Consider the following 239,987-nt stretch of genomic DNA (forward strand, 5'->3'; position numbering starts at 1 on the left):
ACTCATTTGGAAGTGAGCATGGACCAAACCTGTTTGAACAGGCGCCCACTTGTTTGTTTTTTTTTTTGCTTTTCAGATTTCAATGAACACAGTCGTGTTTCGCCTTTCGAAATTGTTTCCATTTTCAGAGTGCGCAATGCTATTTTGATGTTTGTTTTTGTACCTAATTGTAAATATAGTGTTGATAGCAAGTGGTCAAATTTTTCCTGACTCACTCCGACACAAACACCAATTTTTTTTTTTGTCCAATCATAATAATGCTACTAAGAGAAAAAGAATGGATAAAAAAAGGTGTAAGCATTGAGGCATCAATGCCTTCAATCTGTAGCCTGAGATGTGCAAGTAAAAAGTGGGCCTCCCCGCCCCCGCCATCTGTCTTAAAAAACAATTTTCAGTGAAAGAGGCAGGAAAAATTTGGTCCGCTTGCTCATATAAATTATGAATTACAGCGTTGCCCTGAGCCTTCACAAGGTGAGAGCAAGGATGACGAATGAGAATTTAGTGGGGGGGAAATGGTCGGTTGGGGAAGGGCATTCTATTTGCGGCCAAGTGGTGTAATGGACAGTTTGCGCGATGTTTGAATGAATCTTGTCTTAAATCCACTCCAGAGCACCCCTTTCTTCTATGTTACAATGTCATTTTACATTTCTCTTCTTTTGTATGTCACAAATGTTTATAGGCCAATTTGACCCATTGCATGTTTAACCATAAAAAACGAATCAACTTTAAATTTGGTATGACAAGTACCCAGAGTTTTTGTGGCTCTTCAAAAATTCCACCAAATCAAATCAATGAGTTTAACATATACACACTGAAACTATTTGAAATTGGACACAAAATAAGTGTCCACACTTTGTGTTTGATAGTCCATCCATCCATTTTCCGATCCGCGTTATCCTCACAAAGGTCGCGGGGAGTGCTGGAGCCTATCCCAGCTGAGCTGTCTTCGGGCAGTAGGCGGGGGACACCCTGAACCGGTTGCCAGCCAATCGCAGGGCACACAGACGAACGACCATCCGCGCTCACACTCACATATAGGGACAATTTAGTGTTTTTGGAATGTGGGAGGAAACCGGAGTAGCCGGAGAAAACCCACGCAGGCACGGGGAGAACATGCAAACTCCACACAGGGAGGCCAGAGCCGGAATCAAACCCACAACCTCTGCACGGTGAGGTCGACGCGCTAACCACTTGCCCACCAGGCCGCTATCTTTTTTAGATTTATTTTATAGCGTCTAACATTCAAATGGATCCTTTGCAACGTTGCAGAACAAGTATACAGAATACACTTTTCTTTTTTCATTCATTTTGTGCTGTGGAAAATTCAGTTCATCAATGAATCAATCATTCATTGCGTCGATGAAGCAAAACGTGAGCAGCAGTGCGTTTAGCAGCAGTGGGCTGCGTTATTTTTCCAGGATTTCGCGAGTGTCGCCGAATATTCCCGAGTGGAGCCGAGGTCCGAGCCCGGTCGACCGACCGAAGCGAGTCGTCTCTCCTCCGAGGAGGAAGCGTGACCGAGTTGGGGGGGCTAAGAGACGCATTGGATTCGCTCCCTCGCCTCACCGGGGCGACGTCAGAATGCGAATGCGTGTGTTTTGTATCTCCATAAGGACACTTTTGTGTTGTTGTTTTTTTTTTTAAGGGGGGGGGATTTTGGTGCCCATGCGCACAAGGGCACCGAATAGATCCGCTCACTTGTCTCCTTTACCAGGTCGGGATCGGACCTTGTGTTTCTTCTTTTCCACTTCTTCCATGTTCTCTTTTTATCGCAACCCTTTTGGACTTCTTTTACTCCTTCCAATTTGATTCCCGGGACGTGGATTTTTCCCGGCTGGCTACGAAGTGGAAGACGCGGAACGGTGGTGGTGTTTGGGGGGAAGACATGCCAACGGCGGCGGCGACAACGAAGAGACTCGGTAAGTGCTCTACGACCACTTTGCTCCTTCAACTTAACTTGTGCTGCTGTTGTCGCTGTGCGAGGTTCGGGTTTGCTTCGTGGGGTGTCACGCAGCAGTTTTGGGGCGTTTGGGTGGCTGTAACATTTAGCGAAGGTCAACCCCGGTGTTGACCGACCGACCAAAGCGGTAGCCCAGGCTAATAGCGTTCCTGTCGTCGGGCTAATTTTGCTCACTTTCAACTCACTTCGTGTCCTAAGTGCGATGAAATCGTGCCTTCTGAGTTTCGACAACTCCGCCTTGAAACAAGGACGGGAAAATGACAGAATCTTCCTTCAAACGATCTTAATAAGCAGCTGTTTCTAATTGACGTAGCCTCCTCGGGATTCAATCAATAAACAAATGCATAAATGAATGAAAAGCCGCAATGACGGGTTGTTAACGGAAGGTTTCGCCAATGTTGCCAAAAGTGTCGTCGTTTTGTGAAATAAGTGTGTGTGTGTGTGTGTGTGTGTGTGCCCCCGCATCTCCGCATCCGTGACGTCACATGCAACAAGAAAATGCTTTCGATGTTTGAAGACAGCTGTCAGTCACCACTACAATCCCTTCTTTTGTTTTTTTTGGTTCTTTTTAATTGTGCTGATGCATTGATAAACGCTCAATGGTGATAGCCTGCAGCGCTCCTCAAGGCTGGATCCAATCTGGGAAAAGAAGAAGAGGAGGAGGAGGAGGATGAAGAGAAAAGGGGGTGTTTTTCCGATGCACTCGGGAAGGTTTTAGAGAGATGCCCGCGGTGTCCAGCGTGGCAATCTTGCAGGTTGCATGCCTAATTAGCCCCATGTCGAAATTCGAATAGTCTCCAACACAATGCTGACATCAAGAGAGGAGAGCGTGTAGCTTTAGTTTCTCGAAATTGCATCAGATGTATCTAAAAAAAAAAGGGGGGGGGGGAGCCCCGGCTGCATGTGTGGGATTCTGAAAGTTGGGCTGTGAGAATTGAGCCCATTTCAAATGGGTGACCAAATGTCCACGCATCGGGTGTGATTTTTAGTATCACCCCGGCGTGTCGCAGTTTTTTTTTTCTTCATCCACTTGAGGCGGGATTCACACGCTACGGTTCAAGAGACACAATTCCGACTTCTTTGCTTGACTGCCGCAATTTGGCTGTGCATCATGGTAGCGTCAAGAGGCAAAGAAACCTGAGCGATTGGATATCTTAAGGCCTCTCCAATATGGATACAGTATGACTACCACTACTGTTTATAATAATAAGCAAAAAAGAAAAGTTTACCCGAGCTGAGCATTGTCTTATGGGAGAAAACGTTAACGTTAGCGAATGATTCGCCTCCGGCTGATAGGCTTGATAGCAAAAAGAATGACGGAAGAGTCGTTTAGATAGGCAGGGGAGGATCTTTGTTGTGATGACGCCAAGAGAAAGCTGTTTGGTAAACTTCTCAAAATGATGCAGAGAAACTTGTGTCTAAATCGCTGTTGGCAGTGGTGAAACCATGTTGGCAGGGGCGGCAGTCGTAGAAAAGGCAAAGGAAAGCCCCAAGATTAGCTTGACATCACCATTAGCATGCAGCTCAAAACGAGGATGCGCTCATCGTGTAGTACGTTTACACCTCGTGTACTGCATTTAGACGTCGCTCAAATATGCGATTTTTAGTCAACGTCAAGTCTTTCAAGCCCTTATCTGTGGCAACCAGTCGGAAATTATGCTAACATTGCGGATCAATGAACGCGACCAACTGCACGGCATTATTCCGCCACCTTCACGCGCCATCGGGGTAAGTTAGGATCAACTTTAAAACTTTTCAAATGGTTTCAAGCAATGTTTTTGGACTGTACCGGGCATTTTTAGGCCACGCAAAAAAGTACTTCAATATAACGAACAATGGGCTGTAACAGATGAGCCCTCCCTACTATTTGTCCGTCAAATCGAGCTTCCAGTGTATTGCTTTGCTGCCACCTTGTGTCAAGGAACTATGTTGACGCGATGGGAGATCCAATCAAAAAGTCGTGCTTTGTGCATCGCCATTTGTGGCATCTTTTGCCAATTATACTGAGCGTTGTGTCATTAAAAGAAGCACATTCCTTTTCCTGTTAGCATTGTTTTTAACATTAGCTTTCAGAGCTCACCGACAGCCGATACGCCGCCTTGTTTCGACATCAATTTAAAACACACTACATGATGTTGGATTTGAAGAACAATTGTACTCCGTGTGCCCTGCTTAACCTTGAGTTCCTACTAGACCAAACGCGGAATGGTGCAGTGTCGTTTAGATTCATGGCACTTTGTTATCGAGCTGTCTCACCGCCGTGTTCTGCTGACTACATTACAAGGTTCCGTACGAGGCCTCAGTCTAATGTAAAACATTCCGCAGACAGCTGGTGCTGTTTGGATGTTGTTTTATGGTGGCCAGATATTTCACGATGTAATCCTCCAGTGCGTTGTGCCGCAGAAATTTGATTTGATTTGATCCCCCCCCGCCCCCCCCCCCCTTGATCGTTTTGCTTTTTTTGCGTGGGATGCTGTGTTTGTGCAGACTCTTTGTGGGCTGTTCATAGTTGTAATGGCTAAAAGTAGGCGTTGCGGCTCAAGATTGAGAGTAGCTGTCGAGGAATCGGGAGTTTAAATCGTTTGCTTGGCAGCCTGCAAGACACTTGCTGAATTGGTGAGCGGTTGTTGTTTTAATAGGGGAACAAGGGAATTTTCACCACTGCCTTTTTTTCTGAATACGGCATTCAATCATAATTTGGCATTTCTTTTTCACAGCTCTCGTGCTCCTTTATTCAGAAGTTTACATTTGACTACAGCTTGTATCATGATTTATGATTATTATTATTTTTTTCTTAATTCCAGATTTTGCAGAATTGCAGTTTTATTTCGGGCTACTCTGGCATATTTCGAATTGTTACGTTAGTGTATTCCCTAGTTTGGTTCTCAATTATTTTGCTTTAGTGTGTTCCCATGTTTGGCTCTGAATTATTTAGGTGAGTGTGTTCCCGAGTTTGGTTCTCTAACATGAAGACAGCCTGAACCTTTTGTCTCCAGCCGAGTGAAAGATGTTGAACTTGTTGCTTGGCAAATGCATCTGTTGCTCATTGACCTGAATATGCGCGTGCCACTTGTGAGCTGATTGCGAAGGGTATTTCCTAGAAGGCTTGGCCCGGGCCGCCCGCCAGAGCATCTGCCTCGGCCTCCTCATCCCGGCTTGGCCGCTTCAGGCCGGGGTGGGGGTGGGTTGTGTGGAGGCGCGTTGATGCTATTTATGAAGTCCATCCACCCGGCGGGCCACACAGCGACTCACCGCCAGGCATGACCTGCTCGCTGTTGGTACATTCTTGGTCATTTCAAGGCCCCCCAGATCTCTTTAATGAGAGGTTTTGCCTCCAGTGTGTTGGTTTGTGGTGGGTGGGATCAGGGATCTTGGGGCTTTTATAGGGGATTTGCTGGCTTGCCTTCTGGGCGTTGGGACGGGGAACCCAAGGCCTCTTTTTAACCAGACTAACTGGTTCAGACTGGGTGTAAAGGGGCTGATGCTTTGCAGCAGAATTAATCAAGAATAGCAGCAAGTTGTAGTTGAGTGCACTTGCTCCGGGCTTGTAGATTGCTGTGTAAAATATTCCGATTTTCTGCTTGGACATCAGATTATGTTGCATCCATAGAGCTGCCAGCTCCTGTCCTGCGTAGCATCCCTATACCAGGAAAGGGTGCTCTTTAGTAGCGCGCTGGCGAGGTCCTAACAATGCTCGCTCCTTAACGTCAGCAGCATGGAGGCGGAGTGATTTACCGCTCTTGTCGGAGCAATTTGACTGCTGATTGAAACCAGCTCTCCCACTTGAGACTGCACTGGTGGCATTATAAACCATTTAAACCAGTTGTTGTTGTTTTTTTAAATAGGGCACCCCTGCAAAGCAGACAGAAAGTGGAAACAGACCTGAAAGTGTCTTGCGAGAGACCTGTTTTTCTCCGAGCCTGACTCCAGACCGTGTGTTGTTTCTGCTGAGCGAGGAGGTGAGCATGGATGACATTGAGAGGTTAAGTGTTAATCAATTCTGTCTGTTTCTCATTAAAGAAGAGTTGTCCATCTGCAAGGTGCCTATTAGGCATACGGAGGAAAAACGAGATCTTTTCGAGTGCCGTCGAAAGGCTTTCTTTCCAACACCAACTTTTAACCAACGCAATTTCTACTCGATGATGAATCCGTGAACAGTGGACGTTTGTTCCACTTGTAATCAAGTTTGTTCGCGACGCTAACAAATCACCTGCAAAATCCAATCATTTATGAATTAATGTGTTGATGATCCATATGTCATAGTGGATTAGGAAAGGGGCGAGTCATTTCGGCGGTAATATGAGAGGAATTAACCTCGTGCCAAGGAAGGCTTCCCTGAACTCGCTGCTCTTTTTCTTTTTCACTGCCTAAATTATAAATAAGTAACGGAGGAAACGGCATGCAAGCAGGCTTTGATGGAGCAGCATAGCTTTAGCCAAGACCATCGAGAACAGTTTGCCCTTCTTTTTAATTTGTGACAGCCTAATTAAAAAGGCCTTTTTGGTGGCCTGAAAACACGAAAACGGTTAGCCAATCACATGATGTCAAACTGAGCTTCAACTAGAAACTTCCCCAAATATTTCCTATAGACCACAGTCTGTCAAAATGCTAGTCGGGATGGAACGGTCACCTGAAAATGACGACGACGCAAGAATTTTGAAAAGCGGGTTCCGCAGGAATTGAGTTTTTAAGTGCAAGTTTTTGTGTGATAGTGCCAATAGAAAAATATCGTCACAAAGCACCTTCGAATTGCAGTCAAACAGTTGCAGCTTCATTATCTCTCAATGTTTCTTCAGGACCCGTTGGTTTCGTCGGCTACTCAGAGAAGCGTTACTCCGATTGGCTCTTAAAGTTGACACATAAAAATTTCGGTGACGTTTCGAACTGCTTCAGTTGCCCTAAACACTTGACTCAAATAGCACAATTGAAACATTGTTTGTGAGAAAGGTTATTTCCCGAATTCATTTGCTTTGGAGGATTTCAGGATCATTTGAAGTGTTCATTCCACATTTTTTAGAAAATTCCACAAAAATTTGCGTCTGAAAGTTTGTAAGTCTGTTCGACAGAAAACAGATGATGGTGCTGTCATTTTTGCCTGAAACACGTAAATATTTGAAACCGAGGCGACATTTGAAAACAGAAGCGATGACAGACCAGTATACTGTATTAGATTAAAATTTAAACAGTGTAGTGTGAAGTCAGTCTGGATTAGCCTGTTTTGGCCATTTTTTTTAGGTGATAAGAGTGTTTCGTGTGGCTTGAAAATGCTAACATTTGTAAACTTGCGGTCATGACCCCCCAACAGGCAATTACTGATGAAAGGGCTAGCTAGCGGTGTATCTTATTGAAGGATAATGACGTGTTGCTTTGACATTTTTTTGAACTGATGACACAGTTTTAGTGGTGTGCAAAGGCTAACATTTTTAAAACCAAGGCAATGACCTGCCAGCAGGCCATGCTAGTGTTCAATGAGAGCATTGTAGCTCCAAGTGTGTTTATCTTTTTTTTTTCTTTTTAACTGACATTTTCAATTCTAATGCGGCTTGAAAATGCAAACGTTTGAATTCGGGGATCCATCGACAACAGAAGTGTCTGTTGTGTGCGTTCCCAGGCTCCAGCTCCACTTGCTTGAGCTAATAACGGCGCACAAATCCGAAGTACTTGCGCGGCGGCGATTTACACGATGCCATTTTGAACAATATGTCGGTGTGCTTGTGTAGCTCAAGTGATCCCTCTTGTTTTTGACACTGTGGCATAATTGCTTGTTTTCGCTGCATTCTCTAAATGGGAGGGTGCTTTTGTTCGTCGCCGCCCCGCAGAGAAACCGCTTCAGATGAGACATAACATGCTATGTTCATAGCGGAATAATATGCACTTACTTGTTCTTTTTTTTTTTTTTTTTAGAAAGTTAAGGGTTTTGAGTAAAATAGATCCTGATACTCGCTTTCTGCCAGCCGTGTAAAATAAATGATTATGGAATGAAATAATGATGATGCACAGTAATGCGTAACTGAGATTTTTATGACTCATTAAAGGCCAAACATTCTCGTGCCTTCAGTAATTGCCAAGTCAGCAATCGGGCGCGCTCATCTTCCATACAGATGCTGGCCTCTTTGGTTTTGTTTTGGCCCTTTTCCAGCGGCTCCTTCCAAGTTAGCGCACGATTAAATTTGCGTGCAAATAAACGGACACTACCTGGACGGATGCTGAATATCACATAAGGTCAAACAGCCCGCTGTCTTTATCAGGCCCAACTTAAATGTCACACGTGCAGCCTTCATCAAATATGCAAGTGCAAATGTGACAAACACACACAGACCCCCCCCCCCCCCCCACACACACACACATACGCAAGCAACGCCGATTAGACGTTGTCCGCCATGAGCAATGAGCCGTTTGTCACAGCGAGCTCCGCCGCGGATTCTCCATTTTCATTAGCAGCACGCTACATTAGCCGCACCGCATAGCAAATCAATGAATCCAGACCCCTCTTTCCGGCGTTTGCCTTCATCACTCACTGCTTTCTAACATTTAAAATGACCCCCGAACACCCATCATGACCACGGCTCCATTTGTGGCGTCACAATCATGGAATCCTCCTCTCACAAATTGGTCAGGATTTTGCAGGTAATATGGGATTTCATGTTTCGGCGCTGCTAGGACCGAGGATGATAATCGATTATCCATTCATATTGATTGTTAAGGATTGGCTCAATTGTGGGGAACTAATTTTTGATTAACGTGACTTGTGGCACATGTGAATTGGCTGCCCACCAACAAGGCGTTGTTGGTTCTCGCTGGTTTGCTGTCAAGGGAAGTCAAAGATGACATCAGCTGTTGGAAACAACATCGTCCCGATGTGCATGTCAGTGCCGCAAGCGGAACAGAAAAATTCATTGTTGTTGCTCTATATTCAAAATATATTTTTTATTCATTGAATGTATTATTTTTGTTGCACTGGGAATCCATTTTTGAGGCAAATTGACAAATCACAAATTTTGCACGTTTCATTTTAAATTCTTCAAATAGCCCGTTTCTGTTTCAATGAAAGAAAAACAGTTTTCTCTTGCATTTTGTCCCCTTACTGAAACCTGTGTGAACCCAACAGTGACCTTCAAAAAAACCACAAACGGTGTTTTTTTGAGCATATTCTTAACCCACCCAGTGACTAGTAAATTACACACACACACACACACCCCAAATCTCGCATCCTGTGTCCTCACTACTTCCAGTGATGGCTAGAATATCAAGTAGGTGGATAATGGGAGGCTCATATTGTGGTGCTCTGTCAAGTGTGCAAATTACGCTGACAGTGAAGAATTAGATTGAAGTATCAAGGAACTTTGTCAGAACGCGCTGACTGACAGCTGAGCTGAAGGTCGCCTCGTCGCATTTGGCAACAGGCTGCCTTATTATCACTCGATTTGGCACCAGCATTTCATGTTGTTGATCGCCCAATAGTGGCGAAGCCGACGACGGAAAAGTGCACGCCGTGCAGTCTCTCTACGCTGGCCTCCGCCGATGCAGGAGATGAAAAGGATTTTTTTTTGTAGGAGTGCGAGCGTTTGGCGGCGAGCAAGGGAGATGCAGCTCCCACACAAGCGGGGGCCTTGGCTTTGAGTGCCGACTGTGTCCTGACAGCGCTGTAATGCCGTCAGAGATCATTAGCGCTGACAGCATCGCATCATGTCGCACGGCAGCTCACGGTCAGGCAATGCATCACACCGATAAAGACGGCCTTGTTTATTCCAACCCTGCCCTGCTTACATGCAGTTCGCCCATCTCGACAGTCTCGCAACCCGTATTTTTAACAGTATCGCCATTGACTGACGGTCGTGTCTTTCAAACACCGCTTCATTCCGCGCCTCCGCCATTTGTTTTGGCTCACAAGATGGCGACGCTCAAAGCCAATCACCATCACTTTGTCCTGGAACACCAATAACAGTTCACCTTGAACAACATTTTGAGCAGATGATCAAACATAAATTTGAAAACATTTTCACTGCACCAAGTCTGATTGTTTACCGTGGGTGAAAATGAAGTCGACAAATTAGCCGTTAGCCTTTGAATTGAGCAAATGTGTGACAGCAAGAGGACCATAAAAGGGAGATTGCATCTCCTAAGTATCCATTTGTCAGTGCAAGCCATAATTACTTTCGTACGTCCTCGCACCGACGATCTTCTACGCTGGCTTAAGCATTGAAATACACAAACCATACAACCCGATATGCCACATTTCCATTTTTTTTACCCACTTGGACCCACCAGGTCCCTTAGCCGTTTTGTTGTGACTGTGTTTTGGGTTGGGTCCTTGATGCTGTCAGTTGCTACGGTCCTGATGTTGGCACCTTTATTGTGACATATCGCATTGGGCGAGGCCTGATGTGTCTCAACAGTATTTCAGCTCGAGTGGCTCAGTGAGACATCAGAACGTCGAGCTTCCTCACACGCCTTCTGCATCCGGCCCTGCTCCCCGTTGACCATCCGAGCCCTAAAATGGCCGTTTCAAACCAAAACTGCCAACCTCCCGTTCTGTTCTGGCAAGAGGTCACTGAGACTTTTTTTGCGCATCCTGTTATGGTTGATGAGCTCCACAAGTGGTGTAGGGTGCCGGTTTTGTTTTTGCAAAATGTTGAGGGGATGGTACTGTGTGACTTTTGCGAAGGGAGTAGACCTCGTTTTTGATCTCTTTCGCCAGGATCTACTCTTCCAAAAAATGACTTCATTTTTGAGCTGGCTGAGGTTTTCCCAAAAGGAGATTGATTCAAAGGAAGCGTAATCACCAGCGCAGTTGATTCCAATAAGGCCACGTCGAAATCCTTTCCAGCCGGTCGAGACGTTTCTCATGCGGGATTCACTAAAACCCCTTCGAATGGCACAAACCAAGATAAGAGACCCTCATAAAGGTGTGTCATGCAGTCATTCTGTGGCCCAATTAGAGGATACACTTATTTCGAGGTTAACTAAAATTTCGAACCCCAAGGCGTCGGCCGAGGAACCATTCAACGTCGGTTGCTTATTCGGACGAATGTGGTTGTTCCGCTATTGATCGACTATTTCACTGAATGCTCTGAACTCATTTTTCCATTCTCGGGTTGTATCGAGCAGGTTTTGTTTGACCTTTGCGAGGACGTCCGCACTCTAGTACAATTCAAGTTGGGAATATCTTTGAGATAGTTGTCGTGATACGTTTGGCCTTGTTTTGGAAGAGAGGAAGGAATCATAGCCATTGCGAGAAGGCTGAAATCCGCAATACTTACACATGGGCGACCTGGCTTGATACTGTCCTATTCTTATCATTGTGCAACATGACGTCAAAAGCAGCAGGACATCAAATGAACTAGCTTTGAATGGAATGGCCGCACGTCGCCTTTGTCTGCTGTCTTTTTAAATACCGCCTTCCTACCTTCTTATAAATGACCGTCCTGCATGCCGTCACATACTGTATTACCCGCATATTAATTTGAAGGTGACAAAAGAAAGTGTGGAAACGTTCCTGACTGCGCGTGGAGCCTTAATGGAATATCGGCGCGGGAGGTTACAGGGCAGTTGGGCTCGTCCCGAGATAAATTGAATTTATCCTCTACAGGCACAGGATATTCTGTTGTACTGCGTCATTTGCCGCGGATTGGTCATGAATCCAATGTTTCTTGGGTTGTGTGTATTGTGTGCATTTTTTAACTCAAATTAATGAAAAAAAAAGAAAAAGCCTCACAAAAAAAAAAAACCAGACAGAAATCTCCCATTGATAACTATTGAAAATACCACTTTTGGTCCCACTTTACCAAATCTCTGATGTTAAGATTCAATTTGTCCACCAGCGGCAACATTTCACTCTTTTTTTTTTTTCCTCTTATCTGCAAGTGCGCCTCACTCCAGAAATGATAAGAATGAGCTGCTATTCTTCTTGGATAATGGTACATACAGTATGTCAGCGGAAACTGTGTTTGTCTGTCTGTGCGTGTGTGTGTGTGTGTGTGTGTGTGAACTATCATTCATATTTTAAGGCTTTACTGTTCAGCTTTGCAGTTTCCAAGTCGACCTTTCAAAATTGCTCTTCCACTCTTTGATATGAACTTAATTCAATGATAATAGTTCAAGTCACCAACATATATTCCATATTTGTTTGACGCGAATGCAGTCCGACTGAAATGTGAGTAAGTCAAAAGTCGGTGCCTTAATTACACGTCCGGAAAACATTTTTCTCCTTCTCATTCCAGCCGGTCTTCCCGCAGTGTCGCGCTCATACGTTGCATTCCCTCGTGCTTAAATGTAGCCGTACTCATAAATATGGTGATTGGTGTCAAACATATCTCCCCGCCGTGCTAATGTGCACTTTCATGCCTTGAACACGGACTCCCGATTTTCAAGGCTGGAATTTAAAAAGCATGAAATTTGATTTGAGAGCGTGCGCAGGTAGCGCGCTGCGCTTGATTGAGAGACATGTATTCATGACATTCCTATTTGGAGGAGCAGGATGGAAGCAATACGGCGGAATGCCATTTTTTGTGCGCTGGGAACAAACATCTGGAGTGGATGACGTTTGCATGATGCCAAGGAGCAATGGGATTAATTCATTGACAAATTAGCGACACACTTCACCCTGTGGAGTATTTAATGAACTGCGCAGCCCCTTGAAGTGTATCGAGCGTGAACTTTGAAGTAAAATGCCCCATTTTACGAGCACTGCAGTCCAACCTGGAATGCCTTCAAGCGAGGGTTGTTTTCAACCGGAGTGGCGAAGCACTTCTTGGTTTGCAGTCTCTTGAAGAGATAATTGCGTAACAATGCGCATCTTAGATCAGGGTAAAAACCAGAGGTGGCCAAATGATTTGATTGCAGCCTCTCAGCGTTAATGATTGTCTACTTTCGGTTCGTCCTTCATGAAAGCAGAGTGATTATCTTTTGCGTTTAATCCAATCAAGACATTTGCAAACGTCTGCTTTTACTTTGAAAATAATAATTATTATAGTTAAGTAAGGAATCGGTTTTTAAAAGCTTGGCGAGTACTCACCTTTTCCAAACGCCTGTCAAGTACATGATGGATGTCGGTAAGCTTTGGTGTACATTTCGAAACATATTTTTGGGAGAAAATCGGATTTGTTTATCATGAAGTTTTAATTTCTCAAAAGAAAAAAAAAAGGGGGCGGGGGTCCTTGTCGGTCCACACTGATTGACTAATTCCTCTGCCCTTTTCTGTGTGTAAAAAGGAAAAAGAAAAATCTATTCAGAGCACCAGCGTCTCCAGGCTTGCTCCTTTTTGTTTCTTCAGCGCTTAATGTGTACATGTACAGCCTTGCTCTACTTTTCGCTTCGTTTGTTGAAACGGTACAGGATTCCGTATTCTTTCATGTTTATGTGGCCCTGAGTTATTGTGTAAGGCAGACTTTTTTTTTTTCTCTCCAAGTCATTGTTTAGATGTACCACTATGCTTTTGCCTACTGGGAAGAATCAGGAGGCAGTGTATGGACAGCGAGGTGAGATCTATGCTGCTGCGCTTCTAAAAGGCTAATGATTCATGGGACTGGTTCGCAAGCAGCCCCAATTGTACCCCCCACCCCGCCCCGCAACACCACCACCACCACACAACCTCCCTGAGGCTGAAAGCAATAGCTGGCATTATCGTCTGCAAATGGATTTGAAAATGCTCTCTGCCACGTTGACCAAGGCACTGATTTATGGCCGAGATGGGCTGATCACTTGGGTTTCCTCCACGTATTGGCTCAAGCTGCACGCATTCAATGTACACAAACTCACATCAAGCGTGCCGAGTGAGTACTCACAAACCCACTCGCGCAACCCGCAACGCTCGCAATCTGTGTATCTTCAATTTAAGCTTCCTTCTGCGAGGTATTGGGAAAAGCGAGCGATAGAAAGAACCTAATTTATGACGCCCAAGTTGTTGGGTGATAGAAGTAGCCCATTTTTCTTAACCACATCAAGCTGAGGTGCGAGCACTTTTTTCATCCTTTTGTAGTTAGCGTCTATATATAGATGTGTGAGCCTTATCCTCTGTTGCTTGAAGTTTCTCTCCTTTTATCTTGTGTCAAAAGAGAGTACACGTTCCCTGAAATAGTGAAATGGCGAGCATGTGTCTTGACGAGAACAGGGAGTTCTAGCGACTGTTTTATATCACTCATTCTTATCATGACCGAACTGGTCCCGCTTATCAATGGTATCACGGTATTGCTGGGGGGGTAAATCCAGTTCAATAAATTTTTGAAATGGCAAACAGACGCAACCGAAATGAAGTTTTATGCCCACAAGATGCTGCAATGTTAAAGGGACAGTGTGTCCAAATGACTTCATCAGACATCATCTTCCAAACTCTTCATCAAAGCTCGTACAGCAACGAGTGATTCAAGAAAGGAAATGATGCGCCAACTATAGTGGAAATGAATCTGCACACACACTTACCTTCGTGGCTGACCAGGTCCTTCTGCATTGAAGTATTACAGCAGTACATTTGAAGCGAAACAGGGTGAACCAAATTCAGCTCAGCTAACTTTCTACACTTGTTCTTGTCAAAAAAACAAACAAAAAAAAAAACACCCAGACTGTCAATCTTAAGACAACATTCTGCTGCACAACCGGTTTTCCAGCACTTTTCGGACAGCTCAATCAATCAACCAGCCAATCAATCAGTAAAACCTTTTATTTACATCGCACTTTTCCAAAATAAAAGCCACACATTGCGACACAAAACAAACGATGAAAGACAAACACTTTCTTCTATTTACGGGCCGGTCGAACCGCGTGACAGCCGCCCCCCCCTCCCCCTCGCGCCACCCACGCCCATCGGCGATTAACTTTAGTGTGACATCCGCCACGCGACACCCATTCCCTCACGTCCACGATTACATTGAGGGCGTGACGGCCCGGCGGTTTGCTAATTTAACATCCGGCCGATGCATTCTGCCGGCAGGATTTGACTGGATTATGAATTGCTAGTGTAAAACTGACATATTTGAACAAGCTTGACTTGCTTCAAGTGCTTTAAATATCTCTTGCCACATGTTGACAAATTGGGCAAACAAATTCATTGAACTTCTATCAAGTTATTTTTTTATTTTTATTTTTTTTAACCGCTACCTTTCAGACTTAATGTCTGAGCAATTTCTCACACAATCTCTCCCTTTGACGCAAGTTCCGCTTGGCCTCGTAATTACGTGAACAAGAATGAGTGCGGATGAACGAGCAACCGAGGAACAACCATTACTCTGGAAATTCGATAAACGAAAGCAAGTACGATATTGCGCGTTTCTTCATTTCTCATGACGGGTTTATCCATCTGCGCGTTCTTGCAGCTTCAGTTTACGTCAAGTGCATCCTGGGTAGTCTCGAAAAAGTCATGAAACTGGCTTTTAGTTTGACTCCAGAGCATTGCTGCACCCTGACGTGTTCCAAGGATTTCAATGCTGGCCAAAGCATACGCGATTTCCTCAATCTGCCCTGTGAGACTTTTATTGCTTTTCGTGCACTTTGCCGAGCACTTTGCAGAACTAGAGCAAAAACTGGCCCAAGGCCGCCGGCCGGTTAACGCGCATGTTCCCGTTGATTGACGCATGCCCCCTCGGGGTCACGTCCACGTGCGGAAGCGAGCTTATGGTTTCACGCCCGACGTGCCCTTGCGGCCCATTTGCGGTTCCGCCCTTTCTCACCGAAACTGCGGGTCCCCGCACAGGCGGCGGGGGCAGGAAACTTGGAAGGCTTACACAAACTGAATTTGACTGAATTTGTTAAGCGTTTAAAATGCAAGGCGACAGACCGTGTTTGAGCCAACATCACCTGTTTCTCGTGCCAAAGTCCTCCAAATAGCCCCTGCCCTTTTGTTGTTGTTGTTGTTTTAGAACATTCCTTGTCAGTCTTGTCTCGCAAATGTTGCTTGAGCTCGCACCTCTCTATCGAGCCGCGGAAGCCTCTCGAGGGTTCCCAGTGGCAGTTGTTTGAAACGGGGATGTTAATTTTTCTTTGGAATGACGCCTTCACAAGTGGATTATTGCAATGGAAAAACGACAGGCAGATCTTTATCTGGCAACTCGGCTCGACTCGGCGCACTTCCCATTTGGGAACTCGGTGACTTGCTCACACACTCAGTCTTGTCGTCAGCAAGTCTAATTTGCTGTAAAAGATGTTGAAAACAAATCAAGCGAGTTGGGCTTGTTCAGTCATCTGTTTTGCGTTGTCGAATAATCAAGTCAAATATTGTCGGCTGCATGTGATGGTTGGCAGAACGGATTTACTGTTACTTGCAAGCGTTTGAAAATTTTTGAGAAAAGAGCTCTGAAAAAAAAGACACTGGATAACACTTCTCCAATTGAGGGTGCGTTTATTATGACAAGCAGACACTGGTGATTAAATAGTCGGTCTTTCATGGGTAAGTTAAAAATAAAATTGTTTTTAAGATTGGTCAACATCTTGTAAAAATAACAGACCCATGTGGGGTTTGCCTCATGGTGTTAGTTTGTGGGGTTGGAATGAAATCTGGACGTTGGAATTTTTAACTTGACTTGACTTGATATGCATTGAGTTCAAATGGGAGGCCAACATTATCTTGGAAAAGGCGCCTGCGCCCACTCGCCCCAAAAAATGAGCCCAACATGTTCCGATTTCAACTAGTGTAGCGCCGCAATGGCAATCTATTGTTGGCAAGGCAACTCTCAAAACGCTGTGACTCACGAAAAAACCATTTTTCTGTCCTCCAGAGAATATTTTCAATGAGAATGGCTTACCGCATTGATCCAGTGCATTTCATCTTTTTGTAGCGTACGCCAAATGTTGAATTCAAATGTTTCTCAGAAGTGATGGAAAGGGGAGGAAAAAGTCAGTACTTGCCCATCCTAAAAAAAAAAAAAAAAAAAGGCGAAATTGGGTTTGAAGTGAAGCAAAGTTAAAGGAATTGCTGTGAATCTGACCCAAAGGCATTTAATAAAGACAAAGCGTTTTTGCTTGGAGGTTGAAAAAGATCCCCCATTTTCTCAAACGTTATATATCAACAATATAAACAAGTGTTTTTTGTCCCCAGCAACACCCTGTTTAATATGAGAAGTCACTAATATCTTGAGCTTGGACACGCTCTCAAAATCTCCATCCACCATTTGTTTTGACAAGAATGATCAAATTGTGAATCAATTCGAATCTGTCAAAATTCCAACAAGTGAGAAAATCATTTCCATTAAAAATGCAAAATGTTTAACGGAGTGCATTTACTGTATGAAGTGCTTTATCTACATCGCACCGTTTCCAACGCGCTTTCCAAAGCCTCATACAGTAAGTACTCTGTTCACTTTTTGGAAACCGCGTCGGTGAATGCGCGCAGTTACCCGCGGGACCGAATGCTAGCGTTCAAATTAAAAAAATTAATAAATAAAATGACTTGACTGTGTTTTTGAACTGAAATGACAGAAATCGGGTGTCACAAATGTCTGCTTCACATTTCTCCAAAGCAAATGGGTCATACAGTACCTTGTGGCTAAGAGATTTCCGGTCTCAATAATCTGGCGTCTCAGTCAATCATCTCTAAAAATCGTGAGAGCGCACCATTAATTATTAGATAAGCAAAGTTAATTTGCGGCAGTATGCATATTCATGGCCGCCTTATCCCAGAACGCGGAGGCTCGTTTACATTGAAAGCAGCTCGTCGCGGTCAAGGACCGCGTGTCCCACCGGGCTTTGGAGCATTCCAATGAGTTCTTGTTCTGAGCGGGGAGGAGTACGACTTGGACCCGCACTCCGAGTTTAGACACAGAAAGTACTGCAGTGCGTTAAGCCTGTTGTTCGTCTTGTTAAAACCAACATCAATTTGAACTTAACGATGCGCAGAAAACATCTGGAATGCTCTTCCTCCTTCTGCTTTCTGCTGAACCATTGTTCAAAGTGGAGATATATACGGTATATATGTTATATCCATGGTGTATTCATTCCAGGGTGTCTTACCAAGAGGCTTGATAGTCTTCGGTCAAAATGCGCAGAGGGTAAAGAATTACATCCCACTTTGAGGGGCTTCTTTTGTCTCATGCAAGTGAGAAACTCTGATGGCTCGCCGCTCTCGTCGCCGGTGTTTCCAAACACCCTGGGCTACGGAATGTTCGATTCTTTTCTAGCTTCCTTTTGGCTCCTGCATCTTTCATAAGAGCGGCCACGCCGCCGCGTGCGCCGTGTACTGCAGTGGTCAACGTCATTGGTCAGCGTGAGCGCTGGCACTTGGTGCAGCAGACGGTGCCCTCGCGCACCTTCGGAAAACGCCTCCGTATTAGACTGCGCGCGCTGTCGCTTGACTGGAGAGGTTAAAGGTTGAGAGATTTATTTCAAACGTTGGCTTCGTAGTCGTGGGAGGCATCCGAATGCCGTTCCTTGATTAATCGTTGTGTTCACGAGATGACTTGAGCAGGATCAAGCTACCTGGGGGAGTTGTGCCGCAGCGCTGGAGGTTGCTCACCTTCCCGTCGCTGATGTGACGTTGGACTTGTTTCGACACGAGTAGCTCAAGGTGCGCGCTCCCTTTTCTTCAAATGCATCCAAATGTGGTCATTCGACGCATTTGCACAATCAACATTCTTATCAATTGTGCTGTCACCATGGTCAGAATTGTGTTTTTTTTATTTGTAGATGCAACATTGTGGAATGATGCGAAAGGAAACATCAACGGCCGTGCTCGCGCTCGCTTTTGCCTCACTTGCTTCATGATGTGATGAATTAATAATTCCACACATTCGAATTCTTAATCCCTCACTTCTCGTCGTTGGCATGATTGTTCTCCTTCTTTTGAGAATGACTCGACAGCCCCTTTGGGGCAATTTCATGCAGTGAGCCGAATTTATCGATTGATAATTATAGTTCCAATGAAGTAATATTTCCACAGCCGCCATCATGTTGCTAAAACGGCAGCCCCTCTGAGCGCACCCCAACGTGCTTCGCTCGCTTCAACGCACAATTCTTTACAATTGATCATTACTTCCCAAGTTCCCATACATCACGGTGTCCTTCTTTAGACAGCAAACTAGTTGCAATTGAATCAACGGTATTTCTGTGGTGATGAATCAACATTCGATCCCGCGCAGTCCTTAGAACTCTGAACAGTTTCTTACCTCCCATCGCTGACATGTTGCTCTTCGAAAACAAACTCGTCGAGTGATCCGACGGCACCTGCGGGCAGCCAATTTTGCCTCGATTGCTTGGAAGACAGGATGAAGGAATAATTTCACACAATCGAAAGAATTTAGCCACACTGAATCGATGATGATTTCCCCCAGCTGATGTGATGGTGGTTCTCTTTAGACAGCTAACTCGTTGGGGCTAAATAGAGGGTGCCCGTACTGGTTACAGCCAAGAATTCTTTTAAGACATCATTCATGGCCTAGATTTCTGAGCACAGAAAGCCATAAAATGCCACATCATGAAACCGTTCCTCCTCGGATTGCAGTGTTATTGAGTGACCGAAATCTCGGGGGTCCGTGGTGGATTTTTCTGAAGAGAAAACAAAAGAATGGGTGCACAGTAGGCTTCTGTTTTGAGGTGCTTCTCATCCCCCCCACCCCCCTTCCCTCCTTTGGTGCACTGCTACAATGCGATCATGCGCCTCTTGGCATTAACAACAAGCAGCCGCGGCAGCAGCCACCCGAATGTGCAATGCAGGAGGCGGCTGCTACTGTGTGCGACACACCGAGAGGCGGGAGAGAGCCGGCGAGCGCGCGACTTGATCCTTCCGCACATGTCAATAAAAATGAAAGCAAGGATGGGGATTATTCCTCTCCCTGGCAGTTTGGCCTGTAAACGACTTCCTCGAGTGTCTGCTGTGTTCTTTACATTGAGGATTAGCGCCACTGGTCGTGACTCGGAGTCAGCTGACATAAACCTGCGGTCCTTACCTCGGTACGCTGAAATGACAGAGTGCTGTGAAAAAGTATTTGCCCCCTTCCTGATGCATATTTATCACACACAAAGGTTTCAGTTCATCAAGCCAATTTTAACGTCACGCCGAGACTGCCCAAGGAAATACAAAATGCAGTTTGTAAATGCCAATTGAATTTATTATGGCACAAAAAAAATCGAAATCTACCTGTCCCGATGTGAAAAAGTAATCGCCCCCTGAACATAACAATGGATTGTGGCACCCTCGGCAGCAATAACTGAAATCAAGCTTTTGCGATAATTGGTGATGAGTCTTTCACATCGCTGCGGAGGAATTTTGACCCACTCTTCTTCACAGAATTGTTTTAACGCCGCCAGAGTGGAGGCTTTTCTAGCATGAACTGCCCGTTTAAGGTCACACCAGATAATACCTAGAATGTATGAAAACATTCTAGGTATTCGATTATGGAACTGCCACAGTTCCAGGAGTCAGAATACCGTGTAAACATTTTTTTTAAAAAAAGCAACGCGGTCAATTAGCATCACTCACGGCACATTCCTTCATTGAGCACTGTAAATCAGCTATTTTGGCATCAAAAAGCATTAATCAGTCTTGGTTTTTATTCCTTTATAGTGTGAGATGTTCCAAAAGCAAAAAAATACTAGCTTTCAAAGTCACTGCTTGGCATGTTCCTTTCCACACACACACACACACACACACACACACACACACACACACACACACACACACACACACACACACAAAAGAAGCTTATCTTATCTGCTTTTTGGGCAGAAACCAATGTTTTTTGGTGAAGACAAACCGTGTTCTACTGCTGTTTACAAAAGAATGCGAAATGGGAAAAAGAAGCATTTTTTTTCTGGCGGCTTTGAAAACAGCTGGTAGCGAATGAGTTAATAGATCTCAAAGGAAATTCTGGCGTGTCCACTCCCAGCAATGGCAGTTGCCCAAACATATAGCTGCTCCTTCTTCTTAACCTTTTCATCTTAACCCTATTCACGGCTCACCACAACAAATCATCCTCTCCCATCTCTCCCTCTCCTCTGTATCTTCTGCTCTAACTCCAGCGAGCTGCAAATCTTCCCTCACCACATCGATAAATCTCCTCTTAGCTTTTTCCATTTCCAGCATCCTTGTACCCATATAGCCACTGTCACTCCTCTGCGAGTGCAGCCCGTTTCAATCTGGTCTCTCTTCCTGTTGCCCCAAACCTGTGTTCCCATTTATTTATTTATTTATTTATTTAGCCGTGAGAGCCCTGATCGGATCCCGCATCGTGATTAATCGTGGGAAATTGGCTCAGTGGTGACATTCTGGCACGAGCACTTTGACGATAAATAATCCATGAGATTTGCGTCGCGGTCAAACCTGATGATATGTTGAAAGACATGCTGCGTTTGATTGAGTTGCGTCTCGCCGGCATATGACAAACATCCCATCACACAGGTGCTCTGTACTTTTAGTTTAACTTGGGCCAGCAGCCCCCCCCCCCCCCCCCCCAAAAAAAGGCCTCCTTCGCTCCCCCTGCCGTATCCCATCCCAAATCATGTTACGGCAAAACGCATGCAGAGTCGAACAAACCTCATGAATAGCCACTCTGTCAGTTTCGATGTTGCCGCTGATTACACTTTCTGAGAGATGTTACAGGATTTACTCATGAATACAAATTGGGCTGCAAGGCCATTTTAATATTATGGCATAGTTGATTTTTTTTTTTTCCCGCACGGTTTTTAGCTGAATTATTCATTCTGTTAAAGGGATTTTCCCAGGGAGTTTCCCCGAAAGGCTTTCTTCACTCTTTTCCTTAAAATAAATAAATAAGCACAAAACAGCAAAATAACTAATGGGGAGATTAATTCAGTTATCGTTCATTCCACTTGAAAACACGGTTCCTACAAAAAAGGAGGGGGAGGGAGCACACTGTTGCTGCTATTTTACAAAATGGAATAATAAAAATCTTTTTCTTTTTTAAAAAAATCCATTTTTACAATTTGAAATGGGATTACCCGTGGCAGCATGGTCGACTAGAGTTTAGCACGTCTGCCTCACATAAGGTGTTCTGTTCCTTCTGTGTGGTTTGACCGATCCCGCCAATAAGTTATAAATTAAATATTTGATACAATTTGGCCTGCGCAATATATGGCACCATATATAATGATTTATAGGGAATATTATGCTTTCATCCGACGCATCGCCTGTCTATAGGGGCATTACTAATACTAAATACCTTTTACAAATATGTATTATTCTCTCTCGGTGTCTTCTTTGTGGCAAACATGTAAATAAGTGTTGGAGGCAGAATAAATGTGTTGGGCATTTATTTTTTTTTTTTAATCAAGGACTCATTTCAGCCCTACTCTGTAGTATAACGTTGACATGCAAGCAGGAGTATTGAACATTCAGTCGTCACTTAATTCGATGAAACGTGTGCCGCTGCGGTGAAGATGACAGCGGACACAAATGTTTCACATTCACGCCGACATCGATCCATGTCCGTTTTCCTTCATCAAATGTCCGTCCCTTGAAAAAAAAAAACAAAGCTTGAACAACACGCAGCAGCATACTGCATGTCATCAAAGATGTTCTTTTTGTTTTGTTTTGTTTTCTGCTCCACTCATCTCAACACGCAGCGCCTAGTGAAGCACTCTCGGATTCATGCCATCAATCTCCACAACGAGAGCACCGTTTTCTTCACAGCCCGTCGGCCGTCCTTTCATTCTGGCCCTGTTGGGGAACGGTGATTGGATCCCAGTCAACCTGCAAGAGATGGATAGGCCCCCGATGATTGAGAGACTGCGCTCGCCGCCTGCCTTGCCGGGCCGCTGTCCACGCACGTGTACAGTACAGAGCGTCGTCGTGGATGTGTGACATCTGTTTCTCTTCATCTCTCTCATTTGAATTTGGAATTCTCTCCGTCACCCGTCCGCCCGTTTTTAATTTAAATTTTTTTTTATGTCATTATGCAGATGCTTGTCACTCGGGATGCATGCGTGTTGTTTTCCTGCGTTGTTAGTCTTTACTTTTTTCCCCAGCGATTAGTAATTGCTTCGTGTCACGTTATTGAGATGACTGCCATGCACGATTACACGAGTTTAATGACGTGAAACAATTGCTCTTTACGGAGCCATCAATCACAGGCGTTACTCTGGTAACTGTTTGCCGTGATGCAGATGTTGTGGTCAAAGGTATGCGAGGCTCTTTTTGAGAGGGTACATTCGCCGTGGACAATGTGTGCAGTAAACGCTTTCCTTTTTTGCGATTCAATGGTTTTTAGGGGAAACCTGTTATTTGCTGAAAACTAGCCAATGTGCTGTTATCGTGCACATTGGCTAGTTCTGAGAGGCCCCAAGATGGCGACAAGACCTTGTCTACATGGGAATTGGTCTGAAGGGAGTATATCGGAGTGACGTCGCTTGACCGAGCGACAAGTTTTGTATTTCAGGATGAGCCTGGACTGTCAAGTTCGTCGTCTTTAGGTGTCGTCTGTAAGCTGTTTATTATCAGGGGGAATTTTTTTTCAGATGAGTTTGAAATGATAAAATACACTTTTTAGCTTGTGGTGTATTTGGTGACCTTTTCAGTGTGTGCCCATGAGAGGTGAGTGGCGTTGCCATTTAATGTGTAGTGTTTGTTTATAAATCTCGGTCCTGCTGCCGCTTTGCTAACGTTAGCATTATCTGGCGCTAAATTGGCCTAGCGCATACTAACATTCGTGCCTCTTTACCTAAGTTAATATGCCTTATGTCGGTTGGGTGTATTTGATAAGCACATTACCAGGTAAAAATGAAATTTGAAATATATATATATTTATTCTTTTTTGTCTGGGTTCTATTTGTCGTTAAATTTGAATGCGGCCCGACACTGTTTCATGTGAGGCTTTTAAATGAATCGTGTCTGACCTCCAGTATATGCGATTCAGCCCTCATTCATCGGAAATTCAATCATGTGTTTTTGTGTTGGGGGTCATGTTATGATCGGAGCCACATAGACCTCTCCACTCCTCATTTCGCTGCTCAAACCGTTTCACACTCAAATTTTCCCTCTTTAAAGCCTCTGTGTCTTATTTTGCTCTCCAAGCTCACCGAATAGCATCCATTTGGTCTCCTAATGAGTGCCATTGTCCGTCCGTACAAAATGTTTGTCGTCATTCCTTGACGTAAATCCATGATCCAACAGAAAGAAACGCACATCCAGATTGCCCCCCCCCCCCATTCTTATTCTGCCATTTTACTTCCGGTGAAAGGGATACTATGGGCAACTGCATATTTTCTAACGGCGTGTAGCATGACTCTGCCGACCAATTAGATTCTTTTGACTTTTGCTGGAAATCACAGTCAGTGGTCTTCACGTAATGACCAATCACTCTGTGTTCTTAATTTGTGATGAATCGGACTCTTTTCTTGACTTAACGTGCATTCAAATACGTCCATCCTTTACTTTGTTTCACCACTTGATGAATTGTTCATGATTAAATATATGTACATGTAAAGTTATTTATCAAGTATATGGGTAAAAAAAACAAAATACTGTCTATTTTTGACCCAAGTTTATTTGACTTGAGTGCTGGCACCAATCTCATGTGGTATTTACCTCCACAAAGGCGCTGCCTAAACCTTCAACGGCTTCCAGAATGTCAGACCAGCACTTCATTTAGAGAATACTCTGTCTGACCTTTAGCAGATAAGATGAAAAAAATTAATAAATACACAGAGCCAGGCCAAGTTTATTCATCAACTTCTCAGTTATGTGTTCAAGGAGGAAATAAAGCAAACTTTTTTTAATAGTTGAGTGTCTTTAATGTCACAAAGAGCGACAACCTCGTTTTGAGTTTAGTGATGCGGCCGTCCCTTTACTCTTTGTGCACTTGTATGCGCAGACATGCCATCCATCAGCAGGCAAATAATAGTGTTTGTCTCTGAGAAGCAGACTGACTGCCTCATGCATTCTTACTTTAAATGGATGTTTGCCACGTCTGGACTCTGGCTGCAGTTTCTCCTCCCCAGGTCGTCATCCGAGACTTGTCACATTTTCTTATAGTGGGGTTGGGGGGGGGGGGCAGGAAGCCCCTGGAGCCAGTTTCACTTAGCAGCACAGTATTAGGTAGGAATGTCGACCATGAACCAAACTATAAAGGAGTCTCAAGAATCCTTGCCTAAAAAATAAAACACCCTAAGTCTTTGATTGCAGTTTGAAGTGGCCATTTTATGGTCGTTTTGTTCACTTGGGAGTATGACCAAATGTCTCTCATGTGACGTGTGTTTTTAGTTTAAGACTCATTGGGGCATATTTTACTTACAATTCAAGCGAAATATTACGACTCCATTTCTCATCGCCGATGTATTTTTATTTTTTATTTTTTGTCCTGACGTCCTTGAAGTCTCGATGTAAAACGTCATCACTTTCTGTGAGAATTGTTAATGGCCCGTCGTATTTGCTGTACTACTGCCCATTCGTTTATGGTTTTAGAAAGGTCATGAATACTTTTCTGTTTATGACATCACTGTGTTATTAGAGCTCGACACCTCCAACTTTCCAATGTTGAAACGACGACATTTTTCTGTTTCACTGAACAGTGTTTGACAGCTTATGTTTTGTAAGAGGTCTCGTTTTGACCCACCGTCCTTTTTTGGGGAATTTCGTCATATCTTTCTCAGTTGGATATGTATTTGCAGGGGGCAGCAGGGCTATTATAAAACCCTGGATGGATCCCCCCCCCCCCCCAATCAGAAATCTTGACTTCAATGGTGCATTACCAAATGAGGCTTACACTTATTGTTAGATGAGAAGGGCGCTCTGACATAGTGTTGGCAGAGCCTCCTCCACCCCCCACCCCCCCAACCCCTTCCTCTCTCTATGCAGCTCATCTTGTCCGCGGCGGCCTGACAGTTGTGAAGGAACAGGCCCAAGGGAATGCAGCGCACGCGTCTGATGTTGTATCTTCTCGGTCCAGCACTTGTTCCTTTTGGAGCTCGGCTCCAACCAATCTCGCTCCCCCGTTGCTCACAAGACCCTCCGGGCCCACTTTGATCTCCCTGAGCAGGACAGCGGTTCAAGCATCTTGTAATATTTCACTGTTTAATCCATCAGATGTGTTTGTCTCAGCAATAGGCTAATGAACATGTCTATCCTGGGCCTCTCTTTGCTTCTGAACTATTCGACTGATGGGAGGGGAAAAAAAAAGATCGGTTGGGATGCATTGTGATTTCCATCCCGCTGACATTGAACTGTACGTTTGCACCACTGTTGTTCTCGGCTCAAAACTGTTGGCATCGTAAAACCTTTCACAGCATGTAGAGGCAATGCATTAAATTCGCAGGGTTATTTTCAGGCTGTGGGTTGGCTATGCTAGTAGCTTCCGCCACGTATTGCAAATCTGACCATCCGGCATCTCTGCTTAGCTTCAGGCTGTCGCCTTATTATTGGCGACTTCTTACTGACATTGCCATGTCATACTGTGCAGCCTCTACGAAGATGGTTGGAACAAACAATAAGCCGTTTGCATCATTTGGTTGAGAGGCAATCACTGGGAAGGCGACTAATGGAGTGTCTAAACCGGTTGTCTAAACCGTCGGTTGCTTTATTATTATTTTCAATTTATTGTTGATTTGGAGCCAAATTGTCCTGAGCAGCCTGGACAGAGGTGCATTTCCCAAACAGTGATCAGCGAAGCCAGAAAATCACTTGCGTGGCAGATGAAGGGATCGGTGCGAGAGTTTGATTGCGTCAAAACAGGCGGTCACCTCATTATTGTCCATTTATTGTTCACTTCTCCATATTGTGCCGAGCAGCCAGGACAGACATTTTTGTTGCTAGCAATGCTATCCTCGTGTACGTCATCCACCAAATTATAGTTTCAGGAGATTCTTGTGAGATTTGCTGACATTTTGTCTGACACAGTGGTGGTTGACGGAAGAGTTTGCAAGGTTTTCCCAATATGTGGGGTTTTATTTTACTGTATTGTACTTTTTTTTTTGGACTGGAGGGGGGTGCAGCTTCTTGAATCAGCATATTTTCGGTTGTGTCCCTTGGCAGGCCACGTCCGGCCTAATCCACTGCACCCCCTTCAAATCCCCCCGTGGCCAAGATGCTAAGCCATCGAAGCAAAACGTCTCAAGTAATTAGAGGCTCTGGAGCAAAGCTGTAGAAATTGATCATATGACTTGCTTTTTGGCTTTCTGCTTGTGTCTTTGCTTACAATGAGCGTGCCTATGAACACTTTACCTTATCACCCTAAAACGAGGGTGCCAAAAAGTGGGTTGCAAATGTTCTAATCTGGCACCCTTTGCCATTCACTGTTTGTGACTGTGCCCTTTGCAATCTGTTTTTGCTGCAAAACAAAGCCCCGTAAATCCGTCAGGACCAACAAGCATGGCTCTCGGACTATCCGGAGGATTGTCAGTTCTCATCTGTTTGTTTCACGGCGAGCACACTGGCCGACTTGAACCGACGGCCTCTCCTTGAAAGTATCTTGTGAACGTCAGTCCGTATTATTGATGCAGGCAAGCATGTCGAAGAGCCTCAAGGATGTATGTCCGCCTGTGAGAGCAAGGGGAAAATAATACAGGACAAAAGAGCCAGACAAACAGGTCTGTTGCCCCCGATTTTGAGTTTTTATTGGTGACCGTGACTTATCGGGTGGTGCGTCCATTTATAGCAACAAGTCGAGATGCGCCGATCCTACTTTGCGTCGTCTGATTTTGATGTCCTTATGATACCTTGACTCTGTTTACCCCAGTCATCACACTGGTGACAAAATGACATCCCAGATCAGGGCTGAAGAGTTTGTGACTTTGATGGGACTTTTCTCCCACTGGTATTCAATTTTTAACCTAAACGATTGTTAAATTATTAAAAAAAAGACGTGCCATGCCATTTCCTCCCCAACAAATTAAATAGTCTCTCCTGGCTAACATTTATTTATTAAATCCCAAGTGTCCACGGTGACATGTTTGGGTCCAAATAAACCAGGGAAATATGAGTTTTGGGTGGCTGTCCTGTCTCATGCAAATGAGCCACAGGTCATCCTGTCCCCTCTCCCGCCGGATGTGTCATATACTGATTTGACAGCTGACAATCAGTTCTGGGAGAAACAGAAACATTGGCACATAGGTATGACTGTTTCGGGTTTTTGGGGGTGCGGAGGCTACGCTCGTGACTGCTGCCATAAAAAAGGGGCTTCTTAGTTCACCACATGTGCTTTCGAGGTTACCATCAAGTTTGCATATCATGCATATAAGAATACATCATACTTCCTGCGTTTCATATGGCCCACAAGCAAGGCTTGAAATAGAACTGGGCAATATGGCTGACAAGTGTATCACGATATCAGGAAGCACAAACGCAAATTGACTCGGAAACTACGATGAGAAACCGCTTTACTGCAGTGTTGGCGTCGATCAGGGATAGCTGACATCACATTCCGTGTTAAATATCAAATTGGGCTTACGTTGCCGTTGTAAACGCTCTGAGTGTGTTTGCAGTAAGCGCCCGTCATCTCAAGATAATGCTCAACTGGGCATGCAACAACACTGCGGCTCTGCTTTCGGCTTTGACATTCCAGCGCTTCTGTGTCATCCCCAAAAGACAATGATGGGCGCTATCTAGAAAGTGTATGAGTGGGGGGTTATTTAAATTAGCCCAACTGTTACATCACTATTTGAAAAGCTTGCCTCAAACACATATTCTGACATCGGTAGGCATGAACAAAATCCAAATTTGCGCCAAAATGCGCAAAGGTAGTTCCGTGTGATATGTATGCATGCGACCCAGCCTTGTATCTTTGCCTGCTGCGTCTCATCTTGTGGCAGGAAAATAGCACGATCCAATATTTGGCCGAAAATGAAACATGATTGCCTTTTTTTTTTTGTCCATGGGCTTGGGTATACTGACTTCTGCAAACCCTCAAATGAAGTCGCGGTGATATTTCCAAGATCATTCGCCTCCTTTTCCGTCTTTACTTGATCAACCTGACACCGGCAGATGGATTTCCCAGGCGACTATTTAGTTTGCGAGTAATGGGAATCCGGGACATAACAAATTGCAGTGTCGGTAAAGAGCTGGCTCCGCGGGGGTTGCAGGTGGTCCTCCGTTTCCCCATTTTCGACCACCTATTGTCCCCGCATATTTTGGAGGAGGCTATCTGTCCCTTTCACACTCGAAAGGTCAGTGCATGTTTTAGCTGTTGACTCGTCCGCTCTGATTATTGTCAACACGAGTGGAAGGCCGAAGTCATTTAGCGTCCCGATCACTTGAAAGTGAAAGCACCGTAACGCACAATGGATGATGAAGGTTGGCGTTGATGAATAAAAAAGGTGAGGAAATCTTAGAATGGTGAGTACATCGCATTCTGATGACCTTGTAGTCATCTTCTTGTTCAATCGTTCATCTTGAAATGTTCATTTTTATCCCGATGAAAAGCCTACGGAGGATTTTGAGGTTATCCAAAATGTCCGCATTTGTACACGGGCTGATAAATATGTGATAATAGTTGCTAATGTTGTGCGCTGGCAAGTGCCTGACGGAGAGGCTGGAAATTAGTTTACTTAAGGATTAAATTAATATGACATCTTAGTCACTTTTAATAACCACAGTTTGGGCCAACCTGTGCCGAGTTTTTTTTTTTTTTTGTCATGTTTTGCCCCCAGAGTCTTTCTCACTCCTCCACTTGTATTATTTAGTTTTTTTTTTTTTTTTGCTTCATTAAAATTGCCAATTAAGCTGGGAGTGTGTGACATGTAGACTAATTTGCATCGTCACTCAAAGGGGCACAGGGTGGGTTTTATTTCAGTGGCGGACATATTTCGCGGCTTATATCGGCCATGTGGCATCACAATTTCAATATGTATCTGCATATGCGCCGTTGCACTGGCGGAATTAATCAATAGCCCGCAAACTGGTGCCAAAAACCAACTTGAAATAATGTGTTTTCACTGAGTCCTTTTTCATTGTCACTGTGTACAAAGTGCACCATTTATAGCACACTAGGAGCACAGTTTTGCCAAGACCTTCTGCGATAAACGTGGCCTCGATGTAGCCCTTAGTTGGTAACATAAATCAGCGCTGTCAGACAAATGAGACAAAGTAGCAACTTTTTAGTTGATGCCGTTCTCATAGCTCATTCAACCGTGTTTGCCAATTCCCCAGTGGGTTGTAACTCTTTGGAATGTAGGTCTTAAATCATTGGGGGGGGGGGATGATAAAAACAATGAATTAACATTTACCTAAACAGAATCATGCATCCATTGAAAAATAAAAGCTTCACTATTTTTGATGGCAACAGTGTCTTCCATTCAGCAAAATGTGGACAATAAACTAACTGTGTATATTTTCAACTCAATACTAATCTGCACAGTCAATTTTTTTCAAACGTCTTAAACAATCTAGCCAGTGAAACTCATTAGTGCTACAATAAAATGGACACAAAATGCAATAATCACTCCAACTGCCTTTTTAGGAAAGTACAAAATCTTCATGACACCCATTCCTAGTCAAGCGTCGACTGGAATGCTAATTGGCGGCAAAAACACCGTTTTTCATATCAATGTCTTTTCTGCATTATAAGGCCCACCGAAAAGCATTCAATTTTCTCAAAAGCCAACAGTGCTCCTTATAATCCGATGCGCCTTATATACCCGGATCAATATTTGGATTTCTTGGACGTAGTGTTTTAAATGTTCTGTACAGCGTTTTGTTACAGCTGCAGCAGTCGTGAAAGCATTATATAAATGAAGCTGTATTATATTCCCTTTAGCCTAGCGCCATCTAGTGGATGAATAACACAACCCCAGCCACTATTTTAGCTTCTATTCTATGCAGCTTATAATGCAGTGCGCCCTAAATATGAAACCTGTTATAAAATGGGCCGTTCATTGAAGGTGTGCCTTATACTCCGAAGCGCCTTATAGTGGGGAAAATACGATAGTCATTTTCGAGACTTCTCAATCAACTGGTTTGCAAAATTCGGTTGGAATTCAATCTTTGTTTATTCCATAGGTGCTGCTGAGTCGGCTTCGCAAAACGGCTTCACACTGCGTTTATGTTCATGAGCCTGACATCACTGCTGCGATGCAGTTGAATCAGCCAAATTCGGTAAGAAACTAAATGAAACGTAACGTATAATATGCAGTGGAAAAATTAGAACTTGGGCTTGGTGGTCAGGTAATGCAGTTTCATCTGAATGGTCTCCCCCATCCCTTTTATTCACGCCGCAAAGAGCTTTCCACTCCAAGATACGTTGTAAGATTTACCAGTGATGAGCCACAGTGGGCTTCAAATGTTCATCTGGGCTCCCTTAAGCCGAGCGAGATCTGTCCTAGCTTGTTCATTCACCCCCTCCGGTGGATCTCTCTTTTCTAACGACCAGACACTTTCGATGCGGATTTAATGTGTCAGAAACTCCAAAGGTAAGTATTAGAACGTGCGGCTACAACAGCAAGTCAAATCGGGAGGCTGGAAGTGTCTTTTCTTCACCCATTAGCGAGCTCGTGAAGTCACTCGTCTTTCCTCCATGAATGTATGAGGCTGCAATGCTATAATAAGAAGCTTTGTCTTGAATTTTTCATTCTCGCAATTATTTTGAGCCTCACTTAAAGTCCATTTGTCACTCCCCCACACTACGCACTGGTTAATGGAGAGACGAGTCGTCGAGAGTTCTTGTGAGGCTCTGCGAGTAGATTTGGAAAACATGGACGCAACTCGTTTTCAGCTCCCACATTTAGAAGCAAACCTCGCTCTTGAGTACCGCCAACTTTTGGTGCCCAAAAATGTGTCTATCCCAGGACGTGTTCCTTTCTTTCTCCATCGCTACCATTTTCTTTGGCCATTATCTTGCCGTTTGTCAAGCCCTCGTCTCAGAAAAGCACCCCATGTTGAAGCGAAACGGCATGAGTGATGGATTACTCCCTTCACTAGGCAGGCTTTTCATCTCTCATGTGAATGTCCAACCACCGTGTGAGGATTAGCTGGGTATTTGGAATGTGTTTTTACTTGTTTTTTTTTCTTTTCTTGAGGAGTTCAATAGTTCATGCAGAAAATAGAAGGAAAAAGGGCCTCATATTGCTCAGCAGATTCACATTTACAATTAGGATTGAACTTGGCGTTATATAAATAGGATGGAACTTGGGGTTGTAATGGTAGAATTTGCATTGGGTACGTACATTCTGGCATTTATTGAGGCAAAACACACATTTACATGAAAAAAAAAACAAAGAAACAATTGAACGGTACACCATACAAAAAGATCTTATCTCAATTTCCTCACAAATGCACTCACGCAATGTGACGTCTGGCTTTGTTTGGATGGGCACAAAACAGATAGTGTGCAGGAATTTCTTGAAAGAGACACACACCCACACAGATCTTAAATGATCATTTTCAATTGAATAATGTGAAAGTGAATCATTTCCCGCGCAACACCTGATCATCTCTGACGATGATCTTTGGCTTTTCCTTTTAGGAAAGAGTAACATCACCGGTCTTTTTCCGGAAACGAATGATGCAGAAACGTTCAAGAGTAAGAGTTTGAACGGTGTGAATTCTGCCATTCCAAAAAAACCAAACAACACACAAATGGCATTTGCTATTGCTTTGGCTCCCTCCGCGCAACAGAGGGAGAGCTTGTTTTGTCACAAGTTATTTTCTCGCGGTCTCAAATGATTTGACTTCCTGCCAAGCCAATATCGCCAGCCGTGATGTCACCTAGCCAGAGTATGAACGACGCTGTATTTGTTGATTGCGTAGACACTTCCTGTTTCTGACTCTTGCGTGCGGGAACTTGTTCTACCTCTGCACTGTGTCAAATATGACGGTCCCAAGGTAACAGAAACGCTCTGCAAACACCTTCCCGTTCCCTTTCCATTACCCGATGCCAAAGGTTGAGTACTTTGCTTGATTCTACTCTTATTTAGTGTCATTGTACATTTAAATTCCATCTCCGGTTCTATGACCATGAAGAATGTGAACATGCGACTTCAAGTCTTGTCTGTGTGGGTAATAAAGGCTTGATTATGGACTTTAAGAAGTTTAAATGATTTCCTTGAAGTGAATGTTGAAGCGTCACTTGTTGAACCAGTTCAGGGAATCATTTCAAGCTCAAGATGTGTCGTAATGCAAGACTTGCTAACAGGTCTCCGATGTTGACGTTAATTCGTGCCGGTAACTTTGAAGCGTGTCTGGAAAAACGCAAAGCGTCAACAGACCACAGTTGACAATAGAAAAGACGCCATGAGAGTTTTGGGCGGGGGGGGGGGGGGGGTGATGTGAGCCACAGCGTGGAGGGTTTTTCGCTTCGGTTGAAGCAGAATTGGTAAGTGACAGGGAGAAGGCGTGATGCTGGGGAGTGTTAAAGCAGCAGTTGACACTTTCCACTGTAGCCAGTCAGGCAACTTGTCTTCTTGAGTGCCGGCGTCTTATCGTCAGCGCGAGGCAGAAATATATCGAGGGAGAAGCATCCGGAAGGCAGGCTTGTCAGAGACCGAGAGGGTCGACATTTGACTGAGGCGGCACCGCTCCCTGGGGGGGGGCTCCGACACAGCGCCTAAAAGCCTTCCTCGCCTCCTTTCTCATCCCGAGCACAGCCGAGAGACGAGACAAGCCGGTGACCCACGTTTGCGTTTAATCGGCATGCATTACCATTGCTTTTGTTTTCACTGCGCTGTCATAATTTGTCAACCCGCTGGTGTACTTGCGCTAGAGGTAATGAAGAAGACAGAATCAAACTTCTCTGCCTGCTTTGACTAATCCAGTGTTTCCCAATGTTTGTTCGAGCCAAGTCACCCATTTTACATTGCAAAAAAAAGAAACGCCACAGTATGAAGACTGAAATCATATTCATCTCGTCTAATTTTTTTGGAATATTTTTTAAAATTTATTTTGTTGCAGAATCTTTCATTTATCGAACAATTTACTGCTGCTCGGGTCTTGGTTTACGACTGTACCAGCGTGCGATGTTTTGCGGTTACAAACGGCAAGCAATTGTAAACAATACATGGATAAAGTCACGCAGCACAATTTGATGCGTTTTATCCAGCGCATTGAACATTTTCATTGCAATCACGACTTGCGTGTTAACGTAGGTTGATGATCGTCGATGGCAGCATTCCCGTGGGTTCCGCAGCGGAATGCAATTGGAAGCCTGTTCCTGCAAACCACAAATCGGTCCGATGCTCAGCATCACGTTCACTCATTGTGCCCGATCTGAACCCAACTGTGACTTTAAAACAAAGTTGCGTACTCAACCGTGATATTCGGCGTAACGTTCTACCTCTCCTCGTAATTGTTCCGCATCTGTGCCGAGGATCTGTGCAGTAAATCGGTGTGAAAGCATGAAGGCGATTGAGCCCCTGCTTGGCTTTGGGAGTAGGAGGCGTTTGCTATTGAAGGTCACCCGCTAAGATGCGTTTGGATAAATGGGAACCAACATCCATATCATCGATTGCTAACTTAGCCTTTGAAGTTGTATCGCATTGCCCCGGAGCTTTTGTCTGGCGTGTTGGCTGTGTGCCTCGCCGCCCATTGGGAGTATCTTTAAAGTGGGAGCAGCCATTATCTCTGCAACACAGCTGTGCAAACAAGAGGTGCGTGGTGCGAAATGCTGTTCCGCCACTTTTGTCACCATCTGTAAGACATAGTTCACCTCAAAAAGCGGGGCCCGCCTTGAAAACGCCGCAGCGTGCGTCCAAATGCGAGCCATCCAGTCTCCGTGGGGCGCAAGGGTAGTGGGGGTGGGGGGGGGGCAGAGGGCAGGGTGCCTCGGCGCCGCTTCAATTCCTCCTTTTAATTGGGCTATCTAAATGCATCCCCAGTTTGTCAATACCCGCTGGGGTGCCTGATAAAAATGATTTGTCTCGTGCATTCGGCGGCATACTCTCCGCTGTTCCCCTCGGAGGGTGCTCGCCCCGTCTGCTGTCAGCGGCAGAGTGTCATTTAGAGTGCTCCTTGCTTTTGATTTTCAATGAGTAGCGGGTAAAAATGTGCACGGCTCAATCCTGTCCCCCGACCCCCCCCCCCCCCCTCCACACACCCCCTTCGCCTTCTCATCTTGTTTTGCTTCCGCTGCACTCTTTAACCTGTAACCCGTGAGTCAATATAAACAAACGAGGCACGCCCACCTCTGTGGAGGTGGGGATGCTGATACATCCTGTAAATATGCATATTTCCACAGTCTTGGCCGCATTCAAATCCTTCCTGGTTCCTGGATTTCATATTTTTAATCACTTTGATCTGTATTTCTTTCATGGGTGTATAAAGTCGGCAAAGAATATTTGTGCTGTGTGCTCCATTGCCAAGCTTTAATTAGACATGCCCCCCCCCCTCCCATGTAAAACTGTTCCTGGGGGATGTATTAACATCCTTCGATGGCTTATGCCAAAACACACCAAGAGTCAAGACTTTCAGAACACTTAACGCCTTCCACCTTTTTGACATCATCCCTGAAATGTTCCCATTATTCGGGTACCTCCTAATTTCTTTCATGCAGATTGGCCCCGCCTACTTGTGAAGAATATCGAGACTGAGCATTTCAGGGAATTCTGTTGCTGATTGCTCGGTTGTTTTTGGGTCTGCATAAATCTAAAGACAAACAGTCCAAAACATGCGAAGTGCAATTGTAATGCCCTCGCTTCTCGATCAACAAATTTTTCCGGCACTTAACTGGTCCTTCTTTCAGAGTTGGTGGTTTAAATGCAAATAACTGGTGTTAGTTTTAAGCATTGGAAACTCCGTCGTGAGAATCTGATGCTGATCTGTAGGAACTACATGCTTCTTGCATAGCAGCCTTGAGGGAAATTAGCTAACAAGTTGAAAAGAGCAGTAGCCAAGTGTCGGTAAATAGCAATTGTGGCAGGCCGAGGGGTGGGGGACAGGTGTTGCCCAGCTGTGTCTTTGGCTGCGATGACATTGCACTCATGTTAGGAGGCCCATCAGCAACAGCAGCAGCAAACAAAGTTTCACAACTTGCCGTTTATGACGCAGGTCAGCATTTTTCTCCCTGGCACGCAGCCACAAATGCGGAGGAAGGAACAAACCAACAACAACAAAAAAAAACAAAGCTCATTCGAGTCGTGTCCACGTCAGAAATGTTAATGTTATTGTTCTAAAGCAGAGGTGATGAATGAAGAATGGATTTTTTTTTTTTTTACCGGAAATACATTGAATGATATCCAACTATTTCCTTTTGTCAGCGGCTCGCCAACAACCGACCCCAGCCTGCCTCCCGAGGAGACTTTTATTCCCTGAACTGTGAGAGAGTGTTTTGGCAGACTGGACTTGTACGGCTCGCGCAGACATTGCGATATTGATAAAGATTCACCCCCCCGTCCTGCCGCCTCCAGCGTACTCTCTTCCCATTAGACGATGACTGTAGCCCTCCGCCGCGGAGCTGAGCTGTCTGGACCGATCCGGGTGTTCATCAGCCTTGGTGAGCTTTCGAGCAGTGTTTCCCCACCGTCTTGAATTGCGCCACTGAGGCCGCTGGACTCCCTTCAGATTGAAAAGGTCGTCACCCCTTTTCAGTGTTGGGGAATGAGGGGGGGGGGGATGGGTGCTTGTCACAATGTTATAAATTCGTTCTTTGTAGAGGGGGTTGGTGGTGGTGTCGGTGGTCTCTATGCAAGCCTATTCAAGCTTTGGGGGTGGGGGGGGAGTACAAAAAAGCGCCTCACCCGAGGCAAAATTTTCACTTAGCATTTTCGCATTGATTGCAGTGGTCCCTCAGTCTTGGCAGTCTTTCTCACTCACTCGCGATCATATTTGTTTCTTGTTTTGTCCCCAAAAGACTGAATTTGCGTAAAAATTAACTTTAATTAAATTTAAAAATTAAATTAACATAGTTAACTCCAGTGCTCTAATTTTACAAAAAAAACTGAAAGAGAACACCGACATGTAGGCCAGATGATAGTTTTCCACACAAATTTGGACAAAGAACAGGGTGTGGTATCAAGTTTCAGCCATTGTCCATTGGTGCAGTGGAAAAAACACTTGTCATTCTAACGCAACAATAAATTGAGCACAATAACATTTTTCATGGGATAACATAAAGCAACTGTTGAGCATCGGCTGGGTTTTTTTTTGTGAATTTATCGCATTAACAACAAAGTCAGGGCAGGAGATGCCGGGACACGACGAACTGCTTCCGCAGTTGACATACGCATTTCCGCGCTACTCCGGGACAGCTTTGACTGCCCCATAAAAAATGATAACAATGACCCAATATTGCGTGAATGTTGTGGAAATTGCGACAATGCGCTAGGATTGTGAAATCATGATGGTACTGGTTGTCTCTGAACACCTGTCGATTATCTTTCCCCTTATTATTTACGGCGGTGAGATCCGTTTTGTCAAATAGATTTTGAGTGAATATGACATCTGACTTGACTGGACACACCCACGTTGTTTACATCCGCAGCAAATATGTTCCTTTTCTTCTGTTCTCCAGAAGTTTCCCCCAGAGTGGATGACAGGGTTCCAAAGTTCTGCGTCTGTTGTCTCTCCCACCCGAGTTTTAGCAGATTGTTGTGATTTACGATTTTAGGACTTCAAATGAGCACGCGGAACAGGCGCTGGAATTACAGATTAATCGGACGACCCATATCCCGTTTTGTTCAAAGCCACAGTAAAAAGTTGGAGATAAGACAATTGCTGCTCTTGCTGCATGCGCACATCTGCAGCCTCCGGTGAAATTAAGCTGTCGCTCATTGTTAGCAACGCAGAGAAATGTAGAACACATTGCACTTCGCCATTTTCCGCTGCGGAGTTTAAGCCTGGGAGACATTCGACATCACCGCTTAGCGGAAACCCATCATAAGCAGTTTGAATCTTTTAGCTGACTTCTTGAAAAATGCTGTACTTTGTCGGTTGTGCTTCACCGTCACAACGCTTGACGGGAGACAAACATGGCAGATAACGCCTTTTCAGAAAAAAACAAAGGTTGCATACAAATCATTTTACAACATGAGGAATCCATGTCATGAACTTATTAAGATCCTTAACATCCATCCACCTGTTTGTGTTGAGAGTGAGGTGGAGCCTATCCCAGCAGAATTTTTTTTACACCCCGTGGTGCTTGCCAGCAAATCTTAGGGCGCATATTAAAAAAACAGGACAATTTTTCCCCGAGCAGTGTGGTTGAATTCTGAATGGTACGATTTCAAGGGCATTTGCCTTGAGCTTGTATTGTCCTATATTCATTCTATTCTTTTTATTATTATCGATTTAGCCATCTTGTGCTCTATAGTCAGGACGAATACACGTGTAGCGCTTTCTTTGTCATGCTGTGCTCCTCTGTGGTGATGTCAGAGCAATAGGCACTAAACTCAAGTCTGAGTAGATTTGTGCTCTGGCGTGGTTTAACCACTGGACTGTTTGGAAGAGCTGAAATAGAATTTTTTTTTGGGTGCTTAATCCATTACTAAATCCCCTATATTGCATGATATTATGAATGGCATCATCTGCCAGCATTTGTCTTGGCTGTGACTTGCAGTGTCAGCAATGTCGGTGATTAAAAAAAAAGAAAATCATTACATGGACGGGAGAACATGGTTGAAGCATTGTCGGATGAGCCAAGTTCCAGTCCACACAGTATTACCGGGATAAATGAGCAAACTTCCCTCAAGGTCCCGAGGCCGTGTGATCTATTAAAGCGCTGTCGTCTCGGATGGCAAATCTCACAGAGCGAGGGAATTTTGGGACGGGAGAATAGTTATGCTGACATCCTCCTCTCGGTGCCATCCCTCGTCCTTGTAGGACAGAGGAGGGAGGGGGGGGGGGGGGGAGCACCCGGAGGCTGACTTGGCTGTTCCTTTGAGCTCTGTCCTAAATCCCGCTGAACATTTTTGAACATCTGTTGTGGATGATTAGCTCCGTGGCTAGCAGAGTTTGACCACAGGGAGTTGGTCCGAGTGCGTTTGGGGACTGAGTGGGTTTCTGCGCTCACTTGAAAACTTGATAAATATGTTCAATTTCATATTTATAGATATATATTTGTCCCTTTCAACCACCGTAAAAATGCAAACGTGACTGTCAGGAGCAAAGTTTTTGTATGTATTTAAATTTCGGCCAGTAGAGGGCACCTATTCATCTCTTCAGAAGAAATCTTCACCTCACTCGTGATGTTTGGATAAACTCTGTCCTTGAGTTGAGTTCTTTAGAGTTTTGCGAGTTTGCAAATTTCCCCGCCATGCTCCCACACGCGGTGAGGAAAGCTGAAATTCTTCACAATTTTCTGTCACCCCTCTGTCGAGTAGATGCTTTAAGTTTTGTAGCAATCAGACAAAATGTGTTGGACAAGTTTGTCTTGGAAAGACGACGAGTCAATTGTCATTTCAGGCATCGGTTGTTTTTGTTTATTTGTAGTCCAGTCATGACGGACATACCGAATGTCAAATAGCTTTGCTGTGAAGTCAAACTAGACCTATTAGATATATTTGGCTTTTGGCGATGAGCGCAGCCTGAGTATCCATACTGCAGTTGCTACAATATGTTGACAAAGATCCGATTTATATCTGCATAGGAAAGAGGCCTTAGTTGGATTTGAAAAGGATCTTAGAATTAGCGTTCACATTGCATGAAAAAATAATCAGATACATTTCACAACCCCCCCCCCCCTAAAAAAAAAGTCTGTGAACTGACCTGCAGGATGAACATAGCCTTAGACCGATTGAACCATGTTGACGGAACAGACAAATGCAATGTTGGGAAATATTTGATGAAAGCTAAAATCAACCATTTTTCATTTTTGTTGTTGGCTTTCAGGCTGAGCATGACGGTGAAGTAAAAAAAATCCTGCTCTTTCTGTCCCAAATCGAAATATTGAATATAGATCCTGTAACGTCTCGCAAGATTTGATCAATTGTTGTTGATGCAACGTGTCAGCTTGGCACATTCCCCTTGGGAGTGTGTCAAGGTTGCACTTTGTTGAGTTTCTCTGTAACGACGCGGCGTGCCAAAGGTATTTTTATGATCTGCTTTGTCATGTCAAGCTTGTCTACTGGCTAGATTTCATCAGCTCCCCTTTCATGGAACTGAGCCAACAGATAAAGACAGGCTGGCGATTTTGTAAAACTAAAAAAAAAAAAAAAAAGCACACCGTGGCGTTTAGTTCTAAACTCAGGTGCACTGCAGATTGCTCTCCCATTGGCCGTGGCGCAACAAGGTAAGGCCCCGGCCCTCCCCCCTCTTGCTCGCACACTGAAATCTGACACCGGTGACATCACACAGTGGGTTTGGCTTCTCCCATGCCATTGCTGAGCACCCTCTCAGTGTGTGAACAAGCTCTGCTCTCGGAAGGATCGTTCCCAAACGCAACACTGCTCTCTGGCTGGGATTGTAACACGGCGAAGAAGTTCCCCTTTATTTTGTTGCCCCCGTTTTGTGGAATCATACAAGAGCACCTTGAAGAATATTTTGGAGGGATAATCCTTTTTTTTTTTTTGGATACCATTGGATTGCCTTTCCCGGGATTAGAACACACTTTCCTCTGGAATAAGTGCCTGAAAGTGAAAAGGAATAAAACCAGATTTATTCGTGGTTGACATGAATTGGTAAGTGGAACATTAAGAGGGACTTTCTGTCTAAGTGGAATCATACCGGAGGAAGATCTGGCGCAGGTGCATTTTGGGGAACTATTGCTGAGTGGCTCAGCTGGGAGATCAGAAAAGTTGCTTCTTCTAATCTGTGTCATAAAAGTAACAAGCCACACTCGAGCGGTCAGGTATTTTCTTCCCTTCGGTCTTTTTGCGGGCTTCCCTTTTGTCCTCGCTCACTCTTGCTTGTTAAGCCAAAACAATAGTTTAACCTCGTCTTGGCTGAGCTCTATTGGCTTGGCTCTCTGGCAAACTGCCGCGAGCCCTCCCCAAACTTATTCAATACTACTTTGAATAGACGGGGCCCATAGAACGTCCCCTAGCTACCGCTGCTAAGGTGAGGCACCCTGCCGTTTCTGCCCAGTTAGGGCCTTACGCCAGGGCCAAACAACCTGCTTTTCCAGTTGCCTTTAACTCCCCGGGCAATCGGGAGGCTAGAATTTCAACGACGAGAATTCCAGTCCGAAGGAGGCGGGGGCACGCAGAGACTTTGAAATCCCAACGCTCGAAAGCCACAAATTTTGCTTTGGAGAGCTGCCTCGAAGTATAACCTTCACGCAAAGCCTCCGGACACTTAACTGTTTTATTTTAAGGAAGGGGCTCCAATAACCAAATTGTAAACATGGGAGTCTTTTGGACAGTTGTAGCCTTTTCTATTTGCAGTGGCGGGGGAGCTCAAAAGCCACAAACTTTGCTTTCAGGAGCTGTCCGGATCTCAAAAGTGTATCTTTCCCTCAAGACGTTACCCGTTTCTTGTGAGTTTTAAGGAAGGGGCTCTAATAACCGCATGTAAACATGAGAGTCGCTAGTTATTTGCAAACAACGGGATTTCTCAAAAGTCCCATATTTTGCTTTTGGGAGCTGTTGGTACCTCACTCTCAAAGCCTTATCCCTGATATTGTTTTATTTTAAATAACCGCCTCTCGTGCAACCGCATGCAAACATGGAAACCTTTTGGGCGGTGTTAGCTTGTTCTCGTTGATGATGAAGGGATTACTCATTCATCACAAATTTTGTTTTTCGGGAAGCTGCCGGGTCCTCAAAATGGAACCTTTGCTTAAAGCCCTACCCTTCTTTATCGTTGGATTTTAAAGAACCAGTTGGTAGCCTCGTTGCGAGTTGGTGACGGTTTGGCCGCTTTGCTTTTGGGAAGTCCTCAAGACATAAGCGCTGGGTTTGTGAGCGGCAGCACTAAAAAGCTATCAACCGAGTCTTCTGTTGACACATGGGTCAACTATGACCTTGAGGAAAACTCCCCAACAACCGCAAGATGGCCGTTAGAACGTCTGTTGAGCTGCTTAAACAAAGACGACAAAAAGCCACGGTCATTTATTTAAACAAAGCCAATTCCTGTCCGCCTCGGGGTGACCCGCGGGTCATCTCCCCCCTTTCACCTCCGCCATGCCTGTCAGTGACACTTCACACCGCTTTTTACAACTATTCCTCAGTCACTCATTAGTAATGTTGTGGGGGAACCACCGGAGACATCCAGGATGGGATGAGAGGAAGTCTTTCCTTATCTTTATTAGATCTTGTGCAAACAAATATCTCTTTTCTGACTTGAAGGCCTTCCTTTGGAATGAATCACACTCTGTCTCACAGGCAATCTGTCAATTTTCTTCCCTCTTGGATTCCTCAAAAGTAATTATGGATGGGAGCCCATGGATTTTTCCATTCAACTTGATTTCTCATCACCGGTGACTTGGGTAGATGTTTAATGGCCTATTGACGCATGATGGCTTTAGCTAATAGCTCTCGTCCCAGTTGGGACACCTGAGAGGATTGCTTTAGAATCATAGATCAATGTCTGGGAAGGCACAACAAAATATCAATATATCGTTGTCTGTTCCGATACGGCGTCAATACACGGGCACCAAATTTCCTGTTGCTGACTGTCCAATCCAAAGAATCTAGCATCTCCCACATCTACTGTAGTTTTATTTTTTTAATTTTTTTATGATCACTATCTTTCCTTGCTGTAGCACATTGTGTTCATAAAAATATTGTGATAATAAAAACATAACTACTATAAACAGTGCAAAGTCAAAGAAGATATAAAATATGAAAATAAAAATGTTAGACATAATCTTAATCTTTTTTAAAAATAAATCTGTTGGTTAAAAAAAATTGAAATATTGAAAAAGACATCAATGATGCTTACAAAATAATTTGCCAAAAGGATTGAGGAAAATATTCATGCAAAAGTATTACAGCAAAAATATACAAAAAAAAACCATCACAAATGTTCAACAAAAAAATCGTTGAAATCACAGATGACAAATTTGGAAAACATATTGTACTGATGAACTCAATTATTGCAATATTCGACCAACGCGTCAAAATAAAAAAAATAAAAAGTAAATGAACACAGTAACTGTTGAACATAACCTTTTGGGCACTGACAAAAAGCTGCTTGATTTTAGCATCACCAGGCAACAGTCGGCGAAATTGCCGTCTTAATTTGTTTTGGCTGTCTGCAAAGAAGCGCCTTACCAGAATGGAATGGAATGCAATTAAGAAAAAATATATTATTTTTTCTCATTGGATTCACATGCAATTAATTACAGAGCCTATAATTAATTTGATTTAACTTTTTAATCGAATCCCACCGCTGTGAGTTCCTCTGCGATTCCCACCCCTAATTTACAGCGAGTCCGACGCTTTGATGTAGAACAGCCATGTTTGTGATCCAACTCAAAGAAGTCAAAGTTGTTTGGTTTTTGCGCCAGGAATTAAACTGCCCGCCGGCGACAAGGTCAAAGGATCTGCTTTGTGATGACGAGGTCTAATTGCCAGTCCTCCCCGCGCCACGCTAAATAACGTGTTGATGTAGTGAGACGGGGCTGAATGTGCCAGATAGTCACGCATAATACCCAACTTCAATCAGCCACCACCAACCGTGCGGATGTGTTAGTTGTGTTGATCGTCACTTTCCGGGCACGGTAGTGACATTTTGCTCCTAGCGCGCAGCCTCATTCGTTGTGACGGCTGCTGGGATGAGATGTATGATGGCGGGGGGGAAGAATGCTGTGTTACCACTAAGATCACTCGCAATAGCAAGGCGCTCACAGGGTACCGGAGTACAGTCCAAAATAGGTCTGTTCTAGATGTTGACATTTAGACAGAGTTGCTGAAAAGTACAAAACTGCTTTTGGACAAGCGGATCATGAGAGATTTATTGCAAGAGCTGCGGTGGTGTGAATGAACGCTGACTATTTTTGACAATAGGACTTACTGAAGGAAGACGTCTTGCTCAGGACACTAGACCCTAATCATTTACGATTTCAAATGACGATCGTTTTTATACCGCCACTCTGGTCTGTGCTGAAGCCCACGTTCCACGCACATGTGCAACTTTCTCGAGTGTTTTCTTGGAGGCCTTTTGAACGCGTCGTCATGGACATTTCAACCATTTTCCGGTGCGTTTACGACTCAGACGTGCCCGGTCACGGTGTTTCCTGTCTGGATTTCTGTTAACATTCTTCGTTGCTGTGCCATGTGGCGCAGCTTCGAGTGAAGCTTCTGCGCTGCCGATGGCCTTGTGACCAAATTGCATCATTCACTGCTTAGCTGCAGTATCAACTTTTTTCCCCAATCAAGGTTGGATTGTGGAAAATGTAAAGTACATGTAACATAGTCCTAGAGATCCTACATTGCATTGGCTTCAAAGTGTGCATTGATGGCCTGAAGCTTATCAGTAAAAATTCATAAATAAACTGCTTTATATTTAACGCCGCATTCAAAGCGGGGGAAGAGTAGCAAGTTATCGTCCGGAAAATACAGTTGTTAATATTTTGGGATGTCATAACTGGATTTACATGAATTCCAATGTGAAATATTGCTTTGGTGTCTGTTTTATTTGGTTTTGGTCCTACCTTTTTGGGACAGATAATCACAATAACTGAGGTTGTACTCAATAGGAAGACGTTTCTACTAAGTGGAAAATAGTAAACCAGCGTCCCATTTCTGCATTTACTGCGCTATTCTGATATGTTAAAACTGTACCCCCCCCCCACCCCCACCCATTAGTCTACTTTCCAGTTCGTGTTGTTAAAGCCAAATAAAAAATGGAAAAGGCGTCTTGATTTATGCGCCACTTGGTTCTGGCAGCATAGTCTCTTTTGGCAGATTTATTGCCACCGCTTCCCGACACCCCTGGTTTTTGCCCAGGCCCTCCCAATTTCTCCAAATGTCGGGTGTCGACTCCACGTTCTGCTTGATTACTTTATCAGCTCCCGCTGTCGCCGCTTCGGCGAGTTATGACCTAATTTTCGTTGGCCCAGCGTAGCGCAACAAAACATGACAGAGCCTGACTATCATTAAAATGTTACTGTATATAATACCGGCCCATTTCTTGACTCGTATTTTCAGACATTTTGCTTTTTCTTTATTCCTTTTCTGCCTGACTACGAAGTCCTTGGCTTGTTTTAGTAAGATGGATGGACGTTGGTTTCATTAGTACGCCTGACTTATTTATAGACTGTGCGCTGTTTTTTTGGCCCGCTCTGGGCCCTGTAAAGGATGCTGGAGGATGATGAGACATTCTTGTGTCTGGGAAGTATTCTCCACTGAGGCTAAGGGGGGGGAATAGTTTGTATGTGTGTGTGTGTGTGTGTGCATACACACACATTTTTTTGTATTCTACTGTATCTGTTGTTGTGGCTTGAAAGAATAAAATATTTCAACCCTGCCTCCTTATGTCGTGGGTAAGAGGATGATACAAAAAAAAGTCGTCAGCGAGAATGTGCAGTTGCATGTTTTGCTACTTTTTGCACTCCCAAAAGCTCTGAGGCGTATAGCACCTATTAATGGTCCCGTTTTGTTATCACCGCCACTCGTGTTTTATATCTATTTAATATGCAATAATAAAAGCAATGAAATGGTAGAAAAAGAGCAAGGTAGACGCGTGCGTGCGCCTGCGATTGCCGACTCCCACACAAGTTACTGTCGTTGACAGACGGGAGAGGGAATAAGCGCGAGTGAATGTTGATGTATGTAAAGAAACACGCATGCAGATGACTATTTACCGTGTGCCCCACCCACCCGCAAAAAATATATACTTTCCATTTATTTATCATCAAACGAGACGTTGACATAGTGACAGGCCGGCGTGAAGATATTTTCACGGACCGAAATGTTTCAAAACATCACCCACCGTAGCTGCGCACCCGAGGAGCCGTGGCCACGCGTATTCCAACAAGTACAGGAGGACACGGTGCAGTGTCAGCATTTGCGATCCATCCATCCATTTTCTCAACCACTTATCCTCACTATTAGCACTTAACCGAGCAATATAGCTTTTCTTCATGTGACCCCTGACGCCTACCGGACCCGACAACAACCACGGAGGTGCCGCTGGTCGGCTATCTCATCCGGGATGTTGAAAAGTGCGGTGAAGCTCGGCTGGCCCGCTTTTGTTTACGTTGCCTCCGTCGACTATGGCGCCTGTCAGACCCGACAGCTACCACAGAGGTCCCAGTGGTCTTGGCTATATTGTCCGTGATGTTGAAAAATGCGGTTGAAGCTTGGCTGGCCCACTTTTGTTGACGTCGACAAACCCGACAAGAATCCACGGAGGTTGTGCCATCCTCTTTAATGTGTGCGAGTTGATGAAGGCTGCGATTCCACAGTTCCCAGTGTACCCGCAACATGTTAGGGAGGCGGTCGAAGCTAAACTTGCTGTCGCTAGCTCTCTACTGCTGCTCGATTCTTCAACGCAAGAGCTGTTAGGATAATCGATGTTAAAAAGATTCGATTGTGACGGTCCTCCCCGAAATGTGCATGCAGATCTCTGGTTCTCATGCTCTCAGTCCAAAGCGGCCTGTTTATGGACAATGCGAAGACCATGGAAGTGTGGAACACCTTCGCCCACAATGTCTAATAAATACAGTGCCTGTGTTGGGGGGGGGGGGGGGGGGAGCACTGAAACACATGCACTTGCACAAACGCCACGAGATGAAATTCTGACTCACATGCTGAAAAAAACGGTTGCATATGTGACCATTTTGGTCGCATCTCAAGCCCTGGTTCCTCTTACTTTCTTGTAAAAACCCATCGGGGAACTTACATATGCAGATTTTTTGCAGAACTAAGTTCCGGATGCTCATAGGTTGAAATCAGGTTGATATTTGGGCCATACTCATCATTGGCAACGTTTCCCGTCGTTTTAGGAGGTCATAATTCCATAGACAGCCACATGATTATGATGATTTATGATGCCGGTGCTAAATTTATCCAAGTAAAGTGTTTTCGATGACATGCTCCACTGTCATCTATCTCGTCTTTATTGTTCCTGGTAAAAAGAGCAATGTGACGTACAATATATTTGAAGTAAAAACCACCATGTGCTTAAAGAAGCAACACCAGTGAAGTCTTTGTTTCCCCCTTTCCACCTTTTTTTTTTTTTTTTTTTTTAGCTGTCCAGACCTACCACCAAATCTTTATCAGGATCTCCCCCTTCTAGCTCGAGAGATTAGCGCTTCGCAACCCTGCAGCGGGGATGCTGTCTGCCTGGCAATTTGACGGCTAATCCCCTGCCTCTTCTCCTACAAATCTCTTCCCTGATAAAGGCGTTGCTCCAACATTAGTAAACACGGCAGACTCTGCTTGCCCTACTCGTCCTAACAAGCGCTGTTAGGAAATGGAGGGATCACCAGCATTTGCGTCATGGCTGTGTTCATGCAAATGCTGCGCGAGGAAACTCATCTGAAGGGTCCAAACAACAAGGGACCTTGGCTTTTGACCTGGACGGGTACCTTATCCTAATGATCACCGCATTACTCTCGGCCGCTGCAGGATGTCCATGACTCGCACAAAAGGAATTCCTTGCCTCAGGTCTTACGTCACAAGCTGCCTATATGACCATGAACGGATGGTGTCCTCACAGGGGTTTTACTGGAAGCGTTAACTTCTGGCCCCTTACCCGATGTCTGTCTCCTGCACAGTTGTTCAGTCTTTCGGAGCAAAAGTGATACATTCGCCCAAAACAAAGCTTGACTGGGATGACGTTTAACCAGTCGGCGGAACGACATCGGCTTGATGACCGTGATGGCTTTTCGTTTGCTGACCCGACAGGTGGGACGTTTGGTGTCCGGGTGGATCTTGGCAGGGGAGTAAGGGAAGGGGTAAGTGACATGTCCTTTTCCCGTGCCACGGCCGCAGTGTTCGGCCCAATAATTGTCAAGAGAGTGAGATGACCTGTCGGGAAGAATTTGGCAAGATCTGTGGGTGACAGACGATACGATGCTTAACACGTCCGCCTCACAGTTCTGAGGGTCTGGGTTCAAATCTTGTTTCTGCACTCTGCATATTTTAAGGCTGAAAGTTGCGATTGTTGAAGTTTGCTATAGTGCAAGAATACGTGGTCATGTGTCACATGAAAGCGGGCCCACCCGTCACTGCTGTTCTTAGAATTGTTTTATTTGACAGTACAGCATATTTACTGTATGTATGGAAAGCGCAAGTTTGCGGCGCATTTTAACCTTCCCATTGATTCAGGCTGCGCCCTGATTCTGTTGACTTGCAATACTCCGAACGGACTAAAAACAAACAGCAAAATTTTCAAACCATTACTTTCGCTCTGAAAACCGGTTAGCTCCAGTGACAATGAACTCCGGGCGGTATAAATTTCACAGCCAAGTCACAACTAATCCTCGGAGGGAAATATCCTGGAGTTGCCCACCCGTCTTTAGTGTGTATGTGTATGTGTGTGTGTGTGTGTGTTTCTTGTTAGGTGAGCAGCAGAAGAGTGATTCTACAATGGGTAACAGTGGTAATTGATAGTCTAGAGGTTGTTTGGACAGCAGGTAAATCCTATCTGCAGCTGCACTGCTGAGCGAACGAGTGGGTGGGGGTACGGTGAAGGTATAAATAAGTCTTCCAAGGTCTGAGGATTTGAAAATAACCAGTCAAACAGCGGGCGCGGGGAGGGGGGGGGGGGGGGGGTAAGTGAAGCAGATAGCGTATCTGTTGATAGACAGGATGAGGGGTGGCCAATATTTCACGTGGCGGCTGTTTCCTTATCGCAGCCGATAGCGCACACATTTAAATCTGAAACGTTTCTCGACGTCAACTCGAGCATAAAGTGTGCGGTTCTGCCACTTTTAAGTGACTTCCATTAACCGGGGCATCCGGTTAATACGTACAAATCCAGTCCAGTGATTTGTAAAGGGAGATGATCCAAAAAAAAAAGAATTGAGGAGAGAGACAGAATGGTGAGGGGTGGGGGGGGGGGGGGCAGCAGATATTGGTCCCAGTGAGAGATTGGTCGGTAGTAATGAGGCCATCGCTGGAGTGCGGGTCATCGCGCTACGGCTCTGGCTTGTCATTATAATGGACCTCACAAGTCAGCTGGCAATCGATCGGCGCGCTCGCCTGTTGTTCCTCAACTCTTGGCGCCTGTCAGGGCTGCCACCTCGCGAGAGGCGGGATGAAGCATAATCTTTTCCCCGACGACAGATTCCATGTCCAGATACGACCTCATTACTTGCAAGGCGGTGTGAGCCGACGCTGACCGGCAGAAAGTCAGAAGTCTGACTTTCGGATGTGGTCACCGCTCTAAAGTAATGGGATCATTTAACATGAAGACGGCTTAATGCGGTTTAGTGCGTCTGCGCTGTCGTCAGAAGACCCTGGTTCCGATCTCTGTTTGAACATCCATGAAATGGATGGATGGAATGCGCTAGTCTCCCGCACTGCGACACATCTGAACTTGAAGTCTATGAAATTGTCTATTGGTGTGAATGTGAGCGGTCGTTTGTCCATAAGTGTCCTGTGATTGACTGATGACCAGTTGTGGATGCATCCCAGCTGTCGCCTGAAGTATTCCTGCATTATCCCCCAGCTCACCAATGACCTACATGATGAGAAAAAAATGGGAGGGACTAGATATTGCAGCTTCATCGCACATTCGCCGTGATTCACTGGCAAGCGTTTCAGGCTGTACCGCTTTCCCCGGAATAAGCTCCAGCTCGCCTGTGAAATATGTCGACATCTGTGGGTCAAGTCGGCCTATACTACTTTGTTGTCTCCTCGAGAGAGTCCATCCCCGTTCGAATCGTGTCAAACTGAATCGATTAGGATTAGGTATTAAGGACATCCTCCGTGAAGTTAATTGGTCTGTGGCACATTAATAGTGATTAAAAGCAGACTGAACCAGATCCCGTTTGATGAGTCTGGAATACGTAGAAAGCCTGAATGAGTCCCGCACTCGTCTCGTTTTACATTTAAATCCTCGAGCCTCTGGAGATTGATGGGAGATACTGTATATGGTCCCATCTGCTCCGGCAGACCGGCTCGCGGATCAGACGGACAGAAAAAAGACATAGCGGGGCTAATTGACCCACAGAAGCAGAGTTTCGCCGGCAAAGAAACAAAAGAAGACCGGACAGCTCGTTAGATGGAAGTCGTGGCGAAGAGCTAATGTTAAAACGGTTTTCTGATAGCCATGGCAGCACACAAATGCACATCTAAAAACCGAAGCAAACCCTTTGCCCTCGTATCCATCACATACGAGGATCTGTTTCGAGCCTCGTCCAAACATTTATTGTTCCCGTCACCCTTGGAGTCGAGAAATGTTTCCAATACGGAATAAAGGGACAAACTATTTTCCAGCAGCCCGTGCAGTTGATTTCTTCAGGGTACGACACACTTTGATCACGTTGTTCTGGCTCTCATTTCCCCACTTTTTCTTTTTTTTTTTTGTGTGTGTGAATGTCACCAATACAGAAAAGAGAAATTCAACTGTCAATTCTTTTGGCTTCTGAGGTAGAATCAGAGCCAGGCCAACTCACCTGTGTCAAACAGTTGCACAACGCAGTCTCTGGGTGTCAACGTGACACTTCTCCTCCAATGTTGTTGCGATGCTGTTTTATGTGTGAAAGTCTTCACGGTTGCAGTCACATCGACGTCCGCTACAATGTTGTTCACTCATCCTTGAACGCACGCACAATTCTTCTCATTGTATTTCGACACGGTTTCTTGGAATGTGAAACAGATCTTGCTGTGTCGACACTTGTGAAAAAATGCGGGCATTCAAAGCTGCAATCTTATGTCCTCGTCGTTGAAGTCAGTGGTTGTGTGTTTTAAGTAAATATCACGTTGGAGTACCATTGTGTTTGAAATAGAGCAAGAGGGTGGTTTTTTTTTCTCCCTCTTGAAGTGTACGCAAGCCCTTTCTCATGAAATTCTTTTGTGCCAAATGAACCCATCCAATGGTTCACAACTGGTGATCCAAAAGAGGCTCGGAGACGGACAGCTACCCAAAATTTGCATATAAACATTTAATCTGCGTCCAGCTTGTATCCATGCAGTGTGTACTCAAACTTTCCCTTTCATAAAGAACATCCGACTTTCGTGCATGCAGGTTGTGTGCAAATCTCTAATTTTGTTGCATGATGTATGTGGGAACATTTGAATAAAATCATATTCATGCTTTCTACATTTCTCACATTTCTCCTTGGTTTGATTGTCAATAATGTGCTCGACAATGAAAGCATCTTTGTGGATTTTCCAGTCCTACAAAAGACCACCAAATTCAATATTGCCCTTCAGCAGTCCCCTTCCATTGATCCCACCTTTTTCCCCGCAGTACTCTGACATTTTAAAGGTATAGAAATAGTATTGGAAACTAGCGAGTAACAACTTGCCCACTACAGGGCTCCGGAATGCTTAATTATCACGCCGCTACGACGCTCCGAGCCTTAAAAAAAGAGGTGATCGTTATCTGTCTCTCCGTCTCTTATTTCATTTGAAAGTATCGCCAAACAATTACAATTGGGGGGGGACTGTCAAACATACCTCGGAATTGGCTCCCTCCTGGCCAAAGAGCTCCACTCCACAAGCTGTTCCAGTCCCTAATCTGGCTTGACACCAAGCTGATTTACAATACCTCCTACTCTAAGCGTTGGCTGACTGGAGGTAATTGATTTAGTACAGTGGAGACACCTGCTGAATAGTATGCAGCCCTCAAATGCCAGCCCCCTCCCCTCCCCCCCATCTATGCGCTTGTATAAAGTTGGGGGGTTCATGTTCTCACATCTGTGCCAACTATTGAATTAAAAGAAATGCGAGTTCCCACACCGATGAGTAAACATTTTGTCATTTAAATTATGCCATGATTTTTAAACGTCCTGTTAAGTTTGCTTTTTCGATGCACCAAACATGTACGTTTGTCAATGTGAATTTTAAAAAATCATTTCAAAACAAACGCTACAAATATATCATTAAAACAACAAAAGCAAAAATAAGGCCATAATCTTTTACTGCACTAAATATTTTCCTTGACCTTCAAACATACTGTAACTGTGAGTCAGTTTGATTTGCAAAAATAGCAGGTGGGCTGAAGCAGCTATGGGTTGCTGGATTTAAACCTCACCTTGTTTCTTTTTTTTTTAACTTCATTTGACCTGTAATGTAACTGGAGGACGAAAGCATGCCTTGTTTTTTGGTAGTTTTCAAGTCCCGCCTCTCTGCAATAGAATACAATTGGGTAACATCCGTTCCTATGGCGGCAACGTAACCTGAGTTTGTCCGTAAATCGGAACTCGTCATAGTCCATCGTTTGTAGGCCGTATGGGCTGCTCTGTTACATCAGTAGTCATTAGCCAGGACTGGTTTTCACACAAATATTTATTGTGGTTATGACTTTACTACTACATCAGGCAAAGTCAATGGCACGTTTTAATTTATGCACAAATTAGTTTGATGCTACCACTGAAGGAAGGGAAAGCTCTGTCGTAAACGAAGGAGCACTTACACTAACATTATTCAAACGACAGGTCGTATTTCTACCGTCCCATGTTGGACAACTCGAGGGAACTGTTCCCCTCTCAAAAATGTCCTTAATTGACTATTGCAGGCAAAAATGAACAATCTTTAAATATGGGCAACTGGAATGGGAGATCTATCACATCGTGTCATAGCGTGGAGAGCATAGAGCCAAGATTCAAACGCGAACCTCAGAGTTCTGAGGCAGACATGCTAACCACTGTGCGCTAAACCGGCTGAGTGTGATTGATTTGTCTTGATGGCTTCCAGGCCATTCACCGATTCCAGAAAATGTACAATTCTTACCACTTTAAAAATAACAACGCAACCCGCGTTTTGACCGGTTTTAGACCCATTGTCGCGTAAGCAAAGAGCCAACGAGGCGAGTTTTTCCTCCACTTTCGGTTGTCTTGTCTAAAGGGCCCCTTGAGATCCACAGGGCTAACTGTGTGGCTAGCTAATGACGGCTTTCTGCGGGGGTGATAAGAGGTTTGTGTTGTGCTCCACAAACAAGCAGAATTTCAACATGGCTCTCGTGTTTGTTTTTCATGCCCTTGAAGGCGTCTCTCGCTCTCTCAAAAAAAAAAAAAGGACCTCGGGAGAATAACAGCGATGCGCTCGGCCCCGCGTGGTGAAATTAAAGTGTAACGTGACCACGTTCTTTTCTTTCTCTTTTGCTGTAAGCGCAAAGTTGATGGTGCGTGTCTTTTATACGCTGTTGCCGCGACAAGGCTCCCCGTTGAAATCCGAGCCAACAAAGGCTAACGTCCTGTGACCTATCGAGTTTTACAGCACGTCTGTTTACAAGCCGATTGCAGGGGGTTAATTGTTAACGCCTTACTGCCAAGAAGACAGCTGAAAGGCTCTGCTGCGGACGACTGCACGTCTTTGGGCTGAGTCGCTGAGTCACGTACCGTCTCTCAAAGAGCTGGCTGTCAGTTACCCTTGACCGCCTTGGTTTTTGGATATGTACCTATTTTTGCTTGGAAACACTACTCCTTGTTGGGTACAGCCTACGTATATTCGACTTTAGATTAAGCTGCAAAAAGCCTATTACGGCACGTGAACCGTAGCTGCAGTGCCAGACCACGAATACAGCAAGCGTTGGACAGTTAAAGTTGTGTAAATTATATAAGTCCCATGTCAGACTACTACAGAGCGTCAGCACGCCACTTGAAGTATTTTGTTGTAAGTTGATGTTATGAAATATTGGCAATAATGCTTCAGAATGCTTCTGTTGGGAAAATTCTCAGTTTTGCTGTTTTGTGTTTTGACGAGACTCAAAATAAAAACTGTTAAGCTTGTGTACTTTGAGGCCATACTCGGCATGCCTTGACCTTGTTGTTGTTGTTTTTTAAATCACAGTTCTTAGTTAGGCTTTGTTGTTATTTGTTTGTTCTTTCCCACTGCCACCTGGTGGCAGCGCTACAGTATATCATTGATAAGTGAACGATTTTGTCCATCAAATGAAGCTGCACTTGATGTATGGAGCACATGCAGGGTGCTGCAGATGACAAATGACGATGGACACGATGGTAAAAAAGTAACACGATAAAATCTTTTTTGCGATATGTATTGTCATGTCCCCCAGCTCTGCCACTGGTTTAGTATTTGTATTTCTAGTCTGCTGGGGGGGGGTCCTATCTTGTAATGTGGCTGTTATCATCAAAAGGTGGCAGGAGGAGTGAATCATATGACAAATTGTGGCGAACTTCTCTTTGGACTCTTGTATTACTTGTCATTCTTTTCACCGCTTTTGTATAAGGTGGCTGTTCGAATGAACAATCGGAGCTGGACGATCGCATTACACTACCTGTATGACGTGTCTACTTTGCTGACTAAGGGTACCTACACAAGTGTACTGGTTTGTCGGTGTCAAGTGGGCTCGAGCATGGATCGCACGTCTCGCACGATCCAGTGCGAGTACGCCCCAAACACAAAGTAAACTTGACCTACAATTCAATCCGAGGCCCGCTGTAATAAATCACAGAAGTCAAGTGTGTGTCCATGCCGGTGATGCAACTCGGCCCCATTAGGTACGCTAGAAATTCGTGTTTATGACTCATGGTGCACCTTCGGTGACGCACAAGGGGCGGGGATTGAAGGCGCCTGATTAAGCAGTCACACGGACGGTTACTTATTCCAACTTTGCAGGTTGCCTCACTGATAAGATGTCATGTTGGTGTGGCATTTTTTTGGATGAGTGAACATTTAACTTAACTCGAGCGTCTCCGTAAATTTTCACTGATGGGGTGGGGATAGGGGCAGGGGGGGTTGGATTTACACCTGTCGCGACTAGGGGTGTGCAACTCAATATTGGAATTAAGAGGTGATGGATATTCCGCTGATGTGTATTACATGGTGGCGATGAGACACACTTTCAATTGGATTTATTGGAGGGCGATTATCGGTGTTGTCGTGAGGGAAAATGTCTTGCACCGCAAAGCGCAGTGCAAAGGCGTGCTCATAAATCAAGAGGCGGGCTTGGATGTAAAACACGCATTCATCAACGGGAAAAAAGCTAAAGCTGTAAATACTTGGACCTGTTAAGTGTAAAGAAAGTCAAGTATTGACATCCTTCCAAACAGGAAGACTTACTATTAGAACATCATTCACGTATATACAAATTACAACAGAATGGGAGTCTTGACCGCTCCCGTATGAGCGAGCAGACATCATTTAATTTCTGTTAGGAGCGAGTGTCTTTGTTGTCAGGACTTTGGTTCACTTGAAGTTGGAAGCAGCGATAGACGTACCCTCGCGCCCCCTCGTAGCGAACCCTTAAAATGATCAAACTTTGACGGCGTGCTCCGCCACAATCAATGCTTCAGTTAAAATAAAAAGCATCCATCCATCCATCCATCCATCTTCTACCGCTTATCCGGGGCCGGGTCGCGGGGGCAACAGCTTTAGCAGGGAAGCCCAGACTTCCCTCTCCCTAGCTACTTCTTCCAGCTCTCCCCGGGGGATCCCGAGGCGTTCCCAGGCCAGCTGGGTGACATAGTCACTCCAGCGTGTCCTGGGTCTTCCTCGGGGTCTCCTCCCAGTGGGACATGCCCGGAACACCTCACCAGGGAGGCGTTCAGGAGGCATCCGAATCAGATGCCCAAGCCACCTCATCTGGCTCCTCTCGATGTGGAGGAGAAGCGGCTCGACTCTGAGCCCCTCCCGGATGACCGAGCTTCTCACCTTATCTCTAAGGGAGAGCCCGGACACCCTGCGGAGAAAACTCATTTCGGCCGCTTGTATCCGGGATCTCGTTCTTTCGGTCACGACCCATAGCTCGTGACCATAGATGAGGGTTGGAACGTAGATCGACCGGTAAATTGAGAGCTTCGCCCTTCGGCTCAGCTCCTTCTTCACCACGACAGACCGATACAACGTCCGCATCACAGCAGACGCTGCACCGATCCGCCTGTCGATCTCTCGCTCCCTCCTGCCCTCACTCGTGAACAAGACCCCAAGATACTTAAACTCCTCCACTTGGGGCAAGATCTCTCCCCCGACCCGGAGGGGGCACTCCACCCTTTTCCGACTGAGGACCATGGTTTCAGATTTGGAGGTGCTGATTTTCATCCCAACCGCTTCACACTCGGCTGCGAAACGCTCCAGTGAGAGTTGGAGAGCCCCGTTTGAAGGAGCCAACAGCACCACATCATCTGCAAAAAGCAGGGATGCAATACTGAGGCCACCAAAACGGACGCCCTCAACGCTTCGGCTGCGCCTAGAAATTCTGTCCATAAAGATTATGAACAGAATCGGCGACAAAGGGCAGCCTTGGCGGAGTCCTACCCTCACTGGAAACGATTCCGACTTACTGCCGGCAATGCGAACCAAACTCTGACATCGGTGGTATAGTGACCGAATAGCCCGTATCAGGGGGTTCGGTACCCCATACCCACGAAGCACCCCCCACAGAACTCCCCGAGGGACACTGTCAAACGCCTTCTCCAAGTCCACAAAACACATGTAGACTGGTTGGGCGAATTCCCACATACCCTCGAGGACCCTGCTAAGGGTGTAGAGCTGGTCCACTGTTCCACGGCCGGGACGAAAACCACACTGCTCCTCCTCAATCTGAGGCTCGACTTCCTGACGGACCCTCCTCTCCAGCACCCCTGAATAGACCTTACCAGGGAGGCTGAGGAGTGTGATCCCTCTGTAGTTGGAACACACCCTCCGGTCCCCCTTTTTAAAAAGAGGGACTACCACCCCGGTCTGCCAATCCAGAGGCACTCTCCCCGTTGACCACGCGATGTTGCAGAGGCGTGTCAACCAGGACAGCCCCACAACATCCAGAGCCCTGAGGAACTCCGGGCGGATCTCATCCACCCCTGGGGCCCTGCCACCGAGGAGCTTTTTAACCACATCGGTGACTTCAACCACAGAGATAGGAGAGCCCACCTCAGGGTCCTCAGACTCTGCTTCCTCCAAGGAAGACGTGTTGGTGGAGTTGAGGAGGTCTTCGAAGTACTCTGCCCACCGGTTCACAACGTCCCGAGTCGAAGTCAGCAGTGCCCCATCCCCACTGTACACAGTGTTAGTGGTGCACTGCTTCCCCCTCCTGAGACGTCGGATGGTGGACCAGAATTTCCTCGAAGCCGTCCGGAAGTCGGCTTCCATGGCCTCACCGAACTCTTCCCACGCTCGGGTTTTTGCCTCGGCGACCACCGAAGCTGCGTTCCGCTTGGCCAGTCGATACCCGTCAGCTGCCTCTGGGGTCCCACAGGCCATAAAGGCTCGATAGGACTCCTTCTTCAGCTTGACGGCATCCCTTACTGCTGGTGTCCACCAGCGAGTACGAGGGTTGCCGCCACGACAGGCACCAACCACTTTACGGCCACAACTCAGATTGGCCGCCTCAGCAATAGAGGCACGGAACATGGTCCACTCGGACTCAATGTCCCCCGTCTCCCCCGGAACATGGGAAAAGCTCTGTCGGAGGTGGGAGTTGAAACTCCTTCTGACAGGGGATTCCGCCAGACGCTCCCAACAAACCCTCACAATACGTTTGGGTCTGCCAGGACGGACCGGCATCTTTCCCCACCATCGGAGCCTACTCACCACCAGGTGGTGATCAGTTGACAGCTCCGCCCCTCTCTTCACCCGAGTGTCCAAAACATGCGGCCGCAAATCCGATGATACAACCACAAGGTCGATCATCGAACTACGGCCCAGGGTGTCCTGGTGCCAAGTGCACATATGGACACCCTTATGTTTGAACAAGGTGTTCGTTATGGACAGTCCGTGACGAGCACAGAAGTCCAATAACAAAACACCACTCGAGTTCTGATCGGGGGGGCCGTTCCTCCCAATCACGCCCCTCCAGGTCTCACTGTCATTGCCCACGTGAGCATTGAAGTCCCCCAGCAGAACAAGGGAGTCCCCAGCAGGAGTACTCTCCAGCACACCTTTGGCTGCCGCCCAGCTCGCATTGCACCCGACCCCTTCGACCCCTCCCACGGGTGGTGAGACCATGAGAAGGAGGACCCACGTTGCCTCTTCGGGCTGAGCCCGGCCGGGCCCCATGGGTGTAGGCCCGGCCACCAGGCGCTCGCCAACGAGCCCCACCTCCAGGCCTGGCTCCAGAGGGGGGCCCCGGTGACCCGCGTCCGGGCAAGGGAAACTGAGTGCCATCGATTTTGTCTGTCATAAGGGGTTTTGTGAGCCGTGCTTTGTCTGGTCCCTCACCTAGGACCTGTTTGCCATGGGTGACCCTGCCAGGGGCATAAAGCCCCAGACAACTTAGCTCCTAGGATCATTGGGACACACAAACCCCTCCACCACGGTAAGGTGACGGCTCCCGGAGAATAAAAAGCAAAAGATGTCTTTGTTCATCTATCTGGGCCAGCTAAGTATAGTGGCAGGCAATTCAAGGCTTTTGCTTTCAATGCTTTTTCGGTACCTATTCTTTGCCGTTGTGCCGTCACAGTTCATCATGTAGTGTGCCTCGGTTGCCTCCATAAAGATCGAGAAATATCCGAACAAATTCCCGAGCATCAAAGTATGAGGACTTGGAATTCACCCGAAAACGGCTGCTTCAAACCAAAGTGCTCAACTTTCTGTTCAATATTTGGCCTGGGACCTTGAGAGTTTTTCACACGTCTTGTTATGATAGACACGCCCACCAAACGGTGACCTGCTCCCCAAACTAGTGCCAGTGGGTCTTACTTACTTAGTACTTTGTGAGTTCTGTTGTGGGGGTGGGGGGTGAGTTTGACATCTGAAATCCCAATTTTGCATTTTAAAGGCCCATTCAAAACAAGTGATGTCAATTCAGGAAGGGCATAGAAATTGATGACGGATTTGAGCGTTCATCCAATTCAAACGTGCTTGGGAGCAAAGCCATCTCAGAGTGCAGCAGTTGGCCCCTGTTGATTCAGTTCGAACCAGTTTGCTGTCTAAAGAAGCCCTCCTGACAACGATGAGATATTTCACCAAAGAAATTGTACTCAGATGTATATGATTTTCAACAGCAGATGCGCACGCGGACATCAATGGCAAATCCGCCCTGGCAAGCAAAAATGGCCCAAGGCAGCGCCACTCGACGCTTTGCTTGAGGACAGATGGCACCGTAAAATGACTAAGCAAGCAGGCACAGAAGGCAAAGATTCCCACCCATCAACCCCCCCCCCCCCCCAGTCAAACACACACGCCTCAGTTCCGACAACCCCCCCCCCCCCCTCCCCAACCCCCGGGCGGTAATCCTGTTCTCCACCAGTGCAAGACAAACGGTGTGAAGGAATGCAAGCAAGGGGCACTAGCGCACACAGAGCACGGCCCATCAATAATTATTCAGACTGAGCTCAAGCAACGTACGGGGGGGGGGGGGGTTGCTCAGGAGGTGTCGAGCTTGCGAATGGTGCGCAAGTCGGCCGTGACCAAGGACCTCCTGCGTACTCCTCAATAGAAAAGGGCCACTGCTGCGCCGCAGCGTTCCCTCATCTTTATTTGCCTCACGGATATGTTTTCGTGAAAAGCAATATCTTCACAGACGGCACAGAAATGAAACCGATTATCTGGTCCGAATACATCTCACTTTGACGCCCAATGTAGTTGTTGTGCTGTAATTAGTGGGAACCCTGTGCTTATTTCTGGCTAAATGATCCGGTCCCCATCATCACAAAGTACATTACATATTGACATTGTCATTTTGTTTTGGTCGCCGTTAGTGGAGAGAATCCCACGTTGCAATGGTAGAATGTGAAAATGGATCGGGGGCACTCTTTGAACATTCTTCTTTGATATGAATCAAGGATACAATTGCACATACCGAAGTCGTTCTGAAGACTTCATTGCGTCATTGGCGAGCTCGTCGCCTCATATTATTCAGAGCGGGATCGGCGCATGAGAATCACCTGCGCTGAAAAAAAACAAAACCCTGAAGTCGAGTTTCCTCCATTTAAGCTTGATGTTTGTTGAGCCACCGTGAGCCCTGTTGTCAGGACAATGTAGAACCCTGAAGCAGGACTGCTGATATTGTCTCTTCATATGCAGATTTCTTTGACTGTATCATTTTCGCCTCTGCAACGAAGCAACAAGCTTAGAGCACGGGAACCGGGTTTTCAAGCTACGACTTACCCGATAGCGGGTGGTCCACGAACCAGTACCGTGCTTGGGAACCGCGACTCTACCTCGCACTAAGGTGGTGGGTGCGAGGTAGAGTCCCCCCACACACCCTAGAGTCCTCCCCACACCCTTGAAGCATTTGTTTTCCTCCACGCTGAACATTTTGAGATTTCCGTCGTTCAATTATTGCCTCTCTAATGACTTCCCTAAACCTCTTAGTCTTCTGTCTGTCGCGCTGTACTTATAGAGCACATATGTCATGCTAGCTGCATTCCCGGTGGGGGGAGTCCCCAGACACTTAAAAGCTTCTTCTTAAATGACTCTGGAGGCTGTGGATGAGTCCCGGATACGGTTCATTCCAGCATCGGTGAAAACCCTGTGCCTATATTACAACCTCTCCTCCCCGAGCGCAAGGGAGTAAATAAGTTGCTTCGTAAATAAGGAATAACATATCGCTCCGGGAATTTTTTGTTCCTCATTGAAGATGAAGAGCATCTGCCCAACACTGGCATATGCTGCGGAAGATATCCGGCGACAACCGCCAAGGGTTCGGAAGCTGCGGCGGTGAGCCAACTCTATCAGCCGCGCTGTGCGAGAAGTGCGCATTAAAACAGGCATCAAAACAAATTTGTCAGCCAACAAACTTGACACGAGCGACATTAATTTATGCTGGGGTGAATGGGGCAGGGAGGAGCATGCGGAAGTCGACTCGCAAAATAAAATGTTGGCTTCAAATATGCTTCATTTAGATTTCAGAACATGGTGAGCCACTTCCCAACGGCGTATTAGCATATCGTGCAAGCGGTTGGACTTCCCATCATATTGACTGGCCCTGAAGAGCCATCCATTCATTTCCGAAAGTTTCCCTACTTGGGTGCATCTTGGACTGGTAACCGGCCAACCGCAGCTTAAATATCGACAAAACACATTCACACTTGGATTCATACTTGTGGACAATTTAGTCTTCGAGAAACCTAGCGCGCATGTTTGTGGAGTATGGGAAGACGTTCGACGACCGGAAGAAAACATGTTTCGAGCATGGGGAGAACACGTTAAGTCCATGCAGGGATGCCAAAGCTGATAATTGAATGCACAACTCCTCCTTCAGTCAAAATGTTATCTGCAGAATAGTCACCCGAAAAGCAGTATGTCGAGCTGAAGCCTGCGGAACCCCAACAAAAGGCTACTGATTTTTTATTTTATTTTTGGTCCGATTGATGACATAATCAATTCGCTTTTCGTTGAATCCGGATCTTGATGTTGATTTTTTTGAATTTGATTTCAACCAGTTTGCTGCCTCAAGAAATCAGTACTTGATGTTAAGGTACATCCACACTTAAAAAAACGTGCATCGGGATGCCCAATAATATTACTCGTCTCAAAAATTAAACTAAGTAGTAAGTAACTGATGCAAATGTTTCACAAATTCGAGTCTAAAATGTATACATTTAAAAAAAATAATAATAATCACGTTGTCAATTGTCAGTAGTCGTCCAAGGAAAATGAGTCAATGACTTGGCCCGAATGGAAATGAGCTCAAATGCCAACCTTGTCCTACTGTACAACTCGGAGGCAAAGAGCTCAAGTGAGGCTCCAGGTTTCAGGTGACTCACGACATTCCTGTGAGTCATTCCACTCCGTCGCGCTCTCAATAGAAGAAACAACAAATCTCGACACTTTTTTTTTTCTCAGTCTTGATTCCCCCGCGGGGCGATTGGAAAAGGTGCCCGTCAAATATTTTGAAGCAACCTCCTAAGTAACATGCCACTCAACACCTTCAGACTCAAAAGAATGCGAATTGTTTCCCCGACATGCTAACATATCTGTCCGAAATGAATACACGAAAGCTGACTGGCCACCCAGCTCGTGTGAAAATAGGCCGCAGACTTTTACGATTTATTGTCGTAAAGCCCTTCAAGATAGAACTTTTCAAAGAACTCCTCCGGAGATACTACTTTAATTCCATGAACAGACAAGATTTCTCTCCGTACCAGATTGTGGGTCTGCTTTATAGCGTTACAATTGCTCATCAAAGACGCCCCCCGGGCGAGAGGATAAGAAATGTTGTTAGTGCAATTTATGGGCACGCACAGTTACTTTGTTTGTAATAGCATTAGGCAGAAAGTGCAGGCTAAAAGGGGAAAGAAGTTTCGGTCATATATCTTGATCCCATTATTTTCTACACTAAATCTAATTCCTAAAAAGACAAAAAAGAAGCCACGCAGGCTGAATAGACTTTTTTTTCTTTTCTTCTCGGAGTACATTTTCTCCAACTGTTTGAACACCAATGCCTTTTATGGCTTGCTTAATTGTGCTTCATTTGTGGCACGCATATGCTGCTAGCAGTTCTCCCCGGGGGGCCGCGGGCTGAGAGGGTGGTGGGCGTTAGCTCGGCATACATGTTGCATTTCAGTGACATAGTGGCGCTGTTGTTCATTTGAAGCCATCTGGAGTGGCAATCCTCCTAACGGAGAGCGTCACGCGAACGCCGTTCCTCTGGGAGAGCCTCGAGAGATTTTAAAGAAGATCCTCCCTCACCTCGGTGATCTTACTTTGTCTTTTTCTGACATTCTTCCCATCAATTATAACTGCGGCACTGTCGCGCATTTGTCGTCTGCTCTTGTGTTGCTGGTTTTACTCGTTTCGCCGCGCTCGCCCCGAGCAGAATTGAGTTGTTTGTTTCTTCGTGGAATCGGATCACAATATTGGCATTGCGAGTTCATGCTCTGTTGTCGCAGGGGATCTTTGATGGGCGGGTCAATACAGTCGAACCTGTTTACGTTTCAACGTCGCGATTTCATGGCATTCATTTTCCATTAAACGCCATTTCGGCAGCATAATCCAAAACTCGGAAGACTCTGACGACTTCATGTCGGCTTTAGCCAACACAGAGAGGTGTTTCCAAGCCGACGCGCACACTAAAACAACAAAAGGAGCACGGAGAAATTGACTTGACGGCCATTGCACCTGCTGGAGTAGTGAAGGGGATCAATACTGTTTGAGCTCATACCACTAAGATCGATTGCCAAACTTTAAAACGTCAATAAGGTTGATACTTGAGTCATGTGAGGCACTCGCTGTCTTTCCAGTATCGTACCAGAAAGGAAATCAGTCCTGGTATTGTTTGGCAGACTCACGCAAGGACCGCGTGAGCATCAGAGCGGCTTTTCGTGGACCACAGTTACACATTGACGGCTAGCGCCAAAATCTTTCAGCAGAGACAAAAAGTCATTGTAAATGTGGGAAACCCAATCGCTCTTATGATTTATTTCGCAGAGCCCATTAGAGATCTCATTGATCAACCGGTAAATTAAAGACAATACGACCGATCCAAAAACGCGTGCATATGGCATTCATGCAAAATATCAGCCGATCGGATCTCAGATTTGTTTTCCTCACCTCAGAGGTGGCTAGGTGGGCCATTGGGTCCCTGCGCAATCGATTCCTTGGAAAATTGCAATGGTTTCTGTGATGACTTTACAAGTCGAGCACTTTTTTTAAGCCTTGAAAACAAATTTGCTTCCGCTTTATTTCCAGAAAAGTATTCCGAGCTCAGGGTGAAATACCAACACTTTCATCTCGGGTGCCATTTCTTCCCTCTGAAATGGTCAAAGGGAGAGAGAATAAGGTTGCAGTCGCAACACAAGCTATTAAGGAAACAAGTAGATGGACGTCTGTCATGGTTTGATGACGTTGCTGTAAATGTCTGTTGTGTTAATTTTCTGTCATTAATTGTGCTCATGTTTGCCCTTGCAGGCTTTAACCTTTGATCGTGTCAGAGCGGGACGCGTCTAAGCAGGGGGGACGACGAGCGAGGGCGGGAGCAGCAGCAGCAGCAGCAGCAGCAGTGCCGACCTTGAGACATGGCACCCCCGCCGCACAGAGGGGCGTGTCTCGTCCTGCCCCTGCTCCTCAGCTGCGCTGCCATCTCCTCCGTGGCAGACAGTAAGTCTCTTTTCTCGATATTGTCGGAGCACCTGCATCACAAACGCATGAACGACAAAGTTCCTTTTTCCGTAGTTTATACTGTCGTCTCGGATCCACATTGAGCTTCCACTGTGTTTTCGTAAAGAGCCGTCTGTGCCTCTGTTCCATCTGCTGTCACTCTGAATGACAGCCCAGGCGGGAAAAAGGTGCACAATGGGATGTTGCGGCACCTATGGCGGGCAGGCGGGCGGGCGGGTGGCTTGAGAGGCTCTGCCACGGCCAAGACAAGGTCAGGGATGGAATTAATTCAACACATGAGCTCACCTATAGTGCTGTCAAAGCGTCACCGTAGTTCATTTCCATGCGTACACCCCCCTCCCCGCCCCCCCCCCACAACCACGAAAACTGGCCCTTCCTTTCATGTGTTGCTCCAAGCAGACTTGTTTGCATGAGCCCTTTGCCTCTGTAACCCAGCCTTACACCTCCATGAGTTGTTGTCGTCCGCGTCGTCTCGAGGTGCTGTCTTTTTTTTTTCTTCTTTTTTTGTGATCGTCAAGTACTGATTAATCAGTGACTGATTTTTTATTTTTTTTTTTCCTTGCGGAAAAAATCCCTATGTGTCGCGCCGGACTCATTTTTAACTTTCAAAGGTTGCATCATTAAGTTCAACCCATAGTACGCGGTGACCGATCACAAGCTTTCTACTGAGTAATATTGGCCGTGTCTCTCATTTTACAGATAAAGCCACGCAGGCTCGCTCGGAAAAAAAAAAAAAAAGTGATACAGGCACAAGAAAGAATTCCCACTGAGGAAGGGAAGATAAAACCCAAAAGCAAGCCAATGAAGCCCGCCTCTGGTCTGAGGTTAAGCTACGCGTGTATTTTGGTGTGCGTGCATGCGAGGAAAAAAAAGGGCACGGCAGACCTGTTATTACCGCCAGCGCGAAGCAGACATGGAATTAAAAAAAGACCGTTGGGGGGCGAAAATAACACCTACCACTAATAGCAGGGTTTTGTAAATGCGGTGCCTGTAATTTCTCCGCAACTCGAGTTATGTGAACTTGATAGCGTCGGTTTTGGATTTCCTGTATTCCAGCGCAGACGACAGACAGATATTATGGGGAAGGGCGCACGGCAGCTTTATGATCAAGCGACTTCACGCCGTCCGTCTCTTTGCAAGATTCTTTGAAAACCACCAGAATTGTCTCGTCTCTTGGGATATTAATGGATCGAGGTCAGGGGCTCGGAAACAACCGAAAAGAGCAGCTACTCTACAACATCAATAATTCTCCTCGGAGGCTCCACCCATCCCCCTTGGGCGTGGCCTCGATTGGATCGAAACCTGTTTCGATTCCTTCTTGCTATATCGGTTTTCCATGGGTTGTTATCATTCACGCTGAAATGATGTGAATTCTTCCAGACGTATAATAAATAGACAGGTGATGGTAAATTGTGACGGGTTGTCGTTTTTGTCAGTGCGTGTGGGGTAGTGAATGTTATCGTACCTCGTGAAAACTGATAGCCGAAGATCGGGATCGCATATTTATTTATTTATTTTTTTCATCAGAGTCCGAGGCCGAGTGACTTGATTTGGAGGATCTGCCCAAACATAGTCTCGATCAATCCCTTTGCCAAGAAATGCAAATGAAGAAGAAAAAGAAGACTTACGATGATGATTGAATAAAGGTGTCCGAAGATGTTAGCTTTTTATTTGGCTAAGAGAACTAAAATATTTTATTCCTGACTTGAGAAATTAAGAAATTTTGAAATGATGATCTTTTCCAGACGTATCTGAAAACCACGTGATCAATCCATCAATTTCTGATAAAGTCAATCAGATTGTGACATCCCTAAATGATGGATTAAGTTCATTTTGCTCATTTGTTCTGCGACCACTGTAACATTCTTCTATCTCGTCAAATTGCACAAGGTGTTAAAATATAAGGACAAGCGCATATTATGCATTTGCAGTCGGCATTTTTAGTGGATGGGGGCAGGGGGGGTCTTAAAAATCTTCATGAAAACTCCCCAGTGCACTGTTATCTTTTTAGTTTTGATATGAATCTCGAGTTTTCCCCAAACTCAGTGACCTGACACCCAGTTTGCGTGTGGGCGGAAAGACAAGAAAAAGAAGAAACCAGAAATATACAAGACATGTTTGTGTGTGTGTGTGTGTGTGTGTGTGTGTGGACGCGGCCAAGAATAGCCTTAGCTCCTAGGATGCTTTGACGGTTCCTCCGCTCGGCCAGAGGTGCTCTGAAGCAGCCGGCTGTGAAACGAGTGGCGTGCGAAGGGTCCTCGGCGACGGAGCCCAGCGAGCGCGCGATGCGAGCGCTCGTCCGTTGCCGTTAACCGCCCCTTCATTTTGCGCCGCCGCACAATTAAAGCGACGTCGTGATTCGGCAGCACAAATAAATCCCGGGGCGGCACGATCGGCCCGGTGACATTGTTTCGTTCTGTGTTGTCATTGAGTGCAAAGCAAAGGCGGCGTTATTACAGTGAGCGCTGATCGCAGACATCCCCATCGATCCTCCCCCCGGGAGCTAAGCCTAATCAAGCAGGGGGCCGCTCCACCAACACCACTTGTACACAATAGGCCTCGGGGGGCCCGCAAGGTCGGCGTCAAAGTCACGCGGCCGGCTTCTTGGAGCGGACCGTCTTTTGAGTTATTTCGCCGGCGTTAACAAGCTTTTGACGTATGCGTGGCCTCGGCGTGCCTCTCTCGTTCTAATCTGGACGGGCTTTTCATGCGAGGACGACCACAAAGGCCTCCTTTGGGTACACGCCGGAGGATTACGCCGCCGCCGTAATTAACTTATTACCTTGGAAACGTGACTTTAGAATATGGAAGCGTATGTGCTCCCGCATATATGAGCCATCGAATTATTTATTATTTAAGACCCTTTGTTGTACTTGTTAGTCAAGCATGCGATGAGAAAAACTATTTGACAAATGAAAAGTAACTTGTAGCGATTACAAAATCAACTCCAATTACAATTGATGATATTGTGACCAAATTGTGCCGTGTAAGCAAGCTTTTAGATTGAATTGGCAATCTCAAAAAGCTCTTACAATGTGGTGATGTAATGCACGTGCCAAAGTGGTTTGTGGACAAGGGGAGGAGGTGGGGACCAGACGGGCAGCTGGGCGGCTGCAAATTGGATTGTTTTTTTTTTTTTTTTTTTTTTTTTTTTTTTTTTAACGGTCCATATGGTCTCCCGGTTCAAAATCAAACAGGGGACAGGGAAATTGATTATCTTTTAATTAAAGGTAACCATATCCACCTCGGAGAGCCTCTTGGAGAGTGTAATGCATTTAGCACACAGCTGCGGTCCCCGGCCCGCCAAAAGATGGACCACGGGGATCGCGGTGGCAGGAAAAGGATCCGGAAAAAGCAATATGCCCGCTTTGTAGAATAATAGCATCAACTAAATAAAGTAGATGGAATTGTTTTCATCAGCCAAAGTGCAGCGGTGTCACCAAGTGACGGGTAGACGGGTATCTGCTGAGGTTAATGATGTGAGATTAATTGTTTAATTAGGGCGCTCGATAGCGGGGCTCGAGGCAGTCACCCGAACCCCTGCCACTTTGTCCCAGAGTCATCAATAGCGCGCAACGAGGAAGGCATTTCAATGGATGTTTTTATCAAAAGAGCTTTATAGACAGTTGACACTTAGCCACCCATCGCTGTCCTTTAAAATCCGTTCCACTCGAGCAGAAAGCCGTCCGTCTTGTGCTCGGCTGTCGAGCGGAAAGTCGTAAAATGAATTAGAGGTGGGTTGCGACACACCTGCATAATGTTTGGTCGGAAAGCAAACGTGTTGCGGACGTGATGCAACCCGTGCAAAATTCCTCACTTCGTTTTCATGTGGCCATGTGCGGATGTGCAAATTCAGCATCAAAGCACGCTCTTGCTCCAAGACCATGATTATCCCCGCAGGGAGAAAGAAAAAGTCCTTTTCATTTTAATCGTGTTCAAGTCCAACTTCCCAGGGCTAAAGAGACCAATGCTCGAGATGGCGTTTTGCGTCGGAATGATCTCTTCAGATGATCTCACCTTGCTGAATCCAAAAGTTTTACTTAGCGCCTCCATTTTCCAAAGCCTTTGCGCTCATTAGGGTTGCAGATGGGCCGCAGCCCTATTCCAGCTCTCTTTGGGTGAGAGCGCCCTGGACTGGTCGCTCGACAAACAACCATTTGTGAACTTCAAATGCAAGTTTTGCGCATGTGAGTGAAAGCCAGACTACTCGTGCTAGCAGTCAGTCAGTGGTTTGCTCGCCTGACTTGCCTGCCGGCAGCGTGGACGTGGTACTGGCGACCCATCCGGGATGTCGTCTGCCCTTAGCTTGAATGTCCTGCTTTCGAGAACACCGGACAGGATGAGCAGAATGGAAAATGGATGGCCGGATGGAAATACGGACATAAATAATTCTCTCGCCTCACGATTTCCAGTGCTAGCAGAACCTTAGTTGGACGTACAGCACGAACGAGCCTTGACGTGGTTGATCTTTTACCTCAGAGAAAGCAAATCCTGTCAAACTTTCATCTCTTCCTCCTTCTCGTATGAATACAGTAAGATCATTTATGCGCCGATAGTGGAGAGTTGAATGAGTGAAGACGACAACGGCTATGGTTGGCCTCCGAGAGATGGGGGGTGGCGTGGGGGTGGGGTGGGGGGCTAATCCAAAGGAGGCAAATTAATTAGGTGAGTGGAGTGACGAGGGAGGCTTAGGGCGGGGTCGCACAGTGATGGATGATGAGCTCACCCTTACACCCTCAAAGGGGGATGGCCGAAGAAGGTGGGAGCGTTTCTCGCCAGCTGAGCCCCCCCCTGCGCCTCTTGGGATCATTTAATACGCTTAACATTCAGCCCGCATTGATCTATTAATTGTAGTGTAGGTGACCACGGGACCCCGACCGACTGCATTAACAAAGCCCCTCGCCTCTCATACCAGTCAGTCTCCACTTAGCGGACGAGCTCGCATTTCCATCACAATGGTGACGCGCGTGTATTCAAAATGTAGGTTGAATTTTTGGTTGACGTGCACGCCTTCCTTTTATGCAAAGCCTGTCATAATATTGTGTCGTCTACCCTTTCAACTCGTTCCCTTCGTTAATAGCAGAAAACGATCTTGTCTCTTAAGAAGTTTGTAGCTGTGTGTGGCACAGGTGTCTGACTGAATATGTGAATGTGGCAATAGCCTCTGGATGCTTTCCGTTCTTTTTAGCCAGAAATCTCCCAACGTCATCAAAGCATTGCATTGATACATTTGACACTGAATTATGCATCGGTTACGGTTTGAATGACAATTGTCGTGCCAATGGGGGCGAATGGAATGAGTCGGCGCAAGTCTTCCCTTTAGCGTAGTGCCATCTAGTGGTTGCATAACACAACCGCAGCTTCTACTCTATGCGCCTTATAATGCGGTGCGCCCTATCATGAAAACTGTTTTAAAATAGGCGCTTCGTTGAAGGTGCGCCTTATACTCCGACAGCACGTTATCGTGGAGTGTACAATCTACTCAAGTGAACAACTTGAAGTATTCTCTCAGTCCTGGCCCGCGTTCTAAAAGGAAGTAGGCGTTTGAAGGACAATTACGCCGGGGGATTTCTATACTCAGCAAAAACACTACGTCTGTTGTCGAGACAAGGGCATGATGAAGATTAACAGCAGACTGTCTGTTTGCTGAAGGTTTGCCACGTACGAGTTGACAAATCGTCAAGGGCGGTGAGTCACGTTGGTCTCAATGTAGGTTGGACCCCGTGTTTGTGTGAATTCTACTGGTAAAATCCAACTAACGCTGTTATGACTGAGACTCCTGTGATTGCTAATAAAACATAAAAGCGCTTTCATCAAGCTCCTTTTTTAAATTCTTTTTAAATGGCCACTCCGGGCGTCAGTGCGTTCCTGAAATCACAGTGTGTGTTTTTCTTCTTTGTCACATGGTGCTTATTGGGCCGTCTAAAGAGGGGGAGCGAGTGTGTAGATTTTAGCAATGCCTCCCCAAGTCATAATCGGGCTGGAGAAGATGAAAGCCATTACATAATGGCGACTCACACTGAGAAGAGAGGAGTGAAGGGTAATTGCACTTAGAGTTCTTGTTCTTTCGCTGCTGTCTTGAATAATTCACCGAAAGCTGCGAGGCCTGATAGAAAGTCTACCCCACCGCCCCCCGCCCGCGCCAACCCCCAACCCCTGCCTCTTCATGGTCCGCTGGGGTATTGAAAGTTTGATGTTTTTCCCCTTTGCTTCTCGCTGCGATGGGTTTCGACAGATAGGGAGGCATCTCAACGGCGATGAGTCACGTCGCTTGTCCAATTTGACTCGAGCGAATCGGCAGTCTGCGACTCGCACGCCGGGACGCGGAAAAGACGATTGTTATTTCGGTCTGGCAAACCTTTTGTGTGATTTGACTGGGAAGGAGGCGGCCAATGAGATGAAAACATTAGAGGTGGGCGTGCGATGACATTTTCTTACGGGTAAGACATAGATAGCATTTCATCAATGGGCCTTGGTCAAATGTGTCGTTTGTTTTAGGCGTGACGCAGCAAAATCAGCCCAGCGTCATCCTTTGCTAATTTATTCAAATGCATTCCCAAAGCCCGTTTCACCTGACTTGGTATCTAAGCGACTTGGCTTGATTTAGACTAGACCGACGTGACTTGTCCAGTCATCTTCTTTCAGATTTGAAATCTGTATTTGAAAACGGTTTGCCTTTTTAACTCATTCAGACTTGAAGGTACGACTTGAGACTTACTTGGGACGTGCACGTATGTGACTTACTCCCACCTCTACCCGAAGCAGAACCGCAAAAAAAATGTCTAATGTCCGAAAAGACACAGAAAGTTGGCAATTTGGGTTTGAAGCGACCATTTTAAGGATATCGACCATTTCGAGGGCCTCTTCAAAAGTGACCCTTTCCTCGATGTTTTTTTTGTGCCTACACGACACAGATGGGCGATACTAAATTGTGAGAAATTTCATGGCTTTTTTTTTTTTTTCATCATGCATGGGCGGTCTAGGCGGCAAAGGTTGATGAGTTTCCATCCATTTTCCGAACCACTTGATCCTCACTAGGGTCGCGGGGGGTGCTGGAGCCTATCCCAGCCATCTTCGGGCAGTAGGCGGGGGAACACCCTGAATCAGTTGCCAGCCAATCGCAGGGCACACAGAGACGAACAACCATCCACGCCCACACTCACACCCAGGGACAATTTAGAACGTCCAAACCTCCTGCCATGCATGTTTTTGGAATGTGGGAGGAAACCGGAGCACCCGGAGAAAACCCACGCAGGCCCGGGGAGAACATGCAAACTCCACACAGGGAGGCCGGAGCTGGAATCGAACCCGGTACCTCTGCACTGTGAAGCCGACGTGCTAACCACTGGACTACCGGGCCGCCCTTGATGAGTTTCATAAATCCAAAAGAATAAGTCCTAGGCGTTTCCATTTTCGTGTGCAAAACACAAACGGAAACAACGTGTGTTGGCTTAAACAGCCTGAAGGGCCTCATTCTCATTGAGGTAAATAACTTACAGGGGCGAGGCGGCTTTATTTGGAATTAATTGCAAACAAGTTGCTCGCTAATGGCCTGCCAAAATGGCCTAAATGGAAGTGTTCCATTAAACCCGGACCACTCTTGATGGCATCAGACGTATTCGCGCTGAGTGTCGCCTTGTGAAAATGATAACTTGCTAATTTATGATGAATAAGCTTGAATGGTTTCCACTCTGCCGCGCGCAAATCGATCACCGCAGAGGAGGCTCTCAAACGGGGGCAGGTTTGGGAACACGATGATTGTCAGCCACCTCAGAGAAAGAAAAAAAAAACGCAAAAGCTCTTAGCTTATTTTGTCAGACGGGTTAAAATAGCATACCCTGCCTTGTATTGTGTTTTATAACAATGATCAAATGACTTTTTCACACAATAGACCTCATTTGCTCTCCCGTTTTTTCCCCTGCAAACAGACATTTTCCTTGGTTTATTTTGCAACCCCATCCGAACAAATCGCAATTAAACATTAACATCCAATTCATGCAAGAACAGCAACTGAAAAATATCACCGTTTGAAAAAGAAGGATGAGCCGCGGCATATGGGAGAAAAATAAATTGCTGACTGCAAATTATGAAATTGCACTTGGCTGTGACTCTTAATAGATACCTCGACTCCTGCGAATATTTTATCGGGTCACATCTTTGATCATGACAAAGACGTCACAACGTGATTTTATCTTGACTTGAAAGCGATATTGGCGCAACCCCAACCTTGAAATTCATGTCGACGCGCCCGTCGCCCGAGCTTGACAATTGATGGCGAACGCCACCTGGAAGGAGAGCATGCGTTCGAAGACGCGCTTGCGTCAAGAAAGGCGTTGGCAACGTTCTTTCGAAAAAAAGCCTTGAAGAAGGCAGGCGGAGTGAGTGCGCACCTCGGCTGTGGGGGAGGATTTGCATGTTCTTCACCTCATCCTTGCTTTTGTTTTCATGTGACAACCGCCTGACAGCCCAGAAAATGGGACACGGGCACTGGAAAAAAAAGGGTGTGGGAAACCAAGTGACTCAACCCAAACAGTTTGATAACCTCCAGCGGCGTTGCGGAAACAGCCGCTCCAAAATGCAGACTGAGAAATGAAGAGCTTTTTTTTTAGCGTCATTCATCGAATAACAGTTCTCCTAAATAAAACCGACAAATTATCGAATAAGTTTGATTTGATGCCCAGAGATTATGATGTCATAATTCATATTTGACTCATTCAGTACCAGCCAATTCTGGACCAAGTCTGAAAAGACGTTTAAAAACGTCTTTGGGAGTGAATGAGTTAATATGGATGGAGTCATGATTATGTGTGCTATTTACTCTCTCCCGCATGATAATCATACAGTATGTGAATGAGTTCGTCTGGTGCATGAAGAACATGATCGTCTCCGTCTCTTCATGCGCGGGACATGAACGCGCACACAATTGTCATCTTTCGGACTGTAAGCACCACCGCGCTGGATTTCAAATCAAACGAACACGACGAGCTTTAATTGCACACTTTCATCTTTAATGTGAGGGATTTTACAGTACAGTACATCCAAATCGGGTACCCGTTGCAGTAATTCTAACAGTTCGGAAATATAAGAGTCCTTGAGTAAGACGCTGAACCCCCGGTTGCTCCTCAACTGAATAATTGAAACCAATCTCTAGTCAAAATAACATCGTTCCAAAATGAACTAAAGTACAATATAAACTGGAATTACTTTTAAGAAATGACACCAGGTTATGACCCCCCCCCCCAATCCTCCCCCACCCCAACTTTTCAGTTGGTGTGCAAATGACATAAAAAGAAATAAATAAAGCGACATGTTCTTACAAGTACCCGCACTGCCTCAAGTTGCCATAACTAGATGGCGTGTGTTTACAACAACACGGAACTCTTACTGTCCCCTGTTTACCTTCAGTGGGCGCCCACACCCTGTGCGATTGCGTGTCGATGCGACAATGGGCACACCTTGGCGTTATTTGCCGTCACAATCGTATGATCCTGGCTTTTGACCAGCATCGCACTGGTACACTTGCCACCGCCTCTTCTTTTCAGCTCACCTTACATCTGCGCAGTCACGTTGGAGGCGGGATGGGGGAAAACACCTAAACCGCCGAGGCAAGGACACACACAGTCGTCTCCGCAAAGGAGACGGCAGCATTCCCTTACTGAAAATCCACTGGGAAAACTGCAGCAATGGCTGCCAGCGCTTTGTTCACTCACCTCTTTTGGCAAGGAAGCGGATGGCTAATTAGTCTGATATTTTGACTGGATTGTTGTCTGCCCAAATAGTTGCGACGTGCTCGCCCCAATTCATCATGAATTCCACTCGAACAAAATACAGGCGTTAAAGCAAGAATATGGCGATTTCATTGAATCTATCGATGAAAACTGTATTGGCCGGTCAGTCCAGCATCTGCAAGGTGCGCGGTAGCCTGACACAGTTGCCAGACTGGCCGAAGGCCATAGGGTTCATGTGGAACCCTGAAATAGAGACCTCATGTGAAAGACAGACTCATAAGTGTGCCTGGTGGGGTTACCCTGAGCCCCCTACGGTTCCGCTGCATCTGACTTAGATGCAGTCAGTCTCGCAAAAATGTAGGGAGGTCGCAGGCCAAACCCAAACACACATTTAATATCAATGTGTGTTTCACAACGACGTTATGTTAGCAATTAGCATGGCTTCGACAGCTTTCTCCTCGTACTCCCTTTGTGAGAACGATACTTGTCAGAAATGTAGTTTATTCGCCGCTATGGAGGCGAGATGACGGAGGCTGTGACTGCCGCGTCCTGAGCGAAACCGCAACGTGTTTAACAGGCATTGATAGCCAACCGAAGCGCATTGCTGAACTCGCTCTTGCTAGTTGCTGCCACGTCTCGCCTTGATCTTCCGACTGCCCGTCTGCGGGTGATGTAAACAGCCTATCAAAGCTGCTGGCAGCCGCGATGGCCAGGACCAGCCCCGGAAATAACCCTCCGTTGGTGAAAATGAACATCTTCCTGATATTACCAACGGCCACCCTGCCCTGATGTTATTGGACAGGTGGACTCAACAGATAAGCGTACATAAATCTTGCAAGCTTGAAAGGGGAAAAAAAAAAAAAGCAATTGCAACTTGTCATAGTCGGCAGCATAAATGGGACAAGATTTCCCATTAAAAGTCGAGCGGAATAATCCATCGTAAACGGCGGATGTCACTTAGCGCAAATTGCTACAAGGTGTTTTTTTTTTTTTTTTTTTTAAATACATACTTTGGGGACTGTGTGCAATATAAATGTGAGGTTAGCCAGCATGTCTTTGAATTAAACATGGTCATTCCCCACAACACTTCCCATTTAAATAACAGTGAGACGCTCAAGTGTGTGAATTGTTATGCCATGCAAAATAATCTCAGGCACACACACTCGCACGCACACTCGCACGCAACCATCCCTATTGTTCTTCAACCCGGCTGACATTTGGCTGATATTTAGGGCCTGCTTGTTGCGCTGAAAATATTTAGAGTGCAAATCCTTTCGTTCCCCTGCAGGCGCCGAGCCGCACTAATGATCGCAACCTGACAAACTCTTCTGCCCGATCACGGGTCGTTGTATACAAAGGGGGGGGTTGAGTTGATTGAGGTTTTCTACCAGGACCGGCATTGCGATTATCACCGTTCTGACTTCCAGAGTCACCGCCACAATGTCTGTCTCGTGACACTTCCCCTTTAAAGTTAATGTCGGGCGGATTTCACTTGTGGATCAGACGGTATTAAAAAGGCTTTCAATGTAAACATTTAGCATCACCGGATCTTCGAAATCGTGAGAGTTTGGGGCATAAATCGGGGAGGAGTTTGACTTTTTCTTTCCCGTTTGATCCACTTAAGCCAAGCTTGCTAAATGTTGATAGCTCCTCCAATGACTTGGTAAGAAACGGTGTCCATGGCGCTAGTTTCAAGGGTTCATCAACATCTTAGCTGAGTCATTCATGAAATGTCAAAGGCGTGTCACGACTCATGTGCAGAGACGTACGGGGCCAACAAAAAAAAAAATTGCCGAAATGTATTTTTTCACACAAATTTCAATGCTTTTTATGAATGCATTTTGTTTTTAGTTTTTATTTTGTGTATGATTTTTTTTTAAAAAGACCTCATTTTATATATTGTAGAAATGAAAGTTACAAAAAAAGAATCTTAAGATTTTTGTTTAGTCTGAAAATATTTGACATTATTTTTATTACAGATTTTGTCAGTTGTGTGACATGTTATTTTTGATCATTTCTTTCAATGAATTTTTTTGTTATTATGCTATGTTGTATGCTGTGTTTTGGATTTGCTTTAATTAACGAGACAAATCAATTATTTTGTTGACTTGCTTGCAAGACCAGACCGATTCATTTGCCAGCCAATTTCATCAGTCGACTTAAGACGAAACATCATGACAATCCACCCCACCGCCCCTCAAAAAATGTTGAATAAATTATTTGGGGTTTTTTCTCTGTTGTAAAGTGAAACACAAAAGGGCAATTCATTCAAATTCATATATTCCTGTTGCAAGCATTCAGGAACCAAAGCTCTTTTATTAGTTAAATGGGGTTTTCCCATTAATTGGGCAATTAATTGCTTTCTGGAATTGTATTTATTATTTATCGGATGCGAATGTATTTTTGTTGTTATTTCACGTTTTGACTGTCGCCCGCTTTCAGACCTGCCGAGCTTCATCAAATCCCCCGAGGACCAGACGGGCATCTCGGGCGGCGTCGCGTCCTTTGTGTGCCAGGCCGCCGGCGAGCCCAAACCCAGAATCACCTGGATGAAGAAGGGCAAGAAAGTCAGCTCGCAGCGCTTTGAGGTGAGCGCCCGCAACTCGTGACTTACTTGCGCAAACGAGCGGAACGTGTCGCCCGGCCTCCGCATTGCCATTGATCCTCAAAGAAAACACACCCGGCCGGGCTCCTTCTCTCCAAGCAAGACCAGGCAAGCCTCCCTCCTTTGGCTTTAATCTTCTTCCGTCTCAGTTGATCGAGGAGTCCACTTCATCTTTGCTTGTCCTCGCGCCCGCATCGGTCAGCTCCATCTTCTCCTCCCACGCATCGCTCTTGATGTGCTACTTACCGCCGCTTTTTTCGCCACGTCTGAACAAAAACCATCCCTCACGCTGCTTTCCCGACCATCTGTAACCGAATAGCTCGGATGCGGCGTGGCTTCTTTTGTCTCTTGGGTTTCCTTATCTGTTTGTTAAACATCCACTCGAAGCCTAACTAAATTGGTGTCTTATCTAAGTCGCACTTTCTCGAACCTTTTTAACCAAATGCCGCCTAAGAAACTACTCAAGCACTCCAAGAACCATACTGCAGTGTGCTATGTCTAAGTCGGGAGTAGCCAGCCAGTTGGTCACGGTAGACTGCGGACAGCTGCCAAGTTGACCGCGAAGGCTATTAAGGAGGAAAAGAAAAGTTTTCTTTTTTTTTTGGAGGGGGAGTGTTGTGTGCACGTTGTTATTCGATATTACGTGTTAGTGTACACAACAGATTGCACAACCTGTCCATAAGAAAGCTTTTTTTGTTGGAAAAAAAAAGTAGGTCACTTTTGTACAATGGTTTCAAACCTCACTTCCTGTCCCTTAAAATACGGCGTTCAGCTGGAAATTGTAGCTCACTGCTCAGCTCCCTTATCCACATACAGATCTTTCTCTCTCTCTAAATATATTTGTACATAGATAATATCCGAAATGAAAAAAAGATATACTGTATTGTATCATTGACAGTATTTTATGTTTGGTGCATCGTTCATGCTTTTACGTGTTCTCTAACGCTCCTTGTTAGAGCTGCGGCTGCTGTGCAAGCGCTGCATAAATAAAGATGGATCAGTTGTTTCTATGCTGCAACAGACTGAAGTGGTGAGAAGTACAAAGTGAACCAAGCCCCCCCCCCCCCCCCCGCCACTCCCCGTCCTCTCTTCTCCCAGGTGATCGAGTTTGATGACGGTTCGGGGTCCGTGCTGCGCATCCAGCCGCTGCGCACGCACCGCGACGAGGCCATTTACGAGTGCACGGCGGCCAACAGCGCCGGCGAGATCAACACCAGCGCCAAGCTGACCGTGTTTGAAGGTGAGACGAGGACCTCCTCCTCCTCCTCACCTCACCTCTGCCGGCTCACAATCCACAAGTGGCGTTGGCATCCATTCTGCATTCATTTGCATCGGAACGCTTTGAGGATTCCTTGAATTTGTCAATGTCAGTGTGGAGCAATTCATGTGACGTGAACATTGGGTGCCATCGTTTTATGGAGAGATGAGCATGATAAGCAGCTCATTGATTGTGGAATCGGATGTTGGTGAATCGCACCGCTTGGTTGCAACCACCAGTCGCTCTGGTGATTCGGCTCCAAGTTGTTTTGCTGTATGAAGAAGCCCAACGTGGCATCATCTCTGGGAAGATAAGCGACATCATCGGGATGTGTCTGGGCAGAGCGAACACATACAGCTTCTCTCCCCCCTCATAAAATAGGATTTGATCCTTTCTCCGTGCTTCCAGAAGAAAATATACCTCATTTTAGTCAGTGATGCACAAAAAACAATCCAGACAAATTTAGCTTGGTATGAATAGGGTTCGGGTTGATTTTTTTTTTGGGGGGGGGGGTATATTTATTCCATACATTGCAGTGCTAGGCAATAATTCAATATGCAATAGACAAATAGGCAATTCAAAAATCAGGACGTGTCATTCTGCATGCCGTCTGCCGAGGTTACGGTATAACGTTCGATTTGTGCCACTATTGGAAGCGCCGAAGAGGAAATTTGGGAACACCGAAGCTTTTTTTAACGACCAGGTATTTGAAATGCTATTTTTCCTCCTGAGAGTTGTTTGCTTTGACTTTGTTTTCCATCTTTAATCAGTGTAATTGTTTTTCATTTGGTCTTTCACCAATGGAATTATACTTGATTAAAAAAAAACAAAACAAACAAAAAAAAAACCTTCTGTGATTATCGATAGGCTATGTGGCTATGTAAGCTTCACCCTCGATATGTTGAAAAAGACGTTTGTTTTATCTTTTAATTGACCAGTTAATTTAGCTTTTTCATAGTTGTTTTCACCTTTTAGTTCAGGTTAAATATTATATTTTAAAATAAGAGTTCCCTCCCTCCCTGCATTGAGCCTTTTACATCTGGGTGCTTATTTTGAAGCATGAAAAAGAAGATGTCATTTCATGTTTTTAATCGAACACTCTGCAATGGAAAAGTCTGCACTTTGGCCCTGATCCAAATTCAGGATGGCCTAGCCTTGGGGAGGTCGACACCTCCTCCCAACACGACATGTCCACAAAACACAAAATAGCCGCAAATGTAAGGTAGTCGGCGAGCGAGGCGCTGAATAATCACACAAACAGCTTTTGGAGTGTTTTCCACAGATCGGCGTCCCCCTCCGCCCCCCTCGCCCTCTGCCCACTCCTCCTCTGCGGCGTTAATGTACTTGATGTATGTGGACAGAGGTTCGGCACCCCGTCCCCCGCTCAGCCTTCCATATCAGCGGCTCGTGAGTGTGCATTTCCTCCCTAATTGATTGTAATTTTGTCATGCGGATGCGAGTCACTGCAGGGCTTTGATTCCATTAGAAATTTGAAAAAAAAAAAAAGCCTGCGAGCGAGCCAGCGGGAGGATGAGGGTCATCCGTCGCCATCTCGCCGGACTCGCAGAACATCCCACTCCTTCCCTTTTTCCCCTGCATGCTTATTTGATATCATTGGTCGGGCCTTGCGTAATCTTCCCAAAGGGACTTTTGCTTTCCTTTCGACCCCCCGCACCCCTCTCATCCCTCACCCTCCCATACTCGTCCTCGTCTTGTGCATCGTGAGGAATTGCGTGGCACGAGGTGAACATGAGTCACACGGCATTAGGCGCAAGTACAAGTGCACAGTCCCCCCAGTTATTGTGGGAGTTATCAGGAAGAACAGCTTCTGCTCTCCTGGGGAAGAAAGAAAAAAAAAAGATTGTGGAGTGTGTCCGTGGGATTTTTGTCACTCATGTTGGGCCCTGAGAGAGGCCACGGCTCGCTGTATTTGTTGCCGTTCATCGCCGTGATGGGCCTCTTCCGCGCCAATGTCACGCACGCATCTGGCCTGTAACCGTGCCTTGCTTGTGGGAACACTTCTCACAAAGTCAGAAGTATCCAAATGTCTTCAAGTCCACAAAAAAATACACAAAGGTGCAGTACATTTGACCTTTATTGTATATTTTGGTCGAGGGGGGTTGGATTCTGGAACAGAGAAATGACCGATTGTATTCATTTCAAAAGGGATGACTTGAGTTTAGAGCGTGTGCAGAATACGGAATTGATTTGTTTCTCAAGGTGCCGCTGTATCATTCCAGCAATTTAAAAAAAAATGACTCGGGCAATTATGCAAAGGACTTGGCTGTACAGCAAAGCAGTCAGGTCATTTTCAACCGTGTTACGAGAATGTTATACCGTTTCCTAGGAAGGAGGCAAATGCACTTTTAATTGCACTTTCCCTCGAAAGGAAACGATTGAAATGGGATCAATAAATGTCTTTCACAGAAAAGACACATTGCTGCTGTTGATTTCTATCTTCTGTCTTTTGTGCATGAAGCTTTTCCCTCTCAAGCGAATGAGGAGCATTTCTGACTGTCCCGAGAATTGATCACAATAAGTTTCAGAAGTCATCTCGACATTCTTTGTAGTTTTCCATCAACGGTTATAGGGGAAAAAAAAGACTCGTGGCGATGAGTAAGCGTCAACTGTTTTGAGCCGACAGAAGCAAAACAATGTGAGCTCATACATCTTGTGCGGAAAACCCGCTCTCGGCCGACAGGCTCAGGCAAGTCGGCGATGGCTGCCTGCGCTTACCTGCCCGCGGAGGAATGGGCGGGCGGCCAAAGCAAACGGGCGCCCGCTGAAGGCGAAGGCTCCATTGAGCACCTGAAGCGTCTGACACAAAAGAGACAGATGTTCTCGTGTTGCTCAATCGCCGTCGTCGCTCTGCCTTTGTGCTACATATGCAATCTCGTGCTTGGGGATTGGAGTGCCGTTACGTTTATGGTTCTGGATTGTATTTTAAAGCTTTGGCAGGTCATGCAAAAGTCCTTCTGCTTACCACCTCCAAAGGCGGCAACTTGCTGGGTCGACTGGGCCTCCCCCCGGTGCTGCGCATTTGAGAGATTGGCCTTTTATTGTGGGCGGCCTAAGGCAAACCGACACAATACATATGTTGCGCCGCGTGAGTCAATTTGGCGGCGACATCAGTTGCCGACTCGTTTTGGCAATTTGTATTCATATTTTTGTCCCGTATATCCACATGAAAACATAGACGGGTGCTCATTCCGCGACGCAAAACCTCTCTAAAGAGCCACGTCGCCAGCCCAGCCCGACTATATTTAGGCTATTGTTTTGTGGACTTGGCAATGCATCAAGTTCACAGCGGCGGAACTCGGCGCGAAAAACACGGGGGCAGCTTGCAAGCAGACGGAGATTAATGGTCGACCAACCTTAATGGACCACGCTAGCCCGGAGCTTTGAGAACTTCTACAGCAGCTCAGATGAAAACGAATGGCAGTTGGGGGGGGGCTTTTGTTAACATTAACTGCAGTGCCCTTGAGCAAAGCACAAGGTGAGCATCATTCAATACTAGGAAGCCTCACCGCCACTGTATTAATTTAAATAAATGTGTGTACACTTAGGGGTGGGGGGTATTTGAGCAAACTAACTACGGTACTGTGTAAATGAAATAATTGAAAATGTAAACAATAAAAGGGCGTCATTTCGATAAAATAATGTAAAGTAACAATTCTGCTTTTGTACCTGCTCTTCAAGTGTAAAAATACATGAACTTCTGAAGAAATTAAAAATATGAACTTCACATATTCCTTTAAATGTAGAATAGCATCATCAAGCAAATAGACATTCATATCATATAGTAAAGTAACTAATGTAAGACTTAAAAATAAGTTAGCTGTTGTAAAATAAAAGAGAATTCAGTTTCAATTTCAACTCATGTGTTGCATTTTTTCGAATTCGTAATCGTAGCGCAAGTTGTACAACCAAGTTTACTGCTGTGTTCTGCTTTGTAAAACTAAATAGAATAAACATATTTTTCAGCGGACAAGATACAGAAATAGAGAGAGGGGAAATGTAAAAGCAGTCTTTTTCTTTTCATTTCTTTTTTTGACATTTTTACCTATCGTGCAACTGTGGAAAAAAATACTCTGTATTTTCTAAGTCAATTCTTGGGGTCCAAAGTTACCAAGAGAAAGCGGTCAAATAAAAAAAGGCATGCCAGAGCCGCTAAAGCCTGTTTTTCTGACCCTCTGCCAAGTTGGACTTTAGCACTTTGGCATGTCACAAGTCTCCAGTCACTCTGTAATTCATTCTGTCACGCCGTTAAGAGCCCCGCACTTTTGTGTTGCGGCAGTTCTCACGCTATCCAGAGGTCATCCAGACTTTCAGACGGGGCCCAAAGTCATCGTTGTTTTTTTTGTCGATAACAAAATAATTATCAGCGTCATACCCCGCTTCTTTCGTCCCTGCCATATTCTTTTATCGGCGCCCCGAGTATACGGGACGCTTGGCAATGACCGTCGGGAACAATGACTCGTTACGTGGGTAACGATGCCTGCGCCCTGACCCTTGCGGCACCCCCACTTGAATTGACGCGCCTCAGCGAATGTCCTGCTAAATGGCGCTTGCCCGGCCGATGTGTGAAATAGCACTCCCGCCGTCTGAGAAGACATCAGAAGCGACACCGGCATTAGAACTGCGAAAACCGCGCCGCCTTGGAGCGCGTCACTCGGAACGAGATGCGCCGACAAATGTCGCTACAGTGAAACTCCTCTACAACGTAATCATGTTTTGCAGAAAGAAATTTTTCACAACAGGGGACTTTTCACTGTAGCAAATTTTAAGAAAAAAAAGGGAAAGAAATGGCGAGATTTACGATCAACATTTACTTTCACTTACACCAATTTCTTGCATCATGCCTTTTATTTGGCTTCCTCCATCTTTCATTTTTATTACCTTTCAAGCTTTTCGTTTCTTACCTCCTTGGTATGCAAAGGTCCGTTTTGTCGCCACTTTAGCAATGCAACGTTCGCGGTGCATCTGAAACAAATACTTCCTGTACTACTGCGCATGTGTAAACCAGTGTGGTGGTTGCTGTTGCCATTTCCGAACGAAGCAGTATAGAGGTTGCTGTGGCATGCTGAGGTTGGATTAGACTTTTGCAGAAGGCTCGTTTTCGTTGCAGTGAATCTCGTTGTGAGGCAAGAGCAGAGAATAATATTTCGTATAATGGAGCAGGGGGAGTTTTCGTTGTAGGGGGAGCAGAAAAGTCGGAATGGCTTTCATGCATGAGGATTTTTTTCACACTAGGGGGTATTTTCGCCCATGTATGTTTCGTTGTAAAGGAGTTTCACTGTTGTCTCAAACAAGAATAAGATATGGAAAGACTTTGCTACAGTCGGCGCATGAAGAAAGACGCGAGAAACGAAGTCTGGAAAGCCCGGAAGGAGGAATAGAATGGCCAAAGCGCTCAGAGTTGAAGGAGCTCCGGGTTCGCAAATGCGACACGTTTCAACGACATGCGTTCACATCGAAGTCCAACAAGTGCGATTTATCGTGTTGTTGCTCGGAAGCCTCCGCTGCATCAGTACCTGGCAGACGCTGTTTTTGCGCGATTTGAAAAGTGTTCATGGGTAAGTGCGGCTGCCGAAATGTGGAGAATTAGAATTGGAGGTGCTTCGGAGAGCCTCGTCTCGGTCTCGAGGGGGGAAACTGCGGACGAATCTCAAGACAGGAGAAATCTTATCTAATGGTAACAGATCAAACGCGCGCCATCATTACCAAAGTCCTCCCCTGTCAGAGCGCAAATTAGAAATGCTCTTTTTTGAAGAAGTTACCCCCGTCAACTCCCTTTGAACTCGCAAAGTTTTCACATGTGGAAAAAGGTCAAGCAAGAAATCCCAAGCTTCGAAGAAAAATAAGTTGTCTACTTGTTGAAAATGTGGCAGAGGGAAAACTGCGGCGCGCGGCGCAGCCCCTCGGAATATTAATAGAATGCCATATGAATTCAATTTGCGCTCTAGAAGGAGACATTTTTGGGAAAACCTCATTGGTCTTTGGGCCTCGGTTCATGGACCGCGGCACAGCTTGACTGTATTTAGCGGCGCCGCGTTTGGTGTGCAGTAAACAAATTACAGCCTGACCGCCTCGCGGAAGGCCTTTATTTGCTCGGGTCCCCGGCGCGGAGGCGGCAAATGACTGCGACACAATGCCCGCTCATAAATATCTCGGCGGCCCCGGCGAGCGCAGGACAAACAGGGTGGACGGGATAAATAGTGCAGAAATCTCATTGCGCCGTGAATGCGTACGCGAGCCGTATTGGAATGATTGAGCACGGAGCCGAGCTCCTCCGACAACTTAATCCCTTCCTTTGCTTGCCTCTATTCAAATTGCTCACAATGACCAAAAGGAGGTGTGTTGTGTAACTGATATTCTCCCACATTCTTCCTTCCCGCTCTCAGTCTTTATTTACATACATATATATACAGTATATAATGTCCACACTGCTGTCTTAAGCTCCTTAATGGCAAGTTTAGCGTGTCGTTAAACACTTCTGGCGATGTCCTTTGTGTTGTCAAAACATACTGGGGATGAAAACGCTTCGCTGATGAATCGCGATAACGTTTCGAGACAGTTAGAAGTCCACCTTCCAATTGCCTGAATGGTTAATACCGTGTTGACTGCCGCATCTCTGTGAGTAGTACTTTCAGATTCTACCATCGAGGGCAACGGCAAACAAAGACGATAGATGCATGTCATGGGACTACTTTGAAAGCATGGCCAAAGGCAGTCCAGGTGGCTGCTGTGTCTTCTCGTTTCGTGTAATTGTTTTGTGTTTTTATGTCATATTTTTCTATTTTTCAGACTGGTAGTTTTAGATTTTCAAAATCTAATTGAGTTTTTCTTCCTGGCATTTTTTTTCCAATATTGTCTTATAACGATGTAATATTTCGGATTTTGTATTTTCATCAAATATTTTCCTTTCAATACTGTATATATGAGCAGGATTTTTTTGTCTGTGACATTTTCCTCCAATATTTTTTCCATTTGTGTTTTATGCCTAAGCCAATATATTTGTATTTTCTTAACATGTGCATTTTCCTTCTCTTATTTTGTACATGTTTGTGTTTTCAGTAAGTTCATTTTTCTGGGGGGGGGGGGGGGGGTAATATTTTCAGTATTGCCCCCTTAGTGCTCGTGAGACTGTACCTGTATTTTGACTTGTGCCACTTCCATTAGCAAATGACATCATTCTTTTGGCAATAGGTCGAAAAAAACAGATGCAAGTTTTGATGCCCAGAATCATTCATTGAAATATTGATTTTGTCATCCTGAGAATACGGCAGCACCCAGGTGCTTTGACCTCCTCAGGTGTACACTCCCCCCGCCTCCTCCTGTACATATTTTGCCAACTCCACTGTGGCGATCCGATTTAATATCTCCCACCATCTGCTGGCTGGAGGCCTGGCGTCGTAGATCATATCGGGGCTGACAATTACAAACTGCATGTGTCCCTGCGCGCCTCTCCCAAGGACTTAGACAATATGGTGAGGGTGGTCGTAGCGGTCTGTGCTCTGACGTCCTCGCTTTCCAAGGACTTTATGGCCATTCGTAGGACGGACGCAAAGGAGGATGAACGCCTTTTCATGTTTGGTCCAGACTGGGAGAGATCTTAATGTTTTGTTCTCATGCGCAGGGAATATTAAATAAGAAACACAAATCGTATGGAATTTAAAGTTCTTGCTGAAATTGGCTGATAAATGGAAATGATGCTTTGGCAATACGGGCGGTGTGATCGGATGTAGGGCGAAACCTGTCGACACCGGCAAGGGCGTGTTAGCTTGTTCTTGTAGACAAAGTTGTGATGGGTTGTTCGGCAAAGTTGTTGACAAGTGGGGCTGGAGGCGGGGGTGGGGGGGGGGGGGGGATTGTCTTTGTCGACAGAGGGGATCGGTTTGGCCATCTTGTTGAGGGTTGTTTGGCAAACACATTGACGCAGATGCAGATGTTTCGTCGGCCGGTTAATCAAATGATTGAACAAATGCAAATTTGTACTGGCATCACCAACACGATAACAAGGGGAACAGTTCTTTAACGTGGCCCCCATGGTAACACACAAACGTGCAACAGATGCCACAAAACAAATATAAAGTCCATGAATGATACGCGCCACATAAATGCTGGGCTACTTCGTGAATAGAACCATAAAGGGGAAGCCACATTATGTAACTGTCTTAGCGGCATCCTCCTGAGATGCGCCAACATAACAAGGCAGCGCGGAGCAAATATGAAGTGCATGAAATTATATAACTCACCATAATGCTAAATCAAGGGCTGCTCGGCGCAGATTTTGCAGCGCCGGCTTCGTGCGTGGTCATTTTTTTTACTCATTTTGCTAGCTTGTAGGTTTTATTATTAGCGTTACGTGTACGAGAAAATTACCATCTTGACATGCGGCCCGACGTCACCTGCTCCAAAGTGGCCCTGGTCAATGATCTTGCCTTAGAGACCGAACGGAAAAATACAAAAATATCATTTTTGTTTTGACTTTTTCTTAAAATGTTGAAACTATTTAAGATCCCCTGCGGCATTAGTTTGAAGGATCAACGCATTTACCGTATCACACTACGAGACGCGACCTTGCGATGTCCTTCAACGAGACAGAATCCCTGCCACCATACTTTTTTTTTTTTCTTGTACACTTTTCTCCCATCGATAAATAATACCTCGTGCTTTTAAAGCGATTGATAAACGCATTCAAAAGTTCAATTTATTAAATATTTCCCTCGCGTTGGACGGAGTCGTCGGTGCTCCCCGGCGACGTTTTATCATCTCTCCTTGTCCATCAATTGCCGTTTTGCTTTTGGCGAGCTGTATCTGCAAAAGAGCAAATGCTGCACTGTCAGTGATGATCATGTCTGTGGCCTCGGGGAGCCGAGGGAGCGAGGGAGGGAGGGAGGCAGATTAAGGAGAAGCAGAGGAGGAAACCTGATGAAAGACTAAATATATATTTTTTAAAAAAAAGTCGGGGATTGCGGACAAGGAAACCATAAGGCAGACATGCAATTTTCAGAGTTTGTCGTGAGATTAGAGAGCTCTAAAAGTGGACGCTTTTTTGGTAAAATGTCGGAAACGTGTAATTTGGTATTAGAAACCCCCGAACTGCATCTGCAAGGCTCCAGAATAGATTGAGCCCAAAGGGCTGATGTTTCGATGCATTCATCGGGGGTTTCAAGTGGCTCTATGAAAAGTCTTGCATAGTTGCCTTCTCCCTTTCCTGACGAAGTGGAGTGGCTTATTTCCGGGAGGTATGAAGTGGCTTTTTCATGCGAAACCGCTCTGGAACAGCTCTTCTTTTCATCTGACACTTCTGCATTCTGATGTTTTGTATATATATATTTTTTTGTTTGTTTGTTTTTCAAATGGATTTATTTTCATTGTCCTGATAGTGTAGTTTTCTAATTTGGGGGGAATTTTTGAATGTTGCCGTTCGTATGTGGGTATTTTTAAAATCTCTGCATTTTTAAATAAAATGTTGTCGTTTCATTTCACAATGTGGTCATACAACGTTTTTGTAATATCAGCATGACGTCTCTGATCCACTGGTGAAAGGACACTTTGATCCTCTCCTCTTTCATCTATAACTGCTTCAGAGAACAAAGTGTATGCAGAAAAGTGGTGAAGATTGCACGACTGTCTGTGTCCTATGGGTTGTGTTGTGTTATTTTTGTTATTTTGACTTCAAAATGGCGCCGCGTGAGTGGCTGCCTTTCCAGCAGCTCCTATATTTTGTTGTTCTACTTCTTCCTTTCATAACTTTGCTGCTGTGAATCGGGAATTTCTCCATTGCGAGACTAATAAAGGTTTTCTTATCTTATCTTTATTTATAAACTAAAACAGTGGTTTTGACTTAGAAGTTCTGTAACATCTATTTTGTACTTTCTTAATGTTTAGTGTATTTTTCTATTTTTGTCACGGTATCATATAAATTTTGCGCTTTTTTTTTTCAATTCTAAGGTTGTTGCTTGAAGAATATGTTCACGGTCTAATAGTGGCACAGAGCTCTCTTTCATCTTGCAGCATGATGAAAACGTCATGTATTGGTTTATTGTCAAGGGCAGAATCTCACGATCTATTGAACTCATCCGGATGTCGTACTCCAGCCCTGCGGGAAGATATTAAAGATGTGACATGACACACGCCTCCGCTTATATCTGCCAATTGTCAAGAACAGACAGTGACGTCTGCGAATTGACGCGCGGCTGTTAAATATCCGCCACGAGCAGATTTTTGTGATTAATCGGAGAGATTTCTCCGTTTTGTGAGTGCATGACTGATCTGATTAGCGGGTGTCGTGTGCCATGTCAATATGGCAAGTTTCATTCTAAAGTATGACATTTGGTAGGCAGATTTTTACATGAGTTGCTCCACAAAATACAATCGTCTCAAAGATCCATGCCTGAAAAGAGACGGGAAGTCGGCCATTTTAGCCCCGTTTCAGGGGCGCTTTGCTGAACTTGCGCATTTTGGAGCATCCCCCAGAGTTGCCGAAAAGCTAGTTGCACCCAGCGACACATAACAACATTTGGTCGGCGCGTCTTTTATGTCGAGGCCCAAAAAGACACAGCCCTTCTGATATGGAGTGGCCACGAGGATCATTGTTTTCGTTTTCCGATCTGCTCAAAGAAATACTTGATTCCATAAGGTGCAAGTTTGACCAAACGCCTTGTGTGGGGCGAGTTTGGCTTGTTCGTTCCCTCTACCCTCATAAGGTGCAATCTTGATCCTTGATTAGCTTATTCCACTGGAAACATCTTGTATGTGGAACTAAATTTGCTCGTTACATGGCAGTTCCATCCAAGACATTTCAGCCAAAGTAATAGCATTTATTTTGCCTCGGTAGGTTTCAGATCTCTGATTAGGCCATGTTTCCACTATTTTTGGGGGGTAGGCAGTGTGGTCATATCTACAACTTCAAAGCACATAAAAAAATCCAGCATGTATTTTGCCAAGTAACCAATCATACCGTTTTTGGTTGTTGGGTTTTTTTTGCCTGGCACATTAACGAAGGGTAACTGGGCAGCAGGACGGCTCGGGTCTCTCAGTTTAAGAACCAACCGAAATGAAGTACATCTTGATTGAAAAAAAAAACGTAATTATATCATGATCGAAGATTATAAATGGTGCATTTTACACGCATGCTAGCATGAATTCCTATTGCCTGAACTCCTGCTTTGTTCATAATCACCCGTGTGGAAAAACATCAGCGTCGTGTTTCATTCTTCCAATTTGTTAATAACGGCGCCGCGAGCCCGTAACCCTGCCATGAAAGAGCAACGTTCACCTCATGGCTTCGTGGGCCAATGAGTCAACGGCTCCCCGGGCCCTGACTAGCTATGGATGGTGGGCCTCAGCGCACGTCAGCGGGGGAGTCCTCATACCTGCACTTCATGACCTGACAAATAGCACCCCCCCCCCCCGCCCCCTTCGCGTCCCCCACCCCGCCCTCTGACACCAACCACTCACGGCAGATTCACCAGACTGACTAAAATGGAGTTTGGGCGTCGCTATCGGCCGACAGCTTGGCTTTTTCCCAGAGGTGTGGTTAGTTGTGGTTTTTATTCGTTCAGTCTTCGTATCTCGGCGATAAACTCACATTTGCTTGTGCGTGCATTACGTTGATGCTTGTTGCAAGGGCATGACGGACTAAGCAAATACGATCTCGTCTGAGTTGGACCTGCCTCTTAACACCTGCACCGTTGCACTTAATGCCGCTCTGTTGACCGATTTGGAAGATAAGGACGGCATTTTGAACACTGTCACTCATGTTATGACTGCAGCTGTCTTTTTTCACCCTCGTTTTTTGTCTTTTGTCATATGTCAAGACTGAGTTGTTTCAAGGGATATCCCTCTGTGCACGAAACCTCAGTAAGAATCACTGAAATGCCAGTGTCTGTATGTAGCCCCTTCGTGTGGGGCTCAAAACAGACAAAGGAAGTTCATTTCATGGAATTTGAGTGTTTGTCAAGCGCAGTTAGCGTGCTATCAAACATGAAATCTGAACTGTACTCACTCAACCATTCCGAAATCTGAGCATCAGGCTCACAAAACGCCGAGGCGATGCAGAAACGTGGATGATTGTGATTAGGATGATCTCATGTAACAATTCCTCTAGCTTTGGAAATCAGATCTTTTTGTAGCCTTTTAGCTTGGTCAGGTTTTTATTTTCCCCTCCCGGCCCACCAAACAGACGAAATGACCTCTTTTGGCCAACAGTTTGCAGGTTGCTTTTGAAGCCTTCTGCTATCAGAAAAGTTGCCGCGGTTGACATCGACTGCACGTTAGCCATGATGTCCGACCGAGGGAACGAATAAAGGCTGTCACAGGAACCGAACATTTTAATTAAGCCGACCCACCACCATCCACTCTCCAAACTCATAAAAGGCGCCCCCGTCGGCCCGTAATTACACGCGGCGTGTCACAAATGACGCTCCGCCAATGATTAATTTGAGGCATGGAGATGATTGATTCCTTTGTTTGTCTCCAAACGTGTTGCTCTGCCGCAGCAGACCGTCACACGCTCCTGCTTTTTGAACCCTTGTCCTTTTTATCCCGCGACTCGCACTAGCGACAATCGAGTCTCATTAGCCACACTGCGCTTTGTTTATTTGACGTCTCCAAGACGTTTGAAACGAGCGGTAAACCGCAAACGTGTGTGTGCGTCATAATGACATCGGACTGCTCTTGAATTCAACAACGTCCTGTTCGGGGTTTCTGCTGGTTCAATTTGAGGCAGAGGTGGTACCATTCTGGTCATTGTCACACGTTTGATTGCGGCGACCTCCCCGGCTGGATCAAACACATTTTAGGAAGCAAAAATAATAATAAATCAGTCATTTGGCTCTTCTGACTCTTCTTTTCAGTCAGTTTGAAGTCGTCAGAAAGAATCATGATGAGAATGGTCTTTATTGGCCAAGGACAGTATGTAAAACCGCAGCAGGAACACTCGAGTACTAAAGTACTTTTGTTATTTTATGTTAACTCTTCTGTAAAGCAGCTGTTGTGAAAGCCCGATAGAAATAAAGATGTATTGTAAAGCAAAAAAAAAAAGCTGCTAACAAAAAGTATACTTTTCGGACTTAGACGCAGTAATAAGCAATAAGTGTCCAGTCACGCCAACGTACTGACCAAGGACAAATGTTTCAATGTTGAAGAGTGACGGAGCAACAACTGTGAATACAATAATAATGGCACTAAACGGCAGTGGAATTTGGCAAAGTGTCGCTCTTAACCTGACTCTTAACTTCATAGGAAGCGGGGGGGGGGGGGGGGGGGGGGAATGTTTGCTGGTTTTGATGTGCCATCGTTCGATAGTGCCCGTCAGAGGAAGGCAGTCAAACCAAAATGGCGGTTCAAAATGACACTCAACGTAGACCTTGGACACACCTACGGATAAGCGGGCTGTTGTTGTTCCGACCTTGCCCTTTCCTGAACAAAGACGACTCCATTGTCGTCTGCTTTATAAGATTATCCACTTAATAGCAAGTATGACAGTAAGTTAAAAATCACTCAGGCAGTTGTGCTATGAGACTAATGCTATTTAAAAAAAAAAAAAAAAAACCCTGCCTGTTAGACAGACCGCACGTACGAGAGTAATCCTGTGAAGGAATACAAACAAGCGCAGGTCTTGTGTTTGTCGACACAAGACAAGGTGACTCGGTCAACAGAAGCGAGCGCATTTCGGAGAACCACCCCTGGGCTTGTGGTGCCGGGTCGGGGGGGCCAGGGTCATGTACGAAACCAGCGCGCCCCGGCATAAATAAGAGACGGCTGGTTTCTGGCAGGGCCGTAGATCACACTGATGCCAGTGGAAGTATGATATCAGATCGTCCGAAAGAGAGAAATAGGAAAGTGGAAGAGATGAAGATGATAAAACGGCGGGGAAAAGTGTGGGGGGGGGGGGGGGGGGGGATTAGATGACTGTTATTGATTATGTGCTCACAGGCGGGGAAATAAGAGCAAATGTCCTGCTCAGCCAGACCAAAAAAAAAATCTTGTTTCAAAGGTCACAGAAAGGCATTACAGTCATTTTCCTCTGGATAAACAGCGCGCTAACAGCTACTACATCTTGTTTTTTTTTCCTTTTTGTTGTTGTTTTTTTTTTTTAACCTGTGACTTTGTTTTTATGACGCTCCATTGCACCGAGGTGTGTCGCGGCGTGCACGCAGTGTTTGTTTGACGCACCATAGCAACTTACTCAACACCTGGGGATGTCGTGCGAGGATCGGCGAGATGCATATGTCGTCTCGTCGTCTTCGGTTACATTCACCCGCCCCCCCCCCCCCCCGCCACCCCCTCCGCACCTCTGCCGTGGTTGTAAACATACTTATCTGCCTCGTCGAAAGTGGTGAATGGAAGCTTTCAGGCCAGATGGTGCAAAGAATTTGGAATGTTGTTCTGGTTTTTCATTCCGGTCACCTTTCTCCACCGAGATTCTCATCATTTAACAACCGTGTTACATCAGGAGACTGCGGAGGTGTTTCTTGAAATGGATTGAGTGGCTTGTTCACATGGTCTTCACGGGGGAAACACGTGAGAGTTGTCTGGATTTTTTCCCAAAGCTGATTTGCAGAATCCCTGGCGAAGCAACTAACTTCGCTGACTTTGTTGGTCGCCTTTTTGAGAGTTGGCCCATCAAAGTTTGCGTAAACCCTCAAAAGTGGCTCAGCGGCACTCCTGTGGATTTCACCGAGCATCTTGACCCTAAAAAAAAAGTCACAAAAATCCATGCCACAAAAGACAGGAAGATTTCCATTTTGGTTTCAAAGCAAACACGGTTTTACCTGTCAATCAAGGCCCAACTTGAAGGAATGTGCTTGTTTGAACTGAGCTTTTCACGTAACCCGAGCGTGGCGAGGTGACGTGACTGCTATCGTCCTCATTTCAATATCGATATCTCCCAGTCCTAGTATACGAGTATGATCGTGTTGGAGGTAAACGGTAGGATTGCGGTTCGATGCCGACACGTCTTACGAAACAGAAAACGTCTGCGAAACATTTTGCCGAGCGACTCTCGTCAGTCGCGATCATCAGTCAAGCAGCTTTTTCAGTTGAACCTGCTGAACTTTTGTTCTTTGCATCCTCCTCCCTACCTCCACCCCCTCCCTGTTGAAACCTCGCCTCTTTGTATGAGGCGCATGCAAATGTCGTCTCGCCTTTGCCACGCTGCCGTCGGAAAACAGCCGCGGGCCTTTCACTTGATTTTTCTTCCCCTCCAGATGACTCGTGTGCCTTTCAGTGCCATATTGACTCAAGACCAATTGGAGCGCAGACAACACCTTTCGTGCGATTTTTTTTTCACCCCTTTTGAAGATAAATAATAAAAGGCTTCATTGTGAGACCTTGTATTGATTTTAAAAAAAAAAGCATCTAAGTGCCTCTTTATTCTTGAGTCAGAAAGCTTTCTATTCTAATCGAACATGGCACTGATGCGTGTTGACGCTTCACGATGCAGCTGGCGGCTTCAGTCGTGTCTTTAATCTCCTCTGTAGATGTCAGCTGTACCGATGCCACGTCCCCTTTGCAAATTGTGACGTCGCAGTCAGGCTAATTTCAATCATATCCAGTTTAAACATTTCATCACTTGCCAGCTACCTGTTGCTGGACGCGCCGATGAGCTGTCAGGAAAATACTTACAAAGTGGTTTCTTGAGCTACGGGTGCTATGAATTTTTCGGCCTATGGCCCGTCGTTCTGATGACACCCGTGGCAAAAATTTGAGATTGCGAGCGCTGTGTGGTGGCAGTGAACTCGACTCACTGCGCGACAAGAAGCAGTTTGGCAAATTGCGAACAATTTGGGTGTGCAACTTGGCCACTCATAACACGTGGACTATTGATGCTGTTTGTTAGCCTTCCTGTGGTGTTTTGCATTGTGTGTTAGCATAAAGCTAGTGTAAGTCAAAGTTGTCTTTTTTGTTTGTTTGTTTGTTTTGTTGTTGTTGTTGTTTTAAATACATGTGAATTTCTCTTTGCTTTGTGTTTAGTTTCAACTGGGAATTGCATTCAGCTCCCATAGCCAGAAACATCTTGAGACAAATGGCCGCCACTGTTATGCTGAAGCCAAAAAAAACCCCCAAAGCATAAAAAAAAAGTTTCTCTGTATTCATTCCCCATGTTGTAACCGTAACTCTTCAACATGTTTTGGATGTTTCAGACACCGGAGAAACGTTTTAATTGGGAAGAAAATGTCACGTGATATCTCCTTCGACAATTGGTGCCGAAAGCAGTGAATTGTGTTTGCTCATGAATATTCGCATGCATATGCTCGCTCCCCTTACATGTTTCACAACTACGTCTTCTCTATAGGAGGCGTCTGTTCTCCTGCCCACATGTTCAACATTCATAGCAGCGCATTTGACTGCCCTCCTCAATGCAGATTGAGACGAGTAATGAGAAAGCGCGGCCACATGAGGCACAAGTGCAGTATCTCGCATGTCGGCCTTTCCTTGTTCCCAGTTTTTCCCACAAGGAGATGTTTTGGGTTGATGTGGTGGTGGGGGGGGGGGGGGGGGGTGAGGCTGGCATTAGCGCGGCATTGCCATTCAGCGGCCCTCCCGGCGGGACAGTAGGACGAGGACGGGGTCCATTTCAGCGGGGCTCTGATTAGAGCCATCGCCCTCGTCGCCACGCTCCGCTCGCGCTGGTAATTGGAGCTGGCAGGAGGTTGGCATGCAAACCCTCCCCAGTGCCCACCCCCTTCTCCTTGCTCTCCTTCTTACTTATTTCCACTCCCCCGCACCTGCCTTAACGCTTGCAGGTTGCACAGTCGTTTAGGACCACGTCATGGCTTCTTAATTGGACTAATTACCATATTAGGAGTGTCGTTGCCAACATCCTCGACAGACCCCCCCCCCCCCCCCAATTGGTAATCTAATTCAGTATACACACACACACAAATTACAGTTTGTTTCGTGAGTGTCTCTTCAGGTTTGTGCGGCCACCTTTTAGATCCTGTAAATACAAATATTAAAGAGCCACAAATAATATTTTAGCCGGTCGGTCAGCTGGCATGCGTGCCAAAATGGCCTTTCTGTTTCAAAGAACCGCAAAAGTACAAACCAAAACAAAATGTCATAACCATTTTGTCTTCGATGAAAATGAATAATTGAGTAAAACCAAACACGGCCCCTGTCATGAATCCGAAATCCATGTCAGTCGTGAGTTAAGAATACTTTGAAAATTGGGATCAACTCAAAGAAGCAAAAGAAAGAATCAACCGTGTATTTCAAACCTGTTGTAGGGTTTCCAGTTTTGTTTTTAAGTTTTCAAATTTAGGAAATTAGGACAGGGTTTGGGTTCCGAGCAAAGATTTGGATTTCAAAGTTGAATTTGAAGCAAGGCTTCAATTTTCAAATTAGGTCTTGAAACTTACCATATTTCCAAGTAGGGTTTGAGTTCAAATGATGTTTCTTAGGTGAGGGTTCCGAATCAGTGTTTCAATCAAAGGTCGGGGTTTCAAGCCGGGGGCTTGACTCAAAATGTCTGCTTATCTTGAGAAACATCAAGTCGCATGTTTGATTTGATTCACTGGCTTCCCTCCAAGCATCGCCTGCCTTCTCCGGCGTCCCGGGCAATGAAAGAGGATGTGAACAAAGGCGCGTCTTTGTCTTGCCTGGAATGACAAGTTGGCAGACAGACCAGCTGCAGGAGTTGGGAAACCAGGCAGGCCTCAAAGCTTCCACAATAGCTTGTCAACTACTCATATTCAGACAGCTTCCACTGTGGGTTTTTTTTGTTTTGTTTTGTTTAGTTTTTTTCAACCAAATGAGTGGGACATGCATATTGATTCGGCGACATGTGACAAAATGCGCATCGTTCCGGAAGCATTGTACATTTGTAAATACCCGGACTGTGCCTTCATTCAAGCAAAAATTTGCCTCGTGTAAGCTGTAACGTTTTGCTTCGACACAGAACCAATTGACATGGGCGCCATTGCTTCGATTCAGCATTAGAGTTTCAGGTCAGGGTCAGTTCAGTGTTAGGCTTTCAAATGAAGGCTTTAGACAAGGGTTAAGGTTTCAAGCCAGCATTAACTTTAGTTAACTTTCATTAACTTAACTAAGTTAACTTTTAAACTCGCCCGACGGATCACAAACAGGGTTTCAACACAGTGTTATGGGTTGTTCAAGTAGGCTTTCAAGCCACGCCAAGGGTTTCAAATTAGTGTGTGAAGCATGGATTGCTGTTTTAAAATTGGGTTCCAAACCATGACGTAAGTAAGTTTCGACAAGTGGCAGAAAAATCTAAATTTGGAATCGCTGAAAAAAAAAAAAAAAAACACAAAGTGGCTCCGATTCAATGGCATTGAATTTCCAGTGCAAAAAAACCTGCAGAGGATTTCACAGCTCACCTGCCAAGCAAACGGGGTAAAAAAAAGTGTCAGGTTCATTTATAAGCCTTCCCGATTTATTCCCTCCTCGCTTGAGCTCTCCCGATATGACCGCCGCATGTAAGATCTCCCTTTGCATTTTTCACCGGCCCGGAAACACTTGCCAATAATCTTCATCATAAATATTATATGGGCGGCGGTACAACATTGTTTGCTCTAAAATATCCCCTGCTGACATTGCGAGCGAAAAAGCCAAAATGCTGCGGCACGAATACAAATATTTGGATATGTAAAGCAGATGCCGCAGCGTAGCAAGTTGGAATCATTTCAACGCCTGAGGAAATTTACCTTGGCCATTGTTCCGTATTTAATGTGCCACAACCGCAGCGATGTGCCCGAGCAGGAATTGATGATGACCACACCCTTGTCCGAAAGAATTGCCCCAACCGTGCAATCAAATGTCAGCGCTCCTCCTTAAAAACCGCCACCGCGTACAACAAAAATGAATGAACGGCATTCAAGAAAATCCACCAAGTTAATGCCGACTCAATGAGAGGCGTGAGCGCCTGCGAACCGGCACATCCGATGTGCGCTCCTTATGCCGGTTATTAATGCTAATCAAGATATTGAACGGAAAATCAAAAACTGGAAATAATTCACTCAAAGCCCACGTTTTCTTGCTGACATAAAGGCGCGCGTCATCACACCTCTTCTCTGTGAAAGCAGCCGGCAGACACAGTCCAAGTAAATGGAAAAATTCCAGAGAGTGAGTCGTCGTATTATGAAGCGTCGCTTTTGTCGTCATTACAATGCGAATGATACTTTTTTTTTGTATGCTAAAGACCACTTCATCTTGCAGTGAATGCCTCCTAAATACTTGCGAGCCGGCATCCTTGGAGCTCTCAAAGCCGCTGAGAGGCCTCTCAACGTTAACACCCCCCCCCCCACCCCCCACCTTCTCACTGGCTTTCCTAACAAAAGACCTTCCCGTTATGTTTGTCTGCAGAGAACCAGATCCCCCACGGCTTCCCTACCATCGACATGGGCCCCCAGCTGAAGGTGGTGGAGCGGACCAGGACCGCCACCATGTTATGCGCTGCCAGCGGAAACCCCGACCCGGAGATCACCTGGTTCAAGGATATGCTGCCTGTGGATATCAGCAGTAGCAACGGTCGCATCAGACAGCTCCACTCAGGTACACGCTGACTTTTTATTTTTATTTTTTTTTTAATTATGATTGTTATTTTTTTAATACCGGCACTTTAGGTTTTCAAAGATCACGTATGGGCAACTGGCGGCCAGCGGGCACACTCTGAGTAGCCCCTTGATCAATATTCACCCCCCCCCCCCCCCCCCCCACACACAAAAAAAAAGACTTTTCTTTTTTTTTTTACAAACATATTTCCTTTATGACAGTGGATCCCCACATAGTCTTGGAGTCACCTATTTGTGAAGTAATGTCAGAGAAGAAACGAGCATTAGCAATGCAAGTTAGCCAGTTAGCCTGTTCCACCAAAAAGTATATGGATATATTTTTTGCAGTTTTGAAAGTATAACTTTATAATATGACTTGAAAATGGTCCCCAGCACATGCCTAGTTAGTGGTGTATAATGCAATATATGTCTCCTGAAAGAAAGGACAGTTAACTACAGGAGAAACATTTGACTATTGTTGAATTAAGAGAGAGCCATGGTATATCGACACGTTGAAAAAAGCCGTACGATTCAACACAATGTGCAGTGCTCACAACATTGTTTCCCAAGCGCGCAGGCAAACTAAAATATCTCAGGAAATGGAGTCAATCACCATTATGAAAATCCATTCCGAGTAGTTCCACTTTTTCCCCCCTCACAAATAAAAGCATGAATATGCTAACACAAGTCAAGGTTAAAAATGACTCTGGTATCATACGTTACTCCATTTAGTCTTGCACCAAACTTTTAATTGGTTTTCTTTCTCCAGTGAGACAGTGAGTGGGTGCCTGGAAACACACTGATATGACCTCGGACCAACAACTCTTTTTATCCCCCCCCCCCCCCCCCTCCCCGCGCCCCCACCTTCCCAATTTTCCAGACATCTGCTGACGCATCGGGATTTTACCGCTAACCATACGGCTCGATCTAGAGCTAAAATAGTACACAAAGGCAAGCGACGCGTGAGGTTATGAGCCCCAAAGCAATGTCTGGAAGCGCCGTGGGTGTTTTGCCGCATCCAAGTGTATGCACGGTGTAGTTTATCACCTTGCTTCTAATCTGTTTATTCCTTATCGGCGGCCTGCCAGAAAGCCATGTGTTTTATTGGGCTTTTTCTTTTCTTCTCTCCCACCGATGTTGAAGTGGATTACTAACTAAATCTCTCAACCCCTGTTTGCCTCAATATGACTCCCACCTAGGTGGTACGCCAATTAGAGGTAAGGATGATGATTCAAAAGAAAGAAAGAAAGAAAGAACAAATGTGTACCATCACATCTCATGCATCAGCCACCCCACCCTACCCAAAGTCACCACCACTCCAGGTTCATTGACGCCTCTTTCCACTCCCCCCCGCCTTCGTCCGGCAAGCACACGGTCTCCCCGCTGTGGTTGCGCCGTACACACAACGTTCACCAGCCTTGTTGTCGGCATGTTTCAAGGTGTGACCTTGTGTGTGTGCGTCTTTGGAAATCCAACCCCAACGCAATCTGATCCGGGATGCCGGTAGACATCATCAGACTTGCTCATACTCAGCTTTCCCAGAGGGAATGCGTATACCAAGTGGTTATCTGCTTCCAATAATAATAATCCTAATAATTATTATTATTTATTAGGAATGACAACCGTGTCTGTGTGCGTGAGTGTGTGTGTGTGTGTGTGTGTGTGTGTGTGTGTGTGTGTGTGTGTGTGTGTGTGTGTGTGTGTGTGTGTGTGTGTGTGTGTGTGTGTGTGTGTGTGTGCCTTGTGAATTTACACACACACACACACACACACCGCGACACTGTGTGCGTAATCCCCCAACAGGTGGTTAGGATAGAGGGAGTCTAGACAGCCGCTGGTGCAATTCCAATTGCTTTATTGACCAACTGTCCCAAGATACTGTAAGCACAAGCACATTGTCTGTCACCCAGGGACCCACATCTTCCTACTGTTCCAAAGTTGCAAACCATTTTATAGAAGTTAAGAACAATAGAGGGGGTTTTTTTGGGGCTTAAAAATACCCTCAAAAAAATCCATGTGCACTACGTTAAATGTTTAAACGCGGTTTCAAATGAGTTTGGCATAGCACCATAAGTACATTGCTAGCTCTAACGTTAGCTAGCTAGGACTGAGCGACACTGTGTTTGTAGAGTGGCTTGTGACTCGATAACAAGTGAGTAAACTTTCCTGCCATTTTCCCCGTCTTGTATGTTCTATGTGGGAACTCGACACACCTCAGCACTGTTGTGAAAAATGCATGTAATGTCTACTTGCTCTCCGCGACCCACCCAAAGTGGGTCTCAAACCACCAGCTGCAAATGACTGTTTTTAGACAACCCGCCGATGGCCTCACCTCGCGCCGTCACTTAACACGCAGTGCCAAACGTTTTAGCGAGTGAACAGTCAGCCAATTGGACATTCTCTTCCACTGACTTCCACGTCCTTCAACGGGCCAGGCATGCTTTTCAGATTCATTCAAAATGGGGCGGTGTTGCCATAAGGGCTGACTTTAACCAATCACGTCTTGACCTCGAAGCGGCGAGGAGTTCTCATTTTCAAACGAAGGTCGGTTTTGCCACGTGAGATTGTTGCTGGCGCGACATGTCTTGAAATGTAAACGGGCGCCGCATTAGCATACAAGCCATGCAGCGAGCCTCCCCACTCTCCCACCCACCTTGCGAAGACTTGATTTCAACGCCGCGGAGGAGCATTTCTCCATGGGCCAACTCGTGACCCCCATGCCATTTAAACACGGATGCCTTGTACACCCCTGCAAACCTTTGATCCCTTCTCTTACCTTCTCTACACAAGATAGCCAGTTTGGTGAAGGTCAAGTCAGGTTGACCTGTGGAGTTTAGATTCATCTTATGGGAGCATACGTCACAATCAAAACAAAAGCTTTTAATCGTCTCAAAGATAAGCGACCTTTTTTTTGGGGGGGCGGGGGGGGCGTGCCAGTCCCCATCTGTAGATTTTTTCCTTTTATTGTTATTTTTTAAATTATGCACATTCAATTATGGTGAATTATTTGGTGGACCACTGAGGTACGCCTTAGAGACCCTCAGGTTTCCGCAGAATCCAGTTTTGGAAAACCACTGCTCGAAAGAGTTGAAAATAACTAGACCGGGGTGGGGGGGGGGGGGGGGGGGGGGGTTAAGTGTCGCAGGTCTGACAACTTAAGCGCCCTCGTTCCCGCAGGCGGTCGGCGCTATTTCTTCCCCAACGTGAGATTGACAGTTTGGTGACAGCGTCATTAGTATGCAGGTGCATGTCAGCACCGAGTCGCACGGCGGCAAATTCGCCACCTCGGAATATAGAAGCTGTGCTGTCGTGAGATCTGAGCGCAGCACTCCCTGCTCCCCGAGAAGACTCACCTTGGTCGTCAGTGTGCCGGGTGGTGAGCCTTGTTTGTCGCATCCATCTCATGCTGCATGGTGTTGGGAGGGCGGGGGCGGGGGCGGAGGCGGGGGGGACAACTCGTATCCCGACACATCATCTTACGCCGTCCGATCTGTCTTGTTCCCAACTGCGCGGCTGGCTGGCTGACTTTCACGCTAGTTCTGCGCTGTTTGGGAGGTGTCATACTTGTTGTTGTCGCAAACATGTGTTTCACACACTCAAAGTTTTTACATGTGTGTTGTCAGTCACGAGAGGCAGGTAAGTTTGCTGTGTTTGCCAAACTCTCATTTGGGACGACTCCATAGCCCTCCCCCCCCCTTCACACAGGCTTTTCAGAGGCATAAGCGTGGAGCTGGCGTTTATTGGCCATTGCCTTTCAGGTGATGGGGACAAATTTGGAATGTAATTCAGAAAATCCAGTCACTTTTCAAAAGAAAATATTTTTCAGCCTCAAATGATAAATAAGTAGGAACCACTGCTATAAGTTTTTTTTTTTTTTTTTAACACTTCATCTGTGCGGCCCGCAATTTTGGTAGCGTCTCATCATTGTATTATTATTTAGATTTTTGCCAAAACACCATTAAAATTAATATTTATAAAAAAAAAAAAGAAACCTTTCATTTGAATGAAAATTTCATGTTTTTGCCAAAGTATAACAAAACAAATCCAATTTTTTTGGTTTAAAAGAAACAACTTGAACATTCTATTTAATTTGATCTCCCATCCATTTTTCCCTGCGCAGTGACATAATGCTTTGCTACAGCAGTCAGGTTGTTTGAGTTGAAACTGAGCGAAGTGCGCCTCTGCGACTTGCAACCAAGTACAACGTCGTTCCACTTGCTTCCCAATTCTTCACACTTGAAATCCTACACAGCGGTAAAAGTCAACGACTCTTCCGCCCATCCCGAATTTGTTTGCTTGTGTCACGCCATTCGTGTATTGTGGATGCTAACGTCAACAAACGACAGAACGCGAGAGACGCATGGGCAGCCTGCTGATTAATTTCATTTGATCGTTTTATCACCGCCACCGGGCGTTTAACCTCACCAAAATGCGGTGGAAGCGTATCCACTTTTTTTAGCCGACTAGATTGTTGCTGAGCTTTTATGCCACGTTCCATTTGCGGCTCAGTTCTTTCATCCTTGCCTTCCGCCCTGCAGGAGCTCTACAAATTGAGAACAGCGAGGAGTCCGACCAGGGCAAATACGAATGCATCGCCACCAACAGCGCCGGCACCCGTTACTCGGCTCCCGCCAACCTCTACGTGCGAGGTAAAGTCACCCAAGTGCACCTCCTGCCCCCCAACTCACTTTGCATCTCTCTTGGCGTCTAACCCGACGACGCTTAGACCTCGATTTCTGTCTTTGTGGTTCGCTCATGCATTTCCATCAACTAACCTCCACCTCCAGGTGCGGCGGCCTCTATGCAAACAGCTGAATTTAAAAAAAAAAAACAAATTCCCACACCCAAATGACACGGCAAGACCCTGTCTCAAATGACGTCCTTTGACTGTATTGCGAGGCTCTCTGAACGGGATTGGCGGGGGGGTTTGTTTTGGTGCTTCTGTGAGCGGACTAATGCAGGGCAGGCTGAGGGCAACCCTGCAGCCCTGCTGCCGCCGGAGCGGGGAGAGAAAAAAAGACAACAAAGCCTCTTAAAAAAAAAGGAAAGAAGAGAGAGTAATGTTCAGGTCAGCCCCAGTGGATCACACCAGCATGTCTGATGTACACGAAATGGCATCGCAGCTCCAGTTGTTAGTATGCAGCGAGAGAGGGATGAAGGGAATGCGTGAGACCAAAGAAGACGCACGCGCACACTTTAAACATTTCGCAACGCTGTACCTCGCCAATATAGAAGTAGCCTCAAGTACGTGTATTCCAAAATGCAAATGTTTGGAGTTCATTTCAGCCAGCGTCAAAAGGTTGACTGCATGTGTGTTTTGTCATTTCCTTGATTTTTTTTTTCTGACACTTGGGATGTAATGCTATGCCAGAAATCACACGTTTGATGACATTGACAATAAAAAAACTATGCCAGGATATTTTACAGGACAGGATTATCAAATCAAGTCATTCATACCGTTGGGGGGGGGGGGGGGGTGCTGTTTTAATAACACAGAACATACTTCGCTGTCAGTGGGCTTTGATTAGGTCCAAAACATGAGCGACAGCGCCAGTCTCGTCTGTACTTGGTGTCGTTTTATGCAGCACACCAAAGGGGGAGATGGGGGGGATTAGCGGAGCCAGCCTCCAAACTATAAACATCACAAGCTTTGGGATGTAAAATGGAGTGTTTGTAGAGTTCAAAAGGTAGAGCAACAAGCTGTATCTCAGTCGTGGTCGGGTTGGAATATGCCAGAAATAAAAACTTTTTTTCCCCCTGAGGAAAATAATAGGCACACTCCGTTCTTGGGTCGGCTGACCATTATCCACTAAAAGCGTACAGGCGGTCTTTTAAGTAACATTACTGCTGGATGTATTGCGATCGCCCGACTGTGGTGGCATCACAGAAAAAAAAGCTCAAGAGGAAGCAAAACACACACACACACTACATACTGTATGCTTGATGTGACACTTGAGACACACACAGTATGTTTAAACAGCAAACTCGGACCATATTGAGCGCCAAAACTTCAACCCCAAACAACAAGCTTTAGACCCCTTGTGTGTTTGGACTGCAAGGAATTGAGACCCGCCTCGTTGGTTGGTCCTACTTTCAAGGTGTCCAGGAACTTTTTCGGCGTGTTCCACAGAGCAGAGACTTTTTCTTCCAGCGGCCAGAAAACCCCAAAGTGTCCTGTATTTTCAGTGAAAATGCAGCTTCCTCAATCTGTACTTGCCGCGCATGACCGAATTCATGCATTATTCAAAGGCAAACCGTCCACCTGCGGAGAGTTGATCAAATCCGATGCTTTTGCGTCCGGCTGCCGACGCCGTTCGCATCTGAGCCATGTTACTTGTTCTCCATAACACTGTTGTCTTTCACCTGTGTGTTGTCTTGCTCTCCACTCTTCATTTCCATTGCTCACCTCCATCCAAATCACTTCAGATCAGCGTGAAGGTTGGTTGACTTTGACTTCTCAAGCCCACCCCACCGCCCGCCTCTTTAATTTGACACCGATTGTAGGTCACCTTGATGAGGAAGCCCAGAAATTCATTTCCCAGGATTGGGAATCCCCTCCCTTGTTTTTGTATAACCCTCCTCTCCTCGCATGCCGTCTGTCCGCTGTCATTCCCTTCCAAAACAGTTTGCAGTTTGCTGGAGGCATTGTTACCGTAGATCGGCGTTGCCTTCTTCCTTCCTGTCTGTTCGCTCATCATTTGCGATGGATTGCGTCCGTGTTCCGCCAACTGCTTGCTTGGTCAGGTCTTCTCGTAATAAAACCCAACTGTTGTCGGGGAGATAAAACAGCAGCACAGGCAGCGCCTCCCATTGGCATACTTCACCCCCCCCCCCAAACCCCCACGAAAAACATTCAGAAACATCCGAGAGATGACGAGTGATTCAATAGTGAGGAACCGACCGATCCAGCGTTTAAAAAGGAACTGGCACCGAGATGACGACCGATCGGCCGTCATCATGCGAGGGTTTGCCCGTCCCGATGGATGCGATGGACGGAACGCATTTTGCGGTCCTCGGGCGCTTTAAAAAGGCCGTTCAATTTCTCGATCCTGTACCCCGGGCTGACGGGGGCTTTATTTGGTGGTTTTGATAGAATCCCGTCGCCCGTCCGGGCCAGCGGCTCTCGTCGGCGTTAGAGACCGGGCCAGGGAATCGATAACAATTACCTGCCCTGCAGTCGTTTAGTTCCGCAGCGCCTCTCCAAACTTGAGCGCGCGCGCCATGAATTATTCACGGCATTAAGTGTTGAAAATAGGCAGGCTCCATTGACTGTCTCCTCTTAGCGCTGTTAAGTCCGCGCGATCATGACAGAATAACAGACACTTTGAGCGTAATGGTCTGCCATTAGGCCCTCTTCTCTCGGGGCCTTATTTGCGAGCGGCGCGTGGTGTGCAAAACTCAACTTCAGGTTCAGTGAATGGGAGTGACACCAGTGGTCGCGGGGCTACCAAGAGCCAAGAACCAGCTCGTCATATATTAGTCATACTGCCGATCAGTTGGCATGCGAAAATCGGACCGAGGCGCTCCTTCATCCTCCTCCTCCTCCTCCTCTTCCCTCCCGGCGTACTTGCGAATCCTTCCCCCTATCTTTCCGAAGCTCCCATGCATGCCTTGCTTGAGAATGTCATCCTTGTCCCGTTCCCAGACTAGCACCATTTCTTTCTCTATCTTTCCCCGTCCGTTCCTTGCATGTCCAAATCGGCTTCATACCGAGATTTTCCTTTCAAGCCTTTACCAAGCCCTGTGTTTTTGTTTCTGAATTCGTTGTATTTGAAAACAGACTCTGTTATGGGCATTTTTATGAGATGCCGCTTGAATGAATTTATAAATAATAATTTAAAAAAAACAGGTCTTCAATGCTCTGCACACACAAGTACAACCCGCTCCCCAACTAACCCCAGTTGGGGTTGCTGCTTGGGGCCAAGGTTTGGCCTAGCCATACGGGTCAGGGTTGGGTGTCGTTGGGTGGGGGTTAGGGTTTGTTTTGGTGTTACAGGGTCAAATTAAAGGTGAGGGTTTACTGGGCGAAGGGATGTGTCATAATCCAATGTGGGAAGGGTTAAATATTGGTGTGAAAACGATGTCGTTATGGGCTCGTGGGAAAGGGTTGGGCATGGATTCGGGAGGCGGTCGCGGCTTACCATCGCTTACAAATTAAGTTTGGAATTCGAGTCGTGGTCATGCGAAAGAGTGCCATTGATTGAAAAGCTCAACAAATTTGATGACCCATGTTGCGAGGAAAAAAGGAAAATGCCAACAGTCGTCTTTGGAGCAAAGCTATATTTTAGGGGACACAATTTTGCTTTTAATCAACATTTTTAATGAAAATATAGCAGATAGTCCAAACAGCCTGCCTAGAATCTTAAAAAGGGCCTTTTTTTTTTTTATTGTTCAATTCCACACGAGAATGAAAGGAATACCAAGCACGCTTGGTATTGACGTTCCAGTTCCAGGAATTCGATCCGGTGGGGTGAAAGATTGCGAAAAGGGAAGGTGGAGGAGGACTCGAATTTGAAAATTGTATTTTGATGGAGACGAGAGTGGTGCAATTATTGTCACGGGCTTTTTTTTTTTTTTTTTTTTCTTTGCAGAGCAAAACAGATGCTGCCATAGTGCGGGGGAGTGCAGCAGAATCAAATCTGCAGGGATAGCTTTATGCCATCGCGTTTGGAATACATTGCGGCAAGCGGTTTTGGAATGGCTCTACATAATGCCATCCCGCTGGGGAGCTAAATGCTTGACTTTGCTTCCTTTTTCGCCGTCATCAAAAAAGGTCACAGCTCCTCCTTTTAAGCATTGTCTTCATTCCGGGCTTCAAGATTCGTTGATCCAAAAGTTTGCTTTTGGCTACTCTGTCTGATGTTTACCAAAAAGTTACCGGGAGTGTTCGGAAAAGGCAAGCACCTCTTGTCCGTTTGGATTCAAATGGTGGAAACAAGTCCTATGTAAATGCTGTGTGTCTCTTTCTTCCGGGCTTGGCCTCATTGGAGCCTCGGCATCAGTGTTTGCCTTGTCCCTGGGCGACGTCAGCGGGCCTTCTCGTCTCCATGGGAACCCCTTTTTAATGTCGGCCCATCTGCATATCACCACTGCACAAAGAGCGAGCAAGCCGGCGAATGCGAGCGCCGAGAGAGAGAGAGAGAAGGCGAGAAGGAGGAGAAATTCAACAATGCCCTCGCTGCACGGTCCCTCAGTGATGCAACGCTCGGCAGCGATTGTTAGAGTCCATTGCAAATTTTGCATTTCATTCCCTTTTGTGGGGCTAGCCAACAAAATTGCTTGGGTCATGGCCCACAGCTGCTTTGAAAATTCATCCCTCGAAGCCTGTTTGGGTTCGATTTATCCAACGATGGACCCTTGGCAGCCAGCTGATGCTAACTTGCAAAATATTTTCGTGTTTAGCATTGCTTGTCGCCTGAGCATGGCGGCGTAGCTTGATTATTAATGAAGTGGCCGTTTCCGAGGAGCCCTCATAACTTGGCTCCATAGCCTTTTTTTTTTGTCTTTGACAGCGCATTATGATATTTGGTCGGCAATTTGGGGATGAACAATTCTGAAAAAGAATCCACTTGCGATTGTTTATTTATTTTTTATTTTTTCACCCGCGGGGAGATCGTTTTTAATCTTGCCATGCGCAAAAGCCGAAGCAAGTTAGACACTTGTGAGACGTTACTGAAAGCTCGCGCACCATCTGGCCTCCGCGCCCCCCACCCTCTCACTCCCCCCCCCCCCTCCGCTTCGCAATAACGTGGTGTCCCGTCAAATGGCAGACTACGATTATAAAATGGCGTTTCATCAAATTGTGATGATATTGCAAATGCAATTAATTGTTGAGCCCTAAGGCAATTCAATTCTATCATGGCTCAACCCACAAATGAAGCCGTGCCCATTTTGCTTCAAATCAGCCATTTTGTCATCATTTTTGGGGCCGTTTCTTGGGCTTCTTTCAAGATAAGATTGTCCTAACCCGCCAAATTTGAAGCAAGTATACCACTGTAGACAGGTGGGCGTCGGCATATTTCAAGAACCTTGATGTACTATGTATGTCCAAGTGTGAACTCCTTTTCTGGCCAGCATTTATTTTTTTAGTACTGCAATTTTGTCAATGAAATTTCATGACTCAGCAAATAAGAAGAAAGTCAAGGTCAAAGCATCATCGTACTTCTCAAATGCGAACGACTCCAATCCTTTCGTCCCGTCCCTTCTCTTTAGTACGCAGAGTTCCGCCGAGGTTCTCCATCCCGCCCACCAACCAGGAGGTGATGCCGGGCGGCAGCGTCAACTTGACGTGCGTGGCCGTGGGCTCGCCCATGCCCTACGTCAAGTGGATGATGGACTTGAAGGAGCTGACCCGCGAAGAGGAGATGCCCATGGGCCGAAACGTGCTGGAGGTCACCAATATCCGCGAGTCGGGCAACTACACCTGCGTGGCCATGTCCTCGCTGGGCATCATCGAAGCCACGGCGCAGGTCACCGTCAAAGGTGCGTATACTCGCTTGAGAGGTTTTTCCCAGGTAGTGGGGCTGTTTTAGTTATTCATTAACATACAACAATCAACGCAACCATATTCTTGTTGCCCTTAGTCTCCCGATGGATGCAATTTCTCTCCTCACGAACAGACCCATATCTTTCCTTCATCGTTGTTAACACCGAATGCTCAAAGGTCGGACAAATCCGTCCGCGGTCATCGTCGCGTTTGAGGCGAGGATTTGAGCTCACCGAGTCGCTGCATTTTTATAGTCCGCAGTCTCGACTTAAGTGCACCGCGCTGTTTTTCCGCTGCGGTTTTTCGCCCTACCGCGGCTATTCTTGTTGCTGCGTGTTCATTGGTCAGGCATATTTGCCATCCTTGTCATGGATAGCATTTGAGCTTGCCCCGTTCTTACGGTGAGTCCACAGTGTCCACTTTGCTGTGGCGCTCCATCCCTTGCTGCTGATGGCATACTCTTGGATACGATTTATCCCCTGAGCAACAGACTCTCGTTACTCTCAATTGTTGTTTCTTTGTGTGCCTTGTGATGACCGATGCGTCGGGTCATGGGTCATGCTTTGCTGAGTTTTTAATGTTTTGAAGTGGAAAACCAGCCGCCTCAGGCTGCGCAGTTGAAAAGCCGCATTCCGAGTCAAGGAACCCACGCAGAAAGTCTCCAGTTGATCTTTTTTTAAAAATGACACCAATTTTTAATCCACTAGAAATGTGATTTGTTTTCTTTTGGTTGTTGTGGTTTTATGTTTTGATTTCAAGTCTTTCGGGCGTCACGTCAATGACGAGTTTCCATATGCAGCAGGCCTTCACAGATGGATTAAAAACATCACAACCTTCATTCCAACAAAATGTCTGGCATGCTTTTGTCGAAATACCGCAAGGATCAAGCATTCGACCCACATAACTAACGACATCCCACACGTGGGAGACGACATGGCTGTTTATATTTCATTGCGCCTCTACATCTTCATTTCGGACCGTGTCGTCCGGCGGCCCTGGATGTCGCTCGCACATTAAGGCGCCGCTACATTTGCATGCAAACAGTTTTTCACAATATGAGCCTTCATTAAAGCCGGTGCTAATCGTTTATTTATTTATTTTTAGCCCTGCCAAAGCCCCCCGTTTCTCTGGTGGTGACCGAAAGAACTGCCACCAGCGTGACCTTGACGTGGGACTCCGGCAACCCGGAACCTGTATCCTACTACATGATCCAGTACCGGGCCAAGGCGTCGGATAACGCCTTTCAGGAGGTGGAGGGCGTGGCCACGACCCGCTACAGCATCGGCGGCCTGAGCCCCTACTCGGAGTACGAATTCCGGGTCATGGCAGTCAACAACATCGGTCGCGGAGCGCCCAGCGAGCCGGTGGCGACGCGCACGGGCGAGCAGGCCCCGTCGTCGCCCCCGCTCCGCGTCCAAGCGCGCATGCTGAGCGCCACCACCATGCTGGTCCAGTGGGACCCGCCCGAGGAGCCCAACGGCCACATCCGGGGCTTCCGCATCTACTACAGCTCGGACCACGCGGCGCCGCTCAGCGCCTGGCACAAGCACAACACGGATGACAGCAGCCTGACCACCATCTCTGGGCTGACGCCGGACATCACCTACAGCCTCAGGGTGCTCGGCTTCACCTCCGTGGGGGACGGCCCGCCCTCCGAGGCGCTTCAGGTCAAAACCCAGCAAGGAGGTGAGCGTCCCGACCGCGTCCCGCCGCCGCTCGGTCTTTGGCCGCGTTCGCTTCTTCATCTCTCGTCTCTCTCAGTCCCGTCCCAGCCGTCGGGCTTCGTGGCCGAAACGGAGCTGGACACCCGCGTCTTGCTCTCCTGGCTGTGGCCCCTCCAGGACCCCATCATCAAGTACGAGCTGCAGTACTGGGAGGCCGGCACGGACAACAAGGTTCGAAACGCGGATGAATACCGATTTGCCCGTCTCCTATTGTACCTTTCCCGCTTTGGTTGAGGATTTACGCCGAGCTGGTGCGCATTGGGGATTTGCCGATCTGCAAACTCTAAAATGGATGCGACCCCCCCTTTTCAAACAGTTTCCATTATTTCTGTGTTGACTATGTCCTATGAGGAAATGTGAGATTGAATTTTCCACTCTCACAACTCCCAGATCCACGTGACCTTCGACCCAGCCGGCTCTTACGCCGTGGACGGCCTGAAGCCCGACACGCTCTACCGCTTCTCCCTGGCCGCCCGCTCCGAAATGGGCTTGGGCGTCTACACCCAGGCCATCGAAGCTCGCACGGCCCAGTCCAGTAAGTCACTCGTCTTGATTTGGTTTTATCACCCCCCGCTCCCGCCGCTAACCAAATAAAAGTCACCCGCCCCGCCAGCCGGCCGAGGTCATCGCTTTTAACACGCAAAGTCGAGTTCCCAAAGTGGCAGACGGCGCGGGTTACCCAAATGTCAAAGTCAATTTCAGCGCAGCATCGAATGCGGCGTGCGCGTTCGCCATCCTTGTCACAAACACTAACGCCGTCCGCTCACCGGAGGGCCGGCCGGCCGGCCTGCTCAAAGGTAGGTTTGATGTGTCCCTGCCACGTATCGTCACAATCCACTTCGTAAGACTCCCGCCACGCATGTGCTGCATGAATCCCTTTTATGTTTTTCGATGCGACGGGCTGACTCGTAGTCGATGTGTGAAAAACGTGTCGGGCGTTTTACATTTGAAAGAGAAAGAAAAACTTGATCTCGCTTTCACGTCTCGTTTTTTTTTTTGCCCCTGAGGCACGTCTATCGCCCTCGTTTCCCGATTGGACTTTTATCAAGACAATCGTATGGCGCCGAAAAAGCCATGAAAATTTGTGGCACTTTTGGAAGCGGGCGACGTAGCGACATCTGGGGAACGAACATAAAAACGAAAAGCAACGTGGACAAGGGTGCACACTTGTCAGGTCGCTAGTCAAGCAAATTGTCTGAAAACAAGCGGCAAACATCGCTGATTGCTGTAAACTAGATTAGGACAAACATCCCTCGTCCAAATTGAAACGTCAACATGTAGGATTGCGTCGATGTACTTTATGGCGAATCAATGAAAAATGACATTTATTCATGGGGCGTATTTTACCTGGCGGGGGCCCAATGTTCTTTCTGTCTTGGCGTTGCCATTTTAGGCTCATTTAAGGAACAAAAGGCCATTCAAAAATCGCCTCTAAAATCATTTCCTTGGGCCTGTTGGGACACTTTTCATTCCAAAATAGCTTCCCAAAAAAAAAAAAGTGTACAACATGTCCCTCGGGGTTAATTAGTTATCAGCTTCCCATTTGGAGCTCACGGCTCATCTCGCTGCATCTTAAGAAGGACACTTTGAAGGCATGCGCGCTTGATCCGCCATCTTATTTCCCCTTTGTGATGTGGAATAGGTGTTGTGATGATGCATGCCGTCGTGTTACGATGCGTACCTCCGGACTCGAGACCTTTCTCACCGCCTCCCGCTTTCGGCCGCAACGGCCGACGAGTAGCGGCTTCGTACGGACGCCGTGGCGGCTTTCCACGTGTCTGCGAAATCCCCGGCGTGGCTCTGCTGCGGCTTCGGCGACGACGTGCAAACAGGACTTGACGCGTGTTCACACTCTCACGCAGTTGTTTGCTCGCTACGTCAAGGGAGCAACGGGAGGCAGATCGGCGTTCGGGGCAAATGACATCTTCATGAAAACACTGACCTGTAAAATTCTCTGGGATGTCTTAGATTCTGCCCCCGCTGTTGTCATTGTTTTCATGCTCCCGTGCGTAACATGAAGTGTGACAGCGCGCACGCACACACACACACACACACACACACACACACCAGTCCGCGTAATAGAGCAATATTGTCAGTCCACAGTCCAGAGGTTGCATCTTAGTGCCAGGGGAAGCTTTTTGTCTTGGTATTGCTGAGATTGCTTGGTGAACAAGACGCACGTGATGGACAAAAAGTATTGGGACACAGCCCAGGAATCAAATCCTTGACATCTCGGATCAAGGTTTTCTTCTGTTCCTCGTGCTCCAGACAAGGTCAGATAAAATGACGCTTGGTGCCAAACATGAAGTGAAACCGTCGATTCTCCTGGCTGAAAGGGAAAAGATATCCACTGACTGAGGGTATGCGATAAATATGGTTAAAATTGAGTAGATTTGCCAGATAATGATATGAGTCTCACTCGGCAGAAAACCTCCACCCCATGTTGTTGATCGATCGATAGATAGATAAATAAATAGCTCCAAAGAGCTGAAAAGTTGCCCTTGCAACTTGTCCCAATACTTTTGGCAATTTCCAACTCAAAAGAAAACAAAAAGCTTCCTTTTTTTTTGCCTTCAGTTTGCTTGTCTTTTCGTTTTCATTTTACGTTTGCTCGATAACGCCCCCCTCATCCCCACCCCTCCCCCTGTGGTTGTGCTCCCCCCCCCCCCCCATCGCACACCCCCCCCCCCCCCTCGCAGCACCCTCAGCTCCCCCCCAGGACGTGCACCTGTTCAGCCTTAGCTCCACCAGCCTGAAGGTGAGTTGGGCGGCGCCGCCGGCCGGCCGGCGCCACGGCGTCATCGTCAGCTACACGGTCAGCTACCAGGCTCTGAGCGGCGAGGACACCGAGCGCCACCAAGTGAGCGGCATCGGCGCCGCCGCCTCGGTCTACGTCATCCAGGACCTGGAGCGCTGGACCGAGTATCAGGTGTGGGTGCGCGCTCACACCAAGGCGGGGCCGGGCCCCGAGAGCGCTCCGGTGAGGATGAAAACCCAGCCGGATGGTACGTTGACGCCCGAGGTGGCCAAAGTCCTCCCAAAAAAAAAAGGAACAAAAGCAGAACTAGTCATCCTGCTACTTTACTCAAGTCAAAGTTGAAAAGTACACACCCTGAAATGTGTTTATGCACAAAAGTAAAAATGCATCTTCCTCTCAGTTAGGTACAGATTTAAAAGTTGTCGCAGAAAGAAATACTTGAGTAAAGTAGAGATGGACTTAAGTTTTGTCACAAAGTAACACTGGTTGACGCAAAAAAGATGCAAGATTTGTCTTCTTTTCTCCTTCTTCTTTGTTGATCAATAAGAAACTAATGAGGCGCTCCTGCAGCCACGAGGGGCGCCGTGTTGGTTTTTGTCTCTCGCTTTTTCTCCTCCTTTCAACTTTTTAAAATGTATTGCAGGTTGTGTCTCATCACCTCGGGACTTGCCTCTGTGTCACTTCCCTCTTTCTCTGTTCACGCAGCATCCAGGTTGCGCTGCCTTGCTTGCTCTCTCTCTCGTTTGTTTGCTACTCCTCAGAGAAATCAGCCTGTAATGAATCTATTTTTATTTTTATTTTTTTTGAAATTCAGCTCATTTTCACGCCGTCGCCGCACCCACACGCTGGCCCACATTCTCGCCGGTCCAAACTTGCTCTTGATCCACCGCCAACGTCGCTTTTTTTTTTTTAATAATCAGACGTTTCTCTCATCAAAGCGCCGTGAAAATCACCGACTCAGCGTCCCCCCCCGTCCCCCCCCCCGACCTTCTTTTCGGTTGACAGTGCCGGGAGCGCCGCCGCGGAAGCTGGAGGCCGAGGCGGTCAACTCCACCGCCATCCGCGTGACCTGGAAGCCGCCGCTGCAGAGCAAGCAGCACGGCCAGATCCGAGGCTACCAGGTGGCCTACACGCCGGTGGAGAACGGCGAGCCGCGCGGCCAGCCCAACATCCTCGACGTGGTCTTGGCGGAGGAGCAGGTACTTTGTCTCCGCCGCTGCCCTGTCTATTTTTTTTTTTCATGTTTCATTCTCTCCTGCTTTCTCTCTCTGCTCGTTCACGCTTCAATCCCCAGCCCATACATGCACACCGTTGTCTTTCTGTCCCCTTTCCTCTTCAGCTTCTCTCCACATGACATTTGACTTGAAATTGCCTCTCCCAACTTTATAATAATAAAACAAAAAAAAGAAGTGATCGTCTCCCTCCCTAGCGGCACATCTTCTGTGTGAGGGTTTTCAAAAGCGCTGCCTTGTGTTGCCACGATTCTACTCGTCTAACTTGACCAAATTCACTGAACAGCGATGCCCTGTGAGAAGAGTTTTTGGTGCTGTGCACCTCAAAAGACTGAGATCTCCACTCATCTATTCCCATTGAAACTGATGGAAATGGTGTTAATCCATTCCAGCCTCCTAAAAAAAAAAGTTTGGGGCAATGTTTTTTTTTTCTGCAAGATCATAGTTTGTAAAGACAATGAGGAATGACGTAACTAAGCAGAATGTAAACCATTCAACAGTATTTTTTGCTTCAATTGAATGGACGTTGTGTCGCTCCTTCTGGACCCCCCCCCCCCCTTCCCGAGGCGCAATATACAACACGGCACTCCGCAGTAAACCGCTGTAATATTCTTTGCAGAGGGTCGTAAAAATACAGGTATATTCCTGTGAGAATTGCTGTATTTGTTCCAAAATATTTATTTTTACACACACTAGCTGCTTTGATAGCACTGATGACATTTAAAAAAAAAAATAAAACAATGCAATCACCGAGGGACAAGTAGCTTTTAGGATATGCATCTCTTTCCTCTCTTTTCACATCTTACCCCACCCCACGCCCTTCCTTCTTCATCGTGCGACGACTCGCCAAACGCCAATAAAAAAAAGCAACTCTGTTTGTCCTGCTGCCCGCCAACATAAACGGGAACACGTGTTTGCGCGCCGCCCTTCGCCGCTTGGGAGAAATCATCTCATTTTTCACACGCGCCCTCGCCGGTCCACGTTTGGGGAGAGCGGCGAGGGTGCCGGACGCCTTCCATGGCAAATAGACACCGCCGCGCCCTTGAGCGAGGGCCGCTATTAACCCTCATTAGCAATCGTAAATATCCCGCCGTCTTCACCCCGTGGCACGCCGCCAAGGTCAGCTGAATGAGTAGGATCATTTTTTTTTCACGATAGGACATCCTTTTGTAAAAGGCTGAATGAAAATTGTTTGCATCGTTAGTTGGAGGGTGGCTCGGGGTGAAGTGTGAAGGCTCCTGGCTGCGTAAATAGCAAGCTTCGTGAACCCGACAGGAACTCCCGATTTTTTGCAGTCGCAATGAAGGTTTGATCACTTTTTCGCCAAAGTTACACATCATACCCGATCGAGCGCATATTCATCGATCGTTTATAGTGATGTTTAATCTTGATACCCTGCAGTCAGAGAAAGTGATCCAAAACCCGATTCATATTTATATTCACGCAATCACTGTTACATGACATATTCCATGTCAAAACATCACCATTTTTAATCAGAGATGCAAGTGAACACATTTAGATGATTTTTTTTTTTGCACCGAGTCAGAATCTGTCCTCGTTTTCTTTTCTCGATCCATTTTTAATCATAATACAATAAAAATGATAGATAATGGAAAAAAGTAACATTCATATTTATGAATGAAGGGTTAGGTTCAGTAGCAAGTGGAATCTTTTTCTGAAATGTCATCGCTAGAGATCACACCGCGCGGTAAAATCCGCATTGCACAAGCTTGTGTAGGTCAAATGAAGAAAAAAAAACAACAACTAAAAATTCCTCCGAAAAATGATGTGCCTGAGAGAAAAAAAAAAGTCAAGACATTTTGAAATCAGCGTCAAAAATACATTGATGGACATATAAAGCCATCTGGGAGCAAATGTTGCTGTTGACCAGTGATCATTAAACATGTTTTCATTGGCCATTTATCTTGATATTTGATCATGTCTTTTTTTTTTTTTTTTTTTTAAGCGGTGATGAACTCAAAATGTTCAAAGGCCCAAATTATTTGAAAACACTTGAAATATTTGATGCTCGCACATCGACACCAAATGGGTGTTACGCTCACACCCCAGTTGAACAACCAGCATACCGTCTGGCTTGGAGCCCTTTTAGCGCGCGCCGCAGATAAGATGGCGGCTTCTTGCCTGCGCATGAACCTGCCGGCTTGAACTTGACGTGATCCCGAGCTTTCGTGCCTGACAGCTCTGCTTTGTGCCAGTGCCACGCAATTAACACATCTCGCAAATTGCCACTCGAGTCAGTCCTGAAGACGCTTGTCTCTCTCTCTCTCTCGCCCCCCCTCCCCCTCGCTCTCTCTTAAACCCGCCGTTGTTCCCGCCTCTGGCAATTCTCTATCTTGCTCACCGTCTCCCTTTTTTTTCCCTTTTGCGTCATTCCGAGAGAGCCTTTGCGTGCAAGTCGGTTCCCCTCGATTTAGTCATCTTGAGCGGGCCACCTGCACGGGCCTGCCCGGACGGACATCCACGAAGGGAAGGACCACAGAGTCGGCTCAAAACAAAAGTCATGTTCAGACAGCCATTTTCTCACCCGACCGTCTCGCCACGCATCGTCTATCACCTGGCAAATCATCACTGTGTTGACACATAACGCACAACACAGTGTAATGGGCTAGGATTTCAAAATAACACACTTTGCCTGTCAAAGAAGACCCATTTAGTTCTTCTTATTATATATGTAACAAAAATGAGGTGGCTTGTACCACGCAGACAGGGGGAGAACACGCAAACACCACACAGGTAGGCCGGGTGGCTGGAATCGAACCCGACACCTGCACTTTGAGGCGCTCGTGCTGACCTGTGAACAGTTTTGGTGTAGCGCAGAAGCAAACTTAACATGCAGGTTAAAAACATTCTTTGACTTTATCTAAGGTGTCACGCAAACCTGACTGCGATTGGATGGCGAATTCCGTCTGCGTGGCTATCACCTCTCCCTCCGCTCTTATCTCTGGCTGCCGCTCACCTCCTCGCGCTGAACCGCAATGCTACAAGGACTGCCTCGTGTGTGTGTGTGTGTGTGTGTGTGTGGGCGCGACAAGCACCTCTTTCCAAGCGCCGGCCCACACAGCACCCTCAATTTTCCGCGCTAATTTTAAACCAAGAGGCCAGAGCTAACAGCGCGATGCTATCGACCCCTTTTTTTGCGAGCGTGACGGACGGGGACCGCTTTTGCTGCTTTGCACTTCGGGTAACCTTTAGGCAATTATTACCTGTGATAAAAGGCCCTTTTCCATTGTGCAGTACATAACTCTGCTTTTCTCGCTAGCGCTCTTATATGAGCGAAAAAGGTCTGCTGGGGTTCCAAATGTGACGATGGCGACGCACAGCTAAAGATCAACGCGCGTGGTCATGTCACGTCTGCATGCTCCCCCGTTGCTCAGTGGAAACTGCAAAAAACAATTTCAACAAAGAAAAAATTTCTATCTATAATAATTGATCAAAACAGACGAGAAACGTAATTCAATGAATTATTCCTTGTCCTGTTCCTTCTGGCGTCCCCGCCTTGTTCAATGGGGGACAGTAGAATGTAGCCATGCGGACACAAATGGAAGAAGAGTAAACCACTTCTTCGACTACTACCGTAAAGCGGCTTTGGAAGATGCTCTCATTTTCCGTAACAGATCAAGAAAACATGCCCGTGAACATTCCATCTGTCGACATTTTCCTCCACCGTTTATTGAAAAACAATATGTTGCTTCTAAAACTGCTCCTAGCGATGCTAACCATGACCCTGCGCGTGATGCTTTGCATCTTGTTTTTTTAGCATTAAGCTAAGATGACATTGCTATGGTAGCAGCGTCTTTTCGACAGCTTGAAGCTTCTTTGTTGATGAATTGTTTACTCTTTGCCAAACCGTGAAAGAAAATTCACTGGAATGACGTCTCATACCTTTCGAATTTCATAAGCCGGGTCCCTCCAAGTAGCTCAAGGCACCACTGGAAAGCAAAAATAAGGACAAACGCAATGTTAGGGGAAAGCTCATGAAGGGGGTCAACCCGGTCGCCAAACAAAATAAGAATGGGCACCATTGCACTCGATCATACATTTATCGGTGACAGTGATCGGAAAATGGTGCGCTTTGTGGTCGAATGCGTCAGCCCGCCTGCTTGGCTACACTTACTGCCCATGTTTGCCCACATTCAGCAGCCGCTTTCTCAGCTCCATTTTGCCTGAGCGTTCATGCGTTTGCGGGCTTCACGCGTGTTTGTGTTGGCTCGTGCATGTGTGTGCGCGCACGTTTGTTTCGCTTCACTGCCGGAGATAGGACTTGAATAGAAATGAGGGAACAAAAAAAGCACCTCAGCCCATTTCCCTCCATCACAGATGGCAGCTCCTTCTCTTCCACATCACTCGTCACGCCACCGCCACCACCACCACCACCTCCGTCTCATTTTGATCGCCGCAAATCTCAACCCGTGTCATCGCATTTGCATCCGTCGGCGATGATGAAACTTAGCGGCTAGCGGTGGCGTTGGAAATAGAAATGTGCGCCAGGGTCAATTAGAATTCTCTGCCTGGAGTTGAGGCAAAAGGAGTTTTGCGATGAGACTGAAAGCTGAAGGGAAACAAATGAAGCGGTCAGGTACGGCGCTTCCGACTGTGAGTTGTTATCGATTTGTTTTGGCTGCTTAAAGCGGCTACAGCGCACCCCAGCTGTTGGCGGCGGATCGCGACCAGGCCCTGCCACGAACGGCGAAAAACTGCCACTAATTGCAGCCCACCTCGAAATATTTCTAGTGATCCATATATCGGCGGTGCCCCCTGAAAACAGGTTATATGCGGTTTACCGTATTTTCCACACGAAAAGGCGCACTGGATTATGAGGCGCAATCTACAATGCATCCACCAGATGGAGCTGCGCTCAAGGAAACACCAACAGAACGATCAGATGTCAGTCAAACCTATTGAATAAAGCAGCGACACGGTTCACTTAACCAACAGCAAGTTATAACATTGACTGGTTCACGTTGAACTGTCTTGCCGCTGCCATTTTTGGGGTCGAGATATTACCGTAATGACCAAACACAAGGCGCATCGGATTTTAAGGCGCGCTGTGTGCTTTTAAGAAAATGGAAGGCTTTTAGGTGCGCCTTTTTAGTGCGGAAAATACGGTACATTCTGTTTATACATCAGTGACAGTAAAAATTGCACCTCCCCGCTATTTTTCGCTTCCATTTGGTCATGCCAAGCTCCCCCAGAGTTCTTAATCCTGCCCCAAGTCCTCACCGCGACCTCCTGACGCCGCCCATTGGTGAACTTGGCCCACGAGTTGTTGAACTACGCAGAGAGTTGCCGGTAAATGGCAAGCGTTTGCATTCCGCATGGACGGGTTTTGATGTCGGGGCACGAGTACAGTGGCGCCGGTAATAAGATTTCATGCTCGGTGTCGGAGCCGGCGGCGGGAAATGGGCTTTCGCGTCCCCCGGGAATCTCCCGGGGCGAACGAAAAGGAACATTTGGAAAACATATTGAAATGTAATGAATTAAAAAAAAAAAAAAAAAAAACGCTTTCCACCCCTGAAACGTCCAGTGCAGTTACGGCTAATGGAGATGTGTGGGAACATGTTTTGGTAAGATTGATGGGCAGATAGGAAAACAAGGCAGTGCATCATAACCCCAGAAAGTTTCACAATCATACCCGACCTTGACGACACACATTCAACTTTTTTTTTACTGCCTCTCCTCCATCACGCACGCTGTCTATCTCTCTCTCTCCCTCTGCATGACACCTACATTCATCTGTCTCGCAGCGGGAAAAAAAAAAGTCCAAGCGCTTTTTTTTTTCCTCGTGCCTGTTGTGTTGCCTCTTGACTCATTCTCCTCCTCCGTGCACCCCACCCTGTGTCCTGTGTGTCTTGTCTTCTCTCCCATCAGTTCAATATTACGGAGTTCACCGAGCATGTGAGTAAGCCTCGTGTGTGCTGCTGGGTTTGCCGTTTTTTTTAACAGGGTCCCAATCCGCAGTTTGGGGTATCGTTTGTGTGTTTGGGTTGAATGTGGGATTGTGTGTTCGTGCCGTGCCTGAAATGCATTTGATTTGTGTTCTCGCTTCACACGTCACAACCACGGCAAGAGACGTTCACCCGTACGACTTAGTCCGGGCCCTTGAGGAAATTGGGCAAAATGAGGTCGTCACGGTAGGAAAATATGAAATGGCATTCCAAAAAATAACACAAAAGTTGTGAAAACAACCGATTGACGACGAGTTTGCCGCTCAAAACGGAACCTAAATGGATGCGATTATTTCTGTACACTTCAGCCTCAAATGAGTCCTCTTCAGTTGCTTTTCTGCCTCGCTGGGCCGCCATTCAAATCCAAACGAAAAGGTCAATCGGTGCACGACTGTACGATTCAGAATATACGCTTACAGTCCAGCCCCAAATTCCTCATCCACGTCTCCAGTCGATTCAGGCCCAACTCGTCTGTGCCGTGTGTCATTTTTAACGCCACACCTTTTGAGCAGCGAACTAGTTGGGCCCGAACTGTTTACGGTACGTGGTAATATTGACGCCGATGTTCCGCCGGCTTCCATTTCAGCGCCGCCAGCCTGGGCTGACTGCAAACTTAGACGGGCCTGATAAGCTCCGCCTCTGTTCTGTCGCTCGCCGTCAGATCGTTAACTCATGACGCTTCCATTGATTCCTGAGACGACGTGGCGACGACATACAAAAATCTCATTAATCGAAGCGTCGGATGGATTTAGCGCCGTCAGATTGGATTTATCACGGCCGCCGTTGGCGAGCCCCTCCTTGTCGTCTCTGTTTATCGCAAGTTCAGCCTTCAAGATGCTCGCTGATGACTTGCGCGCCCGTCGAATCGCCAGAGGCGGCCGTTTCGTGCGACGTTCAGCGCGGACGCTTTTCCCGTCGTCGGAAGACTTCACTTAAAAGCGAACCTGTTGCCCTTCCGCACGAGGCCGCGTGCAACGACAACGTTTGCGTGCCGTTGGACTTCATGCACGATACTTTACAATTCAGTTCATGAACAGAAAATATGAAGTTTGGTGTTTTGAATAATGCGCCGGATGTCTAGTTTGTTCTCGATCACATTTAAGTATTAGATCATCAAATCGAATTTGAATGTACATTGTTTGTTGTTCAGTTCTTCCTTCTACCACACAATTTTCTCAACCCGCAATCGGTATCCGAATGAGAAAAAATATATAGCAAAGTGTCAGTCGCGCTGATTCGACCGTGGCGGAGAAAAATGTCCGAATGTACGTGCCGGTGTGCGTGTGAGACTGTCTTAAAGTCATTATGTAAGAAGAGAATAATGGTATTTTGATTCCAAAGTAAAGTTACAAGGTTTTTATGATGCTACACTGTACCGATGGTCGTTTCTCGTGCCATCTCTGTCATGACATGCATGTGACGCCAAATTTGCTTCTTTTTTTTTTTAAGCTATGACACAAAAAATCAAAAGTGTCCTAATAATAATACATATTTCTATCACTGTAGATAAAGAGCGTAGCGACATGTGTGTGCATACGTAGCGACCATATACTGTTTTCTGAAAAAATTGACAAACTTAACTCGTAAGTGGTGAGTACTTGTGTGCTTTCGCGTCATCTTTTTTTCTTTTTTTTCTTTCATGCACTGTTGATGTGTGTGTGCTGTTCCACGCAAGCGTGTCCGTGTTCTTGTGTCCGCCCCAGTGTACCCCTTTGGGAATCCGCAGGTAGACCACCGCCGGCGTTATTTTATGGACATCGTTAAAAATGTCCAGATTCTCACTTTTTTTTTTTTTTTTCGGAGTGAAGAGCGTTCTCCGACATTTCTCCGGTTATTCCGAACCGCCGTTTCTGTGCCACATTGACCAACACGAATGCCACAAGGAGGTGTTGCACGATAGCTCGATGGTTTATTTACGTGTATGCCGAGCGAGACTTTATTATCCAACACTGTACTGCCTCTAACCAGTCAGGCAGCGCCCTGCTCGTGGCTCTGTTGATTTCTGTTGGGCGAGGTGACGGTTATCGTCAATTGATTATGGAACACGTACCGATTTTAAATCATTTGTCGGCATTCTGTTCATTTCTATGATGCAAGATGGCGCTTAGCCTCTGGTGGTCTCCCCTGCGGCGGGCGTGAACACTGACACGCCGGTGATGTTCCCGCTCATCCGGTTGGTCGATGGGGTTTTGGAGTGTGCCTCGCCATTGGGCGCGGGTGTTTTTCTTGGCCAAGAAACGTTCCTGGTCTAGCTCGCGTGTGCCTTTTTGGAAGATCCAAGTCTTGTTTTGGAGGGGTGTTGTGAACAGATTTGACCGGGACACCCAGCGGATGCCGGAGGGTGTCGACTTTTTTTTTTTTTGTGTCGTCGTTTATAATTTGGGCCTTTGTAAATGTCGCCACATTGCAGGAGGCCTTCATTACCGGACTGCAGTCTGAGACCACCTACTCCGTGGCCGTGGCGGCGTACACCACCAGGGGAGACGGACCTCGTTGCAAACCCAAATTGGTCACCACCACCGGAGCAGGTGAACGCCGTGTTCCTCCATTGGAGTATTGAACGTCTCTCGTGTTTTGGTTTGACTCGTTGACTGCAATGAATACGGAACAAAACGTAAGAGAGTGGAAAGAAATCAACTGCTTGGATGTGGGCTTCAAGGGGGCGTGGCCACGAGCGTCTGGCTTTGAGTCGCGGTCCGCGGCAGCTCCTTCCGAGTCTTCTCATTTTGGATTCATGTGTTTGACTCTTTGTCCTGTCAAATCGAGAGAGTTCATTTACCTTCAGTGCGCCATTTTTTTTTTCTCGATGTGAGGGATGGATATACAAGGCTTCTAAAAATATCGTCACCTGCAGCGAGCGAGACTGGAACATTTCTGCTCATAAACGGGAGTGTACTCAAGTGCAGTTTGTCTTTGAGCGGCAGTGTGCGATTGTGATTCCAGTGCCCGGCAAGCCCACCATGATGATCAGCGCCACCATGGGCAACACGGCGCTCATCCAGTGGCAGCCTCCCAAAGAGATGGTGGGCGAGCTGATGGGATATCTGCTGCAGTACAAGCGCACCGACGACGACGCGTACACCTCGCGAGAACTGCGCAGCACCGATGACCACTACACGGTGACGGGACTGCACAAGGGCGCCACCTACGTCTTCCGCCTCAGCGCCCGCAACCGCGCCGGCGCGGGCGAGGCCTACACCAAGGAGATTGGCACTCCCGAGGACGTGCCCTCGGGTTTCCCGTTGAACCTGCGGGTGACGGGCCTGACTCAGTCCAGCACGCAGCTGACGTGGGACCCGCCGCCACTGGCCGAGAGAAACGGCAAGATCGCTTACTACCTGGTGGTCTACCGCGACATCAACAGCCAGCAAAACAGCACCAACCGCACGGGTGACACGCGCATGACCATCGGGGGCCTGAACCCCGACACCACCTATGACATCCGCGTGCAGGCGTACACCAGCAAGGGGGGGGGACCCGTGAGCCCCAGCATCCAGAGCAGGACCATGTCCAACGGTAGGATTTCCATGCAAATCGTACATGGAGACTGCGGGAAACGTTTGAAGCCGCGTGCAGCTCTTGTTTTGTTTTGGTTGTTTGTTTTTTTGCACCAGTCGGCGTGCTGTCCTCATTGAGCACCCCGCCCCCGCGCGCCAGTGTGTGTGTGTGCGTTTATTGATTTAATCCCATGACACGCTGCAGTCAAACCGTCCTCCCTGCCGCCACATTTCCGGTCCTTGTCGTGTTGTTGAGCGTTCTGTAAAGTCATGCTGGACGCAACGCTGATGTGTCTTTGCTCATCATGATGTCGAAAAAGCGAGCTCACACTCATGTGCGGACGATACCCGGACGTGTTCATCTTTCCATTCGCCCGCAGATTTCCCCACCTTGAACTTTGGGGTCAAAGCAGTCACGAAGACGTCGGTGCTCCTCACCTGGGATTTGCCGCCCAACTACAAGTCCCAAGCGCCTTTTAAGGCGAGCGACCGCCAGGGTCCGTCTCGACCGTGAGCGCCGCTTACTAACCCTGCGCGTCGCCGTTGCAGATCCTTTACAGCCAGCAGAGCGTGGAGGTGCAGGGCAACCTCAAGCGGAAGCTGATCACGCAGCTGCAGCCCGACACCGACTACTCGTTCGTGCTGACCAGCCGCGGCAACATCGCCGGGGGTCTGCAGCAGCAAGTGTCCATCCGTACCGCTCCCGACCTTATCAAGACCAAGCCTTTGTACGCCGCCCATCAGGCTCAGGGCGGCATGATGACCGTTAACCTGCCCAAGGTGCAGACCACCACGCGCGTCAGGTCAGTGGAATGAACGAAGGCGTCAACAGCTTTGATTGGTTTAAAAACGCACGCGCACACACGCACAAGTCCAAGCTCCCATTCCAAACAATATGCATCTTGTCTGATTGGAACATGCTGTGTAGAAGCACAAAAAAAAAAAGCATTTTCATTCCCCAGCTCATTTCGTTCTCAGGGCGTTGAATCGATTTTGCAACTGGCCTGTTCTGGTTGTCTTCTATTTTTCAGGATCTGTGTGGAACAGAGGCTATAGATATCGTAATGCATGGGCGATACCCCCCCCCCACCCCCCTCAATTATTAAAGTATTGATCTTTTTCAAATGTATTTATTTATTTATATTATTATCATTTTCAATTCCCAGCTGTACTAAAAGCCTTAGCGTACTTTTGGCTCAGTTTGAGGGCCCGCTAATGACAGCAATTAGAGCTTACTCACACGGGGCGTCCTATTAACCTCCGGAGTCCTGTGGGTGTCTCAAAGCTCCAGGCTCGTCTGGCTGGGACTGTGCGTGCGTGTGTGTGTGTGTCGTTGGGCAGATTGCGTTTCTTAATTATTAGTTTGCCGATGTTCGACTTTGTTCCAACCTTGGAGTTTGTCACCGGATGCCAACGTGTTTGTTGTTGTTTTTATGACAGGTGGTACTACATTGTCGTTCTGCCCGTGTCCCAGTCGAGCCGGCGTTGGAAGAATCCGGATGAGATGGACCTGGATGAGGTGAGCATGAGCCAGCCGGTAGCCGATTGGCACATTACGTGGCGGGAGAAAGGTCGCCATTAACTCCGACCGGGCTGGAAGTGTCTCCTTGTTCCCAATTATCTTCACCGCTCTCCTGGGCTTGAGCACGGTGGAGGTGGGGGGAGACTAATTATTGCATGCCAGGTCTGCAGACAGTGCCCATCTGCTCAATGCACCCGGTAAACAGAATAAGTAGACACAAGAAATGAACACAGTCCAAACAAGTCCACACTATCGCCGAGTGTCGCTTGGCGGTGGGTTGGGCAAAATTGCGCGCTCAGTTACAGCAAACCGCTTAGATTTGTCGAAAGCCACGTGAGGACTGACCAATAGTAACAATTTATTTAAAAAAAAAAACGGGGGGGGGGGGGCCATCAGAAGTTTCCGATGGACAATGACAATATGTAAAACACGTCACAGAAGAGCGCACACACCGGACGTTAATCAGTGGCAATAGTTTGTAAATAGACGAATAAAATAAAATGAAAATGAATATAAAATGAACCATATGAATACAACCTATCCCTTGAACATTTTCTCAAAATAAATCAAGTCAAAGTCAAATTCATCCCTTACTGGATGAATAAAATGAGAATGAAATATAAATAAAGAACCAAAACTGAAAAAGAGCAATGTTAATGACATCAGAAAATAAATGAAATCCATTCATCGAATGAAGAAATATATTCATGAATTGATGACTAATTTTTTCAAATGCAACACATGGATTCAATGCTTTTTGCAAAATAAATTGTGAAATAAATTAAATCCCTGAAAAGGATGAATGAATAAATGGCCACGTACAACTAAAATAAATCCTCAAATATTGTCAAAATTCTTCAAAACGTCGTCCTAATATTGAGCCAGTGGCCACTCCCATCGAGAAGGCTTCAATTTGATCAAAAGTGCCTTTCAAAAGTCTTCAAGCCGCAGATATGGTCGTTTAACATCAAGCCTTCACGACTGCTCTATCATTCCTTTTAATAAAGATTTTCCCGTCCCACGAGGGAACGGGAGCATAACGACCGCGAGAATATTAATAGCGGTGTATTTAAATAAAGCACAAGGCTGGCAGAGAAGGGAGAGGGGCCTGCTTGAGTCATTAAACAGCGAGCGGGCCATTGTCTCCTCTCTGCGACATGACCATTTCATAAAAAGCGCATCTGGAGCGGCGCTCGGCACTCCGCAAAATGCCGCCGCAGTGCTCCGCGTCACCTTGCGGCCGGCTCGCTCACCAAACGACGTTCTCTCTTTTGAGACATTTTAGCCACGGATAGAGACTTGGCTACAGTGCTGCATATACTGCGCAGTAAAGCGCATTTTGGTGTTGCGGCGCACTTAGAACTCAAATCGATTTCGAGAGCACTCGAACAACAGCAACCGCCCCAGCAAAAGCAAGCCCCTCTTTCTATCCACGCAAACAATTGCGTTCCTTCCGCAGCTTCTGAAATCGAGCGAAGGCCCCGCGCTGAGGCGGCGGCGGCGTCATCTGGACTCGTCCAAGCCTTACATCGCCGCCAAGCTGGCCTCGCTGCCGCCCGCCTTCACGCTGGGAGACGAGAAGCGCTACAACAACTACTACAACAAGCCGCTGACCAGCGGGCAGGAGTACGTCTGCTTCGTTTTGGCCGTCCTGCGATCCGAGGGCAGCGACAGCGCCTCCAATTATGTAAGTCGCGTTTGCCGGTTCATCCTCCATGTTGTATTACTTTTTTTCAAGTTGTCCACTAGGGGGCGTTGATTTTTCCTATTCAAAGCATGGAGCAACACTTCACCCTCTCTCCCTCTCTGTCAGTCTGCTGCCAATCCTTGACACAACTCATAACAATCGCATACTCCTTGCAAATGTATTTTATGGTGTTCATGAAAAATAGGATGAAAGAAAAAGTTGTTTTGATATAACTATTATTGTTGTTGTGTGACTTTGGACTTGGTCCCTGTTCGTCACGAACACTTCAACATCAACTGTGCATAGAAGCGCAATTCGTTTTCAAAGGTTCCCCGATACTATCGCTACGGAATATTTTTGGGACAATTTCTGTTGTTGGAGCCATACGAGGATATTCAAATGACTTGTTCGGGACGAAGAAAGACTTTTTCAATTTCAGACCTCGAGCCTCCGCCTCACCTCGAGTCGGCCCCGCGACTGCGCGCCCCTCTTTGCGTCTGGCAAAGTGTTTAAGTTTATCGCCCATCCCCGAGCTCAAACTACGCCGCCGCTAAAGCGTGTCCAGAATAGGCGGCGACGGGGAGCCAAATTGCGCTTGTTTTTATTGCCACTTAGCCTTTAATACATCCGCCTCTAAAAGTCATTGCGGCTTGTCCCGTGAAATCCCCCCCCCCCCCACGCCCCCCCACTTGGCCCCGTCAAGTCCTGGGAGATGTGGCTTTTCGCAAAGCTCTTTTCAATACTTGGAACCAAGACGCTTTGGCTTTTTAAGCGGGCGCTTCAAAGAGAGCGTCGGCGCAGGCCAGTCGGGGCCCCTCCGCGGGACGGTCGGCAGTCAACTCGACTCCGGGAGGGACGAGAGCCGGCGATTGCTTTGGGCCGCCGCTCGACTCGGCACATGCATATTGAGCAGATGCGAGCGAGTGCAAATCAAGGCTTGTTGCTTCATTTTCACTCAAATATAGTCGTCCGGGTATCACGGTGCTTCACTTTTAATGTGACAGTTGTGTTCCCATTGGGTCCAAGTAAGGAAAGGAATCCGTACTGAGATGACGTATCAAATGGCTTGGTTTGGAGAGATGCGCGCTCCTTTTTGTTCACCTTTTGAGAATTTGATATTTTGGAAGCCAAGCGACGAGTCCCCTCGAGCACGTCCCGACGCCTGGTTTGTCCGAACGATGTCGGCATACGACGTGGCACATTTTTAGCCGCAAATGTGAGGAAGAGAGCCCTGACAATCCACATTTCTTCCATCCATCTCCCGTCTGCCTTTTCTTTGGGTCTCTTTCACCACCGTGACGAGAGCAGAGGAGATTGATTAGCACAGCTGGCGTTAAGAGGCAGAAGAGGGCCCGGTCACGGGGGGGGGGCTGTAAAGCAGGCCGCATTCCCTTGAAATGCTGCTTTAAATATCTCCAAGGCCCCCTCCTGGCCTGTGACCCCCTCGGCTGCGAGAAGGGGAAAGGAAGGTGTGTCCATCCGAGGCCATCGTGATTGGAAGATTCTCCGAGAAGCTTGCCAGCCGAATAAACGTTGGTTGGAAAGACAAAGTGCCCGTCGTCGTTACGTCGATTTTATTTGTTTCATCCCGTTAAACGTTGGCATAAACTTGAGGATGAATGTCTGTTTCAATCGAAAATGAAGTGATTGCGTGAGCTTGTGTCACGGACAACTAAGGATCATGGAATTGGACCAAAGACATGTTTCCGGTCTCATCGGTTTGGTGGAAGTGGTTTGTTGTTTTGTTTTTTTTGTGGAGCCAAATTTCGCGTTACTTTGTTGTCGACAATCAGGCCCGAGTGCTGACAAACTTGGATGAGGTTGGTTGAGGACAGCTGAAAGTACGGAATGATCTTTGTGTGAGCAGACGACACAAAAGAGAGTGAGACGTCGCGCCGCTCGTTTAGTTTTTTTTAATCAATAAAATTCTTTCAACCTTGGATTTAGTCGGGTGAGGAAATCGAACGGCTTAAACATGCGATCAAACTATGGAAGAATGGCCAATTGTGAAAGTGAAGGAATAAAAGCCTGCCTCGGTTAAGTGCGTTTTAAGAAAGGGAGGCCCGCGGCAAGGAAGGCCGAAAGCCGTGAGCGAGGCTGTAGTGCGAGCTGCGATCCACTCGTCTCGGAACGGGACGCTCGCCGCTTGACGCCCGTCGGACACACTCGGCGGCGTTTAATGGGATTGGATATCGTTGTCTTTCTCCGCCGGCCGCCCTGAACGGCACAGCGTCGCTCCGCCTTTCAACGCCGGCTTCCGTCGCGGACGTGGAGCCGTGACAAGCGGCGAGCGTCTTGACAACCGGGCTCGTGTCCTCAACGCACCTCCACGGGGTTTTGTCGCCGATGAATTCGAGCAATTCACGCTCCGCGCGTGATCAATATCGGCCAAGCGTCAACGGAGCAGCCGCTTGGTGATGAAGTTGACCAAATGGTAAATCGCACCCCATCCTTGCTTATGAACAACCGAGCCGAGCCAATTAACTTTTTGACCCGAGGGCCGTCCCAAACAGGTTTGAATAGCATTCCTCGCCTATCACCGTCTTTGTTGCCCCGGGGCCGAGCAATTTCGGAACTCGTCGCGGGCATCGAATTCAAAATGAGAGAATATTTACAAGGGAAAAAGGATGCAACAATGTGTCGGTTTGAATATTTTCTGTCTGTAGCGTGTCGATTGTTGGTTGAAAATGATTTTAAAATCAATTGTATTATTATTTTTTTGACATGAGCTTGGACTTCAATGCAATTTGAGGGTTTGTAGGACAAAGACGCAATCGTTCAAAAAGTTCTGACAACCCGGTTTGAGGTCAAATGAGAAAATCCTCCACTTGAAACACTGAATGACACGACAAACACTTGATGAGCCTGTTGACAACTCTGGAGGAAATTGTGCCCATATGTTGCCCGTAAATAATCATTTCTGTCTTAGGACAAAAGGCCTTTGCATGCATTTGGGCATGTTTTATTCAAATTTTTACTTTGCGTTTAATATGCACCAAAAAAAAAAAAAACTACAGCGATACCCACTCTTAAATTCACACGTGTGTTTGTGCGAGTCACGCTGCCTGGGATTAGCCAAAGTCGTTCCTCATCGCGGCTCGACACTTAAGTTAATTATATCGGAGTCGGACCGGAACTGGCATTGAAAATGAGATTATTTTTAACCCGGCAGAACAGAGACAGAACTACAGAGCTTGTCCTCTCACTGAACCGTCAGTCCAAATCTTTGACCCAAAAAAATAATAAAAAATGATAATAATAAAAGAGATCGGAGGGTTGCACCATACTGCGTCAAAACCTTCGGAAGAACGTGAGCACAGTCGATTGTCGCGCATGACAGAAGCCCCTTGCCGCGCTCCGCAAGCGACTCGGCAGGCGTTTGTTGACATCAAAACAACTCGTTATCGGACTCGAAACCACGTCACCGCTTCCCCCTCCCCCTCGCCGACACCCAGCCGCGGATCAAAGGGCGGCGCCTGAGTTTTCAGAAGCAGCCAAGCTTTGGAGGCGGCGGGAAAGTGAGGAAGGAAGGAAAGGAAGGGAGGAAGCGAGGAAGAAAGAGGGAGTCGTGTGCCTTGACGTCGCCCCGCAGCCTGAGGCGGATAAACAAGCCCGGGGAGGTGTGAAATGGGATGATAGATGCCGCTGTGTATAAACAGGATCATTTAATGCGAGAGGCGCGCGAGGGAGGGGAGCTAGCATGAAATACTGTGCCATGTGCCGCGGCGAAAGAGAGGGAGGCCTCTCGTCCCGCACGGCCGAGGAAGGAGACTGTCGTCTGATTTCTTGTACGAAGAAATTGTCAATGATTGTGTTCTGCGCTTGATCAAAAATACCAAATCCACGTCATAGAAAGTCCTGCCATACAACGATCCCTCATGATTCACCGTTCATCGGGACTTGGCCCTGACGCCAATAGCGAGAAGCCATGAGCGAATCACGCCCCCCTCCAAAAATGTCTTTTTTTTAGAACGGCCTCCTTTAACTCATTGAATACCACCCCTTTTCACTGGAGCAACCCCCTCAATCCCTCACATTTTACAGAATTTCGACTGATTTGCAAGGCCCACAGAATTTTCTGTTCTATGGCTATATATACATGCAACCTGTCAAAATAAAGGTGAGACTCTCTTCTTTCAGCAGAAAAAAAAAGTTTGTTTCTAGCTTTCTCCGTTCGTTGGCAATCAGCATTAGAAAACTGCTAAGTTTGATGGAAAAGGTCGATTTTCTGCAGAAATCCAGAGAAAATGAGCTTTTTGTAAAAGCATGCATTTCAAGCATCATTTCAAGTTTTACACTATTTTTTGCTTTTGTGGCAGCTCAAATACCTCAATAATGTGTTCCTCCTACAAAAGAACATTACAAATAATGTTTTTGTCGCAAAATAATTGATTTGCACACAACAAAACTATTGAACTATGAACAAAAGTGCAGCTGTGGAGAAGATGGTTTTTGGCTTCCATCCAGTTTGTCACCACATCGATTCATCCCACCACGTCCAGATGCACGACCTATAAATTATAGAAACATAAAAAGTTGCAAATATATCTTGCTGCAGAGTGAGGTACAATCATTTTATTTACCTTTCTTTCCACCACCAAAGCGAGGAGTCGTCATCTTTTGGCTTCTGGTTGGACAATCTGTAATGTATAGAAGTATGTACAATTACCACACTTTTATTTTTCTATTTTTTTTATGGTTGCTTTCCACTTACATTTCAACATCTCCCACACACACACATACATGCTCGCACACTGCTATTTACACCATTCATTCCACGTTGCTCAGCATCCAATTTGAAATGAAATGGAATATGAATTTAACACGAGTGGTTTTAGCAGAGCTGAGCGGACCAAATGTGTCCTGTTTAGTTTTTTTAAAACCTATGGCGACATGCAAGTCAGCACATTTACGGCGCATATTTTCATCCACGAGACGCATCAACCGTACATAAATGATTAGTGTTACTGGCAACTTCATAGTGTAGCGGTACATAAAAGTGACTGAGGAGGCATAAGAAGTGATGACGTTTTGAATGGGAACTTGCAAGCTAGTCAGCAGTTACCTCCTCGTTCCAGCGGCTCTGGCGAGGACTCTCAGCTGCTTTCCGTTATGTCCGAAGGCACACGTTCGTCCGACATATCGGGATCCAAATCGCTCTCCAATTCATCGTTTTCGCCGTCGTCGACGAGACGATTCCAACGAATCGCTGACGTGTGCCCGGCGTCGGCCATGCGAAGCAATGCGGCCTCTTTGCCGTCATCGCTGGAAGTCGCCGGGGAGACGACTTGTGGGCAATGTGGGGCATCGGGAGGCACAAAATGCTCTGCCAAGCGATGATCGCTGACGTGGAGCAAGTTCATCTTCATCAGATGAACTCGAAACTCGGCATGAGCTATGCGGGCCGCGTGTAGCACGCCATGTTTGTGCAGGCCGACGTTCGTTTGACGGGTGCCGCTTCCGATTACGTGACCGAAGCATCATTTTCTCTTCCACACAAACACCATCTCCTTTGTTGTTTTGTTTCGAGGACGCTTTTATACCGAAAAAAAAATCATTTTTAGTTAGTTATTTCCTTTTCTCCATCGTTGCTAGTTGCTAATGTTCCAATCCACTATCCACATAAGATAAGATAAGATAAGAAAACCTTTATTAGTCTCGCAATGGAGAAATTCCCAATTCACAGCAGCAAAGTTATGAAAGGAAGAAGTAGAACAACAAAATATAGGAGCTGCTGGAAAGGCAGCCACTCTCGCGGCGCCATTTTGAAGTCGAAATAACAAAAATAACACAACACAACACATAGGACACAGACAGTCGTGCAATCTTCACCACTTTTCTGCATACGCTTTGTTGTCTGAAGCAGTTCTAGATGAAAGAGGAGAGGATCAAAGTGTCCTTTCTCCAGTGGATCAGAGACGGAATGCTGAAAATGTGCACACGTCTGCTACAAGCTAAGTTTTGAAAGCAAACACGAAGCTGTAACGTCCATTGACGAAAAGAGATGAGTTCACTTCTCCTGTCCCACGTAATCCGCTTCAAACTCCAAGCCGCGACTCCCAGTTCCAAATCCGCATCGGCGCTCCGCGCTAACGCTCCTTTCTTCTCATCGTCGGCTCCTCAAGCCTTACATCCATCCAGCCGCAGACCGTTCAACAGGACCGATCTCTCCGCTGAACAAAGCGGGGCTGTGAAAAATGCTGCCCATTACAGGCGCAAGACACAAGCGCCCCGGACTGTCCAGCAACGACAGTCAAATGGCGCCGACATTCCTCCCAGTCAAAAACAGTGCTGGTATAACCCATGCTGCCGAGAAGGCGCAACCACCAAGCACAGAGTCTCCTCCTTGATGAATGTCGTGGCCAAAAAATGCTGAAAAAAGTCCACATCAGGTCCACACGACGTAAACAACACAAAGTGACAAAACAAACACAAAAACAACAAAAAAAAGCAAGGCTCATGAGAGCACTTGCTGACGGCTGCCTACTCGGGCGCCATCTTGACTTCAAAGATACGCCTTTGATACATACGCCCCTCCTTCACTGTACGCCCTTTCTACTACTTCTGCGGCGTGATCCTGGTTGATTTTTGCACCACTGCCACCCGATGGCCATTTTTTTGCTATTTAACATTGCCGTCAAGCCTAATCCTGTGGTGAGAAGTTGCATCAGACTCTCTTGCACCCTCCCCCATGAAAACACGTGATTGACGTATTAATACGTCATGGGGAGGGAACGGCTATGCGCTAATTGACGTATTTATACGTCAAAGGGTGTAAATGAGTTAATAGTTTAACCCTTGAACCTGATAACATGATCTGCTGTCCACTGTGGTAACCGCCGTCCGTCCCTGAAAGGCTTAAACGATCGTTTGCGCAAATTATCATCCCAGAAGACAAAAAGTCATCTGATAGCATCCGCCCCTAAAAATGGCTGAAAGATTATTTGAATTTATGTACCAGTATATATGTATTTATTTATTTTTTTTGTGACAACCCAGGTCAGACCTTTTTGAGTCATGAGTCAAGTAGACAAGTAGAGCCGCTACGGTTAATACTGTGAATATGATACGTTTCAAAGATTATTTTATACTGAGCGTCTTTATCCTTCATCCTTGAAGAAAATCTTACTTCTGAGAGTTAAATGATTGCATTCAGTGAAAAAAAAGTTTAAAAAAGAAAAGCAAGAATCTGTTGATTTCATGGTATTATCTATGAAACCTCCGCTGGCCCAGCGCAGCTCCATGCGCAGTGCGGTAGCCCGACACACCGGCCCATTATCCGAATGCGTCAAGCCGCCATGACACGTTGTCGCGTTCTGACAAAAGATGCCGGCCGGCTCTACCGAGGCTTTCCGCCTCTGACGCAAAGTGTGCAAGGGCCACGTGATCATTCTCCCACTTGCACTTTTTTGTCTCTTCAACGACTTCCCGGCGCCTCCCTTTTGGCTGTGACACGCTCGAATGAGGAGCAGAGCGTGGGCTTCCCCAGGGGAGGCAGCAACAAACACATAATGGCTGTTCTTTGCATATGTGTGTGTTTGTCCCCCCCCCCCCCCCACCCCCCGCGGCATATTTAAGCCACTTTGGGAAAGACAAGAGGCTTGCAGGGTCAACAACGAATCGAAACAAATGTGTTGGTATTTTTCCTTACGCACTGTGGATTGGGAGCTCCAGGGATCGGGGAGTGAAGGGGGGAGGGGGGGGGGTGTAGCCCAAGGGCCAGATCACAGACTGGATATAGTGCAAGTAGCAGAACATCTCTTCCTCCCGTTGTCTCCATGCTTGCTGCCAGCTGAGTGTGGGAGTCGGCGCTGGCGGCCGCAACCTCCAGCGATGTTTCACGCGTGCATCTATAAATCTCTGAAAAAGCGACCTTCGCAGTTCCTCGAGTTCATTTGAATGGACAAAAGAAGTCGTGGCGCTACTCGTCAAAGTCATCTCAAATCCTCATGACGCCGTTTCTCACTCATTTGAATGAACAAAGTTTGGTGGGCAATTTCACGTGGCCATAGGTTTTCAGGATTGTGTTTTGGGTGTCGCGTGGGCAGCACATTTTCCAATTCTAAGAAGGCAACAAGTCAGAGCTTGCTCAAGCATCTCGGTTCCACCTTGAAAAGATTCACAGGCACCTTCAATTGGCAGAAATGTGTCATTGCGATCGCAGGTTCATTAATTCGGGCGCCTCGTTCCAGCAATTTTGTCACCTTTTCACTTTCACACTTGACTCGCCCGCGTGCGCGTGTACGCGTCTGCATTTTCCCCGGCGCAGCTCACACACACACACGCACGCTGCGGCCATTTTCCCTGCTCAAGTTGCGATAACAGAAGTGCACATACGACTTTGAGCCCATCTCGGTTTATCTTTCCAATTAATATCCGCCTTTGTGCCGCAGAGCGGGCCGCTGTGCCGCTAATGATGCGGATTACCGGTGCCGCCGCACGCCGGGAGCCCGATTGGCCCCCGCCGGGGCCCGCGATCTGTCACCGGCGGGCCTCCTCCCTTCCCAAATGGCGTCGCCACATGGCCGCGCAATGAGTAGCATGCTGAGCTCTAATGATGAGGAGCTTTGCCGTGCTGTCGTTTGCCGCGCCGCTCTCCCGCTGTAGCGCCGTCTCGCACCTACGCCGCCTTCGCCTCGTCTGGCTCCTCCTCGCCGCCATTTGAAGACGAAGGGCCGGGGAGGGCGAGATGTCTCATTTATACGCCCCTGTCGCCGGCGCCTCCCCCCCTCCTCCCTTGCCCCCGCTCAACCATCATGCCGCGCACGCTAATGAAGGAGAGGTGATGACCCCCATTTATCCTGAGCAGAACCCGGAGGTTGGGACAGGATGGGGGTGCGGGTGGGGGGTGGGGTGTATTTTTCTCACCCCGCTCTCAAGTCTCATCAGGCTGCTTTGGATCATTGTGGTGTGACGCGGTGGAAAAACACATGCTACTGAGACAAACGTCTTTTTGGGCTTAGTTTGGAAATTCACATTTCATTTTTTTTTTTTTTTTTTTTGTGACCACAAGTCATTGCAGACCTTCTCATGGTGACGCCGCACGTTCTTCCGGACATGACACCAAGAGTAAACCGAGCCTTCCGTGTCATTTCACCAAGGCGGCAGGGTTCTGAAAAACGGTTAAATGCCTTAAAAGACGGTTTTCGCCTTTTTCCTCTGCCGCCGTCATTTGAAGGTGTGAACCGTCACTCAAAAGGAAAATGTTACGTCAGGTCAATTGCTTAAAAGGGAGACGAAACGCCAGCCAAAAGTCGTAATTGCCCTCGAGGAAATATTGAATCGACAAGCAAGGCGGCCATCTTTGTATGTTGGCGAGGACTTTGTTCGGGAAAGTTGCGGAGAGACTTTGCCACACCGCGCGTGACTTCAAAATCAAATCATCTGTGAGCCAATTATTTTTTAAGGGTAAAGTCAGATGAATTTGAAAGCATATTCAAGTCTTTACGGTTTAATCTATGAACATAAGAAAGGAGAAACATTTTGCATTCGATCTCTGTCCTCATCCCTCCCGTAAATAGTTGCTGCTAACTTTAATTGTTTTATAATGGAAATGGTAAAGATTAGTTCTGAACTTCTGGCTCCACACACACACACACACACACACGTCCTATTTTTCTGACGCGATGATTTAGTGGATGTACTGCAGCTGTCTTTCTACTGTGCTAAATGTCACGTCTGTTGTCAGCAACTCATGTTTAGAATGCGTTGGCCGTTGCGCCGCTTTCCTGAGCCGATGCGACGGTAGTTTGATGAAAAGTCTGAAGTGTGACAATTTCTTGGCCTCCCAACAGATGACGTTTTCCGCCAGTCCCTATTCGGACCTCATCCAGGTCACCTCGCAGTCGCTGGCTCGGGGTGCGGAGCAGACGGAAATGCTGTGGGTGATGGGCCCCGTGTTTGCCGTGGTGCTCATCATCAGTGTCGTCATAGCCATCCTGCTCTACAAAAAGTAAGCGGCTCTCTTCCCGTTTTGTGCGTGGAAGTCGTGATGCGTAATGTCCGCTTCTTGAAAGACCCGACGCGATGATTGTGAGGCTTGATTCTTCGGGCGGTCGAAGAGTATCCAAATTTTGCTCGATATTCCACCGGCCACGTCCAACCCGTTTTCAGTTTTTCCTGGTCGAGATTTAAAAAAAACTAAATAAAATGTACGGAAAATTCTACTCATCCAAAATCTTTGTCAACAAGTCACACTCCTCTTTTATTGGTGGTTAGAGTGCAAACAGGAATTGCTTCTTGGCCTGCGGACGAGTGGCAAGAATCAGGGCGGTCAGGTGGACAACTCGGAAGGTTGTTGCGTGCTTTTAATTAGGAATAAGAACAAGCTTATCTGGTGGACAAATAATTAGCTTAAAAAAATGAAAAGCCAGTAGTCCAAATGAAATTATGCTTCGTTTATGTAACGATAAATACGGGCCGTTTTTTTTTTTTTTTTTTTTTTTTTGCTGTTGTTGTTTGGAACAAATCGTGCCTATTTTCTTGACTCATTTCTCGACTGTTTGATGATCGTGATCATCCTTTCCTGATGAGTCATCACAAAGCCAACCTGTTCTCCGGTCAGCCCCTGCGCCTCCTCACAGTCCGCTAGGAGACTCGCCGAGGCCTCGGACAACCCGCCGCTGCTCCTCCGCGCTAGCCCTTTTCTCCACGCCAACAGATTGACAGGAGCGAGTGTGGGCTGGAAGCTGCGAGAACCTTTTTTTTTCTGTCAATAAAACCCACAAAGCGATAATTGCGTCCTCACCGGAACGGCTGTTATTGCTACCTGCACATTTGCCAAACCCAGAGCCTGCGACGGAGTTGTTCGCGGAAACGTAACATCTCATGCTTGACATTTTCAAAGAGCTGGATTAAAACAAGAGGATAATAATTGCCTACTAATCCCCTCCCTCTCCTTCCCTTTTTTTTTTTAAATGAACGCAGCAAACAGGAGAGGTGGGTACTGTCACTCCCCATCAGTCATGCGTCCTCCATTTTGTGTTGTGTGGTCTTCACTGCGGGTCTGCTTCCTCTCACGTTCAAAATTGTGACAAAATGGAGGGAAAGCAGACACCAAATGGGCTCGTCAAGTCATGGTTGTTTGCTTTGAACAGACGCGAGACGCAACAGACTCCGTCTTTGATAAATAGGTCAAAAGGAGCCACGTGAAATTAGTTTCGAACGCAGCACGGGGAGCTGGAAATCAAAAGCCGGCAATCCAAATTTAAAAAAAAAAAATGAACATGCAGGACTGCAGTTGTTTAAGGTTGTGTGTCCAAACATGTTATGGGGGGGGGGGGGGGGGGGGGGGGGCGGCATTGACATGTTCGACATGTTCACATCAGGCCAGCATCTCCTTTGAAAAGCAGGTGAAAGCAAGTGACGAACGGGAGGTTGACATGTGCATGCTCCACACGCGGCGGCCGCGTTGGTCATCACATCAGTGCTGTGTGCCCGTGCCGTGCTTCCTTATCCATCCGACGTCGGCATGCGATCCCTCCTCCATATGCCAATAGCAAGGCAGCGCGCGGCTGCAGAGTGACCCGTTGTCGAGTAAATGCCACAAAAAGAAATGTTCCCGTCTTTGAAGCTGACCTTATCCGCGGAGGCCCGTTCTACCAGGCACAAGCCTTAACAAAGAGCTTTTAATGCGCTCATTAAGCACACGCACGCGCTTAACATCCTCCAAGTCTTTGGAAGATTCTCCCCCCTCACTTGAAGCGTGATGTGCGCAACCTTACAGAAATGGCGGGAGGCCAGCGCTTAACCCTCCTGTTGCATTTGTTTCTTGAGATTGGCAAGAATGTTCCAGGGTCACGTTGACACGGGGGCTGCTTTTAATGATCTAAAAGTGTCAAATAAAAAAAAAAAAATCATCGATAAAAGTATCCCAATCAAGGTTGTTGTTTTTTTTTAATGACTTAAGCTGAGGTCAGCACACATGCGCCAGTCGTCAACTGCCTCCCCGGACACAGTCCGGCTCTCAGAGGGTCTTGGATTATCGGTCACGCGGCTAGCAGTCGCTTAAGACCCCGCCGTTTAACGTAACAGCTGTCGCGGGTTCAGGCGGCCGTACGTCTTGAAAAGCTGCGCTTTTACGGGGCGCCGCGAGATGTGACATTTGCAGTCGGAGGAGCCCGTTAGCAAGGGTTCGACGGATGCCGGCCGTCTGAGCTTTACAACACATGCGGCCTGTCCACCCGACGGGCCGAGCCGAGCGGGGCGGAGCCCACGCGAAGCACGGCCGGGCAACGCAGGTGCTGCAAAACCCGACTCGATTATCCGCTATCGTGCCACCCGGCTGATGAGCTAATTACGGCGAGCGCCTGTTTGCCTCTCACTCTGGAAAGACTGTAAACACAATGTGTTGTTGGCGCGCGCGCATAAGCACAACTGCGAAAATCACACATATGCACGCGTACGCGTTCCCACACGGCAGCTGTCGTCGTGTATCCAAAGCGAGCCTCGACCACTCCAGGAAAATGATGGTGTTCCTATCGCCTTAATTGCATGACTCACGAGGCTAATGGGCTGAGGTCTCCCTTATCAACGCTGTGTATTCTGTCTGTGTGCTGTGCGCAGGGTTTGGAGGTAAGGGGGATTACCGACTTCCTTTTTCTCCTTCTGTCGTCTTTTTTTTTTTTTCTTCGCTGCCAAACAATATCCCCCTTCCTTGCCTCACCGCGCTGATAAGCATTGTCGCCATGATTCACCTTTGACAAAGCGTCGGCCGGCATGGCTCATCCATTTCGCCGCTATCGCCTTGACCGTTCATGGATTGTATTTGGCGGAGGCAGTACATGCGGGTTCCTCAATTCGGTAACTTATCAAGGGAAAATGTCCGACGCGTGCGTGATCCGTCGGCTATTTTTTTTCGTGCGCTCTTTTGGGACTTTTGTGCGGACGTCCAGTTTTAGATTTAATCCTTCTTTGATTCGCGCGAGGACCACCGGTACTTAATTCTCTCCGTTGTCACAAGTCGGCCGAAAATTAAAAGTAGCTAGCTTTCCTAATAACTTCGGCTGACCACAGTTGGCCTTCGAGGGACTGCAGATTTATCGTGATCCAGCCAAGAAGTTGGGTTATGAACACCAACAGAGCAGGTCGTTCAGCCAAACCATAAGCTAGACCAGAAGTCAAGCAAGTTCCAGACAAGAACGTTTTAGCCAATCGAGTCCAATGAAACGCTGATCCAACGAGGGCGTTCACTCATTCGAAAAGCTTTTGCTCAGAAAGTCCAGTCAAGAAAAGGTCACGCCGCAATTCTGTCAAAAACCAAAACGTCTTGAAAATGTAGTCAAGACCCAAACCGTCGGTAAGATTTAATCAATCCGATCCAACCCGGAAGCTCGCTCACAAAATGGATCCTTCCAACATCCCGCAAGTTCGGTCAAAAAACGATTACATCCGATTTTTTTTTTTCTCAGCAACCGAAACATTCTGCAAGTTTAGTCGGTGAGGTTCAGTCAAACGGTAAATTCAGCTCAAACCGATTATTCCGGGACGTTGAATCAAGCCCCGAAAAAGTTCAGTCACGAACGAATCTTTTCTCTCTGGCAAATTTCTTCAAGAATAGATGATGATGATGAGAGTAATTATAATCGGAATAATTCTTCATACTTTGCTTTGTAGAGCCTTGTGCTTGTCCTTTATCCATCCAGATATTGTCAAGAAGGGGACCCCTGAGGAAGTTGCCAGAGCCAATTTTCTCTTTGTCATCGCATAGAAAAAAAATAACCAATGTCACTCTCATCATCTCGTCATTTCCACTTAAGTGGACAAATGGCCGCCTCCCGGTCGAGTGCCCCTTTAATGCTGCGTTGCGGTTTGTTTGTTTGTCTCTCTAGGAAGCGGGCGTCGCCCCTGCCCAAGGACGAGCAGTCGGGTGGAGTGAAAGACTCCCTGCTGGGCAACTCCTCTGACCCCGTGGAGATGAGACGACTCAACTACCAGACGCCAGGTAGGAAACAGCATCTGCCCCCCCCCCTCCTCCCCGCTTTCACATCTTACGCATGTCGTCGACATATGGTCGCTTGCGTTGGCGCCGACCTGCCTGCGGGTGTGAATGTGTCAACTAATTGTTCTTGATGAATTAGTCAGTTGATCCTTGCAATGAGATAAGTCGTCCAGTTTTTTTTTAAAGCTATTTACATCACCGCATCAGTAAAAAAACATGCTGGGATGGCACACGCATCCGGGTGCTTATAGCTAATATGCTAAATGAACTGTGTGAGTCAACGCCCTCACAAGATGCGTGACCTTGGCAGAAGCTTATCCGTAGCACGTCGATTTGTCCCGTTAGCTGCAATGCTATGCTTAAGATTGTTGGCGCTAGGAAGGTGGCTAGCGGGAGTCGTCAGTTTAGGACAAATTTCTGTTTCTGTAAAAGCAATCAATCCCGAGATCGGTAAACCACAATTGGCCGTAGTTGATCATCGCCGACGCTAGCACAGGAGTCAATTTGAGTCAAATACTGGAGCATGCATGGCTTTCATATCTTTTTGCCACCAACTGCAGTTGTATTACAATAAGAGTTAAAAAAAAAAAAAAGACAGGTATTGGTACATCTGGGAGGGGGGGGCTCTTTTAGTCAATCTTCTTTGAAACCGACACGATCCAAACACCATTGCTGACTCTTTTGGAGAAGCACAGCTCAGATTGAAACCAACCCTTTCAAGCTCTGTCACTATTTGGGCAGGCGGTCACGTACAGAGGTCGGAAGGCCAAACCGGTCCACTCCGGGGGGCGGGGGGCAACTAGATTGAACCCCCCCCCCCCCAAAAAAAAAACCCCTGGCTTTATGACGAAGGCTTCAGACCCTTTTTGAAACGGACAAAAACCTGTCACGGTTGCTGACTCATGGCTTTAGCAATGCATTGCAACTACAAGCCAGTCTTCCACCCCCCCCCCCTTTTGTAGCCTTTTCTGACAAAGGCAACTTCAACATAAACAGATGATTTTCAGCTCTATCAACCTCTGCGCAGCCTGTCGCGCACCAAGGGTCGGTCGCATGGCGGTCTCGAGCCAGTTCAGTGCACACCAACTTGGGCGTCCGCATCAACAATCACGAAAAAAAAAAACAAAGTTGCATCGCCGCTTTACAGCAAAGGCTTCAAGACGGAAGCCCTCTTTCAGTCAGTCCTCTCGGAAACCAACACAATGCCTGAGTCTTCGCTTTGGAAATGTTTTCATTTGCAAGCTCCCCCCCCCCCCCTTTGTAGCCTTTCGCAAAAGCAAAACGGAGATTTCAAGCGAGCACTTCCAGCTCTGTCACACTGTTGACGCACGGTAGCCGAGCGGGGAGGTTTTAGTCCAGGTGTCGGACCTCAGCCTTTCTTCTATCTTTCTCCTCCCCCTCTCCATGCCTCTCGCCCTCAGCCCCCCCCCCCCCCCAGCCCCAGCCCCCAAACTGCTCATGAGTCGCTGCCGCCTCTGATGTCAAGGTGAGCTAGGTGGAGGGAACAATGGAGCTGAGAGAAAATGTCAACCCAGGAACACGCACACACACACGCACGCGTGTGTACCTTCCTTCTTTCGTTCTCTCACGTTATTAGAGACCATATTGACACACACACTCAGCCTCTTTGAATCCCTGCAGAGGAATTAAGCAGCGCTGGCGCTGTAAAGAATCCCTGTTCTCCCCTCCTCCCACTCCACCTCTCTTTCCCTTTTGTCTTCCATTTTCCCTCCTGTTTGATAATCCCCCCCCCCTCGCGCTCTCTGCCGCCCCCTTGCTTTGCCGGAACGTCAACATTGATCTCCGTCTTTTCCCGGGTCGTCTCGACAAGAGGCATTTATTATCAAATATTCACCAAGCCGTGGGAGACTTAAGCCGCCATTTCTCTCTCTCTTTGACGTGATTGCCCCACAGCGGGGGAACATTCCTGCCTTGATTGTAATTGTTGTTAAGTGTAGCCAGCAACAAGTCGATTTGTTGAACATACGGTGGCTATCAAAAGCGAACACAGGCCGTCTTCAACGATCGGCTTTTTGCGATATCCAAATAATCACAACTTACAGCTCAGTTGGAGAAAAAAAAATGAAGTATTTTTGAGGAAATATATATAAAATATAAAATATAATCTGTTTGCACAAGTGCGCACACCCTCTTATAACTGGGCGTGGGGGTACGTTCAGCGTTAACCAATCGCATTTGTATTTTGTCTTTGCATTTGGAAATTCTTTTGTTGCCTTGGCCTTTGAGCAATGAGATCCCTCTGACGCCGGGGAGGCTCCCCGCGGACCGTGGCACGTGCTCTCAGACGTGCCTACAGAAATGTCAAGAACAGCCGACTCCAACACAAGCGTACCGTACTTCTAAAAGGCTCCGTCGACTTGTGCACCCGCATTCTCTCAATTTAAAGTTGATTTCCCTTCTCTAAAAGATTCCACTTCAAGTCAGATCTGTTATTGCTCACATAAATAGTGGCAAACATTTTTTTTTTGGGGCTTTTTTTGGGGGGGGGGGGTGAAACCCGGTAGAAGCTGTTTCTGGAAGTTTGAGTTTTTCGTGTGAGGCTGTTTGTGAAAATGGCTCCGCCGGCCTTGCTATCCGAGCCGCGCCGTGTTTGTTTCCAGAGTAAACGTGCGGCTGGTCCACGATGCTCCAAAACCAGCGAATGCCAGCCACTCGTTTTCCTTGATGACTTCTTTCCTCCATGACTCTCGTTTCTTCCACAGGTCCCAGCACTCACCGCAGCCCCAACACACCAAGTTAGTCCGCTATGTCGCCCAAAGGGGCCCCCCCACACATCCCCCACCCCCCGCCCTCCACCACAGCAGTACAGTTCAGTAGAATTCTATGGCCCCCCCCCCCCCCCAGGAAGTGGTGATTCTCTCTCAAACAATCAACTGGTGGCGTTGGAGTACTGAACTGCACTACTTGGTGTCAACTGTGTTTCTCACTCGCCCCATTCTATGTTGTCCACATCACAATCCCAGCAGTCCGTTCACCCCGCCCCACCGGCACTCCGCCGATAGCCGAGCATACGCGCGTTCTACGTGAGCTCGGCTATCTTGCGTCTTTCCCTTCCATCTCAGCCGAACCGCGGTAAAAGAGTCATTTGGCGAAGCGGCATGTGGCTCGTCGCCGCTGATCATTTTCTACATCTTACGCCCGTAAACAGTTGTTTGTTTTTGATCACGAGGTGGCGCCGGCCGGCTTAATTGCGTAAGTGGAAGAAAATGCCATGGGATGCGATCGCCCCGCCTTTGGGTGGAGCTCGTCACGCCGGGGTGTTTTGTTTGCCTCGTGACTCCGTCGAGGCCTGAAACGATCGCGACCGATCGAACCGGGTGTGTTGGAGTGGGGAGGGCTCGAAAATAGGCAGGATATGGCTCCCGAGGATATGGCACAGGTGGCAGCTACTGCACATGTGATCACACAACATTCTTTGGTGAAGCAGCAAGATGTGACTCTTCACCCAGTGTCATTTTGCATGTCCATAACTGTTAAAAATAATAATAATAATGTCACAAAGGTGGGATGAAATTGAAGATCTTTCATGTCTCTTTGAGTGGTGCGAGAGTGCCATGCGAGATGGGCGATGAACTCCACGCTGACTTTGCGATCTATCGCGCTGGTTGTCGGCAATGTGTTTTAAGCCAAGATCAAAGGCGCATGGGGGGGAATTTGCACAAACAGATTAGCAATAAATCGCCCCAATAACTGTAGAAAACCGCAAGAGCGGATGGGGTTGTGCGAGGGGGGGTCTTTGAAAGTAATCCAGGCCAGGCGCTCCAGGCTGTGCCAAAGGATCCTTCCTCTATTGTAAGAAGAGATATTTTCAAAGAAATGAGTTCTGGCTGGTGACCAGTCAATTCACCCCCCCCTCCCCCCTCTGCCTCCTGTGAAATAAGAGTGTGACTGATCCGTTGAGACTTACGGAGTTCTCACTCTTCGACTCTTCCGAGCCCCAAATCGGCAGACGCATGCCTCTCACCCCACAATCACTCATGCGCAGCCGCCCGTGTCCTCGCTCGCCGTCTATCGCCACACATGCAGACGCATCAACGCCACCTCATGGTCCCACCCAGTCTTGTGACATCCATCCGCATTCGACCCATTCATACCTTTTGTTTTTTTTCTCGTTCTTTCAGGGATGCGAGAACACCCGCCCATTCCCGTTGCCGGCCTCGCCGACCACATCGAGCACCTCAAGGCCAATGACGGCCTGCGTTTCTCTCAGGAGTATGAGGTAAACATCAACACGCCAGTGGCCATAATAATGGCGCCCTGCTGTGAATTCAATGACCAGCCAAAAAAATAGGACATCCGGGTTACACCGAACAACAACAAAGCAAGATGCCACAAGATGGTGTCAAAGTAACACTTTTTTTTTTTTGCTTTGGGCTGATCACAAAAAGACAGGAAATAGATGCGTTTTTCAGCAAACAATGGAGGAGAGGTTAAGAACTAAAAATTTGCGAATATGCCGAGGTCCGCTCCCCTTCCAAACATCTACAACCACCCCGCTTTTCCAGGAAGTTTGTGCCACTTTGATCCCCTTCCGACACAGCCTGATTATATTAAAAGCCGTCGCGTACTGTTTGTTTTATTTGGCTTCCTTTTTTTTTTTTTTTTTTAAACACAATACGAGCAGGTGGTAGCGACTCAAAGGCAATCAGCAAGTGTCTCCTTGTGATGCAACTCGGCAAGGGATTACCTCTCGTCCTTGATAAAAAGGAGCAAGGAAAATTAGCATTTAAAGTGGCACGTTGCTTTGGAGAGCGGCGAGATGTCCCCGTGTACAGAAAAGAACCGCCATACTGTTTTTTGGGTTTGTTTGTTTCTTCATTTATTTGTTCAGATCTTTCAATCTGTTTGGGCTACCACTGATTGTTGGATTGATTGATTGAAGGGTGAATGGGGCATCCCCCCCCCCCCACCCCCAGATTTCCATTTGTGAACTGTTTGCCCTCCCCCAATAGATTGTAATGCAAACTGTTGCATTTATCCACAACTGTGTCATTTTTTTTATTTATCAACTCCTACATCAGTGGTTTAACAGCATCTCCGTCACCTCATTCAACTCCCTTTTGATCACAGACCAGTTAGTGAACACACATTTTATCTTCCACAGCACGTTGGCCCGTTTGAGAAAAGAAACCCCAAAAAAGTCAAAAAAGTATTGATATGAATATGATAACGCTTCTGCTAATCTTTTACCTTGAATATAGATGTCGTTTCAACCCCCGCTGTTATTTTACAATTAGTATTGACCGATGCTAACACATAAACATTTCATCCAAAATCCAAATAAAGAAAGACTTTTTCCCACGTGAAACTTTTGTTTTGCTTCATAAGTGCAACCAATCTGTAGAAAGAAAAGAGTTCCTTTACTGTATATGCCCATCAAAACAGCTTTCACACGCATATTTCAATTATCCTCCTCGGGCCATGATGCGGGAGAGTTCAGCCGCTAAATATTGATTGAGTAGCAGAGTTAACGAGACATAAACAACAATTATTGGCATTTTTCTTGGATCTGACACCTTTGGATAATTAAAAATTGCCCCGTGTCAAATCGGCCTGAACAGATCTGACGGGGGGGGGGGGGGGTTACAGGCAGTCACTGTGTCGGATTTCCATTTGAGTCAAGATAGATTTGCAGTGTGGTGTTGTTGTTTTTTTCTTAAATTGGGAAGTGTTGATCTTCTTCGCCCTCCTATTATGTCGCGGGTCAAACTGACCCGCTGTCTGTGAACTAGATGTCAATGAATGCGTGTCTCGGTTGTAATGCCGAAACTCTCCAAGCTAACGCTTTGGGCGTCCCTTCCTCCCTAGTCCATCGACCCGGGCCAGCAGTTCACCTGGGAGAACTCCAACATGGAAGTGAACAAGCCAAAGAACCGCTACGCCAACGTCATCGCCTACGACCACTCCAGGGTGGTGCTCACTTCCGTCGACGGTAAGCGCGAGAATTACCGGCGCAACGATCGCGGCCGCCTGGAAAAAATGTCGACTGAAGCCCCGCGTCGCTTCCCAGCGGTCCCGGGCAGCGACTACATCAACGCCAACTACATCGACGGCTACCGCAAGCAGAACGCCTACATCGCCACGCAGGGACCGCTGCCCGAGACGCTGAGCGACTTCTGGAGGATGGTGTGGGAGCAGCGATCCAGCACCATCGTCATGATGACGCGACTGGAGGAGAAGTCTCGGGTAAGGCCGGGTGGGCTCGGCCGCCGAATCAAAAACATTTGAGAAACACAACTTTGGTTTTTTTTTAAGTTGGAGAAAATAATACAACAATATTGCATCATCCCTCAAACATCAGATGAGAAATACAGAAATATTATCATGAAAAACATAATATCCACATCTGAGACCAAAAGATAAGATATCCTTTATTTGTCCCACACTGGGGAAAAAATAGTACAAAAGTACAATACTATGAGTTGAAAAATTAAAAATAATGAATGGAAATTACACAAATATTAGAACTACAATAAAAAAAGTGTACAATATTTGAAAAGGACAATAAAAAAATGTACAATATTTGAAAGTGCCATGAATATACTGGAGACAAAAATATTAGAAAATACAAAAATATTCCACCCGATCATGTAAAACGTTAGTTGAAAAAAAAATTAACTTCATATCATGAAAAATACTTAAGCAAGAAGTCATAAATTAATAGACCATATTAGGAAAGAACATGCAAATATTAGTCAAAAGAAATCCAAAAATGTTAGAAACGGAATAAAATAAAATTGGATAGAAAACAGGCAAAAATATTTATGCGGTGAAAAACTACCAAAAGTATTTGATAAAAACACAAATATCTCTAAGTCAAATACTGTAGATGGCAAAACAAATGAAAAAAAATCACAAGTAGTACTAGAAGAAAGAATTTAAGAAATATACATTTAAAAAAGGCCAAATATTAAGGAACTGCCCCATGTTTGATGATATAAGAACAAAGTGTGTCACGCTACTCACCCGGATGTTGTCACTCAAATGAATGGAAGAGAAAATGTCATGGAAGTACTTGCAAATGTCGCAGTATCCGCAAAGTCGCTGGTTTTGGCTTTCGGCCGCTTCATAATAAAGGCGCCGAACATAACATAACATAACCTTGGCCCGGTTCTCCGAATGATGAGAACCTCAATTGTCAGCTGATCCCCCCCCCCCCCCCCCCCCCCCGCAACATCCGCCCCACCAGTCGCTTCTGCGTTCACGAGCTTCCTCTTTATTTTGCCGCCTGCTTCCGCTCAGCTGGATTTGTCAGGCTGATCAAAGTCACTTTGCAGGCGCCATCGTTCCCAAAGTTTCTCTTGGTCTGTTCCAGCCGCACCTGTCTGCCGGACGGATTTCCATAATAATGAGAATTACATTCTTCATTCATTACCACCGCACACACACACACACACACACAATACTAATATGTTTTTGCAGCCACCGTCGACTTTGCAGCTGGTGTTTATGCTCCCTGCCTGCGTTTGGCCCTTGAAACGACGGAGAAAGAGAGAGAAAAAAAAACTCTTAAGTTGAAGTTAAGAGGATTGTCACCCAACATTTGCACGCTTCCCAAAATAAAGCCAACCTATAAAAGACAGAAAAAAAAAACAAATGTTGAGGAACTTTTTTTCCAAATGTAACCTTCACATAACAATCCCAGTTACAAGTTACGAGAAAGCCTCGAAGGAAGGCAAAACTAATGAGCCGCTCTTGCGTTCCATCCATCAGCGTAAATATAAATAAAGCCCAGCGCCTTTGTCAGGTAAGCGCTCGACGGCAACATAACATCGTATGTTTTAATTTGCCGGCTCCCGAGGCCATCGCTCATTTAGGCAAATTGGCCGACGCGCTTCTGAACGCGCGGCCCACTCCGTCATGTTCGATCGTGCGCTCGATCGCAACCCGTGTGCGACTCTCACCTTGCCGCTGCGTTAAGACCACCGGGCGCAGGAAGTGTGACGTCAATATGAAGGAAATTCAGCTGTCGAAGGCAGTTTCATGATGAAATGTGTCAATCGCGTCTATCGTCAATCCACCCACCAAAAAAAAAAAAGCCTCGAGACTTAATGCCTGTTGTAGCGGCAACTAAGTATCCTTTTGTCGCTACGTCAGCAGGGCATGTAGGTTTCTGACTCGTGCTTTTCTTCGACGGGCCTTTCCTTTCCACGACGACGACAAGGAAAACACGAGGCCGCCATCGTTGATCCAAAAAAAAAAAAAGATTCGCTTTATTTTCTTGAACACAAATTAAGGCTTTATCAAAATGAAAAATGAAAACTTCTACAATACACTTAAACGAAATACGAAATCAGTTCACATGAAGTACGAAATAAGCAAACACGAAGTACGGTCAAAAAAAAAGGTGTTGCTCCATGCCCTACTGTCTTCCTAATGAAGCTTACATAAATCTAGCCTCTTAAAGACTAAATACAGGATAACCAATGGAGCCCAGATACTTTGATGTTCTTTATAAATTTGTTCTGAATAAAATATCAAATATAAACCAAACTGTTTGTATCTATTAAATTCTAATTTTTCAAAAAGCTACATCTATAATTTAACCAAATTTTCCTTATGGCTCTAACACCTGTAAATACGAAGGAAATCTTAGAAGGCCGCACGTCGTTCAAGCTGACGTGCGGGTTTTGCGGTATGTGTGAGGACGGAGAGAACGCGCGAAGCCCGCCCCCCTGTCAGAACCGCCAAGCGGAACCACGTTGTCTTCAGACTGGCCCGTCCTGCGCATTTGCCTCGGCGAAAAGCGGACGTGACGAAGGCCCGCCGGCCACCTGACAATTAGCTCGATGCAAATGATCACAGGCCGCTGAAAGACAAAAGTGGCCTTTTGAAGTGCGCGCCCACAGGTGAGAGAGTGCATTCCCTGCTTTGGCGGATGCGGAGTCTTCAGCTTTTAATGAGACAGCCCCGCGTCGCCTCCGAGCCCTCTAACGTTCCCTCCTTGTTAATCAGCAGCGCTCGACGCCGCACTCTGTTCTGACAGCCCGCCCGCCTCCTCTTCCCTCTTCCCTCTCGACCCGCCAGGTGAAGTGTGACCAGTACTGGCCGGCGCGAGGAACCGAGACCTACGGCATGATCCAGGTCACCATGCTGGACACGGTGGAGCTGGCCACTTACAGCGTGCGCACTTTCGCACTCTACAAGGTACGCCGCTGAACTTTGACTTTTTTTGGATGGCGAGGCACAATTCCGCCTCACTCGGTCTCCTTCAAAGCCAACTTTTCAGAGAGACGCTGTCTCAACGCCACCGAATTTGAAGCGTACAGGACGGAACGAGCTCGGGGCGCGGAATAGCCAAAGAATTTTGATTTGACATCATCGGACCTCTGGTGGGAGTATGGTGGCAAAAGTAGGTTTTGGAAAATGGAGCCCCCAAAGCCAATTTAACACACCGGCAAGAAATCTGGTCCATCACGAGTAGACCTACGAAAAAGAAGCCACGATTGCGTCTGCCGCTTCAGTTTGAGTGCCGTAGCTCCCATTTTCAGAGGTTCTGGTTCCTTCATATTATCGGCTTGAAATCTGAACTTTGAAATTCAGCTTTCATCATTATTTGCGGGCAGGGCAGGGCTCCAAAGTTTCTTGGATTTGCATCCAACTTTTGTGAAGTCAAATCGCTCGCCCTTTCCCATCTTCAAAAATGTTGCAGTTGTTGTCATCGCTGATCAAAACGTCTGCCTTGTCGTGTTTACATGTCGCCCAAATTGATGGGAATTGAACTTTGGCGCAAGTCAGCCACCGTGTGAAGCCCGTTGAACTCATCACCGGGACATTTTTATCGTTCGTAGAACAACGGAAAAGTCTGAAGAAGCCACGCCCCAAATGGCCCCAGCCAATTTCAAGCGGTCACGCTAGCCATTTTCTTCACAGATGCTAACGTGGTCCAGTTGAGGCTAAATAGCGGAAAATGTGCGTTGTTGTCCTTGCGTGCGCATGGCGCTCGACAGCGAAGTTTGACGACTGGACATAAAACCCAATACCTGAATAGCTCAACTCCACGAGGTCCACCAAATTTGTGGCTGCTCGCAGCTTTAATCGCTCGACTTTGCTTATTGTTTTTTTTTTTCTTTTCAAAACCTCCCCGTTGTTCCATTAAAAATTCAATTCTTCGTTTTTGGGCGACACGTTGAACTGTCGGCATGATGCGGCACAATAATGATCAGTGCCAATGAAAGCCAGTCCGGCCGGAGACGGTTGTCCGCAACCAAAGACAATTCTCGTGAAACTTATTTCCCAAGCCACGGCGGGGCGGGGGCGCTTTCATTTGAAAACTCTCCACCTCGTCTCCACCTACGGCCGCTCGGTTGATCGCGAGTGACTCCAATGGAGACCTTTGTGAGGAATAACGAGGCACGTGTGACAATTAAACCGCCGGCGCTTTTCAAATGAAAGCCGAGCCACGTCGTTGAAGCGCTGTTGACCTTTAACCGTCGGCCGTGTTTTTTCTTTCTTTCCTTCCAATGACATCCCGCTTGAACTCCCTTCTCTCTTTTTGCAGAACGGCTCCAGCGAGAAGAGAGAGCTGCGGCAGTTTCAGTTCATGGCCTGGCCCGACCACGGCGTGCCCGAGTATCCCACTCCCATCCTGGCCTTCCTGAGACGCGTCAAAGCCTGCAACCCTCCGGATGCCGGCCCCATGGTGGCGCACTGCAGGTGGGGAAGCAAAACGCACGCTAACGTCTTGCGTCAACGTACACTCGGCTTGCCCGAGCTCGGTCGAAATCCGCAACGGAGCGCGATCCAATTGCGCTTTTGTCCTTCCGCCGTCTCAGCGCGGGCGTGGGCCGGACCGGCTGCTTCATCGTGATCGATGCCATGCTGGAGCGCATGAAGCACGAGAAGTCGGTGGACATCTACGGCCACGTGACGTGCATGCGGGCCCAACGCAACTACATGGTGCAGACCGAGGACCAGTACATCTTCATCCACGAGGCGCTGCTGGAGGCGGCCACGTGCGGCAACACCGAGGTGCCAGCGCGCAATCTCTACGCGCACATTCAGAAGCTGACGCAGCCGCCGCCCGGCGAGACGGTCACCGCCATGGAGCTGGAGTTCAAGGTGAGGGAAGGACAACATGCGTGACGTGAGCGACGCCACTTAGATCCCGTTTTCCATTCGCTCCATAAACTGCTCTCAGGATGGCCATGTGCACTTTCTGTGATCTACTGCGACACGCATTCCGTGTCTACCACGCGTAGACCCGCTCTCTGTTTGGGTGCGAGGTGCTTAAACTTGTCGGACTTTCCACATGTCGGCCTTTCTCTCCCTCATAATCCACGCGACAAAGTGAGATTCGCTGCCTACTCTTTTCTTTTGACTTGAAAACTGTGCTGATCTCAAATTCGGATGACATGGCTTTGGATGTCATCCGAATCCAAATGAACCCGTTGGTCCTTGGAATGGTTCGCAAACCTGAATTTCACACGTTGGATGGGCGAGCGCGTCGTCCACGCCTTCCCCACAAAAACTACGCCTTGTGGCTGGAAACATTTGGAACGCAGTTGACGGATGGGCAACGGACAACTTAACATGCGTGTTTTAACCGAGGAGACCATTTTCAGCACAGGATGCGCTTATTTGTTGGGGGGAAAAAATCCTAGTAGATAACGGCTTCTGTGGTCATCATCATCATCACATCTACGCCGCTGATAAAACGCATCGCAAATGACCTCCGCGCACGCAATCGAAATCGACGGCTCGATAATCCACACGGTCACGTCTGATGAATGTCGTCACGATGACAAATATGAGAACATGTGAACTCTGACTCAAGGCTTTGCTTTTTGCGGCTCAAGCGCCTGGCCAACTCCAAGGCCCACACGTCCCGCTTCATCAGCGCCAATCTGCCCTGCAACAAGTTCAAGAACCGGCTGGTGAACATCATGCCTTTCGAGTCCACGCGCGTCTGCCTGCAGCCCATCCGCGGCGTGGAGGGCTCCGACTACATCAACGCCAGCTGCATCGACGGATACAGGTGCACCCTTAGCTGAATGAATGGAGCCTAGCGTAAATTGTCATCCATAACCGCTGGTATGGATGACATACCAGCGGTTACCACTTACCACTTCCACTCTCTTAATTGCATCCCTGGTCAGTACCTCCGGAAGCGAATTTAATGACACATTTTAACAAAGTACATCATGTTTAAAATGATGACATAAATTGTTATGATGCAAAGCAAATAAAACTTGTTAACCAATTAATCCCCCCCCCCCACACACACACACACACAATTTAATTAAAAAAGGCATTCATACTTATGGTGGGATGTTTTGTTCCTTTTTCTGGAATTACTTACTTGACACAAAAGTATGTTTAACGTTTGGATTTGTAGAAGCAATCCTTTGCGATCCAAAATGAACATTCCATTGTTTTTCGCAATCTATTGACCAACTTCTTTGTTTGTTTTTTAGATCCTGTCACTCCATTTTCAGTGGATGTTTCGTTGAATTATAGACTATCACTGCCGCTCGCCTTCCCCACCCTCCTCCTCCTCCTGCTTTCATCTTTTTTCTCCCCCTCCTCCCCATTCATCCCTTCAAATGTCCTCCCTCGCATCCTCTCCTTCAACATTGTCCCTCTCGGCGTCATCCCTCCTCTGTTGTTTCTTTATTTGTGCAAGGCGCAAAAAAGGCCCTCGGCACATTCTAATCTCTCGGTTCCACGTTGGCGCTCGGCCTGCAGCGCGTTCATTAGCTGCACCGTGCGTGCGCGTGATGTCGTGTAAACGTCGCATCACACGCGCACAGACGCACACGCTTCACGCACCTGCTCTGCGCTGCTTGACACGTGACTAACGCGCTAGCTATGTGCTGCGATTCTTGAGTGGCGCGCTACCGCCCCCCGCTGGCCGAGCGGGCGTCCGCACCCCAGCGGCGCAATCGCGCGCATCTCCGGCAGTGACGTCATGACGGACAGGCGGGAAATGTCGCTGATGATTTTTGTTTTTTCTTTTTTCTTTTGGTCTTGTACACACCGCTGGTAAAAAGCTATCATGACCCGATCACGATTGATAGATATTATGATTTTTTTTTTTTTTTTAATTCACGGGATTGGTACGTCATTTTAATTATGGTCTAATGTTTGTCCAATCGCAGCGTTTGCTGATGCGGCTTGGTTTGTGCTTGCATGCGTATGTGCAGACAGCAGAAGGCCTACCTGGCCACGCAAGGCCCGCTGGCGGAGACCACCGAGGACTTCTGGAGAATGTTGTGGGAGCACAACTCCACCATTGTCGTCATGCTCACCAAGCTACGGGAGATGGGACGGGTGAGGCGGAAACAGCACGTCGCAATCATGTCAGATATTACTGGGCACTGGTTGAGATCCTAATAATATAATAATAAGAATACATTTCATTTAAAAGCGCTTTTCATGCCACCCAAGGACACTGTCCAGACAACACAACGTAAAAATAAATAAGAGAACTATTGCATCAAAACAGGACATAAAACTGCATCATGCTGAAGTGCCGTCTCAAATATTTCGGTCATCCTACGTCACTAAACTATTTGAAACAGAACCTGTTGTTTGTTGTTGTTGTTTTTTTGCATCCTGTGCGGAGTTATCTTTCTGAATGCGATAAACCAAAATCTAACGTCGACTGTGTGCGCGCAACAGGAGAAGTGCCACCAGTACTGGCCGGCTGAGCGCTCAGCCCGCTACCAGTACTTTGTGGTGGACCCCATGGCCGAGTACAACATGCCGCAGTACATCCTGAGGGAGTTCAAGGTGACGGACGCCCGCGACGGACAGTCCCGAACCATCCGCCAGTTCCAGTTCACCGACTGGCCCGAGCAGGGCGTGCCCAAAACAGGGGAGGGCTTCATCGACTTCATCGGACAAGTGCACAAGACCAAGGAACAGTTTGGACAGGACGGACCGATCACTGTGCACTGCAGGTATGGGCGGGACCGCAAACTCTCAAGCCGAACGGAGGAGCGCCTCACGCTTGGCCTCTTTTTCCTCAGTGCCGGGGTGGGTCGCACCGGAGTCTTCATCACGCTCAGCATCGTGCTGGAGAGGATGAGGTACGAGGGCGTGGTGGACCTTTTCCAGACCGTGAAGACCCTGCGCACTCAGCGACCCGCCATGGTGCAGACCGAGGTGAACGTCTCACTCCAATTGACGGGGAGGCATTTCATCACTATGCGGCTAGATCAGGGGTGGGCAAACTCTTTGGCTCGGGGGCCGCATTGACTTTTAGAATTTGACAGAAGGGCCAGGTCAGCACGAGCTATGGTACATTAAAAAAAAAAATGCATTTGTTGACAGTACATATCAAACATCAACAGAACAAAAGCATGAAAGTACGGTATTAATATACTTTTTTTAAATGACAAAAGTGTTGTTGATGACCTATTTTAGCCTGTGCATCGCTGCAGATGGGTTGTGATCAGACCAGTAAAAGTAGAGCAATACAGAGGTACTACTAGGTGGTCGAAAAGATTGCCCCGCCCCACCGTGTTCTGCAACTTCAAGTCAATGCGCCACCTGGCGGTGAAATGCCTGTCATTACAAGTCCAATTGAAATGAATGCAATCATTCACATCGAACCTTAATTGTGGACCAACCTTCGGCAGGCCGGATTAAAAAGACCAACGGGCCAGATTCGGCCCGCGGGCCGTAGTTTGCCCACCACCGGGCTAGATCTTATTTTTTTCCTTGAGAATATATACATAGAGGAATCCACTTTCCCTAAAGAAAAAAAAAAAAACATCCATGTGAGGGGCGGTGTCTTATCGGGAACTTGGAAGTGACCGCATGTGTCTACGTGTATGTGACAGGACCAGTACCAGCTGTGCTACCGGGCCGCTCTGGAATACCTGGGGAGCTTCGACCACTATGCAACGTAACCCCAGGCGAGGTCGCCGAGGTCCGAGTCCCTCAGGAGTGTGCCATGTGTCCCATCTCATCACCCATACCCCGGGAAATAATGTAATTTAAAAAAAAAAAAAAAAAAAAAACACGCACACACGCCACCCAACCTTTTTGCTTCGGGGAGAGGTGCGAAGAACGGAACCAACCATGTGACTTTATTTGTTATCTTTTTTGTGCGTCTAAGTCTTGTACAGTTGACAGCGGCACCTGTCCCTCTTCTAGCGGTACCTCCACTCAACGATTTACATTTTTTTGTTTAGTCGACTTTTCTAAATCTTTTTTTTTTTATAACATTGTGTCTTAACACAGCTCCAGTGCTTTATTTTAATAATTACTACTTTTAATGTTGTTTTATTTTGCATTGTTTTTAAAGGTGGTAAAGGGGTACATTTTAGCATACCGATGCTGGAGGCTAATGTCCTCCGGGCTCGCCACTTGTTTGTGTTATTGTCACACGCTCTGGATTTAGTCAGGATGATGACCACAACAAGGGCGGGGGAGACGACAGAAAAAAAACCCTGCCTTTTCACTCGCTATTTCCTTGAGGACGAGCACAAAGCGGCTAATGCTAAGCTATTGCTAAGCCTTCAGACGATGACAGTGTGTACAGGAAAGCAAAGCACATGATTTTTTTTGTTTTCCTCTGCAAAAAGGCCTTTGTACAGAATGGACCATTCCTCCCGGACGTGACACACACACACACGTACATTGATCTTATTTTATACAGAAATAAAACTATAAATTAAAAAAAATCTATATCTATATGATTATATATATGTACAATGATATATAGGTGTACACACAGCTTGTTCTTGCCGTATGTACTGTTCCATTGACAACAACAAAAAAAAAATGGACATAACGCAGCACAACCTCCCTGTTGTCGCCACGCACACACCCTGCGCCAAGATGGCCGCCAGAAGCACACACACACACACACACACACACACACACACACACACGCCTTAAGTGGCGGCGGTGGGTGTAATGGGAGGTGGAGCTTAAGGGGAGGGCGGCTACTTTGTTTCTTTTTTAGATCTTGTGAATGCATCGTGCTGTAGGGGTTCCACCAGTTGTACACACACACACACGTGTCTGTTTTTCTATTTGTTGATAAAGAACTGAAATTTCAAAAGAAAACCTGTTAACAAATGAACACTCGAGTTGTAAGAAAAAAAAGAGGGAAAAAAACCAAACCTTGATGTTAATAAAGATACATAATTGGGGTTCTTTTGTACAAAACTCTCCTGTGTTTTGACTTCATTGCATAACTGATGTAGCCATTATTGATTTTTTTTTTTAATCAGGGGTCATCTTATTTTGCTGCCTTGGACTACAACTGAGTTCAGTATGTATTTGATGAAGTCTCATTTAGCACCTCCATCCATCCATATTCTACCGCTCATCTGAGGTCAGGTCACGAGGTCAACAGGTTTAGCAGGGAAGTCCGGACCTCCTCCAGACCTCCTCCTCCCTCGCCACTCCTCCCAGCTCTTCCCGGGGGATTCCAAGGCATTACCCGGCCGCCTTTCCAAGCATGTCCCGGCTCGTCCCCGGGGCCTCCGACCGATGGGACGCGCCCAGTCCAAGCGGCATCCTAATCAGATGCCCGAGCCACCTCCTCTGGCTCCTCTCGATCTGGAGAAGCAGCGGCTCAACCACTCAAGTGAGAGTTGGAGATCGCGACTTGAAGAAGCCAACAGAATCACATCATCTGCAAAAGGTTGAGATGCAATACTCGAGGCCGCCCCACCGGACGACTCGGCTGCGCCTAGAAATTCTGACCATCAAGGATAATGAGCAAAACCGCCGAGAAAAGGGCAGCCTTGGCGGAGTCCGACCCTCACCGGAAACGAATCCGACTTACTAGCGGTCACGCCAACCAAACCGTGTCCGGATTCGCACAAGCCAAAAAGGCCTGGTCTCGGACTCCTCCTCCAGCATGCCGGCATCACTTACATCATGCAGACACCAGATAGCGCCATTTAGATTCATGTCTCAACTCAACGTGGCTGCCCAATAAGAGACTTTTTTTTTTTGCATGTAAACACAGCGAGCTTGTCACGCGAATGACCTCCGAAGCGATTCCTCAGACTTAACGGCAAACTCCTCTGTCTCGCGGCAAATTACCTTGTATATTTTCGTTCTTTGGTTTACCTTGAAACCGCACGAGGGCTTCAGTTTAGACTGAGATGTCCAACTTGTACGAGAGGCAACGTGCCTGCGCTTTAATTCTAGCCGCTAATGACACCTCGACTCGAGTGTTTATGTGTGGGCTGATTGAGGGTTTCCTTGAAAACGCCGCCAAGATCTAAACAAGGAACCGCGTTGCAAGCCCCCCGTGCGTTTTGCACAATGTTGACACGCTTTTCCGAGTTGTTCTTTTCTCTTTTTGTGTATGCAGCGCGTCACGCTGACGTAACTCGAGTCGCGGCGTCGTGACGGACGCACTCAAGCGTTTCGCTTGTGTCGTCTCCCGCAACTTGATTGGGGGATGAGAGGCAGCTGCTCTTTTTTTTTCTTTTTTAACCAGAGTAAAACCCCGCGGACATCTGTGAGCAATATGAGAGACCCTCCTGTCCGATATTTCCTTTTCGAGGCCTTAAATGTGTAAGTGGGGGGCTTCCTTGTTTTTAGTGGATAGCTCGACTTTATAAATGGCTAAAAGAAGAGATGGAATCCTTTCAACGTCTGCTCCGCAACTCCCGAACGAACGAGAGCACAAAACACTTCCTGGTTTCCTTCAGACAATCTCAACATAAACTTGTTAAAGCAATTATTAAACGGAATATAACCGAGGTAACTGGAACACAAAAGAATATAATGCTCAAATACAAAATGAAAATAATTAATAGTTTAACATAAGCTTACAAAAGCAACATTTGATGGGCAGTGACAGGAAGCGGGTCGTGTAAGGTAACGTCAAGTTAGCTTGTGCGATGGGAGCATCTCAAGGCTGGCGGTGACTGAGGCCGCGAGCGAAAGCTTAACTGTGACAATTTGACAGTAAATCCAGCCGACCAAGCGAACGAGGACGTCATTGTGTTCAGTTCAGAAATTTAAGGAACGCTAACTTTGCCTAATGGGGGAACCTCCTTCTATTCGATTTGTGTTGTCACTCTACTGCACGTGGTTGGCAGCTAAAAATGTTCTGACCCCAAAAAAGAATTAAGATGTGGCGATGGTTGGCTCGTATTGAACCCGATCAGTCAATTGATCATACCCGTCCAGTGGCTTCTTTACAGTTGCGATCTGGATTATTGCAAATACGAATTTAAGAACCAACTCTAGCGTATCAAATTGTTCTTTCCGGGCTGCAGGGTTGAAAGGCAAAATGAGGACCTCCGTCGTGCAGGCGGTCGACATTACTGGAGCCTCTTGTAAACTTGTAGTCTTGGGAGGAATTCCAACACCCGATGCCGCTTGGCCACAGACGACGCAAAGTGACTCATCGGGCAGTCTGGCGGACCATCACAAATGTTTAGAGCTGGAGATTGTTGTTGATCGGCTTCCCTGCCCACCAAGTTTCACAGAAATTAGGAAAAAATCATGAAAGACAGTGCCGAGCCTTTGAAAAATGAGCGGCTCCAGACCCGTCAATGCGTTTACCTTTCATCAAAAAACAGCCAAACAGCGAGTGAATAGAAGTCCATTTTGAATCGTGATTTGTTAAAAAAAAAAAAAACTGAGTGACATCAAAACCCATCGAGGCGTTTACCTCTGAGGTGAGGAGAAGCATTTTTGGAAGGCTTGGGGAATTGCGACACCCTGAAGGCGCCAAACACTGGAAGTTACTGGCTGAGCTGGAGGTCAAACAAGGTGACTCGTCGGGCAGTCTGGGCAGTGGACGTTACTGGCTGAGCTGGCGGTCAAACAAGGTGACTCGTCGGGCAGTCTGGGCAGACCGTCACGAATGTTTACACGTTGTAATTGTTAATCAGCTTCTCTGCCCGATTTCTAGGAGATTGGAAAGTCGAGTCCATCACAAATGACGGTGCGTGTGCCAGACGCGTGGAGGCGCCTGCCCCTTTCTTCAGCTGACGTGAAAACAAAAGTCTCATCGGAAGCTGAGCAGGTAACAAATTGTTCACGCGTCCATCCGTAATCGGAACCGCTTGTGATAGGTCAATACGGAAGCGAGCGACTCCACACCCGTCAATGTGTTGACCTCATTGTTCTCCTTTCGTGAGGGGACACATTTCGGCAAGGCTTGAGAGAAGTTCCAAAACCCCGATTCTGCCGAACCCTGAAAGTTGACGGCTCGGCAGGAGGCCACGCAAGGTGACTAGTCGGGCAGTCTGGCGGCACATCACAAATGCTTATTGTTGATTATCGGCTTCCCTACCCACCTGTTTGCCGATCTTCTTTGGGACTGTTTATTTTCTTACGGCTGTCCACCAAAACACTTCACCATCTGCGCCCCCCCCCCTCAAAAATCGCTACCCTTTGAGGCGCTTTCATCGGCAGATTCCATTATCACGGAATGCCTCCGCTGTGATAATTTCATCTAAGTGGGTTTAAGATCGTCTTAGTGGCGTTAAAACCCATTGTGAACTTTCCTAATTCCCCTTAAAAGATTGCGGCGGACCCCGCCTGCCCCCCAGCCCCCGCAGCCCGACTCTCTCGCCGAGCAGAAGGTGAGCGTAAAGCCCTCGTACGCGCCGGGCCAAAGCATCCTTCAGGAGCCGCGGCCCCGAGGGAGATTATCATGTCGGGGGTAATCCGAGGAGGAGGAGGAGCAACGGTTGGAGCGGTCGGGGGGGGGGGGGGGGGGGGGTAGGCGAGCAAAGGCAGGCGGAGACGCTCGGCGCCCAACTTCCACCATCTCACAGCTGCGGACGAGATGCTGATGCCCACCACCTTCCAAACTTTTCCTTCCCGCGCGGATCCGCTCAGAGTGCTATGAAAGTCCCGCGAAGGCGGCTTTGGATCTTTCCCGTGAAGGAGCGCGAGTGATTTAAAAAGACACTCATAAAGGGCCCGAATCAAGTCCGGACAACTCCCTCTCCGGAGGGTGCAGCCGCGTCGGGATGCGCGTTCTTCACCCGTCGACACGGTGATGGACTTTCCCGGTGGAGGTCAGCCCGAGACAAACGCCACACAGTTAAATCTGGATTAGTCGGCCCGAACGGTAAGAACGCCGCACATCTCCTTTTGTGGGCTTTAAGCCGGCCGAGCTTATGGCCCAGGCGTTTAGGTGTTGCGCCCCGGCGCGGCGGAGTGCACGCCGGGATTAATTCCGACGGTGGTGGGAAACCTCCACGCTAGGGCCGCCACTTGTCACGGAAGGCTCGTGATGCAATTCTCTTCTCTTGCATCCCGCTCGCATTTTGAAGACCGTTTTTGGCCCCTCGTCGTCACGTTTAGCTCGGGAAAAACATTTTTGGTCCACGGCATGTGCGCGTGCAAGCGGCAGAACCACGTGACATCTCCCTCCCGCTTCGGTGAAGAAAAATGCTCAAAATCATGTCAAATGTAATACCAACCATTGGAGAGATATATATATATTTTTTAATCAATTCTCAATTTGAAAAACGTAAAAGAAAGCAGCCAAGTTAAAATCATCATAAAATAAGTGCATTTCATTGACCGCTGTGGGGTTTGTCACGGAACGTCATCGCAGTCATTCACGACGAATGACGCCTCGTCCCTCCCTGCAGTGAATCGCACGTCTGACAAGCTCAAGTGTGAGAAAGAGCGGAGGGAGGCGCAAAAAGCTTCCTTGCCTCGACCTCCGCAGCACCGCCTTGTTGCTTTTGTTTTTTCGTGTGTGTGTTTTTGAGCTCCCATGCAGCCAAAAATGTCATCGTATTTTCTCCACTCGCGCTTGCCTGTGCTTGCACGTATTTGTGAGCGCCGTTCAACGCGGCAGGCCCATCCGACGCGCGGAAGCACTTTTCCACGTGGGTTTTGCAAGAAAAGCAACATTTGCCCTCGTTCATGCGCAACTTTCGCTAAGAAGCGCCAGCAGGCGCTCGAAGGATCTCGCTGACTCGAGCGCTCGCCTTCATTTAGAACAGCCAATCCGGCCCCGTAATATCCCCTTTATTCTGTGCCAAAGTGGTTGGCTCCAGACCCGTCGAGGCACTCACTTCCCCATTCTCGTGACGAGGAAAGTCCTGTAGAAAGGAGAGGTCATACTGACTTGCTGCCACGTTGTAGAAAGTCGGTGAGGAAAAATGTTAAGACGCTACAAGGTGAGCTGATGCAGACCCGTTGAGGCATTCACTTCGTTGCTCTTCAGACTTGAGAAGAAAAGTCGATGAGGAAAGGGCGGGGGCAAAAGCAACCCACTTTTTTCATCGGTAAGAAAGTAGACTTGTGTTGCAAATCGTGCTTTGCCCCCACACTCAAGATGATTACATCCTCTTCCTCAGACCCGTCGAGGTGCCCACTTCCTTGAAAAGTCAACTCTCGTGCGACACCTTTAGTTAGGTCAGAAAGTTTGAATCCAATGAAATCAAATGTGACTCCAGAGCGCCTTGAGGTACTAGATTCTTCTATTTGTCAGGCCCATCGAGGCGCTCACTCCTTTGTTCTCGAGACTTCAAAAGTCATGTGTGAATGTGAGAAGCCTTTTTGGGGAGGTTAAAAAAATCACAAATGGTGATGGACTGAAGTGAAACTCCAGACCCGTCAGTGTGCGCAAGTCCTCCTTATTTAATGATCATTAAGAATCTTGCAGGGCAGTGAAGCATCACATTCTTGGGAGGTTAAACTACTTTTGCAAGTCGTGGTGCTGCTCCAGACCCGTTGACCCGAAGCACGTTTCTGCACGGTTAGAAGCTTGAATCGCTCATCAATGGTGATGTACTAAAGTGAGCGCCTCCAGATCCGGCGAGGTGCTTGTTTCTTCCTTCTCCAAACCCATCGAGGAGCTTGAATTTAGGAAGTAAACTTCCTAACAGTACAAGAGCTATTCAGACCTATCGAGGCGCTCGCTTCCTCGTTTCCCTGACATCAAAATGTATTTTAGAAAGGTGAGAAATCGGATTTTGGGGAAGTTAAAAGATTGAATCTGTCACAAATGGTGATGCAGCAAAGTGAGCTGCTCCAGACCCATCTAAGCGCCTCCCGATTAAGCTTTCGTTTCAGCGCCCAGTTTTTTTTAGAACAGCCGCTACATTTGAGAGCAACTCCTGTATAAAGCAAAGGTCTTGTGAGGAAGGTGTTTCTGCTCGACCGCCGAGTTGAAACTGTCTGCTGGATTAGCGCGCGCACACACAAAGTGTATAGAAAGGAAAGGCCCGGCCCGGCCCCCCTGCAGCCAGGTGTTCACCCACGTGACGGCAGATAAAGCCGACTGCAGGCATTAGTGCTAATCCCGCCCTGATCTTTGGAATATGTCCCTGTTACCTCTGTGAGCACTCCGCTCCTGGCCCACCTGCCGCTGATTCGGGAGGCCAAAGGCATAACCGCGCCTCCCACCCCCCCACCCCCGCCCCACACACACTATAGGTGCCAATCGAGCGTCTTATTTACACCACTAACGCAACCTTGCGCATCTTGATTACGGGCTGAAGTGCACGGCGCGTTCAAAGCCAACGCTTCAGCGGGTCTCATATCAAGAGCCATTATGTAAGCGGATTATCAGGTGTTATGAGACGGAGAGCGTGCGGCGTCTGACTTTGTGGCACGTCACATGGTCGCCGTCGTAAAAAAAAAAAAAAAAAGTCGCCATCTCCTCCGCACAAAGAGACGCTTCATACCCGACCTTCAAAAGTGTCTTGGTGTCACATCGGTGCCTCATCTTCCTTCAGGCGGTTCGGCACTTGCCCAATTAACCCCCATTTATTGTGCACTCAAGATAACGGCATCTTTGAGCGGCCGCAACAAGAGCCCCGTTGAAAGAGTCCCTGTTTGCACCGTGCCCTCAACGCCTCGCGCGTCACGAAAGGCGGTAAAATGGCAACAAAAAAAAAGACGGCCTCGCAAGTCGCGTGTGAGCGCAGAGAGATGCGGTCGTGGAGCCAAAATACACATCAAAAGAATCAATCGCATGATTTGGATTTATTCAAATGCTCATTTCAAGTTTTGCTGCGTTTGTAAGTGAGCGAGCGGACGCCCACCACAGGATAGAGAAAGGCCTGACTTGTCTCGCTGTATTTCCCACAATTTGGTTTTCAAGTCAATTGAATGAATATGACAAATCTCAAATTGTTATGCTGACTCCAAACAAGCCCCCAAAGTGGATTGTTTTGGAGCTTGGCTCAAATGAATAACCCAAAAGGCTTGCGTCTCGCCCATTTTCACCCGCATTGGGTTCTTTTTGACCCAAATATCTTTGCCGTCTCTGGATGGCAATCTGCCAGTTACCCTGCGGCAGTTGTGACGTTCCTCTGCTGGCCGGATGTCATGACTTTAATGTCCATCGGCTTGCCTTTGAACTCTTTGCGGAAAAAGTTTCTTTCGTTTGTATTAAAGTAACATGGGCGAGGTTGGTATGAGCATTCTGACAATTCTTGGCTGAGCTTTATACGGTCGGCCTCAAACACGCTAAGCGATCCTCGGAGAGCGTCAGTGGCTGCGCGCACATGTTCCCCTTCGCCCAACACGCACACAAAATGGCCTCTTTTGTTGTGTTTCAAGGGCCTCGTCGGCCTCTTTTATTTTTGTTTGCCGATGACTTTTCCTGCTGCTTCCTCTCCTTCTCCTCCCGGGTCTCTCTTCCTTGCTCATCCTGCCGGCCGACCGGCGCGCTGGCAAACGCAGGGTGCCGGCTCTCCGGAAGCCGAGCGCTCATCTATGTCGTTGTCTGACATACGGCTTTAGCTACACCTGCTCTCGGGTTAGCCTTGTCCAAATGCCTTGCGCAACACTGAGTTGGAAGTAAGCAAAATACAGTGGTGCCTTGAGATACAAGCGAGGCGAGGACTTTTCAACATACGTATTTGTGTATTTCAAACAACCAGAGCTGCGTCAATGAATGTCCCCTTCACGTTATGCTAAAAATGCAAAATCCCCTTGACTTGCTAGCAGTTAGCATCAAGAGTCACAACTTTACATTCTATTTAATTATGCGATTACTTTACGGCTGCCAACAGGATTTTTTGGGCTTCGTCACGTGACATTCCATTATTTTACTTTAGCGCTTGGAGCTAAGATAGTGAATAATAAATTTTTAGCATTTTGCTCGATTGAGCTCAGTGCTAGCGCCAACACAAGATGAGGTGTCCTGGCTGGTCCGCAGACCGCCCAAAGGGAAAAAAAATACATGATCCCAGGTCACTGAGGAAATGATAGCGATGCGATTCTCCTTGTAACACCAATGTAGCATTAGCATGATTCATTATTTCCAGACTGTGGCTTTCATGGCAACCTTCTGTACGTCCGTACTGTATGTGTTAGTGTGGGCTACGAGGACATGTGTGAACACAATCTAGTCTGGCAAAACACTTAAGAGCCAGTCTGGATTTGCTGTTAGACACTGACAGACAGTTACTTATTTCTGGCTGGAAGGAAATGATTTTTTTTTCTTCACAAGTGACACGATAAGAAAAATGCGAAGCCATAAGTGCAGGAAAAAGAAAAAGCGGAGTGGCGATTGTGAAGTGCGGGCTCAGCCAAGATTGAAACGTTTTTGGTTGAAAGCACATTTTTATTGGACAGCGAGTAAAAGATGAAGAAGGCTTTTCTACATGTCTTCAAGGTTTACGACACATTCAGGAAACCTTCCTCACCCTTCTTTTTTTGAACTCCTCCCGCTACTTGAGCATGACTGAAATGTTGGGAAACGCTCCCGCCGCATTCACCGCTGTCACCAAGTGAGAGGGAGAAGGAAACCGGGAAGAAGAAGAGGAATTACGGGAAGCAAGCGTAACCCTCGTGCTACCTACATGCAAACATTGGTGCTCATGAGACTCGATACAAGAGCGGCCAAGTGTTACTCTACCCAAAAGCGTCCAATGAACCCCAATCAAGAGCACAAAGCCCTTAACCCCAAAGCTTCCCGCCAACTTGCCATCGAGACCAACCCTCACTCTGCCCGGACACCAAGCACAAGCGACCCAAGCCCAAGTCCACTCAAAGCCAAAAAGCTAATTCTTCCCCTTTAGATCAACACGAACCTCATCTCCAAAAATGAACAAGCGCGCATCGGGTTCTGTAAAGCCTATTGTTGCATTCCTCAGACCCAGAGTGACCTTTGTCTCTTTTTTTCTTCTTCTTCTCTTGCCAGCGTCTCAATGCTCCTCCACGCTCTAAGATGAAGTTATGGAAAAGTGCTACTTTTGCCTTGGTGCTCTGTGGCGCAGCCCTGTCACTCATCCTCCTTAGAAACATGGCCGCCACCACCGCCGGCAGACGGCCAAAAGCAAAGAGCAAACAGCAAGCCTCATCTTTCTCCTCGCGCCATCCGTCATTCTCGGCAACTCCGTCGTCCTCGCCGCCGGCCGCCCTCGCCGGCGCTCTTCATCGGAGGACGCGCTCGGCGGACAACATGAACTCCCTACTCTCCGAGTGTAAGACCCACATTTGTCATCGTCGTCGTCATCCTGCTAACTGCTAATTTGTTCGACCGGGTGCATAAACCCCAAGCCCGAACCAAAACTTGAGGTCCTAATCCTTCACACTAAGGATCCATTCGTCCGTTTTCGTAGACCGTTTAATCCTCACTTGGGTTGTGGCTGCCCATCTTAGTTTTTGGCAAGATATGGGTTAGTAGACCCCCGGACTGGTCGCCAGCCAATCACAGGGCGACGAACATCCATTTCCACTCACGTTCGCACCGAAGGACAATTTCCGAGTTTTTAAATTGACATGAATGACCGGATTTTGCAATGTGGGAGGATGCAGAAGTACCCGAAAAAGAGCCACTCCAGCACGGGGAAAATTTGAATCCCCGAGCTCACAACTGTGCGAGGGATGTGCTCACCACTCTGTTGCCGTGTCACCCGCGACAATCACCCTTGCGCGTAATTGCAATCCGCAAGGCAAAAACCTGAACCCGAAACAAAGGCAACCCCGCACCCGAGATCAAACCCTGACCCAAACTCACCCTAACCCCGAATCCAAATCCAACGCACTTGCCAGAATGCACAATTGTGTAAAAACGATCCTGTACTACAATGACATCACGCTGCAAGCAGTCGCTGCAGCACGTTGGAGCAGCTTTTAATGTCTCGCAATAATCGCCATGACCTAACCCTAAAACGCAACACAAACTTTGACCCCAAAAAGCCAAACTCCAACCTGAAACCTGATCTGCCTCAAATCCTAACCGAACCTTTTCACGCTACATATTTGTTATTTGAGTAACAATTTTTATTTTTTTGTCATCTCAAAGTTGATGTCGGACCGTTTCTTGTGGCAAAATTTGCCTTCATATATTTTGTCGGATTAAATTGTTGCTAAAGATTGGAATTTGCACATTCCTACTTGATATTTCGGTTTATTAGATGTTCAGTGGAATCGGTGTTATGTTAATCACTCGGTAGTTTTTCAGTGAGTGCTTACTCAAGTAATCATTTGGAGGACTACTTTTTACTTTGACTTGCGTCATGTTATTCTTAAGAAAACTCTTACTTGAGTACAGGGCGGCCCGGTTGGTCCGCTGGTTAGCCCGCCGACCTCACGGTGCAGAGGTCGTGGGTTCGATTCCGGCTCCGGCCTCCCCGTGTGGACTTTGCACGTTCTCCCCGGGCCTGCGTGGCTTTTCTCCGGGTACTGCGCTTTCCTCCCACATTCCAAAAACATGCATGGCAACGCGAGCGCGGATGGTCGTTCGTCTCTGTGTGCCATGCCATTAGCTGGCAACCGGTTCAAGGGTGTCCCCCAGCCTACCGCACGAAGACGACCGGGAGAGGCCCCGGCACGCCTCGCGACCCTTGTGAGGAGAAAGCGGTTCAAAAAATGGATGGATGGATACTTGAGGACAGTTTTTGTGCCAAGCAAGGGCATCATCTCAAACGACCCAAACTCAACCAACGGCCCCTGCTAGCACTTGTCGTTTGCGCGCAATTCTGACAATCCTTTCAACTCTTTTGTCGCAGTGTCCATGATGTTCCAGAGCTTCACAAAAGGCGAGCTTCAGCACGCGGTGGGGACTTTGCTGGACGTCAAGAGACAGAAAAAGCGCGATCCGAGCCAGACTCGAAGGACTAAAAGAGCCCGGCGGGCCAAGCCGTGCTCGGTGAGGGAACTGGAGCTGACGGTGAGCGAGCTGGGCCTGGGCTACGACAGCGACGAGACGGTGATGCTGCGCTACTGCAGCGGCAAGTGCGCGGCGCAGAGGCGCAACTACGACGTGGCCATGGAGCACATGATGAGGACGGGCTTCCGCAAGAAGGAGCGCAAGGACAAGGTGAGCGTCGGCCCCTGCTGCCGGCCCACCGCCTTTGAGAAGGACTTCTCCTTCCTGGACAATCGCAGCCGCTACCACACCATACGGAACATTTCGGCCAAGAACTGCGGCTGCGTATGACCCGGCCCCGGGGGAAGACTCGCCGGGGAAACTGTGGAATACAAACTCAAAATCAGGAATACGTTCAGGAAGCTAACTGCTCAAGGGACAAGCGGCCAGACCACGTAAATTTTTTTTTTTTTTGTATTCGCTTTTTCTATCTGTGTAGTAACACTGTAAACAACGGTGTCAAAGCTACGTCGCAACATGACGTGCTGTCGTAATACCCCGACGACTAACGCCGAGTCATCCGGAATCGCAAATACTGCAAACCCAAAAAGCTTTGGCGACATGAGCCCCACCCAAGAGGGTGCGAAACTGCCAGCAAAATTGGGCAAGGCGCTCTTGCGACAAACATCGGCAGCAGACCGTTTTGCTTTTTTGGGACATTTTCACACAGACCAAGAATCCAGGAAGGCCGCGCTAGCTCCAATTCACATTTTCACTTCAAGTCGTCAAGAAGCTAACCGGGAATACTGTTGCTTTTGGTTTTCGGCTTCCGCAACTTTCAACCAATTTCTGAACAAACCTTCCAGGATTATTTCATGTTGCTCAAACCAAGTCATGGTCCGACTCTAAGATAGCTCGTCAATGCGAATCATTGCACCAGCGCTGATGCTAACCTGAACCAAACCTCATGTCGCGTCGTGTAGGAAAAAGTCCACTTTTTCCTCATCGCAGCTCATTCCTCAAGAAGTTTTCTTCATTTGAGCAACGGCAAAGTCACGTATTTGTTGTACACCACTCAAATGATTTGATTTATTGAGCTGAGCAAGACTCGATTAATTCCGAGTCCGTGTCCGGCTTACTCCGAAGTTGGGTTGAAAGTAAAGTCACGTATTTTCTGGCCCTGCGTGTTTGTTCCTCAAACGATTTCATTTCTGAAGTCGAGGAATTATCTTTGGATTTTGAACAATATCAAAAGGCACACGTGCAACCCAGCAGAGTGGAAATATTATTTGAATGTTCGCTACACGCACGCACTAGGGAGTCCTTGTCAAGAGAACAACTTGCTGGTACAAGCGAGCTCCGTGTTTTTGACACTTTCCATCGAGCGAAAGAGCAAGAGAGGATTTGGAGTGCAGATGACATCGAAGGAATGTGCCGCAGAAACAATTAAAACAATTCGGGCCTCCTCGCAACAAGTGAATGACTCATTCGCTTGGCAGCAATTAAAAGAATAACACGCACAGAAAAAAAAAAGCAAGAGTGAAGGAAAGATGCTGTCCGGACTTGTCGATCGCACCTCCACCAAGCGGCCGTGTTTGCTTTGGTTTTTGTTGTGCCAGTTCGCCGTGCGTCCTCTCACGTCTCGCCACATACAAGCGTCGTCTCAAATTGTTTCTGCCTTGACGAATTTTGTGTGAATGTTCCCATTGCGTCTGCATCGGACCCACACAAAGCGCAGCCCTCCCAATTCGATGCAATCATAACATGAACGCTAAGTCACCTTACAAGTGTAATTCAAGCCCTAAATGAACTCGGGAGCTGATTGTAGCACATCAGCCGTGGGGAAAAGTCGGCTTTATTTCTTTGCTTCGTGCGTGTTACTGACCGCAGTGTTATTCCACAGGAAAGTCCATTATTGATCAATTCTATTTGACTCCAATGTTATTTATTGTTTTTGTGTAGATGACTGTTGAAGCTCCGCTTCCACCTCCGTACGCAAACGCAACGGCTCTCCGAAGCAGGGATGGGGAACCTTTTTTCAAAATGTTTTTTCTCCAATGTCTTCCAGTCCTAATCCCAACCTAATTCCTAAATGCCAACCTTATCCTACTTTCCTCTTTTGTATGAGATTAGAATGAACAAAATCCAGTTTCAAAGTGCAAAAGTGATGTTTTTTTTTCTTCCTGACAGGTACTTATGAGTTTGTTGTGATTAACCGTTAATTTCCAGCCGCAGAAAAACGAGCCGCCGATGGTCGCCCATTCGTGAAAACGAGTTGCAGAACCCCGCACAGTGTGCAACAGTTCAGTCAGGCTTGGCATGAGATGACCTCTCAATCTTTATCCTAAAACTCGAAGCCTTTCACGCACCCTGTAACCTGATAATATACTGTGAGTTGTCCACTGTCATAACCGCTGTCCCTGAAAGGGTGAATCGAAACCCTAGACCCAACGGCCCCCCCTTTTTTTTTTTAACCCTAACCCTTTTACACAAATCTGAACACCTAAATCCTACATTTGGTATTTGAAACCAAGGTTGCAATATCACCTTTGAAATTTGAAATCCAAGCCTCCAATAGTGGATGGCAGGTAGCCATTTCACTGCATTCTTTATCCCTCACGAAAACCATACCACAAGTCCTTGTGAATCCTTCTACCAACAACAACAACCCCCCCCCTGGCCCCCCACCCCTAAGTTACCCAAGGACCAGCGACGAATACAACAATCAAAGAAATATGTTTTATTATATAATACAAACAGTTGAGATGTTGAATGTGGTTCTTACATTCTCTGAGGTTTGTCCAAACAAAAGCTTCCCCACCCCTGCGCTGGAGTCATATACAGCAAACTGTCGTAAAAAAAAAAAAAAAAACGTGTAACCCCCAAACCAAACACTTTAATTATACTTCCGCGCACCATTACCAAAAGACTTGTGATGAGATTTAAAACAAAGACATCTCAAGTATCCGGCTGATTGCAAACCTTCTGGATGCAATTTGCGGACGTTTCAACAGCAGACCTTTGGAGGTAATTTGAACCGTTGGTTGTTTGCACTCATCCCGAAAATTTCTCGCCGCCATCCAAAGACCCGTCACAGGGCCGTTTGGCCCTGAGCGCAGGGAGGAGAAAAAAAAAGCAGTCGTTGTCGCGAACGTTGAAACATCACCTTTCGCCATCTTGTGTGGTTTTGTGTTTTGAAAAACGGGCAGTGCATCGTTATTGTAGTTGATATTTTATATTTATTTGGGAAGTAAATTATGGTTCTGCATATTTATTTAGTTTACGGACACACAGACAAGCTTGTTCTCATGAAGCAACTTTGTGCCAAAACGTTGTTGGTAATTATTGTATACGGACTGCTGAATAAACATCAATTCACAGGTAGCTACGCTGTGCCATGCTCATTTCCCCCCAAGCGGTACAGACCTCATTTTACGCTCTGTACAAGTACAGTGATCCCTCGCTATTTCACGGTTAGTTTATCGCGGTAAGGCGTTTTTAGCCGAAAAAAACGGCCATGTACAGTAAGGCGTTTTTTGCCGAAACAAACCCGACCATGTATAGTAAGGCGTTTTAAACTGAAAAAAACGACCATGTATAGTAAGGCGTTTTTAGCCGAAAAAAACGACCATGTATAGTAAGGCGTTTTTCGCCGAAAAAAACGACCACGTATAGTAAGGCGTTTTTAGCCGAAAAAAACGACCATGTATAGTAAGGCATTTTTAACCGAAAAAAACCCGACCATGTAAAGTAAGGCGTTTTTCGCTGAAAAAAAACAACCATGTATAGTAAGGCGATTTTGGCCGAAAAAAATCGACCATGTATAGTAAGGCATTTTTAGCCGAGAAAAACAACCATGTATAGTAAGGCGATTTTGGCCGAAAAAAATCGACCATGTATAGTAAGGCGTTTTTAACCGAAAAAAAAACGACCATATATAGTAAGGCGTTTTTCGCCGAAAAAAAAACGACCATGTATAGTAAGGCGATTTTGGCCGAAAAAAACGACCATGTGTAGTAAGGCGTTTTTAGCTGGAAAAAAAACGACCATGTATAGTAAGGCGTTTTTCGCCGAAAAAAACGACCACGTAGAGTAAGGCATTTTTAGCTGACAAAAAACACCGAAAAAAACGACCATGTATAGTAAGGCGTTTTAAGCTGAAAAAAAAAACAACTATGTATAGTAAGGCATTTTTAGCCGAAAAAAACGACCATGTATAGTAAGGCGTTTTTACATGGCCGTTTTTTTCGGCTAAAAACGCCTTACTATACATGGTCGTTTTTTCTCAGCTAAAAACGCTTTACTATACATGGTCGTTTTTTTTCCGGCTAAAAACGCCTTACTATACATGGTCGTTTTTTTCAGGTTAAAATGCCTTACTATATATACATGGTCGTTTTTTTCAGGTTAAAATGCCTGACAATACATGGTCGGTTTTTTCGGCGAAAAACGCCTTACTATACATGGTCATTTTTTTCGGCTAAAAACGCCTTACTATACATAGTCATTTTTTTCGGTCTTTTTTTTTCGGCTAAAAACGCTTTACAATACATGGTCGGGGGGTTTTTCGGCTAAAAACGCCTTCCTATACATGGTCGTTTTTTTCCGGCTAAAAACGCCGTACTATACATCAGGGGTGTATAACAAACGGCTGGAACCGGCCCACAAGGAGGTTTGATCAGGCCCGCAGGATAATTTAAAAGTGAAAAAATGCACAAAAGACACGGAATGAATATTTTTAATCAGGTGCATTTCATGCAATATCCGCTAGGAATATTTGATCAGAGGAAAAGACAACAGCAGCCTCCGTCTGTCACTGAGACAGACCCAACACAGCAGACGCTATCAAGGACATGTGAATACCTTCTTACTTGTTCTTGTGCATATTTAGACCAAAACAAAGGAAAGACACATTATTTTGGTTATTCATAGCAGAGTATGGTATGATTTTTAATGGTCCGGCCCACATTTAACAAGGCCCTATGTGGCCCACAATGTGAAATGAGTTTGACAACCCTGGCCAAGAAAGCAAAATGACAAAACGACACAATCTCTTTGTGCAACTTGTCTTCAATCGAAAACGAAGTTGGCTTTGCAAACTATCTCCTGATCTCAGGATGGCATTCTGAAGGCAGGCAGTTGGAAATACTGGCGTGGTCGATGGGTTATGGGTGAGGTTGGAGTGCCGTCACATCGCCCACGAGAGACACCAACCGTCTCACCAATTATGTTCTTTTTTTTAACCTTCAGAACCTCATGTAGTCGGCTGCCTTTGACTACATATAAAAATGTCGAAATTTTTAGCAGCAGAATGGCCGAATGGTAAAACACCTCGCATGGTGAGCAGGCGAACCGAGCTGGTAAGAAGTCTCATTTCAACAAGCCTCATTTCATTTTTCAGAGTTGAAGGAAGATTGTTCTTGGGTCCTCCGTGCCACAAGAGGGAGTAACCTGCTCACCGCTGGAGTCCACCTACGAGCACAGACCTGCAGGCAACACTTTTTGCTCTTCTTCCTGTTATTTGCAAGGTGCTGAAGTCAAACTTTGGGCTAGCCTGAAAAGTAGGAGACATTTACACTCGTTCAATGCACCATCATGACTACTTTTTTTGACTTTTTTGTTTTTCTCCCCCAGGCAGCAGTAAACACGATCGGCTTCCTGCTCTCGAAAGACCCAAGACAGAGTCTATCTCCCTGGTAAGTTTCATGCCCAACACATCTTTGTCTGCACAAGAAATTGACTTGCGTGTAACTCACGGATGCCTTTCTTCTCAGGTCAGCACACCTGTCCCACGTTCTTCTCAAGAGCTGACCACTTTGCCGCCCAGCAACAAGCAGACTGCCATCCAACTTGCAACTTTTTCCTTTGCTTTTGTGATTGTCTAATCTGCAAAAGAAATAAAGCTTGATTACGAAGAACACATCAACTCGACTTCATTTTTAAACACATCACCACAATGTAACTTAAAAAAAAAATTAAACTAAATCATTTTCTGTTTCATTCTAAACTTTTTTTTCAAAAAATTTTATCCAATGTTTTTTTTCCTGGATTTTTTTTTCCCAGGCAGAAAAATCCAGGAAAGTGGGTGTGGCCTAGCTGATGATTCGCTGATAGCCGTGAAAGTGGGTGGAGCATGACGATAACATGCTGTGATTGGTGGAAGGGGAGTGGTTATGCAAATTAGGCACTCTGATTGCTGAGCTCTTCCAGAGCGTGGTTATGCGATTTTGGAGCAATCTGATTGGTCAGAAGTTAGAAAGTGGGCGTGGTTATGCAAATTGGGGTGATGGTTGTGCAAATGAGGGGCCTCACCGCGATGGGTGGATGTCAAATTGAGTGTGGTTTGGGGGCGGTCATTGTAGCACTTTTTCAAAGTCCCACTTGAGTGTTGAGCTCAGACTTGCACTTGGGTCACATCAGACAGTCTTTTCACTGTTCCAGTTGGTTTCACATGACCCAAAAGCTCGATTCCTGGAGTTTCGAATCATGCGGAGACCAACGGGAACAGTGAAATGACTGATGTGACTGAAGCGCAAGTCTGAGCTCAAGACTTCAGTCTTTGAAAAGGCTTCGAGTGAGTTGAGAATGGATTTGGTCATGATAGGCAAAGACTGGAATTCAAGTTGAACAATTTATTGGACAGAAAAGCGAACATGACAATGTAAAAGCATTTGACCAGTCAATCTTTGTGTGGGCCAGTTCAAGTTTTCAGCTAAAAACGCCTTACTATACATGGTCGTTTTTTTAGGCTAATAACGCCTGACTATACATGGTCGTTTTTTTTCAGGTTAAAACGGCTTACTATACATGGTGTTTTTTTTCGGCTAAAACCGCCTGACTATACATGGTCGTTTTTTCGGCTAAAAACGCCTTACTATACATGGTCGTTATAGTCACACAAACACTGACGACAGGCCCGAAATGGGAGCATGTGCTTGACCAGCTCATGCGTGATGTCACTGACATCTCATGACACACCAAGGGGTCATGACCACGTCCGACTTCTCTCACTGAGACAAAAACTAAGTGCCGTACTCCACAGCAACATGATCGCACTCTTCTGGTCAAGTTTTTAAATGACATTGAAGTAGGCCAAGTTAGTCATATGTATGTCGAGGTATATATATTATATATACGTGTATATATATATATATATGCATACATAGACACATTTTTAAACTAACTTGGTCCACTTCAAGGTTTAAATACATATTCCAGAAGTGCTTGATGAGAGACAGACAGGCGGGCGGGCGCACTCACCTCCACCTTGTGGTGCAACGTGACATCAGACATCAGCTCTTCAAGCACACCGCACTCAGTACTCACGCGTGTCCAAATGCAGGTCGGCGTCCCTTCCGCATGTCCTCCGAGTCTGGCGGCTGCGCCTTTGGCCCAGTCATCTGACTAATCTGGTCAGGCAGAAAAACAAAACAAAAGTGGAAAGTCACACACTGTCGTCCGTAAAAAAAGTTGTTTCTTTTTTTCTTCTGAATTTGAGTCATTATTCGCAAAGTGGCAGACTTTTACTTTCAACCCGTCCATTACCAAACGTGCCCGCACTCGCAACGCATCTGTTTGAGCGATCCACTCGCGGCTGTCTCCGCACACCTAAAGTACGATGAGCAACCTCCTTTCGACAAATCAAATGAACAAAGTCACGGGTGCATTTGTGGGAATAGTTTTGAAACAAATCTGCCCCCCCCCCCCCGATGTGAAGCCATCACACTTCCACTGCTGACAGCAGCGTTGGTGTGGAAAGCCTACAGAATAGTATTCAAGTCAAACGCTGTTCGCGATTGCTTTTTGATCGACAGCTGAGGTCGACTTGTCGGCGGCGTGCTCGCTCACTGCCCCCTTTGCTGACGTTGAGTCACAACAACAAAATGAAAGGAGCAACGTGTCGTCATCACTCTCCCCAATTGTCTACATCTATACACTCAGAGATAAACTGCAAAGTCAGTTTAAAATGTTAAAATTACTCACTGAGAACAGGGCTTGTGGACAGCGGAACAACTTGCTCATTGAACCGGATGGGGTACCGTTCTTGTGCTTGTGCTTCTTCTTCTTCTTGGTGAATTGGATGTCTTTAGTTCATATCGCCCCCTACTGTCCGGGAAACCACAAAGGCGTTTGGCAAGCAATCTGAATCTAATTTACAGTATTAGCTAAGTGTGCAAAAACACAAAACACTACATTCGGGCAGATCTTTAAGAAGCACAGATTTCAAGGGCAGCTGATCCACTGAGCTGGTGGAAATACCAAGCTTCCGTCTACCCCCGTTTGATGGTCATGGAGAGTAGATTGTGCATTGCAGCAACATCTGTCCCGTCAGAGAGGGTGTTCTCAAAGACTGGACACATTGAAGTATTCCAAGTTGAAGGATTTAGTTTTGTTGACTGCAAATTTAAAATAAAGCAAGGAGTAGCTTACGTTTATTTTGTTGCTAATTGTTGCTATTTGCAATCAGTAGAGTGCAGTATTTAGTTCACCAAGTCATTTATCCAAATGTCTGCTAAATTTGTCATAAATATTGAAAAGAAAAGCTAAAGTTAAAAGAGCCGTTTGAGATCCAAAAAGAGCCGTCTCTTTTCACTGAGCCGATCCAAATGAACCAGATCACCGAAAAGAGCCGAAAATCCCATCACTAGTGTGATGCTCGCGAGCCGAGGCCCTTCGGCACTCCGATTTCATTTTCTCTCGACAGCAAGTGGAAGTACGAGGCAAAATGGCCGCCCCTGAGGTAGATAAAAAAAGAGGAGGATGTTTTTTCTGTTTACTTCATATTCCACAAACACAACATCAATCAGAAATACCGTGTTTAGACTGGCTAGGGTGCATAGAGCAGATTATGTAAACATTGGTTTTTAATTTGACTTTAATATGTTGCAGGATGCAATCTGTTCTTCTCATAATTTTTTTAGATTTAAAAATCGCGTTTGGGGGACGTTCCAGTTTGAAGTATTTCAACACGGGAAACAAATAACGATGCATGCAACCAAAGCCATTGGCCCTACCTCGTGGACAAATCAGTCAATCCCCGCTGACAATCACTGCCAATATTTTCCCCAATTTTGTTGTCAGAATAGAATTAAGATAAAAGGACGCCAAGCAATCTAAGGTCCAACAATTCCATTACAAAAACAAATCAATAAATAAACGGTCACGTGTTTTTTGCTTTCATGTGAACTTGGATTGACTTTTTGGGCGTGCTGCTGAGCACGTAAATGTTGAGCGAGCGGCACATCTCCCATACTGACTTCCCCCCGCCCCTGCAGATATTTGGACTTGTCATAACAGGAGAATGTAATTGCCATCGGCCATTCCTGGCGCATTCCTGGCGCATTCCAAGAAAGCGTCGATGGAAGCGTGTCATGCTGGGTGACAACACAAAGTCCACGCCTCCTCCCGACTTGTCATCGAAATCAACTATGCCAAGAATGTACCCTCCTTGGACATAAAGGAAGAGAGGCAAAGACATATCAAAACCATTTTTTGATGTCCTTTCCAGACTGCGTGTGGGTCTCAGCGCACTCCTGAAAATAAAAAAAAAACATTAAAATGTTTATAACAGCTGTGACTTTCTTTTGCCTCGGAGATAAACAGTTATTTCCGCTCAGCGCCGACCGGTGCCGTCAATGGGAAAACAACACCAGCACTTTGGATCGAAACAAAAATTGGGGCAAAAAGACAGAATTGGTGTTCTCAAATCAAAGCAATTTTGCCAATAGGAAAGAATGCAACCATTCCCTACTTATATTTCCATTTTCCGAGACGATAAGACACTACTTTTTTCCCCAAACTTTGAACCAACTTTTTAGGGGCTCCCTCGTTCTGCTGGGGGACTTACGGACTTGGAAGAGTCTGATTAGGGAACGAGGTCATATGTTTAATGAAGAAAAGACGATTAAAAAAAAAAGGGGGGGGGGTTCAGTTTGGTCATGTGACATTCGTATCCTGAACCGTGATTGGTCATTACCTCAGCCCTGAGAAAATGGCCACCACCTGAGAAGGATAAAAATGGGCGGATTTTACTGCTCAATTTATCTTCCACAAACACCATATTGATCAGAATAGTGTTTTGACTAGTGAGCCAAGATTATAGTCACTTCGTCTTGGTAAAACCTCATAGGATTCATGTTGAATTAACCGTAATGCCCCTGCTTGTACTGAGCACCAAGTCCTTTTCCGACGCACATTTTTTAAGTTTATTTGTGGCCGCAAATTCCAAGAGGAAAATGTACTCACGACAGGACACGAAGAGGTCAGCATAAACAACACATTTGTTATTAACTGCACTGGCAAGATGTGCAATAAACACAGCCAGTGTGCGCACACTGTTGCGGGGGTGGGGGGCGTTGACAACAGTGACTTGGAATGACCCATAGAGTCAGAACCACAACAGGTGTTCCTCCTCAATGTGAGTCTCGTAATATTTATAACAATAATACATAAGAATAATAAAGTGACTGCTTTACAACCTTCGTGTGTAATTGCATGCATTGGATTTATCGCCGGAGCTTTTAGGGAGAAGGCGTCAGCGTGGAGACGCATCACTCGCGGGACACATTTTACACAGTGACTCCCCAAATGTGCCGTCCCTCCCTCCCTCTATCCCAGCACATTTACCATTTCACTCTTATCAACGACCAGCCGTTAATAAGCCTGACTGGACGCTAGTGCTCCCCCCGGGCTCATGACGAAAAATAGGGGAAGTGTCTATCTCAAGTCGAGCCACAAAAAAAAAAAAAAAAAAAGGACTCAAGCCCGAAAATACACAAGAAGTCTGCCATTATGGGTTTAAGATGCCATTTTAGATTCATTTTTGGTGAAAATGTGCACGTTAGCATAACCAGAACGTTTCTGAAAAGTCTATTATTTTGCTTTAATAGCAGTCATTTTGGTGTTGATTGGTAACATCCCCTGGAATCATTTCAAAATTCATCCCGTGAAGCTAATTTGACCTAGCAGCATGAAATTTGGCAGGTGCGTCTTCCATGAATAGACCCACCCAAAAGTCTCAAGAACTCATGGCTGAAAAGGCACAGGGAGTCAATTATTTCGGTCTGAAGTGGTCATTTTAGGAAGGCTACCATTCAAAAGCAGTAGGTCTCTTGCCTCAGAGGGTTTAAAGTTGGGAGGTTCAAGATGATTCGGCTTCCTTGATTGGTATTCAGCAACAAGCATAAAAAGTCAAGATAGGAGCGTTTTTTTTAAATCAAAACATCTATTACAGCAACTGATCCCAGCTTTGAGCGCTGTGTGACGCTAACCTGCTAGCATTTTGGACTGGCTAGCTTTTCAAATCAATAATAATGGGTGACGACGCTGTGTCAACAAAGCAGTTTAGCTGCTAAAATATGAGGTCAAAGCTAAATGAAGGAAGTTTGTCGGGAAGTTTGCCTAACTTGAAAAGAATGCCGTCCATCTGCGAGAGTGTCGCGTGTCTTTGAGGCACAGAAAAGGCCCTGTGTTCTGGTTTTGATGTCCTGACGTCTTTGAGGTGCTTCCAGGAAAGGATGCACAACTGCACAGACATTTTCAGTTCATGAGTCTTGCAGTCGACTTGTATCGTTCCAATTCGTGGTCATTTGATTGTTTTCGTTTGGGTTGGCACTCCATTGTTTCTCCAAAAGAACTGTAAAACAACAAATGTTGGGGTTTTTTTTATGCTAATTTGTTCCAGGCCGTCACAAACAATATGAATGAATGGGCATCGACACACAATTACGAGGTATGTGCCATCACGCGCAAAGTACGCGCGCAGACACACACACACATTTTCACATGATCCTGATAAAAAACACATGATTGACATTTAACCATCCTCAAAAGCCAAATGGGGATTTGGCCTGTTGTCAAGTAATGAGTCTTAAATCAATCTGACAGTCACGGACATTGTTACTCGCTTGGAAGCGCCCCCTGTTGAGATGAGGAGAATGGCCAGGTTTCAGTCAAGGAAAAGTGGGGTACAGTAAACCACAGCTAGGTCCCTACCTCGTGCGAATAGCAAAAAAAGGCATCGGAAGCCCAACACAGTTCTGTACTGATCTGACGTTTGACCTCAGCTAATCTACGCTTATATCATGTTTAAATGTTAGAAAGGGACTCAGTGGTGAACAATAAACCCTGAATTAGGAAGATCATTCAAGCAGAAAACAGTTCAGTAAACTGTAAAACTCTGACATCATATTAATTAGCCCTGTTTGCCTGTGACATAGTATTTAGTTAGAAGGATCCGGGAATGTTGTGAACTCGACTTTCCCGGAGCTTCTGCTCCAGACAGATACATCGGGAAGGACTTTTTTCTTTGTTGCTCCTTTTAAGGAAGCAAATGACTCAGAGCGGAACCATCAGTTAGTCTTTATGGGGGCGATCAAGTTCTCGTTTTCATCATTTTATTTTACTTGAGCTTTGACGCAGCACCTGTTGTTAAAACCCGAGCTTGCTCGGGAATGTGACCGACTTGTGCACAAATTCCTACTCCTTCTGACAGTGGTCCCATAAATCCTCCTTAGAATTTTTTTTGGGGGGGATATCATAATCAGACATCACAGGAACTTTCTGGCCTATCTCAGGTGATGCTGTTTCACTACTAAGTCAAAACACACCACAGCTGACTGCACACCAAAGCTGCCTGTTGCTAATTGGTTGCAATTTGTACTCAATTCAAACAATGCTACAGGTTCAGACATTCCCCGGCCGTTCTCCCATATTAGGGGTGAATGGCAGTGAGACATGATGACGCACGCCTGACACGCATCCAAGGTTTTTTTGTTTTGTTTTGTTTTTATAGGGAACTTCCAGGAGCGACGAATGCAAATAGGCTTTTATTTTGCAATAACTTCCACCTAGTGAAAAGGTCTGGAATGTGATTGATGTATGTCGTAAAATTCACCTGCACCTGGATTTGAGATACAGTACATCTGTTTGACTTAGAAATATTTACATTTTTACATTCCTTAAGCTAGTATATCCTTTCATATACTGTACTTTTTATTAACTATCACGTAAAATATATATATATATATTGAAGTTATCACTTATATATGTTATATGTTTAGCTTAGGGGGGCCCGGTAGTCCAGTGGTTAGCACGTCGGCTTCACAGTGCAGAGGTACCGGGTTCGATTCCAGCTCCGGCCTCCCTGTGTGGAGTTTGCATGTTCTCCCCGGGCCTGCGTGGGTTTTCTCCGGGTGCTCCGGTTTCCTCCCACATTCCAAAAAACATGCATGTCAGGCTGATTGGACGCTCTAAATTGTCCCTAGGTGTGAGTGTGGGCGTGGATGGTTGTTCGTCTCTGTGTGCCCTGCGATTGGCTGGCAACTGATTCAGGGTGTCCCCCGCCTACTGCCCGGAGATGGCTGGGATAGGCTCCAGCACCCCCCGCGACCCTAGTGAGGATCAAGCGGTTCGGAAAATGGATGGATGGATGTTTAGCTTAAAACTTTGTATCATAGACAGGTCGACTTTGACTATTAGGTCTCTGTCCTGAACATCCGCTACTTAAAACAAAGAATGTAGTGTGAAGTTGGGGTCCTATTTCCCCTTGAGTGATGAACAGCCCCAAGTGTCTTCTTTTGCGTCGTCTCCCACCTCGGGAAAGTTCCTGAAGGCTGTCAAGCTCCCTTGAGGAGGAACTCTTATCTCGAGATTTGTGCACAGCAGATATGGTCTGTACTTTGTCAAAATGCCAAGATCGAACTTTGCTTGACTTTCTTTGTTTCTGATTTTTACATCAGGGGAAGGACTGCCCGACCTTAATTAACATAATTAACATACTATGCCGATATACACGTGTGACTGTAGTTGCTCGGGACTTCCTGATGAAATCTGAGACTCACAGGAGCCCGAATCGATTCGTGTTGTTTCACACTTGTGCCCTGAACGTTCAGTAAAACATCTTGCAAGAACTTCTCCATTACCAGCCTCTGATTTTCGCACATCAACTCAGCCCGAATCAAACGAACACGCGGAGGACCTGGGGAAGTGGAGAACGGTGAAGGGATCCCGCCGTGTCCACAACAACACGCTTCCCCCTGCTTGATCTCCTCCAACAATATATAGATATATATTTCTTTGCTGCTTCACATTCAGGCGTGTGGCGTCCATTTTGACTCAAGCTAGTTGAACAAACATGACTCATTCTAAATACAGCATAATGTACATACAAGCGGTCAGAAAACAAGAAAAAAATCAATTGGCAACGTTAAGACTTCTGTAACTTCATAAATATGTATGGATAAACTTGCCCCGCCGTCTCGTCCAAAGCGCTGTCCTTCAAAACTGAATAAAACCGTTCTGGGATCACACGGTGTGGAAGAGTGGGCTACCAATAAACTTTCCTGGATTTGTGTTCTGTCGCTCTCGTGAAACGTCATCAACTGGGGACGACGTCCCGTTCCAATCGAAAGTACGCATAAATCGAGAATGCAGAGAATACACGGATTTTGTACTGCTAGTTTAAATCAAGGATACGTCCATCGGTCGGTGACTTGGCTCGGAAAATATCCCATCCGTTCCCAAGCATTTCATGTTGCTATCAAACTGCCTGAGAAGAAGATTCACGTCTTAAAGTGTTCCCCCCTTTTATGGAAATATGTCATAACTCTGTGGGAAGTTCACAAGTACTGTACAGTGAGTTACAGATTTGCGCTCTTGTGAAGTACGTTTTATCGAGTAGTTGCTTTAGAAACTGAAATCTAGTAAATCTACCTTTGTCTTTAACTTTGCATCAGGGATTCCTGTTTGGCTCCACTTGTGAGCAGAGGTTATAGGCCGCCGCAGGTTGAAAATAAGAGCGTTTTAATGCTTCAAATAATGAAAATAAAATTTAAAGCGTTAACCAGGAGGTTAACAGCCCTTCGCAGTGTATTCAACAAAGTGGCAAGTTATATTTGGGCTTATACTGTTTGTGGGCTCCAAGTTTTGACACAGTTGCACATTGTGTACATTTCAGTCAGAAACCTGCAAAATCTAAAAGTAGCATCCAAGACCATTTTTTTCCCTTTCTTGTCATTCCTTAGCTCGGTGTTCATTCAATTACTTTTGGAAAGCAACTTTTATGGCAGAGGTTTATTTTGTAAAGGAGGGTGAGGAAGGAAGGAGCAGGAGTTTGTGATGAGGAAAAAATGGTGCAGGAGTTCGTGATGAGCAAAAAATGGTGCGCCACCAAATGATATATTCAAAAATGTACATGACTTTTGGAAAAAAAAAGTACAGTTATCACGCCGATGAGTTCTAACGCACTCACACATCACACACACACAATTTCATTCCAATGTTTTCCAAAATGTAAATAAAAATACAATAAAGCCCTGGGATGTTTTAAAGAAATACAAACTATTACATGCAGGATGGTTGACAGTTGAATTTGTCCACACAAAATTTAAAAAAAAAAAAGAAAACAGGAGAATTCTTCTGCCCTTCAAAGTTGTCACATGAACAGAAAGCTGCATGGTTTCAGTCCTTTATTCACTAGAATATAGATCGATAGGAAATCAAAGGAAACTGCTATTAATGACAAGTTCAGTGGACTCGCTAGCCTTTACAAAGAGCACAAATGTTGAGATGCCTCATGGTGACGCCCTCTTCTTGCCCCAAAATAAATTACAGTTGCCAAAACCAAATGCACTGATCAAGTTTGTGGGGGTTTAGGGCTGGGAGTTGGTAGAGGGCCAGGTGCAGAACAGCTGACGGGATAGACTGGTTGAATAGGCTCCAGGTTCTGGGGCTAGACGGTTGACCCTCAGGTTGTTGTGGCATCCGGAGAACGCAGGAGATGAGGGTTGGGGGGAGAGGGGGGGCAACTGTACAGTGAATACAAAGGTCCTGAAGTAGAAACTGCAGTCTTAACATGTGCCATACTTTAAAATGTAGAGGAAAAACACCCTTTATGCTCATCAATATGATGAGCAGAAAAGTCCCAAACCAAAGCTTTGAAGTCTTTATTTTTGCTAGTGGGGGGAGAGAGCAGGTGAAGGAGGGAAACGTAGAGGAGAAACTCCAACACAAACAGGAGGAGCAAGAGGAGGAAAGGACTCCATTGATGACGCAGATTGGCCGGTGGGAGGGGAGACACTCTGGCACTGGTGTGGTGTGGGGGGTGATTATTTCCTGGAGCTACACTTCTAATATCCAAAAGTTACTGGTCTGGAGGGACCACGTTGGTCAAAAGGGGTGTCCGTAGAGATGCCTGGAGAAAAAAATGCCTCCAAAGTGGCATTTCTGCAGGCCGTCTCAAGGGGGTGGCGCTATGTGCTTCCCGCGGTCTGGTTCTCTGCTCCCTCTGAATTAGCTGCAGGTGGACAAAATGGCCTCAGTTAAAGAAGGGGATATTTGTGCAAAAAGGACGACAAAAAAAAAGTAGAGTCACTGACTCGTCGCAGCAGCTGAGGCCGAAGCGGAGGCGCCTCCTTCCTCATCGCTGTCGTCCTCGTTGGATTGCGGCACTTCGGCCTCGGGGATGGTCGTCACGGGGGCTTCGGGCTCCTGCTCCGCGCGGCTCTTGAGGGCCAAAATCCGGTGATGCAGCGCCGCCGCTAGCTGACCTACGTCCTTGGAACTACCCTGAGGAACACAACGGGATCATTGAGTAGTGAAGCATCTTTGGAGACAACAGCATGAAGGCGTGAAATTTTGTTGCATCCGTGCTTTGATTGAGGGGAAAGTCAAACTATCTGGTGGACAACAAAAAGCCATTCTGGGTGTTCATAGCGTACGCCGGTCTCGACCTAATGTATATTACGTCCTAGAAGTGTTTTTCACACAAAGATTTACTGTAGTTATGTATTTACAACTGTGTTTACAGAGGTCAGTGATCAAGATTACGGGGAGTTGTGATCCACCAAAAATCGGGTAGCATCGGTGTCATACGAACGGAACTGTCATAAACCGATGACTCCCCCCAGGGGTCGAATATGTCATCTTGTATGTAGGGGAGTCTACCGATGCTACTGCAGTAGTAATAGTGAGGTGATATTTCTTTCAAAAACATGTATATAATACAATTTTAAAAAACTGTATGTTTGACAGTAGCCGAGTTTGCTTTCTCGTGCCGGTGAACATGAAATTTCTTATCTCAGGGCCACTGCAAACCAAGGACCCGCTGTACATTGAAGCCATTTCAATGACAAGGCACTTGTGTAGAAATCAGAAATCATTTTTCTGCGTTTCAATTATGTGGAAAGTAGCACCATCTGTTGGCCAAACTAAAAGCCAGTATTTGACAGTCTCACCTGTTGCAGTTGCACGTCTCAAAGAGTTTGGGGCTGTCAGTCTTATACTGCACACCCTGGGGGCCAAAATGGGCAACCAGTGGCAGGACAATGGCCAATCAATTGGGGGGGGGGGGGGGGGGGGTGACAAAAACGATCATTGCTTTCAATTAAATAATGTCATTACTGTGTGCCTCGCGAGCCGGGCAGTGGCCAAAGACGGGGGGACCTTGGCGGTCCGTTCCCTGGGTACAGAATCCCCCTCACAAGACAAATTCATACACAGTGAGGTGCGGGGATATGGCGGGCCAAGAGTGGAGACCGACGTCTGTAGCAACTCTCCGACCAATCAACAGCTTGGTGAAACGTACCGATATTAGGAAGACCTTGACCCCCTGGTCCTCTGTGTCTGTGGCGGTGACCCGTACACTCTTGTCGCTTGCCTTGTCCACCTGCATCTGGGGCCAAAGTTTAGTGTTGAGGATCAACCGGAGGCTGCCCTGGGTCCTCATCACTGGTTGGAGGCAAAACAAGACCTTGTTTGGCCATCAAACATCATCAACGGCGTCCTGTCAAACGCGTAGCTAATCGCACACTCATGTTGCTTGCGTTTACCGAGACGCGACTGTAGCGTGCCGTCGTCCGTCGACGCCATGTCATTGAGCCTGAGAAGGCCCCGCCCTCGCTCTATCCACGACTGTGCCGTCTTCTCAAAGATGTACAACTTGCACTGCATCTGAATTTCCAGACAAAGCAAACTCACTCGTTGATGTGCCAAAATGTCCAATCAACCCTCTGGAGTACCTGTAAAACATTGCTTTCTGATTCTTCCCCGGTTTTTACGTCCACTTTCTCTAAGATGCACTTCTTGGCTGTGGCTTTGGTGTAGGCTGCGGCAGACTCCTCCAAAGACTCCGACACGCTGTTCACTGCTGAAGAGAGCGCACACTGTCAAGCGTCGAGCTAATGTCCGTTTTCCCGCAGTTTTGAGTTCTGACCACACGCACACACAAACTACAAGACAATATATTTGGTCTTGTTGTCGAGTTGGGTAATGGATAGCGACAGGCTGGAAAGCCGTTTACAGGGCGAAATTTGCGACTGGTTGCGGGACCATTGAAAGTTTGTTCCCCGCGGACTGCCTGTAAATTCAACTTCCTCTCCAGGGACCACAAAGCCTTCTTTTTCCGAGATGTATTTTTGCAGTTCCAAAACCCACAACAAGAACATAAATCACTGCGTATAAGGTAGTCACCCTTCTCTGCGGTGGCCTCCTGTGATGGGAGCTCTGAAGCCTCTGGAACCTCTTTACTATCATCACTGGGGGTCTCGCCCTTGGGAGGACTCTTAACATGGGAGAAAAAAAAATGGCACAGCCACATGGGAAATTAGGGCATTGTCCAACATGGCTGACTATACAAACAAGCTGTCCGCCCTCACCAAAACTCGTTCAGACATGTTCTGCCCAAACACAAATTTGGCCCCGCTGTCTGCACTGTTTGCGGCATTATTTGAACTGAAAAGACAGAACAGATGAATGCATTTATGCAACAACAACAATGATAATAATCATCGTCGTCATCATCATCAAGACACAATAAGTGCTAATACCTTGGGGTAGAGATGTACTGCAAGAAATAATTGGTGCCCTCTGATTGACAGTCTCCTGGACTGCAGTCCTTTGATTTTTCTTCTGTACTGTTCTGGTCCACCTGGGAAGAAGGCACAGGAGGAATCAGTCGCTTCTGACCATCCTTCAAGACACAAGTCTAAAATGGGGTATTAAACACACTTGACAAAAAAGCAATCTGTCTTAATTTTAATTCAACAGAGGTCTGATAGTTGGATGCCTCTAAAAAAATGATGCTGATCGATGACTCCGTGGCACGGGGTGAATCGCATCGTTTTCCCTCCCCCGTTCTGCTGAGAAAACGGTCAGCGCCGACAATCTTAAGTGTTAAACCTTTTCACTAACTACGACAGCCCACCAGGACTGTTGCCGCACACAACTGGAGGAGCGACTGATTGTGTTGAATGCTTCTTACCTAAATTCATCACCAAGTTATGTTTAACGCAACATCCCAACTTCATTGGAATTGGGTTTGTAGTTTGTCGTGTAGCGTGTGGGAGGTGTCAACGCAAGGGAGGTGGTTGTGGCTCACGAGAACCCACCTTCGCTCTGTCTTTGATATTCTGACCAAATACAAAAGAATTTGCTACATCTCCTTCGTCCTTCTCGGTTCCTCCTTCATCTTTGACGCTACTCGGGCCGCGTTCCTCATTTTCGTGTTTCTGAAAAGAGCGGGAATGAAAAAAAACTTAACAAGTGGGACCGGGGCGAAATAATTTCCCGGATTTGCCTGCAAAAGGTACCAGTGATGCGTTTGGGGCGGCTGAGTGCTCTGTGTTGTTCAGGAAAAGGGACTGGGGTGCGGAAGGGCCGTCTGACGACTTCTTCACTCCGTTGGTTCCGCAAGTGGAGTCTGAACAGAAGGATAACTTGTAAACTCAACAAAAGCGTGTGCAAAGATGTCAGCCAAAGTAACAATGACGTTGGAGGAAATGTGATTTATACAATACATACTGGATTCTGTGTGGGATTTGGGGGGCGGCGCTTGAAGAACCGCAGGGCGAAGAACGCTGCGTTGTTGCTCTTTCGGTTTCTGACTCGGGACGCCTGCAAGAACAAACACGAGTGCTTTTAACTCAGATGATGAGTTGCCATGCTAAAACATTTGTTTCTTGATTTGAATTTAAATCCCAAAAAGCCTGATTTCCACCAAGAGGAAAAAACTGCTACGCTTGGGTATGAATGTGGGGGGGAGCTAAACACTGCTATTGGTTGTTTTTAGAGGATTTGAAACCTTTTATATGTTATTTTTCATTGGCAAAGCTTGCGAGTGAGCATTTCATCTGGAATGTTGCATTGCCATTCACAGGCAACTCAACATTTATTTACAAAAAGGTTACAAATACTGTCCCTGCAGTTGACGAAATAAACACTGCCCGGTCACTATTTGTGGATTCTTTTTGTACCATTTTGGAGGGAACCAAGTGGCAGAAATTTGGATTAAGGCAACATGCAGCACAAACCTGAACTGGGCGCCTGCCCGTGTATGAGAGTCGGCGGCTTTAGTCGGAACCCAACTGGCTTCTCCTCTGCCGACGCCCGAAAGCAGGTGAAGGGACAGAACATAAAACATACATCGGTTACATCACAACTTGTGTTCTTTTGCACCTCTCTGAGCCACTTGAGTCTGTTAGTTACCACAGCAACACTCAGTCATTTATAACATTTTGCTCTGTTCAAGCCAATGCTAATTTGGATTCAACATTTGTCTTAAAATGTGGCAGTGATCCAGACACCAAAGACAGAAAGAAGAAAAAAAATACAAGCTGTGGTTCGGTTCTTTCAGTCATCCTGACCCTTTTGCCCTGTTGAGAAAACGTTTTGGGACTGTTAACGACTTTTCACTGATCTGCCAAACAACTGACGAGTGTAATTTGGTAGCTTGGTGTTGAAGCGCTGCCGCCATGGGTCAAAGTACAAACCATGCTGTCGTTTGTCTACTTTTTGAGACTCTGAGCTCAAAAAATAGCCACCCACCTCGTTGTCCTGGTAACACCAATATCAGAGGGTGAGTAGTGGCTAATTTACATGGGATGGGACCTCCCCCTCAAACCTGACACATTTCCAGTGCGGGATAGAACCGAAATTGTTGAACTGATCTGTTTTCTCAGTTTTAAAAACCCACATCTCCCTCAACGGGTCACAGAAGGGTTGACGGAGCATTCTTCCCCCGTTTCATTATTGATCGGGCCCCTTTTTTTAAAAACAAGAAGTCATTGCGAAAGCTCACCTGGCTCAGAGTCAGAGTTCCCAGTAGGAGACTGGCAGAAACTGGGGGGCATGAATACATTGTTCTTGGGAACTGCAAAGGAGTCGTGAGAAAGCCTCAGCATACAAATCAACTCTGTGTGCTACAAGCAAAACAGCAACAAAGTTGTCACCCGAGTGGAGCGGCGGGAATGATGAAGTCCTCTCCCTTTTTACTGGAGGAAAGTAGTTCGTCTCGTCTTTATCTGAATCTGAAAGATCAAATTCGATGAACAATTTTGTCACATTGGCAAAGCAATCGGCCTCTTTCGACGTTCGACTTTACCTTCTCCATCCTCTGCACTTGAGCCCTCTGCAGATCGCTGTAAGATACACACCAAGCTTAGTTTGAAACAATCACAAGACAAGGTCAGCTTTATTAAAAGAAACAAACAAAAAAAATCTGACCAGCTTAAAAATATACTATACATCGGGGGCAATCGTGACTAAAAGTGAAATATGTGCCTGAGAAGCCCTCTGGCGGAGCCTTGTTTATACTTCAGTCAGTGGTGAGGAATGTGCTTCGCGCCTTCTTCAAAGGCATTCTTATTTTAGCTCGCAGAAAGCGCTTCATCATCTTTGAAGAAGCACTCACCTTCTGAGTTTTGTCTTTTTGGAAAACAAATACAGGAGGCGCTATGGCAGGCTTGTCTGTCGGGAGAAAAAAAAAAAAAGACTTTAATCATCCACATACAATGATGAATCCACACTCCGCATCAACAGTGGGGTTCAGCTTAGGATGGCAACATTTTCATTACAAGGGTACTGATGGACTCAACTCTACTTCGGAGGTAAGAGGGGTTATTTTGGGGTCAAATTTGAAATATTCAGAAGTAGCCCCCCCCCACGTCGTTTTAGTAGTTTTCAAACAATTGTATAATAAGAGCACAAATGTGACCCCTAAACAAAAACAAACCAAAAAATATAAATGTCCTGGGTGGCAGCAGTGGTCGCATTTGTCCACATATTGATTATCAGTTTCTCCCATTATTGGTTCAATTGTGGTTTATTGAATGCTCAGTCTATGCGTTTTTCCATTGGGAAGATTTCCTCAATCGTAGATATCAACTGGTCCTTTTAAGCCTCCGTAGGAACCGTGGGGGTATTTGTGAAATTCATCACAGCACTGGCTTTCGTCAGTGGATTAATTAATAAAGTACAAGTAGCAAAGATAAACCTCGATTGCCTCTGGTTACATTGTGCTAATAAATCATGATGGCGGTTCAGATGCTGACAAATGGACCATTGGGCACCTGTGCAAAATCTCCTGTTATTTTATTATTATTATACTTGCAGTGGTGTGGAACTACACCACATCGTAACAAGAGCTGCCGAAAAATGCTTCATTTGCGCCGCCACTCACCCAAAACCGCCACGCCAAATAAGTATGTGCAATTTATACCTCAGTTTGTGGTTTGTTGTGTTCGAGAGCTACATAAATGTCGTTTTCAGGGATGCGGCACTCAGGTCAGTTTTGTTTACTGGCGGGATAAGAAAGATAAATCCTATTGATTTAAAGTTGCGTAGGAATCTGGGTGATGGTTTCAAGGCATGGAAATGACGCCAAGTCTCAAAAAACACAAGGCAGCCAGCCCTTTTATATGTCCACACCGTCCATCCATTTCAGAGAAGTGCAACATCAAGATGGTAGTGTCAAGTGAAGTGTGTGGCACACACGTTATTTTTAATGTTTCCAATTCTATTGCGTAAGGGGGAAAAAAAAATAAAGGACTGCGGTCCGTGGTAAGTACGTGCCTAAAAGAAGTCAACAACCATTTCAACAGTTTCAAACAGCAGTAAAACGCACCCTACGAGAACCAATAGCAGAAATTCTGCCAATGTTACTCTCGGCATAACACAATGCACTTTTACACCACAGCCACAAATGAACATATTGTTGAATTAAAGCTGCAAACAGATCCTGTCCAGTGAATCAGAGAAATCACTCGTCCTTAAAAAGTTCAACTCAACGAGCGCAGAAGGAAGATTATTGGCGTGAAGAGCAGTGCGGGCGGTAGTGTGGGTGAATGGTTAGCATGTTGGCCGGCCTCACAGTGCAGAGGTACAGGGTTCGATTCTAGGCCCCGGCCTTCCTGTCTGGAGTCTGGATGTTCTCCCCGTGCCTGCTTGGGTTTACTCCGGGTACTCCCGTTTCCTCCCACATTCCAAAGACGTGCGTGTCTTTCTTTGTCAGAATTATAAATGGCATAACATTTAAGTAGTGTCGAGATTAACACACATACATATTGGAGGCTGTTAGAAGCACAGCAGACACCCTCGTAAACACAACGACATTGCATGTCTATTTGTGTGTGACCTGCATTGGTATCAGGTAACAACAGCACCTCTATCCAAGTTATCTCATTTTGACTAACTCGAGCATCCTCCAGAGGCCATCCAGCAAATAGACAGCGCCACCCAGTTGTACGGCGATGGTAAAGGGGCGAGTAGGGGAACATCGCTCAGGGTTGTGACGGTTCCACAAACGTCTTTGGCGACACTGTTGACACCGCACGCCGAGCGTAACCAGAAGAACTCTTGAGGCGTAACATTTAGTCACCAAGACAGCTAAGAATAAGTCAGACGACTTTACCCGCCTAAAAACGTCAACTGAACCCCAGCCGGCCGTTGACAACATGGGGGGAGCAAAAAAAAAAGGTCTTAAGTACCCACTCGCACGGGCGACCTGATATGTACTGGCTGGTTTCACATAAAGCAGCACCTACAACGACAATATACCAGCAAATAAATATGAAGTGTCTATTATGTCTGCATAACAAACTGGCCATGAATAGCCGGGTGCTAGCATTGTGCGATAAAACCGCTAACTACAACGTTAGCATTCGAGGGCGTTCCGAAGCGTTCCAGCTATTAGCCGGATCCAAAGCCTCTAGCCGCGTTAGCTTGTTTGCTAACAGTGTAGCCTTGGAAACGCCGGGAAGCACTCGTGCAACATCAACCGGCACCCAACAAGCCATCGGCCTGTGTCTTATCATCCTCTAGCGAAGTACAAACGCCGCCGAAGGCGCCGATCGGAAGACGGCAGTGCGTGTTTTTGTGTTCCTCTCTCTCCCCGCTACACACGGCTAAGCGACTCACCTTCGTTCGCCAAGTCCGCCATTTTACTTCGACGCACACACACCCACAAGCCACCGCGCAGATAAGACAGGCGCAGCGCAGGCCGGGAGAGGGAGCGCTCACTCGGCCGCCGTCGACGAGCTCTCGCGTCCCGCCTGCATCTGCATTCGTCTGCTTTCGTCTGACTGCGTCTGCACTCGTCAGCCTTCGTCGACGAGCTCACGCGTCCCGCCTGCATTTGCACTCGTCGGCCATCGTCTGCTTTCGTGTGAGCGCCACAGCAGAACAAAATTATACAATCCAAATGAAATTAGTTTAAGTCAAGTCAAGTCAAGTCAACAGTATTTATAGAGCACTTTCAAACAGCCATCGCTGCATACAAAGTGCTGTACATGGAGCAATTTAACATGCTTAATTATATCATTCTTCCAAAATTCTATACAACCCTTATTTATATCCATTTTTTTCTTGCTGATGTCAATATTATTTATTTAAAATTATTTTGATGATTCTTAGCACGTCTGCTTCACATTTCCAAGGTTTGTGGTTCAAATACTTGCATGTATTTCCAAAAATAAAGTTAAACAAAAGAAACGAACCCAAAACAAAAATTGGTTCTTATAGTTTTGCACAGGTTTAAATTGTACAAATGTAGTTCACACCGCTGAACCACTAGAGGGAGACATTTTTAAAACTGAGGGTTTGTCTCTTCCAGTCAGGGCGGGTCACTTTATTCGGAACCAAATGAGATCCAACGTATTAAAATATGCGGCCATTGTGCATGATAACTCAACAAAGAACTTCCTCAAAAACACAATTTCTTTCCTAGGTTTATGTAACCAAGACGGATAGTGACTGGAAATAATGAAAAATACCACAAATTATTCTAAAATCTACATTTAAAAAAACACACGCACACACAATTATGAGCAGCAGTGTGCGTGTTAATGTATTAGTTTGACTTAATGAATGAAAAACAAATGGCCACTTTCGGAGAATAAATTGTAATGTAAGAGAACACGGTCTCATTGTTCACATTACTATGAGGACAAAGTAAAGCAAGTCTTAAGTGCTGAGCAAGCACGCACGAAAAAACAAAAAAAACCCTTGCAAGTCTTACATGATTGCTCAAGTTTGGTAAAAGAGAACCAATACAAACAAAACCAAAAATGACATTTCACAAGAGTTGACATTGCGCAAAGCCAAAAGGCCCCGAAGGCTTCCAGAAAGAATGAGACTTGTCATTTTCCTTCAGGCGCGACCACAACAAGCCGCTGCTTGTGTTTAGCGCTTGTCTTATCTTCTGTCAGGAGCGCTTGCTTTGTGCTTGGAACCGTAACACTTAATTCATTTCTTTTCCCATCCATCAGCACGATGTCAGCGTCCGCAGCATTAAACCTGACAGCAAATTCTCCCTTTCATAAAGACATTAAATCTTAATGCAATGTGTTCTTGGAGTAACGTGCCACATTTCTGTTTCTTGAATAGTATTTTGTTACAATGGTGTTGTTTGTCAGACAATAAATCAACAAAACGACAAAAACAGTGAAACATGAACAAACATTTAAAATTAATTAACTAGCCTCCAAAGAAACTATCAAAACATGACGAATGAATAATCTCTTGAATTCTTGAAAGGCGGCACCAGCACAATCATCCATCCATCCATTTTCTAATCCATTTATCGTCACAAGGATGGTGGGCGTGCCGGAGCCTATCCCAGCTGTCTTCGGGCAGTAGGTAGGGTACACTTTGAACCGATTGCCAGACAATCGCAGGGCACACATAGATGAACAACCATTCGTGCGCATACTCACACCTCAGGACAATTTCGAGTGTTCAATCAGCCTGCCATGCATGTTTTTGGAATGTGGGAGGAAACCGCAGTACCCGGAGAAAACCCAGGCAGGCACGGGGAGAACATGCAAACTCCACACAGGAAGCCTGAATCAAACCCTGCACCTCTGCACCGAGAGGTCGACGCGCTAGTCGGTCAACCACTGACTGTGCGCTCAGCAAAATCAGTCCATCAAAACACGGTCTTGCTAGAGGTTAAGTTAGATAAAGGAGCTGCCTTCTGGCTATAATTCTTGATGAACCTTCGCTCAAAAGTGGCAAACCCTAGAAACCGTTCCAATTGTTTCCGGATTAGGGTTAGCTAACCCTAACCCAAACACAAACAGAACATGTCACTATATTGCTAAGCATTATTCATACAACTAGCTTGCTAACGAGTTTAACAAAAACAAATAAACTAAGTCTGTAAGGTGAGCCTGGGAGCAAACCGTGTCTGATGTGTTACTGCTCCTTTCACCAAGAAAAATGGAGCTGTTGGCAAAATTATTGTTATTAATATGAATTTAATGGTTGCCGCGAATCAGGCGTGCCGATTTTTAATTGTCTTTGTGCGTACGATGCACCAAAGTACATTTTCACTCATGGGCAGCTATGCCTGCGGGGAAGATGTGTTCTTTGCGGATAAGTGCACTGCCAAAGTCAACATGGCACTAAAACAATGTTGGGTTGTCGGGAATGAGTTATGCCGCTTTGGCCCGTGCCCAAACCCCGTCGGCGGGGGACCATCGAATCCCGACAAAGCGTTGTCGCCACTAAGCTGTCGGTAATTTTTTTGATCATGCACTCGCAGGGGTGGAGATAATCATCATTTACTCATTTGGCTTCTGCTTCACTGACTTTGCAGAGATACTCTTGACAGTCATGCTGATCTTAATAAAGAGCGTGAGAATAACCTGCTAATAAAATTAGCAGCAGTTGCATTGCGAAATTGCACCTAAAAAAGAAGTGGGTGGGGTCTATCTTAATAAAACCAAATGAAGAAACTGCGGGCACTCATGTGCCCAAGCCCGACAAATTCAATTTGGAGATGCGAAAAACGACTGATATTACTGAAAATGATTGTTTTTAGAAAGCAGAGGGTGTCAATGCTACGTTTTCCGACTCTATTTTCATCCACAAGAAATCTATTTGAGGTTAAAAAGAGGATGGCGTCGTTCATCCTGACCGAGCAGAACAACACTCTTCAAGTTCCGCTCCACGATGGGCTTAAGTGCTGTACTTGAGACCCAGTGGAGGTTTAAAGAGACAGCGACGCTATCAGATATCCACTTGGACATTCAGGGGCCATTAAGCAGCAGCAGCAGCATCCAATGTCATGCTACATATTCATTTTTTTTCCTATTGTGCAATTGAAATGAATGTGGGGGGCCAGTGGCGGTGAAATTAGACGTAAATTTTTCTTTTTGTGCACATTTTTGTCAAATTAGTAATATTTGAAAAGAACCAAAAAAGTTGATCATGCCATGACCACAGCCCAAAAAAGGTGCAAATACCAGCACATACACCCAAACAATTTACATTTCTATGAAACACAGTCTCAGGATTCTTTTCCAGGAACAACAATGGTTCTCACATTTTCAACACAAATACTTTAAAAGCAAACAAACAAACAAAAACATTGAAGCCACGGTCACCCGATGCAGTTCGAACGGTTAATTCATTTCTTCTTTCGCGTAGCACTCGAGGAAGCATGCGCACTCACATAGAATCACTGCCTTAGAGGGGGAAAAGAAATCATTGCCAGGCAATAACAAATGACATTCATTTCAGGCATTTTTAAATGATATGCAATACATTTTCCTCTTAAAAAATGCTAGTAAATCATGTCTGTAAAAAAAATAAAATCCATATTGCCACACGGGTGAGAACATTTGGGTCCTTCCAGAATTTTTGACAAACAACTCGGCAATGTTCTGATTTTCTGCAACAATTTCCTCGATAATGATAACAATCATACAAGACAAATAATAGTTTCTTAAGTCCCAGTAAAGGAGCACAGTAGCCTATCCCAGCTATCCCAGTTTTTGGTCAGTAGGCGGGGGACGCCCTGAACTGGTTGACAATTGCAGGGCATGATGTAAATAAGTGAAGAAGAAAAAAAAAGTCTTATTCTGATCATATACAGAGTAGGGTAGCAGGGTTGTATGAGGGAGAACGAGACATTCAATCGAGGCTAACTAGGTTGTGAAAATTAAATTTGGTGATTAGGAGGTGGGACAGGAGAAAAAATCCATTTTGGGGGGTACTCGAGACTGAGTTGGTATTTTTAAAACTATTTTCAAGCATTGTTTTGTTGGGGTTTTTTTTTTAGATTTGGTCTCAGGCATGTCAGTTAATGCAGAAACGGCATGTTTTATGAATTTCTGTGGAGATTATTTAAAATGTGATGGGAGAGATGTAAAATGTCCTCCCATTCTACAGTCTCCTTCTACAACTTTTCCCTTCAAAGTAAGAAACAAATTACAGCCTCATCAATCATGTCTTTCAAATGAATCGTAAATAATGCCAACCACGTTAAAAAATAATATAAAATCCAAACATTTCTGTGAGAGACACATATTTATATTTTTCTCATGAAACAATTATGTCAACATTTAGTATCAATCACTCATGACGAATGCATATTAGGAAAAACCCAATACCTGTTAAATAAAGTGCATATATAAATTATTTTTTTCTTGGGGAAAAATAATCAATCAACCCTGTAAACAATGCCACATAGGCAAATGGGCATTTCTATTAAACTGTTAAAAAATGTATAAATTATTCACTTGGAAAAAAAGATCGCAAGACCTCATCAATTATGAATTTAAATAAATTATGCCAATAATGCCATGTAAGGGGAATGAAAATTTACATTTCTATGGGCGGGAAAAAAATGCATTTATACATTTTCTCTCTGGAAAGAAAAAAAAAAGCCAATCAACAACGTCCACAAAAAATTAATGGCAAACAATCCCATAAAGGCAAATAGAAATGCAAATATTGATACATTTTACCTTGAAAGGGGAAAAAAAACAATAATAATGCAAAGAAATGGCTTCCAATTCAGTCTGGCTGATGCCGGGATGGCTTTTGACTTCGTGGGAGGTGTTTGGGAGCACTGGAAATGAGCCATAATTTCCAGTTGCTGCATTTGTCCTGAAGCTCAAGTGAAGTTCCAGTAAAGTGAAGACGAAACTGACAGGCCTGACAATCACAACGTGCACCTGGTGATAAACGGATGCAGTAATGAGGGCAAAAAAAAATTCAGGGAAGCGCAGGCCTCGCAGGCCGTCATCAATCAGGCCTTTGTTGACACAGCGTGATTTATTGCTTTATCGTTAAAATGAATTGCTTTTTTTGACCTGGCCAAACAGGACCCATTTTATTTCATGTAGCGTATGTCAAGCGGACATTTCAACTCTCCACAGGTCACGCACCCAAATGCGGCGAACGCAAATTCAAAATTTCAACCACAAATATTTCAAGGGGAACGGTGAGTTTGGTAGTGTAACTTTTTTGTCTCGTCTAATCTCAATGTATCTTCACCTGATAATAATTATTTTTATAAAATAGAGAGTGCCACAAAATTAAGAAAAAAATGAAAATATCGATGCATAATTTTTTTCCTTTTCTGAAAAACCAAAAAAGTAAAAAAAAAAACAGCACTTCAAAACAAACAAAAAAAAACATGTCCATTATAAATGTCACTCTAGGAAGGGGCGGGCTTGAATCTAAATTTCCAACAAATGCAATTTAAAGATACTTTTTTAAAAACATAAAAATAGCAATTCCGATCAACCAGGTCAAGAATCAAACAAACGTTTCAATGAAGCACAATAAATATCTCTACTAAGAAAAAAACCCTTGCGAGACTAATAAAGGTTTTTTTTCTTATCTTTTCTGTTGAGAAAAAAAATAAATAATTGCCATGGAGTTATAGCAATAATTGATACCCATCGATCATGCCAATAATGCTCAACAGTCAAAGACAACTCCATTTCGAAAACTACAACACGTTTCTTTTTATTTTCTCTTGAAAAATAAGACAACCAATTTCCAGTCAATCATGCCACATAGCTCACCCTCCTCCCCATCCCAAATCGCCATTTCTATAAAGCACATCACATATTCACACTTTTTTTTCTTATTGGAAAAAGAAACATCCATAAATGTCAATGTAATAGAGTACCGTCCATATTTCGAGATTATTTACCTTGAGGAAAACAAAAACCCACTGCCAGTCAATCATACCAATGATTTGATAGACAATAAAAGTTAGTACCATAATTAGTTTTAAACATTTTCCATTTCAAAAAATGAAAAAAAAAATCATTGATGACAGTCACCACTGTCAAGCAATCTCATCAATATTGCCACACAGCTCAAACATGACATGTTTGCACCGATGGTAATTAATCATGACAATAACGTCACATTCTTTGGGATACAATATTATAATACATTATTTCATGTTAAAAATATGATGCAACCATCAATCACATCAAAAACAACGTCAATCATTATTAATGCTGCGTGGGCGAAAAAATTAAATAAATACAAAATACAAAATCAACATGCCATTGAAAACAGTCCATAATATCTTGTCGTGTCAACATGTCGCTCATCGCTTCACTTGTTGATATCCACGCAGCTTTTTCCTCATTCGCTTAAATCAATAATGTCATGTCGACAGACAGCAGGTCACCACAGGACAGACACCGCATTTATCCTACCAACATGTCTGTCATGAAGCGGGAAAAAAAATCACATCTTCTGGGAAAGCGAAAGAGAAATGATTTTGGGTACAAAGGTGAGTCGCTTTTGCAGAAATACGACACCTGGCGAGACGGCCCTCTTTTGCCATTATAAAAAGGCCTCGCCCGCGCAGGTAACACACACACACCGTCAGCTTGCAAGGCGAACACACAGGTGAGCAACACGCACACTCACACACACATAGAAAGCAGCATTTTATTGTGTTGAACTTTTATTGTTGTTTGTTGGCTTGTTTTTACAAAAAGCTGAGTCGTGTTAACTTATTTACACACTTGTATGACTGTGGCAAATGCTAACATGGCAAATGTGTACATTTTTGAACTGATGACTGTTAAAATGATATGAAAAAATCGCATTTGGTTAATTTATTTTTACACTTGTGCGCTACACAAGTTAAAATAAAATGGCTTAATTCAAAAAATAGAATTCGATTTTAGAATGGGGTTAACTTTTTTAAAACCTGTGTGTCATTGAAAAATGTTACATCGGTGCATAGTTAATTGATCATGATAGTGAATAATAATACCGGTAATAATAATAATAATAATGATAAGCGGCACAGTGGTCGACTGATTAGCATGTTGGCCTGACAGTGCAGAGGTGCAGAATTGATTCCGGCTCTGGCCTTCCTGACTGAAGTTTGCATGTTCTCCCGTGCCTGCGTGGGTTTTCTCCGGGTACTCCGGTTTCCTCCCACATTCCAACAACATACAAGACAGGTTAATGGCGCACTCTAAATTGTCCCAAGGCGTGATTGTGAGCGCGAATGGTTTTTCGTCTGTGTGTGCCCTGCCATTGGCTGGCAACCGGTTCAGGGTGTCCCCTGCCTACTGCCCGAAGACAGCTGGGATAGGCTCCAGCACTCCCCGCGACCCTTGTGAGGCTCAGCGGATCGGAAAATGGATGGATGAATGGATGGATAATAATAATAATGATAATAATAATAATGCATCCGATTAACCGGACACTGAAAGCGTTCACAACGGTTACCTTATTGTTTGACTTTTATTAATGTTAAAAATCTGATTGAGAGTGTGGTGAACTTATCTTTACACTTGTATAACTGTCAGGAAGGTTCAAAAAATGAGTTTGAGGGTGTGGTTGAATTATTTCATATAAAGCAAGTTGACCGTCAACATCAAGTGTTTCCTTAAAGCAATGCAAGCATGTCCAAAGGTTCGCAGGTGAACAAATAAACGTGTTACCCATTGACTTTATTATTCCGATTGCAGAATCGCAGCCTTAAATCGATCGTGACAGTGGCAGCATGCGTTTCGGCACGCCACTCATCCTCTTGGTCTTATCTTGCCTGAGTCTGGCAATGGCGCAAGGTGAGGAAAACAAAAACAACAACACGCCAGCTGTTTGTTGTTATTTTATGACGGTGACACGCAACATACCACAGGAGATAAAAGTGAAGGTTAATGAGGGTTTTTGTTGATTGCCCGTGTGGGGCGAAGGGAGGACATGTCCTCATGGAGCCTTCGTTACACCGACTGGAATCCACTTGTGGATTGGGAATCAATAGTAAATGGTGAACATGGCGCCGCTCATGCCGCGCTTTTCTACTCCGGGGACATCAGGAGCAACTACTACTTTTCTGATTTTAAATCTTGTTTTACAAGCCGTTCGGTGTCCTTTGTTGAGTCAACGCATGTTTATTTTTCCTTGCTTCAGTGTCGTACGACGACTGCTGCCTGACCTACGTCAAAGAGCTCAGCAAAAGGACGCAGGCGCGTGCGGTCAAGTACAGAATTCAGGAGACGGACGGAGGCTGCAACATCCGTGCTGTCATGTGAGCACACCCGTGCGCAGTGAGCTACGCGCTACGGGATTGCCCCCGCCCCCAAAAGAAAGAAGCAAAAAATTATTTAGAAAAGTTTCCATTCAGGAAAAAACTTCCTATTACGCACATTGTGGGGCAGCTGTCAAATAGCGAAAATGCTCACCGAACAAATCGGAGGCATACTTCAGGCGCATGTTTTTTTTTTCTCCCCTCCAGGAAATACTCTATTATCGAAATTCCAAAAAGTGTAGACCGTTCACTGAATTCCTTCTTTGGTCTCGTCCTTGCAGCTTCACCATGTGGAAAGGCCGCGTGTACTGTTGCGACCCGCAAGAGACGTGGGTGCAGGAGCTGATGGCCAACATCGACAAAAAAGCCGTCAAACACGTCAAGAAGACCGCCCCAAAGGTCTTTGATCGTTTTCATCACGTTTCTCCTTATTTCTTTTATGTAGTGCATCGTAAAACTGGGCTTTGTTTGTTTTTTGTTTTTTTTTACAGCGCCAAAAGAGTCGCTTGATCAGCTGAGTGTGGCCTCACCCTCCTGGAGAAAAAGCCAATCGACGTTTTGACTTTCACTGTTGACTTTTTATTGTGACGACGCGTCACTATGACATGTCGAAACAGTGTTTACGTGCAAATGGAAACCATAAAATGTGAATGTGAACTGTGTGTAGCATGAGCGCTTGCTTAAACATTGTGACAATAAAACTGCTTAGCCACTCAAACTCGGTGTGGTTTATGTTCATGCGTATTGACTTCGTTATAAGGTCGTCGAAGGATACTGTTGTGTTATCTGTTCACATGTTTTACTCCACCGCTTGTGTTCAAAAGTCGCAGCTATCAATGCTAACCGTTAGCACGGCATCCTAATAGTTAGCATGCCAGTCACTGGCATTTTGAATTGTTGGCTCGTTACTTCTACTTTACGAAACGTGCGATTTTCTTTGTTTTATGTTGAGTGTGAAAGGACATTTTCAAGAAAGAGTGGCAGTTTGAAGCCTTTTTTTTTTCATGAATTGTTCACTATTTGCCAAACTGCCTGCTTACTCTAAAGTTGAATTGAGCTCCCTGTCACCAGAGATGGCTTGTACGTCAAGGCTGCGAGCTCTTGAATAGCTCATAAGTGCGGGGGCTTACTTAAATGTCCAGTCACCCTTGCCATTATGTTCATATTCGAATTCAAAATCCATACCCGTGGGTGGAGCCCGGGATCAGAAAATGAATTCTTTGCTTGTGTTCCTTTGAATTTTGTGTTTCTTTGTTTCCAATCTCACAGGCGCTAACTTACAGCCTGTCAAATAAACACTGCGCTAAACGAACAAAAAAAAAAGCATGCGGTGCTTACATGACGATACAAACCGCAGAGGCGCGTTTGTCCAGCCGCTTGAGTCTGTTGCGCGTCTCCGTCATGCACACGTAGCCGTAGCCCATCGCTTCCGCCGACGTCCTCCTCTGGACTCGGTGCAGCAGGATGCGGTAGGCGCCGGTGACGGGGCTCCTCAGGCCGGGCCCGTTGTCCAGGAGGTGGCGCTCCGTCACACCCAGCTCCTCCAACGCCGCTTTGACGCTCAGGTCGTCGGAAGTGAGCGCGGCGGGCGGCCCGCAGAGGTGCGCGGGCGTCGGGCGGCAAGCGAGGTACGCTCGCGGATAGTCGACACCCCTCAACCACTCGCAGGACATGACCTTCGTCACGCTGAGGCGGTCGGCGGGGACGGGTCTCAGCAGGCCCCGGATGACCTCCCCGCAGGGGGCTGGAACGTAGGAGGGGACGCTGTAGGAGCCCTGCAGGATGCAGCGCCTCAGCCTGCCCGCGTTGGCGGCCGTGAAGGGCATGGCGGCGGTGGTCATGAAGTAGAGGAGGACGCCGAGCGCCCACATGTCCACGTGGCGGCCCGCGTAACCCGAGCGGCCGAAGAGCTCGGGCGCGGCGTACGGCAGGGAACCGCACAGCGCGTGGAGCACCTCGTCGGGGCGGCACCACGTGCTGAAACCGAAGTCGCCCACTTTGACGCAGCAGGTGCCGGTGAGGAACACGTTCTCCGCCTTCACGTCTCGGTGCACGATGTTGCTGGCGTGCTGCCGCAAGAGGAAAGGAGGTTAGGAAACGAAACCGTTGACTGAAAATCTAAATACAAAATGATAAACGTTCTTCCAACAGCAGCAGCAGCAACAATCGTGATCATAATAAAAATATCTATTTTTATAATAATAATAATAATTATTATTATTATATAATATTATAATAATTATATTATATTATAATTATTAATTAATAATAATTATTATTATAAAACTGATTAGAAAGTAAGAAAAAAATAGACCCAACCCCCGCCCCCGATCTTTTTAATCCAAGAATTATGATGAATAATAAGACAAAAACATTTTTAAGAAATGTATGAAGTCATCATAATGTTCATGTAAATACTCATTAAAAAGTCTTTTTTAAAGATCAAAAAAAAATGTCCTGAGCAGCCAAAAAAAAAAATGCTGAATACGAATAATGTTCATAAAAAGAAAATATGATGGAAAAATACCTTCATAACGGTGTAGTCTTTATAGGGGCCCATTCATAAATAATTTTGTTGATATATGAGTGCAACTAGCTTTTGATATCACTTTAATGTAAGTGTTTCCCAATCTTCATGACCTTTCTTTGCTTAGTGACAGAGAGCGATCACATATCATAGCGAATACGTACGCTCGTGGAAGAAAACCCGCTTTGCCTCATTTCTCGCGCATGTCGGAGGTCGCGTGCCGACACTCACCATGTGCTCGACAGCGGCCAGCAGCTGAGCAAACACCAGCTTGCTCTCCAGGTCGGAGAGGCGGCCGCGGGTGCAGATTTGGGAGAACAGCTCCCCGCCGCTGGCGTACTCCATGACCAGGTACAAGCGCTTGGAGGTCTCCACCACCTCGTACAGGCGAACGACGTTCGGGTGGGCCAGCTTCTCCATGCATAAGATCTCCGAGGCCAACAGTGCCTGCGAGCGCTTGTCCAGGCGTGCCTTCTCCAAGACTTTCACCGCCACTCTCTCTGCGACAGAACAAATGAATTGACCCACTTCCTCTTCTATGGTTATCAGAGCTCTTTTCCTCTCCGGAATCACTTGACCTCTCGTGGATAAACGGATCCCTGAGGTGCACACCCAAAGATGTGATTGTGACATCACATACGACGAGCCCATTTGGGGGAAATCTCCACAAAGCCTTTTTCACAGCGCACTGGCTCAGCGCAAAAGGGTCGCACGGCGGCACGAAGGACATTCCGGCCATCAAGACAACCAACCCCTAAATTTAGCGAAGCCCGACTCACCTTTGGTCAAGTCGTGTATACCAAGTCGGACATGAGAGAAGTTGCCGGATCCGATCTCCCCTCTGAGCTCATAGAAGCTGACCCGCCGTCCAAATGTGAGCTCATCCATCACCCTCTGTGAGTGGCTCAGGTCGTAAAACGCCTTGGAGAACGCCGTGTGCCGCGCCACCTCCTGCTCCACTTTGATTTCCTTCCTATCCGGCTTTTGGTTCGTCTCTGCCGTGTTCCGGGATGCCCGTTTGAACACCTTCTCTGGGTGTCGTCTGGGGGGACCCCCTAAAAAGATGGGTGGGTGGGGGGGGGGGGGGGTACACAGTTGAAGCTACAAAACACAAATTGGTCACTTTACACGCACTTACATTTTTTGATGTTCTTCTTGTTGCGCTCTGTGTGGCTCTTATTGTTCAAATACATGACTACTAGCCCATATAGGAGTTAGCTCGCAGAGGAGTTGATATAAAAGCGTCCACATGTGTAAAACGGCACTCTCGGTTGACGTTTCCCAAATGTCGCTGCTGCCGTTGCGGGTGGCCGTCCGCCGCTGCTGTGCCGGGATCATTTAGTGGCCCGTAATGTCCCAAGGGCTGTAATCCGGGCTCCTCCCACGCAGACGGACTTTGCAGAGGCTTCCAAACATGAACGCAAGAGCCTGTAAAACACAACAGTGGGATTATCCATTATCCTTTTGTCTTTAATATGCGCTGCGAGTGATGGGGTCACAGCAGATTGACAGTAAGAGTTGCTCCTAATTACGTTTACTGTAATTGGTCAATTTTCACTGTGGAGAATGCCAATTTAAATTAATACAATCCTCCTGGCATTTTAACATCTATTTATGTTTCAAGAGCATTTTTATATTTACCCTTTTACTACTGTGGACAGTTTATCATGTTATCACGTTACAGGGAGCATGAAAGGGTTAAGTGCCCTATTTTTGTAGTCAGGCGCCTGTGCGCTTGGTGTACAAACGGGCGTTTAATCATTTTCATGCCGCCGAGCGCCTCGTCGCGTGTGGTGGATGTCATCGGATTTCATTCATAAATCTGACACCAGCGTGCAACCATCTCGGCGAATCGTTGTAGAAATGAATTCATTGAACGAATAAAATACTTTTAACAGGAGCCCCGTCACAGACGCACGGTCATTGGCGCAAGGCGGTCACCAATTGTCACATGCAAGGCCATCTACATCATCCGCAAGGGGAGATCTTGCGGGTTAATCCGCCAATCCTGTGAAGAGACCACAGCGTGCATATTTCTGCTTCTGTACTGTTCAGGTTATCATTGTATTTATTTATTTATGGAATTTTAAGTCACGATAGCGTTAAAAAAAATTTCTCCTAAATTTTCACAAAGGGAACTGCTTAATATTGCTAACTTTAACTGGTCAGCAAGTCATTTATTTGCTCATCTTTTGGCTGCCGCTGCTCAACCCGTATTGTTTTGTGTTTTTTGTTATTGTAAAGTGTCCTTGGGTGTCTTGAAAGGCGCTTATAAATAAAATGTATTATTATTATTATTATTATCTACTCCGTTGACTTCTTCCGTTATGTCGCATGAATAGAATTTCAAGAAACTGTCCTTCCCATGTCCAAATCGTAACCCAGTGACAATCGTGACCCAGTGACAATCGTGACCCAGTGACCCAGACACAAGACAACATAACACCAGACAGACGCACAACCTGACTGGTACATGTTGCCCGGTGGATAATCCAATCATCTCCAGCCTGGTGAGCATGTCAGCACGGGATGATGACACTGCAAGTTTGTGCAGATTTGAACATCATAATTCACAATGACACTAACGCGCAGGCCTCGACAATGGAGTCCCCAGAAGGAACCTGCCCCAAAAGCACTACTTTATTTCCAAGAATCGAGGAAGATTGGGTCCAGTATAGTTAGTGCTGTCAACTTTACATTGAGAATCACTTCTTCTTTTTTTTTAAAATGTATTAAATTTTCATTATTCAAAATATAGCATGCTAGCATACATGACAGTGCTCCACAAAATTTGCCTCGGAACAAGGCTAGGAAGGATAATCTGAGCAATTTTGTTGCAAAGCTGCTCTTGTTACATGGATCCAATTTGATGCCATTGGCGATTCTCCTGAGGCGGGACACAGTCCTTCTACACTAAATGCGATTTGTAACCCATGTTTTATATTTATTGTGTCTTTTTTATGTCACACCCTTGCCTTTGAGCCCAAAAGTAAATGCGTCATTTCCAGCGTGACATAAAATACATCATCTTCCAGTGTGCTGCTCTGGTGAAAAAAAAAAAAAAGGGCCCAGCTCTCGGGACCATTTGTTGCCGCGCTGAATAAACACAAAGGTGCTGGAGGCGGTCCGGGAAGGTGAGGCCGGGGCGCTGATCCTGGCCTGCTTTTTGTTTTAAGTCAGAGGTGCTACATACCTCCCCCGCTGAGATAAAAGATGATTAATGCCTCGGATTGACACGTTTAATGGCCGCGGGGTGACTTGAGCCACTTCATTAGGCCGAGCCGGGGCCGTGCTCGACACACACGCGGGGCCAGAAAAGCGAACGCTGGCCCTTGTTTTCGGGAGGTTCACCTTTGAAGTGGCTCGTGGGACAACTAGCATCCTCTACAAAAGCATGGAAATTGGATTAGCTCTCACTTGCTTCTTTTGACTCCGCAGCAGTGACATTTAAGGCCCAAGCTCGTATAAATAACAGAGGCGTTGGTGGGGCGAGAGGGACACTCTGGGTCTGGCGAGCCAAGGAGCAGGATGAGGGAAGCGAGAGCCATGCATGTATCCCGACAATGCCTCTTTCTGCTGTGCGCACTCCACGTGACACGTAAGTACTGCTGTTTGCTTTGCGGAGTACTCCCGAGTCCCTCCTTTACTTCTTCGGCCATATGCATCTGCATTATTTGCGAGTAGGATTTGGACCTTGCGCCAGAATATGGCAGTTGATCACTATTGGATTGGACTGGAAATAATCTCTTTGGATACAAACAGGAGCGAGGCAGACCATGAATCGGCACCTTTTCGCTTGTGAGCATGAGCCGACAGGAAGTTGTCCACCAAATTACAAATTACATTGTCACTTCCTGTACTGTTTTTTTTGTGTGTATGTGTGGGTACACACACACACACAGAAACAAACATAGATACTTCCATACATGTTTAAGTGGTATTGTTCAGTTGTGTTGTTGTTTGCAGTGGCGACTGTGCTCAACAAACACGTGGACCACCGGAATTTGTTCACGCAAAGGGTGTGTTGCAGGCGACAGAGTCACTTCGTCTACATCGGTCAAGGTAAAGCCTGTGGCCTCGTTAGCCACGCGCCCTTATTTGAAACCAGTGGCTCTAAATGGGGAGGGGGGGTACATGAAGTCAATCCGGGGCGTACGTAAGATTTTGAAATCTATTTAAAAAGTAACATCCATGCAAGAATGTTTTATGAATAATTATTAAATGATGTGAACTTTTCAGGAAATTACAAAATGAATGTTATTTTCAGGTTATTTGATTTCATTCCCCTAAAAACCAAGAGTCTCCCCCCTCCCCCGTCTCAAAATGGTTCAACCCAATCTGTCATTCGCCACCTTGCATCACCTGTCAATCACTTGAAAAGTTTCAAATGAAGTTCATGATTTCTTTTTGAAAACAGAAATTATGATAATCACAAAAGGAGACACTTTGTGTTGATATTTTTTACGAGCACAAATATTTAGAATGAATATTTTTTTTTCTTTTTCTTTCACCCAGTTAGAGACCACTATAAAAATAGAGTGCCAGAGTACCGTTTCTAAACTGTTGATGTAAAATCTGATTTTTTTTTTTGTTTGTTTGTTTTTTGATTGCAGACATCTCAGGCAGTCCCATTAGTGCGGATGTGGGCGCGTGCAGGCCGAACTGCGGAGGGGCAGCGGCCAGGCCACCTCACGCGGCCGGAGCTCGGGACCTTGCGCAACACGCATCCATGCTGGAGTTCCTCAGGAGCAAAAAAGTAGGTGCAGTACCTCCAAAGTACCACATGTGGGCGCTAGGGCTAGCCTTGTGACCTCCACATGGTCTTGTTTGGGCCAATGTCATCACTCTGACCTCAAATCCGAAGCAGCTGAGGATGCGCGGAGCAGTCGCCGCGGAAGGCGTAAAGCCCCGCAAAACGACACTGTCCTCGTGTGGCACGAACCACGCGTGCCAGCCGACGGGCCTGCGTGTGGACCGGGTGCTCCTGTTCGAGGGCCCCCGCGAAGTGGAGGTGATACAGGAGTGCCACTGTGAGATCCAGCCGGCTCAGTGCATGCGCGTGCCCTCGCTGAGGACCTTCTACTCGGAGACGCCCTACGAGAGCGTCGTGGACGTGGGCGGGTGCTCGCAGTCCAAGGGCGCGCCAGGTAGTTCATTTCATTGAAGCCTTGAAAGTTTTCATTTAGTTCCCTTTTTTGTTTTTTTTTCGTAATTCATGATGGATTTTTTTTTCCCAATTCTAATTTGCTTTAAATATTTTGGAGGAAGTTTTCTATCAACAAAACAATAGTGCGCTTGCTAAAATTTGTAGGCCAAATTCTCTGAAGGCTTGCCTGTCTTTTGCGTGGTTCTGGCCGCTAAGAATGGAGCAAACGGAGAACGCTTCGTTCACAAAGACCGCGTGGGTGAAATGCTTCACTAACCGCGCTGCCAAGCGGAATGCGTCTCACGTGTTGGCTGGTGTTGGCGCATATTTAAATGAGGTCAATTGCCCACCTCTATCTAAATGAGCCTCATTGATAAACAACGTTTAATTCAACAACAGTAGCGCTAATCGCCTCGCGCAGTTTGAGTGAAGCCAAAAATCTGTAGAAAAGTTGCAGTGAAATTGGCACTCGGCTGAGGAAGCCCAGTCATGGAAGCAGTCGCGTGGAAAAGGCCTCTTCATGCCAGGCGGACGCGCCCCCACTAACACCATGGGAGGGGCCTCTCAATTTGCATAAAGGGGACGCTCCGACATGTACGAGACATGCCAACCTAAATTACAGAAAAATCTAACCTTTTCCTCGCCATAGGCGCTCACGAGAGCTTGATAAGCAAAACCGACTGTATATGTCCAGAAACCAAAATAGTGAGGCGATGGTTTCGATATTTTCAAGGATCGATGTAGGAATTAGTCGAATTTTGGTGAGGATTGACAGCAGTTTTCTAAACAGTCCCGTTCGCAGCTCTTCAGACGTTTGCCATTGACATTTGCAAACATTTTTTGAAGTGGCGACAAACCAACGTTGACAAGCAATTCGGGACTTAGTGCCATGTAGTACATTTTCATTTACTATTCATCTGATATGATTAGGCTGACGGAACGATTTTTTCCCACTCTTAATCCATGAATCAGGTGCTTAAAAATTCCACCCGTTTATCGATTAGTTCAAACTAACTGGATTATGATTCAGTTACTGGTTCGGTCACGTGTCCGAAAATAGGAAAACGTTTTGATCGTTGTTTTCCAAAGTCAAAGTAAATATCTGTCAATGTTTCATTGCGATGAAGCATCAAGAGAAGTTGTCTGCTTTAATGGAGGATTACAAAATATTTACGACTGAGAGGCTGAAAACAACAAAAAACGTTGAAGTAAAACAAGGTTTCTGAACGATTAATCGATTATCAAAAGAGCTGTTGCGTCATTTGAATATTGATATTGAACTAAATCAAAGAATTCTCCCTCCAAATGTTTTCATTGTTACCGACTACCCTTCAGGTTCAGGTTGACGCTTTATTTTCATTTGAAGAGATTAACAAATGAAAGCATGGTCCAATTTCTTTTGTGCACGTCAACCAAAGTTTTTCAGTGCTAATGCTAATTTTTTTTTCTATTATTAATCAGACCTGTTCAAATGCGACACCATGCGGCTTTCTCCACAGAGGGATTTTCCTGTGTGCCCACCAAATTCAAGTCGGCCCTGGTGGAGACCCCCAACAAAGTGGACATGATCCAGACGGTGGTGGTCTGCGAGCTGAAGGAGAGCTGCTACCGGGTCCCTTACGTGGAGTACTACTATGAAATCGTGCAGCACGACGACGGCGTCAAGGAGGAGAGACTCAGGGTACTCTTAGAATGAGAATCACGCAGAGATGCTAAGGCCTTACCGGGGAAAACCTTTCCTTCCATTTTCATCGTGTTAGCACATGCAAAGCGGCCTCGTTTGTAATTCTGCTTTCACAAGTTGAGAGGAAACGCTGCTCTTGTGTGAGCTAGACACTAATGAAGTACTTTTATTCATGTTGGCCTGCGTGTGGCAGACAGCACCTTCGACGGCTTCCTGACTTCCTCTCACTTATTCGCACCACAACCGCAAGCTGGGGGACTGGACCTTGTCTACGTGGACAGGAAAATAACAGGACAAATATTGATTTCATGTGACTTTGCTGTTGGGGGCGAAGGGTCAGGGGGGCTGGGGGGCATAATTAGGGATGGACGAAGGTGATCGGACAGTCGTGGCCAAAGCAATTCTAAAGTTCAGATCTGACTCGCCACATCATTTTATGAGGCCGGCAAAAGCAAGTTATGTGCATCAACTGAATTTAAATCTTACAAGTATATGAAAAAAAGTAAACTCCTGAATAAACAAATGTCATTGTTCATGGAAATGAAGGGATTCAACACCCTTTAAAATACTTTTAAATTCAAAATGTGACCCGTGAAAAACGTCTGCCCCCCCCAAAGAAAATCTAGACTTTACTGATAAGAGTAGTCAGTTTTAAAATAAATAAAAAGAAAGGAATATCCATCCCTATTCTAGGTAATGCCACTGCATATGTAAACCGACTATTCACAATTGTAAGCGTTGTCCTCATGGATAAGAAGCTTTGCGTGTTTGTGTGTGTGTGGGGGCGTGGGGGGAGTTAGGGGATTGTTGGGGGTCTGTTGTGGGGTGGTCTGGGCTCAGCAGTGAAGGTGCGAGCGTGGAGGACAAACACAAATGGGCCCCTGCAGGTGTCAAATCAAAGCGGCGGGCCACGCTAAACGACGTTGTCAATATTTGTGAGCTGACGGCCCGTCTCTGTGTGTTGCTAATGGCCCGCAGGAAGTGGACGTTGGCAGATGTATGGGAGGCTGCACCTCAGGAAAGCGATGCCTTCTCAGGTACGTACGAACACAGCTGCCACCGACGCACACGGCCACGCCAACGTCCGCGCCAACGGTCATCACTTCACAATTGCTTGTGAGCTCTGACACCCTCTCCAGCCGACTCTTTTAACTTTCCTCCACAAACACCAAATGTTCTTTTAAACACCCCTCACTCTTTTCTGGGACTGGACTGAATGAGTGAAAAAAGGTCGTAAAGGTATGATATTTTGTCAGCTTGAATGTGCGGTTTGTATGAGCAACAATGACCTACAATCATGCGTTTGTATGCAACTGTTTGAAAATGACATTTATTTCACCATACTGCGTAAATACTGTAAATATATCATTCCCATTTAGTTAATCTAACCTTTGAGAGGGTGCTCACTAAAATACTGGCAGTTTTGAAAACCGGAAGTAGTATTTTATTAAGCTATTTTATATATGTGCTAAAAGCTATCACCATTTTTTAAAAATTCATTAGTTTTTGGGGATACTATTGAATGTACTTGAACATGGCGGAGAGTTTCACGCGAGTCTACTCAGGTAAGCGCACAGTCAGCAAACGAAATGCGAATGGCATCGTTTCCTCTTTCTCCAGGAGTCCGTCGGACCCCGAAATCTGCCACTTGTGGGCCGACAAACAATCCGACTTGTGTGTGCCTCAGGGATACGAGCGACACAGCTTCCTTAGCCAGCACGGCAAGATTAGCACCATCCTGTCCATCGCGTCCTGCCACTGCCCCAACTGAACACTCACAAAGACACAGAGCCCCCTACTGGATAGAAGTGCGCATGACATGCTCGCCAAGCCACCTCGTCCATCCGTGGAAGCGTCCCATCCGTTTCTCTGTGCCGCGTACCCTCATCCGGGTCTCAACTGACTTTAGGGTGGTCGCCAGCCAATTGCGGGGCAACGTATACAGAAACAACCCATTCACACTCACACGTGTAGACAATTTAGAGTCTTTAGAGTTCAGCGAATATGCCCTGCGGGAGTACCCGGAGGAAAAGCCACGCGAGCACAAGGAGGACATACAAACTGCACACAGGAAGATCGCAGCCTAGATGCGAACCCACAACCTCTGAACTGCGATGAGCTAACCAGTCGTCCACCGTGCCACCCCTTAAAATATTGTTGTATAAATATGTAATATATGTAAAAAGGGATAATTCTTACAAATAAATCTAATGCTGTAATAAACGTGCCAGTGTTTGTGTTTTATCTGTTATCTGTCATGCATATCGACATACGCACATACATTTTACAAATCGTTGATCCCCACAGGTAGTCCAGTGGTTAGCACGTCGGCTTCACAGTGCAGAGGTACCGGGTTCGATTCCAGCTCCGGCCTCCCTGTGTGGAGTTTGCATGTTCTCCCCGGGCCTGCGTGGGTTTTCTCTGGGTGCTCCGGTTTCCTCCCACATTCCAAAAAACATGCATGGCAGGTTGATTGGAAGCTCTAAATTGTCCCTAGCTGTGAGTGTGAGCGTGGATGGTTGTTCGTCTCTCGGTGCCCTGCGATTGGCTGGCAACTGATTCAGGGTGTCCCCCGCCTACTGCCCGAAGACGGCTGGGATAGGCTCCCGCGACCCTAGTGATGATCAAGCGGTTCGGAAAATGGATGGATGGATGATCCTCACAGTGCTCCCAAAACGCATTGAACTACCTGCCATAAAGAGAGCGGCAGGCCCCATGAAGCGCTTTCATGAAGACTCTTTCGGCATGAGTGAGCCTGCCACGATTTTACCATTGTAAGCAGCAATGAGCAATTTAAAACGGAGTTTCTGTACAAGAGTGCAACAAGAGTGCAAGTTCGACATCATCATCATGAAGTACGGTTATCCTTCCTTTCGTTTTGTTTTTACAATAACCACATTTTTGAAAATACACCGTAGAATTAATACTAACCAAAGCTGAAAGCACACCCCTTTTAAATGCAAAATGATCAAACTTTGATGGTAAACTGCGCCCACATTAAATGGCAGAGGCAAATAAGCGTCGCCATTTAGCGTAGGCAATCTGTCTAGAATTTTCCAAATGCGGCGCACGGGTGCAAACGCCGGGGCGCAAAAAAAAAAGTACATTACGGCAGCCAAAATGCACAACCTGTGATCTTACACAGGTGTCAAATCCAGGTCCGGAAAGTAACACCTGCCCAAATTTGCCTTTGGCCACAGGTGCTTCAACTCAGGTAGAAGCATTTGTGGCTCAAGACAAACTGGCAGGGTTTGCTTGCTGGATCTGGATTCGAGACCTCGGTCAAATAAGAGAATTTGCATTTCGCCTGTCGATTAGATATTAAAGACAGTTCAGTTGTATTTAAAGTCTAAGTACAAGATATTTGCAATTGACCTTCTAGAAATGTTTGTCTTCCACCATTAATTTCAGTAGCATTTCTTTCAAAACTTTGACATGAAACGTTTTAATTTAATCATTAAGAATATTTGTTAATGATCCTATGAACTCTAGCATTATTTTAATGTTGAGACTGTGCTTAACAATACCGGGTCGAACTAAACGATTAAACATAGTAATTGGGATGAGAACCTTCGCCTCATTTTAGATCTGTGCACTGTTTCTTCATCAATAAGTGGTTAACAAAATGCGCACGTACGTCACTCACATCAAAACGATTCTGTCTGTAAGCAGTCATATACAGTACCATCCACAGTCAGGCTATCATGGAATCAAAGTTACACATAGACAGAACCGTGCCCAACACGCTCATAATACCAGCAGGACCAAGTATGATATAATTAAAAAGAACATTTTTGCTGATCTTAATTACTAGAGGATGCTATTTTCTTTGCCACCGCTCTGCTATTACGTACCATCCCATGCGCCGATTCGGTCGTTAACAGCCAATCAGAGTGAAGAATTGTCACCGAAGGCGGAAGCGATTTTTCATACCGTGATCAAAGGCTCATTCATTCCAATCACATCTAAAAAGCACAATGACAGAACAATGGCCTAATTCTTTGCAATTGTAAACTTTACGTTCTACTTAGGTTCGTTTCTGCTTGTAGTCCTGCATGGAGGTATGATAAACAGATGTGGAGGTGGCTCGCAAGTAGCTCTGCCCTTGACGGTATATTTGGTTACCTTGTTTACTTCACACCCTTTGTTGTTGGATTAGGATCGTGAAATTTTTAGATATGCTTTGAAAATTTTGTTTTAAATATGAAATTCATAAAGAGCACGTATTTGTCTATATTTATATAGCATTTTGGGCATACATTTGGTTAGGAATTGTGTGGTCCTTGTGCGAAACGGCACGTTCGTGTGACACGTCCAACAAGCGTTGTTTCTTTTTTATGGTTTGTTTGCCCGCTTGGTCGTCGTGTGCAGTGGAGAACTTTTGATCCGGCCTGCCCCCGCCCGTTTAGAATCAATCAACCTGTGTAAAAAATGCCCACCTCCCACAAACATTCATACAGAAGTGAACGGCGTCTCCCCCGACCGTGTCAAGAAATTAAAACTGTCGAGACGATGAAGCAGCTGTGTGTGACTCAATACGCTAACCAGTCATGCAAATCGAGGGAAAAGGACACCGGTTAATCGGGTTCCATTATTCCAAATTAATGGATCCATCGGCAGGGTCGACACTTCCTCGAAAGGGGTGTTGGTGGGGCGACACTTTCACGTATAAAACCCATCGAGTAAAACTTTTCCCCCACCCCCCTCCTTTCTTTTCCACTTTTAAGTGGATTTGACTGTTTATTGCCAGACTCGAGGACAATAGCGGCCAGTCGGTGGACTTGGCACCTTTGTCAACACCGCCATTAGTCCCCCTTTACATTCGCTGATGGGTGATTTACATTAGCATCTTTTTTTTTTACTGCTGTTTGCTATGAGATTAAGTGAGGAGGAAGAGGAGGGGGGGGGTGCGCTGTGAAGATATATAAATAAGTGTCCTCCGCAGTATTCACTCTTCACTTCATAACTCACTTTTTTAGGGCTTGAGAGATGCTCACGCTTGTGCTTCTGATCGCTTCGGCGTGTACGGTGGTCCGGGCGCGGCCGTCGGTCAATTACCTGGAGGAGGCCGACGCGACTGAGTCCACCCGAGCCCGGCCGGAGGAGGTCCGCTCGGACGCCATCAAGCGGCTCCTGGCGGTGTTCGGCATGGACGACCCGCCCGCAGGCGTCGCGCACGGACGCAAGCAGCCGCCGCAATACATGCTGGATCTGTACAACACCGTGGCCGACGTGGACGGCGTGACCAAGGACCCCTACCTGCTGGAGGGCAACACCGTGCGGAGCTTCTTTGACAAGCGTAAGTCACAGAATGCGCGCATCAACTTGTTTGCACTCAGGAAACAAGACATTTGTGTCTTTGTGAGCTTTGTGTCCTTATGGATGCACAGTCATTACTTTTTGTTTTGCTTTTTTCCACCTGGGAATTTTTCAAACGGTCTGATTTGTAGGCAAAATAATAAAAACGTGACACTTAATCTTACCCAATTTATATTTGATCAGCCTACTTAAAATATAAATTCAATTTAAAAAATGTAAATATAACTAAACGTGTGAATACAAACAGTCCTAAAGGATTAATCACAACTGAACTGAACTTAAATGAAAAAAAAATTACAGTCGAGTACCTATTTCCACGCCACAATGCTTATGAATAATTTGAATATTTAATTCAGTGATTATTTCACATCCTGCTCGAGAGCCTGTGTACCACATTGCATAACTCTTCAATTTTGCTCAAATCAAATTCACTTCAAAGGTTTTCAAATTGATGTTGAAAGTATTCAAAAAAGAATATTCCAATTCATTTTAAAGGCGCCTTTAGAGGGTTTTAGAAAGATTTTTTACCCGTCTTTGCAGTGCATAGCGAGCAGGTGGAGTTCCGCTTCAACCTGTCCACCGTTGCCAGAACAGAGAAGATCCTCACGGCTGAGCTCCACCTTTTCAAGCTGCGACCTCAGGCCACGCTGATGTTGGGCAGGCATCACTTCTGCCAGGTACACGGCTTCCTGCGCACATTTGTGGTGGATGTGTCAGCGGTGAGCTAACCCAGCTAATCTCCAGGTTAGCGTCTACCAGCTGCTGGACACCATCAAAACCAACAACACGCAAGAGAGGAAGTTGCTGTCTTCTCGACTCATCCCGGTCCACTCCAACGGTTGGGAGGTGTTTACAATCACTCAAGCTGTGAGTGTCCCCCCCCCCCCCCCCAAGTCAAAATTTAACTACCTATGACCAATTTGCTTGAAACCACTAACCTCGAGTCGTGTTTCCACTAAAGGTTCGCTCGTGGACGGTGGATGAGGGCAGCAACCTGGGGCTCCACGTAGTGGTGCGAACCCTGGGGGGCACCCAGATGGACCTGAAGCTGATTCGCTTCGCCTCAGGACGCAACCACCACCAGAGCAAGCAGCCCATGCTGGTGCTGTTCACGGACGATGGACGACGACGATCCGCTACTCTGGAGAGCACAGGTGAGGTCCCTGCTCATTGGATTGGAAGAAATGTAAGATTCTGTATTAGGAGTGGGCCATATTATACAGTAATCATTTTTCCTTGTTGGGGAGGAGCTAAGTTTAGCCTGGGTTGTTAGTGGAAGTTATAGAGAGTCTACATGCGTACTTCCGATGCCAATACGATGTCGTCCGTTCATTCTTCGAGGCAAGACGTTGCGAGATGAGTTGCATATCTCGAATAACGATTTTGTTTTTGACAGATCCAGACGATACCCAAGTTCCGGCCATTTTGCCCCAATCCCCCATGGCCGCCCAGGCATCCCCCCGCAGCGCCCGTTCCCTGGACCACGCGGCGGTGGGGGCGGAGGAGGAGGGCGCATCCACGCCATGCAAGCGCCTGCCGCTCTACGTAGACTTCGAGGAGATCGGCTGGTCGGGCTGGATCGTGTCGCCGCGGGGCTACAACGCCTACTACTGCAAGGGCTCGTGCCCTTTCCCGCTGGGCCAGAACATGAGGCCCACCAACCACGCGACCGTGCAGTCCATCATCAACGCCCTGAAAGTGATCAGGAGCGTCGAGACGCCGTGCTGCGTGCCCGACAAGCTCTTCTCCATCAACCTGCTCTATTTCGATGACGACGAGAATGTGGTACTCAAGCAGTACAACGACATGGTGGCGGGGAGCTGCGGCTGCCACTGACCGCGCTCTTCCCACCCTCGTACCTCCGTCCCGTGTGGCATTGTATTATATGTAAATAGGTATAAATTATAATATATGGCAGTAGTGATGTTCCGTGTAAATCCGCATATTTTATGTTTCCGGTTGTAATTACAACGTTAGAATGAATTGTGTATACATGTACAAATATTCTTCAAAGTGACTCAATACATGTACAGGGGGGCCCGCAATTTCTGTCAGAATGGACGTTTGTCTACCACTCACTCATGCGGATGCAGTCGTAAACTCATAATTAATGTCAATACTTGGATGAAAAAAACACTTGAAAGCAATAAATATAAAACGATCAATTGAAAAATATTAGGTCTGGCTGGAACTGACCATGGCTTCTTGTGCCTATGTCAGGACGATGTATTTTTAGAATGCACTATAGATTTATTTTTAATATAGAAAACTGCCGATCGATATCGGACTTATGTTTTCTAAATATGTATAAATACCTTTTTTTAAATGGTCAGAATTTAAAAAATAGTTAGGATTATTTTTAAGATAAAAATGTTGAAATCAAGATAATTCATCCATCCATCCATTTTCCAATGCGCTTATCGATAGTTTTGGGTAGAGTCGTTACTGCGATGTCTCTCTCGCTTTTCAACTTTCATTGAAGTAAAATGGAACTTCACCAGCGTATATAAGGCGACAGTGAACCCCTACCTCCGCTATTTGCGGGAGATGGGAACGGATACCTGCTGTGAATAGAAATAATGTGTTAATTACTGACCACCCCTCCCCCCTCTCCCGACCCCTCCCAGGCCCCACCACAAGAGGATTTAGTAACTGAGATGCCACAATATAGCAGCATGCATCTAGCACACACACAATCATGAACCGATGTTACATATTAAACAACTGTATTGAGGAGTTCAATTATTCAACAGTAACTGTTCGCCTCTTCCCAGCATCAATAACCTTGACTTCACCGACTTTGTGGTCCCTGAAATGGTGACCGATGCTTGCAGAATTAACCCGAGATCAAAGACAACTTTGACATTTGGGTGAATAATATAGTTGGCAACTTGGCACGACGCGCAGACAGGTAGACATGAAAGGGGCGTCTGAGCGGCGCGTAACCCGAGCGCCGGTGGAGGCGTCGGCCCTGGAGTGGCACCAAAGGAGCGTTTGATAGCTTTTGGCACGATGCTGGACGACAGCCCTTGTTCCCTTTGAAAAGGAGCTGCCAGTCACCACGGAGGAGAAAGCACGTTATTAAGGGCCGCCAAATGGGGGCCCCGTGGCGGCCCGACATCTGATCCGCTCCCTCTACCCTGCTTGGCCCCGGTGTCCTTTTGTGCCACCGTTTCATAGCCGTCAGTGCCCACCGAGTGCCCGACGACAACGGCGATGGAACCCAGGCTGGGCGTCCGCATGCTCCAACATGGGGAATAAGCAAACCGTCTTTACCGCAAGGCAGCTGGACGCCTACCAGGTTGGTGTTGCTTGGCTCGGTGAAACTCTTTCAAAAGGATGTTAAAAAATGTTTTTTTCTTTGATCAGAAAAATCAAACTACCAAAAATGACGAGTATCCGGCAGCGACTAATTGTAAAACTACTGTCCCGAAAATGTTCATGGGTCAGCATAACACGCAGCATGTCAAATCATCCGGAAAATAAAAACAAATTATAAAAACGCCAGAGTTAAAAGAAAGTAACATCAATCGGACTTAGATGGTATTCTCTTAAAAATTTACATGAAATTTGATTTGAGCGTCAAAATGACTCTATGGCTCAAAAACTTCAAATCAGTGTGACCTGCTGCATTTTAGTCAAAAATAGATGTACTGTGTATAATTAAAAAAAATAAAATAAGGCAAGTTGAATTTTTTTTTCTAAAGATGCTTTTACATTTATTTATATATATTTTCAACTTTAACAAAACCTTTGACATAACAGTAGGGTTAATGTTATACTGCACAGTAGTTAATCGCTTTCAGTTAATATTCTATGGATCTATATTTTAGACACTTTTTTTCCTTGTTAAAAAACACAAACGAAATCCTTTTTTTGTTTTTTTGGTGGGGAGGCTGAGACAGATCTCCGATCATTCCAATCGGAAAAGAATATGTGATCATTTAGGCGCATGGCCCCAGAATGAATAAACCTGAAGGCACCACTGTACTTGGAAAATAACCTTGAACCCCATGCTGCTTCACCAACTCAGATACACTTGGCATCGTGTTCTGGGAAGTTTCCAATAAAATGGCAACTTTTTTTTTCTAGGACTGTACATATTTTACAAGGAAAGAAATTCTCCGGTGAGTAAAAGTTGTCAATCATAATGTACATCTACTGATAACAAGAGAGTAACATGTCGCTGGCGTTCGGTACCGGTTTCAGACTCTTTCACCGCTATCACGATCTGGCACCGCAACTCGTTCCACTGGACTACACTGAGCAGCCAGATGTGAAGCTACCATATGAGCTGATCGGCAGCATGCCCGAGCTGAAGGTAGCAAGATGCACTCGCCGCAACCCCGCCGTCGCTCCGTCTGCCTTCATAATTGATGACCAATTCATCCACAGAATTCCTTGAAAAGAACGCCTGTCACCTGACTCCTTTCAAAAATCGAGGAATGCAGCTGGCGCACAATTGCTAACGTCAGCCAACGCCAAAGCCTCTCTGGTCTCGATTTGACATGGTGCGATGAACGGGCTCTCCCACGCCCTTTTTTTTGGCTAATCCTCCAAATTAGCATCCAAGTTTAAAGCCGGGCTTCACCCGCACGACATTACCGGTGTGTCTCGAACATTTCCCAGCAATTGCCAACATCGTTTGCGTCAAAACAAAATGACTGGCTTACTGTTCTATTTCATGCACGGGTCTATGAGACTTTTTCGTGCGTCCTGAAATGTTCGACAAAGTCACCTAATTGTGTGTTGGTCAATGAAAATGATGAAAGGGATTGATTTTGTTAGGGCCCCCTTTTCATAGGAAACCCTCTAAATCACAGGGGTCAAACTCAAAGCCCGGCGGCCATATCATTTTATGTGGCCACTTGAGGGCAGTATAAAGGCCAATCCATACTTGACACTACTTCCCTACCTGCACGCAACAGCCAATCAAATTGTAGCGGGGGCTTGTCATGCCTAGAACGTAAGTGGGAATCATATCGTCATTATTCGCAGAGCATAAAGAATACAAGATATGACTGTCAGAACTGCAATGTTTGTGTTCAAATATGCGTTGCTTTTCGGGCAATAACACACAGCGACATAGGTGCTAATCATTCAATGTTAGCACTAGCCTTAAGATACCAGACTAAAGGCGAAGCTATCCGGTTATTTTCAATACAAAAACATGTCATTCTCTTGCTTTACGTTGCGTTTGACAGTAAACTTCAACCGAGTGGAAACAAACAACTTGAGGCTTCTTCTGTTGAAGAATATTAATAAATTCTATCTGACACAGCACTAGCATCTCACGACGTGTGCACTCAAAAGATAGAGGGGGGGGGGGGGGGGGTCAGCTCATCCTGCATCTCCAAAAGCTTCTATAAATCGGGTCATGTGCTTCTCAAGGCATCAGAGTACCGAATTGATTCCAACAAAGATAATCACGTAAAGTGGCATTGTGTGGCTGTCCAGGACAACCCGTTCCGCCAGAGGATCGCTGAGGTTTTTTCCGAGGATGGTCAAGGAAACATGACGCTGGACGACTTCCTGGACATGTTCTCGGTTCTGAGTGAAATGGCACCGAGGGATCTCAAGGCTTACTACGCTTTTAAGATTTATGGTAAAGAGTGAGCACTTCCAAACACGGACTCACGAGCAAGCGGGAAACGGTTGTCTTTCCGTGCTTAGTGAGATTAGTGCGAAAACTTGAGTCATGTTATTTTCCCCAGTAGAACGTTGACCCGTATAACTTTGTGCCTTCGTTCTTTTGGGGAAGATTTCAACAACGACGACTTTATTTGCAAGTCAGACCTGGAGAAGACGTTGAACAAATTGACGCGCAACGAATTGACAGAGGACGAGGTTCGCATGGTGTGCGAGAAGGTGCTGGACGAGGCCGACATGGACAACGACGGTCGGCTGTCGCTGGAGGACTTCCAGCACATGATTGTCCGGGCACCGGACTTCCTCAGGTGGGTCTCACCGAAACGTGACAATGTACAGTGAACTAAACTCACCTCAAAATAGCAGCAGTTTGGCAAATGGAACACGATTAGGGGAGGGGCAGGGGAGGCTTCGGGCTGTTTAATCCCACTCCCAGTTCAAGTTGACTGTCGAACATAAAACAAAAACAATTACACATTGCTTGTTTAAACCAAGCACGTAGCTTAGCATTTAGTCCACTAGCTTAATGGGAACGCGAACACAGACCTGTCATGGAAAACGGATTTCTAACCCTTATAGCAGCTGCTATTTGAACACTATCAATTATGTGACTGAATTAATGTGCTAGATTTGTGATTTTGCCCTCTTATCCCATTTTGTGTCCACAGCACCTTCCACATAAGAATATAAGGAAATACCGACAAATGTCCGAATTGGAGGAGTCCTCACATCTCTGCTTGAGGATTTTTCAGATGGAAATATATCTACAGTGTAGGATTTGTGTTTTAATCTACACGAGAGACTGTTACACCTGACTATAATAGAAAAATGGGCCAGAAGATTCTCTGGCAGATAATGAAAGCAGTCACGGTCAATTGCGAGAAAGACAAATTTGACTGACTTTGCACAGACTCTCAGCCAGAACGAGGAAGTAATGAAGCATTTAAATGTATTTCTTTTTTTTTAATTCATCCCAAAGTAGTAGACCCCTTTCAAAAAAATTCAGATACACATCTTCTCTACTCGGAGAATAGAAAGTACATTACAATAAGAAGATCTCTGAATAGAATATTATATATGTCACAATGTATTTGAAATGTACGGTATGTGAAAATATAATTGTAAAAATGCGCATTGTCAGATTCAAGAACAAAGCCAAAAATGTGTCATATTAAGTAAGCCTGGTCACACAGGATGTGCGTCTTATAAGAGTCCAAAATATTGTGTCTCAACAAGTATGACTAAAAGACCTGGAAGGGGAGAGACAATATTCAAGGAGTATTAGGGCCACACGGGAAAGAAAAAAAAAGTCATTCCAATATTACAATTATTTTTTAAAGTTGTAATTTTGTGCAAATAAATGTTGATTTTTCTTTTTTTCACAGAAGTTATATTGTGTGGAATAAAAATCTCAATTTTATGACAATAAAGTGATTATTTTTGAGGCAAAAAGGTCGTCATTTTTTAAGAATAAAGACAGTTTGGGGGGGAGGCGTGTTTATTTTTTTAAAGAAAAATACGATTTTATGATTTTTTTTTCCCTGAAGGAAAAAAAAGCTCATTTTGATGTGAATAAAACCAGATCGTCTCCAAATAAAAAGTAGCTTTATTTTTTTGGAAAAAGTAGGACAACGCCTGAACCCACAAAAACTAAACTACGATTTACAGTAGAGAGGTGTACATAAGTCTGTGTGTGTGTGGCACACACGGGTCCAAAATTCACAATGCATAGCTGCACTGAACTCCAAGGACAAATGGGCACGCGTGATTTTAGGTGCAGGATAAAAAGTGCAGGAACGAAGTGAAAAAAAAAAACCTGTGTTGGAATTCTATTGCTATGTCAAGAATATAAATTGGCGAACCAAAAAAGGAAATACAAAATAATTTTTAAAAAAAAGAAAGAAGCTTAACATTGGCATACGTAAAAAGGCTCCCAACACAGCAGCTCTGACATTGGTGGAAGCACATATTTTAAAAAATAATGCAGAGCTACTGTTTTGGATTACAGTTCAACACATTGTATGCACTTCTTTAAAATACTGGTGAAGCTTGACTGGGATTGTCAGGACAGTACTTTTGCTTTTGAATTATATATTTTTTACACAAATAATACTGTAGAAAAAAAGGTTTGAATAAATAGATGAAGCAGAAATCAAGATAAGCTTGTGAGTCAAACACTGCTCTGGCTATACTCACGGCCGTTATAAGAACTGGCACAACCCCGAATAAGACGCCATTGATGTCTCATGCAGTTTGTGGTAAAGTGCGAGGAGAGCTGAATGGGGGGTCGGGGGGTTGTTTTGTTCAAACTGCCAGAAACGTCATTTCAGCTGTATCAATCAGAAACCAAGTTCAAACATTTATAGAGTTGGACATATTTTTTCCCCCCAAATCGAATTTACTGCATTTCTTGAGCTAAATTACTGACTGCCATTGACAACTATAAAAGTGGAAGTTCCATTAATTTAACTGGGCAGGCAGTGAATGAGCCAAGCAATAGCCCGTTTCACATCGGCGGTGAAAGTCACCGCTTTTTAAAAAAAAAATGTATAGGTCCATTTTTCAAGGGGCCATTTTGCAACTTTGGAGGTAGCAATTGTCGCTATTCTATTCTGTCAAAAGCTACCAAATACCTGTACACATTTTCAGCAAAAGCAATCTTAAATGGCATCTGTGTGTTTGACGACCTGTGTGTTGGAGACGATTTTTTTGGTGGTCCTACTCATGATGACAAACATACCAACCAAATTTCACATTAGTATGTGAAAATGTCTTTGGAGGGGGAGGAGACGTTTCACAACACTGCTACCAAATGCACATTTTCACTAAAATGGCCTGTTTTGTGGTCCTACTCACGATAGACATGCCTACCCAATTTCACACGGGAAAGTGAAAAGGGCTTTGAGAACTGACATTTGAAAACACTGCTGGCAAATCGCCAAAAATGACTCTAAAATGGCAGACTTCCTGTACATTTTCGCGCATCTATTCAGACTAAACATGGCTGCCAAATTCCACATGACAAAATGGAACTGATGTAACTAACGGAATTTTCAAAACACTGCTACCAAAATGTCAAACTTCTTGTGTTTACTGTATATCAATGACTTCAAACCTGCTTTATAACTCAACTGCCAAATGACGCCATTTGGCTGAGGTTCAAGCTTGTCAGTTTCTGGCTAGAAATGTATACTTAAGGGAAAAAAACAGCAGTTACAAGGCTGTTATTTGTGCGACATCTCGCCGTTGTCCACCTACCGAGCGCCACACCACCGCCGCACCTCAGAGATCTCCTGTAAACGACGATTGTCCAGCCGGGAGCACTCAGAAAACGCAGTTTTGCTTACGTGCGGACTTGCTATGAGGAGAGGGAATGAAAGGAAGTGCTCCCAAGAAAGCGACAGTCTTATTTGGGCTTGAGCGAGTTCTTTGGTTTCACGGCCTCGGCGGTCCTCAAAGAAGGATGCAGTGGAAGAAGCTGCTCTTTTTCCGTGGCTCCAGAATCTTCACTGCCTGGCTGCTCCCCTGAGGCGGGTTCCCATCCTGTGGCAACACAAATGGTCAACATCTGGAATGTTCTGGAAAATCATGGGAGACCTCCGCCAAGGCTTACAATAGAATTCCCCTTTTGTTCAACGCGCCGCCCGAATAGGAACTTCATTAAACCTCGAACAATCAATAAAAAAGGGGGCACCTTGACTTGTTTTTAGACAAGATTTTTTTTTCTGCAAAGCGTGCAACAGGATGTCATTGATTTCAGTTGGGGGGGGGGGGCGTCTTGATAAGCGTTTCGGAAAATGGATTTTCACCTAAAGATGCCAGTAATAGTTTGTTGTTTGATGACCTAGTGAAGGGGTGGGGGTGAAACCTTTATTCAAATATTGGAAAAATAGAACTTTACCACAGTGGCTTTTCATACATTGGGAAAGTGCCTTGTATTTTACAAAACGTGTTTTGTTTTATAAATTAACTGCCCGGCCATGCCAATCAGAGGTGCGGTTAAGACGGCCATATCAGTCTTGACCAATAAGAAGCGCTGTACTGAACAATAAATATTCTTCAAAAAAGAAAATGAAAAGTTCCCAGGAAAATGGGAAAATTTGCAATAAATTCTGAGGAATGCTATCCATTGTACATTTTCGCCAAATGACAATCAAATGGTCATTCCAAATCAAAAGGGTGGACTTCCTGTCATCTCAGGCCCAGTTGTTGAGTCTTCACATGAACAATATGCCGACCAAGTGTTGGTCTTATACAAACCACCATGACAAACATGTTGGAAAATAATCAAGTCATTCCAAGCATCAGAACGGTTCTCCTTACCATTTTGTTGTCCATTTTGGATTTGATGTCTCTAGCGAGTGTCAAAAAGGCCTGCAAGTAGACATGGCATCACATTCATGTGCAATACGGGTTTACTACGAGTCTTGCGAAAGGAGGTTTGGAACCTACGCTCTCCACGTTGACGTTGGCCTTCGCGCTCGTCTCCATGAACTTAATGCCATACTCTAAAGCCAGCTTGAAGGAAATTGCATGGAATCACATCAGGATGATTTCTAATATATCCCTCAAAACAGGGAAAAAAAAATAGTCTTGCCTTGAGATACAAGTTTAAATTGTTCCCTGACCACACTTGTAACTCAAAACACATCATCTTTACCCAATGAGATGTGTGCATTTGTTTATTTTTCTAATAAGCAAAAGCAGCACTTTATAACATTGTACTTTGTAAAAGTCGTAATAGAAGAAAATGTGAAGGATGACACAGTTTGTGCATTATGATTTAATGCTGCCGTCCAAATCTTCGTGTTGCTCAAGCTCCTAGCTCATATCTCAAGGCACCACTGTGTCATCTCTCAGCGTGTTTCTTACCTTTTCGCCCCGATCTTTGGACACCTGTCGCTTGTCATTGATGTCACATTTATTGCCGAGGACCATCTTCTCAACGTCAGATGACGCATGCTGGAATAAGAGTGAGGACAAAATTGGGATAAAATCACAGTCCAAAAAGATGTGGGGTTATTTTTTGGGTTGTTGTTTTTTTTTTTTTTGAGAAATGTTTTTTTAAATTGCAATGTTACAAGATTAAACCCCCAATTAACAGGGGGGGGGGGGATTAAATTCAAAATCCCTGCAAAATACAACAAGAATCATATACTTTTTTGAGAACAAGACAATTTGGGCCATTCAAAACCGAAAAGCAGAATTGAAAAAGGAAAGGGAATAAATACCTCCTCTATGTTCCTTATCCAGTTCTTGATATTTTCAAAAGACTTCTCATTGGTGATGTCATAGACGAGCATGATTCCCTGTAGAAAAAGGTGGCAAAGGTTCGTGAAGCTCAAAAACTAAACCTGCATTCACTTTAAAATGTGCTCCATTTTTAACCCCAATTTAAAACGCTTACAAGGTGTCTTAATAGCACACTCTCATCAAAATACCCAAAGGATCAAGAATGACAGACTCTTGTTTTTCTTTCATCTGGTTTCCAAAGGCTACAATGCTATGTGGTGTGTGACAACGACAGACTGAGCGGTTCTGTACTGACCATGGCTCCTCTGTAGTAGGCTGTTGTGATTGTTCGGAAGCGCTCCTGACCGGCTGTATCCCTGGGTTAGAAAAACAGCATCAAAATGGATGGTGTAATATGTTGTCGACACCTGTTTCCCGACATTTCTTGAGCCAAGGCGCACATTTTACATTTGAAAAATGTCACGACGCAGCAAACAAAAATGTCACTAAGAAGTGAAATAATGATGACCTTGTCTGAATTTATTCACAAACTGATAGGCTTGTTCAACCGAACACAAAGCTAATATTGTGCTGTATAAATGGCAACTAGTGATTAACTGTACTTTCTTCCCTGTAATGGAAGAGCATTTAAAATTTATTCAACTAAATTCGACTTTAGGTCGCTGGAATGGATAGATGAGCGTCAACAAATTATTGGCAGGAAATAAACAATTTAGGGGCGAATTAAATGAGTAGAAAATTTCTCTCATCAAACCTGTTGATAAAATTCGGTCGGTGACTTCGTGGAACATTACGTTGTTGTAAACATCAATGAGCAAAGGCAGGAACTGACACCGCTTATTCTCGACGAAATAATAAACAGCATTGGTATCATGAGACTCAACTTACCATATCTGCAACTTGATCTTCTTGCCGTCCAGCTCTATTGTCCTTATCTTGAAATCTATGCCTAGAGGGACGATCGCACACGTCAATCATAGCAGTTTACTCGCTCGACAGTCACTAACTGGTATTATTAACAGCCTCAAAATGTCACACGTAACAGAATTCAAATGTAGGGCGACAAAATCATTCCGTCTGATATTTGGCGTTAGCGCCAACAGCTAATCGTTGCGCTCACCGCACGCACTTGACTTTATAACAGCTGACAGCTTGCGGGCAATAGGAATGCTAACCACCGGCGAATGTTTTTTATAAGGTTCATAAGGTACACTGGTGACAGCTATTCAATTGACAATGTCAATTGAGCCCGCCAGCAAATAGACCACATCGGTGGGAGTACTATTCAAACGTGCCGAGTGAAATGAACTTTATATGTACCTATGGTCGATATGAACGTAGAATTAAAGGCGTCCTCGGAGAACCTGAATAGGACGCACGTCTTTCCGACCCCGGAGTCTCCAATTAATAGCAGTTTAAACAAATAGTCGTACGTCTTCGCCATAGTTGTTGATATTAAGTGCGGAAGTGACGCGCCCGGCGCGGCACAGGTACGTCATTATAGCCAATAAAAAAACTACAGCGACACCTGTAAGGCTTGGAGGATAACTGCATCACATGGACCCCTTGAACGAGGAGGACCTTTTTACTGGAAATCAACTCAACTGGCACACAGAGGTTGCAGAAGTACAACACTCAATCTTTGTCCCTAAATGTGAGCTGAAACCTATTTACTCATTTTAAAGTAATTAAGTATGGCCCCTGCATGTCAATCATGTGCACGACCCATTTCTATTGGCACAAATAGAACCGCTCACTATATAGTTTTCCTCTTTTAATACCCAAAGAATGACTTTTCAGATTAGATTTTTCTATAGAAGCCTTTATTTGTAGGCTGGCATAAGGCACAATGCATTTGCCATGACTCATTCTTCGATTAACCATCAAACTATTCTCCTGTATAAAACTATGGATGGGAAACATCTTGATAATCTGAAACAAACTGTTGTGCCATTGTAAATATTCCCTGCTACAGGTTGTAATTTATAAACTTGATATCAGTCAATAAATCAAAATCTCAGCAGCAGTTGGCTTGACCTCTCTCTCTTTACATTGGGTCATTCACACGGGTTGAAAAAGTAATTAGTCCATTATGACAAAGGAGTAGAGCCATAAGAGAGTAATAGATTTTTTTTGGTGCTGATCATAATCTCTCCAGGGGACATTATAATTTTTCCACCCAGAAAAAAAGTCATTGTGCATTGTAAATTCAATATCAAAATCACTATTGCTGAAAATGTTCAGCATATCTGGAATATTCCACCGATGGGCAAATCGTCAGTCATAAACAACAACATCATGATTGTCATCCTTGTCAGGTTTTATTCAACAAAATTGTTCAGCACTAAAATTTGATATCATATGGACCCAAAACCATTATAAAAAGGGGGTATGGGGAGGAAAACAAATAACCATAAATATATAAAAAGGACTAAATGTGTTACTATCATTGTGGTAATTGTTGGGCTGAAAGTAATGCAATGGAGGGAATGTGTTGCTCTTTCACAAAACTTTGTCGGAATTGCTTCTTCTCTGTGGTGTCTTTACAAGCTATTGAGCTCTTGCAGTGTTTGGTCCAGGACTTGGTGCATTCCTAAGTTTTCCTCTTTTGCATGCGATAGATTATCTGCAGTAGGGGAAAATGAGGGGGGTCAGATATACAACGTAATGACAAGGTCACAGTCAAAACCAAAACTAAATATTGCAAAAAGCAGAAATATAGGAGACAGGGTAAAATGAAAGATGTCTTTATTGAGCGTTAAGAGGAAAAAAGAGAGCTAAGGAGAGAAAAGGCACTTCCCCACCATTGCTGCCACCAGGCCAGGAGACAAAAAGAGCAAAAGTGAAAATAGAGCAGCAGCTGTGGCCAAGAGGCTTTTTTTTTTTTACAATGTGTTCATATCATTGAGGGCATGGTCCAGCTCCTCGCTGATAGCCTTGTAACTCAGCTTCTGATTGTACAGTTCGTCTGAAGGTCAGAAAGCAGGCGGATAGAAAAGCAGCACCAGAGGGGAAGAAAAAGCATGAAAAGGAAAATGACAAGTCAAGTTTAGAGGGGGAAAAAAAGAGATGAGGAAAACTGACACATGAAGAAATGTTTGAAGAAGACAAACCTTCCAAGTCATCTATGGACTTTTCCAGCTTGGCCACTGTCCTTTCTGCAAATTCCGCACGGGTTTCCGCCTTTGAAAACAAACAAACAAATAAAAAAAAGCAAAAGAACCTTACAAGACAGCCAGAATGGACTTCTGAGTGAAAAAAAGAATTCAGCCATTCACTGACCTCCTTCAGTCTGTCACTCAGGACCTTGATCTCCTCCTCGTATTTGTCTTCTTTCTCTGAGTACTACAAAGACAAGAAAACACACGTCAAACAAAATGCACTTCGGAGTTAAGCTATGTTTAGCTCACATTTGATGGTGTGGGGGAAAAAAGTACTTCGGAGCTAAGCCGTGCGTGAAATTGGGGATAATTTGGGCAAATTTCCTCACCCACACACACGCACGCACGCACACGTAAACACAATTCTTGCCTTGTCGGACTGGGCCTCAAGGGACTTCAGGTTGTTGGTGACATTCTTCAGTTCTTCCTCCAGGTCGCTACACTTCCTGTTGGGGGCCAAAGACAACAACGTGACTGTTTCTGATGCACAGTCTGCTTTAAAAAAAAACAGCGGCGGGATTTTCGTTTGATTTCATTTTAAAGCGACTTTTGTTTTCTCTGCTTTGCTTCCGAATGTCGTGAACTGTTGCGTTTGTACATTCTTCTGGGTGTTGTGTCTTTGCGTTCATAGAGGTGATTGAGTTCCCTTCTGTACGAAATGCGCTATACATAAATGTGCCTTGCCTTGCTGTTTATTCGGGAGTGTTTAATGATTGAACAAAACCTCGCAATCAACAAATCAGCAATCAAGAATGAGCTTTATAAAACGGAGAGCTAGTTCTTGGGTACTGATTAACTTGAAGGGCTACTAGTTTGATCTCCACTTCCAAGGCTCCATATAAGCAGTTTTGCATCAAAATGTATATCAAAACTGTTCTGCAAAGACAAACAATATATATACAGTATATATATATATATCGAGCCTTGACTTCTGCGGCTGCTTCAGGTTTAACGTATGTCATTTATTGGTTATTCATACTGTGTCTGCAAATAACGAATAAGTCAAGTCAAGATTATTTACAGTATATGGCCCAGAAAAATCACACACAAAAAAATTGGGATTATAAAATGATTATTTTCAGGATGGATTCAACAACATTTTTTTTTAAACGGATTTAGAAAATGATAATGATTCTGGTTTGGTCTGTAACATGTCAGAAAATAGGCACCAAAAAACCAAAAAAACAGTCAATGCTTTCCGATGTAAAAACAGTTCACCACAGGGACACATAACCAATCTGTTTTCACTGAGGACTACAGAAATCTGAGAATACTTACATTTGCGGGACTGAAATCAGAGGAGTTGGAATTTTAAATTAAGCAATGATAATACAACTACCAAAATCGTTGTTTACTAATTTGGTAAGTTGTGCATTAATTGATTAATTGTTGCAACCCTGGCAAAAGAAGCACAATTGACAAAATCTCTTACACTTCTGCAACCTCTGCCCTCTCCTCGGCTCTCTCAAGGTCGCTCTCGAGGATCACCATCTTACGAGCCACCTATTGACACACACACACACACACACATGTATGAAAGCGGAAATAACACACACACAATGGAACACAGCTTGCAGATGACTCATCGTACCTCCTCATATTTGCGGTCGGCCTCCTCTGCGATGTGTTTGGCCTCCTTGAGCTGCAGCTCCTGGATCTCCATCTTCTCCTCATCCTTCATAGCTCTGTTCTCCACCACCTTCATGCCCCTGGAAACGGCAACGGTGACCAACATAGAGCAAATTAATTGAATATTCTTACTTTACCATTAATATTGAACTGCAATGGGCAGCAGACATCAATTAGATGTGTATATTTTGAATTTGGCCTTTTTAAAAATCATATTAAACATTAATAATAAATGACTGGCGTAGCCCTGTGTATCATAAACATGGGCCCGCACAACACTGTGGAGCAACCATGTATCATAGTCTACACCGAACACTAATCACTATTAGCATTAATGCATGATCTTTCATACTGCACAGGGAAGTTGTTTACAATATGCAATCAGACTCCTCACTTTCATTTATTCAAAAACTGCTCATGTGGGTGAAGAGGTGCTGCTGTTTTGGTTTGAAACGAAGATCAAATGGGCTACCATAAGAGAAAAAAAAAAGCTCATGTTGTGCATGTTAGCTAGATGCTAACAGGAGATGGGCTAATGGTGTGCAACAAGCGCAAAATTGTAACAAAACTAAACTTGCTGGCCAAACGCCGACAGGATATTAGCTCATGCTGTGTTAAAAGGCGAAACTTTTGGGCAAAATCGTAAGAGTATATGATCTTGTGCTGTCTGGCAAATGCAAAAAAGCGAACATAAATAAACCTCTTTGCCAAATGCTAAAAGTAAATGCTCTTATGATGTGTTACATATGCAAAAATGTAATGGAAATAAACATGTTAGCCAAATGCTAACAGGAAATGGTCTTATGGTGTGCCGCAAAGCCTTTTCATAGACAAAACTGTGACGCAATATTTTTTTCTAGCGCTTCGGCATTATGCCGTCACCTTTCGCTCTCATCCGCCGCCTTCTCTGCCTCCTCCAGCTTCTGGAGAGCCGTGCCCAGCCTCTCTTGGGCCCGGTCCAGCTCCTCCTCCACCAGCTGGATCCTGCGGTTAAGGGATGCCACATCGCCTTCCGCCTACAGCGGCACAGGGAGGGAGGGACGGACGGACGGAGAGTCAGAGTTGAAACAGGAAACATGGCTTTGTCCGGAAAAGGACATTGCAAGGACCACCAGAACAACCCTGAATACCCCCCTCCACTAGTTCTTCCTCAGGTGACTGATTGCTTTATGCAAATGCGTGACATCACTCGGAATTCCTGAACATTGACCTACTGCCGATGGCCTACAAACGGGACCGCTGGTGATGTAACCCGACAGACTGAGCTGGCGTCACTATACCCGTTACCGTGAGGACCTCCCTCACTCCTTTTCCTCAACCTGGATGTTAGGGATGGTGCATTGTCGGGGCGTGTTTCCTGTGACGCCGATAACACAGTTTGACGGCCACTTCCTGTCAAGGACTGGGTGTTCACCATTTATAGTGTTTAAAATATAATAATAAACAATAAATATATCAATAAAATAGTCAATGTACATAACTGAATTTTTCTATTTTTATTTCGCAATTTCAAACACAAATGGAACAGATAATCTCTATTTATTAATGAACAAATCGGATTTTTTTTGTTGAAAAGTAAAGAAAAGATTTTCTTCAATATATGTATAAGACAATACAGTTTTATTCGACAAATTAAATTGTGAAGAGTTAAAAATAGAAATGAACAAATGAAAAGTTTACAATTTAATTTTCAAGTTTGCTAAAATTTATTTTATAAATATATAGAAAAATGTATATAGAAATTGTTCTTATTTTTAATTTGTCAAAATAACTTTTGGAAAAATATAGAACTGTACATCAATTTATTTAGCAAAATGTGATTATGAGAAAAAATTCAAACATAACATGTTAAAGACGCAATTTCAAATGTAGAGCGCAGCGTAGTAGATTTATGTATTTATTACTTATCGATTTGGGCTGCAACTAATGATTATTTCAATAGTTAGTTACATTATTGATTAAGCGATGAAAACATATTTATAATTCCATCCCATTGATCATTGTTTTCCAAAGGAAAAGGAAATGTTGTATTTTGATTCAACGCAACATTGATAATATCAAATTACAGTATAATTCAAATCTAATAAGACTTCAGAACATGAAAAATATAAAAATAAACATTTATATCCGGTTGGGAAATAAACAGTTTTTAAAAAACGCTTGCATTGGGATTCCGCCTGATTAAATTTAGCAGCAACAGAGGAATTTCTGAACGAAATTTACATTCCACACACTTATCTGTCTTTTTTTTTCTTCCATTGATCAATACATTCCAACCGAATGGATTGCAGCTTTCAGTTACATAACACACGCAGAATAAGATAAGAAACGGTGCCTGTTTCTTCTTCCACACCAGAAGACTTTTACGTTTAAAATAAAGCGTTCAAAAAAATGATAGGGTGGGGCTTCTGCTGTAAAACTGCATTTTGAGATAAAAGCATCGTGCTTTTGGCATATAGTGGGCTCAGGCTTCGTGAACAGTACTTTTTTTTTTTTTTTAAATAGCGAAAAAGGGTGGGTTTTTAGGGCGAAAAGCTCACTTTTTCTCGCAGCTCCCTCTCTGTGTCCAACTCCCTTTGGACGGCCATTGCGCGTTCATCCGCCTCATCAACTTGCTGCTGCAGGGTTTGAATTTTCTTCTTTACAGTCTCCATTGTTCTCCTCGAATTCCCCGACCAACAATGCAGAGAACCAGCAACAACGAGCCTCCGAGCTTACCAAAATGCGGAATTTTTGCGGCCGGTAAGCCTTCCACACAAACTTTTTTTCTTGAGGAAAACTTTTTTTTTTCTTTCAGCTTTTTCTGCTCCTCCCCGGGCAGGAAATAAGGGACGTTGCGGGAAGTGTGGAGATGTGCAAGGAGGGAGGGAGGTGGGAGGCGATGCAGGGAAATATATGGCCAGATCCGCCAATCCTGCGAAGAGTTTGGGTGTGGGTGACGACACAGGTCGCAAAATGGGAGGAAGTTCTTTCTTTTTTGCGTCGGTGTGAGCATGCGCAAAGGGAAAGGTGACCAAAGTCCGCCTTCTGTGCGAGTGGGTGTGCAATGGTTTGGCAAGTGTGGACTTATAAGGCGAATGCATTTTTGTGTTCTGATTAAAGGGGCGTGTTTTTGGGAGAGGGGCGTCTGATATGATTCAGGAGCTGATTCATTACATGGGAAAGGAGTGACGTAATTGTCTCGGTGCTGTGATGACTGGGAAGGGAAGTCTACTTTGTGTGTGTGTGTATGGGGGGGTTGTAATCCTCATTCAAGTGGGCTTGTTGACCCTCCACACCTTTGTGGAATGTCTATTGATTTGGGCCAGCAGCCATCAGGCGGCAACGCATTTACTCCCTTGGCCCTTCACCCACTCAGCCGCACTCCTTTTCCTTCCTCATTTTTGCTTTAGTCCCACATTTTTGTAATCCTCCTCTGCAGAGTGAATGAGGAAATAAGCCCTGACGCCCATTTTTCATGGCCAGTTCTGAAAACGGTCGCTAGACTCTGCCTGTACTGGACGTCAAAGGCAAAAAAAAAAAAAAAAAAAGCTGGGTCTACCAGTGTTAATTAAGCGTCAATGCGGTCCTTAAACCACTCATGGTACATGGGCCCCTTTAATGGGAGATGAATCACTGCCCAAGTACAATTCAGTGGTATATAAACTTTTATTTCGGGACAGTGTTTGACCTTCATATGCAGTGCATTTGAATGGAAGTATTATTTACAAATAGTTTCTTTATCTATTGATCCATCCATCTATCAACGATCTTCGACTGCTTTTCCGGAATCGGGTTGCAGCTTTTGTAGGGAAGCCAAGACTTCGCTCTCCCCAACAACTTCTTCCATATCTTGCAAGGGGATCCTAATCCAACATAGTCCAACATAAACATGGTCTCCTGGGTTGTCCCCGAGGCCTGCTGCCGCCGGTGGGACATGCACACAGAACACTTCACCAGCGAGGCGTCCAGGACGCATCCTAAGCAGACACCCAAGCCGCCTCATCTGGCTCCTCTCAACGCGTAGGAGCAGCGCCTCGACTCTGAGTCTCACCTTATTTCTAAGGGAGAGCCCTGACACCCTGCGGAGGTAACCCATTTCAACCGCTTGTATCCGGGTTCTCATTCTTTTGGTCACCGCTCATGACCATACGTAAGGGGAAGAACATAGATCGAAAGGTAATGATCAGATGTTCCCAATTGACCTTGCTGGCTTGTGTGTGTGTGTGCATGGAGGCGGGCGGTACTGCTTAAAAGGGAATACGTGTAAACTGACCTTTCAACTTTAGGCCCCTTTCCCTGCCGCTTTCACTGAATAACAAATGTAGTTTGTTCCCATATACAGCGGTGAATTGAGATATGAGTTTAATTTATTCTGACACCACGCCTATGACTCCAAAAAAATCTTTTCCCCTTAAAATGAATGGGAATGCCTTTATTCCATTCCAAACTCCCCCCCCCCAAAAAACAACAAAACACATGTTTTAATGAGGAAAATATTCTCTGATACTTTCCTGCCCACATGTGTTGCTGCACCATTTGTGTTCAGATATCCATTACTCAAAAGGTCATATAGATGCTCCATGTTGGCATCAGCTCAGCATGCTAGTTCATTAACATCTTACCATCTGAAGTTAGTCAAAACAAAAAATCGGATGCTCAATGGTTCGTGTCGAGTAAACCTTGGAAGTCGGGTCACTGGTATCTAAAGGCACGACTGTATTAGTCACACAGGGAGTTGCTCCTGAGAGAATTTCGGGTCATGTTGTCTGGAACCCACAAAATCTTTCACCAGAATTAATGAACATTATGTTTTGTAAAAAAAAAAAAATCAGCATTCTACAACAGTACAGCTCATAAAAAGGAACATCCCAACCTAGAATTCAATGTTCTTGACTTTGATATATTGTGTGAGAGTGTGGAACATGAGTAACTCATGTATGCTCCAAATAAGGCCCAAAAGTTGATTTCATTGGACTGTGCAGTGTTTGCTTTAGCTTGCATTCCTGGCATTCCTCTTCAACTGCAGGCTGGCCCAGTTTTGTCTGCGCTTGAGACAAAGAGTGCCAAGAACCCTCAACAGGAAAGTTTATGCTGCCCCCGTACTCACCAAAAAAAAGAAAAAAAAAGACAGAATCCTTATTGTTTGTTTGTTTGTTTGGAGCCTACAGCACAACAACAACAACAAAAAGATGTACAGTATGCTTGACTAATGTGTTCTTTTTTGGGATTTTAATTTTAATCTAATGAAATTAGATTTTATATATATATATATATATATATATATATAGAGAGAGAGAGAGAGAGAGAGAGAGAGAGAGAGATTTGATTCTCTCTCTCTCTCTCTCAATATATATATTGAGTTATACCGGTTTTAGAGGTGAAAAACTTTTATATTGTTTATATTCAACTCAATTATATATTATACATTATGTCACAAAACCCAAGTATCTGAAGAGAGGGGTGTGTGGACTCCACGTTAGATTCTTTAAAAATGTCCCTGTTTTCATTTGAACTATGTAGCATTATGATCTCTGAAGCTTTCAGGTGACATACTTTTTCTGTGTGACTTTAAGAAGTTAAGATTAAAAAAACGACTACAACCTAATCCGATTTCCAAGAGGCTCTGTTTCAAGTCAAGCATCCGCGTTCACATTGGATACTTTTACTCTGAGGCCCTCTGCAAACGTGGCTATTGATACCACAACTCTGCGTTCCCTCATGTGGAAAATACGCCTCGGGTGGCACCGCATCAGGCCAACTCACGTCTGCGGCCTTCTTCTCCGACAGCTCCAGTTTCTCTTGAGCGTCCTTCAGAGCCTCCGAGTATTTGTCCAGCTCATCTTCTGTTCCCTTCAGCTTCTTCTGCAGAGCCAGCAGGTCATCCTCCAGCTGAAACGTCAGTCAGGTGTTACTGTGGATCACTCAGTCGCGAAAGAAACCAGAGCGAATCATCTGTCATCACATCATAAGGTAGGAAGAGGTTGAGAAGGAGCAGGGTTGCTCCCAAAAGTACTCTTGTTGTATTTTACTGTGAAACAACGGGCATAATAAAGTATTTGATCAACTGGGAGTTTTTTTTGTTTGTTTTTTTTTACTATGAGATAATGTTCACCAGTATTATTCATACATTTTTATGCATTGTCAATGGTGGCATTTATTGATTATTATTTATTATGTATTTATTTATTTACTTATTTACTGTACTTATTTTTACAATAAATTATATTTTGGATTTTCTTTTTTTTTTTGTGGCTTTAAGCATTTATCTGCGAAGGGAGAGGCATCTATAAGAGCCGAGGGATCTATTTAATTTTTTTATAATAGGAAACAATAGCATAAGCATCTTAAATTGAATCATTTGTTTGGGGTTTTGAGGGTGGCAAGAGTGGGAAAATTATTGTGGTCAATTATTTGTGTAGCATTCATTTAAATCAACTGCACACGGTGGGTTGCAATCTATTTTGGGCAAGCAGACTATTTTGAGGGAATATATATATATATATATATATAGGTATATTTTTTCCCCCCTGATATAGTATATTTGGTAAGAAAGAAGAATATTGCCAATGTCTTACAATTTTTGAATGTCTATGTTATGACTATGTCAGAAAATGAAATTCTTCAATTACTTGTGTAGCATTGATTTTATCAACTGTAAAAGTGGGTGGGGGGAGGGCTTATTTTAAACTTCTGTTTGGGGTATATTTCAATTGATGTCAAGTGAAAGAGGAGTTGAAAACGGAAATGCTGCAAAACGGCAAAGAACAAGGCAGATCTTTGGACTCCAAAAGTGGCAGAGCGCCCTGCAATATCAAATCATGCCATTGTGGAGGAAGCGCCTGTTAGTCTAGTGGAGCCCTACTTGTCGTAAAAGTCATTGTCACCACATTTGACATGAGCTCATCTTGAATTCTTGAAGACTTTACAACACACAGCAAGACCCCACACTTGGTAAACTTTGGTGGCTGCTTTCGCGCTGTGGTAGGCTGCTGTTTTGGTAAGCATCAAAGGTCAAATCGGCTCACCAGACAACTCTTTATAATGTCCCTGTGTGAACAAGAGCATCTGTGATTTTTTTTTTTCCTGATGGGGAAAAAAGTAGGCATCTATTTATCTTTTATTTGCCTTAAATGGAGATATGATTGGCTGAGCAGTGAATTTTTTAAATTTATTTGTTTGTTCACACGTGGATGAGGCAACAGGCAACTACTTGATGGTCTCGGCAATGAACTGTGTAATGTCTAACATAGTGTCTAGGGATTTTTTTCTCTCCCTGATTAGAAAATGGAGCCATCGGCGGTTGTTAACCTGGGTTCAATCGAACTCCAGGGGTTCGGTGAATCGGTCTCAGGGGTTCGACGGAGCCTCTGCCGTGGAGGTAAAGACATACCCGGCTCAACATGTCAATTAGTTCTGACATGCCCGCTTGGCCATCACTGGCTGCAGATGATCACATGACATTGCTTGTCCAATCAGTGCTGCGGGAAATTTAGTTGGCTCAGTAGTCAACGTGTGACTGTCGTAATAAAAAAAAAGTTACGTCTTGAATTTGGAAAAAAGTCAGATTTTTGTTTTTCAAGTACCTCCAACAAGGTTCAGAACCACTGCCCTAGAAGGAGGTGTTTATTTGTTTTTCGTGGATGAGGCACCCGGTACCTAGTTAATGCGCTCAGCCATGAACTCATTGTTCTGTGCGCGAACAATAACATCCATGAACCCAGGTACTATATGTTCATTTTCAAGGGATGGCCGTTGTTTTAGATAATACAGTCTTAAAAAATGTTCAACTCTCAAAGTTGGGGATTGCAAACATTTCTTGCCTCCTTTGACGGTTCCAGCCCACTTGCATCAGGGGCCGAGCTGGGCAGAGACCCACCAGATGGAGCTGCACTTGGCCTTGGTGGAGGTCTGCGCCCCATTCAGTGTGCTATTCTGGTTTAATAGTGGTTACAGATCCACACTGCCAACGTGGCAGAACATCCAGTGGGTTCACGAAAGGACTTTGGTGGCGTCGACCCTCCATGAGGAACGTGGCCAAACCGCAGCTGGTGGACGCCAATGCCGTATTTTGTCATCGGCCGCACACTTGAGTCCGGCCAAGAATAGCTAAGAAAGCGCAAACAAACGCTACGTGGTCTAGAATTTCATGCTGACTCTTCCCGATGTGGAAGATGAGCTCGGTGGGCCACCGAGTGCTCCCTTAAGGAGGTCGGGGGGGGGGGGGGGGGCTTCCACTTGATTTCATGCAAGCTCCTGGCTTTGTTGGTGAATCTCTGTCATTCCTGGCACACCACTGTGTTGACAGCGTCTCCCACCGAGCAGTAATTCTCTTTTTTTAGCCACCTCGGAGATAAGCTTACATCTCCGCGCTCCACTTTGCTCCTATCGAGTGGGCTTTCGTCAAAGGGAGGCGCAGGCAACATCGCGGGTTGACAGCGTATCGGTCGACCAGGAACTTCCACGGCCATGCTAATCGTTCACAAAATGTGATAAGTATCCACACTGTAATTAATCTGAGAGGCCGTTTGCGTGCCTCGCCGGGTTCTGCCGTTCAAATGTAACGGAGAAGGATCTATTTGAGGGAGGCCTTCGTTTAAGAGGGCGAAGCCCTGCGCAACGACTTTACGGGCTCATGGGCATGGGGGCTTGGCGCTATGCTCACGTCGACGTGGGAACAATCGTGTCTGTGAACAAAAGTCATGAGAGTTACTCGCCTCGGGAGGCGTGAGTTTGCTCTTCAATGCCAGTGTGTCAAGTGAAGACATTTCTGTTCCTACCTGTTTTGACCTGATGAGATAAGTGGGGTTTTATTTGTGGCAGATGATGCACGGAACAACTACGGTCTTGCACGACTGAGCGTGAACAATAGCATCTATGAACTGCATTCATTACAGACACGCTGTTCTTTATGTGAACAGGGAGGCGTCAAAATGTGAGTCATGCATTTATTTTTCATTGGTGAATGATGCCGTCGACTATTTAACGGGATGAACAATAGTGTGTAGGAACTGCCATAATTCGAGTGACGACCCATTTTGTGTTCCGGATGGGTCAAGGGACGCCTTATTTGAGGGTGGTATCAATCACTCCCATTTTGCGAAACATGACTTTGAATATCTTCCGTTGTAACATTGCAATGGATATGCTCCGAGCAAAGAACGTTGAGCCTGAAGTTACCTGTTTGCATTTCTCCTCCGCCGACTTCTGGTCCGTCTCAGCCTGCTCCGCCCGGTCTAAGGCGTTCTCCTTGTCCAACTTCAGCATCTGCATCTTCTTCTTGATGGCCTCCATGGCGTCGGGTCTGTCGGGCGTCAGTCAAGTGGGGGGGAAAATAGATTGCGAAGGGCTCCGAGGAGCTAGAAAAGAGAGAGAAGCGACAAGAGAAGAGGAGAGAGGAGCTCGTCAGAGGACGAAGGGGAGGATGCACGGAGTGAAGGTCCGCCGCCGGATTTAAAGTGGAGACAACCTCGGTTCCCCAGTGACAACCCCGACAATGTCCACCCCTCTTCCCTCCTCCCTTACGCTAGTCTACAACATATTCTGCAACCCTCCCCACCTCCCTCCCTCCCCTCCCTAATATAAACTTCTCAAATGCTTCTGGAGAAGCAACGTGGTGGAGATGTTTTGGCAGCACATGTCCTTATTTGGATCACTGCTCACCTCCTCCCCCACTTTTGGCGCATGTGTTCTCGTTTGGGAATGTTGAGATGGATGTTAATACCAGAGTTGGTTAGAGTTTTCATTCCGTATGGGAAAAAAACAAAAAAAAACAATCCGTGCCAGCGAAAATGAGCTGCCATCTGAGTTCAGATCAAACAAAAATGCAATGAAGCAAATTGTTAATGACCTGCATTTTTTGTTTTTGTTTGGCTTTAATTGTATGGGACTTTTGATACCGCAGGGTTGATTTTATATTCAGAAATGAGAGGTTTTCTATCTGTTTGACTGAGGCGTTTACTAATCGTAAGTGGATGCCTCAACCGGCACACGCTTGTTGGGCTCAACCACAAACTCTTTCGTGGCTGTTTGTGAAGAGTTGAACTGAAGCATTTTTTCCTCCTCTTGATGGGAAAAAGAGGCACCTAATCAAGGGTGGTGTTTCGTGGCCAAAGGCAGATGGTACACTCCAGCTAACTAATAAGTAGTGACAGTATTTACCGGGTTTTTTTGCCTAATGGTTAAAAGGAGGGAAGCATTCATTTGTCATTGGTGGATGCCACCACACCTGGCAACTGTTTCCAGGCCTCAGCAGCTGACGCTTGTGTAATTACAGTCACTATCTTTTTTTTTTTCCTGATGGGGGGAAAAAGGAGGTGTTATTTGGTGTTTATTCTGGTAAGTGGATGACACAGCTGATGACTGACTACTTGATGGCCTAAGCAATTGATCGTTATTCATTTGAGAAGAAGGAAAGGAGAACGAGGGAGGGCCAGGAGGCTATTTGG

At 45.9% G+C, this 239,987-nt stretch overlaps 10 protein-coding genes and 1 long non-coding RNA gene across 30 annotated transcripts; 6 read left to right on the forward strand and 5 right to left on the reverse strand.

Moving 5' to 3' along the window:
- Nucleotides 1-1,614: 1,614 nt before the first annotated feature.
- LOC147195289 (receptor-type tyrosine-protein phosphatase F-like) lies at nt 1,615-155,783 on the forward strand. 12 transcript variants are annotated; one of them, XM_086129494.1, is made up of 35 exons: nt 1,615-1,919; nt 5,806-5,919; nt 63,500-63,688; nt 75,880-76,025; nt 77,141-77,282; nt 96,639-96,827; nt 98,026-98,043; nt 101,365-101,475; nt 107,039-107,308; nt 108,417-108,998; nt 109,074-109,207; nt 109,427-109,571; nt 111,736-112,041; nt 112,800-112,993; nt 118,916-118,942; nt 121,403-121,520; nt 121,936-122,508; nt 122,870-122,970; nt 123,039-123,292; nt 123,930-124,008; nt 125,471-125,698; nt 135,493-135,650; nt 139,528-139,640; nt 142,361-142,393; nt 143,780-143,877; nt 145,467-145,590; nt 145,669-145,844; nt 148,686-148,805; nt 150,160-150,314; nt 150,434-150,719; nt 151,457-151,635; nt 152,804-152,930; nt 153,282-153,562; nt 153,632-153,767; nt 154,448-155,783. In XM_086129494.1, exons 3-35 carry the CDS (start codon nt 63,607-63,609, stop codon nt 154,514-154,516), a joined length of 5,754 nt encoding a protein of 1,917 aa, XP_085985620.1. In that variant the 5' UTR covers nt 1,615-1,919; nt 5,806-5,919; nt 63,500-63,606; the 3' UTR covers nt 154,517-155,783. The 12 variants fall into 12 exon arrangements, with proteins under 12 accessions (XP_085985620.1, XP_085985619.1, XP_085985618.1 ...); XM_086129493.1 differs by lacking the exon at nt 5,806-5,919; XM_086129492.1 differs by lacking the exons at nt 1,615-1,919; nt 5,806-5,919 and adding an exon at nt 40,062-40,366.
- Nucleotides 155,784-159,326: 3,543 nt separating this feature from the next.
- Nucleotides 159,327-170,188, forward strand: LOC147195290 (uncharacterized). The gene is made up of 3 exons (XM_086130148.1): nt 159,327-159,672; nt 164,719-165,001; nt 166,532-170,188. The coding sequence occupies exons 2-3, from the start codon at nt 164,746-164,748 to the stop codon at nt 166,960-166,962; spliced, it is 687 nt and encodes a 228-aa protein (XP_085986274.1). The 5' UTR covers nt 159,327-159,672; nt 164,719-164,745; the 3' UTR covers nt 166,963-170,188.
- Nucleotides 170,189-171,333: 1,145 nt separating this feature from the next.
- Nucleotides 171,334-180,987, reverse strand: LOC147195291 (uncharacterized). Of its 4 annotated transcripts, none has more exons than XR_015102833.1 (5): nt 180,861-180,987; nt 174,595-178,246; nt 173,938-174,020; nt 172,368-172,497; nt 171,334-172,165 (listed from the first exon to the last, which is right to left on the reverse strand). It is a non-coding gene; the product is annotated as an uncharacterized LOC147195291 (long non-coding RNA). The 4 variants fall into 4 exon arrangements; XR_015102834.1 differs by having other exon boundaries at nt 174,595-176,144; nt 180,861-180,984; XR_015102835.1 differs by lacking the exon at nt 180,861-180,987 and having other exon boundaries at nt 174,595-174,717; nt 176,098-180,851.
- Nucleotides 180,988-182,065: 1,078 nt separating this feature from the next.
- ranbp3b (RAN binding protein 3b) lies at nt 182,066-190,907 on the reverse strand. Of its 2 annotated transcripts, none has more exons than XM_086129896.1 (17): nt 190,801-190,907; nt 188,297-188,352; nt 187,988-188,024; nt 187,836-187,913; nt 187,685-187,756; nt 186,918-186,983; nt 186,409-186,501; nt 186,198-186,307; nt 185,997-186,116; nt 185,436-185,536; nt 185,265-185,340; nt 185,080-185,170; nt 184,629-184,753; nt 184,440-184,560; nt 184,196-184,338; nt 182,988-183,177; nt 182,066-182,905 (listed from the first exon to the last, which is right to left on the reverse strand). In XM_086129896.1, exons 1-17 carry the CDS (start codon nt 190,820-190,822, stop codon nt 182,862-182,864), a joined length of 1,545 nt encoding a protein of 514 aa, XP_085986022.1. In that variant the 5' UTR covers nt 190,823-190,907; the 3' UTR covers nt 182,066-182,861. The 2 variants fall into 2 exon arrangements, with proteins under 2 accessions (XP_085986022.1, XP_085986021.1); XM_086129895.1 differs by having other exon boundaries at nt 184,629-184,756; nt 190,801-190,906.
- A 7,722-nt stretch (nt 190,908-198,629) lies between these two features.
- ccl25a (chemokine (C-C motif) ligand 25a) lies at nt 198,630-199,831 on the forward strand. 2 transcript variants are annotated; one of them, XM_086129035.1, is made up of 4 exons: nt 198,630-198,728; nt 199,075-199,192; nt 199,474-199,591; nt 199,684-199,831. In XM_086129035.1, exons 1-4 carry the CDS (start codon nt 198,665-198,667, stop codon nt 199,708-199,710), a joined length of 327 nt encoding a protein of 108 aa, XP_085985161.1. In that variant the 5' UTR covers nt 198,630-198,664; the 3' UTR covers nt 199,711-199,831. The 2 variants fall into 2 exon arrangements, with proteins under 2 accessions (XP_085985161.1, XP_085985160.1); XM_086129034.1 differs by having other exon boundaries at nt 199,474-199,702.
- Nucleotides 198,760-213,757, reverse strand: LOC147195294 (serine/threonine-protein kinase NIM1-like). Its single transcript, XM_086129032.1, has 5 exons — nt 213,608-213,757; nt 202,858-203,147; nt 202,499-202,774; nt 201,951-202,219; nt 198,760-201,261 (listed from the first exon to the last, which is right to left on the reverse strand). Exons 2-5 carry the CDS (start codon nt 202,910-202,912, stop codon nt 200,527-200,529), a joined length of 1,335 nt encoding a protein of 444 aa, XP_085985158.1. The 5' UTR covers nt 202,913-203,147; nt 213,608-213,757; the 3' UTR covers nt 198,760-200,526.
- Nucleotides 204,972-210,772, forward strand: pnhd (pinhead). 2 transcript variants are annotated; one of them, XM_086130168.1, is made up of 7 exons: nt 204,972-205,317; nt 205,686-205,781; nt 206,333-206,475; nt 206,584-206,866; nt 208,365-208,546; nt 209,528-209,586; nt 210,170-210,772. In XM_086130168.1, exons 1-7 carry the CDS (start codon nt 205,248-205,250, stop codon nt 210,318-210,320), a joined length of 984 nt encoding a protein of 327 aa, XP_085986294.1. In that variant the 5' UTR covers nt 204,972-205,247; the 3' UTR covers nt 210,321-210,772. The 2 variants fall into 2 exon arrangements, with proteins under 2 accessions (XP_085986294.1, XP_085986295.1); XM_086130169.1 differs by having other exon boundaries at nt 204,973-205,317; nt 206,587-206,866.
- admp (anti-dorsalizing morphogenic protein) lies at nt 213,539-215,942 on the forward strand. Its single transcript, XM_086129033.1, has 5 exons — nt 213,539-213,848; nt 214,409-214,545; nt 214,613-214,735; nt 214,830-215,022; nt 215,265-215,942. Exons 1-5 carry the CDS (start codon nt 213,539-213,541, stop codon nt 215,702-215,704), a joined length of 1,203 nt encoding a protein of 400 aa, XP_085985159.1. The 3' UTR covers nt 215,705-215,942.
- A 1,176-nt stretch (nt 215,943-217,118) lies between these two features.
- cib3 (calcium and integrin binding family member 3) lies at nt 217,119-220,910 on the forward strand. Its single transcript, XM_086128311.1, has 6 exons — nt 217,119-217,169; nt 217,961-217,995; nt 218,078-218,189; nt 219,326-219,473; nt 219,630-219,825; nt 220,186-220,910. Exons 1-6 carry the CDS (start codon nt 217,119-217,121, stop codon nt 220,205-220,207), a joined length of 564 nt encoding a protein of 187 aa, XP_085984437.1. The 3' UTR covers nt 220,208-220,910.
- A 195-nt stretch (nt 220,911-221,105) lies between these two features.
- On the reverse strand, nt 221,106-226,228 carry LOC147195298 (ras-related protein Rab-8A-like). Its single transcript, XM_086128310.1, has 8 exons — nt 226,091-226,228; nt 225,659-225,719; nt 225,066-225,126; nt 224,749-224,826; nt 224,390-224,479; nt 223,970-224,035; nt 223,841-223,891; nt 221,106-223,060 (listed from the first exon to the last, which is right to left on the reverse strand). The coding sequence occupies exons 1-8, from the start codon at nt 226,212-226,214 to the stop codon at nt 222,971-222,973; spliced, it is 621 nt and encodes a 206-aa protein (XP_085984436.1). The 5' UTR covers nt 226,215-226,228; the 3' UTR covers nt 221,106-222,970.
- An 841-nt stretch (nt 226,229-227,069) lies between these two features.
- On the reverse strand, nt 227,070-239,019 carry LOC147195299 (tropomyosin alpha-3 chain-like). 3 transcript variants are annotated; one of them, XM_086128307.1, is made up of 9 exons: nt 238,720-239,013; nt 235,306-235,431; nt 230,443-230,576; nt 229,523-229,640; nt 229,364-229,434; nt 228,302-228,377; nt 228,053-228,115; nt 227,884-227,953; nt 227,070-227,396 (listed from the first exon to the last, which is right to left on the reverse strand). In XM_086128307.1, exons 1-9 carry the CDS (start codon nt 238,831-238,833, stop codon nt 227,314-227,316), a joined length of 855 nt encoding a protein of 284 aa, XP_085984433.1. In that variant the 5' UTR covers nt 238,834-239,013; the 3' UTR covers nt 227,070-227,313. The 3 variants fall into 3 exon arrangements, with proteins under 3 accessions (XP_085984433.1, XP_085984435.1, XP_085984434.1); XM_086128308.1 differs by lacking the exon at nt 227,070-227,396 and adding an exon at nt 227,502-227,738 and having other exon boundaries at nt 238,720-239,019; XM_086128309.1 differs by lacking the exons at nt 235,306-235,431; nt 238,720-239,013 and adding an exon at nt 232,101-232,443.
- Nucleotides 239,020-239,987: the final 968 nt, after the last annotated feature.

This window comes from Hippocampus guttulatus, chromosome 14 (genome assembly GCF_054856545.1).
Source record: "Hippocampus guttulatus isolate MCC_2025c chromosome 14, RoL_Hgut_1.0, whole genome shotgun sequence".
NCBI lineage: Eukaryota > Metazoa > Chordata > Actinopteri > Syngnathiformes > Syngnathidae > Hippocampus > Hippocampus guttulatus.

Coding starts and splice junctions, on each gene's coding strand:
- LOC147195289 (XM_086129494.1), top strand. CDS start 63,607: ATGGCACCCCCGCCGCACAGAGGGGCGTGTCTCGTCCTGCCCCTGCTC. Junction 107,309..108,416: donor GGCGCAGGTCACCGTCAAAG/GTGCGTATACTC, acceptor ATTTATTTTTAG/CCCTGCCAAAGCCCCCCGTT. Junction 145,845..148,685: donor GACTGGAGGAGAAGTCTCGG/GTAAGGCCGGGT, acceptor TCGACCCGCCAG/GTGAAGTGTGACCAGTACTG.
- LOC147195290 (XM_086130148.1), top strand. CDS start 164,746: ATGAAGTTATGGAAAAGTGCTACTTTTGCCTTGGTGCTCTGTGGCGCA. Junction 165,002..166,531: donor GAACTCCCTACTCTCCGAGT/GTAAGACCCACA, acceptor CTTTTGTCGCAG/TGTCCATGATGTTCCAGAGC.
- pnhd (XM_086130168.1), top strand. CDS start 205,248: ATGAGGGAAGCGAGAGCCATGCATGTATCCCGACAATGCCTCTTTCTG. Junction 206,476..206,583: donor AGTTCCTCAGGAGCAAAAAA/GTAGGTGCAGTA, acceptor TCAAATCCGAAG/CAGCTGAGGATGCGCGGAGC. Junction 206,867..208,364: donor GCAGTCCAAGGGCGCGCCAG/GTAGTTCATTTC, acceptor CTTTCTCCACAG/AGGGATTTTCCTGTGTGCCC.
- admp (XM_086129033.1), top strand. CDS start 213,539: ATGCTCACGCTTGTGCTTCTGATCGCTTCGGCGTGTACGGTGGTCCGG. Junction 214,546..214,612: donor GCAGGCATCACTTCTGCCAG/GTACACGGCTTC, acceptor GCTAATCTCCAG/GTTAGCGTCTACCAGCTGCT. Junction 215,023..215,264: donor CGCTACTCTGGAGAGCACAG/GTGAGGTCCCTG, acceptor TGTTTTTGACAG/ATCCAGACGATACCCAAGTT.
- cib3 (XM_086128311.1), top strand. CDS start 217,119: ATGGGGAATAAGCAAACCGTCTTTACCGCAAGGCAGCTGGACGCCTAC. Junction 217,170..217,960: donor GGCAGCTGGACGCCTACCAG/GTTGGTGTTGCT, acceptor TTTTTTTTCTAG/GACTGTACATATTTTACAAG. Junction 219,474..219,629: donor CTACGCTTTTAAGATTTATG/GTAAAGAGTGAG, acceptor CTTTTGGGGAAG/ATTTCAACAACGACGACTTT.
- LOC147195298 (XM_086128310.1), bottom strand. CDS start 226,214: ATGGCGAAGACGTACGACTATTTGTTTAAACTGCTATTAATTGGAGAC. Junction 224,480..224,748: donor GGATAAGGAACATAGAGGAG/GTATTTATTCCC, acceptor CTCTTATTCCAG/CATGCGTCATCTGACGTTGA. Junction 223,892..223,969: donor CCAACGTCAACGTGGAGAGC/GTAGGTTCCAAA, acceptor GTCTACTTGCAG/GCCTTTTTGACACTCGCTAG.
- LOC147195294 (XM_086129032.1), bottom strand. CDS start 202,912: ATGTATTTGAACAATAAGAGCCACACAGAGCGCAACAAGAAGAACATC. Junction 202,775..202,857: donor CAAGAAGAACATCAAAAAAT/GTAAGTGCGTGT, acceptor CCATCTTTTTAG/GGGGTCCCCCCAGACGACAC. Junction 201,262..201,950: donor TGGCCGCTGTCGAGCACATG/GTGAGTGTCGGC, acceptor CTCTTGCGGCAG/CACGCCAGCAACATCGTGCA.
- ccl25a (XM_086129034.1), top strand. CDS start 198,665: ATGCGTTTCGGCACGCCACTCATCCTCTTGGTCTTATCTTGCCTGAGT. Junction 198,729..199,074: donor GAGTCTGGCAATGGCGCAAG/GTGAGGAAAACA, acceptor TCCTTGCTTCAG/TGTCGTACGACGACTGCTGC. Junction 199,193..199,473: donor TGCAACATCCGTGCTGTCAT/GTGAGCACACCC, acceptor TCGTCCTTGCAG/CTTCACCATGTGGAAAGGCC.
- LOC147195299 (XM_086128307.1), bottom strand. CDS start 238,833: ATGGAGGCCATCAAGAAGAAGATGCAGATGCTGAAGTTGGACAAGGAG. Junction 228,378..229,363: donor AGGGCAGAGGTTGCAGAAGT/GTAAGAGATTTT, acceptor GGCCCCCAACAG/GAAGTGTAGCGACCTGGAGG. Junction 228,116..228,301: donor TTGAGGCCCAGTCCGACAAG/GCAAGAATTGTG, acceptor TTGTCTTTGTAG/TACTCAGAGAAAGAAGACAA.
- ranbp3b (XM_086129895.1), bottom strand. CDS start 190,822: ATGGCGGACTTGGCGAACGAAG. Junction 187,914..187,987: donor AAGTGCAGAGGATGGAGAAG/GTAAAGTCGAAC, acceptor TTGATCTTTCAG/ATTCAGATAAAGACGAGACG. Junction 185,537..185,996: donor ATATCAAAGACAGAGCGAAG/GTGGGTTCTCGT, acceptor CCTTCTTCCCAG/GTGGACCAGAACAGTACAGA.